General features: G+C 45.0%; 14 protein-coding genes across 18 annotated transcripts; 7 read left to right on the forward strand and 7 right to left on the reverse strand.

Moving 5' to 3' along the window:
• The first annotated feature begins 13,965 nt into the window (after positions 1 to 13,965).
• p4hb (prolyl 4-hydroxylase, beta polypeptide) lies at positions 13,966 to 32,916 on the forward strand. Its single transcript, XM_056279698.1, has 11 exons — positions 13,966 to 14,270; positions 15,994 to 16,200; positions 18,005 to 18,138; positions 19,036 to 19,173; positions 20,957 to 21,061; positions 21,340 to 21,465; positions 22,265 to 22,465; positions 24,031 to 24,151; positions 25,336 to 25,517; positions 26,759 to 26,866; positions 31,357 to 32,916. The coding sequence occupies exons 1-11, from the start codon at positions 14,132 to 14,134 to the stop codon at positions 31,423 to 31,425; spliced, it is 1,530 nt and encodes a 509-aa protein (XP_056135673.1). The 5' UTR covers positions 13,966 to 14,131; the 3' UTR covers positions 31,426 to 32,916.
• Positions 32,917 to 34,136: 1,220 nt separating this feature from the next.
• ppp1r27b (protein phosphatase 1, regulatory subunit 27b) lies at positions 34,137 to 37,572 on the forward strand. Of its 2 annotated transcripts, none has more exons than XM_056279670.1 (3): positions 34,137 to 35,143; positions 35,596 to 35,782; positions 36,769 to 37,572. In XM_056279670.1, the coding sequence occupies exons 1-3, from the start codon at positions 34,921 to 34,923 to the stop codon at positions 36,890 to 36,892; spliced, it is 534 nt and encodes a 177-aa protein (XP_056135645.1). In that variant the 5' UTR covers positions 34,137 to 34,920; the 3' UTR covers positions 36,893 to 37,572. The 2 variants fall into 2 exon arrangements, with proteins under 2 accessions (XP_056135645.1, XP_056135646.1); XM_056279671.1 differs by having other exon boundaries at positions 35,632 to 35,782.
• A 1,190-nt stretch (positions 37,573 to 38,762) lies between these two features.
• anapc11 (APC11 anaphase promoting complex subunit 11 homolog (yeast)) lies at positions 38,763 to 41,221 on the reverse strand. 3 transcript variants are annotated; one of them, XM_056279674.1, is made up of 3 exons: positions 41,157 to 41,221; positions 39,840 to 39,959; positions 38,763 to 39,112 (listed from the first exon to the last, which is right to left on the reverse strand). In XM_056279674.1, exons 2-3 carry the CDS (start codon positions 39,946 to 39,948, stop codon positions 38,967 to 38,969), a joined length of 255 nt encoding a protein of 84 aa, XP_056135649.1. In that variant the 5' UTR covers positions 39,949 to 39,959; positions 41,157 to 41,221; the 3' UTR covers positions 38,763 to 38,966. The 3 variants fall into 3 exon arrangements, with proteins under 3 accessions (XP_056135649.1, XP_056135647.1, XP_056135648.1); XM_056279672.1 differs by lacking the exon at positions 41,157 to 41,221 and adding an exon at positions 40,197 to 40,260; XM_056279673.1 differs by lacking the exon at positions 41,157 to 41,221 and adding an exon at positions 40,171 to 40,587 and having other exon boundaries at positions 38,764 to 39,112.
• LOC130112342 (THO complex subunit 4-like) lies at positions 40,695 to 43,293 on the forward strand. The gene is made up of 6 exons (XM_056279668.1): positions 40,695 to 41,022; positions 41,871 to 42,026; positions 42,130 to 42,277; positions 42,386 to 42,452; positions 42,545 to 42,704; positions 42,819 to 43,293. The coding sequence occupies exons 1-6, from the start codon at positions 40,819 to 40,821 to the stop codon at positions 42,831 to 42,833; spliced, it is 750 nt and encodes a 249-aa protein (XP_056135643.1). The 5' UTR covers positions 40,695 to 40,818; the 3' UTR covers positions 42,834 to 43,293.
• A 2,124-nt stretch (positions 43,294 to 45,417) lies between these two features.
• LOC130112470 (rho GDP-dissociation inhibitor 1-like) lies at positions 45,418 to 72,190 on the forward strand. The gene is made up of 6 exons (XM_056279824.1): positions 45,418 to 45,511; positions 54,768 to 54,956; positions 62,804 to 62,887; positions 67,179 to 67,255; positions 68,572 to 68,635; positions 70,089 to 72,190. The coding sequence occupies exons 2-6, from the start codon at positions 54,770 to 54,772 to the stop codon at positions 70,286 to 70,288; spliced, it is 612 nt and encodes a 203-aa protein (XP_056135799.1). The 5' UTR covers positions 45,418 to 45,511; positions 54,768 to 54,769; the 3' UTR covers positions 70,289 to 72,190.
• Positions 72,191 to 74,043: 1,853 nt separating this feature from the next.
• Positions 74,044 to 106,751, reverse strand: ppp1r12c (protein phosphatase 1, regulatory subunit 12C). Its single transcript, XM_056280153.1, has 20 exons — positions 106,324 to 106,751; positions 105,929 to 106,103; positions 105,698 to 105,828; positions 105,196 to 105,314; positions 92,163 to 92,322; positions 90,888 to 91,032; positions 90,376 to 90,450; positions 89,316 to 89,395; positions 88,854 to 88,966; positions 88,681 to 88,748; positions 85,493 to 85,614; positions 83,254 to 83,341; positions 82,056 to 82,173; positions 77,101 to 77,216; positions 76,823 to 76,887; positions 76,702 to 76,741; positions 75,955 to 76,059; positions 75,000 to 75,053; positions 74,324 to 74,374; positions 74,044 to 74,158 (listed from the first exon to the last, which is right to left on the reverse strand). The coding sequence occupies exons 1-20, from the start codon at positions 106,554 to 106,556 to the stop codon at positions 74,072 to 74,074; spliced, it is 2,145 nt and encodes a 714-aa protein (XP_056136128.1). The 5' UTR covers positions 106,557 to 106,751; the 3' UTR covers positions 74,044 to 74,071.
• Positions 106,752 to 107,255: 504 nt separating this feature from the next.
• Positions 107,256 to 111,165, forward strand: LOC130113213 (nicotinate-nucleotide pyrophosphorylase [carboxylating]-like). Its single transcript, XM_056280770.1, has 5 exons — positions 107,256 to 107,373; positions 108,302 to 108,592; positions 109,092 to 109,402; positions 110,496 to 110,627; positions 110,730 to 111,165. Exons 2-5 carry the CDS (start codon positions 108,340 to 108,342, stop codon positions 110,937 to 110,939), a joined length of 906 nt encoding a protein of 301 aa, XP_056136745.1. The 5' UTR covers positions 107,256 to 107,373; positions 108,302 to 108,339; the 3' UTR covers positions 110,940 to 111,165.
• A 9,523-nt stretch (positions 111,166 to 120,688) lies between these two features.
• zmp:0000001082 (integrin alpha-D) lies at positions 120,689 to 196,964 on the forward strand. Its single transcript, XM_056280241.1, has 31 exons — positions 120,689 to 120,813; positions 122,186 to 122,303; positions 123,087 to 123,175; positions 123,336 to 123,424; positions 123,559 to 123,673; positions 147,706 to 147,836; positions 147,937 to 148,079; positions 149,017 to 149,167; positions 150,912 to 151,047; positions 151,172 to 151,245; positions 158,860 to 158,983; positions 159,426 to 159,568; positions 161,038 to 161,184; positions 161,317 to 161,514; positions 163,503 to 163,633; positions 163,845 to 164,002; positions 164,119 to 164,285; positions 166,175 to 166,291; positions 169,417 to 169,487; positions 169,594 to 169,735; positions 186,438 to 186,545; positions 189,366 to 189,445; positions 189,583 to 189,660; positions 189,829 to 189,904; positions 190,148 to 190,255; positions 190,345 to 190,386; positions 190,499 to 190,624; positions 193,771 to 193,884; positions 193,979 to 194,014; positions 194,192 to 194,302; positions 194,853 to 196,964. The coding sequence occupies exons 1-31, from the start codon at positions 120,717 to 120,719 to the stop codon at positions 195,063 to 195,065; spliced, it is 3,633 nt and encodes a 1,210-aa protein (XP_056136216.1). The 5' UTR covers positions 120,689 to 120,716; the 3' UTR covers positions 195,066 to 196,964.
• Positions 196,965 to 205,773: 8,809 nt separating this feature from the next.
• LOC130112872 (uncharacterized) lies at positions 205,774 to 216,288 on the reverse strand. Its single transcript, XM_056280389.1, has 11 exons — positions 215,945 to 216,288; positions 215,535 to 215,622; positions 214,396 to 214,779; positions 214,108 to 214,221; positions 213,850 to 213,966; positions 211,497 to 211,604; positions 211,273 to 211,391; positions 210,103 to 211,094; positions 209,909 to 210,016; positions 209,604 to 209,770; positions 205,774 to 207,380 (listed from the first exon to the last, which is right to left on the reverse strand). Exons 1-11 carry the CDS (start codon positions 216,034 to 216,036, stop codon positions 207,078 to 207,080), a joined length of 2,592 nt encoding a protein of 863 aa, XP_056136364.1. The 5' UTR covers positions 216,037 to 216,288; the 3' UTR covers positions 205,774 to 207,077.
• Positions 216,289 to 220,970: 4,682 nt separating this feature from the next.
• On the forward strand, positions 220,971 to 223,993 carry LOC130113211 (group XIIB secretory phospholipase A2-like protein). Its single transcript, XM_056280768.1, has 4 exons — positions 220,971 to 221,259; positions 222,033 to 222,121; positions 222,851 to 223,016; positions 223,587 to 223,993. The coding sequence occupies exons 1-4, from the start codon at positions 221,010 to 221,012 to the stop codon at positions 223,703 to 223,705; spliced, it is 624 nt and encodes a 207-aa protein (XP_056136743.1). The 5' UTR covers positions 220,971 to 221,009; the 3' UTR covers positions 223,706 to 223,993.
• A 519-nt stretch (positions 223,994 to 224,512) lies between these two features.
• Positions 224,513 to 230,334, reverse strand: LOC130112868 (uncharacterized). Of its 2 annotated transcripts, XM_056280386.1 has the most exons (6): positions 230,080 to 230,334; positions 229,006 to 229,690; positions 228,660 to 228,794; positions 226,397 to 227,968; positions 226,147 to 226,227; positions 224,513 to 225,322 (listed from the first exon to the last, which is right to left on the reverse strand). In XM_056280386.1, the coding sequence occupies exons 2-5, from the start codon at positions 229,588 to 229,590 to the stop codon at positions 226,186 to 226,188; spliced, it is 2,334 nt and encodes a 777-aa protein (XP_056136361.1). In that variant the 5' UTR covers positions 229,591 to 229,690; positions 230,080 to 230,334; the 3' UTR covers positions 224,513 to 225,322; positions 226,147 to 226,185. The 2 variants fall into 2 exon arrangements, with proteins under 2 accessions (XP_056136361.1, XP_056136362.1); XM_056280387.1 differs by lacking the exon at positions 230,080 to 230,334 and having other exon boundaries at positions 229,006 to 229,969.
• A 10,144-nt stretch (positions 230,335 to 240,478) lies between these two features.
• On the reverse strand, positions 240,479 to 244,414 carry LOC130113051 (uncharacterized). The gene is made up of 4 exons (XM_056280565.1): positions 244,244 to 244,414; positions 243,217 to 243,925; positions 242,883 to 243,005; positions 240,479 to 242,044 (listed from the first exon to the last, which is right to left on the reverse strand). Exons 2-4 carry the CDS (start codon positions 243,805 to 243,807, stop codon positions 240,479 to 240,481), a joined length of 2,280 nt encoding a protein of 759 aa, XP_056136540.1. The 5' UTR covers positions 243,808 to 243,925; positions 244,244 to 244,414.
• A 10,575-nt stretch (positions 244,415 to 254,989) lies between these two features.
• Positions 254,990 to 270,045, reverse strand: LOC130112794 (uncharacterized). Its single transcript, XM_056280285.1, has 5 exons — positions 269,896 to 270,045; positions 262,420 to 263,240; positions 262,145 to 262,246; positions 259,496 to 260,770; positions 254,990 to 255,670 (listed from the first exon to the last, which is right to left on the reverse strand). The coding sequence occupies exons 2-4, from the start codon at positions 263,194 to 263,196 to the stop codon at positions 259,496 to 259,498; spliced, it is 2,154 nt and encodes a 717-aa protein (XP_056136260.1). The 5' UTR covers positions 263,197 to 263,240; positions 269,896 to 270,045; the 3' UTR covers positions 254,990 to 255,670.
• Positions 270,046 to 271,309: 1,264 nt separating this feature from the next.
• On the reverse strand, positions 271,310 to 281,153 carry scrn2 (secernin 2). The gene is made up of 9 exons (XM_056280719.1): positions 280,988 to 281,153; positions 280,017 to 280,179; positions 279,085 to 279,266; positions 276,333 to 276,532; positions 274,747 to 274,962; positions 274,237 to 274,402; positions 273,661 to 273,841; positions 272,182 to 272,342; positions 271,310 to 271,689 (listed from the first exon to the last, which is right to left on the reverse strand). Exons 2-8 carry the CDS (start codon positions 280,176 to 280,178, stop codon positions 272,190 to 272,192), a joined length of 1,260 nt encoding a protein of 419 aa, XP_056136694.1. The 5' UTR covers position 280,179; positions 280,988 to 281,153; the 3' UTR covers positions 271,310 to 271,689; positions 272,182 to 272,189.
• Between the last annotated feature and the right edge of the window lie 5,135 nt (positions 281,154 to 286,288).

Raw genomic sequence — 286,288 nt, forward strand, 5'->3', positions numbered from 1 at the left:
CTATATTCCCGGAAATAAACATGACAAATTCCCGTCAGGATAACCGGAAGCTGCGTCGGTGGCGGTTGCGTGGTAACCAGGCATGGCGACCGCCGCTTCAATTTGCTATAATAAGAGGCGGAAGCGCATCCCCCCCCCTCTCCTAATGCACCCTTATTGAATTCAAATGAAGGAGTAATGGGCTGACGTCACCAGATCGCTCGTATCTCAGCTGAGCAGCTGCGCGCGCCCGTCTGCACGAATTCATCTGACTTGTTCGCGCACATCCTGACATTGTTTGCAACGAGCTCGGATTCGGACGTGTGAAGTGATCGACACGGGGCGAGGGTCACCTAGGCTGCGTGACGTGGTCGTCGACGACCGCGGGTCGCTCCGTTTGACGTCGTTTTGGGGGTTCCTCAGCCATCAGCAGTTAACTGAAAGGAAGACTTGTGGCCGAGCTCTCGAGTCTCTCCTACCTCCGCGCTCTGGGGCTCGCGGGGTTCGGAGGTGGCGCGAGACTCGTCCCCACCTCCTGCCCCCTCCGTGCGCCCTGCAGCAGTGATTAGCTCTTAACTGGCCCGTCCTGTTACATAAATGTTGAATAAATAATAAAGGCGGATCTGGCCTGCTGCCGGCACCTATTTACATTCGCGCAGCTGACCTTGACAAGGCAAACACACAATCTCCCTTTTGCCAGCCGCCTCATTGTTTCACACCGTTTAGGAGCTGTGTGTGTGTTCGCGTCAAGGCTGCGCAGAAGGGTGTGGAGAGGGAACATCTGGTGTTAGAGCTCAGAGAGTAGAGTTCAAATGTCAAGCAATTTTAAAAACAAAACAAAAAAACAACAACATTCAACATCCTATAGAGAAAATGGAAATAAAAAAAATCAATTTAAAGCTGTACTCCTGAAGACTCGCCTGCAAAGAAATGCATAACTCTTTATTGTTGGCTTTTTAACCCACACATACCCAAATAATAATAATAATAATAACTTTATTTATATAGCACTTTTCTAAAACAATGTTACAAAGTGTTTTACAAAGAAATAAAACCAGACAAGGCACAAAAAAGAGGATAAGACCATGTAAGTGTGAGTAAAAATAAAAACAGTATAAATAAATGAAAACAAATATCCATCCGTCCAGCAGGTGGGGAGACACCCTGGACAGGCCGCCAGGCCATCACACACACACACACACACACACACACACACACACAAGGGGAGAACATGTGAACTCCACACAGAGGACGACCCGGGACGACCCTCAAGGTCGGACTACCCCGGGGCTCGAACCCAGGACCTTCTGGCTGTGAGGTTTAGCCAACAGTTTAGCATAACATGCTTGTGTAACCGGTTATTTTCTTGCCCGGTGCGGGATTCGATACGGGGTGTACTGCACCACAAGGCGACATCGCTAACCGCTCGGCTAAAGGGTCAGACCCGTTAGCTGGGGGCTAACGTGTCTTATTAGTAGTTTACACTTGTAAAGTTTTGAAACTGAAACTCAAATATCACGAAGCTGCGTTTTGGACTCTTTAGTGAAACTTTTGCATAACGACAACGCTTCATGATCCGCTATCCACGGCCGCTAACGGCGTGATTTTTTTCCGTACCCGTTTTCCGCGAGAACGCGCCTATGTCACGCCTGGATTCCGAGAAGACCCGCCCCCTTCTCTATCTCTGATTGGCTAACCCTATCCCTAACCCTAACCTTAACCAACCTAACCAACGGAGGCAACGAGTACTAGCCAATCAGAGGCAGAGTTCTCGGAAAACGGGTACGAAAAAAATCACGCCTACTCCTACTAACGCGCCTCTCTCGCTCCGCTACTTCCGGGCTTAACGTGATCCAAGGACGTCTCACATATACGACGCTAACCTAGAGCGCCCCCTTGTGAGCAGAATAAACATTAAAAATAGGTTATCAAGACGTAGGGTAAATGTAACATAACAAAATTAATAAGACAATAAAAGTAATTAAACAGAGGTAGGCATAAAATTCAAGTTTCTTCAAAAAGAAATTGTAGCATACTAACCGTATGACCACATTTCTTATTATTTATAAGTTGGATAGACTCAACATGTTTTCTGAATTCAGTCCTGAAAGGCTCAAACGATGGGCCAGACCCCGAGACCTTTGCTTTATGGGTATGGTGTTTCCCCCGTAGGATTAATAAGCTGACAGTCTGCTGAACTTTCTGGTTTTTGTTTTCATAATATAATACTACATCCTTGGCTTCCAGCTTAATTGAATGATTGGTTTGAGCAACAAAATAATCCTCAGTTTCCCCCCCCCCCAGAATCCTGCTGTGTACTGATATGCATAAAATAGATGTTTGATATCCAAAGGAGTTGAATCTACCAAGTCCACTTGCACTTGATTCAACTCCTTTGGATAACCATGACCGGGATGAATGAGAACATTCACAGACATAGATGTTTGATAGTTTCTTCTTCATTTTTATAGAATTCACAATTGATGTCGATATTCACAAATCTTGAGATTGTTTTGTTGATGGGATCAAAATGGTGTGCAATTTTGCAGTGCACTTCTTTCAGTTTGTTGGGGATAACAAATGTTACATGGGAGAAGCCGTACCATTTCCCAACGAATATTAGAAAAATGGGAGTTCCACACAAATTTCCCTCGTGGAGTAGTTTTCCTTTTGCTGTAGAAATGGTTCCTAATATGTTTATTAGTACATTTGTGGCTTTTGATATCTATTCCACCAACACCAACAAAGATCCAATTCCCATGGCTCTTGCCTCTCAGCATGGCATTTCATCAGCTGAAGGGCTCCACTAGGAATATCATTTATGACCGTTTGATTTTCTTTATAAGTGACAGGAAAGGATTTAGATCTGAGAAATTCCTCATATCCGAGAAGTTGAGTGTCGTCATTTTGTAAGCCTGCAAGAAAATTTATAATCCTATCAACTCAGTGTTGCAGATATGGCGATTTATTCTTTCTGATTATGTATTCATTGTTCCAGATAATAGTTTTGTGAGGAGAGAAGTTGTGGTTAAAACATAATTTTGCTGCCGGACAACTTTTGTGGTAACTTGGTTTCATTATAATTACATTGTAATATAAATTGCAGGCCTCCCATTTTTCCAAAAACATTCTGCGGTATGGAGTACCATAAGGATTCTGGAACTTTCAAATAATCCGTTTTAATTTGAAGTTATAGTTCACATCCATTAAGTCCAATATCTCCATGCCACCTTCACCTCTCAGGCCTGCTAAAATTTCATTTTTTAAGTGATGGCACTTATTTTTCCAAATAAAATTAATTAAAGTGTTATTTATTTTTTTACAGGGGGATTGTTGGATAACTAGAGAGAGGGTAGGGTAAACACATCTAGAAATACCACCGGCTTTACTCAATAGAACTCTGCCTAACAAGGACACATCTCTTTGAAGACATACTGAATAAGGTTTTTGTTTTTTTGTATTATTGGTTTAAAGTTATTGTCTTGTCGTTCATTAAGCTTTTTAGAAATATGGATTCAAAAGTATTTAATACTTTTTTTAGCTGGTATATCACACATTAAAGTTTCCTCGGTGCTATACAAACTTGAGATTTCACATTTTGATACGCTGAGTTTTAAGCATGATGCCAGAGAGAATGAATGTATCTCATTGATTGCTTTCCCAATTTGATGTTTGTTTGTTTGTTTGTTTGTTTGTTTGTTTGTTTTAAGGGCCGTGTCATCAGCTAGCTGAGTTACTCTGATCTCTCTCAAAAATCCTTAAACCTTGATAATTATGACAGTGTAGAATATGTATTGAGAGCAATTCCACCACTATAAGAAATAAAGAAGGACAACTGGGGCAACCTTGGCGGACAGATTTGTGAACCGAAAATCTTTTCGGAAATAGCATCACAATGTTGTAGCGAATTCGGAGAGACTATCGCCACAGCCGGGACGCGAACCCGTGTCTCTCGCTCCGTAAGCGACAACGTTAACCACTCGACTAAAGGGTCAGACCCATTGGTCAAGGGCTAACGTATCTACTTTTTCGTGTATGTTACAATATCTTTTATAGAGTATTCTAACAGTGGAGAATTTTTTTTTTTTTTTTTACCAAATCCAAAAGTTTGAAGTCCTCTAAATAGGAATTGATACGTCACTGTGCCTAATGCCTTGTATAGCCGGTTATTTTCTTGCCCGGTGCGGGATTCGATACGGGGTGTACTGCACCACAAGGCGATATCGCTAACCGCTCGGCTACAGGGTCCGACCCGTTAGCTAGGGGGCTAACGTGTGTTTTTACTAGTTTACACTTGTAAAAGTCCAGACATCGAAGTAAAGCTTCTGATTCTGCGCATCAGAGTAATCCGCTCCTTCTCGGTCATGTTTGCGCCGTTGCTTCCGGTGCAGAAGTCACTGACGATGTAAGTTGTGACGTTACCGTTGTAAGGTTCATGTAGCACAGTAACTCGAGTCTATCTGTAGTTTATGACTTGCGTTGTTTAGTCAATGTTAAGTGTATTCGTTGTGCCGCTGTAATGTCAGAAAAAAAACTCGTTTCAGCAATTAGCCTGGTCCGAAACTAGCCGCGCTAAGTGCTAAGCTAATCGGCTAGCTTAGTTAGCGCGCCCAGTTAACGTGATTTCGGTGTGTTATTGTGACAACGGTGGTTATTGCTAGTGTAACCTATTTTTCTGGCCTTAGCCTGTTAGTGATTTTAAGTTCCTGTTATAAGCTGTCGCCACAGTATATGCCTTGAGCTCTTATTTTGAAGGCTGAAGAGAGAGCGGAAGTGCTGTACGCGGTGTTGTTGCTGGGGCGTTCTGTTGGGGGAAGAATCCAAATAAAGTGGTCCTCGTGTGAAAGTGGAACCTCCGTATTTGTTATTTTATAGTGTCATACAGTATAGGCGACATCTGCAAACCCTCGGTTACATTGGTGGCAGCGGTGGGATGCTTGTGCCAACGTCCCGCAAAAGAAACGTTTAAATGACCGAAAGGAAAGGCTCGGAGAGTCAGTTAGCTTCTCGGTTAGCCTCAGCTAGCAACGCCGGAGCTTCGTCGTGTCGGAAACCCGGCGCGGTGTGTGCACGAAGACTTCACTCACTTTGCTGCTGTCTTCTGAGATAATTGAGGAGCAACATGTGGAAATACGAGGATCCGCTGGGCTATAATGACAGAGAGCGACGTGGAGAAAAGCCGTTCGCCAGCAACGTGAGGATTGATCTCCCGCCGCCATTTTCCGGGGAGGGAAAACAAAGTTTCCCCTGCTGGGCCAGACAATACGAAGTGGCGGTGAAGGCGCTGGTTGGAGGCACTGGCGATGACTTTGACTATGAACTGGTGAGGATTTTACCAACGCGTCTAACAAAGGCTGCTTTTCTGCTATGGGATAGCTTGCCAGCTGCCGTTCAGGCGGATTACGCTAAGGTAAAGGAGAAATTGCAGGAGGCTTTCGGACAAAGACATTTTCTTGACTGTTTCAGAGCAAACCTCTCTGCCCGCCTCCGTGCTCCCGGAGAGAGTCTGGAAGTCTATGCAGAGAACGGTCAACTGAGCATGCGCGAAATGCCTCTACCATGCCTCCGCACGCCCCGCGTAGCATCCAGGCGCTAGGATTCTAGGAAGACCCACCCCTACTCTGCGTCTGATTAGCTAACTTTAACCCTAACCCCGCCCTAACCCTAACCTTAACCTACCCAAACAACGGAGGCAACGAGAACTTGCGCATGCTCAGTTGACCGTTCTCTGCATCGATGGGAACTAGCCTCTACCCCATCCTGATGCTCAAGAGCACCACGTGAGGTGTCCCCGCACCCTCGGGTATCTTGAAGACTACATCCCCTTGCCTATAATCCTCAGCGACCTGCCCTTTACTCCCGCCCTACGGAGAGAGCGGCTAGAGGCGCAGAGAGGAGCAGCGGTCGCAGTAGACGGTAGCCAAGCGGATGCTGCCTCCCATCTGGACAGACGCGTAACCTTGCTCAGCCCCGGCTCAGGTGACCTGCTTTGTTTTGCACTCACACTTCATCCCGTCTGTCATTTCTCTGTCCTCGTCTTCCTCTCCCACTAAGTTCCATTCGTCAAAGTCCATGTCCTCGTCTGCCTGAGTCGCCATCCTGATCCATTCACATACCCGTTTATGCCAACTGCCAAGTCCAAAAATCCATCGTCAAAAGCCAAAAATATCAAACGTTGGGTTTTTTTCTTTTGTTTTGTTTTGGGGTTTTTTTTTTTCAAAAATTTGAACTTCCCACTTCTACCCAAAAAATAATTTACAGACCAGCACTGCCGCCGCTTTTTGATGACACGTGTCCAAACCTTTAATGTTCTTGAAGTATAGTGGGAAAAGATATAAGAGCTCAGAACTTATACAGGTTCTGAAAAGTTTCAGATGTGGAAAATTACCTTTTGCTGTCAATTAGGGCCTTTTGGTGTCCGTTTTGCTGGAGCAATGACTTATTTTTTAATTGCAAAAATCCACAACATCCATGGAAAAATTTTGTACCATGAAGCTCAGTAGCAGTAATCGTCCAATCCAAGACCTTTGCTGGAGAATTGAGAATCTTTTAGAGGGTAAATTAATGATCATTGTAACTTATTTTTATTATCATTTATCACAAAGTTTACAAAGTTTTTCAGCATTTAAAGAAAAGCAAACATAAATGAATACAATACTAAAGTAATGGTAAAAGTAACACAATAAGGCAGCACAACATAAAAAGGATAATGCTATAAACAAGCATTTGGGTGGTGTATTTAGCAGCCCAGCCCTGATTTTGATGGATAACAGAGGCCTGGCATGGCCTCCCGCCACTTGGCTTGGACTTCACAGGGTTCAGTACGGGCAGAGTTCCTGCATGGGGAGCTGTTTTGTTTGGTTGTTTTTTTTTTGTTATCAAAATGCCTTTATTTGAATTCCCATGTGTTACAAAGCCTTAAAATTACGAGTACGGATCCCTGAGAAAACATTCAAACAATTCAAATTCAAACATTCAGAGATGTGGACATCACTGCATCAAACCTATTTACATCTGTTAACTGTGCTTCGATATTGCATTTCTTTTTTCTTTTTTTTATAAAACAATACTGAAATAGATCTCCAACACATCGAACTCTATAGCATTGAAAGGATAGGAATGAAAAATTAAAACACAGAAGACAGAAACTAGTGAGAGAACCTGTAGGCTTTGGCATGGTTTTCAGCCCACAGGCTCCCCACCAAATCAAGGGAATCAAACAAAAAGTACACAAATATCATCCCCAATACATCTTAACCCACACTAGTCTCGCAATACCAGACAATCGGAGATCCCCGCCTAGGAATCGTCTGGGGATTTCTAGATGGCCTTGTTTTTTCCCCGACCCGCATTCCAGGAACTCTGCCTCTGATTGGCTAGTACTCGTTGCCTCCGTTGATTAGATTGGTTAAGGTTAGGGTGGGGTTATAGGGTTAGCCAATCAGAGATAGAGTAGGGGCGGGTTTTCCCGGAATCCAGGTGGGAAAAATAATAACGCTTCTAAATGCAAGATAGTTGCTAGAACGGCGGCGAGAACGGCCGCTAACAAGCCCACGCCTGCTGCCACGCCCCTTACATTTTGTCAAGGCCGCGCCTTACCGGAAGCTATGCTCTCTCCCCATCCTCCTCCGTAGTGAAACAAACTGGAGATATAGCGAATCACCTTGTAACGCGGAGAGAGCTTTTTAAAACATTGAAAATGGATGTGCCGAGTAACGTTAGATCATTTGATTCAGTTTTGTAAACTACTAATAAGACACGTTAGTCCCTAGCTTACGGGTCTGACCCTTTAGCCGAGCGGTAAGTGATGTCGCCTTGTGGTGCAGTACACTCCGTATCGAATCCCGCACCGGGCAAGAAAATAACCGGTTACAGTTTTATCGAACGTGTGCTCAGTCCACAAGATTGGAGCAATTAAGGATTTACAGCGGCTTTGTTTAAAACGTTTAACCCAGGACAAGAAAGTTGTGTTTGCTTGTTTACCAACTGGTTATGGGAAAAGCTTGGTCTAGCAAGCCTGGCCAACTGTCTAAGACTTGTTGTCCGCACAGGGACAGAAATCTATGGTGCTGGTCATACGCCCCCTGCTGTCGATAATGGAGGAGCAGGGGCAGTTTTTGAAAGCTAAAGACATTCCTGCCGCATACACGGGACAACGCGAGGACGTCGATGACCAGGTTGCCGCTGGTGATTTCGCCCTTGTGTTTGGCACCGTTACGTTTCACGAATGAAGACCAGAGGCCAGTGTAGCGAAACCCAAAAGGACAGACAGACAACAGAGCACCGGGATAACCCGAAGGGCGATTTAATGCAGGGAAGAAAAACAAACAAAACTGCCACAGGGGATAATGACAGGCGAGTCTCAGATGGGCGTTGTTGAGACGATGTGCGCCTGGCTACCAAAGTCCGAATCCGTGGAGCAAGGGGTTGTCCGAGGAAGTCCGGGTCCGAGATCCAGGAAGTCAAGTCCGAATAGGAGGGGTCCAGGTAGAGAGACACGGAGGGAGATCGCTGGAGAGGTCCGGGGGGGGGGCGTGAAAGTCGCTGGGGGCGAGGAGCGAGGGAGACGCGGGGAGCCGTGGAAGTCGCGGAGGGAGAGTCCTGGGAGGGAAAAAGAGAGACACAAATATAGACACAGGTGTAACCGGTTATTTTCTTGCCCGGTGCGGGATTCGATACGGAGTGTACTGCACCACAAGGCGACATCACTAACCGCTCGGCTAAAGGGTCAGACCCGTTAGCTAGGGACTAACGTGTCTTATTAGTAGTTTACAGTCGTCACCCTCCCCGGAAGCGCGCCCTCGCGCTTGTTCTTCCCGCGCTCCGAAGAGACTTCTGAGGATCTGCACACTTCCGGATCCCACCAGTGCCACCGGTTATTTTCTTGCCCGGTGCGGGATTCGATACGGGGTGTACTGCACCGCAAGGCGACATCACTAACCGCTCGGCTAAAGGGTCAGACCCGTTAGCTAGGGACTAACGTGTCTTATTAGTAGTTTACACTGGGAATAAACGGAATAGCAAGAGGGCAAGGAACGCTGCAGGGCTTGTCAGAGCTTTACCACAGGGTTCAGTACGTCGAAGCACAGAAAGGTTCTGTGAGGCTTCTTGTAGAGGGCTGCCTGATTGCCGCAGGTGCGCCTGATAGATGATGGCAAACACCTGGTGCAGCGCAGCGCTCGTCTCCTCAGAGCGCGAGCCGAGCGCTCGGATGTTTCCGGCACGTCCGAGCTGGGGGAGTGGCTTGAACGTGCCGGGGAGGCAGCTCGGGGCGGTGTAACCACAACAGGCACACCAGAAACTTTTGTTGGCCAAGCAAAGTGGAGACGGCTTCTAAAAACACCGTTATTTCCGGAGCGGCTGGTTGGAGTGGCTGTTGACAAAGTACACACTGTAGTGCAATGGTGAGTTTGAAACCATAATTAATGTTAGCTCGCTGACTGTGTATTGTTTGTCTAGTTTTCTTCGGTGACTGCGTCTGAGCCATCCTATAACGCAAGTGTTGCTGGTAGACAGTGTTTACAAGCACACGACTTCTGCGTGTCGCCGCCCCAATGTGACGGACCCGCCCTAAAGATTTTGGATTGGTTCTGCAATTAACTTCTTTTTTTTTTTTAACTCTAACTGTTTCCACCCAGTTTTAGCAACGAAAGCTGGGAGAATGTCCTGTCTCTAGAGGGGCGAAGCGTTTAGAGACTGACTTGTGAGTCTAAACCTACACTACTACACTACTGAACCAGTCTAAACCTACACTACTACACTACTGAACCAAACTCTAACATCACCCTCCCTTCTTCCCCAATCACAATAAGTGCTCCTCTCCACAAAACCCCCAATAAACTCTTCTTCCCTGACATAACTATACAACAAGTGACTCTCTGAATGCATGACCCATCACACCTTGAAGTGAAAGGGCTACAGCAGCAGTACAGGAAAATGAGCTACCGCATGCATGGGATCACCAAAACTGGACAATTGAAAATTGGAATAAATGTCTCCTGGAGTTGTTGCCTTACGTGAAGGAGTTCAAGTATCTTGGGGTCTTGTTCACGAGTGAGGGTAGGATGGAGCGGGAGATTGACAGGCGGATTGATGCAGCATCAGCGGTAATGCGGACATTGTACCGGACCATTGTCGTGAAGAGGGAGCTGAGCTGGAAGGCAAAGCTCTCAATTTACCAGTCAATCTTTGTTCCAACCCTCACCTATGGTCATGAGCTTTGGGTAGTGACTGAAAGGGTGAGATCACGGATACAAGCAGCTGAAATTAGTTTCCTCCGTAGGGTGTCTGGGCTCATCCTTAGAGATAGGGTGAGGAGCTCAGAGTAGAGCTGCTGCTCTTTTGAGTCAAAAGGAGCCAGTTGAGGTGTTTTGGGCATTTGATTAGGATGCCTCCTGGGCGCCTTCCTTTGGAGGTTTATCAGGCACGGCCAACTGGGAGGAGACCCCGGGGTAGACCTAGAACTCGCTGGAGGGACTACATGTCCAGTCTGGCCTGGGAACGCCTTGGGATCCCCCAGCAGGAGCTGGAGGCCGTTGCTGGGGAGAGGGACATCTGGAGTGCCCTACTTAGCTTGCTGTCACCACGACCCGACCCCGGAGAAGCGGCTGATGATGAATGAATGAATGAACGAATGTCTCCTGGTTTATATGGATCTTGATTTCTTCTGTGACATGCAGATGGCAGGGTTGGAATTCATCCTAAACAGCATGAATTCATGAATCCATCCTGCCTTGTGTCAACTCATACAGGCTGGTTGTGGCGGTAGTGTGGGGAAGGTTTTCTTGGCACACATTGCGCCCCATAACACCTTCTTCTTATTCGTTCAGCGTGTTCCCTGTTTTTCAGGGGTTGCCACAGCAGATTTTATTGTTTCCGTCAGTACTCTGTGTGGACACAGCACCAATGGCTGCCTCAACCGATCCAGTGTGGTCTTGTTAATCCACATATTAATTTGGAAAAGTTTTACATCAGATGCCATTCCTGACACAACCACTAACCCTATGGATGGGGGCACAGGTAAAACGCTGGATGCCATCCCAGTATTCATGGACTCACACCCATGTCTGTCACCATATTACGTCCCTTAATACCAACTGAGCATATATTTAGTGCCTCAGCGTACCTAAAGGTCGTTGCTAATATGTACATCTCTTTATGGCCACAGTCTCCTCTTTTTCCAGTAACCACTTCCAGTAGGATAACGTGCCGTGTCACATCATCTCCAGCTGGTTCCACCAACATCGCTTCAGTGGACTCTAATGAGCTGCACACTCCCTGTATCTAAATCCAATAGAGAACATTTGGGATCAGGTGAAACGGGAGGTTTGCATCATGAACTTCAAGTTAACAAATTTGCAGCCACTGCATGATGCTTTTGAGTCAGAATCAAAATTCCAAAGCATTGTTTTGATCACCCTGTTGAATCTACGCTGCAAAGAGTTCAGGCTGTTTTGGAGGTAAAAGTGGGCTCTCCCTGGTACTGGATAAGTGTACCTAATGAGGTGGCCAGTGAGTGTAGGAGACAGCTCACTGACTGTGGCAGAGAGAGAGTCTTGAACAGAATCATTTAGGGAGATAGACATCAACTTGTCAGATGATGAGGATACACAGACTGCATTTGAGACAGGATGAGAGCGCAGAAGAGGATGAGGCATTGGCTGAAGAACAGCAGACCATTCAAGAAGAAAGGACCTGTCGTCCACCATGTAGGCTTTTATTCAACTTTACAAAGCCCTACAAGGACTTCCAACTTATGAAATGTCACCTATTGTCCAAATATATTACTTTTTCAAAACATAATGTTTGACTTGTTTTTGAGGGTGGTAGAGGCATGGAGGGCTGATGATTAATTCAAAATCTGTTATGATACTTTAAGAGGACAAAGTCCTGATGTCCTCTTCAGAGGACACACAATACAAAATAGCTTAGATAATAATGTAAAATAAAAGAAATTTGAAACCTTTTCATTACTGGGTCTCACAACTTTAAGACACTTGCCTGCACCATACTTTGCATTAGCTTGAAAAGGGGTCTCTCTTAACTGTCACCCAAATTTGTGCAATAAATTTCCCCCTAACCTAGCCCCATAAAGCACCATAACCCCAGCCAAAATAAAATCTTTGTTACATTTTTAAGATGCAGTGATTTTGTTGTCTTACTTTCTGCATGGTTTGGGAGAAAACAAAGGTATGGCCTATTTTAACTACTGAGCCGGAAGCAACATCAGGCATCATTTGGACTTTACCCCATACTATACACATCATTATTATGGGACTTTATGACGTACAGTGGGAATGGCAGAAACTACGACACTGAGGGATTTTAGCATGCTCTTTTAGCATGGGTAGTGGTATACGTATAAACACACTTTCAATCCTCATCGATACTTTATCTGGAATAATAAGGATGTTCTATACAAAAATAAATCCCTGTTTTATCGCTCATGGTTTGACAACAGAATGTTACTAGTTGGTCAATAGAATAGAAATGGTGAGTTACTGTCACGTTCAGAATTTATTCAAAAAAATGTAGGCTACCAATCACACCCAAAGAATACGCTGTTATTTTTTTATGTAATTCCCATGGGTTCTCTTCAGCTTTTAAAGGGTTGTAACCTTACAGAGATGAACATTATTAGCTTTAGGCAAGTCTTTATTGGCGATATTAATATTCGCAATAAAACATGTAGGAACAGACACACCAGAAACGCTCTGGACTGTGTTACACCTCCTGCAACAAGATTCTTTTGGTCTTCTATCATGAGGGATTTACAGTTGTTGTATTCTAAACAATTATTGTATCAATAACAAAGTGAAAGAAGTATCTTTCAAGAGCCTACAAAGAACTTACCCTGCTAAAGAAGTCCTGGAAAGATCTGAGCTAAATATGGAATATACCTGTGTGGAGTTTTTTTTTTGTAATTCAGATAGAGAAACTATATTTCATTTGTTTTTTCACTGTGCCCATTCAAAGTTATTTTGGACTGATATGCAAGACTTTATAAATTGAAAAATGGGAACTAATGTACAGATTAATGCATTTGATGTGACGCTACATTTTGTGTTTTATGGGACGGACACCAATATTAACTATAAAGGTAACTCGGCTTTTGATAAGAGTCTTGGTAAATTCCACATCCACAAATCTAAATGGTCCGACTCCAAACCCTGTTTTCATCGATTTGTTGTTGAACTCCCGCAGTATGGCACCTTCATTGAAAAGGTGAAGAACAAAGAAACGATAAAGACCTTTGATATCTTAAAGAAAGTACATTTTATCTGAACTCTGAGAGGACTTAAAACGAGTGGACTTTGAACTCCCTTGGTCAGTACAAAGTTGTTTTCTCTCTCTCTGTCTCTCTCTGTCCCTCTCTGTCTCCCTCTCTGTCTCCCTCTCTGTCTCTCTCTGTCTCTCTGTCTCCCTCTCTGTCTCTCTCTGTCTCTCTCTCTCTGCTCTGTTGTAAAAAAGTTTTTTGGGGGGAAACATTGATTTTAATTCTTTTAGAGCGTTTTAGAGATTTTAGAGCAATGGCACGACTTCACCTTCATAATATCAGTCAGTTCTGTCAGCACAGATGTCACGTTTTTTGAACCGGTAGTACATTTTGCTTTTGAAATTGCATAATTGGGGACACTGACTGAAATTGGGGTTAGAGCTTGCGCACTTTCAGCCATATTGCTTCGGGCTGCCGGATAGACTTTAAACCTACTGAAGATTAGATGCTTCAAAGTAAGACGCTTTCAATACATATTGCACAATTAAGCTTTTCAAAACGGCCCCAAAGCACGACCCTGGGAACTTCCGTATTTCCCGGGCGCCACTCTTGCGCGAAAGTTTCTGAATGAACCCGGGCCGAGGTTGCGTGTGCGTAGTCGCCTGTGTATTCACTTCCGGGTGCGCCGAGCCGCGCGGTCCAGTCACATTTCAACACGAACTGCTTTCCCCACCTCTTAAATGCGCCTGCGCACAACGGCCAGCCCTTCTGGTTGCTGCGCGCAATGCCACGTTAGTAGCGGTAGACACAAAACACAAGACGCCTTCCTTTCGCTGCCGAAAATAAGGGGGACGCCGAGCAGAGAGGCCAGGTTTCCAGCGAGAGCAACGACCGCGCTTATCAATTCTTCGTTCGGGACTCCTTCTAACGGAGACCATGCTGAAGTTTTTCGTCGTCTGCACGCTGGCCGTGGCCAGCAGGGCTGAGATCGCGGAGGAGGAAGACGTCCTGGTGCTGAAGAAAAGTAACTTCGACGAGGCGCTGGCAGCCCACCCCAGTATCCTGGTCGAGTTCTGTGAGTGTCTGGCTTTATGTCGCCTATTCCGCCCCGGCGGCGAGCTTGGTCGGCTCGTCAGCTCGAACGGCTCTTGTTCACATTTTAAAGACCTCTTTAAAGTCGCTGCTGGGCGGGTTTGCGTCGGAGCGATCGCTCCCCCCTTCAGCAGCAGCGCCTCTACGGCGGAAGAGTTTGCTCGCCTCGGCGTCTTGTGTGTAACCTCCCGGGCGACACGCGTCCCCTAGTCGAGCTTGTTCGAGAAAACGTGCCCTGGCCACGAAGCAGGCTGCCTAGCGTGGGGTTCGCCACGGCCCTGTCTGCGGCTTAGACACGATCGACTCGCCTTTTGTGCATCACGGTGCATAATCGGTGCTGAATGGGCCACTACGCTATGCGGTCCTGCCTTCAGCTGCGTCCTGTTGATTTGGCGTTGGCCACGCTTCTTCTTCTGCTGCATTACTTGGCCCCCCACCACCCCCCCCCCGCAACTGCGGGCCAGTATGTCGAGGCCACGCTTGGTTTGCACACTGGAGGTGTTGTGTGCATTCGGGCTCCCACGATCACGCCAAGACGTCCTAATTTGCGTCTAGACTCCAGTCGCCGGTGCGGAAAGTACCTTCCCCCCCCAAATAAGGTGTGATGAAACGTGCCCTCGGCGCGTGTGCACGGCGCGTGCCTCGCTTGACCGGTGTGGTTTCCTTATCCGTCTTAGGGGGGGGGGGTTCGTTTTTTGCTTACTTTTATTTCCCTTCAAATTTACAGCTCACGCCGGGGGATGTGTAATCTACAGCGTTTATTACGCTCTAATCTAAATCTGGTCCAAATATTATCCTCCTCTCTTGGAGCTTTTTCTTTTGTGATTTCATTTGATGGGGGGGGGGGGGCAGTTTTTGTTGGTAGCCTACAGGCCTCCGGCCCCCCCCCCCCGACAACTCTTGTCAAACTGTTGACCCAGTCACAGGTTGAATGACAAGCCCGCGGACCAGTTAGACTCGTCTTTGAGTAGCCTTCTCCAGTGACCGCAATAGGGGCGGGTCAAAGTCTTTGTTTCTCAGCGGGCGGGGCGGGACGTGGCTGGGGGTTGGTTGGATGAGGCGCTAGGTCGACGTGTACTTGACCAAAAGTTTGTGATGTCGGAGGAACAGGGAAGCGTTGGCCCCAAGCAATTAACGTGTTGTGCCCAACTCCACCATAGATTTGATGGCAGTAAATCATTTGAATTATTTCTGCTTACTTGGCTCATATTTGTGTAGCTTTCCATCATTGCTTGCATCCGATAACTGCCCCCAACCTACCACCCTAATTATCAAAAACATGCCTATGCTCTTTAAACATGTTGGTGTGTCCATAGCCCTTGCAGGTTCTCTGTGCATCTTAATCCTTGCGAGGTCATTATGAAATGGCTTGTTCTGTGAAAGTTACACGAACCATGGAGCTCGCCATTTATTACTTGGCTTCATTTAAACACACCCATGTCTTCATTGAATATTCACCCTCGTGTGCTTTCGGGATTTACACCACTAACAAACCAGCTCTGGTCAAGTCAGACTTATTTGTATAGCCCTAAATCACAACCGGGTCCCCGAGGGCTTTACAATCTCATTATATTCTCATTCTTTGTTTGAATGGAATACATTTACAATGAGCGTCTGACTTTCTCGCTTACCCAGGCAACGTCAAACCCAACTTCTATTCTCTGATGTTAAAATTTTTGTGTGTTGTCTTCTCTCTTTCTCTTTAGATGCCCCGTGGTGTGGTCACTGTAAGGCACTGGCCCCTGAGTATGCCAAGGCTGCTGGCATGCTGAAGGCAGAGGGGTCTGAGATCCGCCTGGCTAAGGTTGATGCCACCGAGGAGACAGAACTAGCCCAGGAGTACGGCGTCCGGGGATACCCCACCATCAAGTTCTTTAAAGGGGGAGAAAAGGAATCCCCTAAAGAGTACTCTGGTGAGATGTGTCTTATCCCCCCCCCCCTTTTTAATCAGAATAGATGTTGGTCTGGATTGAAGGGTGGGGAGGAGGGGGCTGAATGTGAGAAATTAATTCAAACCCAAAACCAAAGGATGTTGGTGGCTATAAGTGGTGCCTATGTCTTGTCTCTACTGGTTTGTAGGGTGTTTGCCGCCACACTTGTTTTTGATTTACTTCTACTTACATCAGTAGGGTAAATAAATATTAAAAGTTTTAAGCTCTTCAAGATGAATATTCAAGAGTCTGTCAAATCAGTACATAAAGTATCAAATTTGACATTTTTTGAATCCAATTTTTAGCGCTGGAAAGACCCTTAGTGGTTTATTTATTTAATCAGGTAAAACCTTTTGTCATTTTTTTCCTGTTAGACTACCTTGCCCAAACCCTTTTGGCTTACTTTTTCCTGGTAAAGTGATTCGCATAGGCGCAGTAGTTGCTCCGCCAGTGAGATTGTCAATTCAGACCCATGTGACTATGATGAAATGTGGGCGGGGCCTCTACACATTCTTACTATGCCCTCTGCCCAGCCTGGCTGTTGGATGTGCTGTTACTCACGTTCCCTCTTCTCCCCGGAGACTGAACTTAAGTCTGAGCGGAGAGAGGGTGGAGAGAGAAAAAAAAAAAGAGGGAGCCTTTTTTGGAAGGTTTACGTGACGAGGATTGCCTGGTTTCCAGTGCTTTCTACTCTCCTACTCCTGCTTAGGGCTAAAAGTATTGCATTTAACAACAGGACCACAGGTGGACATCACTTGGCCGGCTGTCTGGTTTTAAGTGGTCCGCAGTGGAGTTGCTGCCGTCTTGCATCATTGGCTCTGTTTTCTAACATGCCGGTGGCGCTGAAATGACTTAAGTTAGTCGACAGACTTTTAATTAATTATGATTTCATTATGGATTGCTTTTTAATTATTCATCAAGTGAACAAAAAAAGCTCAAGGAAGAGCTACGTGCTTGAAACGTCACTACCGCAATGGCCCCCTTTTACCAGGGGGCTTGCTTGTATGCAGCTCTTCTGTTGTGCTTTACCTGGCATGTTTTTTGGCCCAGAACCTGTTTATCTTTCATGGATTTGCATATTTTTTTTTTTTGATTGACCTGCATAACCAGCCTTACCTGTTCTAACAGTTATCCTTGTGACTTGAAACTGACCACGCTAAGGGTAGTGTACATTTACCGAACTCACCTGTCTGTTCTCATAAGTCATCGTTTGAGCTGTGGTTAGCCCTAGCTGCATTGGCCAACTGTGAGTCAGCACTACGTGACATTTGCCCCGTTCAAACACTTAAATCTGTAACATCTAACCAAGAACTACTTTTAAATGCCATTTATATTTATTTATATATATATACACACACACACACACCCACGCGCACAACTGGCATTTGTTAATTCAGGAGTGAGGGACACGGAAAGCTCAAACACGGTTTTACACATGCACCCATAAAGACAGTACAGACAGGGTCACCTAAGTTATGGTGCCCCCCAAGCAGCTGTTAACAGGGTTCAGCGCCCTGCTAAATGGCACAGTCTACCGTCATAGTGGGCCCTTAGATGTACATGCTACCACTAAAGATGAGCCGTGTGTGTGTGTGTGTGTGTGTGTGTGTGTGTGTGCTACCTCAGGTTTTATTTTGCATTGGGGTTTGTCATTGCTATCTGCAGTGATTCCAAATCTAAACATCGGTTTTAACTACTGTGTTATGTTTGATCACTTAACAGCTAGTCTTGAGCCGGTGGTCTATAGCAGCAAAGTTACTCAACATGTGTCTCTGGTAACTTGCAGCTGGCAGGCAGGCAGATGACTTCATTAACTGGCTGAAAAAGCGCACAGGCCCAGCTGTTGCCACCCTAGCAGACGTCAGCCAGGCAGAAACGTTGATTGCTGACAATGAAGTTACGATTATTGGCTTCTTCAAGGTGAGATATTGTCCTTCCACAGGTGTACTACAACTCTTAAGTTGGGTAGGTAACAGGGATGCGCGGATCAGGTTTTTTTTTTTTAAAACCCACACCCGCCTGACCCGCAAACCTCCAAATTTAGCCTGGGCTCCAGCAAAGTGAGCAGTGTTGCACTGTTTTGTTTCTGGGCTCTTTGTCCAGCAGAATACGTTGATTGCAAGGCATTGTGTCATCGCCTAATTGTGTCCACCTAATTGATATTGTATCATAGCCTAATGGTGTCTGGGTCTAGGCTACTAAATAAACAGAAGAATTTTTCTACACGTTCTTTATTGTTGAATAGCAGCAAAACAAGTAAATTACAGACATGAACTGTCTCTCTTTCTTTCTCTCTCTTGCACACGTGCATGCACAAGCCTCTTCTTTCTGACCAGAGAGAGATTTGGCAGTGTAAACAAAAGCTACAGATACCCACTTAGGGGAAGAAAATCATAGGTGAAGCCTCAACACTCTAAAAACACTCATGCACACACACAGAGAGAGAGACTAGTAACGCTCAGCCTGTTGCACGCAATATTTCTAGAGCACTGCTTTGTCACTTTGACCCGCCCGCCTGAACCTGGGATATTTTCTAGTAAGCTTACCCGCCCAACCTGCAGGTCGACCTGTGCATCACGAGTAGCTGTTTTTTTTTTTTCATTTGTATTTATTAATTAATTTGTTTATTACCTGATTTAAAAGTTTCCTTCTACCCATTTTACAAAAAAATTAATGGCTGGAACTGTTAAGTTTGAAGATTTGATTAGATACGGTGATTACATAGTTGGTCTTAAAAGCCTCTCAAAGCTATTCTGCACTTTACGCTTAATAAACCCTTACTAATGGCATGCATTTTGTTAAAAATGTTTGTTCCAGGATGCCGGGTCTGATGGTGCCAAGGCTTTCCAGAAAGCTGCTGAAGCTATAGATGACATTCCCTTTGGCATGACTTCGGAGGATGCTGTATACTCAAAGTTTGAGATGGCCCAGGATGGCGTTGTACTTTTCAAGAAGGTAACTTTAACTTCTGCGGGTTCACTTGAGTTCCTCAGTTGAAATGGGGGTGGGAAGAACCAACAGCGGGGATTTAAACCGTGAAACAAGGGTCTCATCAGTGCATACAGTAAATGACAACTTCAAACCTACTTTAGAATGTTATGATTGACTGGTGACAGTGAAAGAATTGGCTTTCTGAACGAGCATGTGCACTCTTCTAGCCACTGTTGGCATATGTTGTCATTTTGAGTGAAAATGTATTCTGAATCATTCGGAGCCCTGCCGACTTTCAGTTACTTTGCAAGCAACCCATACAGCCTGACGTGAATGTGGGCACGTAGAGGAGGCCACTTGTGTAGAGTGAAGACAAACCAGTGCTTTATGACTTGTAGACCCTCGTGTCTCAGGTAATTCGATCTTGCTGACCTCATATCTAATGGCGTATCCGATCTCTGATGCTAATTTTGGCCCTTTGAACTTCTGTAAGCAACAAGGTCTTTTGATTTCTTCTAGACTTATTGCATTTTTGCCAATTACTAGACTTGACCAGAAGATTAACTCAAAATGTAAAGCAAATGCCTGCAAGGCGAACAGCTGTGTCAGGCAATGGTAGTTCCTCTAACCAGCCTTGTTAGCTATGGGCAGTAGATGGACAAGTGAATTTTAATGTTATCCTTTTGCAAGAAACTACGTCTTTTCACTCTTCAGCTCTTGTCATTCTTTTGATCTACTATTACTCTCAGCTGCTGCCGTTAGGGGTTGCCACAGTAGATCATCAGTTTCCATCTCTTCCTGTCTTCTGCGTCTTCCTCTGTCACACCAGCCACCTGCATGTCCTCTCTCACCACATCCATAAACCTCCTCTTTTCCTCTTCCCTGGCAGCTCAGTATTCAGCATCCTTCTCCCAATATACCCAGCATCTCTCCTCCACACATGTCGAAGCCATCTCAATCTTGCCTCTCTTACTTTGTCTCCAACCGTCCAAACTTAGCTGTCCCTCTAATATACTCGTTCCTAATCCTGCCCTTCTTCATCACTCCAAATGAATATCTTAGCATCTTCAACTCTGCCACCTCCACCTCCTGTCTTTTTTGTCAGTGCCACCGTCTCCAAACCATGTAACATAGCTGGTAGTCACAACTATCTTGTAAACCTTCCCTTTAACTCTTGCTGGTACCCTTCTGTCGCAAATCAGTCCTGACACTCTTCTCCACCCTGCCTGCACTCTCTTTTGCACTCCCCGTTACTTTAAACAGTTGACCCCAAGTATGTATGTAAACTCCTCCACCTTCGCCACCTCTACTCCTTGCATCCTTACCATTCCACTGTCCTCCCTCTTGTTCACACATATATTTTCTGTCTTGCTCCTACTGACTTTCATTCCTCCTCAACCTGCTCCCTACTCTCACTCCAGATCACAATGTCATCCGCGAACATCATAGTCCACGGAGACTCTTGCCTGATCTCGTCCGTCAACCTGTTTTGGTCAACGTTTAAGTCTGGCAGGCTGTACACAAAGCCCCCCACCTATTCCCTCTCTCCTTATGTGTGCCAAAAAGAGCTGCCTGGCAAGGCTGCCCTGCTATTCTTAACACCTAATAAACTCTGTTTAGTCTGCTGGTTCTTTCAATGGGGAGTTACCAGGGGCTTTTACCTGTTTTGTTTTCTAAATCTAAGTTAAGTTTGGAGTTCACAGGCAGAATAGACAGGCTGGATGCTTATTAGCGGATGAACTTGGCTCGCCCTCCAACCCCACCTAAACTAAGCTAATCCACTGGTTTCCATGTTTGTTCTCTGCAGTTTGATGAGGGCCGCAATACCTTTGATGGAGAGCTGACCAAAGCAAACCTCCTGGATTTCATCAAGGCCAACCAACTGCCGTTGGTCATTGAGTTTACCGAGCAGGTAATACTGATCAGGGCTGTGCAGGTCAATTGTACCATATATCTTTAGTGATGTGCTTTTCCTGTCACTCTCACCCACAACGTTTGCATCACCACAAAATAACAGTTCATGAATTCCAGCTGTGCCTCTCAACTTTCTTTTGGGATTCTAAAAGAATAAAAGTAGTGTTTTGTTTGCTAGTCACTGATTCCACTGGGCATGTGGAGAGGAAAATCTCAAGTATTACCAACTCTTCTTAACAACAAAAACATTCAAGTATTGTGTTTCTGTTTCTGCAGACCGCCCCTAAAATCTTCGGTGGAGAAATCAAGTCCCACATCCTTATGTTTGTACCCAAGACTGCTTCAGACTTCCAGGACAAAATGGACCAGTTCAAGAAGGCCGCAGAAGGCTTCAAGGGCCAGGTGGGTGGAGAGCTCAAAAACACTAGGCGGGTTTCCATTGCAGTTTTGCACAAAATAGGAAGGGGTTTTTTTTGTTTTGTTTTTTATGTTGATGTAACAGTTGTGAATGGTCTGTGTTTCCACTGAGTGATGTTATGCAAACAAAGCCGGGTTTTCACCTTTTGCAATATGGCGGTGGGTGGATCTCAAAGACCTGATAAGTGTTGGTACGGTGATTTTGACTGCATGCGCTGCAATAGCCGTGGTAGTGTTTAATCGAAGGCATGTAATGTACGCAATGGCAGAAAGGCAAACCAAGCCCCTCATACCTGGCAGCGGCCACGTATCGGGGATTTATGGGAGGTCATTGTCCGCAATGATTTTACAGAGGTCCTGTTGAGTCAAAACTTCAGAACGCAATAGGACCCCTTGTGGCGCCTGCCATAGCGGTTCCAACCGAGAAGCACATAGCCGTCGCTCTTTATAAACTGGCCACTGTGACTGAAAGTTAAAAAATGTTGCCATTTCAATTTTGCGAAATATTGCTTTGTTGAATCATCTGGAAAAACACCTCATGCGAGCGTGTAAACTTTATTGCAATATTTGAGTTTTTTCTGAAATTCACATCTTTCCATTTGTAATTTTTTAGTTCGCAATTTCAGATCAGTCATAACACATGACACCTTTGGGTGTGCATTACACACACAATTCCCAGTCATTTTAAACAAAGATTTATAGGGACTTTTAAGTTACAGTTCCTTAAAAATGAATATGGACAGCGATATTAACCGCTTTCTTCTTCGTCATCTACGCGGCCCAGATCCTCTTCATCTTCATTGATAGCGACGTTGACGACAATCAGCGTATCCTGGAATTTTTCGGCCTGAAAAAGGAGGAGTGTCCCGCCATCCGTCTCATCACTCTGGAGGATGAGATGACCAAGTACAAGCCCGAAAAGGACATGATCTCCGCTGAGAGCATCACTCAGTTCTGCACGCTCTTCGTTGAGGGCAAACTCAAGGTGAGAGTTGAACGTTTATTTGCTTTTCACGCGACAAGCTGCTGATGTCTAATGTTGATGTTCTGTTTCAGCAGTAGCAAGACACCAGCAGATGTAGCAGTGATTTTAGCTTTCCTCATAGGCTGTCCAGTCGAGCTTTGTACCAACCTACGACATTGGTTGCAACAGTGTTTCTTCTATTTACCCATTTATTTATTTTGTATTCTTGCTGTGGTGGAACAAGGCTTGGACTCATTTCTACATTTAGATTTAAGATCAAAATCCAAAACAATCAAGTTAGAAATGACTGTTATGAAATGTCACCCAGACTCGGATTACGTCTAAGATATGGATAATTTTATGCACAAAAACATTTGCCGCAGTTGTCAATTTTGCAGTTCTAGCCAAAAGGAACACCTCCTTCTTCGCCTCCTTTTCTTCTCCACCACTCTGCCCTACCACTGGACTACTATTACTGTCACGATTGATGATGATATTTTAGCTATATTACAGAAGGTGTGCTTATTTGTTGTTAAATTGGACACAATATTAAATATTTAGCCAGTAACGCAACAATCATGGGCGGAGTCTGACGTGACGCTATACTTACTTGGATATCTTCAAACTTGGAGTTCAACTTTTACCTGACTATTCATTTGCTGCCGTTTTCTGTCAGCACTGCAGTGACGATGCACTGCGCATGCTCATGATTTTCTGTTCATGTGAACTCTTAAGTAGAGGTGGATGTTGACTGGGGCAAAGCACTCACTACATGGAGCGGAGAAGGAATTCGACACCTTAATTCTGTGAACAGTTGTTCTAAAAGCCTTGATTGCAAAAGTCTTTTTTGAAGAGTATCAAAATGTTCTTATTGTGATGGCCCACCACAGTATTTTGAGGAGAAACGCTGATCAGCAACATGAAAAATGTCTCTATTTGTGACAAAGTGTTAAGAGATGAATAGAGGGGCGGCACGTTCGCACAGTGGTTAGCGCGGTCGCCTCACAGCAAGAAGGTCCTGGGTTTGAACCGCGGGGTCCAACCTTGGGGGTCGTCCCGGGTCGTCCTCTGCGTGGAGTTTACAAGTTCTCCCCGTGTCTGTGTGGGTTTCCTCTGGGGGCTCTGGTTTCCTCCCACAGTCCAAAGACATGTAGGTCAGGTGAATCGGCTGTACTAAATTGTCCCTAGGTGTGAATGTGTGTGTCAGCGCTGTGATTGTCTGGCGGCCTGTCCAGGGTGTCTCCTCACCTGCCACCCAATGACTGCTGGGATAGGCTCCAGCATCCCCGTGACCCTGAGAGCAGGATAAACGGTTTGGATAATGGATGGATGGGTATCATTTGGATGTTGTTGCATTTAGCCAGAGGGCCTCACAGCACTGTGAGTGCATGTGTTTTTAGTGTTCGAGGGAATTATAGGGAATAATAACTTTTTTATCTTTGGTATCAATGCAAAGTTGTGCCATGTTGTAGACCTAAATAAATGTGTACCATGAGTTCATCACATAGCTACATGGTCTTAACAGTGAAGATGTGACATCACTGTGTAAAATACTTCTGTATATTAACAAGCTCTTCTCCCAACAGCCCCACCTCATGAGCCAGGACATCCCTGATGACTGGGACAAAAACCCTGTCAAGGTTCTCGTTGGCAAGAACTTCGAGGAGGTCGTCTTCGATCCCGCCAAGAATGTCTTTGTAGAATTCTGTAAGAAGCCTTCTCCTGTCTCTTCAAAATGTCTTCATGTACATGTTTGTCTGAATGACCAGAGAGCCATTACAGATCTTCCCATTAGAAAATCGTGATTGTTTAAATCCTGGTGTTGCTAGGGTAAATTGTCTGACCTTTCAATGGGCCGATAATTTTCTGGCCCCTAGCTGGATCGCACCTCATCGGTAAAAGCTTTGGCAGTGGCCATCTCGAGGGTCTGAAACTTCAGTCTCGGCCTTTCTTTCTTTACCCCTCCACAGCCCTCTGCAGATACCCAAGAGGTGGTATACAAGGGGCAGGTTCATGCCGTTTTGGCCAATCCCCATTAATTAAATTAATCTGCCACTTTTAAACGTGCCAAAAACATCAGGTTAAGTCTAGTTGTTGGACTATTTTATTTAAAGCAATCCACATCTGATTTTACAACCATCAAGAATTTTTCCATTGCTGAGCTTAATGCTACCCAGGTTCTGTCGTGCAATGAGTGAGTCCTACACATTGGTGGGGCACCTGTACAGCTGCAGGTGGATCTGGGGCAAATGGTGTGAGCCTCAACATGCATCTTGTTCCCCTGGAGAAACTTGCAGGTGAAAAGCAGCAGTCAGTGACTCCATGTGTATCGGAGGATGCACGTGGAAGTCTATAAACTCCCCAACCAGCAATGGTGGAGAACGGGGGATTGCCAATGCCGAACATTGGCAATTTACCCCTCCCAAAAGAAAACAAAATATACAATGAGCCCCGCCTTCTAGCCATTTAAGAAGCTTTATCATTTCTACATATATGTAGAGATGATGTATTTTGTTTCTATATCAAACAATGTGATGGCTGATGTCTAAGCTTCTTAGATTTGGTGTATCTAACAGTCTACATTTCTTGAAGTTATCAGCCCAAGGCTATTACTTATTAAGAAAAAAAGTAATTATAAAATGGCTTCTAAACTTTAAATTGTTTTAAACTGAGCTGCAGAACACCAAATTGTTCCTATCCTATCTTGAAGAACCAATAGATTGCTATCAGAAAAGGCCGGATGATGAGAGATAATGAATCTTACACTGCATGTGTTTTTTTTATTATTATTTTTTTAATTTCATATCTAAAAATCCATATGCATGCATTTATTTTGTTAACTTTATTTCCACCCACTCTTAGCCTTTTTATATTTTCTTGCCCCATTGTAGATGCACCCTGGTGTGGACATTGCAAGCAGCTGGCCCCCATCTGGGACAAGCTGGGGGAGAAATACAAAGACAGCGCTGACGTTGTAGTGGCTAAGATGGACTCAACAGCCAATGAGATTGAGGCAGTAAAAGTCCACAGCTTCCCCACACTCAAGTTCTTCCCTGCAGGAGAGGAGCACAAGGTGAGTGTTCTGCCGTGGCGTTATCGACCCATGACTCTGAAAACAGCCTCTGTAGGACTTAACCACTCCTGCAGGAAAGAGTGGAATATTTTCCACATTGAGTCCACTACTCCCAACTTGGTAACTTCAAACTTGGGCAGACATCTGAGCAGGCCTTCCCTTTAGAAGAGAAGCCCTCACTAGAGTCGAGGTCAAAGTCTTGACACATGGTATGACCTCATATAGGATCTTTTGATTTTCCTTTCTTTTAATCTATGACTGCTCATCTTCCCTGTTGACCCACAGTCTTTCTTCTTCCTGTTCAATATTTGCTTCTCTGATTTCATTACATGCTGTTGAAGGTGCACATTAAGATGATAGTGGGTATTTTGATCTACGTAAGTAATTGCCATACGATCCCCCCTATCATTAGGACCTCTTGATTTAGCATTGCCAACCTCGTTTCAAAAACTGAGCCTGCCTGCTAAGTTACTCCACCATTGTGTTAATGTTTTGATCACCATCTAGATCTTTACTGATGCCTATTTGGAGTCCTGGAATGCCCCCCTTCTCACCCCCACAGCATTCCTCTTTGTTGCCCTGGTGTTCCTGTGCCAACTCTTGTTTTTTTGGGAGTCGTGGGAGGTCTCTGCATAGGACCCAAAATGCACACCTAATTGGGGGGCTATGTGTTGGGGCTACTTCCATCATAAGGCTGAGGTTCAGCTCATTACCCTTTTTAAACCAAGCATGCAGAACACTAGGGAGCCAAGGCGGCCGGCAGCTGCATGAGTGGTCACAAGATGTTGGTTGTCAGATCATTAGGCCGTGTCAAATTAAATAATTTTGGTTTGGAGGCGGAACGCTATGACTGTCCTCAGTACAGTCTCAAAGGCTACCCTGTTTTAACGTCTGGACATTTAACAATCATACCTTTTCAGACTTCTCACGTTCTCGCTGTTTTTAGATCACCAAATAACTGGTGCTAACGCTTTGGTTGTCAAGCCTTAAAGGTTATTGGCAATTTTTTTTAGGAGGGGGGGGGTAAATGCATAAATCACCTTTTTCGCCCCATTATGAATCTTGTTATTGATCAGTGAAAGGGGGCAGGTAATGCAGGGGGTGAATTTTGTAACAAGTGGATCTCTATTACTATATATCTATTTCTATATATAAATCTAAACTGTATATTTGTGTGGGGGTTTGGTTCTGCATAAAGCTGATTTATGTGCCATTAACTAGACATAACATCTTATCAACAGGTTATCGACTACAATGGTGAGAGAACACTGGAAGGCTTCACCAAGTTCCTGGAGAGTGGTGGCAAGGAGGGTGGTGCACCAGCAGGAGAGGAGACGGATGACCTTGATGTAGGTTAAATCTTGATTTAGTAAGCCCTCTGTCGAGGACACATTACAATTTTTTCGAAGAGAAAAAAGAAACGTTTACATTCCAACAGGCTGATGGTTCAGACAGCGCAATAAATCTCCGGCCTACAAATCCAGTCAGGCGGCACAGTGGCCCAGTGGTTAGTACTGTTGCCTTGCAGCAAGAAGGGCCTGGGTTCGAACCCCAGGCCGTCCCAGGTCCTTTCTGTGTGGAGTTTGCTCGGGTTTCCTCCGGGTGCTCCGGTTTCCTCCCACCGTCAAAACGACATGCATGTTAGGGTTCATACTCCTGCCTGTGCCCCTGAGCAAGGCAGTGGAAAGAAGAACTGGAGTTGGTCCCCGGGTGCTGCAGTTGCCCACTGCTCTTATACAATAGGACGGGTTAAATGCAGAGAACACATTCTTTGTAAGAATACAATTCGTTGTGTTGTGTTTTCACAAAGTTATTAAACTTTATAAATCCAGAACGGCCATAATGACTGTCTTGGTCGTTCTAGTGAAGGATTGGATCTGAGTGAACTTTTTCACCATTTAGTTCCTTCATTTTCACATCTGTAAAGAGGGTTGGTGCTTTTAAAGTGGATATTTGGTGTCGTGGTGAAAGCTTCTCAAAATAGATGCACGCGACCAACCGGTGATGATTTTAGGCTGTAACCTTAGAATTAACCCACTTGCTGGGTTCCTCAAAGGCTGCTGAATGGATTCGTGTTTTTAATGGTCACTGAAAAGAGTTGAGTGCCATTTTGAGTTTGACCCTTGTTCAGTTTTTGTTTTTTTTATTCTCCAAAACGTATTTCAATAACTGTGTTTCTGTCGGCATTTAATCCCGTTATTTGCTCTGTGGACGATTTACCAGTTTGTCCTTCTACATGAATTAAACAAAAGCCATTAGTAGGTTAAATTCCCAGGCAGGAAGTTCCTCCCCTTTTTTGAAGCCTAAATTTTTTGGTGAACAGATTATACACGTGGAAAATTAGTTTTGTGATTTTGAAAAACATCGGAACCCAGGATTCAAGAAATGTTTTCTCGTGTTGTTTTAGCATCTCTTCATTTGAGAGACTCTATTTATATATTTATATTAGATGTATTTATATTATGATAGTTATATATAGAATATTACATATAACATATATTTATATTATATTTATTTTTTTATTTATATTTGAGAGACTCCAGCCAATCTGTACACTCATTCAAGAGAAACCATCTCAAGGTTCATGTTTTGCAGGCTCATGCTGCCGTCAGCTAAGATCTTAATTTTCATTGTTTGTCGATATGTCCATTTAGCTTCAGCCAAATTACTACAGGTATGTGACCTGTGGTGGGCGTTTGTTCCTAAAGATGCAGGGTCATGTGGCCAATAGAAGCATTGTCACTAAACAGAAGAAAAAACCACCAATATTGAGGGCGGTGTGGTTTTTTTGGCATCTGGACACGAGTATCATAAGGGTGCCCTGAAGATGCCACAACTTGTTTATTTTGTAAATATGAAACTTTGCAGTGACTTTGGCTGCAAATGTTTTATGACAAAAAGTAAACTTCTAGATTCTGAGTCGGGCATATGGATTGGGGGATATTTGGGTGCAAATATAGAATGCAAAAAGAAATTACCCGTCCTCCTTTTAGGTATAGCTTAAGTACTCATTTGGTTTCAGAGGCAGTGTTGATGCTGGAGTTTGACAACCTCTGGCACTTTGTAAGGCACTAAGACCACAGCCTAAATCCAGTAACCATTGGAGATATTGCTTCAGCTAGTCTGGACAGTCTCTATTCCACACTGCCACGCCCCTTTCTCAGAAGTCTAAATAAAGCGAAGGCCGACTGTTGTCTGCTAATGCCAGCCACAGCTGCTGTTGCTGTTTACAGGGCCAATCCTTTAACACCCAGGTCTTTAATAGCTCCAACACGTGCAGTGTTGCTGTTTCTGAAGTAAACAGTAGCAGTCATCCTCACTTGGCCCTTTTTTTCAGCCCACAGGTGATCGAAAACGATTAGCCTAGTGCACGTGAAAGAGCTTTTAGGTTCCCCCACCCCTCGGGTTCAGGGATGGTCGTTCTCTCTTAGGGAATGACCGTCCCTGAACTGAGGGGTGGGGAGGGCTAAGAGTACAACTGTCGCCATTTTACAATGCTGTGACTGCAACAATTCACAAATCCTCTGTGAATAGTACACATGGCCATTGAAACTCGTAATGCTCACGGCAATTTGCATATGAAACCGATCGTTTGTTTCGGTCGTTATGCCACTATGTTGTTTATAAGGGTGGGGATACCTGCGGTCAGTTAAGACTGAAGAGGTCACTTAGATGACTGTCCGGATGAACTGGTTCAACTTTCTGTGATGGAAGGCCAAACCTTTTCCTGGTACTTGCCACCATGAAAATATCACAATTTTTATTATTTTTTTTACTTCTTTCAATCTTTCTAGGTATCTGCACAGAATTTTCCTTGACAATAATGTCCGTGTGAATGGGTCTCTTGAGGTTTCGTGTTAAACAAAATGAAAATACATGATATCTGCATTAGGGATATGTAAAGCCGGTGGTGCAGTGGCTAGTGTGGCTGCCTCACAGCAAGAAGGTCCTGGGTTTGAGCCCCGGGGTTGTCCAACCTTGGGCGTCGTCCTCTGTGTGGAGTTTGCATGTTCTCCCCGTGTCTGCGTGGGTTTCCTCCAGGTGCTCCGGTTTCCTCCCACAGTCCAAAGACATGTAGTTCAGGGAATTGGCCGTACTAAATTGTCCCTAGGAGTGAATGTGTGCATGATGGCCTGGCGGCCTGTCCAGGGTGTCTCCCCACCTGCCCGCCCAATGACTGCTGGGATAGGCTCCAGCATCCCGTGACCCTGAGAGCAGGATAAGCGGTTTGGATAATGGATAGATGGACGGATGGATATGCAAAGCCCACAGCTTCCCATTTTAGTGACTGAATAGTTTTCCTTAGCCCTTAGCCTTGGATCTGCTGTTTGGAGGTGATGGAATAACAAGAACAAAAGCCAACTACATGTTGTGCAAATACTGGCAACACATGAAAAATGGCAACACAATGGAATAATTTAATGCACTGGTTCTCAATCGGTTCCAAGTTTTGCTGGTTTTCTGTTCTACCAGCTAGTTCATTACCTTCACCTGTTTCTCCAGGTCTAAAATGTCCCTGATTGGAGACTGGAATAACTGGAACAACAGGTGAATGTAATTAACGTACAACAGGTACTGGTGGTACCTGAGGACCTGATGGAGAACCACTGATCTAATCCAACTTTTTTTTTTTCCATTGAAGGTCTGATGCAATTAAACTTCAGCGATTTGAGAAAGAACTTTTTGGGAAATGGCTGGGACTGGTGTGAAAAGGGGGGGGGGGCTTATCAAAGATCCCAGGATTTTAAAACCCAGGAAAATGCTTCATGGACAGGATCTCAAGGCGTAGCCAAGGTGAGGAGTGTGTCCGTTTTGGGAACCTCAGAACTGCGTCTCTGCTCTTCGCAGATGATGTGGTTTTGCTGGCTTCATCAGAACGCGACCTCTGGTGCGCACTGGGGCGGTTTGCAGCTGAGTGTGAAATGGCCGGGATGTGAGTCAGCACCTCCAAGTCTGACGCCATGGTTCTCTACCGGAAAATGGTGAATTGCTCCCTTCGGGTTGGGCATGAGTTGCTGCCCCAAGTGAAGGAGTTCAAGTATCTCAGGGTCTTGTTCATGAGTGAGGGTAGGATGGAGCGGGAGACTGGCAAACGGATTGGTGCAGTATCAGCAGTAATGCGGACATTGTACCAGACCATTGTGGTGAAGAGGGAGTTGAGCCAGAAGGCAAAGCTCTCAATTTACCAGTCAATCCTCATTCCAACCCTCACCTGTGGTCACGAGCTTTGGGTAGTGACCGAAAGGGTGAGATCACAGATACAAGCGGCTGAAATGAATTTCCTCCGTAGGGTGTCTGGGCTCAGCCTTAGAGATAGGGTGAGGAGCTCGGACATCTGGAGGGAGCTTGGGAGTAGAGCCGCTGCTCCTTTGCATCGAAAGGAGCCAGTTGAGGTGTTTCGGGCATTTGATTAGGATGCCTCCTGGACGCCTTCCTTTGGAGGTGTACTGGGTATGGCCAACTGGGAGGAGACCCCGGGATAGACCCAGAACTTGCTGGAGGGACTACATGTCCAGTCTGGCCTGGGAATACCTTGGGATCTCCCAGGAGGAGCTGGAGGGCATTGCTGGGGAGAGGGACATCTGGAGTGGCCTACTTAGCTTGCTGCCACCGTGACCCGACCCCAGAAAAGCGGCTGAAGATGAGATGAGGAAAATGCTAGGCTTTTGGTTGTGAATGAGGCTCAATTAACTGCAAGTACATTTGGGATTATTTCAGTAAAATTTATGAATTACACGGCATTTGCGTCTGTTCTCTGCAAAGCTCAGAAGGCTCTTAGGTTGTAGCAGTTACACATCACGTTCTCTTGTATTAATGTTACCCTCTTTCTCTCCCCTAGGATATTGACGAAGTGGAAGAGCCGGATAGTGAGGACTCTGATGGGGAGGAAGGACATGACGAGTTGTAATCGGTGTTAAGGAGGAAACGAGATGAGCCCTGCCCCCAACCCCTCCTACCAGTAACCATCACCAACTTCCCATGGACCTTCCCTGTCCTGTGAACACTAATTCTTCCCCTTAACTGCTTCTCAGTCAGCCAGCCAGCCTGTCAGTTCATCAATGGTGTGACGGGGACCTTTGGCCAGCCACCTCTTCAAGGCCCTAACTTCTGGCCAGGATGGACATGTCATGCCCCGCCTGGGGGAACTCAGTGGAATCGTGCACCACCTCTATGGGAAACCTCAATGCCTTCACCAAGTTCAGCAGTTTGCCTTGTATATTTTGAACCAAATGTATGGCATTGAGATAACCCAATTTGCAAAAATGTTTTCTTCTGCAATTTTCTGGCCAATCTGACCCCCCCAACCCCTCCAAAACTGCTATTGTTTGGTATGGGCTACCTTATCGGTATAAAACCTGTATCTGTGGGTAAGGGGGGGGGCTGCCAATGTTTTTATCCCTACCCTGTGGTGGTTGAGGACTAATCTCTCAGGTGACTTGGGGCCATTCTATATATAAATATTCTTATTTTGTAAAATCAAACCGAGTAAGTCCAGTTTAGCACAAAGTGCCCCCCCCCCGCGCTAACCTGCAAAACCTGTAGCTGAAACCAGTGTTTTTGGCTCTACTGTCAGTTCATTGCCTTCATTTCCGTTCCAACTTGTGTGTTTCTCACAGCTGCATTTCCTCTTATTTTCAGCACAGCTACTGACTTTTTTTTTTTTTAAGATAAGGTAAACTTTTTCAGAGGGCAAAAATCCTTATTTAATTTTCACAAGATTTTTTTTTTTTTTATCTGTAATTGTTTTTGGGGTCTTTTATTGTACCATGTGCCCGGCTGTAGCCCCGTTGGCACCGCTGGGCCAGGGATGGCCCTCGGGCACCGCTCTCAGACCGACCACGGGTGTTGCGGAGCCCGAGACGGTTCTCGAGTCGCGCCGCGTTCATGCCAGTCAAGAGATTCAACGTGGTTACTGAGGTAGGCAGAAGTCGTTACTTTAAAGGGAAGTGGTTTCTTTTTGTTAATGGGGGGGGGGGGGGGGGGCAGGATGGTCTGAGAGAGGTGCCCGGTATGTCCGAAGAGGGGAGGGAAATGTCTGAACAGCCCAGTCCCCTTACCCTACTGCCCCTATCTGCTTTGCTCTACACAACATGCCCATCCCCACAAGTGTGTGTGTGTGTGAAAGAGAGAGAGTGTGAGAGAGACTTGAATGAAAGTCCCCCATGTGTGATTCTATATTTTTTTTCCCCCCAGTGCCGGGTAATGAATGTACTGCTGTTTTTGTGTGTGTGTGTGTGTGTGTGTGTGGTAGGGATGGTCAGGGTTGAGCAGAGCAGAGTAATGTGGTTTAACAACTTTACAGGGGTGGGGGAGAATTTTATCAAAGCATTCCATCATGTTCAATTTGATGTAGGAAAAAAAAATGGCGGCCAAAAATAAACAAAATCTGTTTTGACAAGTGTTTTCAGCTTTATTGGTTTGTACTGAACTCTGGTGTGTGTGTGTGTGTGTGTGTGTGTGTGTGTGTGTGTGTGGCAATGTTAAAATGAATGAATGCCAAACGCCAGAATGCCACTTTCCAGTTGTTCAAGGGAGAACTGTGATGCGATTTCCACATTTGATCACTTTTAGGGTATTCAGCAGCCTAGTCAGATTAAGATGAATAACTCAAACAGCCTTAAACTGTGACGTCACAATGTATTACCCAGACAAATAATGAAAGAACAAATAAATGACTGATAATAACAAATGGATCAGTTTTGAACCAAGTAGCTTCCTGAAAATCCCTCCCTCTTATCGCACCAGTGTCACTTCGTGAAGCTCTTCGGAGGCGAGTTGTAAACGGGTGCCGAGTTCTGTGGGACAGGATCTCATTTTTGGATGAGAGACGATGACAAATTGACTCAAATATACAGACCCAACGGTGGCGCAGTGGTTAGCGTGGTCGCCTCACAGCAAGAAGGTCCTGGGTTCAAGCCCCGGGGTAGTCCAACCTTGGTGGGTCGTCCCGGGTCGTCCTCTGTGTGGAGTTTGCATGTTCTCCCCATGTCTGCTTGGGTTTCCTCCGGGGGCTCCGGTTTCCTCCCACAGTCCAAAGACATGTAGGTCAGGTGAATCGGCTGTACTAAACTGTCCCTAGGTGTGAATATGTGTGTCGGCCCTGTCATGTCATGGCCTGGCGGCCTGTCCTGGGTGTTTCCCCGCCTGCTGCCCAATGACTTCTGGAATAGGCTCCAGCATCCCTGAGAGCAGGATAAGCGGTTAAGGTAATGGATGGATGGATGGATACAGACCACCCTTGCACTTAGATCTGCTACCCTGTCAGAGATGATGGAAAGAAAACTATTGCAGGGTTCCCACGTTTCCTGGAAAATAGCCGACCAATTTTCCAGTCGAAAATAAAAGATAAGCTTAAAATGTCCTGGAAAATCATGTGTTGCCCTGGAAAAAACATTCTTCTAGTTTCCTTTAGCTCAGAATTAACTACTAGGCAATCTGTCGGAGATCCCCAAAATGAATATTTCCCATATTTCTCACCTGCATTTACTCTAGGATCAATTTGTCATGTCTAAGCATGTAAGAGATGATTTCATTGGTAAGTTATAGCCACAGACGGCACGTCTTTTCAATCAGACTTCCTCAGACGAGAACATATTAGGGATCCCCTGTCATCCCGGCCAGATCATCCCTGGAAAAGTCCCGGAAAATGATCTCCAGAAAAGAGCGGGAACCCTGTATTGTCATTTGGAAAGAGTCATTGCCTATCCTGTTAACCAAATATCTATACATAGCACATTACCCGGTAAACGGCTGCCTTCTGGTTTGTTCGATGTGGGCTGTTTTATTTTCAAAAGCTTCGTCATGGTGCTTTACCACCACCACCCTCACACTGTTGGCAGCAACGTCCCCGTACCACACAGCATTGCCATGCTTCCTTGTATTTAGCAGGAGGCTCCTGCCAGACCCTCTGGCTGGTCCCCTTCAAGACATACTGGGCCGCTAGCTGTAATGCATCTTGAATGTGTGATATTTGTGGATGGGAGGTGAAAACAGAAATTGAGGTTACTGCTGTCATGGCTGGAGATATGAGCCGATGACTGGAGATATGAGCTGTCTCTGGGACCGGTGACGGACGAGAAGGAGGGACACTCATCTTCATATTCTAGCCAATGGGAGACGTGTGAGGTGTCGGGGCCTTTAAATAGCCGAGTAGAGTGTTATGTTGGAGTACAGACGGAGACCCGGGCTTTCAGAGGGCTAGCCCCACTGATGCCGCACTGAAGACACCGTAGAGCTGCTGAGAGAAAGGCTGAGCGACAGACTTTGCTGAAGAGGAGAGACTTCTCGAATAGATACTAACAGGAAGAGAGCGAGGCAGAGCTTTGGGGAAACTGAACTTTACCTTTGGCCAACAGTTGCTGGAATTTGCCAGTTTTTCCTCACAGCTAAAGTCCGACCGTTGATGAGAATGAAGTACTCCCAGTGCCCGGTGTCCAAGACCATGGGACTGAAGACCTTGGTTAACACAGCGACCTACAAGGACCACTCTTCTCTCAAACCAGTCCGGAATGTCCATTTCCCCAACGACGTGGTTTTCCAGGACTACGTGAGACAGGGGGAGCTGGAAAGGATTGGGCTTTTCATCCGAGCCAAGAGAGTCACTCTGGACACCATCTACAACTCTGGTAAGACACCATGGAATCGGGGCTCTGAAAAGAACCTGGTCTTTGATGCAAACAGGGCTTTATAGATGCTATGTGTAATATCAGCGCTTACCAGAAGCATGTGGTGAGCAAATATTGATAGGGTACTTATTTAATGGTGCTACAGACAGGCCGGCTAAGCTGGTCTGTTTTCTGACAACTTGCCCCCCCCCCCCAACACAACTGTCACTCACAGACCTCAACAAACAACGCACCAAACACGATTGATATGAAAGTGTTTGAAAAGGCCAGATATCTGTGAACATGTAGTGTATCCATCTTGTTGGTCCAATTGCTTATTTATTTCAGAATACAACATAGTTACATGTTGTACCTTGACGTTTCAACTCATAGTTTCCAAAAACATGCAGCGTTGTTGCTGAGCATTCATGACTGTGAACAAATGGCACCATAAGACTATAATTGTTCAACAGTGCTTAATGGCATTACTCACTGCCCTGCGTGTGAAGGTATGGCTGCTATCCATGAAGCGGTCCTGTCTGGGAACCTGGAGTGTGTGAAGCTGCTGGTGCAGTATGGAGCAGACATCCACCAGAGAGATGAGGAGGGGTGGACCCCTCTCCACATGGCCTGCAGCGACGGCTTCCCTCACATTGCCCGGTAAGCATCTACCCTGTCCAATGTATTTCGATACCACATAAAAAAAACAAAACAAACAAACATACAAGGTCAGTGGGCCGGGAAAAGTTGGGCTTGGACTGCCACAACCAGCATTCTAGCTTATGATAGTACTTTTTGTGGTAGCGTTGACTACGCAGGTACAGTGTCCAGCAAGGGGAGAACAAGTCATAAGTCTGAGGCCTCAAGACTGGTGCCGCACGATTAATCTGATCCTAATCGTGACGTCACCCTGTGCAATTACATAACTGCAAAGGGCTGCGGTTTAATTAAATAATAAAATGTGGGCATGTGAACATCTGTCTGCGTGCAGTCCGCATATCTACGCCCATAATTAAGAAATGACCAATCAGTCTCAATTTAGGCGGTGAAGCGCGTGGCAGTCTACGGTCACACGACTATCCGGCGTGCCGCGTGCAGACGTTGTATCCCCGATGGACTGACTCGGACTTTCTGTGATTTTCTCACCCGGATTATTGACATGCATAAAGGGACTTTTTAAAAGCCTTTTATCTTCGGGCTTGGAGAAGGTATCGCGTGAAACGGCTCAAGTCCAAGTGAGGTCACTGGAAGTCAAACCCGAGTTGCAAGTCTTTCTTTCCCCCCGTTTTTGTCCAGTCTCAAGTCATCAAATTTGTGACTCGAGTCCACACCTGGTATCCCTGTAGACAATCTTGACTATGAAACTACAGACAGTAGGGGGGAGGCATGACGTTACGCCACATGTTCACACTTTGGCAAGTACTTATATGGCAAACGCATCAGCACACGCCCCCAGCTTGGCTACTCTATCCTCCTACGTCATAGAGGTAAGAGAAGCTGGAGGATCTACCTTCATCTCTCACCCTGCTGACCTTTCTGACACCCAAGTATGGCAGGAACTCACTTTAAAATATCCCACGGGGGCAAACTGCACCATTTGATACGCCCCTTGTGCTAAGCAATACGCAATTATATGTTTACTGCAGGTATCTCCTCTCTTTGGGCGCCGACCATGAGCTTGAGAACGAATGCGGGGAGAAGCCAGCTGACCTCATCGACCCAGAGGACAAGGAGCTAGTGGAGCTGTTTGGGTTGTCTGACAACGACTGAAACTGAGCTCTTCCCCCCCCCCCTCCCTTTACAACAAACCCGAAACCAACATGAAATCCATTTCCCCAGCCCTCCTGGCTGTCTGCAGCACTGGAAGGGAAGGAACAGATCGGGGGAATATCAATACTTTGCAAGCCGTCCCCACTGTGGAGGTCATGTTCTCGTCAGTTCTCATCTGACGGAAGGAAGGCCGGCAGAACTGGTTGTTTTCCCGGCTGAGATGAGAGATTTTTAGCTGGCAGCAGCTCCTCCACCACTGGCATAAAGTTCATATATCTGCTGGTGATTCTTAGAGCTTTTATATTTCTTATACAACAGTGAACAGAGCAAACCAGTACGGTGGTTGTCAGTTCTTTGCATTAGTACTTGGCACATCTGTGGGGTGAGAAGTGCATGTGAATGTTCTGAAACTAAATTGTTTTTTCCCCACTCGCCTCGTCTGCACAGCGGTAAAAGCAGTGTGGTGTGAAAGGATTAGCAGGAACAGAACTAAAGGTTGGCGACAAACGTTCTGATTACAGCACAGCACAGTTCTGCTTTCAGTTGGGAGGAATCGCTGACATTTTTGTAATGATTTGGTTCTGACGACTCTTGCTCCTGCTAAGTTTTCCAGTTAAAATTTGTTTACAGGGTTTTATATCAATCTTTTTTATACTTGTTTTTAAATAAAAGCTCTTAAAATACTGCTGAGCAAGTCGAGTTTCTTACCCTCCAATGTCACTCAACTGTTAAAGAGGTGTCTTTAATCATACTCCCTTTTTTGGGGGGTAAAAGTACAAAACAAAGAGTCCAATTGATGCTAGTTACTCAAGAGTAGTAATACATTTTAACTGTGTTGAGTAGCTGTCAGTCAACGATTAAATTAAAGACAACAGTGAATTTGAAGGAAGTACCAAAAAGTCTTGATGCACAATAATCCAGGTAAGGAAATACCAGAGTTGGCATCAGTTCATCTGGATACAGTGTTTATTGAGAAGACTGAAGACGTCACTTAGACGAGTGATGAAATGTTTCTCTCAATAAACATTGTATCCAGATAAACTGCTCCAACTCTGGTATTTCCTTCCCTGGATTATTGAGCACGCATAAAGACAATTGAAGGAAGTGTTAACATTGGTAGAGACTGATATCAACATGATGGCAGCAACAGGTTATATTAAGGAAAAACAAAAAACAAAAAAAAAAACAATCCAGTAAAGCCCCAAACCTTTTTTAAATTACAACATATCTGAATACGTGGATTTTCTTATTAAAAGTTATTGTATTAGTACAGCTTTCCTGAGGTGTGAGTAGTAAATATCGGTAGGGGTTGCTGAATGGTACCAATTGAAAAACAACTTGAGCCCTCTCCAGGGTTCAAGCAGAAATACACAAAGCACCCTGAATTGTCCCTTGAGTAAGATAGTAAAGTTCACGTAGGAAATTGCATTTTAAATGAAATTGTATGTAGCCTGAAAGATCAGATTCAGGTAACTTAATCTGGAAATACATATATAACACACACGTCCTTGGACTGTGGGAGGAAACAGTGGGAGGAAGACTTGTAGGTCAGGTGAATTGGCTGTACTAAATTGTCCCTAGGTGTGAATGTCGGCCCTATGATGGCCTGGCGGTCTTTCCAGGATGTCTCCCCGCCTGCCACCCAATGACTGCTGGGATAAGCTCCAGCATCCCTGCGACCCTGAGAGCAGGATAAGCAGTTTGGATAATGGATGGGTGGACATAGGAACCCAGCCAAGCCCATCATTTTGGCCACAAATTCAATTATTTTTGAACAGCATCAAGTCATTCAATCCATGAACCGCCTTTGAAATATCAAAAGACAATCAGTCAGATTGATGAGTCGCTAACAGTGAAGTGCAAAGCAAGAGTAATTTAGTACAAACAGGTATTTAGGATTTATTTGCATCTGTCCACATAATACAAATGTCTCCACACTGCTCCACAAATGTTACATCACATATAGTGGTACAAAAACATACGAAAATTGTTATTTACAACAGATTAAAAAAAAAAATCCAAGAATAGGCTTCATTATTTGTGGCCATTGTTTAGATATCAAGCAGGGCTGCCATCATTCCTTAAACTTCCATTCTTGTCGGCACATTGGGCACTGTTGTTGGACCTGCTGAGAGTTCAGCCATTTCAGGATACAATGCATATGAAAACAGTGGGAACACTGACCCCAGACCAGTGGACAATCATCCCCTGGAACCTTACCTGCAACGCAAGATTAATATGCTAAGATAGGTCGTTTAAAAGTGTATGAGAGTGACTGTGAACTGCAATTGACTCTGTGCATAACTGTAGTCCACCGACTTCTGGCTTCTACTGCAGCGGTCATACCAGTTTCCTGTTTGTTGGTGTGCGCTATCGACAATGGCATATTTTTCGTGATGCCTGCAAGACTTACCGTGGATAGTTTATGAGGATGAGTATCCTCTTCCTCATAATTGTGGACGTAGCTTGATAAGTAAATCTTGTAAATTTTCACCCATTTGCTAGTAGGTGCAGTTGAAAGTCTGCCGACAATTCTGTGCATGTCGTTGACATTTATCCATGATTAAATCTCGCAGGCATCGCGAAAAATACGTCGTTGTCAAATAGCACGCGCCAACAAACAGGAAACTGGTATGACCGCTGCAGCAGACACCGGAAGTCGGTGGACTACAGTTACGCACAGAGCCGGCTGCAGTGTGCCGTAGGGGAGAGTGTATGGGGTAAATCAAGAGGGGCATTATCTGCCGAGTCCAGCTGGCACTCTTGGCGGCACAGAAACATACACTGACATATTGCGCGTAGTGAGACAGATACTGATGAATTAAAAGATAAAGCAATACACAATTTGCATTGCAAAGCACCTTCCCATTTACGCTACATAACCAAGCTGAGGCATGCAGAAACGCGGGAGTTACATGGCTATGGCGGGTGGGATTGAACTACTCACAGTCAGGGCAACAGCCATTGAAAGGCATTCTGCAGATCCCGCAGTTCTCGTCGTTGGCCACCCACAACCAGGAGGCCACGCCGTTCCACTGCTTGATCTTTACCTTCATTTCCCGCGCGCCTTGAGACAAGGAGACAGTGTTGCGGATGAGACGAGGAAAGAGAGACACACCGGACAGACCCCCGAGCTGGCTACAACCCCCTAAAAGGGAGCTAATTTGTCGCGTTTGTGATCCTGTTCAGCAACCAGCGCCACTGTAACCGTGCGCACCGTCAACACACAAAAAGTAACACGAGCAGCATGTTGCCCCTCTTGAGTTTAGGTCACTTACAGATGTCTACCGCAAATTGAGCTCACTTATTTCTTTGCAGAGGTACATCTCATTTTCTGGTCGGTTTAAGACGGACAGCCGCTTTCTGGCCGCCTACGCCAGCTAATCATGTTAAAAATAAATATTTTTTTAAAGAAAAATCTCCGCCGAAGTGCATGCTGGGCCGCCTGGAGGACGCACAGAACCAGGAACTAGTCTTCGATTGTACCGCCATCTGCTGGTTGCTTTTGACGCTGTCATTGCCGTAACGATGGATTTTCTTAACGCTTCGTCTATCGGCCGTGGGTTTGAGCGTTCGCTGGCCCTCCCCCTGTCGAGGACAGCGCACTTAAGTTATGCGATAGCAGTTAAAAGTCACAGGAGGGCAAAATACAGGATTATGTGAATTATGTCAGGGAGAGGAGTCGACGCGCTTATCGTTAAGACGGGAGAATACATGACGGCGATCCGGAGGAGAACGCGGAAAAACAAGGAAACGCAGAAGAAGAAGAAGAAGAAGAAGAAGACGAAGAAGAAGAAACGATGACGTCACTTCCGAGTTGTCCCTTAACGAACCGCCGCTGAGTAGCGCCCATGAAAAGCCAAACAACCGGCTAGGAGAAAGCGCCGACGGTTCTCGATTGATAAGCTGCGAGCCAAGGCGGCGGCATGGCCGACAAGATGAACATGTCTCTGGACGACATTATAAAGCTGAACAAGAGAAGTGGCACCGACCGCGGGAGTCGCGGAGGCCGGGGACAGAGGGCGCCCGGGCGCGGTGGGAACGCTGCCTCGTCCGGAGGCTCCTGGCCTTCGCGCAGCAGACCGGGCTCGGGCCGGGAGAGAAACGGCAGACCGGCGCCTTACATCCGGGTACGGAGGAGAGCGAGTGTGGGGGAGAGTGTGGCGGTACTAAGCCGGTCAAATGTTCCGAAAGCAACGCTCGCAGAGCCGTGCGAAGTGAGAGTGGATTTGTAATGGCTGCATAGTCACTGGGCACAACAGACCTCGCTTTAAGTCTCTGTTCTGCTTCAGATGGCCAATGTCGTCTTAGGCTTCGTCTCGTCTGCACGCACCAACACGTCGACACGGAAACGTCTTCCGAGTTTCACCGCTGATCTTTGTCCACACGCTTTGTTATTGAAGACTTGAGTGTGAAACTTGCAATTTAACAAAATGGCGACTTTCAAAATGGGTGCAAGTGCAATTATTAGACCCGCTGAGTCTCTTTTTTTCTGAGGACTTGGATAATTTTGACTGCACAAACCAACGATTTTTTAAAAAAATTTTTAAATTTTTTATTTTGATGGAAGGCATTTTCCCTATTTGGATGAACTTGAATATGAAGAGGCTGACTGAAGCTGCCCCCGGTGTGGAGCCCCAGTCAGCTTTTCAGAGGAGGAGTTGCTCAATAATGGCACCCTAATCCTTCAACATATTTATGTGCATGGAGGTGGTCATGTTTTTATGTCCTGTGTCTTCTTGGAAATCCCATTTGATCTTCACCCCTTGCCCTTTCTTTTCAAGCTTATCATTTGGCTGATTTGTTAGAGCCAACGTTATATTCGATCACGTTTCTACCTGTCTAAAGTCTTAAGCTAAGCGTCTAAAGTTGTCAAATAAGATTATCCTGACTGCCAAAACGCCAGCCTGTCTTGTGCTGATATTTAAATGGCAGGTAAAATGTCACCATCTGCAATGATTGCTGTTCCTCTTTGCAGCCTAGGGCGTTACCAGACAAATGGCAGCATGACCTGTACGACGGCGGCTTCGGTGAACGTGTTGTTGGCCACTTGGGAGAAGTAAAAGGTGTAGAAAGCGGTGGTAAACTGCTTGTTTCGAACCTTGACTTTGGCGTCTCCGATGCAGATATCAAGGTACGCCATAAACACTGGCAAACTAATATATTGATTTCTGTTCCATGTTTCATATGTTGGGGCACTTTCCTGATATTTCCATGTTTTTATTTTGTTCCCCCAGGAGCTGTTTGCTGAGTTTGGGTCTTTGAAAAAAGCAGCTATCCACTATGACCGGTCTGGTCGCAGCCAGGGAACTGCTGATGTCCAATTTGAGAAGAAAGCGGATGCACTCAAAGCCTTGAAGCAATACAATGGTGTCCCACTTGATGGTGAGCATTTTCCACCCCTGAAAACCTATTGCCATCCCTTCTTCAGCACCTCCTGAGGCAAGCATTAATTTAAAAATCTTAAGACTTGATGGTTTCCCTTTTTCACAGGCCGTCCTATGAAGATCCAGCAAGTGAATGAAGAGGTCGACACACAGAGGAGACGAACGACACCGGGGTGAGTAACCTTTGTACAAACCCTTGTGTACACCCTTAATAAACTGTGTCCTGTTCCAAGCTGTGACCGTGTTTTTATTATTTGTCATTAAGGGGGTTTGACAGGAGCAGGATTGGGCGACCCAAGTTTAGCGAAAGAGGAATGAGAAGAGGTGGCAACGGTGCAGGTTCAAGGGGCAGGGGAAGAGGTGGGAGCAGACCCCAGTTGTCTGCTGAAGAGTTGGATGCCCAGTTGGATGCGTACAATGCTGAGGTAAGGACACGGCGACGCGTGTTATTTTCATGTAAAAAGTATTGCTTTGGCAATACATATACTAAAATTGGAACCTTATTTTCATGCAATTCTAACAATCGCTTTTGATTACAGATGGACACCAGTTAAAAGCTCCTGTGGATGATGTTGATCTGGTTTCAGTCTTCAGTTCTTTTTTTAACCGGGTTGGATATGAAACAATTTTGTAGATTTGTCAAACCAATTTCTCTATAGTTCACTTTAGGTTTGAAGCCATTTTATCGGAAGTGAAATGATCCTTCAATACTTTTTGTACCTTGTGCTTTTTGTAATACAGTTGTAAGTTTTAATTTTTTTTCTTTAAATTAAGATCTGTTCCTGTTCTCTTGACAATGTTACGTGTTTTAATACCATCACACTGTAATGACTTTGTCCGTTTTGTATCAGGGAATGGGTGACCATTTTCATTTTGTCACTTTTCAATTGTGAATTGTGCATAATTAAGCCAAACTCTTTATATTGACTCAAGGAGATGTTTCCATGCATCATTCCCAAAGGACTTTGTACAAAACTTGGAACAACTTTATTAAATTTTTATTGTGTAACCTCCTTTCTGGTGTTCAGCATTCATTTTGTAGTTATTTTTACTCCATGATAAATGCCGTAATGTACCGGGCTTTGCATTCGTGTTTTTTTTTAAGTGCACTGCAAAACCTGTGGGCATGCTTTCATTTTAGTCTCTGTATCCGGCAGTAGTCTCTACCTCCGGTCGCTGCTTTATACCAAGTTCTGCAGTCTCTACATCCAATTGTAGTCACTCCGGCAGTAGTCTCCACACCCGGTCATAGACCTAAGCCGAGTTCTGCATCTGAGAATTGCATACCCCTGTTTTTTCAGCCAGGAAGCCTATCACATGTCTGAAATTCAAACAGTTATGTCAGAACAGCCAAATAATGCATCTAGCCTTTGACTTTCTTTCAGAAATTTTTGGATCAAACACTTACCAGCTCACATTTTGGGCTGTTTTGCTCGACAGTGTGAAATTCATATATTTAATAATGACCTAAAATGAAATAATAGGGGATGCATTACTCGACAGCAACAATCATTTCTGCTGAATAATGCATGCACCCCTTAACACTCAGTAATGACACTTCAAATCAAAGTTTGATAGGGATCAAATGGTTTCATCAGCGCATACTTTGTTTGATCGACTTGGACAGAGTGAATTTGACACCCCACATTCATTTTTCCGCATTTAAAAACCATTTTAGTACAACTATCTGAAATCCTATGCTTGAAAACACATTTAAAAGAGTTTGCCCTAAGAAATATTTATATATAAACCTTGTAAATTTCAGACCAATCATATCAACCCTTACCAAAAAAGTAGGTTATTCAAGTGTACTATTAGTGTGCTTATTTTAAGGACAGGATGTTGTGTTGCTGTAAAGCCCACTGAGGCAAATTTGTAATTTGTCATATTGGGCTATACAAATAAAATTGACTTGACTTAAACCAAAAATCAGTGAGTATACTTTCAGTTGACCTTTTAAGTACTTATCAGAGATATACTAAACAAAATGATATACTTAAGTATACTTACAAGTATACTACTAGTACACGTACTTGGAAGTTTACTTAAATTTACTTAATAAGATAAACTTCATTGTATACTATTTTTTTGTAAGGGAAGGAAATACTACTACTGCTGAGTCTAATAAAACAATAACAAAATGTTCAAAGACTATAGACTTAATATCCATCCATCCATCCATTATCCGAACCGCCCATCCTGCCCTCAGGGTCGCCGGGATGCTGGAGCCTATTCCAGCAGTCACTGGGCGGCAGGCGGGGAGACACGCTGGGCAGGCTCATTTTTCATTATTAATGAACCTGACAGAGAAGTTTACATCGTTTTTAAAACAGTGCCTTAAAATCGTTACAATCTACTGCCGCTACAATGTCTCTGGGAGTCTTCCCTTTAGCCGTGCGCGCTCCCGCGAGGGGCATGCGCCCCTCGGCGCGCAAGGCAGAGCTCGGCATAACACCCTACACCAGTGGTTCTCAACCTTTTTGGGGTCCTGGACCCCCTGCGTATTTTTGATCTACCCTGAGGACCCCTCCACCTGATCTTGGGGGAGGGGGGTTGCAATTTGATAGAAACAGTAGAAACTGCATTTTAAATCGCATCATAGCATTTATTCACTCTTTGGGGCAAAAATAAGAGCTTTCAGTTGCAACTTAGATATAGTTAACAAAACAGAATTCTTGTGCAGTAACTTTCAGATATATGTAACAAAACAGAATATGTATTCAGTAACTTTCAGATATATGTAACAAAACAGAATATGTATTCAGTAACTTTCAGATATATGTAACAACAGAATTTTTATGCAGTAACTTTTAACAATGCAAACGGGAGCGAGCTCTCTTATTAAAATACAACAAATTACACTTGTGAAACAGATGTAATTAGAGAGAAAAAAGTCCTGTTACCCTTTATAGTTTAGGTAGATAAAGGTCTCGGTCACATTTGAGTAAAATAATCCTATTTCTATAAATGTCATAGGATCTTTTTTAAAAAAAAAAAAGATAATTTATTTTCACGGACCCCTTGCAATCACACCACGGACCGCTAGGGGTCCGCGGACCCCCGGTTGAGAAACACGGAGCCCCCGGGGGGGGGGGGAGCGGCAGCGACGCGCACGGTTTCCCGGAAGCTGGTTGCGCGGGCGGCGCCGCCTTGTGTTCGCCATACTTGGAACGGCGCAGAGCTCCGCAAGCGCTCACCGGCACCTGAGGACCAGCCCCCCGCATTCACCGAGGTAAGGCGCCCGCGTTTTGTCCGAGAAAAGAGCGCCGGTTTCTAGAAACGGGAGGGGGGCGGCTAATTTCGCCTCAGCGTATGACTCGTTGCCGGGCGACCTTTTAATCTGACTCCCAAACGTGAACGTTGCCGAGGCTAACGCTCTGTAGCGGTGTCGGGTTAGCTTGGCTGGCTTGTTAGCCCGTTAGCTGCGCTTTGTCCCAGTCCCACCCTATGAATAATATAAACGGAGCAAATAAGCGCCGGCCGGCTCTTTTGTTAAGGCAAAGCTGCCGTCAAACTCGTTTTCGTAAGGAAACTTTATTTATTCATCTTTTGTGTGTGTGTGTGTGTGCTGATAGTCTGCTACCGATAGCCGCATTTGTCCCGACTGGAGCAGCGTCTCCATAAAGCCCTTCTGCCTGGACGGGCTCTTTAATGCTAGCCGCCCCACGGTTTAGCCTCCTAGCCCGACTTTGGGCTCCCAAGACGTCCGACATGTCACAGGCTTCAGGTTTCAGGTTCTCTTCGTAACAAGCTTGGCTTGTTTGACTGGCTGACCAGCAGTCAAGGTTGAGGAAGAAGGAAAAAAAAAATCTAAATGGGCGATGGCGTCCTGGTAAGGTCCATAAATAACCCATTCTTAAGGGCCGAAAGTGCCCCCCGCGCCCCCCCCTATAGATTTAGTTGGTTAAGCCGCTGCCTGCCATTTCATTTGGGCAAAGCTTGACATCTGTCTTCCAGTGGATCAGATATAGGACACCGCTGCACAACAACACCGTGAGGGGCCGCCTTTGAAAACAGCGACGACTTTTGATTCCCCCCCCCCTGCACTTAACCTTAAATCTGAATTAGGGGTTTCTTGCTTCCTGCCTTTTTCAAGGGTGCAGCCTGCTTGTGTAAAAGCTACGCCCTCCCCCCCAAATTGGGTGGGGTGATCCTTTCACACTTTGTGGCCTTGGAACACGTGTATGTCTTGCATGGTATAACAGAACGCATAACTCTTGCGTGAACAAGGCAAACCAGCGCTTCACTGTGTGCGTCTTAGGCGGAATCCTTTGGGGAAAAAAAGCATTGTACGCGTATGCGATTAGGAACTGAGGGCAATCTGGTCCCCAAAACGAGAATCAGAAGGCAGATTTGTGATGCATCATGTCTAAATATGAAATATTGCTGCTGCAGTCCTTGCAAGTAAACGTGAATAAAGTTTCCGTAAACAAATAAGCGAAACTGCTCATGTTCAGTCACTGTGCATGTGTGTGTGTGTGTATGTGTGGGTGGGTGGGTTTCAATGCCAGTGGTTACATAATACATTCACTGTAACCCCCCCCCCCCAGACACACACACACAAACACTCACTCACTCACTCCATTGCCTCTTACACTCATAAATAAGCTTAATCTAGAATGTACTATTTCTTGCTCTTGTGACTTAACTGATTTAGTCCTGTGAAACAGAGAACATTTTGGATCAAAAGACTGTCAGTCTTGGCCTCAGTTTGAACTGTTTTGTAACATCCATTGTGATCCTATTAAATTAAGTCAAGTTAGGTAAAGTAATGACGCTCCCCTAAAGTACCAGGCCTCATTTGTTAAAAAAAAAACTTTAACCCTCCCCTAAGAATTTGTATCTGTAACAACATACCCTTTAGATTATGGCACAAATTAAGTTTATAAATCACTTGTATCATAAATTCCACGTTACTAACCCATTTTAATGGTGCACAGCATTTGTGAGGGAACATTTTACAAGCGTGGCCTCAGAACTCGAGACTCTTGTTAATTATTTCTTTGCCAAAATGTTCTAAGATGAAGTGTGTATGTGTGTGTGTGTGTGTGTGTGTGTGTGTGTGTGTGTGTGTGTGTGTGTGGTTGAGTAGTCCAAAAAAATAACGTGGCGCAGATATTTGGCCCTTGCTCAGGCACGTTTATGACTGCAGACCCACGTTCCATAGTCTGCAGGTCTGCAGTGCTCGTTGCCTACAGCTTGCAGGTATTCCTCTTGCAGCTGCTAGTTGGGGCAGGTCAAGAGAAAGAGACCCTTGTAAAAAAGTGTTTCTTAGAAGGGAGGAGGAACCCATCCTCTAGTAGGGCTGCACAAATATATGAAACATTATAATTCCTCTTCGTTTATATAGGTTTATACTCAGTTTTAAGAACCTTTCCTTAATTAGTTTAAGAACAATTTGATTTTACCTCTTTTTTTCCACCTCATCAAAGAATTGGTGTCAAAGCTACAGCAGAGTAAAAAAAAGAAGAAGCAGTATTGCCAACATCCTTATACACCATTAAACGCATGGCCTAACTCATAATACCCTAAAGCAAACTTGTTCACCTCCACAATTGACTGCTCACTCTGCATAAAGCAGTCAACCCCTTGTTATTTATGTGAACTCTGACAAAATGTGAAGTAAGGGCCTCGGGCCCAATCGTAGCCACAAGTCAGTTTAATGAGGTGTTGTACCGTCTTGGTCGTTCAGACATCTGTTAGTGTAACATAGGTTTTCTCTTAAGTCATACGGTGCCCTTTTTTCACATCAGCTGTATAGTTTTGCAATTAATTTGCTGTTGTGAAAGATCAGTTTTGTGACAAGTACAGTACATACATTAGTTCAAATCTCCCGTGCTACTCCATGCCCATTTTGATAGTGGTAGTTGCATTGGTGCTTGACCACCCCAAATCATAGCGACCCATTTGGAAACAGTCGCTGGTTCTGATATTTCAGCACCTTCCTCACCATCAAACAAAAAGTCATTCGTGAGCTTGGTCTGCCATGCCTTTTGCCATGCCTTTTGGCTGGTTGATGTATCAAATATTTAACTACATTCACAACGAATATGGTGATGATGTAAATGTGCGTTTTTTTTGTTTGTTTTAATATATGCAGCATTTGCTTTTCCTGATGACCGGCCCTATTGCAGTAGTCTCGTGACCCTCCTTGTCTCACAAGTATGAGAGAGCTGATAGAGTACAAGTCTTGCATGGCAAGACCTTTGTCTTGTCAAGCTTACTGAGGGTTTGCCAACAGGCTGCATAACAATAACAATAGGCTGAATAACAATGCAGTCCAGCCTATGAGTAAACCAGGAAGCAAGTTTTCACATTCATAGATTGTCTGCCAGGGATATTACTGGCACAAAAAGTTTCAGTAGAGTTTCAGAGGCATACAGAAGACTGCTCAGTAGAATTGGGCAATATATCAATATAATATCCGGTAACACTTTACATTAAGTGCATGTAATAAGTGTTAGTTGATAGGTAATAAGGTTATAAATAGTCTTATAAAATGCTTATTAACATTGTGTTAATAAGATTATAATAAGCATTCGTTAATTGGTAATAATTAATTTAATTTTGGGGGTCCTTAAATGCTATCTGCAAAGTTTTATGTAGATTGGATGTACAACCTAAGAGAAAGTAGGTTTTGCATATTTCGCAAGCACCACCTAGTGGCCAAAAATGTGTTTATGATGCAATTATTAACACGTGTATAATAATGTTAGTAAGCATTTTATAAGGACTTATATGGGCCTTATTACTTATTGACTACACTTATTACATGCACTTGATGTAAAGTGCTACCTAATATCCATATGATGATATGAGATTAGGTATCATCTGGGATTTTGGTTCTGGTAACATGATGATTTAAATGTTGTCATTCCCTGGTCTTAAAGGCTGCATTACAGTAAAGTGATAAAAGTTTTCAGACCTTATTCAACTGTTTTAGCTTCGTGAAATGACCAATGATTGTCTCTACCTGCTTGGTTATCAAAAACCCCATTACTAATGATCATTTCCCAACATTTTCTTGTGTGTAAATACCTTATGAAAGCAAGTCATCCACAAAATATCATCACATCATCTACATATATCGAGGTATTCAGTCAAAAATATAGTGATATTTGGTTCTGTCAATATCGCCCAGCCCTACTGCTCAGTATTATAGCTGCTAATGGAGTGTTGTATTACACTAACACACATACACACACATACACACACACACACACACACACACACACACACACACACACGAAAGTTGAATCAATTCATCTGGACACAAAGTGTAGTGGGAGAAATGTTTCTCACTCATCTAAGGGACTTCGTCAGTCTCAGCTGACTGAAGGTATCCCCAACCGTATAAACAGCACAGTTGCATAATGACTGAAACTGGCGTTCTAACACAGGTTTCATATGCAAATGCCGTGACCATTAATTAGAGCTACAAACAATGTGTACTATTCACAGAGGATTGGGGAATAGCTGTAATTACATCATTATAAGATTGTGACGAATCAGGGATGGTCCTTTCCTCTTCACATAGATGGCCTCTTTGACTCCCCGTTGAAATCAGTGTTCCTCCCTGTCAAGGATGTGCACATCCTCATCCTTGAAAGAGTGGCCACTGGCCTGTAGATGGGTGTAGACTGTGGAGTCCTGGCCTGACGCGTTAGCTCTTCTGTGTTGTGCCATCCTCTTGGCCAGGGTCCGGTTTCCCTGATGTACAAGTCACGGCAATCCTCTTGGCACTTAACAGCGCACACTATATTGCTGTTTGTGCTGGGGAACCCAATCCTTGGGGTGGACCAATTTCTGGTGCAGCGTGTTTTTGGGGTTTGAAAGCAACCGAGACGCGATGTCGTAAATTCTTTGCCCAGGAAGCACTCCAAAATGTGCAGTCAAATTTGAGAACAGTAATTATAAAAATTTTATTTGTAAACATTTTTAATGCAATTAAGCTAATATGTATTACAACAATGTGTTTACTTCCAAGTTTGCATATGTTTGCATTAAATGAAGGCTTTTTAGTCTAAATGATGCTTCAGATTGCAAGAAAAAGTCATTCTGATTGTCCATTTCAGAGGGAATGCATAAATATTGAGATATGTATTGTATCTCACCACACATTTTGAAAATATCAAGATATTGTGTTTTGGCCATATTGCCCAGCCCTAGCCTAGCCTGTTGCTTGGTAGTAACACAGTGTGCTTTTTCATCAAACTCATCACTACCAGCCTTGTTCTTCATTTGGCCGGTGTTGTGAAAATGTAAAATGCTGTGCGCCATATCGTTTTTCCTAGGAAATGTTCTAGCTGTTGGTAACCATTAAAATAAGCAACTACGGAAGTTTTCATAATTTAAATATTTGTTGATTTGCTATCATATTTTATACTTCAGTGATCGAAAGAATGACAGACATTTGTTTGAAATTTGACATTTGCCTAAATCTTCTGAGTAGTACCGTTTACTTGTGTAGGGCTTGGTTGACTAGTGTTAATACCACGTGGGAATACCACCTGGTATTCCCACGTGGTCCCCCATCCAAGTACTAAGTAACCAGACCTGACTCTGCTTAGCTTCTGAGATCGGATGAGATTGGGCATTATCAGGGTGGTATGGCTCCTGGTACTTGGACCGCTTCTGCTCATTTGCCTCTTAAAACCAGTCCTCCCAGGGAACAGTCAGCTCTATAAGGAGCACCTGCTTTGAAGAGGCTGATGATAGCACTACATCTGGCCTCAACAAAGTTGTCATAACGTGGTCCAAGAACCTGAGCTGCCCCCCCAAGTCGACTCGCAGCTCACAGTCTGGCGCAGAGGTGAGGAGATCAGCTGCTGATCTGGGCTTTGACTGAGGCTGCTCACCAGCCCTATCAAAGGCAATGTTCCTCTATCTGCGGGTATGCTTTTTGTTGGCCATGGCTTTGGAGATGGCCTCTGCAACTGTCTTGAGCGCCTGGTCGTGTTGCCAGCAGTATCGGCCCTCCCCCAGGGCTCTTGGGCAGTTGCTGAGGATGTGCTTAAGTGAACCTTTTCCAGGGCACAGAGGACATGATGGAGAATCAATCTTAGCCCAGAGATGGAGATTTGCTGGGCTAGGTAGAACATATACACGGCTTGTACCATGAACTTCATCCGCTGCGGTTCTGTCTGCCAGATATCTGTCCAGAATGTCTTCCTCTCCAGCACACCCTCCCACATTGTCCATGTTCCTTGCTGCCACATGCCCACCATTCTGCTGGTCCTTTCCTCCTCAACACCTTCCCGCACCTCCTCCAGGACTAGATGGCGTTTGTACTTGCCATAGGCCTTATTATAGCGAGGTTGTGGGATGGCTCCCAGCCCTGCCTGTCCACTTTACACCGTGCCCACCAAAGCCCTGTGCCTCAGCCGAGACTCGGCTATCTCCAGGTCTTCCTGGGCTCTCCACTTCCTGCCTGTCTGCACCATAAGGCCTGCTGATGCCACTCTAAAGTCATTGGTGTCCCAGTAGAGCAGTGCCTTTCTTGTCTGAGAAATGCTGAACTCCTCTTCAAGGCTGCTGATAGGGAGCTGGAGTTTGTTGTTCCTCCCATACAGTGCTGCCCTGCTAAGGCTGCGCAGCAGACCCAGCCATCTCTGGAGGTAGCTACTGATCTTCCTCTCCAAGGTCTCCACTGTCGACAGGGTTGCCTGGTACACCAGCAGAGGCCAGAGGACTCGAGGTAAGATGCCATGTTTGTAAATCCAATCCTTGAGCCTGCCAGGTAGGCCAGACTTTTCTACTGTAGTGAGCCAGTTCTCAGGCTCCTTGATGGTTGCTTGGATTGCTGCTGAGTCCCTGAGCCTTGCGTAGACTCTTGACTGGTTTCTTGGTGATGGATGGGATTGTAATGCCATTCAAAAAGAAATGAAGCTTTTCCACCACTTTTCCCTTCTTCAACACCATTGCTGTGGATTTGGCTGGTTTAAAACTCATCCTTGCCCAAGAGATGAGCCTCTTTAGGCCCTTGAGGATCCCCCTACCACCAGTCACCAATGACTGGTGGTAGGTGGATGACAGTGAGGTTGTCCATAAAGGCTCTGATGGGGGGGGGGGGCGTTGAACACCAGACCTGGATAGAGGGCCGCTGCACTCAATTTCAGCTGCCTTGACTGCTATATTCAGGCAAAGGTGAAGAGTGTAACTGAGATGGTACACCCAGTTATTATCCCCTTCTTGAGCTGGTGCCAGTCAGATGTTGTATTCCCCGAAGTGACTCTGAGCCTGAAGTTCCTGTAGTAATTCAGGATGAGGTCTTTGATGTTACTGGATACATGGTGTTGGTCCAGGGTAGTCTCAACCAGCTTGTGGGGTATTGTGCCATATGCGCTGACGAGGTCAAGCCAAAGCACAACTAGGTCATCCTTCCCTTCGTGCACCTCCCTGATCAGCTGGGTGACAATTCTCTATAAATTTATTTCTGATTTTTCCCTTTCTCTCCCAATTTAGTGGCCAATCGATCCCTATCTTAGTTCAAACACCCACCCTCGTACTGCATGCGTTCGCCAACTGCATCTCTCCGGCCGGCAGTCTCGAAGGAGATGCCTTGCCACTTTCGTGACAAGGCGAATCCAGGCCAAACCCCTGCTTTTTCCGACACACACAGAAACGCGTTCATTTGACGAACACAAGCCGACTGCCCCCCTCTCGAAGACAGCGTTGCCAATTATCGCTGCTTCATCGAGTCCGGCCATAGTCGGATCTAACGAGACCGAAGCACGAACCCCGGTCCCCAGTGGGCAACTGCATCGACACAAAGCCGATGCTTAGACCGCTACACCACCGCGGACTAGCTGGGTGACAATTCTGATGTGTTCTAGGCACCCTGGAACTCAAGGTGTGCCACTTTTCTATACTGAAGTGTCAATGTAGGCATTCTTACAGAGGAAGTCTATCATCCTTCTGGACAGGACACTGAAGATCTTCCCCTCCACACTGAGAAGCCAGATGGATCTGAACTGCTCCAGCTTGTTTGAGTTCCCTTCCTTTGGTATATGTGATTTGTAATGCAGCTGAAAAGCCATCAGTTGAACATTAATTTAGTCTCTTTACTCCCTCAGAATCAACTTTTTTGGCCAAATGTGCCTATGCACATGAGGAATTTGACTCCGATACACAGCAGCTTCTAGCACTTGCCAATTGTTCATACTTTTCCCAATCCCCTTTGCATCATTTCCTGGAGTGGTAAGGATAACTTCCATATTTTGCTTTTAACTTGATCCAAATGATCATGAGTAAACAATATATCATTAGGACTTGACATCATAATGTGCAATAGTCACATTGCAAAGGATGCACTGCATTGCAAAATTGGGCCCATCAGTCATGTTAGGTTAAAACAGAAAGTGAAATATTATATTGCAGGGTGTGCTTTTTTTGTGACTGATATTGTTTAGTCTTACTTATTGACTTCTTGGACAACTGCTTCATTTGCTCCTCTAAAATAACCATAATCATTACTAGGGTAATGAATTCTTTGCAAATGGAGCTTTGTATATATCTGGTGAAATTATGACTACTTTTTATTCTTTAATTGCAATACATATCAAAAATAATGTCAATGTTTTGTTTTTTTTCCCAATATTGTTCAACTCTTATATGATCTTAACTGGTAAACCAATTTTTTTTCCGATTGCTTGTTTCAAACGAGCCAGCATCCGATTCTTGAAATTAGGATGGGTAAAGTATAAAGCAGCGAGGTTATTGGAGAGAAATGACGTCAGAGACTACCGTTAAAATTGATATTTATTCCATTGAAAATATCCTATGTCTATTTGTCTCTGTGCTTTAGGATGGAGTTCCTAATTACCTGACCTCAATGTCTAGACCTGTACGGGGTCTGGGAGAAGAGCAGCAATGGGTCATATGTGACACAATGACCTCATTTATTGCTCATAGTCCTAGTGGTATTGATGCTGTTTCGGGGAAGTCAGCTGAGATGATATCACACAGAAGCCAGAGTTAGTCACTGTTGCTATCAGCAGCCTCACAAAAAGACCTGCATCCGCCTTTTTTAACTACACTACCGCACAGCCCGTACTGCACAGAGCACCACTCATATCGGGGTACCTGGATGTGACTCGGGACAGTCCGGACTCGTTACAATCAGCATTTCCTCTGGTGGCTTTTGTGTGGTGGTTATGTGCAGTTTGTCCAGTGATTTAAAGCCTTTTCTCTGAGAGGCAATTGCCTGGCAGGAATACAGGAAGAAAGGGCTTTGTATTGCTCTTTTGAGTATCCTAGCTTTGTCAATGCTCATTCTTTCAGTCTGTTTTCCCACTCTCCGTTCCTTTTTAAGACGCATTTTGTAGATGAAAGGGGGGAGAAGAGAAAAGATGAGCTTAACACGGTTTGGTTCCTCATGTATTCATCTCCTACCCCCTCATTTCTGTCATCCCTACTCCAACCCCCCCCCCCCCATTGCTTGGAATTCCACCTCCCTGTTTTTCTCCCCCTGCTCTCCTCTCCTTTAGACATGGCCGAGGACGACGTGACACCCGAGCAGCTAGCGGCTATCGCAGCCGAGAACGAGGAGCAGGAAGCTGTGAACTACAAACCACCGGCTCAGAAGACCCTGCAGGAGATCCACGAACTGGACAAGGAAGATGAGAGCCTACGCAAGTACAAGGAAGCCCTGCTTGGCTCTGGCACTGCTGAAGCTGGTAATTTGCGTGCGTGTGCGTGTGTGTGTGTGTGTGTGTGAGGGAATAAATTTAAAGGATGCCAAACAGTCGGTTTTCTCACTCCCACAAAAACCTTTGCTTAAAGAGTCAGTTCACCCATAGTCTCAGTGCAGTTTGGCTAGATTTGGAGTTGTCTATGGTAGGGGCAGTCTCCATTCACCCCAATACAGTTGAATTGAATTGAAATTTGTCCGTGGAGCTCGAAGTACCAAAAAAAAAAATTACATTTGGAAAAACTCAACAACAACGTCTCTTTCCAGAAGTAGTGACACAGTTAGTCAAGATAAACGTCAGACTTTGTTGTGAAAAGTTTCATTGAGAATTAATTTTTGCTGAAGAAAACCTGCCAAGTCTCTGCTCAGCTTCCGATGGCGTTTGTCTGCGTTTCTAGCAACAACACTATCAATCTCCGGTTTTTCTGGATGGGTGCAGGTTCGGCAGTTGTTCTGGATGGGTGCAGGTTCGGCAGCTCTGGGTCAGCTGCAGCAGCACCCACTACTTATATCTGGGCCTTCGCTGTCTCTGCATCCATATACTATAATTCTTTATCTGTGTACTTGGGTTAAAATAAGTAGGGTTTTGCAAATCAAGTTTTTAGTCCAAGTCCAACATTGCTTGTTTGTATAAATTTGTGTACAGCTAGCTAATATTTCTGAGGTCAGCAAGCAACACTAGCTCAGCCCAGCAGAACACTTTCTTTACATCTACTTCCTCTTTTTTTTTGGGAGTTTTACCCACTTTTTCTCCCCAATTGTATCCAGCCAATTACCCCACTCTTCCGAGCTATCCCGGTTGCTGTTCTACCCCTTCTGCTGATCCGGGGAGGGCTGCAGACTACCACACGCCTCCTCCGATACATGTGGAGTCGTCAGCCGCTTCTTTTCACATGACAGTGAGGAGTTTCACCTGGGGGATGTAGTGCATGGGAGGATCACGCTATTCCCCCCACTTTCCCCTCCCCCCCAAACAGGTGCCCCGACCGACCAGAGGAGGCTCCAGTGCAGCAACCAGGACACATACCCACATCCGGCTTCCCACCCGCAGACACGACCGGTTGTGCCTGTAGGGACGCCCAACCAAGCCGGAGGTAACACAGGGATTCGAATTGGCAATCCCTGTGTTGGTAGGCAACGGAATAGACCGCTACACCACCCGGACGAAAGTTTGCATCCACTTATAGTCCGTGGTGGCGTAGCGGTCTAAGCATCGGCTTGGTGTCGATGCAGTTGCCCACTGGGGACTGGGGTTTGCGCCCCGGTCTCGTCAGATCCGACTATGGCCGGACTCGATGAAGCAGCAATCATTGGCAACGCTGTCTTCGGGAGGAGGGCGGAGTCGGCTTGTGTTCGTCATGTGAATGCGTCTCTGTGTGTGTCGGAAAAACAGTGGTTCGGCTTGGATTCGCCTTGTCACGAAAGTGGGGAGGCGCTTTCCTTCGAGACTGCCGGCCGGAGAGATGCAGTTGGCGAACGCATGCAATACGAGGGTGGGTGTTTGAATTAAAATAGGGATCAATTGGCCACTAAATTGGGAGAAAAAAGGGAAAAATCAGAAATAAATTTAAAAAAAAAGAAGTTTGCATCCACTTCCTTGTAAAGAGTGTGCGTCTTGGCACAGCAAGCACTAGCACACCTCCTCTTTGACAGAATAGACAGTTGGCGTGTGTACTTCGGCAGAAAATAGTGCTCATAGTTCTAGAAAGAGACGTTGCTTTTGAGTTTTTCAAATGTAATTTTTTTGCACTTTGAGCTCCAGAGACCAATTTCTATTCAACTCCATTGTATTGGGGGAGACAGCTCTACTGTAAACAACTCCAAACCTTGTGAAACTGCACTGCAACTATCTGGATGGATGGCTACGTTGCACCAGGGGTAAGTGGAGAAATCATTAGTTTATATTTCATATCTTGGGTGAAATGACCCTTTAAATACAGATAGCAACAGCTGCTTTCAGCCTTGCAGGTTGTTCAAAATCCAGAGCATGCAGAGTATTTTGTTCCTGGGAAGTACTATGCATTAATGAGCAGGATCAAGTGATACTTTTTTTTGTTGTCGTTTCTGTGGTTTTTGTTTTTGTTTGTTTTTTTATTGCATGTGGTAGAAGTGCGGATAACATGAAAAGGTATTTGTTCCAATCAAATTATTTTAAAATACCACCATGAAAATCGAATCATTCAACCAGACTTACAGCCACAGTCCAAATGAGATCATGTGCTAAGAGGGATTTTTGCATCACAGCACCTGGATTTGGATCAGTGGTACAATGACTGGGAAGCTAAAAAAAGAGAGGAAAAAAAGCCATGGTTGAAGAAGAGGGAAAGTGACCTGGGTTTTGTGCCATAATACAACTGTCTCCAAAGACCCGAAGGAGCTTGGAAACGGGCCTCATCACAACTACAACTGTGATGATTCAGATTCAGACAACTTTTATTTATCCCAGATGGGCAATTCAGTTTTACAATCTACCCAGAGCATACACAAACTCACAGACAAGTGGTAGTCATCAGTATGTCAGAGACAACAGACAGAGCAATACATGGGCAAGAGATGCACACTGTCATCCTCATGTGGCCTTGCATGCAGACTCACACGAGGACCAGGCGAAGGGTAAAAATTCATATAAGTTAAAAGAATAAAATAATTAAATAAATAAGTAAAGCACTCTACATTGCACGTTACATTCCCCACCACAGTCAGTGAACATACATGCCCACAAGCCATGCAAGAGATAAACAACTGTTGTGGTTTAAAACAATATAAAGCATTTATTTAAAATGACTACTCTCATTGTTTAACAGCCTGATAGCAGAAGGAATGAATGAACTAGAATAGCGATTTGTTTTCCTAGGGGGCGCTTTATAGTTTTATGCACCAAAGCAATGCTTTATCTGTCATTTCATATATTTTCACACGGTGTGCTCAATTTCTCTGTAAGTTGTAATAGTATTCATTCAATTTGATGAAGTCAGTCTGGCATGATTCCCAATTGATATGTCATAGACTGTCAGAGGTGTGGCCTAGATTAGTGATTCCCAACTCGGTCCTCAAAGACCCCCTATCTTGCAGATTTTCATCGTAACCCTGCATAGGTAGCCCTGCTTGTACTTACTCAACCGATCATTTCACAGCACTTAATTATGCAAGGTTTGCAAAATCTGACATAATTCATTTGTGATTGGTTGAATAACTACAAACAGGTATCAGGGTTGCAAAGAAAATCTGCAGGATAGGGGGTCCTTGAGGACTGGGTTGGGAAACACTGGCCTAGATCATGACAGTAGAGGGGGCTATGTATGTTCAGCCTTTATTAATTCACCTTTTTCATACCACTTGCTTGTTGTTAAGTACCTGCTCGTTAGTATGCCAAGCCTTTGCTGAGGAACAAGGCTAGTTCCCCAAGAAAGATTGTCTAATTCATTAAGAGGCTGTCTCCACTACAGCAGAGCTGTTCTGATTTCAACTGTCCTGGTACTATAAAGACAGCAGCTTTTTAAACATTATAGTCTAAAGCCAGGATCACACTTAATTTGAAAGGGTTGTATTGCTGTGTGCAGAGTTCCACACAAGGGCCCTGTTCAGACTGCCAGCCCAAATCCGTTTTTTGGCATATCCAGATTGTATGTAGTGTAGGAATTGCAGGGAAGTAGAGACAGACAGTTTCTCTGACTGACTACACGAATGCGTGTGTCTTTTATTTTCTTTACACAAAACCAACAGCCCGAGCGACATGGCGCTCCACCAACCTATCTAGTCCTCGCTCCGCCCTCTCAACTCGAAAATCCTTTCATAAAGGGCCCGTGTCTACCAATTATGGTGAATTGTGCCCATATAGTCCGCTACATACATTCCCCCAGAATTCACAATTGTAAAAAAAAAAGAAAAAAATCAACGTGGAGGGGGGCAGATGGCCCGGCTGCGATGGTTTTGCTGAACAGGTGCAGAGGCTGGGTTGCCTACAGGAGGGGCCTTAAGGACCCTGCGGTGGCGTGGGGGTAGGGTGGGTGGTGGAGAAACCTTAGGGGCCTTGTTGGGGGGTAGGGGCAGGGTAGGAGGGCGCCCCTGCCGTGGGGGCTGGGAAGTCCAACAGGTTGGTCCAAGTCCAAGTGAGCCGGTTTGAGGCAGTCTACTGAAATGTGCTCTGGCTTGTTGCTGACTTGTTGTTGTTGACTTCCACGACAAAGTGCTTGTTTCCGGTCTCCAGTACGCGGAACGGCCTATCGTAGCGAGGTTGGAAGGGCTACCAATGTAGAAATTGCAGGAAAGTAGAGACGGACATTTCGCTGACTGACTACATGAACGCGCGTGTCTTTTATTTTCTTTATACAAAACCAACAGCTCGAGCAACATGGGGCTGCCCCAACCAATCTAGTCCTCGCTCCACCCTCTCAACCCAGAAACCCTTTCTTAAAAGGCCTTTGTCTCCCAATTATGGTGAATTGCCCATATAGTCCGCAACACTAGATTGATTTTAGAAAGTCTGGACAGCAAATAAACCGCATGAAATGTTATTTTTTTTGCAAATTGGATCCAAACCACATGTGGAGGTGGTTTGAAATGCAATTCCAATTGGATTTCTACAGATGCGTCTCACTTCGGACGCTCTTGTCACCCAGATCAGATTCAAACTGTCTTTTGCATCACTCACAACACAGCACAGAGCCTGCCAAACGTCCCCCAGAGCATTCTTTTTTTTATTTTTTTATCACTTTAGTTTTTATTGAAGTTTTTAGGTCAATACAAACATGGCATCCGTATTCAGAAGTAAACATTGAATTATCTACATTTACTTGCACACAAGCCCAACAGGGCAACTCAAAACAAACAAACAAAAAAACACACAAAAAAATGAACTACAAGAGCTTCCTGTGGGTCTAACTTTCCAGTCTTAAGTGTTGTCATGAATTATGTTGTCGCGTGTTTGCTCCTTAAACCATGTCCATTTCTTCCACTGGTCTTCCATCCGAGGTACTGTAAGTCTCAATCGATGAGTCAGTTTTTCCATTGTATGAATGTCCTCCACTATTTCCATCCATTGTCCTTGTGTGGGGGCGTCCACCTGGCACCATTTTCTTGTGATTGCCTTCTTAGGCCCAATCAGCAGTATCTTAACCAAACATCTATCACTTGGCCCTATATCGCCGTTTTTAAAATTACAGAAATAGAGGGTCATATAGCACTTAGGGAAGTCATATCCAAGTACCTTTTGTATTACATCATGAACCATCTCCCAAAACATCGCTAGCTTATTACATTTCCAAAATATATGCGAGTGGTCTACATCCTCTATTCCACATTTCCTCCAGCATGACAGTTTGGTGCTGGAGTATCTATTTTTGATTTTCCCCCGGAGCATTCTAAAATTGACAAGTCCATATCGTCATTAAAGGTCCCGAGGACTACATGTTCCCACCAGTCACTACTTTGCAGATCATGGCACCACACCTCTCGCTGCATGTTGAAGCCTGCCATGACTGCAGCATGGAACATCACAATGTACACTGATGAGCCAAAACATTTTGACCATTCACAGGTGAACCGGATAATGTTGATCATCTCCAAATAAGGGCACATGTCAAGGTCTGGGTAGATTAGATGGTAAGCGAGCAATGTGTTGGTTGCAGGAGTAAAGACCTGTGCAACTTTGACAAGGGCCACATTGTTATGGCCACACGACTGGGTCAGGGCATCTCTGAAATGGCAAGGCTTGTGGGGTGCTGCTGGTCAGCAGTGGTGAGTACCTACTGACAGTGGTCCGAGGAGGGACAAACCACAAACCGGCAACAGGGTGTTGGGCGCCCAAGGCTCATCGATGTGCGAGGGCAACGAAGGCTATCCCTTCTGGTCCAAACCGAGAGAAGGTCTACTGTAGCACAAGTCATGCAAAATATTAATGTTGGTTATGGGAGGAATGTGCTAAACACAGTGCATTGCACCGTGCTGCATATGGGGCTGCGTAGCCGCAGACCGGCCAGAATGCCCATGAGGACCACTGTCCACCATCAAAAGTGCCTACAATGGGCACGTGAGCATCAAAGCTGGACCTTGGAGCAGTGGAAGAAGGTCACCTGGTCCGACGGGTCCCGATTTCTTTTAGATTTATGTGGATGGCCGTGTATTTGTGTGCCATTTAACTCCGGAAGTGATGGCACCAAGATGCAGTGTGGGAAAATGACAAGCCAACGGAGGGAGTGTGATGCTCTGGGCATTGTTCTGCTGGGAAACTCAAGGTCCAGCCATTCATGTGGACGTCAGTTTGACACGTGCCACCTACCTAAACATCGTTGCAGACCAGGTACACTCCTTAATGGCAATGGTATTACCTGATGGCAGTGGCCTCTTTGAGCTGGATAATGCACCCTGCCACACCACACACATTGTTCGGGAATGGTTTGAGGAACATGATGAAGTGTTCAAGGTGTTGCCCTGGCCTCCAAATTCTCCAGATCTCAATCTGATTGAGCATCTGTGGGATGTGCTGGACCGACAAGTCCGATCCACATTGGCTCCACCTCACAATTTAGAGGACTTGAAGGATCTGCTGCTGATGTCTTTGGGCCAAATATCACTGGATACCTTCAGGGGTCTTGTAGAGTCCATGCCTCGGTGGGTTGGTGCTGTTTTGGCGGCACACAGAGGACCAACAACATAGTCGGGAGGTGGTCACAATGTTTTGGCTCATCGGTGTATACCAGCTTCCTCCGTCGCTGAGTTTGTCTGGTGTGACGGAAGAGTTCTGCACCACAACTTGACAGCAATTGTTTGGAGGGCGAGATGATCGATCTCCATTTCTCATGCTTCCAATTTGGTAAACTGCGTCACCAGCGTACGCAGTTACTCACGCCTACGTTGTTACCACAGCAACCCATGCAGATAGGTTGGTGATGTCTGGACACACAAATCCGATTGATCAGATCACTTGCAGATAACAGTGCAGACTGTCTGTCTATTAAGATATGGTTTGAGAAACAAATCCAATTTGCCTGCAGTCTAAACAAGACCAAGGACCTCTTAGGCTTAACTTGTTAAGATAAAACTGGGCATCAGGGTGGCGTGGCGGTCTATTCTGTTGCCTACCAACATGGAGAACGCCGGATCGAATCCCCATGTTACCTCTGGCTTGGTCGGGCATCCCAACAGACACAAATGGCCGTGTCCGCAGGTGGGAAGCCGTATGTGGGTATGTGTCCTGGTCGCTGCACTAGCGCCTCCTCTGGTCAGTTGGGGCGCCTGTTCGAGGTGGAGGGGGAACTGGGGGGAATAGCGTGATCCTCCCACGCACTACGTCCCCCTGGCAAAACTCCTTACTGTCAGTTGAAAAGAAGCGGCTGGCAACTCCATATGTATCAGAGCAGCAACCAAGACGGCTCGGAAGAGTGGGGTAATTGGCCAAAGACAATCGGGGAGAAAAAGAAGGAAAAAATTCCCCCCCCCAAAAAAAAAGTTTACACAAGCACAATTTTACTGATTTAAATTCAGTAGAACTTTCCTATGACTTAGAGATGGGACAGTTCCACTCCTGGAACTGGAATGGATACAAGTTTGTCATGTATATGAAAGAATTATGATGACTGACAGATGAGACATGCAGAATCAAAACATGAAGTTAACATTTGAAAGAGAAATCAGGATATTTACAAATAATGCAGTGAATTCCTTGCCACTTTATGAATCTACTTACACCAAGAAATATCAGTATTATTATTGGCCAATAGTAAGTGGTGAATTTTCAGTGTCTAAGAATGGACATACAAAAAAAGTATTGAGCCTTATCTAAAACTTTAAAGGGCCCACTGTATTGACCACCTTTCCCTCTGATCTTGTTCCCAGACCCCAGTGTTCCCAACGTCCAGGTGACCCGGCTGACTCTAGTCTGTGACAGCTCCCCCAATCCCCTCACCCTGGACCTACAAGGTGAGTCCCACTCTGAGCTGCCTTGAGGTGCTCAGTCTGGAAATATAGGGCGCTTACATGTATACAGACCAACAGTCTGCAGTCTTTCACCTTTCATACTCAAAAGCATACCAGTGCGTGCTACTACAACTTTTGGCTGCTCCTGTTAGGGGTCGCCACAGCGGATCATCCGTTTGCATGTCTTCCTGTCCTCCGCATCTCCCTCTTCCTCCCTCTTCTTGAAATACGTATATATTCACCACAGCCATTTCCATCCTTTTCACAAAATCCGCCACCATCTGCCCTTCCACATTCCTCTCCTTGACACCATACCTGCCGATCACCTCTTCATCACCTCTGTTCCCTTCACCAACATGCCCATTGAAATCCGTTCCAATCACCACTCTCTCCTCCCTGGGTATACTCTCCACCACTTCATCCAACTCACTCCAGAATTCTTCTTTCTCTTGCATCTCACACCCAACTTGCGGGGCATATGCGCTGATAATATTCATCATCACACCTTCGATTTCCAGCTTCATACTCATCACTCTGTCCGACACTCTCTTCACCTCCAACACACTCTTGACATACTCTTCCTTCAGAATTAACCCTACCCCATTTCTCCTCCCAGCCGCACCATGGTAGAAGAGTTTGAACCCACCTCACATGATTACCCCTACCCCATTACTCCTCCCACCCACACCATGGTAGAAGAGTTTGAGCCCACCTCAGATGTTCCCGGGCTTACTCCCCTTCCACCTGGTCTCCTGCACACACAGTATATCTACCTTCCTTCTCTCCATCATATCAGCCAGCTCTCTCCCTTAACTAGTCATAGTGCCAACATTCAAAGTTCCGATTCTTACCTCCACACTCCTACCCTTCCTCCTCTCCCGCTGCCTCTGGACATACCTTCCCCCTCTCCTTCTCCTTCACCCAACAGTAGCATAGTTTCCGCTGGCACCTTGCCTGGCCAACAGTACCGGTGACAGCTGTGTGTAACGCAGGCCTTGACCAATCCGGGACAATGGATGTAAATTAGTAGTATTGCTACAATCCGACATGTTTACATGTTAGTGTTCATTAATATGCACTGTCCCTATTCAAATAAACAAACAAATAAATAAGTATGGAAATCTGATTTATGATCTGCATATTTGATTTGGCAAAGGTTTTACTCCGTATGCCTTTCCTGACACATACCATTTCATACTACATCAATCAGTGCTTACTATACATCAAAAGACATGCATGTTAGGGTTAATACCTATACCCATGACCAAGGCAATGGAAAGAAGAACTGGAGTTGGTCCCCAGGCGCTGCAGCTGCCCTCTGCTCCTATAGAATAGGATAGGTTAAATGCAGAGAACAAATTTCATTGTAACCTGTACAATGACAAAAAGTGGCTTTCTTCTTCTTCTCTTCTTCTTTTCTTTCTGAAAACCTAAATTTGCTACAGTCCTTGCGAGCCATATTTTGTCTGACACCACGTTCCCTGTTAAGTGAAATTTATCCTGTGTGGATGTCTGTCAAGGTCCGCTTTTATGCCATCTTGTTCTGCACGGACCATAGCAGACATCCGTCTTCAGTATATTCTAGCTTATGCAATTGCCTATACACTGCTGAAACAGATGAAGTGCTGACCAAAATACATGCTTTTCATAGTCTGCTGAACTTTGATTAAAAAGGGCAGTGTGAAAAGAACTTATTTGGGCCACCACAGAGCCTTCCAGAACTACACTGTAAAAAAAGAATAGCATTACCACCCTTTGTTCCTCTTCGAGAGATACGAAACCATGGAGCTATTGTCTCTTCAGACTGGTTTTGTGCACTTTTTTTCTTTCTTGAAAAATCCAGATGTTACGAGGAACACAATGAATGGCATCTTGCACCATCTGCTTTTTTTTTTTGGTACAAATTTGACCCAGAAATATTGAATCTTCTCTTTCTCCTTATTCCAGACTTTTTAAAGGATGTGATTCGAAGATACATTCTAGGATGCACTGGGACATGTCATCAGTGATGTTTCCTGAGGTCCTCGGGTGTTTCAGGTCTTTCAACATCATACACCCTCGCTCAGGCGACCCATCCAGAGTTGATCAGGCCCTGGCTTGTGTCCCAGCAGCATTGAAACAAGGATCACTCCTTCTGATCCAAAGCCATCTGGAGGCCCTCTCTGCAGCCTCCATGGAAGTCTTGATGGCTTTCCTTTTTGCAGCCCCAGTGATGCCAAGTAGAGTGTAGACCTTGCACAGTGAGTGGCCAGCAAAGCCTCTACACCCCACTTCAGTGGGCTCACAACACGCCTTCCAGACTCTCCTCTGGCACTGATTTTGATTTTGAGATATTTTTTTGATCCCCGTAGGGAAATTACATTCTGCATTTAACCCATCCTAGCTTTGTAGCTAGGAGCAGTGGACGCCGCTGTACAGCACCCAGGGACCAACTCCAGTTCATTGTGCCATGCCTCGGTCAAGGGCACAGACAGGAGTACTAACCCTAACATGCATGTCTTTTTGATGGGAGAAAACCCACCTCAGACACGGGGAGAAAATGCAAACTCCACACAGAGAATGACCTGGGATGACCCCCAAGGTTGGACAACCCCTGGGTTCGAACCCAGGACCTTCTTGCTGTGAGGCGACAGCGCTAACCACTGCACCACCGTGCCGCAAATATAAGCTTACAGCACCCGGTGTTCCCATGCGGTCTCCCATCCAAGTACTAACCAGACCTGACCCTGCTTAGCTTCTGAGATTGGACATTATGGCTTATGGCCATACCACCCTGATCCACCAGCTCCTGGTACTTGGACCGCTTCTGCTCATTTGCCTCTTCCATCCGGTCCTCTCAGGGAACTGTCTTCTCTATAAGGAGCACCTGTTTTGAAAAGGCTGATGATAGCACTACATCTGGCCTCAACAAAGTTGTCATAACGTGGTCCAGGAACCTGGGCTGCTCCCCCAAGTCGACTCGCAGCTCACAGTCTGGCACAGAGGTGAGGAGACCGACTGGCTGTGACTGAGGCTGCTCACTAGCCCTATCAAAGGCAACGTTCCTCTGTCTGTGGGCTTGCTTGTTGTTGGCCAAGGTTTTGCAGATGGCCTGTGCGACTGTCTTGAGGACCTGGTCAAGTTGCCAGTGGTATTGGCCCTCCTCCAGGGCTGATGGGCAGTTGCTGAAGATGTACTCGAGTGAACCTTTTCCAGGGCACAGCGGATAGATATGTTGGAGAATCAAATCTTGCCCCGCAGATGGAAATTTGCTGGGCTAGGTAGAACATCCTTGTACCATGAACTTCATCCGCTGCAGTTGTGCCTGCCATTTATCTGCCCAGGATGTCTTCTCTCTAGCGCATCCTCCCACTTTTTCCATGCTCCCTGCTGCCACATACCCACCATTCTGTTGGTCCTTTCCTCCTCGACACCTGCCCGCACCTCCTCAAGGACTAGATGGTGTTTGTCCTTGCCATAGGTCTTATCAAAGCAAGGTTGTGGGATGGCTCCAAGCCCTGCCCATCCAGTTGCCATCATGCCCACCAAAACCGTGTCTCAACCGAGACTGCTATCTCCAGGCCTTCCTGGGCTTTCCACTTCCTGCCTGTCAAATAAAGTTAACAGCCCAAAAAAAAACTTAAGGGCAATTGACTGCCCCTCTTAGAGTGTAGTATGACTTCACAGCAATTGTCAGAATTTGCTTTGGTCACAGAGGGAACAACAGACCCATGTTTGGTTTCAACAACAGTTTGTAGAACTCCCTAGCCAGTGAGATAGGAAAAATACCTACAAATCAAATTTAACAAGCAAAGACATGTCATCCAAAATCAGGCCAGGCCAAAAAGCATAAGGCAGTTCATTCAGCACTTTTAATTATCTACTAAATCATCACCAAAACTAGAGCGTTGAATAACTTCCAGAAAGTTGTAAAAGTTAAAAGCAGGGATGACGCAGACACACACTGCTGACTCATTCAGACAGATCTGGGTAAAGAAATCAGCGCAGCTATAAGAAGCTCCCTTCATATTGAATTAAAACGGCCCTGTAGTCCCACTACTCGTCGGGTGTTTGAACCCGAGGAGCAGCTGACCACAATGAAACACGCTACGACCCAGTGCTCAAATCAAGATCCTGTTCTTTAAGGTGTCTCCATGTTATTGCCTTAATGGAAGAAGTGACATGAGACTGAAATAGAAATTGACGAGCAGATCCTTTTCTAATGTGTGTTATGTGCTTGTGTGCCCACCTCTCAACTGTGTTTGTTTGAATTTGTGTTTCGCTTGTTTATTTATTTCCCGCTGGTTTCTAACAGGAGACCTCGAGGCCTTTAAGAAGCAGTCGTTCATCCTCAAGGAGGGAGTGGAATACAGAATAAAGATCAGCTTTAAGGTGAGAGCCTTTTACAGCTGTATGCAGGGGAAGAAGCTGATCAAATACCAAGCCTACATGGTCTAACAAATCTGGGAGCTAGGTAGAGTCTTTCTTTCCCCTCTCGGGTTTAATAATGGAATAATTGTTGTTTCACTGTGTACAGTAGTCAGAATAGATCCAGCCTGTCATGGTTAAAATCTCAATCAAATGTTTGATAACAGTTATTTTTTTCATTCTCAATACTAATTTCACAGTAACTGGTGGGATTTACTACATAACGAGGTAGAGACGACCTCTAGATACTTGTTTGCATGATTATTGACCTCCCTGACACTAACTGAAATGTCCCTCTTACTCTCCACCTGTCAGGTGCTCGGTGCAGGTTAAAACAATCTCAAAACCAGTAGTCCACATCTGACAGAGTTACAGATTTCACCGTTTGTGAGGTTAGAAGTCATTAGGTGTTCGCCTCAGTAGGTTTGGTGTAGTGTTGGTGAGTCGTTTTGATCGGTCTTGAGAACAGGTGTAAAGCTGGGTGGTTCCGTGATGCCCCGTGTCACCACTGAGCGAGGAAACGTCAATCTAATTCAATCAGACATTTGATACACTTGATGAACCGCTGTGACGTTCTTGCTCCCGCCCACTTTTGTCTGTTCTCGAAAACTGCAGCTTGATTCTTAGATGTCCGTGCTTTATCTAGAAGTCTGCAAGAAATAGTCATATTAGATCTGTGTTAGCGGCGCAGTGGTTAGCGCAGTCGCCTCACAGCAAGAAGGTCCTGGGTTCGAGCCCCGGGGTAGTCCAACCTTGGGGGGTCGTCCCGGGTCGTCCTGTGTGGAGTTTGCATGTTCTCCCTGTGTCTGTGTGGGTTTCCTCCCACAGTCCAAAGACATGTAGGTCAGGTGAATTGGCCGTACTAAATTGTCCCTAGGTGTGTGTGTGTGTGAGAGATGGCCTGTCCAGGGTGTCTCCCCGCCTGCCGCCCAATGACTGCTAGCATGGGCTCCAGCATCCCCACGACCCTGAGAGCAGGATAAGCGGTTCAGATGATGGATGGAGGTCTGTGTTAGGAGCAAGGCTCGGCGCTTTCCGTTTTTACCGATTTTCACCGAAAAATACCCAGATTTTTTAAAAGGAGCAGATCGGTTTAAACTGATTTTCACCCGGATTTTATGTTTCCGCGGATCCAAAAGTTGTTCCTGTTCGTGTGAGGTTATGTAACAGTGTCCTTTTGTAGCGAAATTCGGCATGCTGGGTGGCTTTGAGAAATAAAAACCGAAAACGCTGAGCCTTGGTTATGAGCAGTGTCTATAACGGTGATTGTGTTTCCTCAGGTGAACAAGGAGATTGTTTCGGGCCTCAAGTATGTGCAGCAGACCTTCAGGAAAGGAGTGAGAAGTGAGTTAACCATTTTCTGTACCACCCAATGTCTTCTGAATTTTTGTTGAGCTCTGGTAATAGTGCATAGACACAAACAGCGCTAACTCATGTCACACTAAAGATTACACTTAACACAGCTGGCCAGCCAACCAGATGGCTAAGAATAGATTTCTTCTTTTTTTTTTTTTTGGCGTGCATTTTTCTCCCCAATCGTACTTGGCCAAATTACCCCACTCTTCCGAGCCGTCCCGATCTCTGCCCCACCCCCTCTGCCGATCCGGGGAGGGCTCCTCCGATACACGTGGAGTTGTCGGCCGCTCCTTTTCACCTGACAGTGAGGAGTTTCGCCAGGGGGACGTAGTGCGTGGGAGGTTCATGCTATTCCCTCCAGCCCCCCCTGAACAGGCACCCTGACCAACCAGAGGAGGCACTAGTGCAGCGATCAACATATATCCATATCTGGCTTCCCACCCGCAGACATGGCCAATTGTATCTGTAGGGACGCCCAACCAAGCCGGAGGTCTAAGAATAGATTTCAACCATTTTCTGCTATTGCCGTCAATCCAGAAGTCTGAGCCTTCTACCTTGTTTTATTTCCCCCCCCCCACACTTTTATTGTTCAGCAATTAAGTTTAGACATCCAATGAGTTTTAATTGGTGTTATGACCACGTAGAAAGAAGAAAAAAATACCATGATGCAACAATCTATATTAGGAAGAACAAAAGTGCCTAAAAATATCTAAAAAAAATAAATAAAAAAAATCAAGACAAGATATGGGATATATTATGAGCGCCCTTCTTGTCTCACTTGTTCAAATTGGTCGGTAGATTTTTCCTAAACCACTTCAATTCTATACCTTACTGCAAAAAGTAAACTAACTCTAAATTGAAAACTTTTCTATTCTTCCCCGAACTTTGATGCCTAGCTTCTCCTACACCATTTAAACAGGAGACTTGGCGTACGAGCAGGAGGATCTCTTACGGAAAATAATTTGTGGGATCCGTCTGAATGTCCTGTCATACACACAGCTTCTGCAGGACCTGTCGTGTCTCATGTAATGTTGCTATGCATGGAAGGTTTTAGTGTTAACTGTGAGCACACGAATGATAAGTTTTCCAACCAGCATCACTGTTTTCATCCCCCTGTGATCGAACATCCCTGATTTAGTTCAGGTTGATTTGAGCAGAATAAAACAGAGGGGTTGTTTTTTATAGTGATAAGTCCCTAAACACAGAAGAGGTCTAAATTCCTTATTTGTCCAGGGGATATAAAACATCCAAACCAATGAACAGAAAAATAAGTAGGATTTGATTAGAAAATTGGCATGGTAGCTAGAAAGAACAGAAAACAGCAGTACAAGTATTAGCTGTGCTGTAAGTGCATCTAAATTCCAGATAACTGAAAAAAACATGCTACGTTAATACCAATGCATTGATTTTTTTTTTTCTTATTTGATTCGTTTTGCTGCAGTTGACAAAACGGACTACATGGTCGGCAGCTACGGCCCACGACCCAACGAGTATGACTTCCTGACCTCGCTGGAGGAGGCGCCCAAAGGCATGCTGGCCCGCGGCACCTACAACATCAAGTCTAAGTTCACCGACGACGACAAGCACGACCACCTCTCCTGGGAGTGGAACCTTAACATCAAGAAAGACTGGAAAGACTAAAAGAGGCCTTCTGGGGGAAGAAACTAAACCCCGTGCTCTCTCTACCCCATCCACGCACCCCAAGCCCTGATTCATTCTTTGTTCAATTTGTGTGCATTCCATCCGCATGCCTTAGTTCCCGCCTTGCTGTCTTCTTTCCCCGCCCCTTCCAAACCTCTGTCTGCATCAGTAGCAGCAGCAGTAGTAGCAGCAGCCACCCCCCCCCCCCCGTCCGTCCATCACTCCTCTTCCTCCATTGTCATTGCTTCCACAAGAGAAACCCTGATCAGTCACAATTTGCCAATCCTACACAATCTCTAACTCCCCCTTGAGCTATGCCTGTTGTAGCACCTTCCTCCTCTGCACCCAAGCCTTCTTTTTTTTACTTTGATTTTGCTGCTTGAAGAGATTAACCCCACCTTCCACCCCCCCCAAAATGGTGTCTTCCTCTCTCAGTAAGAAGTACATGTGGAAAAAGCAACTGTACAATCAATTTTTGTTCGCCTTTTTTATATAATTGTATCAATGGTTGTGTAACGTGACTGTATTTCACATGACTGTTAATAGTAGCCGGCTTCTGTGGTCACCGCAGACCCCACCGCATCTGTTTGCTGCCCCTCCCCCCGCCATAGCACCCCTTAGCTTGCCTACTTGCTTGCTGTCTTTTGATATTTTTACCAATACCTGCCTTGTTGAACAATTCAGAGCTGCTCGATGGCACCTTCCTCCCCTCCCTAAATGTGCTCACCCACTTCTCTTAGATCGGGGACCGGGGCCAACTGAACTGAAGTGAAAAAGTAAGTTATACAGGCAGAGATATCCGTTCCCCAGCATAATTCACCAAGTTCTAGTTTATTCCAGTTCAGCTATAGGGGAATGAAGAACTTCGCAGTAGTTTGCATGCCTTGCGAGTCTGAAGCGGCGCTTACTAAACCGGTAGTCTGTATATCAAGGGCTTGTTCTCGCTACCAACCAGTAACCATTCTGAGCCCTCTTGGGAGTGGATGCCCCGCTTATACAGGTTACTCACATGCTGCTGCGTGCACACACTCACTGGCCCCCCAGCAAACACCTCTTGCGCAACGCAAGGGACAACAGAATGTCAGAAATTAGGACACGCCACTTCAACAAGCTTTACCGGAGGTTCCTCTCTGCTGAGCCCAGCCAGCCATCCAAATCACTACTGGTGAATCTGGGCACTCCTGTGTACCTTTTTCGCCATGAGGCCTTTGAAGCTGACCATGGTCAAGTGAGAAAGGGGGAGGGATTGGGGGGGGGGCTATGAATATTAACATTTTGTCTGTTTTTTGCCTTAATTTCCGTCATTCCCAAGGTCAAGATTCCCTGAAAAAAAATACTCCGTCACACTAACCACATTGCAACTCCGTAGCCTGCTGTCAGAAGACAAGTCAGCGGTGTTGAGTAGAAACACTGGTATCATAGAAACTTGGAGTAGATAAGCCAGGCACCGTCTGCTGCTGGAGACCTCGGCGATGTCTGGTCTTATTGGGAAACAGGAGCTGATGGCATGGAGGGCAACAAGAGAGCCGTGGTCAGCTCTGCCTTTACCCAATGACCCCCCCCCCCCCGCCCCCCTTCCAAAAAAAGACGTGATGTATTGTAAGTGAAAGAGCAGTTTGCCTTGAGCAAATGTTAGAACTGCGTGTTAATGAGGGGTTTTAAATTGATCTGCCAAGTGAAACTAAAATCGTGTACTGTACCAGAACATATGGATGTAAAACATCTTTTCTTTTTCTTTTTTTTTTCTTTTTTTTTTTTGTTCCTGATATTGAAAATTATGTGACACTGTTCCATACATTCCTTCACATTGTACAGTTTCTATGAAAACGCTGGCATGCTGGTGGGGTTGTATATTTGATCATTTGTGATTGCTCTTCTCGGTCAATAAAGGTTTTGCTCAACTTGGCCTGTAAAGTATCATTCGTTTTGTGATTCGTTAACACGAGCTCTTCCTCTTTCCCAGACCAGGGTGACCCCCCCCCCCCCGTGACCACACATTCGTCTCTAAGAATCAATTTATGGGAGGTGTCCAGGTGGTGTGGTGGTCTATTCTGGTTCAAATCCCCGAGTTACCTCCGGCTTGGTCGGCACAATCGGCCGTGTCTGCGGGCGGGAAGCCAGATGTGGGTACACGCCCTGGCCGCTGCACTATCGCCTCCTCTGGTCGCTCGGGGGGACTAGGGGGGAATAGCCGTGATCCTCCCATGCGCTACGCCCCTCGCCATCGGGTGAAAAGAAGCGGCTGGCGACTCCACATGTATCTGAGGAGGCATGTGGATCAGCAGAGGGGGTGGGGCAGCGACTGGGACGGCTCGGAAGAGTGGGGCAATTGGCCATTGGGGGGGGGGGGGGGAGGGGAGGGGTCCAAAAAAAGAATAAATCAGAACATATTAATGCTGAAGTGTTCTTGACTGTCCTGTATCTAAACTGATCCAAAGACATAAAGCACAGAACCGACATCCATACTATATTTTATATACGACAGTGGACTTTTTCCAGAGCAAAATAGAAATATTAATTACAAATGTATATAGAAAGGCACAATGTCAAAATACAATTTGGCATGCACTTAATCTTAAAAAAAAAAAACTGAAACATTCAGAAGACCCGACCCGGTCTGAACGATCAGGTCCGTCATACTGTGCACATTAGAGGAAGGGTCAAGTCGCTTTCAATTCAACCAGCTCAAAACCCGAATTCACTCGCTTCTGACGCGGTCGTGAATTCACCAGAAACTCCAGTTTTTTTTTTCCGACAAGACATCTTCCTCCAACTCCGTGATTCTGATGAAGACCCGGCTTCCGGCGGAATTTAAAGCGAGTTGCACCCGTTGCCCCCCCCCCCCGGTGAACACCGTCTTAAATTTAGAGACTACTATTACATCACTGTGTTAAGGGTGTAAAGGGGAAGGAACCCTGTACATAAATATACACATTAAATACACATTCACAGGAGTGGAGAGAAAAAAAACAAAAATCAACATTTCAAATACAGTTTGGTCTTACTTTACAGTAGTCAGCTCAAGTACAGAGTATCAACCCATATTCATCCTGAGAGAAACAGACCGACCACTCCAGCTTTCCCCTAAAGAACTCACGAAACCAAGCAAAATGAGGGTCCATTTTTTTGGCACGTTAAAACTTTACATTAAGTCAACCCCCCCTCCCCCCAGCCCCCCCTCCCCACGCTGCCCAAAGGCTCTGCTTCACATCTCAGGCACCTGCCTGGCCTGCCGTCTCCCCGGCCCCCTCCCACAGGCTTAGTGGTTCATTCTCTAAGACATCGCTCTGGGCTTGCGTTGATCATGGCTTTTGGTCTTAACTACGGATTTCCTAAAACAAGAACAATATTTATAAGATGGAGAAAAAGCGGGAAAGATTTTTTTCCCAGTAAAAAAACAAAAACGAAAAAAATAACAATAACGTTAGAAAAATCAGATGATAAACGACTGTCATTTTGAACAGGAACACCCCACAGTACCCTGGAAGTCTTTAGGAGGTACAGTTCTGCTTGTTATACAGTAGATAATGCCAAAACATAGAAGCCCAACCACAACCGGGTCACCGTGAAACACGGACCCGCTAGTCTTCTTACTCACGGAGCGACGGTATCTTATCTAATATATACCAACACCTGATATATCAAAAGGATTAGACTGTTGGATGTCAGGGTTTCTTGATCTTCGTGTGCCGTGTGGGTCGGACAGACCCCCCCCCCATTCCTTTAACCCCCCCCCCCCCATCCACCCACCCCCACTCCTCTTGTGTGGAGGCTTTACAAGGTTCATTTGGAGAGTTTGCTGATGACTCGGATGAGTGCGGCGTTCTCGTCCTTCAACCTCTGGTTGTCAGCTCTGAGGTCCACCAGAACCTAGCCGACACAAAATTGGAGGTGGTTATTGACTGAAGTGCCATCAGGAAGCCCCCCTCCCCCGTGAATTAAGGTTTATGCTAGTCTTGCACCGCGTTAACCCTCAAAAGACCTAAAATATTCCATTGCAGTAATCAGCTTATGTGTTTATGCCAGTAACCATACCTTCAGTTCATCCTCCAGTTCCACGGCTTTCCTCTGGAGTGTCAACTTCTCCTGCAAAGGGAAGAGTATCAATAACTAAGGGATCAGCAGGGGGCAGGCTAACATGCACATGTTTTTTTTTACATGTCCTCCCACAGTCCAAAGACAGGTAGGTCAGGTGAATCGGCCGTACTACATTGTCCCTAGGTGTGAATGTGTGTGTCGGCCCTGTGATGGCCTGGCGGCCTGTTCAGGGTGTCTCCCCGCCTGCCGCCCAATGGCTGCTGGGATAGGCTCCAGCATCCCCGCGACCCTGAGAGCAGGATAAGTGGTTTGGATAATGGATGGATAGCATTTGGGCCTTGTTTGGAGGAAGACAGAACTGAGGCCCTTTCCAGAGATTTATTCAAGAGCTTTCTTTTTATAAATATAAATATAATTTTTCTAATTCTAAGCTCTTTAATATGATTGATGATTTATTATATATTAGAATAGGTTGAACTTTGGGGTTCCCAAAGTTCAACCTACAAGCTGCTTAATTCCACAACGTATACGGTGTAGATTTAAGACAGCTGCTGTGATGCTGGACAAGTCCAAAGTCCTCAGATGCGTCTCTGATAAGGTCCACCACTTCCAGGTATGAAACATGTTGTAAAGAATGAAGGCCAAGGCAGACATGAGCACAAAACGGACTTACAAATCGTTCCAGCTCCAGTAGGGCCGGCCTATCTGTGCTGTTGTTCTCTTGACTCTGCCATAGACAGAAAGAGGAGGAGGAAGAGGAGGAAAAAGAAGAGGAAGGAAGAAGAAGAATTAACTAAAAATTCACACAGGGTATTTCAGAACTACAGACTTGGTTTCATGGTGAATTTACAAATTATGAACAACTGATGTCCAAAATGAAACTATCACGCTATTCCTCCCAGTTCCCCCTCCCCCCCGGAGAGCTGCCCCGACCGACCAGAGGAGGCGATAGTGCAGCGGCCAGGACACATACCCACATCCGGCTTCCCACCCGCAGACACAGCCAATTAGGTCTGTAGGGAGGCCTGACCAAGCTGGAGGTAACACAGGGATTCGAACTGGCGATCTCCGTTGTTGGTAGGCAACGGAATAGACTGCTATGCTACCTGGACACCCTAAATTATATACTTTTAATTTCAAAACTATAAGCACCTATGTTTCTAAATAAAGATACAAGGCTTTGCTAGAAAAAAAGGAAAACAAAAAATAAAATCCCAGCGTTTTTGCTCGGCACCAACAGGATATTCGAAACAGGTCTGGCGGTGGATTGAGAACACCTCCAACTCCTCCCCACCTCCTGCAATACCTCCCACTGCCAACCCCAAACCCTAACCTGAACCACTCACCTTAACCGAATGCCCAGAGCGTCATCAGTTACCTGAGAGCGAAACAACCAAAGTGGGAGGGGGTGTAGGTGTAGGTGTAGGTGGAAGGAGTTGGAGGTGTCCTCAGTCTGCCGCCAGACTCTGTTGGGGAAATTCCAACCCACGGTCTTAAGGTCTTAGTTCTGGCTGTCTAGCTCTCAGCCTGCCTCCCCAGAAACTACGTAGCACACTGGACTCGGAGTTATAATCTGGCACAAAGGCTGACAAGCGGCAGATCGCAGTTCGGGAGCAAACCTTCCATACCTGTCTGAGTCTCTCCAGCTCCACTTTGTTCTGGCTGAGCAGCAACTCGGTCTCCTGCAGCTTGTCTTTGAGTGCACTGTTCTCCTGTAGTACCTCTAGGTACAGCTAGAGGGAAACACAGAAACAGTCAATGCATCGCACTTCCTGAAAATGGAATGAAGAGATCTTTTTTTATTGGGAGGGTGTGTTTGCCCCCCTTTTCTCCCCGGCCGGTATCCGGCCAGTTACCCACTCTTCTGAGCCGTCCCGGTCGCTGCTCCACCCCCCTCTGCCGAGCCGAGGAGGGCTGCAAACTACCGCGTGCCTCCTCCTATACATGTGGAGTCGTCAGCCGCTTCTTTTCACCTGACAGTGAGGAGTTTCACCAGGGGGATGTAGTGTGTGGGAGGATCATGCTGTTCCCCCCAGTTCCCCTCCCCCCCCGAACAGGCGCTCCAACCGACCAGAGGAGGCGCTAGTGCAGCGACCAGGACACATACCCACATCCCACCCGCAGACACGGCCAATTGTGTCTGTGGGGACGCCCGACCACGCTGAAGGTAACACGGGGATTCAAACTGATGATCCCCATGTTGGTAGGCAACGGAATAGACCGCCACGCCACCCGGACGCCACGAATTCTTTTTCGATGCAATAAATAAGTAAATGTACACATGGCTTTGGAAGCTGTTATGGACTGGCATCACCAATTTTCTAACAGCGTTCAACCTTTGACCTTTAAGAATATCCGTGTTGGTTAACGCGTACCTTTTTGTAGACGTCTGACAAGTCTTCTGGTTGAGTCTCACTGCAGAAAACACAAACCCGTTTAAGGTAACAGAATGAGGAGAGTAAACCTGCGACTGCTTGGACTGAAGGTGCTACTCACTGGGAAGTGCTGTTGCTGAGTGTAACATCTGTACTGGATGGGTTCGTTGCATCCTCATCTTCCCACTGGAAAATATTTAACCTGTGTCATCAGCTATACAAACCTCTAGCAAGCAAGCCTCGTCTACAATAAATAAAATTCAGGTTAATGCCTGTTCTATCTGGTTGTGGCCCTCGCCAAATCCCCAACAGGCCGACATACTCACACAGTAAGAGCTCTGCGGTGCTGCAAAACGACCGTTTTACACGTGAACGTAAGATGGTCAAATCGTTTCTTACCTCTCCACTCGGCTGAACTATCCCCGTGGAGCGTCTCTCTTTCCTCCCCCGCCGCCTCTCCCTCACCCCTAGCCGGGTCTCCCCCTCGGGCTCTGCCTGCTTTACAGGGTCGGTGTCTAGGATGGAGTGAGAAGGTCCAACAGAACAAGGTTTGTGGGCATACGCTGGGAAGGACTTCTTGTTGAGGCATTTCTACTTCGTTGCAACTCGGTATTCAAGTCAGTAAACGGCTGCTTTGTTAACAATCCCGCAGATTACTTCAGCTACCTTCGCCAGGTTAGTCAACTACTTGTCTGACTGAAATTGGGCTAACCAGCAAAACCCAATGGCCACTGATGGCAAATAACTTGAAGGCCACCGGTAGCAAAGACGAGAGAACATGAGAGGAAAACAAGGAAAAAGACAGACAGAGGATGACGGCACGGGACAAAGTTCAACAGACGTATACGCCCTCGCCTATCGCGGCCAGTTCCTTACTAGCAAACAGCACAAGCTACTAGCTAGACCAGCATTTCCCAACCCAGTCCTCAAGGAACCCCTATCCTGCAGATTTTCACTGTAACCCTGCATAGGTAGCCCTGCTTGTACGTACTCAACCAATCATCTCACAGCACTTAATTGTGCAAGGTGTGCAACGTCTGACATATTCATGGCTGACTGGTTGAATAACTACAAACAGGTACCTATTCAGGGTTGCAAAGAAAATCTGCAGGATAGGGGTTCCTTGAGGACTGGGTTGGGGGAAACACTGAGCTAGACCACTACTTAAAGAAATACTCGACCCATTAGGAGCCTTGCACCCGGTGGGTGATATCAGTACCCATAATGACCCAAATGCTAGTAAATGTTGTCTGTTTAGGCCGCTCTGATGGCCCGAGCGGAATAAACCGCTGTTCTTGTAATCCGCTCGTCATGTGGCTGGGAGGTTCGTATCCCAGACTCGCCGTAACCGGTCACGGCCAGAGCGTCCACGGGGTAAGGCATTCATTAGGCCACCCTTACCCGAGGGATAGTGGGCGTAGATCGGTGTAGTGTTCGGGGACTCGTCGTTCTCCAGCGACCCCTCTGGCCCATCAGGGCGCCTGCAGCCAAGCAACTGAAAGCATTCTCCCTACGCCTCCTTCGCGGCCTGAAGGTGATGCAATCCATGCGAGGCTTCAGCGTGTAAAATAGCGAGAGCAGCCGACACGAGTTTGAAGGAAGCCGGTGTTACGACTATCTCCTTCCTGTGGAAACGTGAGCCGGGGGAGTTATTCGACAAGCGTTCCGGCCATATGCCATTGGGTTAATCGGGTGGGATAAGGGGAAAAACTAGAAATAAATTTAAAAAACTTTTTTTTGCCTGTTCGTTCATTTCCTAATGAATTAATTAAGCAAACAAAGTAATAAACAATAAAAAAAATTGCTGGTCATATAGTTTATATGGTAGCTAACGTTGGCGAGCCAGCATTGACCAAATCAAACCAAAAGTTTGTCAAAGCAAAGCAACTGTACAGTACAGTGGCAGCAGTTACTAGCGATGAGATCCTTGTATTAAAAGCACAAACATGGCGTCTTTATGCATGCTCAATAATCCAGGTCAGGAAATCACAGAAAGTTGAATCGGTTCATCTGGACACAACGTTTACTGAGAGAAACTTTTCATCACTCATCCGAGTGCAATCACAGCATCGTAAGATGGCGACAGATGAACGTGCACAAGGGGAATTATGCACAAGGGGATTCCCTTGTGCATTATTCTGTGTACTGCCCACACCCTCGAGAACTGCACAAAGTCAGCTGATCGCATGGTACCATACGGTGAGACATTTAATCGCCCTGTTGTCAAGTTGCTGAGCTTTTATTTACAGAGAGGGGGCGCAAAAAGAACAGAACTGAAGAAGATATGTGATGAGGATGGCATGGAGGCAAGAGGTTCTTGAAAATATGGAGGCTGTTACCTGCCATTCAAATTCAAGTGACTACAAGTGATGCCTAAAACATATCTGCACAGAGCGTTTTCAGTGTTTTCCTAGCCAACATGCTTGACACTGGAAACATTTTACAGTTCACCTCCCTCAGGTTCCAGCAAGATAAACTGACTATTGGTGAATGCAAAGATGAGCTCATGGTAGCTGCTTGACAGCTGACACTATTGCTTGACAGTGAAGGCAAGTACAGGAAAGAGGCCGTTTCAAATGCTGGTGCTGACAGGGGCAAGGCTGATGTATTCAGAGATCTAATTCATGAGTTTGAAAGCAGATATGAGTCCCATAAGTCATGTGATCAATTTTAAAATTTTGATCCTTCAACTTGGCCTCAAGAAATGCAAGACCGCCACAGTTTTGGTGATTGGATGCATTTAAAGCAAGCAGGAAAATGTTTGCCAGCCTCCTTTGTGTATGACTTGGTCAACACAGTGAAGATAAGTAATCCAGGTAGTTACTCCTACATTCATAAAGTCCTTCTGTTGTCCCTTACACTGCCCTTGAGCAGTGCTGCATGTAGGAGGGGATTTTCCCATCTCAATATAATAAAAAGCAAGTACAGATCCCGCCTGTCAAACCCTCACCTCTCATCCCTGATGCACATCCACTTGTCTAAGATGACAACAGAGACTTTTGACCCGAAGCCAGCTGTTGGCTTATGGATGCAAACAGCTAATCGCAGACTCAACCAGGGAGAAAGAAGTAGGCCTACATCTTCCTCTGCCATGTTTAAAAGAGAGGAAGACAGAGAGGAGAGCAGTCAGGAGGGTAGCGATGATGACAGCTTGTAGGATAACCGTGCCGCGTAAAGACTGAGTACCAAGAAACATGTCCAGGTGCTCCATTGAGAACCAGACCAAAAAAAGCTATGTGCACCCCTGTATGGAGGAAGTGGAAAAGAGGGCTCTGATGTCCTATCCAGGGACACCCCCTAGCCATTAGTTCAGATTTGTGGACAACACCTGGGTTAAAATTTAAGTTTCAGGACATACCACATTTCATCAACCACATTCCTCTGTGGACAACCACATCAAGTTCATCAGGGAGGATGTGAAAAATGACAAGTTAGCCTTCTTAGACTGTGAAATTGCAACTGGTGATGGGGGACATTTGATTGTTGATGTTTACCGTAAAGCAACACATACTGATCAATACTTAAGGTTTGACTCTCATCATCTACTGGAGTACAAACTAGGAGTCATCAGGACGCTGTACCACCGAGCTGACAACGTCCTCACCGACACAGTGGCCGGGCAAGGAGGGAGAAATCCCACTTTAAACAGGCCCTGGTTAAGTGTGGTTACCCTAACTGGAAATTTGTCAAAGCCAGGAAGACGCCCAAACAGTGCGCCAGCCGATCAAAGAGAGGAGGACAACAGCTGCCTAAACTTAAGCCAGCGATGATTCCATATGTGGCGGGAGTGTTGGAACAGTTGGGATGCGTATTTTCCCAACACCACATCTCAGTTTCTTTCAAACCCCAAAACAAGCTGTGCCAGAAATTGGTGCACCCCAAGGATCGGGTCCCCCGGCACAAACAGAGCAATATAGTGTACACTGTTAAGTGCCAAGAGGATTGCTGTGACTTGTACATTGGGGAAACCAAACAGACGCTGGCCAAGAGGATGACACAACACAGAAGAGCTAATATGTCAGACCAGGACTCCACAGTCTACACCCATCTACAAGCCAGTGGCCACTCTTTCAAGGACGAGGATGTGCACATCCTTGAAAGGGAGAAACTCTGGCTTGAACGGGGAGTCAAAGAGGACATCTATGTGAAGAAGGAACTACCATCCCTGAACTGAGGAAGGGGGGGGGGGTGGCTAAGAGTACATCTGTCACCATCTTAGAAAGCTGTGATGGCAACTATTCACCAATCCTCTGTGAATAGTACACATGGCCATTGTAACTCCAGTTAACGGTCACATTAATGTGCATATGAAACCAAATTGTTGGTTTCGGTTGTTATGCCACTGTGCTGTTTATAAGGGTGGGGGGTACCTGCAGTCAGTTGAGACTGGAAAGGTCACTTGGATGAGTGATGAAACGCTTCTCTCAATAAACGTTGTGTCCAGATGAACTGCTTCAACTTTCTGTGACACAAATGCAGTGTCCTCAAACACAAAATAGGTTAAGGGAGATATATACAGATGAGGTAAAAAGAGATAAGAAGTATACAAAAGAAAAACATTTAATGAAAAGAGACTTGGGAGACTTGATAAGTATATAAAAAGTAATCAAGAAAAAGTAACATGTGTGTCCGCGGTGGTGTAGCGGTCTAAGCATTGGCCTTGTGTCAATGAAGTTGCCCACTGCGGACTGGGGTTTGCGCCTCAGTCTCGTCAGATCCGACTATGACCGGACTCGATGAAGCAGCAATAACTGGCAACGCTGTCTTCGGGAGGGGGGCGGAGTCGGCTTGTGTTCGTCACATGAATGCGTCTGTGGGTGTGTCGGAAAAAGCAGTGGTTCGGCCTGGAGTCGCCTTGTCACGGAAGTGGCGAGGCATTTCCTTCGAGACTGCCAGCCGGAGAGATGCAGTTGGCAAATGCATAGAGTACAAGGGTGGGGGTTCGAACTAAAATAGGGATCGATTGGCCACTAAATTGGGAGAGAGGGAAAAATCAGGAATAAATTTAGAGAAAAAGTAACATATAAAAGTAACACATGTGGAAGTATGATCGAATCAACGCAGCTGTACTACAGTAGTAGATGGGACACTTGGCATCTTAAGATGGTATTCTGGTTGTGTTTTTCTTTTTTCGGCATGAATTTCCCTGGAGTCATTTCAAAACCGCAAACTAGTTTGTCCACCAGAACACAAAGCATTTGTTCAGCCTAGTCTGGGTGGTGGGGGTGGTGGAGGCACCATGGGTTTGACAGTCTTAGGGCTTTATTACCTATTACGATTACTGTGGCAGCCTAAAAACAAACAAAAACTTCTCTCCCCAGAGAACGACATTCTTTCCTCCATTTAACACTCACCTCTCTCAGCGGGCGTGAGAGTGATGATAGGGCTGACTGACTGGATGTTGCGAGCCAACTGATCTGGACCTTTACCAACACTCTTCTCTGCTTCTTTCAGGTCCGTCAGGGTCACTCCCTGTCAAGACGAAGGAACATTTACAAAAAAACTCCAGGGACATTCGTCTATTGATTATTTTCTTCCCGTTTTCTTCTATTCTAATGGTGAACCCCCCCCCCCCCACTTTCTTCCCAATTACCCCACTCTTCTGAGCCGTCCCGGTCGCTGCTCCACCCCCCTCTGCTGATCCGAGGAGAGCTGCAGACTACCACATGCTTCCTCCGATACATGTGGAGTCGCCAGCCGCTTCTTTTCACCTGACAGTGAGGAGTTTCACCGGGGGGCCGTAGCGCGTGGGACGACCACACTATTCCCCTCAGTTCCTCCTCCCCCCTGAACAGGCGCCCTGACCAACCAGAGGAGGTGCTAGTGCAGCGACCAGGACACATACCCACATCCGGCTTCCCACCCGCAGAAACGGCCAATTGCACCCGTAGGGACGCCCGACCAAGCCGGAGGCAACACGGGGATTCGAACCAGCGATCCCCATGTTGGTAGGCAACGGTATAGACCGCTACGCCACCCAGACGCCCCTCTAATGGAGAAATTGATGAAAGAGAGGCAGGTCCTGTAAAGTGGGGCTCCCAAAGGAGGACCAACAACTACATGATTTGACTCCAGACCAAAATGAAAAATTAATAATGTATGTAGGTGATTTCTCACACATACCTCACCCTAACCCTGTACAATATGCAGACTGTCCATTTCCAGATTTAACCTGGTGTGTTCAACGATTCACTGCCCACTTGATGAACAGTAGTGATTTAAAAGATAATTCAGTGTTGCGTGTGCACAACAAATAAATGTACATGTGTCATCACACATAGATTCCAGGGCAAGTGTGTCTCAAGAGGTAGCAACCTGTACAAAATGTTAGCCATACAGGCTCCTCAAAATAGCCCTTCCTGAGGTGGTATTGACTATATGTTCCTAGACCTACTTCAGAGCCATTTTGCTGGTAATAGGAACACTTTCTGCACCTGCGGGAGTGGTTTGTTGGTAAGGGACAGTGCAGCATGGGGCAACAGTGGAAAAAGTTTGTTTTTTTTTGGCCCCCAATTGCACTAAACAAATAATTTCTGAACACGGAACAGGTACCTGTGTGGAGCGTCGAGACTGGCGCATGAGGCGAGAGCGAGCTTTCCTCTGAGACTCAGACTCCTCATCTCTGACCGGAGCCTGGAACCTGAGGAGACAAATGTTCATTCAGCATCCAGCCTTGGTGGGTCAAGCGCTATACAGCCTGACACAGCCATATGCCCAAGGTGAGTAGTGTACAAATGAAAAACAGCAACACAGCCGATCTGAAACCTTGGAGGAGATCTTAAAGACCAAGTACTGAGCATCAAAAAGCATAAAAAAAACAAAAAGGCATATCGCTGTGCCTTCCTGCTTTAGGATACAGGGGTACATAATGTTTCCCTATGTGCAAAATGTTTTTGTTCACATGGGATTCGCTATCAATCAATATATCAATATATGTTTCCAGCCAAGAAGGTCCTGGGTTCGAGCCTCGGGGTGGTCCAACCTTGGAGGTCGTCCCGGGTCGTTCTCAATGTGGACTTTGGATGTTCTCCCTGTGTCTGCGTGGTTTTCCTTTGGGTGCTCCGGTTTCCTCCCACAGTCCAAAGACTTGTAGGTCAGGTGAATCGGCCGTACTAAAATTGTCCCTAGGTGTGAATGTTTGTGTGTGTGTCGGCCCTGTGATGGCCTGGCGGCCCGTCCAGGGTGTCTCCCTGCCTGCCGCCCAATGACTGCTGGGATAGGCTCCAGCATCCCCGCGACCCTGAGAGCAGGATAAGCGGTTTGGATAATGGATGGATGGATGGATGGATGGATTGGCTAACACATTATTCCAAGTTCAATTCATCTGTGCTTGCACTTATGGACTTGGGAATTGGGCAATCGGTGTCCATGACTAACGAGTGTTTGACTTTTAGGTAGGAAATTGAGCTTTCGAGTAATGTCTTCATGCATGCTCAATAATCCAGGTAAGAACAGCAAGTTCAAGTGCTATTGTTGTGCCCAAGGAGGAAACCATGGATTCAGAAGCCGCCTGGGTCAAGCTGCTTCGTTCAGTGCAGAGGTAAGATTTCTTTCATTTCATGTCCACATTCTGTTGGCGTCTTGTGCGGCTGCCGCTTCTCCCTCTCGTAGCCCCCCTTCCCATCCACCCCTGTATGTCTGTGTTATGTTCATCCGTCGTCTTGTTTCACTCCATTTATTGTAAAGCGACTTTGAGTACTAGAAATGCGCTATATAAGATTGATTTATTATTATCCTTATTTGGTTAAGATGCGAATGAGTAAAAGGATCATCTGGGAGCTACTGGGGCAGAAAAGGGTAAGTAATCAGCATTTCTCCTGTCAGATTTCCAAAAAATGCTCATCACAGTTACAAAAAAAGAATATTGGTTGACACTAGGTGCAACCGAATTTTCGGTTAATAGCCGAGTCTTTGTTTAACAAAACTAAAAATGATTGCTGTACACATTTTCGTTATGTTGTTCAACAGCTTTCCTTAACGCCACGTCCGTTGCATCTTAAGATAAATCCATTTCACTGTGACCTTAAAAACTCTTTTAAATTTCAATAAAAATGAATGAATGATGAATGAATGATTGGCGGCCCAGTGGTTAGCGCTGTCGCCACACAGCAAGAAGGTCCTGAGTTCAAACCCCGGGGTTGTCCAACCTTGGGGGTCATCCCTGGTCGTCCTCTGTGTGGAGTTTGCATGTTCTCCCCGTGTCTGCGGTGGGTTTTGTCCGGGTGCTCCGGTTTCCCCCACCATCAAAAAGACATGCATGTTAGGGTTAATACTCCTGTCTGTGCCCCTGACCGAGGCATGGCAAGACGAACTGGAGCTGCTCCCCGGGCGCTGCCCACTGCTCCTAGCTACACAGCTAGGATGGGTTAAACGCAGAGAGGAATTTCCCTATGGGGATTAATATATCCATCCATCCATTATCCGAACCGCTTATCCTGCTCTCGGGGTCGCGGGGATGCTGGAGCCTATTCCAGCAGTCATTGGGCAGCAGGTGGGGAGACACCCTGGAAAGGCCGCCAGGCCATCACACAGGGCCAACACAAACACACATTCATACCTGGGGACAATTTTAGTAATGCCAATTCACCCGTCTTTGGACTGTGGGAGGAAACCGGAGCACCCGGAGGAAACCATATATACCATATATATATATATTAGAAAGAAAAAAAAACATGAACCATCTTAGAATGTTCAAGGATGTGATCCTTTTTTCCCCTCCAGAAATTTCAGATTTGCTTGCACACCGCTCTTTAAAAAAAAAAAAAAACCGTGAAAATGTAAAGTTTCTTACTTGCGTCTGTCAGTGCTGGGGGTGTTGAGGCTCTCGGCCGGGACATCTCTCCTCTGAGGGGTGGGCTGGACCCGTGCCGTGCGGTTGGCCAGATCTTGCTCCTCATCTTTTTCCTCTGGAGTCTGGAACATGTAAGAGACAAGGAAAAAAAAAAAACCAACCATGAGCTTTCACACAGGAAAGCTTAGGACAATGAAATTTCCTGTATGAAAGCTTCTTCATACAGGAAATCAAACTTTGGACAATTAGAAACCCTCAATATTTCCAGATGTTCCATTTTCTACCTGTTTGGATTACTTGGATACATACTGGCAGGAAACTGATTGTATGGAGGCATGCTTTACATGAAGGGTACATCACACCGCTCAGCCTCCCTGGCAAAGTCTACTCCAGGGTATTGGAAAGGAAGCGCCGACTGATTGTTGAACCTCGGATCCAGGAGGAACAATGCGGATTCCATCCTGGCAGTGGAACAACGGACCAACCCTTTACTCTTGCAGAAGTGCTGATGGAGGCCAGCCAGTTTGACCAGCCAGTCCACATGTGTTTTGTGGACTTGGAAAAAGGCTTACGACCGTGTACCCCGGGGCAGTCTGTGGGGGGTACTGCGGGAGTATGGGGTACCGGGGCAGTTGCTACAAGCCATTCGGTCCTTGTAAAACCAAAGTGAGAGCTGTGTCCGTATTCTCGGCACAAAGTCAAACACATTTTCAGTGGGTGTCGGACTCCGCCAAGTTTGTCCCTTGTCTCCGATTCGGTTTGTGATATTCATGGACAGGTTCTCAAGGCGCAGCCAAGGTGAGAAGTGTGTCCGTTTTGGGAACCTCAGAACTGCATCTCTGCTCTTTGCAGATGATGTGGTTTTGTTGGCTACGTCAGAACATGACCTCCAGCCACACTGGGGCGGTTTGCAGCTGAGTGTGATAATGGCTGGGATGAGAGTCCGCACCTCCAAGTCTGAGGCCATGGCTCTCTCCCAGAAAATGGTCGATTGCTCCCTCCGGGTTGGGGATGAGTTGTTGCCTCAAGCGAAGGAATTCAAGTATCTCGGGATCTTGTTCACGAGTGAGGGTAGGATGGAGTGGGAGATTGACAGGCGGATTGGTGCAGCATCAGCAGTAATGCGGACGTTGTACCGGACCGTTGTGGTGAAGACGGAGCTGAGTCAGAAGGCAAAGCTCTCAATTTACCAGTCAATCTTCAACCCTTCTAACCCTCATCTATGGTCATGTGCTTTGGGTACTGACCAAAAGGGTGAGATTGCGGATACAAACGGCTGAAATGAGTTTCCTCCGTAGGATGTCTGGCTAGAGGGACTACATGTCCAATCTGGCCTGGGAACACCTTGGGATCCCCCAGGAGGAGCTGGAGGGCGTTGCTGGGGAGGGACGTCTGGAGTGCCCTACTTAGCTTGCTGCCACCACGACCCGACCCTGGAGAAGCGGCTGATGATGAGATGAGATGAAACAAATAACCTACAGAGGAAAAAAATAACCTATAGAGAAATAATTTCCCTTCCCCTTTTTATTTACAGGATGAGTGTCAAAGATGACGGAGGAATCCCAGGGACAGATACACGAAGCAGAGAAAGAATGGCGGAGTGTAGCGCCGCATTATGTAATAACGCCGCATTATGTAATAATGTAATAAATTTTCACATCATGTAATAACGCCACGTTTTTTTCAAATCAAGACATAAATTTTGGTGGTTTATTACATAATGCACCAAATTATTACATTTTCCTCATAAAAAAGTGCAACATCCGCATTTTGTAATAACCGGTGCAATATGTAACAACTTATTACAAAATGCGGATGTTACACTTTTTTATGAAGAAAATGTAATAATTTGGTGCATTATGTAATAAACCACCAAAATTTATGTCTTGATTTGAAAAAAAAAACGTGGCGTTATTATATAATGATGTGAAAATGTATTACATTATTACATAATGCGGCGTTATTACATAACGCGGCGCTACAGGGACGTCTGGAGTGCCCTACTTAGCTTGCTGCCACCACGACCCGACCCTGGAGAAGCGGCTGATGATGAGATGAGATGAAACAAATAACCTACAGAGGAAAAAAAATAACCTATAGAGAAATAATTTCCCTTCCCCTTTTTATTTACAGGATGAGTGTCAAAGATGACGGAGGAATCCCAGGGACAGATACACGAAGCAGAGAAAGAATGGCGGAGAAAGAAAATTAGACATATTCTTGTAGAGCACGGCAGTATATAGAAGTTGTTCTCCATAATGGGTTTCCTGGATCATCAAACACCCATTCTGGCTTCCTTATTTCCATCTTGGAAAAAAACAGTTTTGCAAGTTGTGACTAGTATGCCACGTGTGGTGTGCGAGACCCCTCATGTTGCACAATGGCAAGCACAGTGCTCAGCACTTTTGGGTGAAAGCACCTTAAAGATGATTCACTTGATTCACAACAGATTCACGTGGGAGGGAAGGAGGGTGATTGGGTGCAATTGCATGTTGTTGTTTTGTTTTTTTTTACTACTTTATTAATCCCCGTGGGGAAATTCTTTCTCTGCATTTAACCCATCCTAGCTGTGTAGCTAGGAGCTGCAGCACCCAGAGATCAACTCCAGTTCATCTCGCCACCTCAGTGAGGGGCACAGACAGGAGTATTAACCCTAACATGCATGTCTTTTTGATGGTGGGAGGAAACCGGAGTACCGGGAGAAAACCCACTGCAGACACGGGAAGAACATGCAAACTTCACACAGAAGATGACCTGGGATGACCCCCAAGGTTGGACAACCCCGGAGGTCGAACCCAGGACCTTCTTGCTGTGACGCGACAGCTCTAACCACTGGGCCACCATGCCGCCGGGGGGGGTCTCATATACAAACTTTAGAAATGCCTTCTTAAACTTTATGGGAGACTATACTTTCAATCTAATAACTGAACCATAGAATGTTTAAATTGGCTCAAAGTTAACTACTGCCAGCTTAGTTGATTTACTGTGTGGATGTGACTTTGCCGTTATACCAGCTGACCTCACCTTGAAAGCTTACTGGACATAGCAACAGTTACTATGGAAGGCAAAACTTGGGGAAATTTTGTCAAACGTCACTTGGTTACCTGACAAGAATCCAACTCATACAGAGGTCTGCTGTGCATGGCCTCCTATATTTACCTCACCTGTTCATAGTGCCTGAATCGTACCTTATCAGTAGGGCTGACTGTGGACGTAGTGACGCTCTCATTGTCTGGACTGGACATGGTGGAACTCTCTGAGAACAAGAACCCACATCCGCGTCATAATCAAAAGCGCCAAGAAATACACATATCACTGTATTACGAATGGTTGGGATTTCAATGTAATGAGTCATTTCTACCGGGGCTGCTCTCTCTCTCCTCGCTCAGCTCCAGTCCGCCTGACACACCCCTCTCTTTAGACTGGTCCTGCACGTTCATCTTGTCTTTACTGCTCATCCTGCACACCGAACTTCTGGAATGCAACAGCAGAGTTAAGCGGTTTAGCATGAAGGCCACTGGTGCAACGTTCCAAGTAAGGGGAAATGTTTCAACCCCTCTTACATCAATTTCACAGGAACTTTTCGACTATGAATTTTCTTGAGAAACATATCACATGTCCTGTCCACAAGTTGTTCATTGCAATAACAGTCAGACTTGGGTTACGAGACCCATAAGTGCCCATTTTTGCTACAGCGATCTTTTAAATTCCATCGGATTAGAAAAAGGAACCTCTGGGGATTATAATTGGGAGTAAGTGCTCTCACTCTTATGAGACTGGGTAAAACCTCTTGACTTTAGGAGACGTCAAACAAAAACCTTACCTCCGCCGTTTGTTTTGTGTATTTGCAGCGGTGGATCCTTGTTGGTTCTGTCTCTCAAAAATTGACTGTTCACTACGCCACTGCAAAGAGATACAGCTATCATTAAACCAAGAATACGGGACCCAAGTTCAACACAAGCACGGTGAGATCAGGAAAACACTTCTGACTTGCCACCCCCCCCCTTTTTTTCTCCCCAATTGTATTTGGCCAATTACCCTATTTTTCCGAGCCGGCCCGGTTGCTTCTCCACCCCCTCTGCAGATCCGGGGAGGGCTGCAGACTACCACACGCCTCCTCCGATACATGTGGAGTTGCCAGCCTCTTCTTTTCACCTGACAGTGAGGAGTTTCGCCAGGGGGACGTAGTGCATGGGAGGATCATGCTATTCCCCCCCAGTTCCCACTCCCCCCTAGACAGGCACCCCGACCGATCAGAGGAGGCGCTGGTGCAATGACCAAGACACATACTCACATCTGGCTTCCCACCTGCAGACATGGCCAATTGTGTCTGTAGGGACGCCTGACCAAGCTGGAGGTAACACGGGGATTCGAACGAGCGATCCCCATGTTGGTAGGCAACGGAGTAAACGGATACACTACCTGGACGCCCCCTGATTTGCCATCTTAAAACAAACACACACACAATATATAAACTTAGCACAAAAAGTAAGGAAATGTGTGTTTGGTAGATTACGTCTTTGTTGTAACAATGCTTCTTGGCAATACATCTTATACCGTTGGAAAGCCTGTTTATTTCCCTTTTAAATGGCGCCACATTTGTAAGGAACATGCATTTGTGAGATGAGCAGCAGAGCTGAGTTTGTGGGTTGCGCCCATGAAAAATTTGCCAAATTTTCTCTGCCAATGCCAAACAGCTTATTTTGCTGTTGCTATTGACTCTTGTTTTGAGCTTCTGCTACCCCAGGTGCTGACAATCAGCTGCCGGATATAAGATTTATTGCCAAGAAGCATTGTTGCAACAAAGAAATAATCTACCAAACACACATTTCCTTACTTTTTGTGCTAAGTTTATATATATATATATAAAAAGATAATCTTACACTGATTTGTTTCTGTGACAGGTCTTCCAGAAGCGCCCTCACACTTTCATCAGCAACATCAAATGGTGTCTGGCCCTGCAAAGTTCATTTAAATATCAAGACAAAGCAAACGATAAAACAGACAGAACGTTGAAAAAGACATGTCTTAGGATCATTGATAAAATGTGACCTTAGAAGAAATAACAAGTGTCCATGCATACGCTGCATTTCATTATAATGGCTGAGCTTTCAGCCTCAGGCCAGGCTATATAGTGAGTGTACTGAGACACAGTGTGTGCATGGCGTGCTTTCTCTCTACTGAGCGAATTTATTTGACTTCTTTTTGCTCCTGCCTTGGCAATTTTTGATGGTGTGCAGTTATTCTAGCCACTTAGATCTAAACTTTAAAATGCCCCTACTTGTTTTGTTTAAAAGTCATAATAACCGGTCATTCTGTCAGCCGAAGCACAGCACGTAAAGAACATCTATAAGAAGAAAAACAGAGAGGGAAGTGATTCCTCTGTGTCCCTCACCCCATTACTGCGGGCCTCCATGTCACACAGCTGTTCAGCCAGTATCTGGCAGGCCTCCCCTTGGCCCCAGTGTGCAGCAGCGTGGAGGGGCGTCCAGCCGTCATAGTCCACGGCTGACACGTCGAGGCCACACTGACACAGCAGCCTGCAACACACAACAGCAGGCGTGAAAACAGCAGTGTAGCGGGCGCGAAATGACATTAAGTGTAACATGATATAAAGGCTGCACAGCAGGCGGCGGTCCAAGACCAAGATGGGAAGCTCACTGATTTTGGAGTTAATAAAGAAACCAAAATAAATAATATTAATGTATAAAATAATAATAACAATAATAAATAAAATAATTAAAAATAAATAGTAACAAATTATTTAATTTGTATATTTGTTATTTTTTTTCAATTTAATTTATTTTTTCATTTATTTATTTAAATAACAAAAATTAAATTAAATTGAAAAAAATAAAATTGCTTTAAAGGTAGAAGTTTAACATTTAACAATTTAACACAAGGTATGTAGTGAAGACATCATTTCATATATCATGTGCTGTCACAAATGTAGACATCCATCCATCCATTATCCAAACCGCTTATCCCGCTCTCAGGATCACGCGGATGCTGAAGCCTATCCCAGCAGTCATTGGGCAGCAGGCGGGGAAACACCCTGGACAAGCCGCCAGACCATGACAGGGCCCACCCACCCACACACAGACACACAAACACACACACATTCACACCTAGGGACAATTTAGTATGGCCGATTCACCTGACCTACATGTCTTTGGACTGTGGGAGGAAACCGCAGCACCCGGGTGAAACCCACGCAGACACGCGGAGAACATTCAAACTCCACACAGAGGACGACCCGGGACGACCCCCAAGGTTGGACTGCCCTGGGGCTCGAACCCAGGACCTTCTTGCAGTGAGGCAACTGTGCTAACCACTGCACCACCGTGCCGCTTGATCAGCCATGTTTAATTTAACTTTGCAGGTTTTTCAAGAAGGAGAAGGTAAGTACAACTTTTGAATGATGATTTGATTTTGTTCCATTTTAATTTGATTGCCTTCCTTTCCCCGGATTCCAGGTTTTTGCTTTTGCTGTTCCAGTTTCCTGGCCTCCCGGTTTCTCACTGTCAAATTATGCTTTTGGAATATGTGCAGCTTTCCCCACTTGAAAGGGATTGGTGTATCTACCCGAAGGTTTTTAACTGGATTCCACTCAATGACCAAACAGCTTTTCCCTTTTCCGCAAATGTCAGTTAAGCCGAGCGACACCCACTTGATAGCCTCTAGGTAGCCTTTGGCTGCAGCGACGTGCAGCGGCGTGGCACCAGTTCTGGGGTGTCGAATGTCCACAGGCGGGCCTTCAGTCAGCCAGGTCCGGGCATCTCTCATGATCTGCTCCTCCTCCCATCTCTTGGCTGCCACCAAATCCACACCTGGAATCAAACAGGAAAAGGTTTATGACCTTGACATTTTCTCCAAAGCCCAGAATTCCAAGAAGTAGTTTCGGTGTTCTTTTCCAAGTTTTCACAAGGGGAATAAACTTGAGGAAAATGCTCGCGGAGAGAGCACATGTTTTAAACATCTGAGGATGCACCGTGTGTTTGCAGTGGTCTTGTAATCCCTTAAGACATGGAGTTCATTTTTGTGTCTTTCCTGTGTTCCTTTGTTTGTAGACTGCACTTAAGCCATTTCATATAGCATTACATTTGCTATGCAAGGACACATGAAAAGAAAAATATAAAGTGTGCTGGCCTTTCAAACAAAAGCAAAGGCTTTACACACCTCCCCTGGGCATGACTAATATAGAAAGGGGAAGTTCTATTAAAACCCCACTCCCCACATGGTCTTATTTCCACATTTTCAACTTCATCTGCACTCTTGAAAAAGAAAAACCTGTTATTTTCAGCATATCCATGTCTCTTATTTGGGACAGAACGCATTTACTGATTTGAGATGCTTATATTTCCTAAAACACTGATCTTACCTACCACCTTGACATTCCTAGCTACTGTGAGATCCTTACAACACTTCTACCAGTATTCTCTGAGACATGTAGTCTTCCTACTTTAAGTTTGTGGTGTTAAAGCCTCTGGAAATTCGGCTTGAAATAGTAAAAATGCATATATGATATCAAAGTTAACGGTCTCATTAAGCATCCACAAAAATCTGAGAGAAAATTAACGTTCATAACTACTAGAAAACCTAGATTAAAAAACAGCTTATTTCGCTGTTTCGACTATTTCGCCAGACTGTGTAGGTGGGGCAGATCATGTTTTGATTGACATCTCCCTCGTTGTGATGGACATCTGCATGGGGCACGGGGCCTGGGGTTGTCGTTTTTCACAGGAAAAACAGTGCGGTGTGCATGTAAACAACCTCTTTTCTAGTTTGGACCTCAATCCCGACTGGGTTCGCATGTGTCCCCCCTGCTCCGGCGGCACTATTAACAGCGTCCATCGTCGTGCACTCTGAGAGCTGAGGGAGTGGCGCTGTGGGGGGGGGGGGCTCCCCCCTCCAGTGCTTTCTGGGCTTGGCCCCAAACAAAACTCTTAGAACCATAAACTTAAGTACGGTGTGGGTCGCATCACACTGATGTGTGTCAGACACGGGGAGAACATGCAAACTCCACACAGAGAATGACCTAAGATGACCTGAGATAAATGCTTACTATCATTCACGTAAGACCCTATATTACATAGTTAGAAGGCTATTGTGAATTTGGGTTTCCAGTGGCTTTAAGTATTTTGTATCTTTATTTCTCTAATGGTGCCGCCATTAAGACGGCACTGGGGATGGCATCCTCGGTACAGCGTTCTCTAGTACTTTTTTGTTTTTTATTCATTCTCTGTGTGTCTGGTTGTTGAACTGCTTAACATTAGGCAGTTAACTCGAAATAATTTTTCACCAGTTTTCAAAAACCCGTAAAATTTTTTGGAGATCTTAATTGGAGGAACAGTGGCTCTCTGTGGGACATGGAGGTGACGCAGACGGGGGAAGTGGGCCGGTACGCTGGTGAGGCTCCGACAGCAGGGATTTTGATCTGTACTCCCAGCTATTTACCTGGCGAATCTACGCTCCATGCCCAACAAAATGGACGGGCTGCTTCTCCGCGAGGGGACGAACAAGGACTTTGCACATTCTGCTACCCTTTGTTTCACTGAAACCTGGTTAGAGAATCGACCCCCCGCAGCAGATTACATCTGCCAAGCTTCCGCCTACACAGAGTGGATCAGTTATGGTGCTATTGGGAAAAGAGAAGGGCGGAGGAATTTGCTTCTACATAAATGTCGGTTGATGTAAAGATGTCACAGTGTTAAGTAAATACTGCAGTCCAAACTTGGAGACATTGTTCATAGACTGCAAGCCATTTTATTCACCGCGGGAGTTTTCATCCTTTATCCTGGTTGATGTTTTACATCCCACCACAGGCCGGCATGAATGGCACATTGCAAACCCTGGCCGACCAGGTTACCGGCTTGGAACAAAATATGATGACGACTATGCACTGGAGAAGTGCAAAGGATTATGGGATTTACAATAATGTTCAGATCATTGTTTTGTTAATGTTGTGTCATGCCACAGGAGGTCATTCCTGCCTGTGGCCATCAAACTTTACAACTCCTCCCTCAAGAGTGTCAGACACTCAAGAGTTAATGGTCATTGGACTGGCCCTTCGACTTGGTTTACCCTGTCAGGTTTTGTTTGTGCCGTTTTGTGCTGCGGTAGTGCAGTATAGATAGGGTGTTATGTGCACGTATGTTTATATATTTTTGCTCTATTTATTTCTATTTATTTGATCTTTTATTTCTATTTGTTTCTGTTTTTCTTGTTTCTATTTGTTTCTATTTTCTTGTTATCTTGTATCTTGTCAGTTTTTTCTTTACTAGAGCGTGTGTGTCTGTAATAGGACCCAATTTTCCCTCGGGGATGAATAAAGTATTCTGATTCTAATGTTCTGACTTGTTTGTTTTGGGGGTTGACTCGGACTGGGTAGACGACTATGTTGCTGACTGACTGATGGTAGGACCATGATCAAAAATAATGTGTTCCAGAGTGACCCCGTTAGAGGAAGCCATTGTTTGGCAACCATTGGGGTGGGGCAGAATAAAGGAGCACTCCTGGGGTTGTGTGGTGTATGGGACACAGAAGCTGCCATTAACGGAATCCTTGACTCTCCTTTTCCATTAGTTCCGTTCGGTTCTGACAGAGTGTTAAAATTAAACAGCACTCTCAGGGTTGTGCAGTGTATGGGACACGAGAGTTGCGAATAAGAGATCTCTATCTCTCATTCTTCCACGCCGGCTCGCCACAATATGGACTCACTTTTCATAATCCTTGGGGACTTAAACAGAGCAAAATTAAACCACAAACTACCAAAATACAGACAGCATATTAGTTGTCCCACCAGGGAAAATAATACGCTGGACCACTGCTACAAAGTTCTTAAAGATACATATAGCTCTGTCCCCCAGGCAGCTTTGGGGCACCCTGATCACTGCTTGATTCATATTATTCCAACCTATAAGCAGAAATGAAAATCTGCAAAGCCTATGGTTAAAACAGTGAAGAAATGGATGAGCAACGCAAAACAGGAACAGCAAGACTGTTTTGAATGCACCGATTGGACTGTATATTTGAAGCTGCAACCGGCAATCTGGATGAACTAACTGACACTGTGACATCTTACATCAGCTTTTGTGAACGTGTGGGCCTACCAAGACCTTCTGCACATACAACAATGTCAAGCCATGGTTTACAGCCAAACCAAGACAACTTCGGCAGACCAAGCAGGATACCTACGGCAGTGAGGATAAATCCCTGTACAAGCAGGCCAGAAATTCACTGACAAAGGAGATCAGAGTGGCTAAAAGAAGCTAAACTGAAAAGCTGAAAAACAAGTTTTCAGCCAATGACTCTGTCAGTGTGGGAGGGCCTGCAAGTCATCACAAACTATAGAAGACTATCCCCCCATGCTGAGGCAAACAAAAACCTGGGTGATGACCTGAATGTCTTCTATCGCAGGTTTGAGAGAAACAAATTTTCACCCCCCCCCACCCACTCCAGCCCAATGACAACAGACCCCATCACACCTCTGGCAACCCCTCTACTCTCCTCCCCTGATACTTGAACTGCACTCAAGATACATGAAGAGGATGTGAGCCAGCTTTTCCAGAGACAGAAGACCAGGAAAGCATTGGGCCCAGATGGTGTCTTCCCATCCTGTCTTAAAGCCTGTGCTGACCAACTGGCTCCAATCTTCATGCAACTCTTCAACAAATCCCTGGAACTGTGTGAAGTCCCTTCCTGCTTCAAACGCTCCACCATCATCCCTGTCCCCAAGAAACTCTTGATTAAAGGACTGCATGACTACAGGCCTGTCGCTCTGACGTCTGTGGTCGTGAGGACTTTTGAATGACTGGTGTTGGCCCACCTGAAGAACATCACAGGACACCTGCTGGACCCCTACAGTTTGCCTACCAGGCAAACAGGTTAGTGGTTGATGAAGTCAACATGGGACTGCACTACATCCTGCAATACCTTGAATGCCCAGCGACATACGCAAGCATCCTGTTTGTGGACTTCAGCTCAGCATTCAACACCATCATTCCAGAAATCCTCTCCTCCAAACTCTCTCTCTGTATCCCCCGCTATCTGTCAGTGGATCACCAACTTTTTGACAGGCAGGAAACAGCAGGTGAGGCTGGGGGGGAAGTCACTTCTGTTATACGGACAGTCAGCACTGGTGCTCCCCAGGGATGTGTCCTCTCCCCACTGCTCTTCTCCCTCTACTGCTCCCTCTTTGGTTCAGAGCAGCAACAAAAAGGCCTGGAACAGACTGCAGCGAACAGTAAGGACAGCAGAAAAAAATCATTGGCACTCCCCTGCCCATCCTGCAGGGCTTGTACACATCCAGAGCACGGAAACGGGTGAGCAGAATCAGCACAGACCCCCCACACCCAGGACACAGTCTGTTTGAACTCCTACCTTCTGGCAAGTGCTACAGAGCATTGGGCGCCAAAACCACCAGACACAGGAACAATTTTTTGCCCGCAGGAAATCTCTCATGAACACTTAACAGTATGGTGCAGGAATAGATACTTATTGTGTAAATATGACACTTTGTAAATAGCCCCCTCTGGTCAAGATGTCTTAACTACATATCTATGATGTGCACTACCTTTTTAATCCAGATGTGCGATACAAATGTTTGTGCGATACAAATGTTTGTGCAATACAAATGTGCAATTGTAAATACACATACAACTGCTGTATACTGGTTACAAATTATTGCCATTATTGTTGAGGTTGTAACATGGGTACATAATATAATATGGACCAATGAGACAAAACTGGAGCTCCAGGCCTGTCTCAACTGCACTGACAAGAGTGTTTTTGAGGCTGCATCTACAGACCTGGACTAACTTACTGACACTGTGACATTTTACATCAGCTTTTCTGAGGACGTGTGTGCCCACCAAATCTTTCTGTACCTTCAAAAAATAAGCCCCGATTCACAGCAAAACTCAGGCAGTTTCATCAAGCCAAAGAGGAAGCCTACAGAAATGGAGATAGGATCCAGTACAACAAAGCCAGAAATACACTCACAAAGGATATCAGAGAGGTAAAAAGGTGCTACTATGAAAAGGTGAAAACCAGGTTTTCTGCCAACAACCCATCATCAGTCTGGAGAGGCTTGAAAGACATTACTACAGGAGCCCCCCACCCCCCACCCCACTGCAGGGAACCATCAACTAGCTGATAATCTAAATGGATTTTACTGTAGGTTTGAAAATTAAACTTTCACACCCCTCAGCCTCTCCGGCCACAACCAACTGAACTCCCCGCCAGCCACTCTCCCCTCCCCACCGAACCCCCACCTGCACTCAGGATCTGTGTTGTGGCACCCAGGGACAAACTCCAGCTCTTTTCCCATTGCCTTGATCAGGGGCACTGACCAGAGTATAAATCCTAACATGCATGTTTCTTTTTGATGATGGGGGAAACCGGAGCACCCAGAGAAAACCCACAGTAGACACGCAGAGAACATACAAACTCCACACAGAGGACAATTGGGGATGACCCCCCCAAGGTTTGGACAACCCCTGGGTTTCAACCCAGGACCTTCTTACTGTGAGGCGAATTTGAAGGTTTTTTATAATTCTAAATGATGTTGGACAATGTTTTAATGGTCAGGATTAAAAAGTCACCAATTATTGTGGATAGTCCCGCAATCATATGAAGAGTTCACAACATTTCACAATTTGTAAAAGCTGTGACCATCTTCAACAGATCACTGCAGCTGTGTGAAGTCCCCTCCTGCTTCAAGAGCTCTACTATCATCCCGGTCTCCAAGAAACCCCGTATCACAGGATTAAATGACTACAGGCCCATTGCCCTAATATCTGTGGTCATGAAATCCTTCGAGAGACTGGCGTTGGCCCACCTGAAGGAAATCACAGGCCCCCTGCTCGACCCTCTGCAGTTTGCCTACTGAACAAACAGGTCAGTGGAGGACGCAGTCAACATGGCATTGCACTACATCTTCCAACACCTCGACTCCCATGGAACATACGCAAGGGTCCCGTTTGTGGACTTCAGTTCAGCATTCAACACCATTGTCCCCGATATCCTCCACTCCAAACTCACCCGGCTCACTGTACCAGCCCCCGGTCTGCCAGTGGATTAAAAACTTCCTGACAGAAAGGATGCAGCTGGTGAGGCTGGAGAAAATCACATCCAACACCAAGACAATCAGCACTGACGCCCCCTAGGGATGTGTGCTCGCCCCTCTGCTCTTCTCCCTCTACACAAATGACTGCACCTTAGGTGACCCGTCTGGTGACTCCTGAAGTTTGCGGACAACACAACCATCATTGGCCTTAACCGGGATGGTGACGAGTCTGCATATAGATAGGAGGTTGGATCATCTGGCCCTCTGGTGTGGCCATAACAACCTGGAGCTGAACATGCTCAAAACAGTGGAGATGACAGTAGACTTCAGGAGGAGCCCCCCCAACACTGCCCCCCTCACCATACTCAACAGCACAGTGTCTGCGGTGAAAACCTACAAATTTCTGGATTCCACCATCTCCCAGGACCTAAGGTGGGCATCAAACATAGACACAATAATCAAAACAGGTCCAGCAGGGGATGCATTTTCTCTGCCACCTCAAGAAATTTACCTGCCTCAGGAACTGCTGATTCAGTCCTACACTGAAATAATTCAGTCTATCCTCTGCACACCTATCACTGTCTGGTTTAGATCGGCCACCAAACAGGACATGGACAGACTACGATGAACAGTTACGCTTGCAAAGAAAATCATTGGTGCCAATGTGCCCTCCATTAAAGGACTTGTACAGTGCCTTGCAAAAGTATTCAACCCCCCTGATAGTCACCACTAATTTCTGGATTATACTCACACATCTTTTCCTGAACAATGCTATTTGTGTGAACCCATACACTCTAACAGCATGTTCCCATAGCCAAAATAATTTTTTTTGCTGAATTTTTATTAACAAATTAAAAACTAACATATAGTGCTTGCATAAGTATTCAATCCCTTGTGCTCTGAAAGCTCCAAGTTTACATAAATGACAAATTATTCCTAAAACAAACTCAGGTTAACGCAATTGGACATAATTAGTGTGCACATGTAAGATATTAAAGTAACGGTCTCTTATGGGTATAAAAAGCGCTCTGAGTAAAGTTCATTAGCTGGATGTGAACGCCATCAGAAAATAAAGACAAAGGAGCATAATACTGAAGACAAAGTGATTAAAATGCAGAAAGTGGGAAAGGGATACAAAACAATATCCAAGTGTTTGGATGTCCCACAGAACACTGTTGGATCCATTGTCAGAAAGTGGAAGCTGCATCACACCACCCAGATGCTATGTAGGACAGGCCGTCTCTCAAAGCTAAGTGTCCAAGCAAGACGTGGACTGGATAGGAAAGCCACAGATGATCCTGCGATCACTTTGGAGAAGCTCCAGAGGTCAGTGGCTGAAACTGGAGTAAATGTGCATGAGTCAACCATATCACGGGCTCTCCATCAATCTGGCCTGTATGGGTGGGCGGCAAGAAAGAAGCCGTTGCTCAAAACTATGCATATAAAAGCACGCTTAGAGTTTGCTGCCAAGCATGAGAGAGACCCAGTTAAGATGTGGGTAAAGGTTTTGTGGTCGGAGGTGAAATGAGAACTTTTTGGCCAAAACTCAAAGTGTTATGGCAAGCGTTGTGGCAAAAACCTAACAATGCTCACGCCCTAAAAAACACCCTCCCTACAGTGAAGCACGGCGGCGGCAGCATAATGCTATGGGGTTGCTTTTCATCTGCAGGCACTTGGAACCTTATTCAAATTGAGGGAAGACTGGATGGAGCTAAATATAGGGAAATATTGGAAGAAAACCTGTTGCAGCCTGCCATAAAACTGAAGCTTGGGAGAAGGTTCACCTTCCAGCAGGTCAATGATCCTAAGCACAAGGCTAAAGTAACAACTGCATGGCTCAGCAACAAAAAGGTGAACGTTTTGGAGTGGCCAAGTCAAAGTCCGGACCTCAACCCCATTGAAAATCTGTGGCACAGACTGAAAGTAGCAGTCCAGAGGTGCCATCCCACCAACCTGCAAGACCTGTGCAAATTCTGCCAAGAAGAATGGGCAAAAATTACTCCAGAAGAAAGTGCAAAGCTTGTACATATTTACCCCAAGAGAATCATGGCTGTTATTGCAGTAAAAGGGTACTCTACAAAGTATTGATATGTGGAGGTTGAATACTTACGCAAGCACTATATTTTAGTTCTTAATTTATTTACAAAGTCAGCGAAACATAATTTTTTCAAATTTTATGGTGGTGCAAATTCACGTTTGCAGCGGCCTCACCCAGTGCCAGTGTGGGAAGATGGCGGCGCGAATTCACGTCTGCGGTGGGCTTGCCCAGTACTGTTCATGCAGTGTCTTTGTCCATGCCTGCATCTAAGTTTGTCTTCATTTAATGGCTGGGAGAGCTGGCGCTGGATTGGCTGGGAGAGCTTGGTCTGCTGCATCCTGTGGGTCCAGGGACCATGGCCCTACCTGGAGCTCTGCTCAAAGAGGTAACACCGAGGGTGGTCTGACAGGATGTGGAAGTGGGGCAGGCTAAGCCAACTGCTAGTCCATGCAGACTGGCAGTTTTGACAGCCATCTTGGCTGGACAGTGATTTTTTTTGTTGTTGAGTGGTTTAGTTTGTGTTATTTTGGATATATGTGTTCTTGTAGTTTTTGGATATGTGTTTTTGTCATTGTGTTGCACTGCTGTGGGCTGGGGGAAACGATGTTTCATTTCATTTCATGTGCGCAAGTGCATGAAATGAAATCACAAAGTGTTTCCGATTCTGATTTAATTTTGCAAGGCACTGTACATCTCCAGATTTTGCAAGGCACTGTACATCTCCAGACTCAGGAAACAAGCAAGCAACATCCCTGTAGACCCACCACATCCTGGTCACAACCTGTTCCAACGCCTCCTCTCTGGTAGGCGCTACAGAGCACCCCCAAACAATAAGATATAAAAACAGTTTCTTTCCACATGCTGTCATTCAAATTAATGCTTAACACTGTTAAATAAATCCAACCATTTTATATATAATGTACTGTACATTGTATGTATACTGGTACGCTCTGTCATGTCCATCTACCTCAGGCATGTATGCAAGTAACCTGCTAAAATCTATTTCAGCATCTTTGATATATTCTCTGCACCATTGCACATTATCACCTCTTATTTCGCCTGTATAAGTTAATCCTTGTGTATATATCTGAAGATTGTTGCGTTGTTGTGTTGTTATTCTGTTAAGTACACTGAGAGAGCCACAAAACTGGAGCCAAATTCCATGTGGTGCAAACCTACATGGCCGATAAACATGATCCTGATACTGATATAGTATGTAGTTGTGAGGTAAGTTAGAGTTTATTCTTATAGCAACTTTTAAAACAAAGTTACAAAGTGCTGCACAAGATACAGAAAAAACAAACAACATACATTTTCAGTTATATACAGAAAAGTAAAAATTACAGCCCCATTACAGGGGAGGCAAGTCGGTAGAGTTGGGTTTTGAGAAGTTTTTTAAAGCTGTTAACAGACTCAGTTGATCTTACGGGGCGGGTGGGTGGGGGGGTTGTGTTCCAGAGGGACGGGGGCACTTACGGCAAAAGCATAGTCACCACTGGATTTGCGGAGGGAACGGGGTACAGTTAAGAGACCCTGGTTGGATGAACTGTGCGGCCTAGAGGTGGAGTAAGGATGCAGAAGTTCGCAAATGTATAAAGGGGCAAGACAATGTAGGGCCTTATGTGTGATAAGCATGGTAGGTGAATATATAGTGTATACTTCTGGTACATAAGATAATATAGTGTAATATAGTGCGAGTATAAAGCACTGTATATGGGGATGAGGGGTTGTAGAGTTGTGGTATGGTATATGGTATATTGGATGGGCAATATAATATAAGCAATACGGTATAATATATGGGCATAGGTTGTTGATTACTCAACCATCACAAAACTCTGTATAGTAGCGACATACCTGTTGTGCATACATGCTTGCTGCCAATGTCCTGCAGTTGTTCCATTTATTTCTTCTGGGTTTTTTTTTATTCTTATTTGTCTGTTATTTTGTTTTGTTTTTCTTTTCTTTTCTTTTTCTGCGTGAGTGATGTCTGCAAGTGCTAGAAGCTGCTGTGTACTGGAGTCAAATTCCTCGTGTGCGTACTAGACACATTTGGCCAATAAAGTTGATTCTGATTCTGATTCTAACATGAGCATCCTACCACGTTAAATTCAACTCTCAGGTCTAATTCAAGTATGCAAACTTACTCGTCTAATAGGGTTGGGCAGCAAGAACCAGTTCCAAGTTAGAACCGGTTCTAAAATTACAATGGCATCATTAAGAAATTTAATTTTCATTCATTCATTCATTTATCTTCAGCCACTTTTCCAGGGTCGGGTCGTGGTGGCAGCAAGTTAAGTAGGGCACTCCAGACATCCCTCTCCCCAGCAACGCCCTCCAGCTCCTCCTGGGGGATCCCAAGGTGTCCCCAGGCCAGATGGGACATGTAGTCCCTCCAGCAAGTTCTGGGTCTATCCCGGGGTTTCCTCCCAGTTGGCCGTGCCCAGTACACCTCCAAAGGAAGGCGCCCAGGAGGCATCCTAATCAGATGCCCGAAACACCTCAACTGGCTCCTTTCAATGTGAAGGAGCAGCGGCTCTACTCCGAGCTCCCTCCGGATGTCCGAGCTCCTCACCCTATCTCTATGGCTGAGCCCAAACACCCTACGGAGGAAACTCATTTCAGCCGCTTGTACCCGCGAGCTCACCCTTTCGGTCACTACCCAAAGATCATGACCATAGGTGAGGGTTGGAACGAAGACTGACTGGTAAATTGAGAGCTTTGCCCTCCAGCTCAGCTCCCTCTTTACAACAGTCCAGTACAATGTCCGCATTACTGCTGATGCTGCACCAATCCGCCTGTCAATCTCCCACACCATCCTATCCTCACTCGTGAACAAGACCCGAGATACTTGAACTACTTCACTAGAGGCAACAACTCATCCCCAACCCGGAGGGAGCAATCCACCATTTTCTGGTAGAGAACCATGGCCTCAGACTTGGAAGTGCTGATTCTCTCATTCTGGCCATTTCACACTCAGCTGCAAACCGTCCCAGTGCGCGAAATTCAATTTTGATTCTGCTTATTAGTTCCTAAACAAATATCACTCATGGTAGTTTCAGTTTCAGTACCATGACCTGGCTAACCGTCTGCACGGCTGCGCCAATAATCATGCGAATTGAATGCATGCATGTCTTCCTGTTTCCAAAGATACACACTGGTGCTCTTTCTGGACTGGATGACGCTGCGCAAGGCAATACATTTTGTTTTTGTTTTGTGGGAAGATCAATATTTGTAAAATATAAATTAATTCCACATGAATGTAACTATTAAAGAGACTGTTCTATTCATATTAATATCCTCTTCTTTCCTGGTAACTTTAGTGGCCCTGTGATGGCCTGTCCAGGGTGTCTCCCTGCCTGCCCCCCAATGACTGCTGGGATAGGCTCCAGCATCCCTGTGACCCTGAGAGCAGGATAAGCAGTTTGGATAATGGATGGATTGAATGGGAAGATCAATAAGAGTGGTGAGCACTCAAGTCTGGGTAGAGCTCAAAAGCGTGGCTTCATTTTGTTCGAAAAAATGACGGCCTGGCAGTGTAACACCTGTGCCAAACTTATTTTGTGCAAGGGAGGATACACTACTAACAATGACAAAACACCTTCGCCAGCATGATATACAAATCAACGAGTGTACAGTGTTTGATGTGTTGCACTGGACTCCCTCTCCCTCACATGCCTCGTCCTCCTCAGTCAACCCTCAGTTAAATGTTTGTCTTACTCTTAACAGCGATACAGCAAACATGCTATACTTGACCGAATTGCTAAAAACTGTCAAATTTGTGCAAATACGGCAATGTATTTTTTCGTAGAGGAACATCCACAGACGTACCTAGCTACTTCTCTCTCAACCCCCACATGGGCTGCAGCTCTCTAAACTGCAAAAAAATTGGTTTTTAAGACCGTTTCCGTGTTGTCATTTCAGCAGGTTTTAGTGTTAGTTACAGTACAGTGAATAAAAAAAGACTGAACGGATTATTATGGAATCATATCATTTAATAACAGCAACCCAATTAAACTGTATGAAATTAATGTACAGGTTCCATAAACTGTATGAATTCAATTGTGAATATGACTATGACTGAATATGACATCCATCCATCCATTAGCTGAACCGCTTATCCTGCTCTCAGGGTCGCGGGGATGCTGGAGCCTATGCCAGCAGTCATTGGGCGGCAGGCGGGGAGACACCCTGGACAGGCCGCCACGCCATCGCAGGGCAGCGAATATATGAATATGAATACGACTTGTGTAAAGGTTTTTTTTTAAAAAAAGGGGTTTTTTCTGTGACATACGTATGTGACGTGTTTTGATACCACCCCTCAAAGAATCGGAATTGAGAATTGTTAAGAACCAGAAGCGACAAGCAGAATCGGACTCAGAATCGTTAAAATCCAAAGGACATCCAACCCAGTTGTCTAATAATGAAAAAGGGTTTGACGTATTTCCAACAGAACACACCAATAACAAACACATACGCTTTGCCTGTGCATGTCAAAATCAGTGCACACCATCCAGTACTAAAAGTCCCAGAAATGTTAAAAGCGACAAAGTCGTGGTCAATTCTGGGTATGTTCAGTCGATTAAGCGCAGTACTCACCCTGTCTCTGGGTGTACTCTTGAAGCAGCAACTCCGTGGCCTCGTCCTCCGCAATGTCGAGGGGAACATCGCCATCACAGTTCACAGCAGAGAGAGAGGCACCCTGCTCAAGGAGGAAACTACCAAAACCAGAAGATGGGGCAGACGAAACAAACATCCACATATCAACAACATCTAGTGGAGACAGCTTATTACAAATCACCCAGGGTACACAGAAAAACGAAAAAGATGGGCGGTGACTTCAAGTTGAGAACACAGAAATGGGCCAACAGATGTTTCCATTATGCAGAGATAACTAAGAAAGAGCAAAAAGGGTTTCTGAAGTATTTTTGGCTGTGCATGTGTGCACCAGTTTCGTCATACTTTTGTGGCCTTGCCAAACAGGACTACAATGTCAGTATTGTTGAGAGCAGGAATAGCCTGGCACCCACACAGCACAGTCAAACCACCACAGTTGCAGAGAGCACACTCATCACACTGTCGACTTCCACCGGCAACATACTCTGTGATATCCAGGTGGCCACAGGACGCGGCGACGTGCAGTGGGGTCCAGCCCTCGCTGTCCACTTGGTTCACGTTGGCACCGCGGGCCAGAAGGAAGGAGACTGTCGCCATGCTGCCGTCGATGCAAGCCTGCGCAGAGACGCAACGGTGTAAGCACAGAAAACGCAGCCGCTCGCTGCCAAAACGCTGGCAACGCCGTTAACCGCCGCCGATCCCCCCCCCCTCTCACCTGGTGGAGGGCAGTGATCCCGTCTGCGTTGGCACAGTTGATGATCTCCGCCAGCTCGCCGCCATCCTCCCTGTCCGTCTCTCTCGCCTCCTTCAGCATCTCCCGGGCCTCCTCCGTGTCTCCGCTGGCGCAGGCAGCCAGGAACTCTGCGGCTCTGTCAAATCTGACCTTTCGCCTGAGAGGGGGTGTGGGGGTGAGGGGGGGGGGTGCGTACGCAGCTTGCTGGCATTACTGGATGTTTGGCACCGCTAATTGAGCCGCACTGACGTCGGCGGGGGGGAAGCTCCGCGCTACAAGCCCACGCACGACGCTCGGCTAGCTTCCCGGACGCGGGAAGCTAGCCGAGCGTTAGCCAGCGACCGGACACGTTACACGGGGGGGGGGGGTTGACTAACCTTCGTTTGAGTAGGTGACTGGTCGATCCGGCGCTCCCCTCGGGGCTCGCCTTGTTCCCGTCTCCGTCGCAGCGCCGGTCCCCTCTGCGGCCGTCGTCCACGGCCTCCGGGTCGCCGCCGTCCTCGACATCACCCCGCCACCTCCGCCTGGGCACAGCCGGCTCTCTGTCGGTGCAGGAGCCAGACCAGCGCTTTAACTGCTCCCGCCGCTTAGCCTTGGCCGAGTCCCCCATTATTTGTCCAAGGAGGACTTTGGTTTTTTTTGTTTTTTTTGGGGGGGGGATTTTTAAATAACGACTATATCGGCAGGAAAAGACACACCCTCCATGTGTACACTTCCACTTCCTTGTTCTCGAGCTGGGTGTGAAGACTCAAGCCTCTGCGTTCGTGGTCGTGGGTAGCGCGCAAGTCAGCGCAGACGAATTACGTCACCGCCCATTTTTGTAAACAATCGCGCGCGCGCGCGCGCTCTCTCTCTCTCAAAGCCGCGTACTGCGCACGCTCCTTGGGACTGCGGTTCGTGTCGTTATGCAAATAAAGATGTGGGAAGCCGAGCCTAAAAATAATCTGCCGTACAAACGTTTAACGGCTCATTACGCTTTGGTGAAGACGTCTCGAATGCAGCAAATCTTAAGGTTTTGTTGTTCTGACGGTCGCAGGTCGGCCCTTTTACGTGAAACTCACATAAAAAGCATCCCGCTTCTACCAGCAACGTGGTCTGGGTCTGGGCAAGGCCAAGATGGTGGTGTGTTATTCAGAGGGCGCCCAGCGCTAAACCGCTTCTCTGTGCGAGTGTTTCTTTCACTTGTTGCAAAATGCATAGAGGAGGAGGAGGAGGAGGATGATATAGAGGTTCAGCCAGTGAAATAATCGATGCCGGGCCGACTAATTCGGTCCGCGGGTAAACATTCCAACATCAGCAGGAGGTCAAATTCCGCCTCTGCGAAAGCTGCTCAGGGTGCTGCACACGTTAGACCCCCACAGAGACCCGGCCAAGACCTCTGTCGACTCTATATATACCTGTATGTCGGATATTGCTGAATTTTACAAGTGAGTATGGCCAAGACATTCCCCTTTCGTTTCATACGCGCACTGGTGTGTGGTTGAACCACTAATACGACGTCTACCGCAACGGGAGCACAGTTTCGGAGTTGTATCGTAGAGTAGCCCGCCGGCGCCGCACGGCAAACGCTTGTCCCGGTGGTCTCGTGCAGCGCCGAGCCGCTACACAGTAACGAGTCCCACAGCGACCATGTTCGTCCAGCTGGACAGCAGCGCACCAGTCACGAGGAACGCGCAGCGCTGATGGGCTCAAACGGTGTCGAACAGGAGTCACACATATCTGAGCACAAATTGTAAATCCGCTGTCATCCAAAAAAGGATATTATTTGGACGTAAATTTCAATACGACACAATGGAAATTGGTTACTCTGACCTTTTCTTAAAAGAACATTCGTGTCATTTGTAGAAAATGCTCGGACTCTTCGTTTTGGTCCCCCCCCCCCCTCTTGTTGCAGTCTTATTTTCCTTATGCTCAGGAAGGTCCACGAAGGATCAAGGACGCTCACTGTCTTCTCACTGCTTTCATGACCCCACAGCTACTTAATATGCCTTTAATTCAAGCGTTATCAGCTTTGCTTTGTCATTCACTGCATAAGATGAGAGGTAGGGTCCCAGTGCAGAGGGCTCTACAAAGACGTGGTATTTTGGTTACAACACTTGAGAAACTTTCAGCCCTGTGTGGATGGTCTGGCGGCCTGTCCAGGGTGTCTCCCAGCCTGCCACCCGGTGACTGCTGGGATAGGCTCCAGCATCCCCGTGACCCTGAGAGCAGGATAAGCGGCTCGGATCATGGATGGATGGATTGAGAAACTTTGAATTTCTCCATGCAGTTAGTAAGCAAGCTGCGAAACTACGGTGGCACCTTGAAAGTTTCTGGTTATGTAAATTAGATATTTCTCATTTACATTCCCCACAGGAAACACTTACCTCCCCGTGTAGGTAACACATTTCGAGATGTCTCTCCTCAAACATGAAGCAGCCCACGCTATCCCGCCTCACACCCTGAGCCAGCTGGCAAGGGGGTGGCTGGCAGAGGACACGCCGAACTTTGACCCTGCTGGTGTTTGTGTGGGGTCGCAGGAGGTCGAGGCCGTGCTGCTGTGTAAAACACCATGCAGTGTACTGGCGGGAGGCCCCTTCTTCACAGCAGTACTCGCTGAGGTTGGCTGTGCGGTGGAATGGGTGTACCAGGAGGGAGCCGAGATGGGTAGGTATCAATTCAGTTCAATTCAATTCGCCTCGATGGCCCGCCGCAGAGCTTTCTGGTCTGCTGAGGTGCAGTCGCCGTACCACACTGAGATGCAGCTGGTCAGGATGCTCTCTATGGTGCAGCGGTAGAAGTTGGCGAGAATTTTGGGGGATAGACGGGCGCTCCTCCAAAAATAAATAAATAAATATAAAACATAGGCTTTGCTTTTGTTGGATACTTTCAGCCAAAGCACCTTACACAACCGGAAGTGCATACATTCGTATCTATTGCTAGTGGCCCAAATCATACCACATACATCACAAGACGGCGTCAACCAATTCGATTCAGGTTCATTCGTCTCAATTATAAGGCTTACTTTTATCAAGATTTCATTTAATGATTGTGAATTTTTTTTATTTTTTTTTTTACACAGACGAGCATACCCAAAATGTCTGAGAAATTCCACCCCAAGTTGTTTGGCGTCAGTCACATAATGTCCCTAAATCACCACCCTCAGGTCCGGAAGCTGTCACGCTGACTGCTGTTGTGAGAGGCCCAGCAAGGTGCCTCCTCCTTGGTGAGAGACCAGCTCTCAACTGCCTGGCTCGGGCCTCTGGGATAGCCACCCGCTGCTCTCAGCTTCGGACACTAGCAACAGCTGCAGGCTGGCGTGGAGAAGTGGCAGGCACGCGCAAGACCACCCCCGGCTTCCGACTGGTGGAGAAGTACGCCATGCTGGTTGGCGGTGTGTCTATGCACAGGCAGGACCTGAGCGGAATGGTGATGCTCAAGGACAACCACGTCTGGGCATCAGGAAGTATCACCCGGGTAGACGGCTCCATTACGGGCACTTTGAAAGTTGAACTTCTTGAGTTAAAATTGTTTAAAAAAAACAAAAAACAAAACTATACGTTCTCACTTTTAATGCTTATTTTTGTTGAACTCCACAGCAGCGTCATACTTTGTTTAATCAACGCTAATCAATATTGTCCGTGTTTACTCATTTAAGTCAGCCCAGTTAGTAAAATATCCAGGAGAGGTTGAAACCTGTTGACTGGGCACTGGTTTTCAGTTTGAAGAGGTCTCACCATTCATCTGGGTGGCTTCTTCAGAACTGAAGGATAGAAATGTCCAGTGAGCAGAATTAAACTTCGCCTGGATGCTAATTAATAATTTTCCCCGCTTGATGCCCAGTGACTGCTGGGATAGGCCCCAGCATCCCACGTCCCTGAGAGCAGGATAAGCGGTTTGGATAATGGATGGATGGATGGAAGTACTGCAGTTATTTCTCATTGAATTAGAGGTCATAGTTATCGAAAACACCAGCAACGGAAAGTTTCGAAAAGGATGCTTGTTTGCTTGTAAATCATGAGGGTTGTAGCTTTTAGTCTCCTTGGATGCTTCGAAAAGGGCCAGTTCATTGGTGGGAAGCCTTTGTTGAGTACTTGTAGGGTGGAAATTTGCTAAAAATGTATTTGACCTAGTGGGTCCGCGGTGGTGTAGCTCGATGCAGTTGCCCACTGGGGACCGGGGTTCGCGCCCCGGTCTCGTCAGATCCGACTACGGCCGGACTCGACGAAGCAGCCATCATTGGCAACGCTGTCTTCGGGAGGGGGGGCAGAGTCGGCTTGTGTTCATCACGTCAATGCGTCTCTGTGTGTGTCGGAAAAAAGCAGTGGTTCGGCCTGGAGTCGCCTTGTCACGAAAGTGGCGAGGCGACTCCTTCGAGACTGCCGGCCGGAGAGATGCAGTTAGCGAACGCATGCAGTACGAGGGTGGCATGCAGTACGAGGGTGGGTGTTTGAATTAAACTAGGGATCGATTGGCCACTAAATTGGGAGGAAAAAAGGGAAAAATCAGAAATAAATGTATCTAAAAAAAAATGTATTTGACCTTATTTGTTTCCGTGTGTGTGCACCAGGCTGTGAAGGCTGCTCGCGGGGTGTGTGGCTTCAGCAGTAAGATTGAGGTGGAGTGCAGCTCCGGGGAAGAGGCCAGCGAGGCGGCCCAAGCAGGAGCGGATATCGTCATGCTGGACAACTTAAAACCTCAGGTATAAAAGCAAGATGACATCCACGACCAAAGCGCAGCTCCCCTACCCGGTGTCATCTTAAGAATCTGATTCTACACCCCCTTCCCCATCTTGTTCTATTAGGAGCTCCACAGTGCAGCTCGCATCTTGAAGGAAGAGTTCCCCGCCCTATTAGTAGAGGCCAGCGGAGGAGTGACGCCAGAGAATCTGCCCCAGTACTTCTCATCTGATGTGGACATCATCTCTTTGGGCTGTATAACACAGGGTTGCCCAATCGTGGACTTCTCACTTAAGGTTCAGAAGCCGTACCCTCGCCCGAGGCTTCAAGAATGAGAACTACCTCTTGTAAAACACGTAGACAGCTACACACTGAGCGAAAGATGACGACATGTTGTGAGATTTAGTTATGACTGTCATAGGGTACAGACAGGGACGTTTCTAGGCATAGGCAACCTAGGTGGTCGCCTAGGGCACCACCCCCGCCCCTTAAAATATATAGATATTGGGAGCAATTTGATCTATATGTATTTTCAATTATTATAAAATAAAAAGAATAATGCATGCGTTAATATTTATTTGTTATGAAAGAGTTGATTTTTGATTTACCATTTGATGAGAGAGACAGTGGGAGAGGGGCCAGGTGTGGATGGTGGTTGAGTGCAACCACAGAGTTCACTGCAACTGTTGACATTTTCTGCCGTTCTGTCTGTACTACTGGAAAGCTCAAAGCCACCAGGGGCGCAGTTTAGAAAGAGGAGGAAGATGAGGAAGAAAGGAGTCAAAAGTACAGAGGTATGGGGGTTTTTTGGGGGGGGGGGCTACCACATGCCTCCTCCGATACATACGGCGTCGCCAGCCGCTTCTTTTCACCTGACAGTGAGGAATTTCACCAGCGGGGCGTAGCGCGTGGGAGAGTCACGCTACCCCCCCTCCCCAGTTCCCCCCTCCCCTCCGAACAGGCGCCCCGGCCGACCAGAGGGGGCGCTAGTGCAACGACCAGGACAGCGCCGCGTATAGACCCTTTTACAGTTGGTAAACAGTGATCACGTGATTTTGCTGCCAAAATGCGCGCGCAGGCTATGCGTGACGTAGCTCACGAAAGGGTCTATCGAACGGTCTTTTCCCTGATGGAATGCGGTAGAAATTAATACCTTTAGTTTTGCTAGACCTGTTCTGGCAACCCACAACACAACAGGAGGACATTTCAAAAATGTAAATGTCAATCGATCAAAAATCCACTTGCACTCTGCATTGACTGGAGATGAAGAAGTCGCCTCGTTTGCCGCCAAACTGCGCGCGCATACTACGCGTGACGTAGGTCATGAAAGGAGAGAGTCTGACCAACTGGCTACACGGGCGCCATATTGCCTACCAACTGGTAGGCAGCTGGCAGCCCCATGTGCGCGCTATTCAAAATCGCGCTCACTTCATGATCTCTCAAGCTGCACTTTCGAAGAAATAAGGGAAAACAGAGACGGGCTGCCGGGTGAGGCTCTCAGGCACGATATATTCATGTTCCTGTAAGTCGGGGGGTCAGAGATCAAGTGCAGTAATAGAAATCAGGAGGACGATTGAAGCACTCCATATAACAGGGTAAGCTATGAGCCTTGTTATGTCATGTGACCAGCTTGACGAGATAACTGACCGAAAGTCGCCTCACTTTTGACTACTGTTAAATAAGAATTTAACATGACTATTGTGTCTGTCACCTTATGAATTGGTCACATGGCAAAACGAGGCTCGGCTCACAGCTTACCCTGTTTTGTGGGTGTAATGTACCATGAATGGATCACTGTGTTCATTTTTATTACTAGACTTTGACCCCAATTTAGAGGAAACAAGAATTTATTAGATTAAAAATTTAGACGACAGGAAGGAATGGAAATGGGTGATCCACTGTGGCGACCCCTAACGGGAGCAGCCGAAAGTAGTAGGAGTAGTAGTAGAAATTTAGACAACATATTGAAGCTATTGAGAAAGTGGTTTGGCCTTTTAAGGCCACACCACTGCATAAATCATTTTGAGAGGCACTTTATGTATTTTACATCATTCAGTACCAGTACTTAGGGTTCCAGAAATTATGGATTTTCCATCATTTCAATCCCAGTTTCAGAGAACCAGAAAATTTTTTATCATTGCGTACCAGTAGTCAGAGTAGGTGGTTTAACACCAGATCAGGAGCAGAGGCTATGGTAATAACGTGTTTCACTTTTTCAGTCCACGATGAAGGTGATAAGATCAGGAAGAAACCCACCAGCGGTCATAACATAGTCGCAGGCACTGAGCAGGGGCCTCTGCTGCATACATGTAGATTTCAACCCAAAGAATTTACTCCAGAGACTTTAGTTTTTATCCACTACACTACTGGTGTGGTGGGTAAATTGGTGATCAGTACCAATATTACATATTTTGCAATGTTCAGTAGGCTACTAGTGAATGATAATGAGCAATAATATCAGGGACACTGGAGAAATATTAGGCCTACCTGTTTTGAGGTTTAACCAGTGCAGCATCAGTTCTGTATCGGGGCTCTTGTCTCAACACTACCCACACACTGCCTCTGCTCAGGCTCGGGCCTGTCACTCAATCCATCCCATGACAATCTGACACTTTACATTTGCCTGATTTCTGTCAACGCTTGGATGTGCTATACTCAGTATTTCTCATTTGATGTGGACATCATCTCTTTGGGCTCTATAACACAGGGTTGCCCAATTTTGGACCTCTCATTTAAGGTAGAGGTCAAAAACGGAAGCAACAACAGGCAACCCAAGATTAAGGCAATCAGACCCCTGTCAAGTTACCGAACAATAAGGACAGATACATCGAAACCGCATTGGTAACAAAGGATGTATCTTGTCAAACTGATATGACCTGTGAAGAGATTTATGTTATGACTTGGAAAAAAGGTATGAAAATGTGGTAGCAAAGCTTGATAAGTTACCCTTTACTGAAGAATCATTGAAGGAAGATGACAAAAAAAGTTGCAGTATACACAGGGCTTCCAAATTTTCTCACACTATCTTCAGTATTTAGCTTTGTTGAGCCATATATACCTTTAACACAGAGTTCTTGACAAATTTTCAGCACTTCATGGTCCTTTTACTGTGACTGAAGCTTAATCTGTCTGTTAAAGATATAGCATATACAGATTCGATTTATCCAAGTCTACCATATCAAGAATATTCCTACAGATGCTAGACATGGCCTTTGTTGGGTTTTAATTTTGGATTAGATGGCCAGTAGGAGAAGTAATATGGAAAACAACACCACTTACATTTCGACAGCATTTGGAGTTATAACGTTCATCTCTAAGGCATGGGGTGGAAGAGCCAGGGATAAATTCATCACTGAAAATTGTGGACTGCTGGATAATCTACAGCCAGGTGATGTCATTCTTGCAGATAGGGGATTGAAGAAAGTGTTGCCCTCTATTATGGAGAAGTTAAAATCCCAGCATTTACTAGAGGGAAGAAACCACTTGCTGCACATGAAGTGGAGAGTACAAGAAAAATGGCCTCTGTAAGGATTCACATTGAGAAAGTGATTGGACTTGTACATAGAAAATACAGAATTCTGCAGTCTTCCAACAGACTATTTAAAGACAAAAGATCTTAATGGCATAACAACAATTGATAAAATTGCTTTGGTTGCTTGTGCCTTATCAAATACTTGCAATAGCACAGTTCTTATAGAATAAATTGGGTTTCAAACTTTCCTTGTAAAGTGCTTAGCTACAAGTTCTGGTAGTAGGCACTTCTCAAAAAACGAAGATGCTTCAGCAACAGTAGTTTTCCATATCGCTTTATCAGGCAGGATTCTTTCAATAAATACATCTTTCTCTTTCCACAAGACAAAATTTCCAAAGATGGATTCTTTATACAGACTGATCTGGCTCTGTACCTGGTAATAATTTGCATGAGATCTTGATAATTGCATACCGACACTGCACTCAACAAGGCAAACGTTTTTCTTTTATTAGGCCAGCTTCAATGCTTGAGTCATGTATGGAAAAAGGGAACTTTATTTCTAATGAACCAATCCCACAACAAGAACAATACGTGATTCCATCTGGGGATACACCCATGAAGGGTAGATCCTTTGAAATCACAAAGCCACAGTCCTTTACTTGAAAATTTATGTTTTGTAGTCATTATATCTTTATATATGCATCAAGTGCCACTTTTTCATGGGTGCATCCCCATCTTGTTACCTCATTAGTGAAACTATATAAGTGAGGGTAACAAATTCTCTTGATGAGGCTTTGAGAAGGGCACTTGATATTTGTCCTACAACAAGATTTTCATGTTGTTGAGGAAATACGCCCTGCCTTGAATTGTAGCCATAGCTTAGATTTTGCCTGTTCCCGAGTTAGCTCTTCAGCATAGTTAATTTGCTCATCAGTTACACCCACGTCAATCTTTCCACAATGATCAATTAATTGTTCGTATGTCATAGCATATGTTTCTTCATCATTTAGTTGTGATAAAACCTGTGGCATCGACCTATTCAGTGACGCTGGGATGTAGCTATCTGAATATGGCTCAATCAGTGAAAGAATATCAGGTTTCTGTTTGTTTCCACTGAGACTTTTGTAAAACTTTGTAATGTCATCATGCGTTGGAGGCAGTACTGCAGTAGTGGAAGATGGCTGGGTATTTCTTTGCCTCACTTCCCTTTGATCAATTGTAAGGTCCAAGTTTCTCTTCTTAGTTTTAGGGGCAGTGAAGTGTATTTCAGACACCATACTGTAGGGTACCTTTTCCAAAGACGGAGGAAGCATCCAGTATGCCTTCTTCTCTGTGCATGTCTTCGAATCCCTGATTCTTACTGTTGCCTCTGTGGCAAAGAGGAGAGCTGCAACATGAGTGCATGACTCACCAAGGCCTGCCATACAACTGCAATGTCCCGCTAATATTGGCCCATCCTTTTTTTGAGCAGCCGAGTGCAATTTGCCCTTGTTTTGCATCAGACAGACAGACAAGGACATTGGTGTTCGTAGGGCTGAGGCCTGCCAGCCAGTCAAACCAAGACCATTCTCACACATAATACTGCAAAAATACAAAATAAAAAAAAGAGATTACTTGAGACAAGGTACAGGTTGCTGGTTTCTTTAGCTTGGTATCAACTTGACTTCTAAAACTTGATTTGAGATAAAGCTCTACTTGGGTTAATGCACACTATTTCCTACATCTCAGGACCACAGATTAGCATCATCTCACAGCTTTATTTTCCTACACAACTCTGCAGAAAAGTAAGAGGACAGCAAATGATTCACACCTTAAAGGAACTGTTGCAATATAAAGAACAGGCTTCTGAACTTTGCCACTTCTCCATATTCTAAAATAAGTTGCCTGAATTTCCTCAGCTATATACAAACGGTTTGGTTAGAAACACTTGCGTTATTCCCACTATTTTTGTATTACTGTCCAACTTTGAGCTCTCTCTCTCTCTCTCTGTCACACTCTCTCTCACTCAGTCACTCTCACTGTCATTCACTCACTCACTCTTTCTCACTCAGTCAGTCACTCACCCTCTATCTCACTCTGTCACCCACCCATTCTCTCTCTCTCTCACTCACTCACTCACTTGCTCTCTCACTGTCACTCACTCTCTCACGCTCCGTCGCCCACTCTCTCTCTCTCTCTCTCTCTCTCTCTCTCACTCTCACTCACTCTGTCAGTCTCTCACTCGCTCTCTCACTCACTCTCAGTCAGTTACTCACTCTCTCTGTCACCCACCCACTCTCTCGCTCACTCTTGTCACTCACTCGCTCTCACTCACTCAGTCACTCACTCTCTGTCGCCCACTCTCTCTCTCACTCTCTCGGTCACCCACCCACTCTCTCACTCACTCTGTCACTCACTCGCTCTCAGTCACTCACTCTCTCTCTCACTCAGTCACTCACTCTCTCTCTCATGCTCTGTCGCCCACTCTCTCTCACTCTGTCAGTCAGTCACTCACTCACTCTTTCTCACTCAGTCAGTCACTCACCCTCTATCTCACTCTGTCACCCACCCATTCTCTCACTCACTCACTCGCTCTCTCACGCTCCGTCGCCCACTCTCTCTCTCTCTCTCTCTCTCTCTCTCTCTCTCTCTCTCTCTCTCTCTCTCTCTCTCTCTCACTCACTCACTCACTCACTCGCTCTCTCAACCAGTCACTCACTTTCTCTCACTCACTCTGTCAGTCTCTCACTCGCTCTCTCACTCACTTGCTCTCAGTCACTCACTCTCTCTCACTCAGTCACTCACTCTCTCTCTCACGCTCTGTCACCCCCCATTCTCTCTCTCTCTCTCTCACTCACTCACTCGCTCTCTCATGCTCCGTCGCCCACTCTCTCTCTCTCTCTCTCTCTCTCTCTCTCTCTCTCTCTCTCTCTCTCTCTCTCTCTCTCTCTCTCACTCACTCACTCGCTCTCTCAACCAGTCACTCACTTTCTCTCACTCACTCTGTCAGTCTCTCACCCGCTCTCTCACTCACTCTCAGTCAGTCACTCACTCACTCTCTCTCTCACTCAGTCACTCACTCTCTCTCACTCAGTCACTCACTCTCTCTCTCACGCTCTGTCGCCCACTCTCTCTCACTCTGTCAGTCAGTCACTCACTCACTCTCTCACTCAGTCACTCACTCTCTTACTGTCTCACCCACTCACTCACTCTCACACACACACACACACACACACACACACACACACACACACAAACATATATGTGGGAGGTGATTATCTCATCCTTTTTCTCCCAGGGAGAAATAAAGGGGTAGAGGGATTAATTGAGGTGTCTATTTCTTGTAATTGAACTATGTAACAAAAAAAAATGCAAAAGGAGGAGCTGAAGAGACTCACTAAAAGTGAGTTGAAATAGCAAAAAAAACAACAAAAAAAAGCCTTGCATTTCACAAACGCCCTCCAACAAACAGCACACAGGACGTAGCGCACAGGCACGTTTCACAGAAACCCACTACTTCCTCCAGCACTGACAGAGATGAACAACCTCGGCTGCACCCTCCTGCTCATGTGCACGGTGACTACCAGTAAGTTTACTACACTTTACATCCCCACTGAGCGAAGCAGTAATCTAGAAACAGTACAGGTCATGGCTTTGTGTGAAGTCCGAAGTGGCTAAGGAGACGCGGGAGCGAGGGGGGTTTTGGACCACAGCACGCAGCTGTCTGAGGTTTGAACAGCCTGCACTGATTTTAGAAAGTTAATGGTTTCTAAAATCAAGTCTAGAAACGTGCAGCAGAACTAATGAGCCGTTCGCTACAGCAAAATAGCCGGTGAAATAAATAGACAAACGTAGGCATGACATCAGGAAACTATGCGTTTCTCATGTGTGACATATCAGACTATGTGTTTTTGACATATAATCATGGGAAATTCTGTTATTTTGTTCTGCAAAATCTGGAGATAGACTCCGACGCCAACTTTACGTGAAACACACACCTGAGAATATTCTCCTGCACTTGTGCCACGGTGGCGCAGTGGTTAGCGCAATCACCTCACAGCGAGAAGGTCCTGGGTTCGAGCCCCGGGGTAGTCCAACCTTGGGCGTCGTCCCGGGTCGTCCTGTGTGTGGAGTTTGCATGTTCTCCCCGTGTCTGTGTGGGTTTCCTCCGGGGGCTCCGGTTTCCTCCCACAGTCCAAAGACATGTAGGTCAGGTGGATCTGCCGCCCCTGTGTGATGGCCTGGCCGCCTGTCCAGGGTGTCTCCCCTCCTGCCGCCTAATGACGGTGCTGGGATAGGCTCCAGCATCCCCGCCACCCTGAGGGCAGGATAAGCGGTTTGGAAAATGGATGGATGGATTTGAGATAAAAGCTCTACTTGGGTTAATGCACACTATTTCCTACATCTCAGGAACACAGATTAGCAGCATCTCACAGCGTTGTTTTCTTACACAACTCTGCAGAAAAGTAAAGAGGCCAGCAAATGATTCACACCTTAAAGGAACTGTTGCAATATAAAGAACAGGCTTCTGAACTTTGCCACTTCTCCATATTCTAAAATAAGTCGCCGGAATTTCCTCAGATATATACAAACGGTCAAGTTAGAAACACTTGCGTTATTCCCACTATTTGTGTGTTACTGCCCAACTTCGAGCTCTCTCTCTCTCTCACTCAGTCACCCACTCTCTCAGTCAGTCAGTCTCTTAGTCAGTCACTCTCTCTCTTAGTCAGTCAGTCAGTCAGTCACTCTCTCTCTCTCTCACTCAGTCACCCACTCTCTCAGTCAGTCAGTCTCTTAGTCAGTCACTCTCTCTCTTAGTCAGTCAGTCAGTCAGTCACTCTCTCTCTCTCTTACTCAGTCACCCACTCTCTCAGTCAGTCAGTCTCTTAGTCAGTCACTCTCTCTCTTAGTCAGTCAGTCAGTCAGTCAGTCACTCACTCTGTCACCCACTCTCTCTCACTCACTCTCTCAGTCAGTCACTCTCTCTCTCTCTCACTCAGTCACCCACTCTCTCAGTCAGTCAGTCTCTTAGTCAGTCACTCTCTCTCTTAGTCAGTCAGTCAGTCAGTCACTCACTCTGTCACCCACTCTCTCTCACTCACTCTCTCAGTCAGTCACTCTCTCTCTCTCTCACTCAGTCACCCACTCTCTCAGTCAGTCAGTCAGTCACTCTCTCACTCACTCACTCTCAGTCAGTCAGTCACTCGCTCTCTCACTCAGTCAGTCACTCACTCTGTCACCCACTCTCTCTCACTCACTGTCAGTCAGTCACTCAGTCACTCACTCTGTCACCCACTCTCTCTCACTCACTGTCAGTCAGTCACTCAGTCACTCACTCTGTCACCCACTCTCTCTCACTCACTCTCAGTCAGTCAGTCAGTCAGTCAGTCAGTCAGTCAGTCAGTCAGTCAGTCAGTCACTCACTCTGTCACCCACTCTCTCTCACTCACTCTCAGTCAGTCAGTCACTCGCTCTCTCACTCACTCTCTCAGTCAGTCACTCTCTCTCTCTCTCACTCAGTCACCCACTCTCTCAGTCAGTCAGTCACTCACTCTCAGTCAGTCAGTCACTCGCTCTCTCACTCAGTCAGTCACTCACTCTGTCACCCACTCTCTCTCACTCACTGTCAGTCAGTCACTCAGTCACTCACTCTGTCACCCACTCTCTCTCACTCACTCTCAGTCAGTCAGTCACTCACTCTGTCACCCACTCTCTCTCACTCACTCTCAGTCAGTCAGTCACTCTCTCAGTCAGTCAGTCCACAGACAATCCCTTTGACTTCATGGCTTGGTTTCTGCTCTGACATGCACTGCCAACAGTGGGACCTTATATAGACACTTGTGTGCCTTTCCAAATCATGTCCAATCAATTGAATTTACTACAGGTGGACTCCAATCAAGATGTAGAAACATCTCAAGGATGATCAGTGGAAACAGGATGAACCTGAGCTCAATTTTGAGTACCATAGCAAAGGGTGTGAATACTTATGTACATGCAATATTTCAGTTATTTATTTTTAATAAATTTGCAAAAATTTCTACAAAACCTTTTTCGCTTTGCCATTATGGGGTATTGTGTGTAGATTGATGAGAAAAAAAAGGAATTTAATCCATTTTGGAATAAGGCTGTAACACAGCAAAATGTGGGGAAAGTGAAGGGGCGTGAATGCTTTCCAGATGCACCGTTATGTGCATCTAGAAATGATTACCTCATTGTGGCGATACACATTTGAGGGCAGATTCACCAGGGGGCTGCTGCTCCTTTAAGTCAGACAATTTAGAGTGCTGACGTAGGCGCTGCTCGGGGTTTCACGGGAGCAATGTTTTGCAGCAGCCTAGCCGTTAGCTGGCTGCTGCCACGAGGGATTGCGCCGTATCGGGGTGTTTTTACGTGTGGCGAGTAAACAGAATGGACTCGACTCAAATCTCTCTCCGCCTCCTCATTCCTGCACTCCCACGTAATCCTTTTTCCTCCCGGAGAAATAAAGGGGCGGAGGGATTAACTGAGGTGTCTATTTCTTGTAACTGAACTACTATGTATAAAAAAAAATGCAAAAAGGAGGAGCTGAAGAGACTCACTAGAAGTGATTTGAAGCAGCAAAAAAAAAAGTCTTGTGTTTAGCAAACGCCCTTCAAGAAGTATTACACAGGAAGTAGAACACATGCTCATATCTCTCAGAAACCCACTATTTCCTCCAGCATTGACAGCGATGAACAACCTCGGCTGCACCCTCCTGCTTATGTGCACGGTGACTATCAGTAAGTTTACTACATTTTACATCACCATTGAGCAAAGCAATAATCTAGAAACAGTACAGGTTGTGTAAAGTCTGAAGTGGCTAAGGAGACGTGGGAGCGAGGGGGGTTTTGGACCACGGCATTGCAGCTGTCTGAGGTTTGAACAGCCTGCGCTGATGGTTTCTAAAAATCCAGTTTAGAAACTTGCAGCAGAACTAACGAACCGTTCGCCACAGCAAAATAGCCGGTGAAACAGACAAATATCTATTGTATTTGTACCGATACAAGTATTTTTTTTTTTGGATTTCGAGCTGCATTGAATTGAAACAGCTGTTCCCTCCAAAAACCCTCTCTGACACCCACGGAGCTAAAGTGGGATGTTGTGAACCCCTTACCTTTTATCGATCCATATTTTTACTATGGGAATAAAGACCCTAAAATTAGATTTGAATACGTAATTCAAATTTTCAGGAAACTTTAGCTCTTGATTTATTGCCCAGCCAAAACAATTGATCAATAAAACCTCGTTTATATATATATATATATATATATATATATGATATATCAACAGTCTATATATAGCTTTTTTTTCCCGAAACCATCAATGGTGTTTTAAGTGCTCAACTAATGAGGAGCAGAATATCAACAGATACAGGAAAAAAAAAAGTATTAAAACTTCTTTTACTGTATTACTTTTTTTCCTGTATCTGTGTTGATATATATACACACACACAGAAAGTTATTTACATGAAGTAATCACTATTAATGTTTTAGCATTGCAATTTCTGTCCATCTGATAATTATCAAACATTTAATCCAGCAATTCGGAGGTAATTAGACAATTTGTGATTGTGTGGGGAAACTTTTTTTTCCTAATCTGTTATTTTTTTGATTTCTCTGTTGGTCAAGCTTTAGGAACCAGTTGTTTCCTACAGACAAGGACAGACGTGTGTGTGTAGCTCTGACTTATAACAAACAGCTGCTGTGTTGGCTAACAAGCAGACTTGGAGGGCTTGCGAGTGGACAGCGGACAGTGACAGTAGATCAGATGATCATTAGGGAAAATAATGAAAAGTAATTCTATGAAATTATTGCATGATATAATGTACTGTGTAGGGCTCAGACAAAAAGAAAATGATATTTCCGGAAAACGTTTGTAGCATTTAAAGGCAACTTGGGCAGGTCTGCAGATTTTTGGAAAGAAGCATGAACAGGGTGGTGTCATCTGTGAACAATGAGGTGAAACTGTTAAGTAAGTCAAACGATTGAAGAAGGTGCTCTCGTAGTCTTGTCATATTCTCCCGCCAGGCCGCAGAAGAGGCGTCTTATCGAGATCCCCGCTTATCAAGTCGGTGAACCATTTGCAGCACTGACTTTATTTTACAAATTCCAGCCACCTTCGTCTCTCTGGCTTTCAACATTGACACGAGCGGCCCCGAGATCTACGAGGGGGAGGGAAAAGACTTCTTCGGGTACAAAGTTCTCCAGTTTCAGTCGGACCAGGGCACAGGGTAAGCATTACTGAAATGTGACTTGCCTAATGGCTGCAGTTGTTGAGGTTTGTGTGAAAAATGAAGAAATCCCCCACAAACACTCACCATGGTAGAAATTCGGGTTTACATTAACAAGAAGAACATTTCCCCTTCGTCAGCAGTTTCTGTGAGAAGTGGAAAAGGTTTCCTGTTGTTTATCACACTTGCGATACCGTTCCAGTAACCTCGCATGCTTTGCAGCGACACATTTTGCATTTTAAAGAGTGTTTTTATATTTCGGCGTCATGCTAAACATTTGGCCCATCCCATCTGGGATAACGCGACACCACCGTTTACAAAACATACATCTTCCAGTATTGCGTACAAAGCATGCGGGGTAATGAAAAGAAATACAAAAAAAACAAAACAAAAAAATCCCAAATGAGCTGTTCACATGAAGAACTGTTACATATCTACAGATTATAGTTGTTGTTTTTGTGTCTTGTCCCAGGCTTCCTCCAGAGAACTGGGTAATTCGTGTTGTGAACAGCCAACTCGGTCTTTGTGCGTCATCCATGTTTACAAAAATCAACATCTATTCTCATTAAACAAAGCTTTGCACAAAAAAAGGACAGTACAGAACAAAGCGGAACAATCTTTGTGTGTGTGTGTGTGGGGGGGGGGGTGAGGTGGGGGTGGGGTCTCAAAGGTCATCACGGATGGACTGATGCTGTGCTGGGAAATGTTGTTTTCGTAATGACGGCCTATATAGTCCGCATGCCTAACGCCAGGATTACGATTTGACCTCTTCGTCTTCATCAGGGTTTTGGTCAGTGCGCCCCTGCAGCAAAACGGATCCGGGGAAGTCTGTAGATATGTTCAAGGCAAAAAAGACGGCTGCAGCTCTCAAGGTAGATAAAGGTGTTTGGTGTGAGATCTGTGTTGTAAATGGCAAGAAAAGCGGCCTCTTAATTACAAAACAACATATAAGCATCACGTATAAGCTATTATACAAAAATGAAGTGCATATGCTTTGATATCTATAGCACTGATGTTGTGCTATTGCCTTAGATATCGGGTCAACGGAAATCGAGCATTTTGTCTCAATCAAGCATTTCGGATTGTCTTTGACCAAAAAGTCAGCACGCTCCGAATTCACAGTAAGAACACCCCAAAACCTGCCGGTTAATAATCACAAATATGAGTTTCAAATAAATGGAGAACGCAGTTTCTCGGACATCATTCGCTATCATGAACCCATCAACTCTCACTTTCCTTTCCCATTTTGACATAGGCTTGCAGCCCCAGTCTGGTCCACGAGTGCTACGAGAACCATTATCTGAACAGTATGTGCTTCGACTTTGACGATCGGCTGCGCTTAATTTCCAACACCACGCCCGCCTTCCAAGGTAAACGAATGTATAGTCAGAATGAAATACAATAATGTGAATGATGACTAAATTGTAACACCCAAAAGAGAACTCTTAATGGCAGTAGTTGATACTCTGTATTTAAATGGTATTTTCACTCGGTTAAATAATTCTGCAACACAGTATCGACCAGTGGCTGTCATGTACTGCACAGACAGGAGAGAGCAGTCAGGTTGTTAGGTTATCGTTTGTCTTTTTGTACCTCAGATCGATCAAGGAAACGCTGAGAGATAAATAGTGCCACATATTACAGGCCGTCTCTTCCATATGTGGCTAGACAAAGGCTGACAAGGCAGAAAACAAACGACGAATCTAAAGTTGGCTCCCGAGTCTCACCTTCTCATTTTCAGATAGTGAGGTGTAGTTCTGAATGAGCAGAAATATTCTAACGTTTTTAGATGCGAAGCGCCACAAGGACCCGGACTCGTGTGCAGTGGCGCCCCCAGAAATCTTTCATCGGGGGGGCCAAATGGGGCCACTGAAAATCTTGGGGGGGCACTCCAAAACCAAAAGCCGTGACTGAATTTCGGGAATTCCATGATGCTGTTGTAGTGTACTGTATAGGCTAGTGGAAAACTGTCAATATGAGAGTTAAGAAAAATATACATTACTGATTTAAATGAACAGCACCTAATGTGAGATATCAGATAGAAGCATATTATGCATAATCAGAAGCATATTCTGCATATGCGACTCGTGGCTGTGGGGGGGGCTAGCGGGGGGGGAGGGGCAGGGATAGTATCAGGGTGGCCGTGGCCACCCCTGGCCACCCCTTGGGGGCACCACTGCTCATGTGACTCGAACACCTTCACACTCACAATTTAGCAGGCTGCACAATCGCCACAAGGGGGAGCTAAGCAAACGTACAGCCGTGTATAGAGAAGAGTCGGGCCAACTGGCTACACGGGCGCATTGTTGCCTACCAACTGGTAGACAGCCCCACGCTCACGTCATGATCTCTCAAGCTGCGCTTTCAAAGAAATGAGGGAGAACAGAGATTGGGTGCCGGGTGAGGGCCTCAGGCACGGTGGGCGTGGCTATGGGGCGGTAGGCGTGACAGACGCAGCGGCGGCATGACGGAAAGGACGCGTCAAGCGGGGGACATTTCGGGCGTTGCGAGTGAAGCTGAAGTCAGAGTGAGTGAACAGGGGGCCAACCCAGGCCGTGAACCCCCTCCCCCCGCCCCCAATGACATAATAATGAGAACACATTGGCCCAGAGGCTTCTGATTGGTTCTGACCAGGATGTGGGTCGGTTACGTCATCAGCAGGCGAGCGACTATGCTGGCAATAGTTACATTCGCCCACGTGTATTTGTTTGCCCTTTGCTTTCGCCCGACTACCTGTTGATGCTGCATAGAGATCGATACTCCGAAAGTCTAGGTTTGGGCTTGTTTTGTGGTCTTCCTAAGGTCATGTATTTCTTTATCACAATAAATGGTCTCTAAAATGTAAGGCAAAATTCATGATTTTTGAACTTTCTTTTGGGTAAGGGCGTGAGTCGTCCACAATTAGCAGTTAGCCAGCAGTAAGTGTGCATTTGAGTGAATAACAGGTGTGACGCACAGGCATAAAAGAGGAAACAATAGGTGTGATGCACAGATATAGAAAGTTTGACACCTGCAGGGTGTTATTTCTAAAAAAAATAAAAGGTGTATTACGTTCAATGTTACAAGTTGGCCTCATGGACATGTGATTTCTGGACTCCCGTCAAAAAAATGCAAGGTCGTCCAAAACAGCCCAGAGTCCCCCTCAAAATTGAAAATTTAGGGCAGGGAGAATTCCAACCCCCCGCACACTTTTAGGCCTCTGGCGGAAACTCTGAAGTAATGTAATGTTACACGTTGCTTGATATAAAATTTTTTTCAAAAACCAAGCTCTTGCAGTAACACACCCAGACATACACACACACACACTCACAGAGAAAGGGAGAGACACTGACAGAGAGGCGCAAAACCACATAACTGAGCAACTGGCTTCTATTTTTGGTAACACATACAGTGGGGAAAATAATTATTTGATCCCTTGCTGATTTTGTAAGTTTGCCCACTTACAACGAGTGCAACAGTCTGTAATTTTAAGCGTAGGTTCATTTTAACAGTGAGAGACAGAATATGACCAAAAAAAGTGGAATAAGACGTTGTATGAATTGTATGAATTTATTTGCATATTTTTGGTCCAAAATAAATATTTGAACCCCTGGACAAACACTATGTTAATATTTAGTAGAAAAGCCATTGTTGGCCAGCACAGATGTCAAACGGTTTTTATAGTTTCTGACAAGGTTTGTGCACATTTCGGCAGGGATGTTGGCCCACTCCTCCCTGCAGACAAGCTCCAAATCGTTCGGGTTTCGAGGCTGTCGCATGGCAACCCGAATTTTAAGCTCCCTCCAAAGATTTTCGATTGGATTCAGGTCTGGAGACTGGCTAGGCCATTCCAGAAGCTTGATGTGCTTCTTCTTCAGCCACTCTTTGGTTGCTTTGGCGGTGTGCTTTGGGTCGTTGTCGTGTTGGAACACCCATCCGCGACCCATCTTCAGCGCTCTCACTGAGGGAAGGAGGTGTTGGTCCAGAATTCCACGGTACATGGCCCCGTCCATCCTCCCCTCAATGTGATGGAGTTGTCCTGTCCCCTTGGCTGAAAATCCCCCCCAAAGCATGATGTTGCTACCCCCATGCTTGACGGTGGGGATGGTGTTCTTTGGGTTGTACTCCGTGTTCTTCACCCTCCAACCACGGCGAGTTGAGTTGAGCCCCAAAAGTTCTATTTTGGTCTCATCCGACCACATCACCTTCTTCCAGGCCTCTTCTGAGTCGTCCAGGTGTTCATTGGCGAACTTAAGACGGGCCTGTACATGTGCCTTCTTCAGCAGTGGGACCTTGCATGCACTGCAGGATTTTAATCCATGACGGCGTAGTGTGTTACTAACCGTTTGCTTTGTAACTGGGGTCCCAGCTGCCTTCAGGTCATTAACCAGTTCCCCCTTGTGGTTCTGGGATGATTCCTCACCGTTCGCATGATCAGGGACACCCCAAGAGGCGAGATCTTGCGTGGAGCCCCAGATCGAGGGAGGTTGGCGGTGGTGTGGTGTTCCTTCCATTTCCTGATAACTGCACCGACAGTTGTTACTTTCTCTCGAAGATGCTTTCCAATTCTCTTGTAGCCCATCCCAGCCTTGTGCAGGTCTACAATCTTGTCCCTGGTGTCCTCAGACAGCTCTTTGGTCTTGCCCATGATGGAGATGTTGAAATCTGATTGATTGGGTGTGGACAGGTATCTTTTGTACAGGTAACGAGGTGATGCAGGTGTATTTTATGTGGGTAATTAGTTGGGATTGGGGGTGCATCTTAAAGAAAAACTAACTGGTTTGTGGGGGCCAGAATACTTGCTGTTTGGTAGGGGATCAAATACTTATTTTTCTAAATCAGGTGGTTATTAATTTTTATAAATTCATATGATGTGGTTTTCTGGAATTTTCTTTGGGATTCCGTCTCTCACTGTTAAAATGTATATATGATTAAAATTATAGACTGTTGCATTCTTTGTAAGTGGGCAAACCTACAAAATCAGCAAGGGGTCAAATAATTATTTTCCCCACTGTATGCCCTGAACGGTTTCCTGTGTGGAGGTGAAGTAGGTCCAAGCTTTTGGATGTAGGGCATACATATGCGCCCATGGAGATGAGGTTACTTTACTCTCTCCCCTAGAAAATTATCTAAAGCCCTGAATTAGGCCAACTTTTTCTAAAGCGTACAGAGAGTAGGCCTATTTTTTTCAGAACCCCCCCCCCCAGAGAGTTCTTTAAAATTTTTGATTTTTGAAGTCTGGCAGGAAAATGGAAACAGTATTTGTTTTCTGTTATTTTAAAAGCATAACGTAGGGTGTCCCAACTCCTCTAACTCTGAAACTACGGTTTACACAAGTGCGCTTCAAAAAATGTTGATGATTACGGACGACCCCTTAGGTAGGCCTATTAGGCATAATGTAACTTAACATAACCAGTGGCGCCCCCAGAAATGTTTCATAGGGGTGGCCAAATGGGGTCACTGAAAATCTTGGGGTGGCACACCAAAACCAAAAGCCATGACTGAATTTCGGGAATTCTATGATGCTGTTGTAGTGTACTGTATAGCCTAGTGGAAAACTGTCAATATGAGAGTTAAGAAAAATATACATTATTGATTTAAATGAACAGCACCTAATGTAAAATATCAGATGGAAGCATATTCTGCATATGCGACTCGTGGCTGGGGGGGCCAGCGGGGGGGCCAGGGATAGTATCAGGGTGGCCGTGGCCACCCCAGGCCCCCCCCCCTGGGGGCGCCACTGAACATAACGTATTGTGTTTTTATTACTCTGGTGATAAAAACAAAAATGACTGGTAACGGTAACTCATAAGCAATATTACATTACATTACAGTCATTTAGCCGACGCTTTTACCCAAAGCGACTTACAATAAGTGCATTTAACGTAGGAAAGCAGGAGAACTACTAGTCAATATCCTCGCAATGGTACACAAATGGTCACCCACACTGCCTCGGCTCAGGCTCTGGCCTGTCACTCAACCCCTGGCCTGTCACTCAACCCATCCCATATGACAATCTGACACTGTTTACATTTGCCTGATTTCTGTCAACGGTTCTACATGGCAGACTCTGGGATTGCTCTGGGGACGTTAGTTTATCGAAAAACCGTAAACACTGACATGAACTCACCGAACACGAATAGGAATAAGCTGAGAGGGACCAGCCCAGCCTGCGACCCTTCACGGTCCAAACAGCCCTCCTTTGTGCATCCTGTGGAAATCGATGCATCATACGGCCTTGCCCCGGCCGAACGGAACCGCCCCAAGCCGCGCCAAAGCGCCATTTCTCCTTCAACTGCCACAAATCGGCGAGAAAATGGCCGAAAACGCAGGGAAAAAAAATCATTGAAACGTCACGATGATAGAGCCCGGCGCTGGCAGGCAATATGGCGCCCGTCAAGCACGTGACAGGCTCTCAGCCAATCACAGCGCGTGTTGCAAAGATCAAAGGACGGCCGGACCCTTTTACAGTTTGTAAACAGCGATGACGTAGGTGTGGATGCGCGCGCATTTAGGCAACGGCGGTATAGCGGAGTTGGCTAGTTTGTCAAACTATGCAAGGGGTTTAACGACAAAAGATCGCGAAAGTTACCTGAATAAATTAACTTTGGTGAACGGCAACCGACTTCCAGATCTGTGTGGTATTACCGAGTGGGTGGAAGACGTTACTAAGTGGCCTAATATCCAGTGGCCATATATATATACACGGTGGAGTTAGAAAACAACGAGACAGGAGACGTGAGAGTAGACGTAGTCGAGGTAGTTTACTAGCTCCAACTTTGCATGTCATACGTTCGACAACGACACTGAACTGTGTACCGGAAGCGGAAGTGCATTATCTGACCCCTCACCTCTTCCCTTAAAGGTACACTGTCCTCTTAGGTGAATGTCTCTCGTTATATAGATGTGGGTCACCACACAGGCCCCCCCAGAATTCACCTACACAAAACAATGCAAAACAGCAAAAGCGCAAGTCATGAACATAAAAATAGACTCTACAACAGAACAGTCAATGACATAGTGCAAAGTCACGGGGAAAACAAGTGACGAGTCGGGGGGCGGACCCTGCGGCCATAACGGCTGCGCTTCACAGGAGGGGAAACAGATGGGGCCGAAACCCGGGCCATAGGCGGGGCCGAAGCAGGAACAGAGGCAGGTGCCGGGGCCGACCTAGGAGGGCGTCCCCGCCGCGGGGGTAGGGCCAATTGCATTGGCTCCCCAATGTCCAAGTGAGCGGGCTTGAGATGGTCTATAGCGACCCGCTCCGGCCTGCCCCCCATGTCCACCACAAAGTTCTCATCCCCCGCCTCCAGGACGCGGAAGGGCCCGTCGTATGGGGGCTGCAGCGGGGACCGATGGCTGTCGTGCCTAATGAAGACGTACCTCGCCGATGGCAGATCCTTGGGGACGTAGGACCGGGGGAGGCAGTGTTGAGACATCGGAACGGGAGCGAAGGCACCGGCAGCGCTCCGGGACGCACTGAGGTGAGAGGCGGCCGACCAGGGAGCCGTAGCATCCGGAAGAAACTCCCCCGGAACCCGCAGGGGCTGGCCATACACCAGCTCAGCGGAGGAGGTCTGGAGGTCTTCCTTCGGGGCCGAACGCAGGCCGAGCATGACCCATGGGAGCCGGTCCATCCAGTCGCAGCCAGTGAGGCTTGCCCGCAGAGCGGCTTTCATGTCCCGATGGAACCGCTCACAAAGTCCGTTGCTCTGCGGGTTGTACGCCGTAGTGCGGTGGATCTTCATCCCCAGGTGCTCAGCGACCGCCGTCCAGAGCTCCGAGGTAAACTGGGAGCCCCGGTCGCTCGTGATGTCACCCGGCGTGCCGAAACGGGCCACCCAGCAGCCGATGAAGGCCCGTGCTACCTCTGCTGCCGTCGTGGAGGACAAGGGAATAGCCTCTGGCCACCTGGTGGCCCTGTCCACAATAGTGAGGAGGAACGTATAACCACGGGAGGGGGGCAGGGGACCCACCAGGTCAACATTGACGTGGTCAAACCGCCTCTCTGGAACCAAAAAACGGCGCCAAAGGGGCCTTGGTATGGCGGTGCACCTTGGCGCGTTGGCACGCCACACACGAGTCGGCCCAGGCTCTAACATCCTTACGGAGCCCAGGCCAAACAAACTTGACGCTCACCAGCTTGGTCGAGGCCTTCACTCCCGGGTGGGAAAGGCCGTGGACGGTGTCGAAAACTCGGCGCCGCCAGGAAGTAGGCACCAGGGGGCGCGGTTGACCGGTGGAGATGTCACAGAGGAGGGTGGTGTTGGCCGCGTCGAAAGTCACGTCCTCCAGCCATAGCGCCGTAGGGGTCGACCGGTAGTCTTGAACAGTCGCGTCCTTGGCTTGGTCCGCTGCCATAGCGGCGTAGTCGAGTCCCAAGTGAACGGCGTTAACAACCGCCCGTGAAAGGCAGTCGGCGACGAAGTTATCCTTGCCCGACATGTGTTGTATGTCCGTGGTAAACTCGGAAACCGCCGCGAGATGGCGCTGCTGACGCCCAGACCACGGTTCTGAGGTTTTGGCCATACAGAACGTCAGCGGTTTGTGGTCCACGAAAGCGGTGAACTGTCGGCCCTCCAATAGGAACCTAAAGTGTCTGGTTGCGAGGAAGAGACCCAGTAGCTCCCTATCAAAGGTGCTGTATTTGCGCTCGCTCTCACGGAGTTGTTTACTGAAGAACGCCAACGGCCCCCCCCACCCACTGCTCACACACGGCCCCCACGGCGTAGTCGGAGGCATCCGTTGTAAGGGCTATGGGGGCGGCAGGCGACGGGTGAGCTAGCAGCGCAGCGTTGGCCAGCGCGGTCTTGGCGGCCACAAAAGCCTCGTCCATCCCCGAAGACCAGTCCAGCTCGTCCTTAGACTTCTTACCCCGCAGGGCCTCATACAGGGGACGCATGATGTGGGCGGCACGGGACAGGAAACGGTTATAAAAGTTCACCATGCCCAGGAATTCCTGCAGCGACTGTACAGTGCGAGGGCGGGGGAACACGGTGACAGCCTCAACCCTGGCAGGGAGGGGAACGGCCCCCTGTGGAGTGATGTGGTGCCCGAGGGAGGTGATGGACGACTCCCCGAACTGACACTTAGCTGGGTTGATGATGAGGCCGTGTTCGCTGAGCCTGTCGAACAGCTGTGTGAGGTGCGTCATGTGTTCCTCCGCCGACGCGCTGGCCACGAGGATGTCGTCTAAGTACACAAACAAAAATGGCATGTCGCGGAGCACAGAATCCATAAGGCGCTGAAACGTCTGCGCCGCCCCTTTAAGGCCGAAAGGCATACGTAAAAACTCAAAGAGCCCAAAGGGTGTGATGACAGCCGTTTTTGGGACATCCAGTGGGTGGACTGGCACTTGGTGATACCCCCGCACTAAGTCGATTTTGGAATAGATGGCAGCGCCCGCCAGGTGGGTAGAGAAATCTTGTATGTGCGGTGTGGGGTACCCGTCGGGGGTCGTGGCATTGTTTAGGCGACGGTAGTCCCCGCACGGGCGCCAACCCCCGTCGGCCTTAGTAACCATGTGAAGAGGGGAAGCCCACGGGCTGTCAGAACGGCGGACAATGCCGAGGCGCTCCATAGTCGAAAACTCCTCCCTGGCTATTGCGAATTTGGCCGAGTCGAGGCGTCGGGCCCGGGCGTAAACTGGGGGGCCCACTGTGGTGATATGATGTTCCACGCCGTGCTTGGCCACCGCCGAGGAGAAGGTGGGTGTGGTGAGCTCGGGGAAATTGGCGAGCAGGCGTTGGTATGGATCCCCGGTGGAGAGTGTGTTAGCGAGGCACAGCGCTCCAGCGCCCCCAAGCGTGCAGGGGTATGACGCAAAAGAGACGGCATCAATCACGCGACAGTTTTTAACATCCACCAGCAGGTTGAAAGCACAGAGGAAATCCGCACCTAGGAGCGGGGTGGATACAGCAGCCATCACAAAGTCCCAGCCGAAACGTCGGCCGCCAAAACACACGTCCACATGTCTGATACCGTACGTCCGAATGGACGTGCCGTTGGCGGCGTCCATCTGGGGGCCGTGACTGTCGGTCATCGTGTCCACAGCTTGTGCTGGTCGTATGCTGCGTTGAGCGCCAGTCAACCAGCAGCCGCCGGCCCGACAAGGAGTCTCTGATGAACAACAGCTTGCAGTCACGGCCGGCGCCCATAGCCGTTAACGAGCGCCGGCCTTGGCGTTTCCCTGAACCCTGTAACTGCAGGGTTTGCGACACCGTTTTGCTTTTTGCCCCAAACTTGGCATGGTAATAACAGAGCCCGTCCTCAGGTTGGCGGCGGGCTGTCGCCGCAGCCGCGGTGTCCATATAGTCGTACACAGGTGGTGGTGGGGCGGTCTGGTGGGGTAGCAGGGCATGCACAAACTGTTGCCGGTTGGCCAGGAAAACCCTGTCTGCTTCAGCAGCCAGAGAACGGTAGTCCTTGGAGGCGGCGAGAGGAGAACTGGCCAGTGCTGTGCGTACAGGTGCGGGGAGCTGCCTCAGAAAAACGTGTGTGAAAAGAAAGGCCGGATCAGCCGATCCCAGCACAGACAGCATTTTTTTCCATTAACTCAGACGGTTTGCCGTCGCCGAGGCCATTCGGGGACAGTAAACGGTCTGCCTTCTCCAGCTCCGACAGTTCAAATAGTTTCAGGAGGAATGTCTTTATAGCATTGTACTTGCCAGCAGCTGGCGGAGCTTCCAACAGCGTCATTGCTCGCGCCGTTGTCGATGCGTCTAACGCCGCCACTACGTGGAAGTACTGCGTTGCATCCTGCGTCATCCCTCTCAGCTGGAACTGGGCTTCCACATGTTGAAACCACGGCCGTGGATTATGCCGCCAAAAGTCGGGTAGCTTCACGGTAGCGGCGTAAATGCTAGCGTTAGCAATAGCCGTGTTGTTAGCACCGGCGTCGTCGTTGTCAGACATACTCGTATTAGTAGTTCGATCACGTCGGGGTCACCAATGTGGAGTTAGAAAACAACGAGACACGAGACGAGACGTGAGAGTAGACGTAGTCGAGGTAGTTTACTAGCTCCAACTTTGCATGTCATACGTTCGACAACGACACTGAACTGTGCACCGGAAGCGGAAGTGCATTATCTGACCCCTCACCTCTTCCCTTAAAGGTACACTGTCCTCTTAGGTGAATGTCTCTAGTTATATAGATGTGGGTCACCACAACACACATATTTGGTTGAGAAACCGAGCGCATACACAAGAGAGAAGTTGAGGGCATACAAGTCACTGGATGCTTACAACTATGTTGTCTGTGGTCACGTGCAACATGTAAGATACCACTCTTGAGTTTTGTGTCTTGAAATCCGAAATTTTGCCAAGTCTTGTTTTGTGCACAACACAAAGATTCAGTTTACTGTCACAGAGGAGGGAATAAACCAGAGAAATATCCACATTTAAGAGGCTAAAAGCAGAGAATTTGCACAATTTTTCTTATAAATGACTCAGATCAAGGTGTTAACAAAATGTATATTTAATAACAGCTCTCAATTAATAGTTGCAGGAAAACAAAAACAATGTTACATGTTCTGACAATTCAGTGCAGTGCTGTTTGTGAAATGGCAACATGTGAATGATAGAATTCACTCGTTTTTTAAATTTTTTGGGAACAACACTTTTGCAGAGGTTTGTGAGAGAACCATACACTATCACAACATTATCGAGAATGTTAACATGCGACACTGGAATTACTGTTCGCAAAATCTTAAAGTTCTTCTATCGTCCAATTACTCGTTCCACATGTATCCTTACACGAGACAGTTGTCTCGATGAGTCCACCTCCTGTGCAGAGTTGTTTTTTTCCTTTTGTGAAATGAGGTATACGAAGGGCGGCACCATAAACTGCAAGTTCATCTTGGATTAGAAATCCCCTATCTGCCAGAATCTCATCGTTATGCCCCAAAAGTTCCAAAAACCCCGATTCCTTTGTTATCTGCTTGTCAGAAACCTGCCCACCCCAACCAGGGAACAGAAATGAAATTGCTCTAGCTCGAGTGATGCCAATCAAATATTTAATGGTGTCGTTTGTTTTTTTATAATTTGACCATGTCTGGGCCCTGGCAGTCAGATTACTGGGTCTAGCAATTAAAACCTCTGTGCAATCTATTATGCACCAGCAGCTTTTAAAGTTTCCCTTGAAGATTTTAGGCATGTTCTTTAGTATAACTCTCTAACTTGACCATTTAATGAGTGGCTTGAGGACTATGGCCATAGCAGGTATCCAGCCCCGACAAACATTTGATGAGGTGGTTTTTGATACCTTAAATCTATAGGCTAAATCAGTATTAGTTAGGCCAATAGATGATCCTGTAGAGAGAGGTTTTGGCTAATTCTTTCTACACTGTCTGTTATTTTTGCACACAGCCAGTCAAAGATAATGGAGGTAAGTCCTGTGAAAAAAAATCAGTTGTCCCATGTTGAACTTAATAGAGGCATAGGAAAATGTAGAGTTTTGCAGCTCCTCTTTAAGCTTCTCATTTTCAGCCCGTAGTTTTTCACACTCCTGCTGCAGGTTGACATAGTCATTCTGAAGCTGAGTGTACCTCAGGTTCAGATCATCATATTCTGTCCTTGGGACTGGGATGTCCTCTTCAGCTTTAACAGAAAAGCGAACAGTTAGGATATGCCGGCACAAGCTCACAGCAAATTGGTTGATTGCACAACAAAAATATGAGAGAAGGCAATGGAGAAGAGGTGTGTCTTGAGACGGGATTGGCATTTACTGGAATGCTATGGACATTGAAGCTTTCTGGCTCATAGCTGAGCGGACTATTTCATAACTCCCATTGCCAAGTCGTATCTACGGTTCGTTCTATTTACTGGAGTGGTGAGTATCGTTTCCACCGCAGTAGAACTTAATTGGGATGGCAATGATTGTTCCAGGTATTAGTCAAACCCGTCCCCAGGGAAACGGGGTTATGGCTTGTGAAAACCTTTAGATTTTAATCGCAAAACACATGAAAAAAATAAAGTGTCTTAAATTTCATTACTTTAGCACGTGCCTGTGGTATGAGTGGGATAGTGTCCGTCGAGGTGTCCAGAATTAGGAATTGATGGCCTCCTCCTCGTCCATTAATTCCTGATAATGGACACCTTGTCAGGCATTATCCTATACTTAATCTACTTATCAATAATGTTTAATGTGAATTAATCTGACTTTCAACAGAGGATAGTCAGTGATGTTTTCCTTTCACAAGCCATAACTCTGTTCCCTGTTTCACAACCCTGTTCCCTCTCCAAGTTCTCTCTCCGAGTTCAACATCAGTTTTATGAGACAGTACAAGCCTGTTTCATGCCATAAGCAACAGCTGAGGATTGCTTATGGCATGAAACAGGCTTGTACTGTCTCATCAAGAATTTACTTCACTCACTGGATTATTTTGTTGAGCATTTTCCCTACCATTGAGTGTTTCTTTTAACAAAGCTGTATATATATATATATATATATATATATATATATATATATATATACACTACCGTTCAAAAGTTTGGGATCACATTGAAATGTCCATATTTTTGAAGGAAAAGCACTGTACTGTTCAATGAAGATAACTTTAAACTAGTCTTAACTTTAAAGAAATACACTCTATACATTGCTAATGTGGTAAATGACTATTCTAGCTGCAAATGTCTGGTTTTTGGTGCAAGGTCTACATAGGTGTTAGAGGCCCATTTCAAGCAACTATCACTCCAGTGTTCTAATGGTACAATGTGTTTGCTCATTGGCTCAGAAGGCTAATTCATGATTAGAAAACCCTTGTGCAATCATGTTCACACATCTGAAAACAGTTTAGCTCGTTACAGAAGCTACAAAACTGACCTTCCTTTGAGCAGATTGAGTTTCTGGAGCATCACATTTGTGGGGTCAATTAAACGCTCAAAATGGCCAGAAAAAGAGAACTTTCATCTGAAACTCGACAGTCTATTCTTGTTCTTAGAAATGAAGGCTATTCCATGCGAGAAATTGCTAAGAAATTGAAGATTTCCTACACCGGTGTGTACTACTCCCTTCAGAGGACAGCACAAACAGGCTCTAACCAGAGTAGAAAAAGAAGTGGGAGGCCGCGTTGCACAACTGAGCAAGAAGATAAGTACATTAGAGTCTCTAGTTTGAGAAACAGACGCCTCACAGGTCCCCAACTGGCATCTTCATTAAATAGTACCCGCAAAACACCAGTGTCAACATCTACAGTGAAGAGGCGGCTGCGGGATTCTGGGCTTCAGGGCAGAGTGGCAAAGAAAAAGCCATATCTGAGACTGACCAATAAAAGAAAAAGATTAAGATGGGCAAAAGAACACAGACATTGGACAGAGGAAGACTGGAAAAAAGTGTTGTGGACGGATGAATCCAAGTTTGAGGTGTTTGGATCACAAAGAAGAACGTTTGTGAGACGCAGAACAAATGAAAAGATGCTGGAAGAATGCCTGACGCCATCTGTTAAGCATGGTGGAGGTAATGTGATGGTCTGGGGTTGCTTTGGTGCTGGTAAGGTGGGAGATTTGTACAGGGTAAAAGGGATTCTGAATAAGGAAGGCTATCACTCCATTTTGCAACGCCATGCCATACCCAGTGAACAGCGCTTGATTGGAGCCAATTTCATCCTACAACAGGACAATGACCCTAAACACACCTCCAAATTGTGCAAGAACTATTTAGAGCAGAAGCAGGCAGCTGGTATTCTATCGGTAATGGAGTGGCCAGCGCAGTCACCAGATCTGAACCCCATTGAGCTGTTGTGGGAGCAGCTTGACCGTATGGTACGCAAGAAGTGCCCATCCAACCAATCCAACTTGTGGGAGCTGCTTCTGGAAGCGTGGGGTGCAATTTCTCCAGATTACCTCAACAAATTAACAGCTAGAATGCCAAAGGTCTGCAATGCTGTAATTGCTGCAAATGGAGGATTCTTTGACGAAAGCAAAGTTTGATGTAAAAAAAATCTTATTTCAAATACAAATCATTATTTCTAACCTTGTCAATGTCTTGACTCTATTTTCTATTCATTTCACAACATATGGTGGTGAATAAGTGTGACTTTTCATGGAAAACACAAAATTGTTTGGGTGATCCCAAACTTTTGAACGGTAGTGTATATATATATAGTTTTCCCCCCCCCTGAAACCGTAAATGGTGTTGATAGAAGTGCTCAACTAATGAGGAGCGGAATATCAATACAGATGCGGGAAAAAAAAACTTTTAATACATAACAGTACAAGCCTATTTTGTGTGACGCACACTCATCAGCTGCTAATGCGCACTCATCAGCTATACAGTATATATGTATATATATATATGGCCACAATTCTTACAACCCAAACAAAGCCCTTTTTCACAAATCACAAATAGAATTAAAGGCCTTCAAACTAGAGATGCACCGAAATGAAAATTCTTGGCCGAAACCGAAAACCAAAAATGAGGAAACCAAGGCCGAAATCCAAAAACCGAAACACCGAAAGAAAGGATTATGTCAATTATTAGAACCACTGCATTTATGGCTATGACTGTGTACTAACCTCACTAAAATCAAGGCATTGCAATTCAAAGAATAAATCAAGTACAAAAGTATGAAAATATTTATTTAGCACTAACATTACAACAATGCACAATATAAATTAAAATTCAAAACAAAAGTTTAACTTGACCCCACTCATGTATACATTAAATAATAATGTACAGGCCTATAACTGACTGGCCTGCTGAAAGATTGTAAAATTAAATATGTTCTCTCATAAAATCACAAAGTGCATTTAAGTCAAGTGCCTTTTAAATTTTTCTCTGTAGGACTACTACAACAAAGTGCGTTCAGAACAAGTGCAGCTGCTGAAAGATATAACAATAGTTTCTCTGCAGGCCTACAACATAACAGTGTATCAAAACAAAGATTGCCATAGCCTGTAGGCATTTAACAACAACAAATGCACCAAGAATTGTGGATGTGCAAAGTGGAAAACAAGTATTTTAACAATAGACACACGCCCATTCTACTTCTTGAGGTAAAGTGGCAGGTTTTTCTTGATGAAGAGTAGCTTCTCTGCTTTATCACAGTGAAGTCTGTTCCTCTTCTCATCGAGAACATGAGCTGCAGCACTGAACAGCCTCTCGCTGTCAGTGCTTGTGCACGGAGCAGACACGTACTTGCGTGCCATCTTTGCCAGGTCAGGAAAGCAGCCATGATTATTTCTCCAGTAGGCAAGAGGGTTATCACTTCTGGAGATGGGGACTTCAGACAGATAACCATCCAACTGTTGAGCGGTTGAGCTTGTTGTCTGCCTGATATTTGAGAAAGCTAAAGGGCCAGTGCATAAACATTTTTATCAAATAAAATAAAAACTGTCTAGCAGAAAAATAAAATCATCTGATAGTCACATATAGTAAGTCAGAACAGAATAGCCTACCTATTATTTGCACTCTCTTGTGCGGTCGTGAAACTGATAGCTGTAATATCTGATGCTATAAGCTCACGGACATGAGTTGCAACAACATTAAACAGCTCAGGTAAACACACGTCTGAGAAATGCCGTCTGCTTGGCACGGCGTAACGGGGCTCAATGTGATCAATCAGCCTACGAAATCCCACATCTTCTACGACAGAGAACGGCTGATCATCTAAGGAAATAAACTCCATAATTTTTTGTGTTATGCCCTTTGCCTTAGCACCATCACTGGAAAACTTTCTTGCCTTTTCAGATAAGTCCGCTACAGACGGAGTGGGCATGCTCGGATTGACTTTTCTTTTCTGCGCCGCATTCTGCTACAGTCCTTGGTAACCATGCGACTGTCCCCTTCCTTGAAAGTGATTGTCGCCCCTCCATTTGTTGCTCTTGCCACCGAAAAGATGTCATGTGGGTATGAAGGCATGTACAGTGTATCCTGTAGCTGTGCTCTGTGCTGTCGTCCGGTGCTGTCTAGCAGACATAATCATCGTCGTTCCTCTTCGTTGTGCTATTCCACTGCATTTGGTCCCATCGGCTAACTCCACTGAATGGGTATCAGGCTGGAATGAGTTGTCGAAGCTTTTAAACTTTCCGATGTCGTTCACGATGTGGGCTGTTGCTCCTGCATCCACCACGATGCCTTTCATCTTCACGTTGTCTGGTGGTCTCTCGTTCTTTGTGTGCTTGGCCTTGAAGAGATGGTCTTGGTCGCTATTTTTGTTCCTCTGCGACTTTTCTGACACCATCTTGTTCCCTCGTTTTCTTGCACAGGGATTCTTGGTGTGTATTATTTTTGCAGTAACTGCACCACACTTTTCGAAAACATTTTCTTGCCTTGTGCCCTTTTAATCCACACTTGTAACACGTCACGTTGGCACCTTCATCTTTTCCGTTGCTAGCGTGCGTCTTGGGGCCTCGGCCTTGCCTTGCACGTCTTCATCACATTATCCGTAGATCTTGCCGTGTCCATTTTCTCAGCCTCTTCATAGAGCCGTAGTCTTCCTTTACAGTCTGCGAACGTAACGTTATCTTCGTTTTGTGTTATGTGGACGGCTAGCGGCTTAGAAGAGTCTGGTAGCCCGCCTAGTATCATGGCTATGATCAGTCCATCACTCATGGTCTTGCCTGCATCTCTCAGAGCCGTAATGAGGTTCTCCGCCCTTATTATGTAGTCGGTAACACTCTCGTTGTCCGCCATGCATAGCTTGGTCAACGACGTGTATAAATGTATTATCCGCGGCTTGCTTTTACAGGAATAATGTTCTTTCAGTATTCTCAGAGCCTTCCCGCCATCATCAGCGGCTTCACGTCTTATCAGCGATAGGCTTTTATCATCCATAGCTCAGCATAGCAATCAGCATTCCTCCTCCTCTCGTCAGCTAACTGTTCTTCGCTAGCGCCTGTGGGCTCATGTAAAATAGTCTCCTTTAGCTTCAGGGTATGTCAGCAGCCTAGGAATCCTGTTTCCCAAAAGTTCATACTTATCTCCGGATCCGTCCAACAAAAGCTGTGGCGCCAAGACTCCTGTCGCTCCGCTCGCCATTTTGCTAACGCGCTAATTTTACCGTGGCCTACTAGCTTGCTATACTTTTTCTTTGCTAAGCTAGCTTGTTGGCTAACGCATAATACGTCGCGTAAAACTTCTTTCGAGAATATAAACACAGATTAAGAAACTCTGTGATATAAACGCTCACTTATCGCCAAGCAAAGTTTGACTCGGTTTTCTCTTTAGCCTTTAATGTTGCGCCATATTTGTTTAGGCAAATACGGCAGGCCTCAGCTCTCCACTACCCACTCTTACGACACACAACTGTCGCACACTTAGAGCGTGGCGACGTCACATCTGAATGTACCGTAATACATTGAGTAAGGGCGCCATCAAATAACAACACTTAACAAAACGCTTAAAGTGATACTGACATCAAAATCTGAAAATTCCTACTGACAGGATGTTCCGAGTTGGAATGTGACCACGGGGAAATTCGGTGGCCAAAACAGCGCGTCTGCGACCACTAAAGACAGATCTGTGATTGACTGTAGATGGGGTCCAATGACAAATTGTGCCGGTGGATACGTAGACGCCAGTTAATTTGCATATGGGGCGTATCCGTAGCGAGATGCTAGAAAACCACCGAGAAGCCTTTCTTTTGCTTTATTATCGATCTTGCTACGACGTATTGCTATCTATCTATCTATCCATATATCAACCTGTCTGTTCATCATCATCTCTCTCTCTCTCTTTTTTCTTGTCTGTTCATCTATCTATCTATCTATCTATCTATCTATCTATCTATCTATCTATCTATCTATCTATCTATCTATCTATCTATCTATCTGTCTGTCTGTCTGTCTGTCTGTCTGTCTGTCTGTCTGTCTATCTGTCTGTCTGCTTATCTATCTATCTATCTATCTATCTATCTATCTATCTATCTATCTATCTATCTATCTATCTATCAACCTGTCTGTTCATCATCATCATCTCTCTCTCTCTTTTTTCCTGTCTGTTCATCTATCTATCTATCTATCTATCTATCTATCTATCTATCTATCTATCTATCTATCTATCTATCTATCTATCTATCTATCTATCTATCTATCTATCTATCTATCTATCTATCTATCTATCTGTCTGTCTGTCTGTCTGTCTGTCTGTCTATCTATCTATCTATCTATCTACCTGTCTGTTCATCATCATCTCTCTCTCTCTCTCTCTCTCTCTCTCTCTCTCTCTCTCTCTCTCTCTCTCTCTCTCTCTCTCTCTCTCTCTCTCTCTCTATTTTCCTGTCTGTTCATCTATCTATCTATCTATCTATCTATCTATCTATCTATCTATCTATCTATCTATCTATCTATCTATCTATCTATCTATCTACCTGTCTGTTCATCATCATCTCTCTCTCTCTCTCTATCTATTTTCCTGTCTGTTCATCTATCTATCTATCTATCTATCTATCTATCTATCTATCTATCTATCTATCTATCTATCTATCTATCTATCTATCTATCTATCTATCTATCTATCTATCTATCTATCTATCTATCTATCTATCTATCTATCTCTATCTACCAAACAGTTATTTGTATCACCGAATCCCCCTCTTCTAAACCAATCCTCGCAGAGGATCTCCCTCTCCGACATTTTTTGTAAATAACACGTGACGAACGGTACCAAGCCCCGCCCACCCAGGAAGACAGTAGCCAATAGCTTTGAATTCCTAAAACCACACCCATTTTCGGTAACGATTCAAACTCCCAATGTTAAAAAAAATTGTGTTCAGAAAGGGCACGTCAGTCTCTCTTTAAGAGAGCACGGCATCGATTTGAAAGAGTTTACAGTGCTCGGCGTCCTGCTAGTGTGTCAGACTCAGCGCAAGCGTGTCGCGAGCGCCTCCAGCAGAGCCAGGGAAGACAGCAAGCCGCGAGACACCGCTGTCTTCGGCAATAAATGGAAGTAGGACCAAGGAGGAAACTGAGGGGTGCCACGGAGCGGTACTGGCTTTTGTGGTGAAAAGGCTACACCCGTTCTCCGTTTTCGAATCCCCTTCATTTAGGTAGGAAAGGTTTAAAAAAAAAAAGTCGAAAAAAAGTTTGATGATGGAAGGTTACTTGTGCAGTAACAGTGTAAACTACGAATAAGACACGTTAGCCCCTAGCTAACGGGTCCGACCCTTTAGCCGAGCGGTTAGTGATGTCGCCTTGTGGCGCAGTACACCTCGTATCGAATCCCGCACCGGGCAAGAAAATAACCGCTTACATTAGTGGCAGCGGTGGGATCCGGAAGTGCGCAGATCCTCAGAAGTCTCTTCGGAGCGCGGGAATAACAAAGCGCGAGGGCGCGCTTCCGGGGAGGGTGACAACTGTAAACTACTAATAAGACACGTTAGCCCCTAGCTAACAGGTCCGACCCTTTAGCCGAGCGGTTAATGATGTCACCTTGTGGTGCAGTACACCCCGTATCGAATCCCACACCGGGCAAGAAAATAACCTGTTATAACAGTTACTGTCATGTTGAATTTTATTTGCAGGGAGATGACCAGGGCCCTAAATTCCCAACACACTCCTCAGAGATAGTCTGAGCAATCAACTGATTTCTGCACGGTACAGGGTGGAAAGGTCTAAATATCTGAGCTCAGTGACGTTAGCAAAGTTGTCTTAACCAGTGACAGCTGGACAAGCATTTCCCAAGATCACTATCTTACAGTGACAGCACGCTATTTGACTGAGGGAAAGATGAGACAAAAAGTACTCAGAACAATCAGAATCAGAATACTTCATTCATCCCCGAGAGGAAATTGGGTAAGGCAAGTGGAAAAAGCCAGGCTATACATCACAAACAGGACCAGTGGTGGATGAAGAAATTAGCGACATCTTGCAAGAATTTGGCATATTGCATGAAATAGTGGCTGTCACTGTTGACAATACCACAAACATGGATGTGGCAATAACAAGGGAGCAATTCATAAAGCTCGGCTGTTTTGCCCACACACTAAATCTTGCTGGACAAAGCGTCTACTCTCTGGCATCAGTGGAAAAATGGACCGCCAAGATCAGGGATGTTGTTGTCTGGATGAAGCGGACATCCATGGCAAAGCCTGTGCTCCGGGAGAAGCAACAAGTCCTAAGTAAGTATCCCTCAGTTCACTTCATTTGACCGTTTTACATGACAGCTCATTTAAACTGAACTATTATGTACATTTTACAGGGGGAAAAAAAATTGTTAACACAATGCAAGTAACACAACATACATCTCATGTCTTACTATGTAACTAACCACACCAAATAAAAACTGGATCTCATATTGATAACTTTATGGTCTGTCACAAAGCAACAGCAATTCATTTAATTAATTTTAATTAATTTAAAACACATTTAAACACACACAGAAAAACTGGATCTTATATTGATAAGATAATTATTCTCTTGTCACAAAGCACCAAAATTTATTTTAATTTATTTAAAACACATTTACTGTGATGGCCTGCCGGCCTGTCCAGGGTGTCTCCCCGCCTGCCGCCCAATGACTGCTGGGATAGGCTCCAGCATCCCCGCGACCCTGACTGGGATAAGCGGCTTGGATAACAGATGGATGGACATATATGTTGATGTTACTCTTGCAGAAAACAGATACACTCTGCCTCTCTCTTCCTTCCTCCCTGCCTAGAAATGACACCTGTGAAAGACCAAGTGAGAGGAAAGGAAAGACCATGAGCACTGCCCCCAGGAAGAACAGGAACGAGAAAGCCGGAGAGCAGGATAAGCGGTTTGGATAATGGATGGATGGATGGATGAAATACATTTAAATACACACACACACACACACACACAGAATAGGAAAATAACTGTTAAAATTAAAATAAAAAGAGCTAATTTCCTATGCATTATCAATTTTAAGTCCACGTGTGATTTTCTTTGTTGCATAGCTCTGCCTCAACCCTCCCGAATCCTGGATGTTCGAACTCATTGGAATTCCCTCTACATGATGCTGGAACGATTCCTTGAGCAGTATCCTGCAATCCCAGCAGCCAGCTTAGACCAGCGTCTGAGAAAGCCCATGGAGAGGGACCGACTTGCTCGACTCATGGATGAAGATTTCCGAAAGGCAGAGGAGTTCATCCAGCTGATGAGAGTGTTATTCACATCCACACTCTGTGTGTCATCCGAAAAGAGCCCCACATGCAGCCAGGTCCTTCCAATTCTTCAGAGGCTGGAGAGGCACTTCAAGAGAGAGACACAGTGTTTATGTCCAGCTTGAAGCAGGCTGTCTGGCAAAACCTCTCCAAGCGGTACCAGGGTGATGACATCAGACACTTCCTTGAAGAGGCCACTGCACTAGACCCATGTTTCAAGCACAAAGTGGAGGACAGCACTGTCTGGGACCAGGAAAGCTGACTGAGTCCGAGCAGCCAACAGCATGCCCACGGAGAAGATGGTGTGACAGTGCAGTCAGAAGAGAAAAGACAACAAAGAGAAATTGAGGAGAGTGAGGAAGCGGAGGAGCAGCCACCTCCCTGCAAGAGGGCTATAATGTCTCTGCTGGAGGAGTTTTCTGCTGCTGAAGAGGACCTGAAGATGAAAATATCATTATCAAACAGCACCACGTCCATCCAGCACCAGACTGACAGAGAGCTGCAGATGTACCAAGAGATGCCTCCAACAGTGAAATCTGATCACGCTGCTGCCTGGTGGTGGAACAACAAGTGTGGCCTTCTCGTGCAGGCCTCTTCAACACCAAGTGAGAGGGTTTTCTCCACTGCTGGAGACACTAGTTGTCTAGAAAGATCCCGCATACTACCTGAAAAGGCTGATATGCTGATCTTTCTGAAGAAAAACTGTTGAGTTATTTGTTGCATAGTCATATGCATACAGCTTACAAGCAACAAGAAGCTCCAAATGTTATTATCCACAAATGGTTCAACCATTACCGATTTCCACTGTGTTGTCAGGTGGAATATATGAGAGATTAGAGCATTATCAACTACTAATTATCTACAAATATGACTGTGTTTTTTGGACACCAGTATTTTCGTTGGATGAGGTGTTTATTTATATGTATTTACATTGTTTATGTTCAGTTAATGCTTAAAAAAATAAAGATTTTTTTGTTATCCAAACATTTGACCTCTTTTTTTGTTACCATATTGGAATCAAAACTTGGAAATCGATATAAGAACAGGAATCGTTGAGCAGAATTGGAATCGGAATCGATAAATCCTAACGATACCCAACCCTACTCATGACACGGTTGACCGCCACCCTGCAGGGCTTCCTTACGGACTGTCACATACCATCATATCGTTCCTTTGTACAGAACCCTTACTGTCAGATGCCTGGCGCTTCTTTAACCTAAATGAGAAAGACTACATGGTATAATGAGAATCACACTTTGAAGTCAAGAATTGATTTGCTTCTAACTTCATCAATATTGCAGTATGTCAAAAATATTTCTCCTCACTATGCACCTTTGTCAGATCACAAGCTAATTGCTCCCATGTAACTAATGGAACTAGGGGGTACTGGAAATTTAATGACATGCTCTTGAATGATAATGACTTCAATGTTCGCATTAAAAATTTAGGCAAAGAGATGCTTGATGACCATTGCAATTTTAATAGGAGTACTTGGGAATATTTTAAATTTAAGGTAAGATGCTTAGCAACAGAGAGGCTAGAATCTACTTTATAGGTAGCAGAGATGAACATGCTGCATGGGTCCTTGGGTGTGACTAGAAAAGACTGGAAGAGAAATGAAGAAGTGAGAGATCACAGGAATGGATGAGAAGTCAGGAGAGACAAGACTGAGATGGTTTGGACATATCCACAGAGGAGGCATAGACTATATAGGAAAGAAAGTATTGGACATAGGAAAAAAGGTATTGGGCACCTGGCAAAAGAAAAAGAGGAAAACCAAGGAAAAGATGGAGAGACCAGACAGAGCAGGACATGAGGAGGGTTGGACAGCAGGGGAGGGATACGTCAGGCAGGGCAAAAATCTGCTGTGGTGACCCGAGAAACAGAGAACAAGCTGAAAGAAGAAGAAGCTTAGCTCTTAAACGCAGTAGGAGTTGAAGAGCACTAGAAACCAGGATGAAGTGGAAATAGTGGCTAGACGAAATACCAATAGGAAAAAAAAATGCATGATCAGTGGATGAAGAATTGGAAATAGAAAAATATGAATCAGAGTTGGATCAAATGTTGATGGATCTTGCTAAGGGGGCCTTTGTCTGATCTAGGGCTAAATGGATTGAAGAGGATGAAAGAAGAAATATTAGGATTTTTTTTTTGCACTCAAGCAAAGGAACACTAAAAGAAACTCACTATCCTCTCTCACTGTTAATGACATCACAAGCACCAACCCAAAAGAAATATCAGATTTTGTATCCTCATTTTATGAAAACCCATATAAATCAAAATTCAACAGAGGAGTGCGAAAAATGTATGGAACGTATCCAGAGTTTTGTACCTACTATCAGTCATGAATTCAAATCTATATGTGATGCCGTTGCCTACCAACACGGGGATCGCCAGTTGGAATCTCCATGTTACCTCCAGCTTGGTCGGGCGTCCCTACAGACACAATTGACCTTTCGCAAAGTACCGCCCCAGAACGGTGCTTGTCCAATCCTACCTTAGCAACGGTCCGTCAAGCTTTCAAACACAACAAAATGCTGAAACGGTGTGCCTATGGGATCTGCAAATCGGATACTAGATATCTGAAAAGTTTGGAGGGGGTGTAATTTTCTTTCCCTTCCCGAAACCCAGAACGCAAGAAGCGCAATGTCGGCAATAGATGTGGCAGTATAGCAGACCCCATGGCCAGCTTAATCCATCCGAAATCAACAAAAATACCTGTCTGCTCCAAGCTAAGCTTGCTACTAGCTATTATTGATAGCTAATACAGCTAACGTATTATTACTGTTACTTTTACCCACACGATGCGCTGCTTTCTTCCTTCATGTTTTGGTGTTTTCCGGCTACTTCCTGGATAGTTCTGAAATGCTTGACGGGCATAGCAACAGTAACTAAGGGGGGCGGGACTTTGCGAAAGGTCAATTGGCCATGTCTGTGGGTATGTGGGTACGTGTCCTGGTCACTTCACTAGCGCCTTTTCTGGTCGGTCGGGGCGCCTGTTCGGGGGGGGGGGGACTGGGGGGAATAGCGTGATCCTCCCACGTGCTATGTCCCCCTGGTGAAACTCCTCACTGTCAGGTGAAAAGAAACGGCAGGCGACTCCACATGTATCAGAGGAGGCATGTGGTAGTCTGCAGCCCTCCCGGATCGGCAGAGGGGGTGGAGCAGCGACCGGGACGGCTCGGAAGAGTGGGGTAATTGGACAGGTACAATTGGGGAGGAAAAAGGGGAGAAATCCGGGAAAAATATTATTGTTGCAAAAAAAAAGATTCATTTGCTGCATTTTTTTGACACACAATGCTGTTGATGTGAAACACTGTTTTTTTTTTTTTTAACTCTGATCTCATTTTCTCTTTGTTTAGAATGTACAAAGAAAACAGTGGACCTTGTCTTTCTATTTGATGGATCAGCAAGTATGACCTCCGAGGAGTTTAACAAGAACAAAGTTTTCATAGTTGAGATGATGAAGAGCTTTCAAAACTCATCAATCAAGGTCATTATGCTATTGCAAAACGCATCAAGCTTTAGAAGACACTATGCACATTTTTTTCAATAGGTTCCAGTTCAGCCAAATCTCCTTTTTTTTTATCCAGTTTGCTGCCGTTCAGTTCTCCTCAGACACTCGAAAGGTTTTTGACTTCAATGACTACCAAGATGGAAGGGCTGAAAGCAACCTTGACAAAGAACCGCACATGGCGAAACTCACCAACACAAACTGGGCCCTGAAATATGTGTTGTGAGTAAAGGCAAACTAATGAACTGATATTTGTTTCTTATGGAACTACTACTACTTCTGCTTTTGGCTGCTCCTGTTAGGGGTTACCACAGCGGATCATCCGTTTCCATTTCTTCCTGTCTTCTGCATCTTCCTCTGTGACACCAGCCACCTGCATGTCCTTTCTCACCACATCCATAAACCTCCTCTTTGGCCTTCCTCTTTTCCTCTTCCCTGGCAGCGCCATATGCAGCATCCTTCTCCCTAATATACCCAGCATCTCTCCTCCACACATGTCCAAACCGCCTCAATCTTGCCTCTCTTGCTTTGTCTCCAAACTGTCCAACCTGAACTCGTTCCTAATCCTGTCCTTCTTCCGTCACTCCCATGAAAATCTTAGCATCTTCAACTCTGCCACCTCCAGCTCTGCCTCCCGTCAATGCCACCGTCTCCAAACCATATAATATAGCTGGTCTCACTAGTCCTGAGATATACGTTATTTGGAGTTGGACGGTTTGGAGACAAAGAAAGAGAGGCAAGACTGAGATGGCTTGGACATGTGTGGAGGAGAGATGCTGGGTTTATGAAGAGGTTTATGGATGTGGTGAGGGAGGACATGCAGGTGGCTGGTGTGACAGAGGAAGATACAGAGGTCAGGAAGAGATGGAGATGGACGATCTGCTGTGGCGACCCCTAACGGGAGCAGCCGAAAGTAGTAGTAGTAGTAGTAGTAGTAGTAGTAGTACATCAAGAACTGACCATTTCCTGGATTTATTTTTTAAAGAGCACAGCTATCACTGTTCTGAAATCTGCTGTTTAAAACCCTGAAGTTTTATGTCAGATATAAAGCTGACTTTCATCACTGTCTTCTTTGTCGGAGTAAAGTATGAATGATTGTATAAACATATTTTAATGATTCTGAGCATGATGTTACACTTGCTACTTGTACTTTTTTTAGAGAGAGTATTTTGGAAAACCCAGCTGCTGGCGCCTCTCCAGATGCAACTAAGGTTGTGGTTGTGATCACCGATGGGAACCCCAGTGACCCCGACGACAAAGAACTTATCCGGAAGTATGATAACAAAAACATCGTTCGACTGGTCATTGGGGTAAGTCCTGCTGAAAGGAGGTGTCTACACTTATTGCCTATTTTTAAAGATGATGACATAGTTGGTAAGTAAACCTGTAATGATGAAGTTAAATTCGCAAACAGATAACTTAAAACATGTATTTTCTTTCACTGGTCTAAACTCTAATTCATGAGATTTTGTGACAACAATAAGAACAGATTGAAAGTGTTCCTCTATTCTGAGAATAAAAACTGTTGCGTTCGGATAGCGAAGCGGTCTATTCCGTTGCCTGCCAACACGGGGATCGCCGGTTTGAATCCCCGTGTTACCTCCGGCTTGGTCGGGCGCCCCTACAGACACAATTGGCCGTGTCTGCGGGTGGGAAGCCGGATATAGGTATGTGTCCTGGTCGCTGCACTGGTGCCTCCTCTGGTCGGTCGGGGCGCCTGTTTGGGGGGGAGGGGAAACTGGGGGGAATAGTGTGATCCTCCCACGCGCTACATCCCCCTGGTGAAACTCCTCACTGTCAGGTGAAAAGAAGCGGCTGGCGACCCCACATGTTTCGGAGGAGGCGTGTGGTAGTCTGCAGCCATCCCCGGACCAGCGACCGGGATGGCTCAGAAAGTCGGGTAATTGGTTAAGTACAATTGGGGAGAAAAAGGGGAGAACCCCCCGCCCCAAAAAAAGTATAAAACTTGTTATCTAATATGCTAGCTTTTATTTTTAATAATGGAAAAGCAATCTATGAAGTACTTAAAAACAATTTAGACTAATAACTGAGGTAAAACAGGCTTCCATAGGCTCCTGCATCCCCGCGACCCTAAGAGCAGGATAACCGGTTCAGATAATGGATGGATCGAGTTATCTAGCTCTGATTTGATGTCTTCTGCGTTGACGTCTTCAACTCACCAGCAGATCGCTGTCTGCTGGTGAGTTGACGGCACACAAGCAACAGTGGCTGCTACGCCTTGTTTTGTGGTCCGAGTAAATTGGTGTCAACAGGTCTGTCTCTTTGACTCCTTCATCCCTCTATGTTATCCTACTGTAACACTGACTGATTGTCCAACAGAATCGCAACACCGTCATCACATTTCAAATGGATATGATCATGCAAAACCTTAGAGACTGCAGTTTTGACCAAGAAGATATTTAACACCTTGAATTAAATATACGACAATGGCAGCATATACACGATTTCCTGTAATAATTAAATTATTGCATCCTGTTTTACAGTCTAATTTCATCAAGTCATTGCATAATATACTGTAGCGAATTCGGGGGACAACCACAGGACCCGCCGCAGCCGGGACACGAACCCGTATTTCCTGCATCGCGGGCGACATCGCTAACCGCTCGGCTAAAGGGTCCGACCCGTTAGGGCTAACGTGTCTACTTATCCATGCATGTTACACAAAACACATTTTCAAGTTAAAAAATTGTGTTTTGATTACCTCTTGTCGCCAGAAGATGTCGATAACATGTAAATTTACAGATTGCAGGTTTAAAGCAGTAACTAGTAATAAGTACTGTTGCATTTGTTTATTTATCCAAAGGAGTTGAATCAGTTCAACTCCTTTGGATAACCATGACCTGGATGAATGAGAACATTCACAGGCATTTGTTTATCTATTTATTTTGTAGATGTAGTAGAAGCAGGAGTAGCAATAACTTGTTTGAAAGTGATTCAATGCTGTTCAAAAATATTTTTTTGTCTGTGGCTCTTGTTTTGGTTGATGTTAAATTCTGAGCGACCCTCCCATCTCAGGCAGCTTTCTTTTTGCAGGTCAAAAACACTGAAATGGAAAAACTTCGTTACATCGCTTCAGCGCCCAAAACTAATAACACCTTCCAAATCGAAGACTATCAAGGACTCCCGAAAATCCTGGAAAATTTTCAAAGAAAGATTTTTAACATTGAAGGTGGTAATATATATATATATTTGTACTCACTTCCCCTACACACTTATGTTGTCAAAACCTCTTCATATTACAGTATTTTCTTAGTGTGGCCCTGGAACACTAACAAGTGTAACTTTGCATTTAGGCTCCACAGCGGCACTGTCTGACAACTTGGGTGATGAACTGTCTCAGACTGGATTCAGTGCTATCTACCACAAGGTGAGCAAATACAGGTCAGACAGAAACACATGTTTAAAGATATGCAACTCACAAATATCTGGGGGGGGGAAATATCTTTTGAGCCCTTAACACAAACAAGGGGCTTCTGGCTAAGTGTAGCTGCAATATCTGCAAAAAATGCAGACCTCTGAAATCTCAGTTAGCTTTACGGTGGGCCTAGCACAGCGTACACATCTACATTATGGCTCAGCCCATATTGTAACCACCTTTACCTTTCCTGTACTATAATTGTTGCTCTACATTAGGGCTATCCCACATACCCTTTTTTTCCAAGCTTCAGATATTTGGTGCATTTTCAAAACAAATATCCAAATATTTTCTCTAAATTAATCAGACAGTAAAAAACAAATCAAGACTGAAGACTGGTGATGGACCATGAATACGGTCGTAGCTTTCAATTCTTCCTTTTGCACTTCTGTTTAAATTGTGCTTACGGGTCAGCTGATCGTTAGCAGGAAAGGCACTTAACTTACTTACCCTTCTTCATCTCTGATGAGACGTAAGGCTGCGATCAGCTTTCTCCATCACACCCGGTCACTGGCAGCATGTTGTGCCTCTCCCCATGTCAGTTTCTTCTCGGCCAGCTCTTCTGTCACTGCTCGGCACCAAGTGGTTTTAAGCCTTCCGGGTTTTCTTTTCCCAGGTGGGGTCCACCGCAAACTCCAGGGGTTCAGTCCTATTTCATCCTTAGCACATGGCCCGGCCATCTCAGATGTCAGTGTGTGATTTCCTTTGTGATGCTTCAGCTGTTTTATTGTGGTTGTGGTTGGATATTTTGCAGATGTTGCATATATACATCGGATGCATCCATTGTGAAGACTTCCACCTTCCTCATGTCCATTTTCACCACCTGCCAACTTCTTCTTCTTAGACTTCTTCATCTTAGTCTTCTTCTTCTTCTTATCATCATCATCATTATTATTATTATTCCTTATTATTGATCTTATTTGTCTTATTCTTATTCTATTCGTCTTCTTCTTTCTTCTTATTCTTATTGTCTTCTTCTTCTGTCTTCTTATTCGTGTACTTCTTCTTATCATCATCATCATCATCATCATCATCATCACTACTGCTGGCAGCCATACCAACATGTACCCTGGCTCTGCCAAATGACACAAGCTAAGCAGGTGTGGGCTTGGCTAGTACTTGGATGGGAGACACCCAAAGAAAATGCTGCCGGAAGTGGTGTTGTTGGGCCAGTAGGGGGCAGTCTTCCCTCTGGTCCTAATAAAATCAACAAATAAAATCTCAATGCCCCAGTGCAGTGACGGGGACACTGCTGTAGGAGTTGCCATCCTTCGGAGGAGACGTTAAACCGAGGTCTTGACTCACTGTGGTCGTTAAAGATCCCATGACAGTCATCACAAAGACTAGGGGGTTCCCCGGTATCCTGGTAAAATGTCCAGCCTGGCTCTCTCCATCTGGCCACCTAATCATCCCCCCATGTGATTGGCTCAATGACTACTCCCTCTCCACAATGGTGGTCTTGACTTTTTGGACTTCTCTACCTTGAACAACGTGTTTAACATTAACTGGTGAGAGCATTTTTTGAAAAATGACTCCTCCATGTGGAACTTCATTCCAAATTCGTTTTTAACCAAATTAGTGGGCTCCCCTTCCTATTGGTATGCAATTATAAAATAAATAAAATAGCAGTTAAACTGCCAAATTTTCCCAAACAGGCTTCATTGGCGTGGAAATTCATTTACAAGCACAATTTCTCACCACAACATTATTATAGCTGGAATAATGGGGGTATTTTGTAAAAAACAAAACAAAACAAAACAAACGAAAAACCTCTCCACCTCGAGCTGACGTGTGGTGAGCGTTCTGGTGCAAAATGGCTGCCGTGCATCACCCAGGTGGGTGCTACACATTGGTGGTGGTTGAGGTGAGTTACCCCCTTCAATATGAAGCGCTTTGGGTGTCTAGAAAAGCGCTATATAAATGTAATGATGACAATGATGATGATTATGATTATTATTGCTATTGTTATCATTATTATTATTCATTCTTTCTTCTTCTTCTGCTTATTATTCTTCTTTTTTATTTTTTATTTCTTCTTCTTCTTTCTTCTTATTATTCATCTTATTCTTTTTTCTTATCATCATTATTATTTCTTATTCCTTCTTCTTAAAATTATTATTATACATATTCTTTATTATTCTCTTATTATTTCTCCTTTCTTATTCTTCTTGTTTCTTCTTCTTCTTAGTCATTCTTCTTCTTTCGTTGTCTTCTTTTTCTTATATTCTTCTTCCTTCTTCATCTTCTTCTTCTCCATCTTCTTATTATCCACGCCATTATCCATCATCCGCTTATCCTGCTCTCAGGGTCTTATTATTAATATTCTTTCTTCTTCTTCTTCTTCTTCGTCTTCTTCCTCTTCTTATTATCATTATTCCGTGTTTTATGGCGGTTGGCAAACCAGTTTAAAGGTGCATTAGCATCAGCAACTGGACTGGCATCTTATACACGCTTTCTTTCTCTCGCACACACCCTCTTCTTTGTAGTAGATTAGTTAGATACGCCTAGTGAAATTAAATATTGTGTGTTTTTATTATTGATAATTTCGTGATTATAGAATTTTGTAAATAAACGTGTTGAGCTGGGGTGCGCAATCTTCTTCTTTGCGTATGGAGAATAAGCAAAGCTTGAGTGTTTTCTCTTTAGCCTTTAACGTTAGGCATATTTATTTAGGCAAATACGGCAGGTCTCCAACTCTCTACTACCGACTCTTACAACACACACGGTCGCACACTGAGAACGTGGCGACGTCACATCCGAATGTGCCGTAATACAACGAGTAAGGGCGCCATCAAATAACAACACTTTTAGCTCATTGGGTTACCTGGAAAACAAAAAATAAAATAAAATTTAAAAAAAATAAGGCTTCTTCTTTACCTTGACAATGAGAACACACTCTTTACATTTCTAAGTGCCAAACATGTCTTGAGCAAACCTCTTTAGCTTTAGCTTGGTGGCTGGCTTTGTCATTACATCAGCCATCATTTGCTCAGTAGGACAGTATTCCAAAATTAGCTTTCCATTATGTTTTTCTCTTGCATACACACAGTGATCAGCAGGATTCTGTACAAAACCATTTTCACTCAAACATGTATGTGGCATAGCGTTCCAGTTTCTGCCTGACTGCTTTAGACCATAGAGAGACTTCTGCAACTTGCATACTAGCTTTCGCACGTCTCGGACTTTTTCTCATAACCTTCCGTTTGCTCTGTATAGATTTCGCAGTCAATTGGTGCATTCAAATAGGCTGTCTTAACGTCCATCTGGTGTAAGACTAGGTTCTCCTGCGCTGCCTTCTGCATGACCATTCTTACACTTGTCATATCAGCTGTGGGTGAGAATGTCTCCTCGTAGTCAGTTCCTGGTTTCTGACTGTAGCCTTTTGCTACCAATCTCGCCTTGTACTTATCAGATCCATCAATGTCACACTTGAGTGTGTAGACCCATCTACCCCCCCCACACTGCCTGTTTACCTGGTGGCAACTGGGTGAGGCTGAAGGTCTCGTTCTCCTCCTGTGATCACATCTCCTCGGTCATGGCATTTTTCCACTGCCTTGATTTGGTTGATGCTATGGCGTCCTGGTAGGTTTGAGGGATGTCGCATACTGCTCTATAACAAGAGTCCACGCATGTTTGCAGTTTGTCCTCTGTATCCTCAGTCTCGAATTCCTGTAGGTAAGCTGGTCTCCTCTTGGTTCGCGGTGGGTTCCTTCTGATTACAGTCTCGGTGACTTTGCCCAGCTGTGTGCGTTCAGTCTGTTCAGGTACAGTCCCAGAAACTCCACTCTGAACACCCTGACCTGGTCCATTTTCCACATTTTCATCAACAACATTTCTTCACTGTCATCGACCCTGGGATGTACATTCCTATCACCATATTCTATGTATGACTCAGGTGTTGGTGTTTCCTTTTCTTTGACTGTCTTGGTTGTGAACTTCACCAACCTGTGCTTTTGAACCCTCTCTGTGTCTGGATAGTACACTAGATAAGCTGGGCTGTTTTTATCATAGCCAGTGAAAACACCTTGCTCGCACCTAGAGTCTAGCTTCCCTTTCTTTTGCTTGTAAGCAAAACACATTGATCCAAATTTCTGCAGTTTGAATACGTTTGGTTTCTTGCCTGTGAACGGCTCGTATGACGTTTTCTTTGTGCGCCTGCTGTGGTACCTGTTCCTCACATAAGCTGCTGTCTGCATAGCGTAGTTCCATAGCTTATCTGGTAACTCGCTTTCTATCAGTATGCATCTGCTCATATCATAGAGAGTTCGCCAACCTCTCTCTGCTGTGTTATTTGGGGGGGGGGGAATAGGGTGCAGACGTCTCGTGTCTAATCCTATTCTTGGTTAACAGTGCCTGGAAGTCTCGGCTTGTAAACTCAGTGCCGTTATCTGAACGGATAAACTTGACTTCTCCGTAAGGTGCTATGTCTGCTAAGAACCTTTCTGTTTCTTTCACTGTATCACTCTTGAACCTTAGAAAATACACCAACATGGTACCTGAGTAGTTGTCTGTAAAAGACTGTGCATATCTGTACCCTTCTATGCTCTGTGTTGGCATGGGACCGGCTAAGTCAGTGTGGACTAGTTCTAAGGGTTTCTTAGCCTTTCTGTCTGGCTCCCTATTTCTCATCTGGGTGAATTTGCCTTGTGTACACACTTCACATAACTGATCTGGTCTGACTGCACTTCCTTTTATCTCCATGCCTTTCACTACACCTTGTAACTTTTGTATATCTTCATAGTTACAGTGACCCAAAATTTCATGCCATGTTTGCATGTCGTGACACCCTTTACATTGGTTAACACTCTCCTCAACAGTTGGCAAGTAATTCAAATTTCCACTATCGTGGATGTCAAACCTGCCACTGTCCTTGGTAACCATGCGACTGCCCCCTTTCTTGAAAGTGATGGTCTCCCCTCCATTTGTTGCTCTTGCCACCGAAAAGATGTCATGTGGGTATGAAGGCATATATAGTGTATCCCGTAGCTGTGTTCTGTGCTGTCGTCCGGTGCTGTCTAGTAGACCTATCATCACCGTTCCTCTTCGTTGTGCTATTCCACTGCATTTGGTCCCATCGGCTAACTCCACTGAATGGGTGTCAGGCTGGAATGAGTTGCCGAAGCTTTTAAATTTTCCGATGTCATTCACGATGTGGGATGTTGGTCCTGCATCCACCACGATGCCTTTCATCTTCACGTTGTCTGGTGGTTTCTCGTTCATTGTGTGCCTGGCCTTGAAGAGATGGTCTTGGTCACTATTTTGTTCCTCCGCGACTTTTCTGACACCATCTTGTTCCCCCTTTTTCTTGCACAGCGATTCTTGGTGTGTATTATTTTTGCAGTAACTGCACCACACTTCGAAAACATTTTCTTGCCTTGTGCCCTTTTATTCCACACTTGTAACACATCTTCATCTTCTGCCATCTTCATCTTTTCCGTTGCTAGCGTGTGTCTTGGTGGAGCCTCGGCCTTGCCTTGCAAATGTCTTCATCACAATATCCGTAGATCTTGCCGTGTCCATTTTCTCAGCCTCTTCATAGAGCCGTAGTCTTCTTTTACAGTCTGCGAACGTAACGTTATCTTCGTTTTGTGTTATGTGGACGGCTAGCGGCTTAGAAGAGTCTGGTAGCCCGCTTGGTATCATGGCTATGATCAGTCCATCACTCATGGTCTTGCCTGCATCTCTCAGAGCCGTAATGAGGTTCTCCGCCCTTATTATGTAGTTGGTAACACTCTCGTTATTTGCCATGCATAGCTTGATCAACGACGTGTATAAATGTATTATCCGCGGCTTGCTTTTTCCGGAATGATGTTCTTTCAGTATTCTCAGAGCCTTCCCGCCATCATCAGCGGCTTCATGTCTTATCAGCGATAGGCTTTTATCATCTATCAGTCTTATTAGCTCAGCATAGCAATCAGCATTCCTTCTCCTCTCGTCAGCTAACTGTTCTTCGCTAGCGCCGGTGGGCTCGCGTAAAATAGTCTCTTTTAGCTTCAGGGTATGTCAGCAGCCCAGGAATCTTGTTTCCCAAAGGCCGTACTTATCTTCGGATTCGTCGAACAAAAGCTGCGGTGCCATGACTCCTGTTGCTCTGCTTGCCATTTTGCTAACGCGCTAATTTTACCGTGGCCTACTAGCTTGCTATACTTTTTCTTTGCTAAGCTAGCTTGTTAGCTTCACTGGCTAACGCATAATACGTCGCGTAAAACTTCTTCTGAGAAACTCTGTGATATAAACGCTCACTTATCTCCACGTTGGTCCACATAGCCTGTAGAAGTTCCGTGTAATACTTTGCGTTAAACTTCTTCCGGAATGCTAGCTTGTGTCCAACTATGCCTGGGCCCATAACCTGTTGAGCTGGGGTGCGCAATCTTCTTCTTTGCGTATGGAGGATAAGCAAAGCTCGACTGTTTTCTCTTTAGCCTTTAACGTTAGGCATATTTGTTAAGGCAAATACAGCATACTACCGACTCTTACAAACACACACTGTCGCACACAGAGAACGTGGTGACGTCACATCCGGATGTGCCGCAATACAATGAGTAAGGGCGCCATCAAATAACAACACTTAACAAAACGCTTTAATTATATGTGCTGGTCTATTTAATGTTGCACAAGAGTGAATACTGCCAACCTCTACTATTGAGAACTCAAAAGACCTTCAAACTTTGCCAGCTATTGATATGGTAATGTAAGTCGTGATTAATAATTTAATTATTAATCAGAGTTCCAAATTGATAGTTTAGTATATTTTATGAGACTGATTTGATTAGTCAATAAATTTTAGTAGTTTAGCTGTAAAATATTAAACATTAAAATGAATAGTTGATAAATTTATGAGACTGATTTGATGAGAATGATTTGACAAACCTGCTGCAGCCACATCAGAAAACCAACTAGAACAGGCGATGTGCTGAAATGTCAGTCCCCACCATTATTACACTCCCCATTAAGAATCGCCACTGCTATATAGGCCACAAAATAGTCTTGTTTTCTTTGTTTCAGTACTCTGCTTTTTTTTCTTAATAACTGAAGTAAAATCTGTTTTCGGAAGGCTTTGGCTCATTTGAATATTGTCTTGGCTGTGCAACGGGATAGCTGGTCAAGAGTCTGTACATAAAACTCCTAACATGGCTGTGCAGAAAAGAAATTAAACATCTGAACACTGAAATTGTTTTTGAATACAACCTGCCGAACAAGAATCCGAATATTTGAATATTTGAGGCCAGGCCTACTCCACAGAAAACACTTCAGATTTGTTTACGTGGTTGCCTATACACCTAGAGTTTTTGCTATCTTCCAGTTTGCAGACATCTGAGTATAAATCACACGAGCAGTTAGCGTACATGTAAATCTGGCATAGAGAATGCAAAGGAGGTTGGAAGAGAGTGCGTATATATGTCCCATTGTTTATCAAGCTGATAGCCCACTGTCGCAGGTATTTTGTTAGCTGCAGGACCTATCCATAGAGCTTTCTACTGTGAATTCAAGTGTCCAAGAACACCCAAACCACTAACAGTGCACCTACAATATCACTAAATTCAGTGCTATACACATTTTCAATAGGATACCTTGGTGCTGGGTGCTGTGGGAACGAATGGATGGCAGGGTTCTCTCTATGAGCTGCATGGCCCAGACTCGGTTGTGAAACCAATTCAGGATCCCGACATAAAGAACAACTCCTACATGGGTAATGAAGATCACACAATCAATCTGTTTTCTCCCCTTGTAATTGAAAATTTCCATTGAATTTGTGCATGCTATTAGTTTGATCGTCAACTAAAGCGCTGCCTGTGAAAAGATGGCAACAGGAACGCTTAGACGTCACGAATCCTTTTACAACCTCCTCTCTGGGTGGGAAAAGGATGTGCAGCATCTAGGTCTGTCTGCACATCTCGGCATACTAACCTTTTCTTAGGCTGACTTGATCCCTTACTAACGTACCAAATCACATCAGTGTTTCAAGATAGATATATATTTTCTGAGGACAAAAGCACAAAATATTTAAGTGTAGTTTGGAGGTGTAATCAGGTCTACACCCCATACTATCAAGGTGTCACCGTCTGATACAGGTGCTTTTTTCTTTTTTAGTGGACTGTCGTTGTGATTGCTAACTGAGGTTTTTAATACAGGATATGCTCTTGCTGCTGGGGAGAAGAACAAGACTACTCTATATTTCACTGGTGCACCGAGATTTGAGCACAAGGGACAAGTCGTACTGTTCAGACGAGATGGCGACAACTGGATCGTGGCACAAAGACTGAATGGGGAGCAGGTTGGTAACTTTCAAGAATATTTTCATACAACACACAAACAAACAAACAAACAAACAAACAAGTAATAAGTAATGAATAAATAGCTAATGTACGGCGCCCGGGTGGGGTGGTGGTCCATTCCATTGCCTACCAACATGGGGATCACTGGTTCGAATCCCCGCGTTACCTCCGGCTTGGTCGGGCGTCCCTACAGACACAATTGGCCGTGTTTGCGGGTGGGGAGCCGGATGTGGGTATGTGTCTTGGTCGCTGCACTAGCGCCTCATCTGGCCGGTCAGGGCGCCTGTTTCGGGGGGGAGGGGGAACTGGGGGGAATAGCATGGTCCTCCCACGCGCTACATCCCCCTGGTGAAACGCCTCACTGTCAGGTGAAAGGAAGTGGCTGGCAACTCCACATGTACTGGAGGAGGCATGTGGTAGTCTGCAGCCCTCCGCGAATCAGCAACCAGCGCAGCTCAGAAGAGTGGGGTAATTGGCCGGATACAATTGGGAAGAAAAAGGGGGACCCCCGCCCCCACAAAAAAGCAATAACCTACCAAACATAGTGAAATAGACCAGTTATTCTTTCATAATATAGATCATCATGACAGCGAGTCTCTTAGTAGTGTCCTGCAATAGTAGGGTAGTAGCTTAGACATCCATCCATCCATTATCCGAACCACTTATCTCTCAGGGTTGCGGGGAGGCTGGAGCCTATCCCAGCAGTCATTGGGCAGCAGGCGGGGAGACACCCTGGACGGGCCGCCAGGCCATCACACAGGGCTGACACACACACAGGGCTGACACACACACACCTCGGGACAACTTAGTATGGCCGATTCACCTGACCTACATGTCTTTGGACTGTGGGAGGAAACCGGAGCTCCCGGAGGAAACCCACGCAGACACGGGGCGAACATGCAAACTCCACACAGAGGACGGCCTGAGACGACCCCCAAGGTTGGACTACCTCGGGGCTCGAACCCAGGATCTTCTTGCTGTGAGGCGACCGCGCTAACCACCGCGCCACCGTGCCGCTAGCTTAGACATTAACTAATGAATTCAAAGTATTATAATAATACAATTGGTCGTCACAGCATTCTACAGTAGCTGCTGTTAAGTTCCCACCCTCTCTATTTATTAACGAGACAGAAGGCGATAGTCGTTAATCAATAGTATTTCAATCATCCCTTCACTCTACGATAATTATTGTTACGTTCCCACATTTAACTAATTCTTAACTACATTGTAACAGGTAGTTACATATTACTTAAGGGACCAGATTGTCAAGTGTCACTAATTCATTGGACAAAATTGCCGTCGTTGAAGTTCAACGGAGCTCTAGGTTAAGTTCAAGTCCTCAGCGCGGCGTCTTTTTTGGGAGTTGCTTCATAAACAGTTACGAGATCACAGAGCATAGTATGCATGCTCTACTATTCTGCCTCAACTTGCTTTTCTAAATTTTCATGTTCGTTCCACAAACCTCCAGATCGGTTCTTACTTCGGGTCAGAGGTGAGCGCACATGATGTTGACTCAGACACGAACACAGACTTCCTGCTGGTAGGCGCACCACTGTTTTACCAACCTCGGGAGAAGAGAGAAGGACAGATCTACATCTACATGTTGACTGATCAGGTGGGATTTGATTAGGAGTACAGCTAAAAGACTCAGTATGTATTCCGTATTTATAAGTTTACCAGGGAGTAATTATGCATGTCGTTATTGATCATTTTCATTAATCGGATCAATGTGTCTGTTTTCCCACAGCTGGAACTGAAAAGTGTGATGACCATCTCTGAAGCATCCCAGGGCAGATTTGGTACCACCATCTCTACACTTGCTGATCTGAATGGAGATGATCTCAGAGATGTGGCTGTTGGTGCTCCGCTCGAGGATGACAACAGGGGCGCTGTGTACATCTACCTTGGTGACAAACGCACGGGAATACGCGACAATTTTAGCCAGGTGACACTGTTTAAGGTTAACTCGGGCCCATTTGAAGCTGAATTGGGCGGTGGCGCGGTGGTTAGCGCGGTCGCCTCACAGCAAGAAGGTCCTGGGTTTGAGCCCTGGGGTAGTCCAACCTCAGGGGTCGTCCCGGGTCGTCCTCTGTGTGGAGTTTGCATGTTCTCCCCGTGTCTGCGTGGGTTTCCTCCGGGTGCTCTGGTTTCCCACAATCCAAAGACATGTCGGTCAGGTGAATCGGCAGTACAAAATTGTCTCTAGGTGTGAATGTGTGTGTGGGCCCTGTGATGGTCTGGCGGCCTGTCCAGGGTGTCTCCCCGCCTGCCGCCCAATGACTGCTGGGATAGGCTCTAGCATCCCCGCAACCCTGAGAGCAGGATAAGTGGTTTGGATAATGGATGGATGGATGGTAAAACATGGGCGTTCACATTAGGGTACGCAGATATTTCTAACATAGGGCAACCACAACTGCAAAACGGGGAGCCTGGTGGTAGGAGACACCATGTTGTTGAAAAAGTGTACCACATACCCTCATAACCAGACAACACCCATAGTTGTTTTAATCTCCCTGTTAGGTGCAAAGGGTGGCAAGATGGCAAAGTGATTAACACTCAGGTCTCACTGCAAGAGGGTCCTGAGTTTAATTCCAGACCCTTGTACTGCATACGTATATGTCGCCCCCATATTTCGCATAGGTTTTCTACCCTAGTCCAAAAACAGGCATGTTCGACGAGTCTTCATCTCATCTAACATGCATGTTAGACGAGGTGGGGACTCTTATGCTGCCCTAAGGGGTGAGTGATTGTGTATACTATGATGGGCTGAAGACATATTCAGGGTGTCTCCTTGCATTCTGACCGATGCCTGTTTGGAGAAGCACCAGCTCCCTGTGACGCTGAATTGGATAAGCGGGTATAGAGGGTGAAGAATTAATGAATGAATGTTGGGGTTGGGATAGAGGAGTGAATTAGAGCAGGAGGGAAGGGGCTGCCATTCACCTGGTCGAAGACACGACATATGCACAACATCCACTCCATGACTTGCTCCCACACACAAGAGCAGACATACAGACTGCTATGGAGCAGCAACAATTTTACACACGTCCAGTGCAGAACAAACAGGCCGGAAGCAGCAACCCTGCCTACAGCAGTCAGACTGAACTACAGAACTGAACAAAAGATGGATAGTTGAAGCCTTTGGCATCTATTTGTTTGTGTTTATGTTATATATTGTTGTTATGGCATTTTAAAATGTATGCATGGATGTATGCCGCTTCCAGTGTGGGAAGATGGTGGCGCAAATTCATGTTTGCGGCAGCCTCACCCAGTACCGTCCATGCAATGTCTTTGTCCACGTCTGCGTCTAAGTTTGTCTTCGTTTGACTGCTGGGAGAGCTGGCACTGGATCGGATGGGAGAGCTTGGTCTGCTGCATCCTGTGGGCCCAGAGACCACGGCCCTGCCGGAAGCTGTGCCCAAAGAGGTAACACCGAGGGCGGTCTGACGGGATGTGGAAGCGGGGCAGGCTAAGCTAACTGCTAGCCCATGCAGACCAGCAGTTCTGACAGTCATCCTGGCCGGCGTTGGTTCTCCTGGACAGTGATTTCTTTTGTTTAGTTTAGATTTATGCATTAGTTTGGATATATATGTTCTTGTAGTTTTTGGATTTGTGTTTTTGTCTTTGTGTTGCACTGCTGTGGGCTGGGGGAAACGATGTTTTGTTTCATTTCATGCACTTGCGCACGTGAAATGAAACGACAAAGTGTTTCTGATTCTGAACTGTATGGTTGTATTTGCAAATGCGTATGTGTGAGTATGAATGTATGGGTGCATGTGTGTATATAGATATAGTATGTATAGTTTTAAACTTTTATGATGTACAATCTTGTATAGACATATTTCTATTTGTATTAATGTAAATTATGCTTCTATAACTGTGAGCGTGAATACTAATAAACTCAAAATCAAACTCAAAACTGCCCTTTCCCAGAGAATCGCGGCGGAGACGATAAACCCACAGGTGCAGCTCTTCGGACAGGCAATAGATGGGAACATTGATCTAGGTGACGACGGACTGACTGACATCGTGGTTGGTTCACGCGGACACGCAGTTGTCTTAAGGTATAAATATGTTGACCACATGAGCAAGACTTTTTCCTCACATAATATCTATATACTCTCTATATTCTATGATGTAACTGAGCAGAATAGAAAATATAAGTTTTATGATTTTTCTTTTTAAAACAATTCTGACTGCCTCAACACATCAGTACAACCATAGAGCAAATATCCGTCTGGAAAAAAAAAACTAACAGCCAATTGTGTATTTTAGGTCCAGGCCTGTCTTAAGTGTCTCTCCTAAGCTGAGCTTTGGACCCCAGGAGATAAGCACTGAAAACATTGACTGCCTGAGTTCCACAAATACTGCTCCACTTATGGGTATCTTGTCAGTGTGCTTTTATATGACAGAATTAACCCTGAGCAAGGCAGGTAAGAATTTTGCTCAAAGACGTAAAATCAGAGTTCCTAAGCAGCAGTTCAGAAACCCCACCTGATTAGTGAGTGTTTGATAATCAGTTTTGACTGTCCTGTGCCTCCTCTTGCAGGGGCACAGAGTCCTGGACTGAATATTTCGTATACACTAGACGTGGATCCAATGAGACACACAAACAGAGGCTTCTTCAGTGAAACGGACAAGGGAGTGAGGCAGCTTCAGTCCACCGTGGCGCTGAGGGATAAACACATCTGCTTCAAACATCCTGTCCACATGGAAGTGCGGTGGTCTCCTTAATTCCATACAACGCCTTTAATCCAACTGCATGTACTACAAATTTAAGTGGAGTTTAGAAAGAAAAAAGAAGGGGTCCGCGGTGGTGTAGCGGTCTAAGCATCGGCTCTGTGTCGATGCAGTTGCCCACTGGGGACTGGGGTTCGCGCCCCGGTCTCGTCAGATCCGACTATGGCCGGACTCGACGAAGCAGCGATCATTGGCAACGCTGTCTTCGGGAGGGGGGCGGAGTCGGCTTGTGTTCGTCACGTGAATGCGTCTCTGTGTGTGTCGGAAAAACAGTGGTTCGGCTTGGAGTCGCCTTGTCACGAAAGTGGCGAGGCGGTCTCCTTCGAGACTGCCGGCCGGAGAGATGCAGTTGGCGAACGCATACAGTGCGAGGGTGGGTGTTTGAATTAAAATAGGGATCGATTGGCCACTAAATTGGGAGAAAAAAGGGAAAAATCAGAAATAAATTTATAAAAAAAAAAAGAAAGAAAAAAGAAACACAACTCAGTGATGTTTCTCACTTGTGAATGACGGAAAGGAGACTTCTTGTAGCGTCAGTCAGTTTTTGATGAAAGTACGAGGTAGGCAACAACATACAGCACTACCAGAACAATACAGTACTAGCGAGAGCGCTTTCAATTACCGTAAACACTACAGTATATGCTCACATATATTACTCACATATATCCCTCCTTTTTGAGTGTTATTTTATTAAATTGCTGGGAAAACTCAGAAAATGGCCATTCTCAATGGCACATAACCTAACCAAAAAATTATTTAAATTGAGACAGTTCGACATACTATTACTGGTCCCTATTCTGACTCAACAAAGGCACTGTAATACAACTGTAAACAGTTTCACAACAATTATCAATTAACTTCCCACAACATGAACAACGCAAACATAAATGTCAACACACATTTCTTCAGTTTCTTCATATCACCCCCCCCCCCTTTTTGTTTTTCAGGTAAAATTTTCACTTTTTCAATTTTGCTGTTCAAGTTCGACCATGTCTCTCTGAAGTTTAAATTGTTTAAAAATAGTATTATTGTTAGTAAAATGTCAATTTTGGGTGTCAGTCGTTTCCTGACAGACATACTAACAAATACAATGCATTAATATCTCAATTGCGTATTCATCTTGACAAAATATAGAGTTTAAAAACCGACGGTCATGTCCGCGGTGGCGTTGCGGTCTAAGCATCGGCTTTGTGTCGATGCAGTTGCCCACTGGGGACCGGGGTTCGCGCCCCGGTCTCGTCAGATCCGACTATGGCCGGACTCGGTGAAGCAGCAGTAATTGGCAACGCTGTCTTCGGGAGCGGGGCGGAGTCGGCTTGTGTTCGTCACATGAACGCGTCTCTGTGTGTGTCGGAAAAAGCAGTGGTTCGGCCTGGAGTCGCCTTGTCACGAAAGTGGTGAGGTGTCTCCTTCGAGACTGCCGGCCGGAGAGATGAAGTGTGCAATCCTCGGAAAGTGCTGATTCTAAAGATACCTTTCTTTTTGTTCTACAATGAGTATTTCTGGAGTTTTAAGCGAACATACAAACATACACTCTTGCTTTATATATATAGATATTCATCAGTTAACACAGTGCTTTATCGGTGTCTTGATTCTGTTTGCAATCAAGCCTCTGCGGTGACCGTTTTAAATGATCATTTGTATATGATTGTTGCATTGCTCAACCATTAGTAGAAAGGGCAAATCTCAACAAGTCATACCGTTCTAAAATAGTTTACCATGAAGACAGAAATATCCAAAATCAGAAACTAGTTTGAGACAAAAATGATTAACAGCAACCAAGTTAGCTTTACTGGCTGAGCACAAGTTGCTCTAATTTTAAATGTTTGCAAAAAATATGTAACCAAATTTTCTTTTTCTTGCAGAAATGTGTGAAAGACATATTATCTCCTGTCGTCATCAGATTAAGATTTTCCCAACATGAAACAAAGAACACGACTGCTATCCTAAATGTGGACAGTGCTACACAGTCCCTTCTTGAGGTATGACCAGTAGCTGAGTAAAACCAGTCAGATATATATCCATCAGTATTTGTCTTTCATTTCAGCTGTCAGTCTGAGGATGTAATAGACATTAATTCTAAGATGTGGAAAAAAAATCATATTTACATTATCACTCTTAACAAAAGGTGCAGAATTTTGCAATAGAGTGATACAAGTCATGTTCGAATCTGTGTTGCCTTTCATCCATTTATTAGCCATATATCGGAATGGCCTTTGGCACAGCAACTTAAAAATATCATCAGCTGATAAATCATAAAGTAGCTTTCTACTATACTGGATCATGTGCAACTGGAATCTTCCTGAAACAGTATCAATTTTGTGCAGTCATTAAGTACAAAACAGTTGAAGTTACTCTGTAACGTATAACTCTTACTCTCTGTAAGAGCGTTGTTAGAACTTCAGTTCACAGAATTGCAGCATTGCAACATCTTTAGAATGATCACAGCTTTAAAACACTAGATGCAACATGACATCATAGATCATGGGATAACTGCCTGCCATCTTATCTGAGTATTGGTAACCGGTTGTTTACTAAGGGCAGGGATTATCATGGTGGCCCAGAAGTGAAAAACACCAACATTGAGAAAAGACAGATTTATTGTTACCATATGGATCATTTAGAGTGACAAAAAGTGAGTGGAGGTGCTGTGGGGCCAGCTATGGAGTAGGATGTGTATCGTTTAATGCTGCAGAACAAACAATCAAATATCGAACTCAAAGGCACTCCCCCCCCTTTTTCTCCCCAATTGTATCCGGCCAATTACCCCACTCTTCCAAGACGTCCCGGTCGCTGCTCCACCTCCTCTGCAGATCCGGGGAGGGCTGCAGACTACCACATGCCTCCTCCGATACATGTGGAGTCGCCAGCCGCTTCGTTTCACCTGACAGTGAGGAGTTTTGCTAGGGGAACGTAGCGCGCGGGAGGATCACGCTATTCCCCTCAGTTCCTCATCCCCCCTGAACAGGCGCCCCGACCAACCAGAGGGGGCGCTAGTGCAGCAGCCAGCACACATACCCACATCCAGCTTCCCATCCAAAGACACGGCCAATTGTGTCTGTAGGGATGCCCAACCAAGCCGGCCGTAACATGGGGATTCGAACCGCCGATCCCCGTGTTGGTAGACAACGCAATAGACCGCTATGCTACCCAAAAGCCCAGGTGGTCAATTCATAAATGGTACTGCAATATGATCTTGTGCTTAAAGTAAAAATAATATTGTAAAGATTGTAAAGTAAAGATTGTAAAGGGATTGAGGAAATGATCCTGGAATTCAACCATTTCTGCGATCATTTCTGCGATCCCTGTGTTGGTAGGCAACGGAATAGACTGCCATGCCACCCGGATGTCCCAAACATTATAGTTTTTAGTGTTTGCTAAGGAATACAGAGGTCAGCCAGATGTTAGGAACTTTACAACACATATTGCACAACCTTACCAACCAACCACCCAGTCTACCCGAGATGTCACGCACACATTCCCCACTTATAGCTAAAACAAAATTAGCCACTTTGATTAATTGTATTTACATTGGGTGTAGTCATCTTACACCCTGCCTTTGCATGACTTCCCTTTCTGTATAGCAAATCAAAGGTAATCCATGTCCTAATCAGGTAAAGTGGTTCATATTTAGTTAGCCTGACCCGGAGACGGGACTAGAACTTCTGTAATTCAGGTCCCTTCAAAGTTCTCTTCAAATCTAGTGTGGGCACATGATGGCATGACAAGCAAATGAAGACTTCACTATTTAAATCACATTTTCATTTTTTTTTTTTGACATATTTCTGTTAGTGTACATTATTGTGTTTATTTGTTGCTGATTCTGACATAGGCCGCTAATGCCATAATCCATTTAGGACATCTACATAAGGGTATCCGGGTGGCGTGGCGGTGTAGTCTGTTGCCTACCAACACGGGAATCAGCGGTTCAAATCCCCGTGTTACCTCCGGCTTGGTCGGTCGTCCCTACAGACACAATTGGCCGTGCCTGTGGGTGGGAAGCCGGATGTGGGTAAGTGTCCGGGTCGCTGCACTAGCGCCTCCTCTGGTCGGTCGGGGCCTGTACGAGGGGGATGGGGAACTGAGGGGAATAGCGTGATCCTCCCACATGCTATGTCCCCCTGGAAAAACTCCTCACTGTCAGGTGAAAAGAAGTGGCTGGCGACTCCACATGTATGGGAGGAGGCATGTGGTAGTCTGCAGCCTTCCCCGGATCGACAGAGGGGGTGGAGCAGCGACCGGGACAACTCGGAAGAGTGGGGTAATTGGCTGGACGCAATTTGGGAGAAAAAGGGGGAACCCCCCCCCCAAAAAAAAGGATAGCTACGTAAAAAACATTGTTGTTTGCAGTATTTGACACTTAGAATATCAAAGACGCATTTTACATATTAAGTTCAGACACATTTGGAGGGTTATCAGTGTAGACAGACACAGTTGTCTTACACGCTTGACTTTGAATTAAAAAAAAACACTACTGCTATATTGGTAAAAAAAAAATACAAGGATTAAAAAGGCAATAATATCCTTTTCCATTCATAGTTTCCATTTACAGCAAGTTTTGAACTGGACGGGTAAGATGGCCGCCACTGAGGTACCAGTCCAGATTGGGGATTCTCTATGATACTATGTCGCCTCTATGGTTTTATCTCAGTGACAATGATGTCATCAATTTCTGGCTGTGGTGATGTTTTCAAGGGTAAAAGAATAGCTACAAAAAAATCCAACAGCTAAGCGTTCTTGTGTAACATTAGACAATAGCCATTCAATAGACTGCCACTCACAGCAGTACTTCATTCAGCATGACTGACAGTTATTTTACAATGCTTTTTGCATATCCGCCACAGACAGATATGATGGTTGAGGCTCAGCTCAGCCCCCCATTTATTAAAACAAAGACATCAAGAACACCAGATTAAGATAGTAGAACAAGATTAAAGAAATACTTTTTTATTATGTAGTTGGGCATCTTTGTTTCGGGTATAGAGTTTGTTTTATCTGGCCTGAGTTGATTAGACTTTGTCGAGGGAAGCTGGTCCCAACCACAACCAACTGTTTTTATTAGCTATTCATGACATGGACCGGGTTTGACTCTTCTTTGTTCTTACAGGTACCCTTTGAAAGGAACTGCGCAAGAAACGACACCTGCATAGCGGAACTTGAAGTAGACTTCAATTCCACGTATGTATACGACACATAAGAAGACATATTGTGACGCCATCTTCACAACTATTCATGTCTAGCTCTGTGAGAAGATAAGGTTGATCTGCTTCATCTCTTTTTTAAGTTCTCCAACTTTACTGGTGGTGGACCAGGACTACTTTAATGTGACTGTTTCGCTGTCCAATATTGGAGATGACTCCTACAACACCAGCCTCATACTGCACTATCCTCCGGGCTTGTCCTTCTCCATGATGAACGTCGTGAAGGTGATAAACTCTATACTGTTTACGTCCAACTCGGTTTCAGTGCTCTTAACAGCTTCTGGGATGCTCAAGACAAAACCAAATCTGTCTGATTTTCTTGCCGTTCTCAGGGGTGGGCCGTGAAATGATTTTTCATATACACGAATATTTTTAACCACAGCTACACTATCCCTAGGTGCTATAATGCTATTTGAACTGATAAATAGAAAACATGCCACATTCTATGTGCCGAAAAATGCTGCACACTTAACACCCAGGACATGACTTACTGAAAAATTATCTCATTTACTGAGCCATGCGTTTCACTTTCACAGCTCCATCAGGCTCATACAGGGCACAGGAAGTGAAGTAATGGGAAAGTTCACTCAGAAATTTGCATACAAGATTGGAAGATGCATGATTGATAGACAAATGTAACACAATATTCACGAGTTTACATAACAATGCGTTACAACACAATGCTGTATCAAAAGTAGCAAACAGTAAATGGCAATAGGCACAGTAAAACAATGAGACTACCATCAGCTCAAGCATGACAACAATGCATATAGGAACAGCAATAGTAGATAGTGAGGCTTACGCGAGATATATTTAGAGAAAGGAGCTGAGATCTAGTGATTCGTAAAGATCCGGTAAACTTCTCTTTGTGGAAGCCTCTTAACCATATCGCCCCCTGTTGGTGAGGGAGACATTTTCTCAACTATGAATGTGAGTGTGGCCGCTGCTCAGCTGTGGCCTCTTTCTTTGTAGGGCCTGGCTATGCCATAGTCCACGTTGTTGTTTCAGGTAGCTGCTTTTGTTGTGCCCATAAAAAGGGGAAATAGTGAGGGGGAAGGAATGACAAAACCAGCACACATCTCTCGCCTTCACCCGTACTGCAGCCTTGAGGCATTACCAATCGATCAACGCACAACTAACCCGGACAAGACCCCGCGTTAGCCGTTTGTACTAATTCCACTAACCTTATACCAATAATCTTAGCAACATCTCCAAAATAATGGAATCACATGTTACGGAAATGTTATGGAATACGAGGAGTGCAATGGCGTAACTCGGAAAGGAATGAAATTATGTTTTCTCCATCCATTATCCAAACCGCTTATCCTGCTCTCAGGGTCACAGGGACGCTAGAGCCTATCTCAGCAGTCATTGGGGCGGCAGGAGGGGAGACACCCTGGACAGGCCATCACAGGGCCCACACACACACACACACACATTCACACCTAGGGACAATTTAGTTTGGCCGATTCACCTGACCTACATGTCTTTGGACAGTGGGAGGAATATAGTATAATGATGATAATAATAATAATTACATTTACATAGTGCCTTTCCAGACACCCAATGCGCCCCACACTGAAGGGAGCAACCCACCCCAACTACCATCAATGTGTAGCACCCAACCGGCTGATGCATGGCAGCCACCCTGCGCCAGAACGCCCACCACACACCAGCCCGAGAAATTATGTTTTCTTTTAAATTATGAGTTTTGAAATTATGTTTTCTGACAAATTTAACTATTTTTAAATTCTTATCTGCTACACTTTGCGTTCAGTCAAAATGTAATTTTAGATTACACTTTGTTTGCCCCACATAAACTTTATCACATATGACATGGATGGACATGCAGTTAATAAACCTTTCGAGCTCATATTCTTTCCCTCTTTGGAGATGTTTGAAGGTTTTAGTGTCGTGTGATTTGGAGCAATGCATGCATTTTCCACAGTGGTAGTTGCCTTTTAGCTATAGTCACTTGGTTTTATGGCTGGAGTAGATAAAACATGGAGGTGACTAGTTTGTCTTTCAAGTTCCTGCCCCTCTTGAAACTGAACCTGAGTGGTGTGGACCCAAGCGACTTCTGATTGGGATCACACAGTAATATTTTCCCGTGTTTCATGATGATCGTCGTGCAAGTTATTGTTTAATTCTGATACAAATGTGGCTGGCTCTGTGGTCCAAGGTTTTTGTAACTCTAGTGGGGTTGAGGAGGTTGTTTTTTTTTTCCTATCCCTTAGTTTGTTGTAGGCTTTCGTGATAGTGTTCCTTGTATCCTCTTTGAGGTTTTAGTTCAAAGTCAGCTCCATCACTACAGTTCCTTTTTAGGCTGAAAAGTTGTCCATAAGGAACGTTATCTATCATGCTTTTTGGTTGATGGCTCTGGGCATGCAAGATAGTGTTCCTGTCAGTGGCTTTACGAAAAACTGTAGTTTCTACTTTTCCTGTGTCTTTGGCTGTGATAAGCAGGTCAACGAACTGGATTTCAGTCTTACTGTGTTCCATTGTGAACTTCGAGGAGGGTTGAGTGCTGTTGATGTGTTCTTTGAAGGTACATAGTTCTTCATTTCCTGTGAAGCATAAAAGGATGTCATTAATACATCTCTTCCAGAATAGCGCAAGTTTAGACAGTGGGTTGGCTTCTTCGTCATCAATATGAAATGTTCCCAATGTCCCATGAACACGTTAGTGTAGTTTGGGGCAAAAGTAGTTTCCATAGTTGTTCCTTGATTTTCTTTATAGCATCTTTTATCAAACATGAAATAGTTAGATTTTAGAACAAATTCCCAAAAAGTCCAATGGCAGTTTTGAGTTGATGTCACATGGGATTTTTTTCCCAGAAAGTTGGACATAGCATGGCCGGCATGGTGGCCCAGTGGTTAGCGATGTTGCCTCACAGCAAGAAGGTCCTGGGTTCAAACTCTGGGGTTGTCCAACCTTGGGGGTCATCCCAGGTCATCCTCTATGTGGAGTTTGCATGTTTTCCCCATGTCTACATGGGTTTCCTCCGGGTACTCTGGTTTCCTCCCACCGTCCAAAGACAAATAGGTCAGGTGAATTGGACTTACTAAATTGTCCCTAGGTGTGAATGTATCGGCCCTGGAATGGACTGGCGGCCTGTTCAGGGTGTTTCCCTGCCTTCCGCCCTATGACTGCTGGGATAGGCTCCAGCATCCTGTGACCATACTTAAGATAAGCAGTTGGATGGATGGATGGACGGACATAGCATTTAAACCTCCTTCAAGTTGTATGTTGGTATTTAGGCTTTCTACATCAAAGGAAACTAGGTAACCCTCTCTGGGAACAGTGACTTCTGTCAACATACAGATAACATCTCTAGTATCAGCCAGGTATGATGGCCATGTTTTCACAATGTCCCTGATGAAGTGGCCAACAAATTGGCTTACAGGTTCTGATACAGACTTGTTAGTAGAAATGACAGGTCTGCCTGGGGAATGAGAAAGCTGTTTGAAGACTTTAGGTAGCAGATAGAACACTTGTGTGGAGGGGGCTTCAACTTCAATGCTTTATCCAAAATGATGTCTCTATTGTCCATAAATTGTTCCAGCTAGTATAGGTTGATAGAATATGTCATTGTGCAACTACCTTGTTGCTTCATCCACATAATCAACAGTGTGTTGGACTACAGTGGTAACACCCTTATCACCTCTCTTTAATAATAATTTTGGGATTGTATTGAAGTTGATTTTTTAACTTACTGAGGGGATCTGGGGCAGGATTGTTGGCAGTATTGGGTAGCTGCTGGAAGATATTCTTGAGATGCAGCTTTCTGAAAAATTTAAAACAGTCAACCTTTAGTTTGAATGCATTTACTCTGTTGGCACATACTTGAGGCCCTTTGATAAGATCGAGCCCTGAGCATTAGAGAGCATGGTCAGAGAGATGAATTACCACTTTTGGCTGGGGCAATTGGCTTGTCCCTGGCTCCGTGTGTGCACTGGGCACTTTTGCCCCCGCCTCGTCTTCCTCCCGATTTGTCTCAGTTTGTTTCTCGGTCTAAAAAAAACCCCTCATCTCTTGAATAAGAAGACTCACTCCTATTGACTGAACACAAAGCAGCTATCTGAAACAACAACACGGACTATGCCATAACTAGGCACTACGAAGAAAGAGGCAACGGCTCAGCAGCCACATTCAAATTTATAGGCCTTGAGAAAATGTCTCCCTCACCAAACGGGAGAGATAAAATTAAGAGGCTTCTACAAAGAGAAACCTACTGGATCTTTACCCTAAACAGCATGGAACCACATGGTCTCAATGGTCTCTTTTCTCTAAATATATCTCTTGTAAGCCTCATTGTCCTTTTTTTTTTTTTGGATTTCCCCCCCTTTTTCTCCCCAACTTTATCCAGCCAATTACCCCACTCTTCCGAGCTATCTCAGTCGCTGCTCCACCCACTCTGCCAATCCAGGGAGGGCTGTAGACTACCACGTCTCCTCCGATACATGTGGAGTCGCCAGCCACTTCTTTTCACCTGACAGTGAGAAGTTTCGCCAGGGGGACGTAGCACGTGGGAGGATCACGCTATTCCCCCTAGTCCCCCCCCGAACAGGTGCCCCGACCGACCAGAGGAGGCACTAGTGCAGCAACAAGGACACAGACCCACATCTAGCTTCCCACCCGCTGCATACACAGCCAATGTGTCTGTAGGGACGCCTGACCAAGCCAGAGGTAACACGGGGATTTGAACTGGCGATCCCCGTGTTGGTAGGCAACAGAATAGACCACTATGCCACCCAGACACCCCAAGCCTCACTCACTATTGCTGTTCCTATATGCATTGTTGTCATGGTTGAGCTACTGGTATCACAGAAAGTGAATCAGTTCATCTGGACACGTTTATTGACAGATAAATTTCATCACTCATCTAAGTGACCTCTTCAGTCTCAACTGACTACAGGTATTTCCACCCTTATAAACAATACAGTGGCATAACGACCCAAAACAACAATCTCTGGTACTGGTAATACTGGCAGTCTCATTGTTTTACCCTGGGGATCCCTTTTTGAATCATGTTTATTATGATATGCCTGTCTATTGCCATTTACCGTATGCAATTTGTGATACCGTATTGTGTTGTTACGTATTGTTATGTACATTTGTAAATATTGTGTTATACTTGTATATCAATCGTGCATCTTCCGATCTTGTATGTACATTTTTGAGTTAAGTTTCCTATTTATTACCTCACTTCCTGTGCCCTGTATGAGCTCGATGGAGCTGTGGAAGCGAAATATTTAGCTCATTAAACGAAATTATTTTAAGTCACCTTGTTCTGAGTCTTAAGTGTACAGCATTTTTGTCACTTAAAATGTGGCATTTTTTCCTATTTATTAGTATGCTTTTGCCGCTTGCCAGCACTTTTAGATTGCACATTGTGCATGGGCTTTTTCCATTTTTGTCGCTATTTAAACTCATTTAGACCAGTGGTATTCAACCATGTCCCGTGGAGAGCCATGTCTATGGTCCTGTCTGAAATGGTGCACTTGCAGACTCGCAGTCTTCAATTTGCACGTGTCCATCTAGGCTCATCTTTCTCATTTTGTGCTTTAGAAGGGTGCTCATGAGTGCCCTTAATGAGCCCTTTGGTGAAGCCGTCATCATTGTGGACTTCAAACCTGAAACGGTTTAGGATGACCAATCACAGCGCAGGGAATAACTGCTTGGCGTATAGGAAGGGAAAGTGACAGTCACTCTCTGGTGGTAGCATTTCTATACCTTTTTTTCCCCTCCAACTATTTTTTTTACCTCAGTATGAAATGGCTTGAATTCTCCATTGGGAGCGTTATAAAACATGGTATCTCAGGCTACATTGCAATATCAAGACAATGATGCCAGTTAATATAATTTGAGTCAACCTTTATTGATTTTTTTTTCAATTACAGACAAAAGAAACTTCTTACGATGACTTGATTTATTTTTGATGACCTAATTTCACCTTATAATTTATTTATTTTATTTATTTATTTTCATTTTTTTGGACCCCCCCCCCCTTTTCTCCTCAATTGTATTCGGCCAATTCCGCCATTCCGAGCCGTCCCGGTCGCTGCTCCACCCCCTCTGCCGATCCGGGGAGGGCTGCAGACTACCACATGCCTCCTCCGATACATGTGGAGTCGCCAGCCGCTTCGTTTCACCTGACAGTGAGGAGTTTCGCCAGGGGGACATAGCGCGTGGGAGGATCACGCTATTCCCCCCAGCTCCCCCCTCCGAACAGGCGCCCCAACCGACCAGAAGAGGTGCTAGTGCAGCGACCAGGACACGTACCCACGTCCGGCTTCCCACCCAACAACAGCCCAGACACGGCCAATTGTGTCTGTAGGGATGCCCGACCAAGCCGGCTGTAACATGGGGATTCGAACCGCCGATCCCCGTGTTGGTAGACAACGGAATAGACCACTATGCTACCCAAACACCCAGGTGGTCAATTCATAAATGGTACTGCAATATGATCTTGTGCTTAAAGTAAAAATAATATTGTAAAGATTGTAAAGGGATTGAGGAAATGATCCTGGAATTCAACCATTTCTGTCAAAAGTGAACAGGTAAGAGCGTGTCCCAATTCTTGCTTTTACACCCATGCACTCTTTAGAACTAACTCACCACAAGTCCACTCCATCTCGACGTCACAAAAATGTGGCCTTGTTGCAGGACTGCAGAGCTGAGTGTACCATTTGAGAAAGGACCTATGCAGGTTTTCATTCCAACCCAACAGTACACCGCCTGATTTAATTTGCTGATTTCACCTCCAAAATGTACACCAGCCATGGGCGGTTTGTTCATAAGGGCAATTGGGTGATGCACCACCAAAGGGGATTTAACGACCCGTCGAGGGATTAACGGTGAAAGACGGAATATAGTTACAAAGATGTATGGAACCAGGAGTTGTAATGGGACATATAAGCACACTTGAGAGGACAATAAAAGACACACAGAACGGATTATGGTGAACTGGGTGTTTACAGTGAAAAAAGTGAAGATTTACAAGACATAAAACACCACACCAAGTTACACAACCGAGACCTGTCAAAATAAAAGGAGTGGGGTCGAAAATAAACAAAACACCCCAACTACAGCTTGTAATATCTACCTACCTCTTCACAAAGAAAACAAAACCTCTCTAGCTAATCTCACTACAATTAGCATTCATAAATACAGGGAGCGACACCACCGTTAAGCTAATGTGCCTAGACAGAGAACTCAGCCTACGTGTAAGCCGTGTATAGGGGCCCCTGTATCTTATCTGGCACTGGTCTCAGAGGTGAGACAGGGAGCTCAAAGATTTAGAAAAAACAACCTCTCTCACAACCTCCACACAGCACACAAGCGTAAATGAGGGAAACAACTGCCAGCTGGCATGGATTGGAGCTATTTCAAATGGAGAGCTGAGAGTTGATTGGAGAAGGCATAATTGCAGGAGGAAGCCGATTGGCGGGGGTGAGATGATGAGCAGATGGAATAATGATGATTGACAGCAGGTAGGACGATGACGATGGCTGCACACCGACTCTTGCAGGAATGGACAGCAACAGAGAGAGAGGGTGAGAGGAAGAGAAAAGAGAGAGGGGAGGAAAAATGCACGCACACATCTCACACACACACACACACGATCGTAACACTCCCCCACACATGAACAAACTAATTAAAGTTTGTTCAATACACAATAATAGGATAGAACACAATACAATCCAGTATTGTACACACACTAAACTCAAGATAGTGCATCTGCTACCATGTTGTCCTTCCCCTTCTTATGTTTAATCACAATGTTGTAATTCTGTACAATCAAAGACCAACGCATGAGGCGCTGGTTCTGGTTGTACATACTAGACAAAAACAGCAAAGGACTGTGGTCAGTGTAGACAACAATGGGCACAGGTCTAGAATCAAGATAGACCTCGAAAAACTGCAATGCTAAAAGCAGCGCAAGCGCCTCCTTTTCAATGGTGGAATAATGCAACTGGTGCCTATTAAACTTCCGGGAGAAGAAACAGACGGGGTGATCCTCTTGCAGAAAGCACTGCACCAGCTCCCAGGGCACTTGCATCTACCTCCAACTCAAATGGTAGTGCAAAGTCTGGGGCAATGAGCACAGGGATGGTACATAACAATGCCTTAATACTCTCAAAGGCATGCTGACAATCTGGGGTCCAATCAAAACGTTTGGTCACACTAAGGGCACTAGTCAAGGAGGCAACAACCACAGAGAAGTTTCTACAAAACTTCTATAATATCCAGCCATCCCGAGAAAACGGCATAGTAAACTCAGCGATAGCAGCTACCTTTGCATCAACTGGACGGACTTGACCTTGGCCCACCTGTTTCCCCAAGTAGGTTACGGTCACTTTACCAAATTCGCATTTGGCCAGGTTCAGGGTGCGTGTTGCTTTGGCCAACGTTTCAAACACCAATCGTAATACTCTAACATGATTGGACTAGCTGTCTGACTTTACAAATAAATCATCTAAATAAGCATAGCAATCAGGTACACCAGCCAGAACGGTATTCACCAACTGCTCAAAGGTGGCAGGGGCCTTTCGAAGTCCAAAGGCCAAAACATTATACTGCAAAAAGTTATTAGGAGTGACGAAGGCAGAAATCTCAGAGGCGCGGGATGTCAAAGGAACCTGACAATACCCCTTAAGTAGGTTGAGTTTAGTCACAAATTTTGCAGAACTGATGTTGTCAATGCAGTCCTCTATCCGCAGCATAGGGTAGGAGTCTGGCACTGTGACTGCATTGACCTTGAGGAAATCTGTACAGAAACGTGATGTACTGTCGGGCTTTGGAACGAGAAGACAGGGTGAACTCCAGCGACTAGAGCTGGGCCTAGCCAAGTTGTTATCTAAGAGATATTGCACTTCCTGTTTCATAGTATCCCGTTTTGCAGCATTGACACGGTATGGGTGTTGTCTAATGGGAACAGAGCCATTCACATCAATATCATGCTGCAAGTTTAACAAGGTCCCAGAATTTGTTAGTCTAGTGCACTGTTGAGGTGTGTTCCGAAGCACAAGACCATCTTCATCCTCTGCACAGAGACGGGAGGTTTTAGGGACAGGACTAGCAATAGAAACAGGCAATACCTTCTTCCCCTCCTCTGACGGGGGTGTTTCTCTAACATGGTATGCCTTAAGCATGTTAATGTGGCAAATGTGTGACTGGCGCTTGCGTTCGGGTGTTCCAATTACATAGCCAGTTTCACTAAGTTTCTCTTCCACAGCGTAAGCACCAGAAAAGCGAGCCGACAGAGCAGATCCAGGAATGAGCAGCAACACTAGCACCTGGTCTCCTGGCCTAAAAGAGCGCACTACAGCCTTCTCATCATAATGACGCTTCATGGTCCTCTGTGAGGAGTAAAGTGCCTCTTTGGCAAGTGAGCCGGCACTGTGTAAACGCTCTTTAATCTGACTGACATAATCCAGTACTTTAGACTGGGAGGACAAGTCAGACATAAACTGTTCTTTTAAAACCTTCAAAGGACCTCGTATAGCATGTCCAAACAGCAGTTCAGCTGGGCTGAACCCTAACGATTCTTGGACTGCTTCTCTCAAGGCAAAAAACACAAAGGACACACACAGCCTCATCCCAACATGTTCTTGTCTCCAGACAGTATTTGCGTAGAGCAGACTTGAGTGTTTGGTGCCAACGTTCCAGTGTCCCCTGCGACTCGGGATGATATGCACTAGAAACCCCATGTGTGATAGACAGAGTGTGTAAGAACTGTTTAAAGCATTTGGAAAGAAAGTCTGTGCCTTGATCCATCTGAATAACCTTTGGGAACCCAAATGTTGTGAAAATTTTAGTCAGTGCTTTGATTACATTTTTAGCAGTGATAGTATGCAGAGGAACAGCCTCAGGAAATCTGGTCGTCATACATATAATCGTAAGCAGAAACTGTTGACCAGATTTTGCCTTGGGGAGGGGTTCCACACAATCCAGAATTACGTGCTGGTAGGGCTCACCCATTGCAGGAATTGGACAGAGAGGGTTAAGAGGAACAAGCTGATTAGGTTTTCCAGTGACCTGACAAACATCACATGACCTACAGCGTTTCACTACAGAATTTTTAAGTCCAGGCCAGAAAAAGTGCTTTAACAAACAGTTATACGTCTTTGTAACCCCCAAATGACCAGACCGTGGGTTTTCATGTGCCAGTGATAACACCTGCGGTTGGTAAGCAATGGGCACAACAATCTGATAAGTCACGCTCCATTCCATACCAGCAGCAACAGGAGAAGACCACTTCTGCTTTAACATACCATTCTCCACAAAATAAGCTACAGATAACTTTTTGGCTGCTTCTAGTGTAACAGCTGTGTCAAAACACTGACGCAACGACTGATCACTCTGCTGAGTTAAAACAAGACTTGCGCGAGTGACAGGCAGTGCCAGGGAGGGCACTTCTGACTGTGGATTAGTCGATTGGCTTTCCTTCGCCTACTCCAGCTTACTTGTTATGGCCTCAGCTTTGAGCGTCTCCTTATGCAGCACTCTAGCAGTTTCAGTTACTGACTCATTAACATCACAAGGGGGTGCTAACACAGACTCAGATAAATTGATCTCATCTCCCTGTTTCCGTGTTTGGGCATGAGTGAGCACACAGGCCGGAAACACCTCAGACATGGATTGAGACATAGGACATGGTTTGGGCTGTTCTACAACCTGTGGCAGAGGTCGCACATTACCTCCAGCAATATCGTTTCCCATAATAAAGGTCACGCCCATGACAGGTAGAGCAGAACACACAGCAACATAAAAACATCCTGAGGCCAACTCAGTGTTACCCTGCACTCTGTAACGGAACAGTTTTATACCCCATCTCAATAACCTGAACAATCACATTGGCGCCACTGGAAGTTGCTTCTGACACAGGCAACACATCAGCCAACATGAACGACTGTGACGCATCAGTATCTCTGAGAACCCGCACTGCTTTCTGATCAGCCAGTGCACCAGGAAGAGATACCAGACCCTCGAAAATGAACGGCTCATAGCCAGAGTCAGTTTTCTTATCAGGGTCAACCAGGGGAGATGTCTGGGAGACTGTTCTCAAAGCCCGTGGGCTTGAGTGCTTTGGACATCTTATTTTTGTTCTGCAATGCCATGCAATCGGCAATAAGGTGACCCGACTTTTTACAGTAGAAACACTAGGCTGTTTTATGACTTGCAAGCTAGGGCGAGCAGAGCCTATTGGCTTCTCACTCCAGGTGTAAGGACCATTGCCACGGGGCCGAAAACCATCAAAACCATGCTTATGGGTCAATGCATAATTGTAAGCCATTGCAGCAGCATCCATTGGCTTCAGTACACCACGCTCACTTAAGTGAGTAACGATCGGCTGTGACATAGTATGTCTGAATTGCCCCAAAATCAACAAATCACAAAGTTCCTCATACGAAGTGGCTTTGGAGGCTTTCCTCCAGCGATCAAAATTAATTACCAAATCTCACACAAACTCCACATGAGTCTGTTTTTCACTTTGTCTAAGTTCTCTCAACTTTTGCCTGTAGGCTTCCGGGACCAACTCATAAGCTTTCAAAATTGCATCCTTCACTTCCTCATAGGACGCCAAAGTTTTTGTATCAAGGGCAGAAAATACCTCCTGAGCCTTTCCCACCACAACACACTGGAGCAAAAGAACCTTATCAGCCTCCAACCATTATCGGTTTGCTGCTAGCCTCTCAAAAAGTGTAAAAAAAAAAGTATCCAAATCACGCTCATTAAACTTTGGAACCAACTTCAAATTATGTACAGCACTACTATGGACAGGTGAATGGGAACCCTCACTTTCAGACAATAAAGAGGCATCAAGTTTTCCTTCCATAACCAAACTCAAGCGCTGATTTCGATAGTCCACCGCATCTTTTTGTTTCTCCTCAGCTAAAGCCAATTCTCGTTCCTGTTTCACCTCAACTAAGGCCAATTCCCGCTCTTTGAGCTTTGCATTAATCCTAGAAAGTTCAAGTTGTTTATTAAACTCCATTTCAGCAAGTCTTAATTTAAGTTCAGCTTCCGTCATTTCTGTGGTCATTGTTTCAACTTTCAAAACCCCTTGCTCAACCATGAGTTCACTCAGGTGCTGCCAAAATTCAAAAACACTAAATCGCCCAGTACACAGTTCTCTAGGCTCACCCCAATGACGAATGAGTAACACCAATTCCTCCCTCACAAGGCAATGCAAAGCAGAAAAAGACGGTCGAAGTAGAAACTCATTAATGCATGGATTGTTATGCAACTGAGTCACGCCTTTGCTACGAGTCGAATACATTCACTATGTATGTCACTACTAGGTACAGGCCAATACAAAAAAATAAATAAATAAAATAAAATAGAGAGAGAGAGAGTAATGAACATAGGATCTACAAATAGTAAATACTGTTTCCAAATACCAATATCAACACCGTTTCTGTCAGCACATATTCACAAATATTACCCTCACAAAGGGGCTTATATCCCGGACGAGCCCCCAATTGTAACAACCCGTCTAGGGGTTAAGGGTGAAAGATGGAATATAGTTACAAAGATGTATGGAACCAGGAGGTGTAATGGGACATATAAGCACACTTGGGAGGACAATAAAAGACACACAAGATGGACTATTGTGAATTGGGTGTTTACGGTGAAAAAAGTGAACATTATTTACAAGATATAAAACACCACACCAAGTTACACAACCGAGACCAGTCAAAACAAAAGGAGTGGTGTTGAAAATAACAAACAAAACACCCCAACTACAGCTTGTAATATCTACCTACCTCTTTACAAAGAAAACAAAACCTCTCTAGCTAATCTCACTACCATTAGCGTTCATAAATACAGGGAGCGACACCACCGTTAAACTAATGTGCCTAGACAGAGAACTCAGCCTACGTGTAAGCCGTGTATAGGGGCCCGTGTCTTACTTGGCACTGGTCTCAGAAGTGAAACAGGGAGATCAAAGATTTTGACAAAAACATCTCTCTCACAACCTGCACACAGAACTAACGCAAACAGCACACAAGCATAAATGAGGGAAGCAACAACTGCCAGCTGGCATGGATTGGAGCCATTTCAAATGGAGAGCTGAGAGTTGATTGGAGAAGGCATAATTGCAGGAGGAAGCTGATTCTCCTTTCTCGATTAAAAAGCAGAGCTGCGTCACGGCTTTATGGCCGATGCGGCCTGCCTTGGGCCGGGTGTAATATATGTGCATTGCTATGCACACCAACTGAATTTGATGATGCAGCAAGCCACTTCTCACATCCCAGCAGTGAGAGTTTTCTTCTCCAGTCTGGGCGGTATTGCCAATTTTTTTACCCGGTCACCCAAAAGCACCAGCATTCTTGACCAGATCGTCGCACGAAGGCTGCCAAGAGCTTCATCCACAAGACGGAACTTCAACAGCGGAACCGTCAACACCGTGTACGAGGAACCTAGATGACCTCGTCAGTGTTTCGAATCCATCAGGGCATCGGGTTCATTTGACAACACCACGTTGAGGGAGGCATCTGGCTTTCTGGGGATGCTGCAGGATGATGACTTGCAGTTTTTTCTGCAGTTATTTCGTCAAATCATGCCTCACGTTGACATGCTGTACCAGCAGCTGCAGAAGAAGGACACTGATGCAGTCTTCATCAAACGTGCCCTCCAGAGCTTCACAAGCAGTGTGCAGGCCATAAGGTAAGATTAAATAATATCGTTCAATCCTTCTCAATACAGAACCTTGCCATAACGAAATGTATACATGAAGCAAAGCTATATTAGTGTTGGAAATGAGCATTTTCTTCTCATTTCTAAATTCTATCAGGCCCTCATATTTTCATGTACTAACAAACACTGTTGGCCTGCTTGCCCTCAGGGACTCATCTCAACAGCAGCAGCAAGTAGTGACAGGAACCACAAGACCAAGGAGTGCCTTAGAAGAAGAGGAGAAGCAGAGGCTGTCTAAAGAGGTCTGCGATACCATCCTGGCTCACGCCAAAGAAAGGTTCTCCTTCACTGACCACCTTGTATGTGCCACACTACTACAAGCAGAGATGTTTGAACAGCACTGTCATACATTTCCTGTTGAGGCTCTGAATGCCACTGTGAAGGCATATCCCATGTTCAACAAGACAAAGCTTAAGACAGAACTATCTCTTATCTATGAGAATCCAGAATTCAAGGGCTGCTGTGGTGCACTGGCGCTGTACCAGGCTCCACTGAGATACAAACTCCAGGGGATATTTTCTGAGACTGTGGCTCTGTTGAACATCCTCATCCTGAGAGGTGTTTCTCAACATTAAAGAGAATTAAGACATTGGGCCAGGAATGTCTCAATGCATTGGCCATGCTTTCCATGGAGAGGGAACTAGTCAGGAACATGCCTGATTTCAATGAGAGGGTTATTGATCACGTTGCTGCTTTGAAAGAGAGATGAGCAAAATTTCAATATACTAGGTAATGTAGTTTAAATAGAGACACATTCTCAATCTCGGTCTCTCTCTCTCTCTCGCTCACTCTCTCTCACACACACACACACACAAAATCGGTTAAGTGTTGATGTTGATTTTTAATAGTTATTTTTTTCAATCAATTGCTGTTTTTCAGGCAATATGTTCTTCTCTGTTCATGTTCATTTTTACAAATCTATACAAGTGGCCAGAAGATGGGTGTTCATTTTTATAAATCTTTACAAGTGGCCAGAGGATGGGTGTTCATTTTTATAAATCTTTACAAGTGGCCAGAGGATGGGTGTTCATTTTTACAAATCTATACAAATTGCTGTGTTTCCCTTTTTACAAATTATATGCGTCACTTTCTTCATCAAAAGCTGTTGGTGTGAATTAGGCTGTGGTGCATGTCTTTTCCATTTCAACCATAAGGCCTTTTGAAAAAAGCCGTGAATGTGTAACTTATCAGAATTGCTTATACCTGGTTTGACCTAGTAGCACCTCATCATTCTGGTTTGGTCTTTGTGAAATGTGTAAAGCCAAGATACACTGACAAAACTAGGTCAAGCCTCACTTTTTCTCTCTTTTGGGATTTCTTTATTCTGCTTTTGTTACACTAAATAGCCCTCTGGTGGTATCCTTGATAAATAACAGAAATTGTAAGATGTGAAGATCCACTTCACTTTTCTATTTTGTATTCTATCCTATTGCTAATGCCAATCTATTACTATTTATAGTTCATTGTTGAATGTGTGCACTTTCATTTGCACTTAAAGATAATTAAGCTTCACAAAATCTTTAAAATGTTCAGGCAATCTGTTAAAATAGCCAGACTTTGTATTTATTGTTTGTTTCTGTAAATACAGATTATTGTTTGTGCAATGTTGAGGAATTTGAATATACTACCCCTTTATTACTTGCATTCTTATAAACTATTGTGTACTTGCAGTTTATGTTGTTTGTTATCATGTTTACAATCACACCATACCATTGTCACTTTTCATAAGTGACAGTTATATGAATGTTCACTCAATGCGATTCACTAGCACTAGATACTAAATATTTTCTATCTGATAACTTATTGTGCCAGTGCTTTTGTAAGCCATTTGTAATGAGAAAAAAAACCACAATACTTTCAAGAACTGTAACTAAATACTAATGTTTTTGACTTATATTTAGTCCTCTTCTTTATTAACGGTAAAGCAGATATCTCTCTCCATGTTCAAAGGTATTTGAAGGTAAACTGACTGATGATAATTTATCATCTGTTGATGACCATTGTGGATTGATCATATTCATTGTGGAGCCAAGATTTTTTTTAAATTCATGATAACTCCTGGATGTTACTTTCCACAAACAGGCCTAGCATATATAGAATGTAGCTTATCTATCTAAAGGGAAAATCTTTGTGTTGTGTGTTGCCATCTAGTGGTAACAAGTGGTATTGCAATGTCAGTTTATCGGAAAAAAGCAAATTGTGACAATCGACCTTTTTCAAAGTCCCGCCCCCCTTAGTTACTGTTGCTATGCCCGTCAAGCATTTCAGAACTATCCAGGAAGTAGCCGGAAAACACCAAAACATGAAGGAAGAAAGCAGTGCATTGTGTGGGTAAAAGTAACAGTAATAATACGTTAGCTGTATTAGCCATCAATAATAGCTAGTAGCAAGCTTAGCTTGGAGCAGACAGGTATTGTTGTTGATTTCGGATGGATTAAGCTGGTCATGGGGTCTGCTATACTGCCAAATCTATTGCCGACATTGCGCTTCTTGCGTTCTGGGTTTCGGGAAGGGAAAGAAAATTACACCTCCTCCAAACTTTTCAGATATCTAGTATCCGATTTGCAGATCCCATAGGCACACCGTTTCAGCATTTTGCTGTGTGTTTGAAAGCTTGACGGACCGTTGCTAAGGTAGGATTGGACAAGCACCGTTCTAGGGCGGTACTTTGCGAAAGGTCAATTGTCTAGCTACCTATTAATTCTCCCATTGAACGGGTCACCTTAGTCATCATCGCAATAAATGTCCCCCCTCCTCCGAGAAATTTGTCAGGAGCCGCCACTGACACCAGCTGATTTCCCCCACACTGGGTGTGACACTGTTATGCAGAAAAGACAGGTGTTTAGGGGACGCTAGACCCGGCATGCCTAGCGCCAACTATTATGCCGTGTTCAAAGTACATAACGTTACTCGTTTTGCTCATTGCAATGCTCAGTTGAACACTAACTAATGCAAGAAACACTGGTCTGCTCAATTTATACCACACAGCACGTGACGTATGGCATGTTGGAATGTAATATTTGTGTGAAGGTGAGGAGTGTACCTAATAATTTGACAACTCAGTGAAAATGCCCATCAGGGCTGAGCGACCACTTCATAAAATGCGGCCAAGTTCAAACATAACTGCACATTTAAACTGATTTGACCCAGGGTGGATTTCGTAAATACAGATTTCTAACTTGTCTCTTTATGTTTTTCTTTCAACTGGATTCAACAGGCAACCAAGCTATATATGCAAGGCTTATATAGCTGTGATGGCCTACAGGATGTAGTGGACGAGGCTACATGTCGAATCACCTTTCCTGTCTATCGCAGCGGAGCCTCTGTGAGTCATGAAGCACACATAAAATTGATGAGAAGGATTAGTCCTGCTGACTGGAGATCAGTTTTCAACATAATGACATTAACGTGGATCTTGAGTCCTGCCCCGACCACGTCATTTTATGGCCACAAAAAAATTCCAGGAAAGACATAATGCTGTGTTATGCATTACAGAATGCACATGCAATGCGATGGTGTTGAGGTCCAACAATCAACAACATTGTCTGTTTTGTTTGGAAGCATGTACCTGTCCATATAAAAATGCATTAAAACGTCGCAAATTCCTTGCTGTAGCGCAATGTGGGATCAAAAGTGCAAGCGTGAAGGGCCTCCATGGTAGAGCTGTTTGCTGCTTCACGACAATATGGGCAATGTTTTTGACCGTAAACTTGGCTTTTTCTCCCCAATTGTATCCGGCCAATCACCCCACTCTTTTGAGCCGTCCCAGTCGCTGCTCCACCCCCTCTTCCGATCCGGGGAGGGCTGCACACTACCACATGTCTCCTCCGATACATGTGGAGTCACCAGCCGCTTCTTTTCACCTGACAGTGAGAGGTTTCCCCAGGGGGACGTAGCGCGCGGAAGGATCACGCTATTCCCCCCAGTTCCCCTGAACAGGCGCCCCAACCGACCAGAGGAGGCACTAGTGCAGCGACCAGGACACATACCCACATCCGGTTTCCCACCCGCAGACACGGCCAATTGTGTCTGTAGGGACGCCCAACCAAGCCGGGGGTAACACGGGGGTTCGAACTGGTGATCCCCATGTTGGTAGGCAACAGAAGAGACTGGTATGCTACCCAGACACCCCTTTGGTTGTAAACTTGAACACCATTGCATTCATACAGTGGCTTGCAAAAGCATTCATACCCCTTGAACTTTTCCACATTTTGTCACGTTTCGACCACAAACATAAATATATTTTATTGGAATTTTATGTGAAAGACCAACACAAAGTGGCACACAATTGTGAAGTACAAAGAAAATTATACATGATTTTAAAAAAAATTTTACAAATAAAAAACTGAAAAGTGCGGTGTGCAAAAGTATTCAGCCCCCCTGAGTCAATACTTTGTGGAACCACCTTTTGCTGCAATTACAGCTGCAAGTCTTTTGGGGTATGTCTCTACCAGCTTTGCACATCTAGAGACTTAAAGTTTTGCCCATTCTTCTTTGTAAAACAGCTCAAGCTCAGTCAGATTAGATGGAGAGCGTTTGTGAACGGCAGTTTTCAGATCTTGCCACAGATTCTCAATTGGATTTAGGTTTGGACTTTGACTGGGCCATTCTAACACATGAATATGTTTTGTTTTAAACCAGTCCATTGTAGCCCTGGCTTTATGTTTAGGGTCGTTGTCCTGCTGGAAGGTGAACCTCCGCCCCAGTCTCAAGTCTTTTGCAGACTCCAACAGGTTTTCTTCCAAGATTGCCCTGTATTTGGCTCCATCCATCTTCCCATCAGCTCTGACCATCTTCCCTGTCCCTACTGAAGAGAAGCACCCCCAGAGCATGATGCTGCCACCACCATGTTTGACGGAGGGATGGTGTGTTCAGAGTGATGTGGAGTGTTAGTTTTCTGCCACACATAACGTTTTGCATTTAGGCCACAAAGTTCAATTTTGGTCTCATCTGACCAGAGCACCTTCTTCCACATGTTTGCTGTGTCCCCCACATGGCTTCTGGCAAACTGCAAACGGGACGTCTTATGGTTTTCTTTTAACAATGGCTTTCTTCTTGCCACTCTTCCATAAAGGCCAGATTTGTGCAGTGCATGACCAATAGTTGTCCAGTGGACAGATTTCCCCACCTGAGCTGTGGATCTCTGCAGTTCCTCCAGAGTCACCATGGGCCTCTTGGCTGCATCTCTGATCAGCGCTCTCCTTGTTCGGCCTGTAAGTTTAGGTGGACGGCCGTGTCTTGGTAGGTTTGCAGTTGTGCCATACTCTTTCCATTTCCGGATGATGGATTGAAAAGTGCTCCGTGAGATGTCAAAAGCTTGGGAAATCTTTTTATAGCCTAACCCTGCTTTAAACTTCTCCACAACTTTATCCCTGACCTGTCTGGTGTGTTCCTTGGACTTCATGATGCTGTTTGCTCCCCAATATTCTCTTAACAAACCTCTGAGGCCGTCACAGAACAGCTGTATTTGTACTGAGATTAGATTACACACAGGTTGACTCTATTTAGTCATTAGGTCAACATTCGATCATTCAGCAATCATCAGGCGACTTCTGAAGGCAATTGGTTGCACTCAGAGAAAAGGGGGCTGAATACTTTTGCACACTGCACTTTTCAGTTTTTTATTTGTAAAATTTTTTTTTTAAATCATGTATAATTTTCTTTGTACTTTACAATTGTGTGTCACTTTGTGTTGGTCTTTCACATAAAATTCCAATAAAATATATTTATGTTTGTGGTCGTAACGTGACAAAATGTGGAAAAGTTCAAGGGGTATGAATACTTTTGCAAGCCACTGTATGTAGATTTTATAATGCATAACTCTGCATAGCAGCTATCCCACAATATTTGTTGCCACACAATGATATGGTTGTGGCAGGACCCAAGACCCAAATAAATGCCATTATGCTGAAAATTGATCTTGAGTCAGTAGGACTAGGGAACATTGTGAAATATCATATGTGAAGTCAGGAGTTGGGACCAAGAGACGTTAACCTTTGACGTTTGACCTTTTACTTTTACAACCTTTACATTTACATATTTCTTGATAGCTGCTCTATTTCAGGTTCTTTTTCCTCTTTTTTTTACCCTTCAGTCAAATGCAGATCTAATACCACTGTCTTTGGTCTTTTTTTTTTCATTTAAGGCAACATTCCTGGCTTTATTCCGCATCATCGGGACCTATGAGTGGAACAACACCATGACAATGACCATCAGTGGACAAAGGTGCTTTTAATGTCTTCTTCTTTTTGACTCATGAGACAATGCAAATAATTTCCCAACTGTTACTTACCCCTCCCTCCAAAAAAATCCAAACCTTCATCTCACTAATATGAAACACATTTCTGCTCTCTTTGACACAGTGATAATGAAAACTCAACTAGAGGGTCCATGAACAAAACCATCCCTGTGCAATTTCAAATTGATTTGGCAGCAAGTGTGTAAGTAACATTCATAAAATCACTAAACAGAAATACAGTAATAGTTTACAAGGCTCTTCCTCCTCCTTCCATCCTTTATTCAATAGTTTTAATCTCTTGAAAAAAACCTTGTTTTTTTTTTGTCTTCCATTAATTGTAAATAGTGATTATGAGATGGTGTGTTTGTAGGAATGAAGACACAATCACCTATCTCAGCTTTACTCCAGAGGACAGCGCACCGAAAACAGTAGTGATCATCTACGAGGTAAAGTTGCACCATATAGGTGAAAACTAATATGGATGAAATGTACAGAACATGACATGAAAACAGCTTAATTTTAAGTCCATGTTATACTTTTGAGGTTTTCTATATCTAGAAACAACGGGAGCGACAAAGGAGAAAAGGACCCCTGAATCAGTCCCATGATATGTTTTGGTCTAGCTAGATGCTGTTGCAGTGGTGAAGAACTGACAAATTAAAATGGACAAATTATGTCCTTATTTGCAGGTGAAAAATCTGGGTTTGAAGGCTTTACCCGTCAGCATGTCACTGATAATCCCAACTAAACTGCAGCATAACTTTGAAATGAACAACTATCACGTCTCAGTTGAACAGGTAATATGTTTGTAGTCAGAAGTCTACTTACATCAACTTTTTTTGCCACCGTTATACGTAACATTATAAATCTGTGCTCTTTTTTAAAGAGCAAATCCCAGTGCAGTGAGATGGCCAACATAACAACTGATGTAAGTAAAACATATGCATCATCAAAGTTTTTCTAGTTTTAACTGTGGTTCAGTACAAATAATGATCATTTCGAAACCAAATTAACAAATACTGTCTTTGATTGTCTTACAGTCCTGTTCACCTGAACAAAACTGCAAATCCATAATTTGCAGCAGTTATATTCTTGATATAGGTTCAACAACTCGTTTTAATCTGAGGGGAGAAGTAGCATTTCGGGACATCGAGGAGCATGTGGCGGTTTGTATCAGAAATCCATCATTACCATTAGAGCTAAAGCTACAATCCTGAAGACCATTGTTTAACTTTCTATCACCAGTGGGGATTGTGGTCATTTCAATACTGTCTGCCCACTTCACATCCATGAGGATCAGTCAGAAATGAAGTAGTTGCTTAGCTGTTGGGTCTGCATCTTCCCCCACCACTGAACAAAAAGAAATTTGTTTGTGCGTAAAAATTAAAGCTAAAATCCTACAGATTTACTTGGAAACAAATGTCTCTTGCTGGCATATTTTGGAAAACACAGGAAAATTCAAATAACTAAATACTAAACGTTTTTGTGGTTGCTCATTTTCAATTGTAACTATGGGGTAAGGATTTTTCTGGGAAAAAGGTTTCGGTGAATATTGATTTGTGTCTTAACTAAAGCAGCGTATGGTGGAAGAATACAATGGGTAAGAGTAACTTTCAATAAGAATCAAAGTTGTTGAGACAGACAAGCAAAATAGTAAACAGATATAGCAGCCCAAGCTTGCCAACAGATAGTACCGCAGTGTTTCCCAACCCAGTCCTCAAGGAACCCCTATCCTGCAGATATTCATTGTAACCCTGCATAGGTAGCCCTGCTTGTACTTACTCAACCAATCATCTCACAGCACTTAATTATGCAAGGTGTGCAATATCTGACATAATTCATTGCTGATTGGTTGAATAACTACAAACAGGTACCTATTCAGGGTTGCAAAGAAAATCTGCAGGATAGGGGTTCCTTGAGGACTGGGCTGGGAAACACTGCCGTAACCTACTAAAGACTCACTGGCCGATCAGCCAGGGATCAGCCCCCTTTAGTTGAGTGGTTAACGGTGTCGCCTCGTGGTGCAGTACAACCCCGGATCAAATCCCGCAGTGTGCGGAAATATGCTCCGTTACATTGGTGGCAGTGGTGGGATCCGGGAAGATCCTCATAAATCTCTTCGGAGCGCAGGAATAACAAAGCACGGGGGGCACACTTCCAGGAGAGGGTGACCACTGTAACCTACTAAAGACTTGCTGGCTGATTGGCTAGGAGGTCAGCACCCTTTAGTCGAGCGGTTAGCAATGTCGCCTCGTGGTGCAGTACAACCCCAGATTGCATCCCGCAGCGGGCAGAAATAAGCCCGGTTACAGTACATCGTCAGTGGCTAAGTCAGGTTCGGCCTGGCTGTTTTGTTTGGTGGGGCGAGAGCACTCACTGAAAAAAAACACTGGCGAGCATTAGGACTATGCAAAAAATAAAAAAAAACGATACAGCTCAGTATTGCAATATTTTATTATTAATATTTTTCACAATACTTTATCAATTTTCCAGCCCCTTGTATCGATACGTTAAAAAATGTATCCATGTATTAAACAGATTTAAAATGTTTAAATATCCTTCAAATCCCTAAGATCAAATAGCCTATGACCTCTGCTCCTGTAGATGTCGCTGTGGGCTAGTAGTAGGCTAGCTGCCTCCTGGCAGTATTTCAAAGGCAAGCATGGTGGAAAATATTAGAGCAGCGCCTTCGTCTTTCAAAGCCGACTTTGGGTGTACTTTGGTTTTAAAGACAAAACAGGGAGTAAGGATTTGGATAAAACTAATGCCGTTCAGCGTTTACCTCAAGACAGGCCTCAGGGCCCAGACACACCAAACCGACTAGCGGCGACGAAGGCCGACTGTTACGTCACCTCCCGTCTGGGCCAAAAAGTAGCACTTGAGCACACCGCAAAAACTACAGCCGACGGCCCTGATTCCCTAGTTTAGCACCGATTCGCTAAGCTGAACAGCCAATCAGAGCGATCTCTCTCACCGACGGGCTCCGCTGGTTCAACATGCTGAATCGGCCGGTGTGAGTACTTGATCTACTCGCCCTACCGGATGTGCTCGGGGTCCTGCAACTACAGATGACATCACTACTTCACGCATTATGATTGGGTAGGGGCTAGTTCAGTTTAGGAACAGTGGGAAAAAGTAGACTGAGTTAGACGCGGCTCGGGCCTTTGGCCCTCGCATGTGTTCGCTCGTTCGGGGGGGGGGGGGGTCCTGAGCCTGCAGCCTCGCACCTTTACTAACCAACTCTATGTCAACGTGGATTGTAAAAAAACACACAGCTAAATAACTATAAAGCTAGCGTTAAACAACACTAGCTAGCAACATAATCCGTGACGTCATATGTAGTTGAAGGACCCCGAGTCGATATTGTACCCGAGCAGAAATGGAACCCACACCAGAAAGCTGCCAACAGGGGTCCGATTAGTGCCAATGGTGCGGGACACACTGCAAAAACTAGGGTCCCAGACGCTCATCGAGGGCCCAACATTGGCCGACTGTCTGGCCTAGCTAAAGATAGGCCAGAGGGTCAAAACACTTCATACTTAAAATGTAACCATTTAAGAGTTAATATCAAAGTATAGCGGACACTCGCAAATAACTTTCGAGTTGGACTACAGTATCTTAATGTTTACAGTTTATTCACAGCACACTGACTAATTCAGTTTTATGAGATTTGTTTATAATACTTAATATGCACTTTGTTTTATGTTATGGCATCAACATTGCAGTTGAGTTCAGTGTTTTCTGTGACACAACAAGAATAGTTGATATGCCCACTTTATTTTCATATGATGTTATGGCATCTACATTTCAGTTCAGTGTGTTCAGTGACAGTATGCACTGTGCAATGCAGAGATACTGTTCTAATAAATCAGAACAGACATTTTGAATTAATAGTTTGACTCAATTTGTCTGCTGAGTTATCAAAATATAATGTGATATAAATATTAGACTACCCAAGTGGTATTTTCAGCTATATTTTTAAAGTTTCAGTAAATTATGTAGAGTATTGCAATGTATTGCAATCGTATCGCAGTGTGTTGTGATACAATCATATCGTGACCCATGTATCATGATACGTATCGTATCGCGAGGTCATTGCCAATACCCAGCCTTAGCGAGTACGGCATTTAAGATGGACCTCTGTTTGGATTGTTCAAATACAAATTCAGTTGCCGGTATTATAAGAGACGTCAACAACTTAAACACAGACAACAATCTTCAGAACTGTAGCTTTAATTAATAATAATTTGAAATACTAATAATAGTGTGGTAGTAATGAGTTGAAGAGTCAACTAAGTGCTTTCCTTCACAGAATATGTCATTTCTAAATACATTTACTGGACAAGTTGAAGAGGTTGTATTCAAAAGCTTCATGGAAGTTCACTATGACACACAACTCTATGTTTTGCCACCACATGAACAAGAGGTAGGTTATACTGAAATTATCCCAACTTTCAGTCGTTCTATTTAAATATATTGACACTAAGTATATTGATACCGTTTATCCTATGGTTTGACAGACGAGAGAGGTCCCAACAAGATTTCCTACAGCACAGGTAATTTATCTAATGTCAACTGATTTCTCAGTTGATTTGGGTGATACAGAATTAATTCAATGAGTCTACTTTGACCAACAGATTAAATGTAAAAACCATTTGATTCAGAAAGGATTTAAAGATGAAAGATTGTTATTCAGAAATCCAACGTCCTGCTTTTATCCCCCCACCAAATAGACCAACATTCGGGTGGAGTTCATAGTTGCCCCTGATAAAATGCGGATCATTGGAGCTGGGGTTGGAGGGGGGTTCTTGCTTCTGATTATCACGGCTGTGGTAATGTATAAGGTAAGTGCCCATTCACCTGAAACAGCCCCTGTCCCTGTACTGTGTGAAACTCATCAAGTGTGGAAGGTGGAGAGCCAAGGATTAGGATGCAGCAATATGTCTGTCATGTACCCATTCCCATGAGATCATCTGCCATGTTTAGTCTTCCAGCCCAACCCTTGACACAAGCAACGCAAAACACTGAAACTCAGACCTGTTATTGTTTCATGTTTGGGGAGCTTAGGATAGCTCATAAGAGTTTAGAGATGTGGGTTTGTTCCTGGTGAGGGAGCCAAATCCTGGACCAGATGTCATAATCTGGGTGTGGAAAGTAAATAATATCTACTTTTCCTGAAGAAAAAACAAACAAAACTGACTAGTGAGTCAATTTTGTGTAAAGCACTAACACTCAATACCCAAAGAGTAACTGCTCAGTGGCTAACGGTTGAGGACTGTGGTTGCACAGGGAAGATCTGGGGAATGACTCATCTAAGAGCATCTGTTCAAATCCCCAATTCAATGGTAAAAGCAAATATGGATTGAAACTCCTCTCGTTTGTGTCTGTCTTAAGATGGGATGCTTTAAGAGGAAAACGCGCAAGTATTACGAAGAGGACATGGAGCGTACGGCCTCTCAGAAAAGTGATCAGCCTGACATAGCGTCTGCTGCCCCAGGCAATGAGCCAGAGACTGAGAACCAGTCTGAGGCAAGTGCAGAGGAAAAACTACTCGACAGTAAAGACCACGGCAATAACGGTGTTCCTGCTAGCCCTACTGGGGAGTGATCCAATATAACATAAGAAAATACAACTATCACAACTCGGGCAACAGATTTTAATGCTGGGATTATCTGAAGTATGCAGACTCAATTTAAAAAAAATAAATAAGTGAAAATGATAAAAGTTGCAACAGCCAAGAACTAAAGCCCTTTTCAGGAATTACATTGAATAATAAATTATTACACTCATTATGGTGTACTGTTACTTTTGAGAGTGCATCAATTTGAGCCTCTTTCATTTGTCTATTTGGCTTGAACTTAATAGTTAATGTGAGAGTTGTGTATTTGTTGAGCGAGGCCCCTTAAAGGAGTAGTTCAGAATTGAAGTGTTGAAGTTTATCCCAATTTTATACTCACTGCTTATGTAGTACATAGGATGGCTTCATTTTCAACCATCCATCATTTTCTTCATACTGGACATGCAGTTAATGGAGAACAAATCCACAATCCTCGTTCAGTGCCAAAGGAAAAAAAAGCAACCTACACTTCAGGCAAAGCTCACATGATGCTACAGCAGTCTATCGTAGCGACTTCCACCCATTTTCCACACCGCTGATCCTGCTCTCAGGGTCGCGGGGATGCTGGAGCCTATCACAGCAGTCATTGGGCGGCAGGCGGGGAGACACCCTGGACAGGCCGCCAGACTATCACACAGGTCCGACATATACACACCCACATTCATACCTAGGGACAATTTAGTGTGGCCAATTCACCTGACCTACATGTCATTGGACTGTGGGAGGAAACCGGAGCCCCTGGAGGAAACCCACGCAAACACGGGGAGACATGCAAACTCCACACACGACGACCCAGGACGACCCCCAAGGTTGGACTACCCCGGGGCTCGAACCCAGGACCTTCTTGCTGTGAGGCGACCGCGCTAACCACTGCGCCACCGTGCCGCCCCATAGCGAATTCAAGTGGTCATTTTAAAAATTGACAGTGCAAATTCCCTCTTAGTGTTTGCTTTGCTGCGGTAGAGTAGCTCTTTCTGGTTTCCTACCTTGTCAAATTGTACTACGTTAGCACAAATGTATGGTATCCACAACCCAAATCCAATCCTAACCTTAACCGGCGCCTGCACATTAACACTCGGTAGGACAACACAGCAAACATGTCCGGAGAAGTTCAATTCTAAAAACAATTCTTTCAGCATCAACATAAAAGAAAGCAAAATAAAGGAAGGCTGCTTACAGCTTGAGGCTACTCCAATGTGAAAAAATATTGAAAATTAGAAAATACTGATTTTCTAATTTTCTGTTTTGTCCTGTGGCACGTTTTATGCCCCCCCCCACACACTTTGAGAGCAGCAGCCATATTTTATTGCATTATCAACAAAAATATGAATTTTGTCAGTTACGATGGGCAATCTAGTGCATGAACGGGATTTGGAGGGAAGGAGGAAGCAAAGCATGGGGACTTTTTTTTTCCAGGGGTGTTTGTCAAGAACGCTCCTCCCTCTAAATGTACCTAGCAGCAGCTTTAAGGGTGGACTGTGTTGTCATACTCCACCCATATGGGATACAGGTGCTAGCGTAGGCCGATCCGAGGCCCAAGGCCTAAACGATAAAACAAGAACAAAAGTTAATTCGTTTAATCGCCCGATACGCCTACAAGCCTACTTTTTTTTCCGAAGATCTACATTTTTAATATAAGCGTCGAAAAAAAATGTTTCATATTCATAGAACTTCATATTCTATGGGTGGATTTGTACACCATGACCAAGGAGATTATTAATCGTTGGATTCTGAGAGATTTTACTGGCCAAGAAAATGGTAATTAATCACTAACAGAAACCCTGCCATGGAGTGGTTCTTTAGATGAGCGAGGATTGTGGATTTGTATGCCATTAAATGTACGGAACTGAAGCTGTGTGTCCCGTACAAAGAAACGGATGGATGACTGAAAATGAAACCTACCTATGTACTACATTAGCAGTGAGCGTAAAATGGGGATAGGCTTCATAAAATTACAAACTATAACTAAGTGCTACTTGTATGTATATTGGTATGGGTATGCTAACATTATTGATTTTCTTTTCTTTTTTTGCTCCTATGTTGGTCTTGAGCAATTTATCGTATTTCTGCCTTCCTGAAGTATGACTTGTGAATTATAGGCTATGGGTGATGTGGAAAACATTATCACATAACTATAGGGAATTTAACACATCTACACCGATCATCCAAAACTTTCAAATCACTGACAGGTAAGTGAATAACATTGATATTACAATAGCATCTGTCAATGGGTGGGATATATTAGGCAGCAAGTGAACAGTCAGTCCTTGAAGTTGCTGTGTGGGAAGCAGGAAAAATGGGCAAACATAAGGCTCTGAGTGAGCCATCAAATATTCTGCTTATAAAAGTTGCTAAGTGTTGAACTTTTGGTTTTCCTATGAAACATATCTATTGGTTTAATCTATGTATATGATTTTGTCAAATATTCTGCTTATAAAAGGTGTTAAGTGTTTAACTTTTGGTTTTCTTATGAAACATATCTATTGGTTTAATGTATATATATATGATTTTGTCAAATATTCTGCTTATAAAAGGTGTTAAGTGTTTAACTTTTGGTTTTCTTATGAAATTTATCTATTTGTTTAATCTATATATATGGTTTTCCCTGGGTGCTGCAGCTGCCCACTGCTCCTATACAATAGGATGGGTTAAATGCAGAGAACACATTCATTGTAAGAATACAATGTCAAATAAAGTGGAGGGAAAAAAGTTGTATATTGGTATATTTGTTGAATTTATTGGGTTTTTGGTATGTTTGTTATGTGAACCTTAGTCCTGTTTAAGTTGCTCTGATACATTGTGTTTAAGGTGATATTACTGTGGATGCATGGGACATTTCCTTTTTTCAAGTGTTTGGAATTTGTATTTAAATGTTTTTATGTTGTTGAGTGGTTCAACCAACTTTCCAAATTTTTGCTAACAATTATTACATGGCTAACCTGTCATTTTTGTTTTCTGTGTGGGAAGATGGCGGCGCAAATTCACGTTTGCGGCAGCCTCACCCAACGACATCCATGCAGTGTCTCTGTCCACGTCTGCTTCTAAGCTTGTCTTCGTTTTATGCCTGGGAGAGCTGCTGCTGGATTGGCTGGGAGAGCTTGGTCTGTTGCGTCCTGTGGGCCCAGGTACCACGGTCCTGCCTGGAGCTGTGCTCGAAAAGGTGATGCCGAGGGCGGTCTGACAGGACGCGGAAGTGGAGCAGGCTAAGCTAGCTACTAGCCCACGCAGACTTGGCAGTTCCGATAACACCGAGGGCAGTCTGGCGGCAGCCTCGCTTAGCCTTGACTGTGTTTTTAGTGTTGTTGCTTGGAGTGCAGAGGGAAGGTGTCTGGCTGGGAGAGCTGGCGTTGGATCGGCTCAGGGAGCTTGGTCTGCTGCATCCCGTGGGCCCCAAGGACCACGGCCCTGACCAGAGCTGCACCCTAAGAGGAAACACCCCGAAGGCGGTCTGACAGGATGCAGAAGCGGGGCAGGCTAAGCTAACCGCTAGCCCATGCAAACCGGCAGTTCCGTCAGTCATCCTGGCTGGCGTTCATTCTCTTGGGCAGTGATTTTTTTTTAATTTTTCTTTATAGTTTGGATATATGTGTTAGTTTGGATATATGTGTTTTTGTAGGTCTTGTAGTTTTTGGATATGTGTTTTTGTCCTTGTGTTGCACTGCTGTGAGCTGGGTAAAACGACGTTTTGTTTCATTTCATGTGCGCAAGTGCATGAAATGAAATGACAATGTTTCTGATTTCTAATTCTGATTCTTTAAAAAAATGTTATGTATTTCCCTTTTGTTCTTATGTCTCATTATTAATAAATGAAATGCTTGAAATGAAATTTCTCAAATGTGTTTTTTTTTTCATTAAAGAGGTCCTAAACACTAAACGTGTTTTTGAGCTGTGTATTGAATGCTACGACTGTACGGTGATGAAACACACCAATGCTGGCATTATGGACTTGTCGGGTCTAGGGGGGTTAAGGGTTAAGCACGCAATACCAGTCCTAACCTGGAGTGTGTAGAAAAGATGGAACAGAAAGGAGGACTGAGTTCCAGGACTAGAGAAATAGCCGGGAGATGGGCTAGCTTACCGAGGTGGCAGGCTAGCAGTTAGCTGGTCCCTCCGACAAGGCCTCCGACATATGGGTCTCAGCTCTCGTAAGCGGCGGACTCCGTCTTGGTAGGCCAGTTCAGTTTAGGTTGATGGTCTTGAGCTGGAAAGGTGTGAACTTGTGGTGTCCTGAACAGCGTGCTCCAAAATGGCGTAACCTGAGCGTGTGTACGCAAACTGCTGCCATTAACTAACTCCAGGGGAAACACTTGCGCCTCACAGTGACGTCCTCTTACCAACCCCGCTTAACCACGCCTCCAATAATTTCACAACGAAAACCAGTCCAAGTATGTAAGAAAAGGAAGAAGGGGAAAAGGCAAATATAACCCCCATCACTTCTAACATTCCTCCCCCCTTGCAATAAAAATAAAAATAAATCTGGTTTCCTGAAGTTAGCAGGTATTTCCGGCATCTCTGACTAACAGGAAGTGATGCGCTGACTAACAGGAAGTGATGCGCTGACTAACGGGAAGGGGCCTGTTTGAACTAACTTTATCCAACATTTTAAACAATGCAATTCAATACAAAGGCATAGTAAGTCATTACAAAAAACATTACAAAAAAACAACTCATGTCTTGTAGACATCACAGCAATAGTGGGCTACACTTAACGTAAAACATTACGTACCTCGCTCCGCTTATCAAGGGGCTAGAAAATCTTAGAACGCCATCTTGAGACGCGCCTTGGAACGGCTGGAAACTTGCCAGAAACTCTGCAACTTGCTCTTCACCTCTAACGGTCTTCTGGTCTCAAACGTTTTAAACTGCTTATCGGTAGTTTCGAATCAATTGTTCAGTAATCATAAACATTTAGGCTAATTCTCGAGGTATGCAGTGAACACTACGATCCACTTCATATTGGGGTCTCACATGCGCTTGCCTTCACCTGCTTTATCGCTGAGCCAACGTGAACTTCCGCTAGTCGGACGGCAAGGAAAACATTCTTCAAAACAAAAGTCCCCATACATAGGTAACGCGATCTCAAATTAAAAGTAGGTAAAAAACGACATTAGGGTTGCGGTCACTTACACAGTATATTGACAATATTGTAACCGGTTATTTTCTTGCCCGGTGTGGGATTCGATACGGGGTGTACTGCACCACAAGGCGACATCGCTAACCGCTCGGCTAAAGGGTCAGACCCGTTAGCTAGGGGCTAACGTGTCTTATTAGTTTACAATATTATAAATGTTCCAGTAATGTTTGCCACCTATACCGAATAACGTTAAAAGCATGCTGGTAATGTTGCCATTTCTGTCGCCAAGCTAACTAACACCAACAGTGCTAGCCTGCCGAGCCAGATCAGTAGCACGTGTTGTTTGCTCCCTTCAAAATAAGCATTTTGTTGATGGCGCCCCAAGCGAACAATATCCTGATCCTGTGGATGCAGGAGGAAGAGCTGCCAGACCTAGTCGAAAAAGGTAAAGTAGGAAATGTTGTTTGCTAATGTCAGCTAAGCAACTTGGTGTCTGATGTAACTTAGTGTGAACTACTAATAAGACACGTTAGCTAATTAACGGTTCTGACCCTTTAGCCGAGCGGTTAGTGATGTCGCCTTGTGGTGCAGTACACCCTGTATCGAATCCCGCACCGGGCAAGAAAATAACCGGTTACATTAGGCTAACACAGCCAGCAGTGAGCTAACGTAAATTAATTTGTGTGTTTTGGTGAAAGAATTATACTTTAACTTTTCATTATTATATTTCTGACATACAGTGTCTCAAATAATTATTTGGGGTCCCCGCTCAATCCTCCTAGGGCTTAGACATATTTCATGCTTCTTGTGGACGGCCAACACAGTGCATCTGCAAGAAGCATGAAACCCATCTTAGAAGGATGGCAATGAAGTTTTTGTTTAAATTATTACAAAGAACAGGCCCAATATTACTTTTAGAATTTCCAATATAATTCTAATGTGATGATAACAAACAGTACACCGATAAAACAGTAAACAGTTATTATATGACAAAAATTGCAATTGATGCTCTGTGTGAATTTTAGTTTCATCTGAATGATGTCAGGGCAGTTTTATGAATGTCTGCCATTTAAAAATAAGAAACTCTTTCTCCTCTTTTAAATTATTTAGACGGTTAGATCAACAAAGACAGAACAGCACAGACTTAATGTTAACTATGTTGTTGTGTTTACGTCTTAATACTTGAAATTAGACCATTACAGTATTCACTGAATTGAATCAAAATGAACAACAAATGCATAATCGCATTTCAACCCTTTACTGAGTGAATTCTCCTGTTACAACATTTCTGGGTATGACATCACTCCTTGTCTCTCACGTTGTGCTGTCTCACCCAGCAATCGTGACAGTGGGTCGGCGATATTTTGCTTTATTTTGGCCTCTGTTGCCCCCCCCCCCCCCCGAGGTTGAATGGTATGCACCTAAGAGGTTGGGCGACAGGCTTCACGTCTGGGTTGATGTGTAAGCTAACCTGCTTGGAGTTCAGTTTTCCAACACCTTGGAATAGCTTTGGATACTGCTGTTCAAGTGACTGATTTTAGTGTCTCCCATGTGTTTTCACCCATCACATTACTGGTCGCCCCTGACTCAACTAACATCTGCAGTTTTACTCCCCCCACAGAAAAGGTAAGTCTCTCAGTTGTGTTATTCTCTTTAACAACGAATGCATAGTCTCCTTGTTCCTCAACATTACTAACACGTTGTTTTGCACCTTTAGCCTTGGTGCGACATACTGCTGAAAAGTGGTCCTTTCCGTTGCACTTATGACATATCTGGCCGTGTGCCGGGCATTTCGGGTCCCTGCTCAGGTGATCTGTATGTCCACATCTTTAACACTTCCTTTCATTTTGAACACTTTTGGCGTTTCACGTTTCTCCCTCCTGAAGCCAGAATAATCACAATATATAGGACTCTGGTATACTCCCCTCTACGTCTACACCCCTTTATGGACACCTCCATCACCGTCCTCTACACCTACATCCCTTTATATCCTTTATACATGGGCACCACCATCACTGTCCTCTACATCTACACCACCAGATCCTCCTCTCTACCCTCGAGGGGCTGGGTGTCACAGCCTCTGCACTCTCAATGTTTGCAACCTGCCTGACGGGTCACTCCTACCAGGTGACATGAAGGGGATCTGTGTCGGAGCCTCGCAGACTGACTACAGGCATTCCACAGGGTTCGGTTCTGGGTCCTCTCCTTTTCTCCCTGTACACGACATCCCTGGATTCTGTTATTCGCTCGCATGACTTCTCTTACCATTGTTATGCCGATGACACCCAGCTGATCTTGTCCTTTCCTCCCTCTGACACACAAGTAGAGACACGCATTGCTGCGTGCTTGACTGACATCTCGGAGTGGATGGCAACACACCACCTGAAGCTCAATCTGGACAGAGCTGATGTTCCTCCCGGGGAAAGGTTGCCTGCACCGAGACCTGGCCATCACCATTGACAACACCGTGGTGACGCCAACTCGGACTGTGAGGAATCTGGGTGTGATCCTGGATGACCAACTGTCATTTGCTGCAAACGTTGCATCGGTTGCTCGCTCCTGCAGATTTCTCCTCTAATAACATCAGGAAGATTCGCCCATTCCTCACCGACGAGACGGCACAGGTGCTCATCCAGGCTCTGGTCATCTCCCGGCTGGATTACGGCAACTCCCTCCTTGCTGGCGCCCCAGCGTCAGCCATCAGACCTCTGGTGCTTTTTCAGAAAGCTGCAGCTCGTCTGGTGTTCAACCGCCCTAAGTTCTTCCACACAACTCCCCTTCTCATGTCCCTACACTGGCTCCCAGTAGCTGCTCACATCCAGTTTAAGACTCTGGTGCTAGCCTACAGGGCAGTGAAAGGAACAGCTCCTTCCTATCTCCAGGCCATGGTCAAGCCCTACACCCGCGCCCGACCACTTCGCTCTGCTGCCTCAGGATGCCTGGTTGCCCTGTCGCTCAGAGGCCCCTGCTGCCGATTGACCCGGTCACGGCTCTTTTCTGTCCTGGCCCCACAGTGGTGGAATGAACTCCCCACTGATGTCAGGACAGCGGAGTCACTGCCCATCTTTTGGCGCAGGTTGAAAACTCACCTCTTGAAGAACTATTGCCCTGTTACTTGTTCTTAGCACTTACTGTATTCACTCATTAAAAAAAAAAACTTTCTTGCACTTTTACTTTAGCACTGGTTTTGCTCTTAGGTGCTTGTTTAGATGCACTTAAGATCTGGGATGACTAGTAGATCTCCTGATTTCCTACGTTAAATGCACTTATTGTAAGTCGCTTTGGATAAAAGCGTCGGCTAAATGACTGTAATGTAATCTTCACCCTTATCTTTTTTTTATATATATATATATATATAAGTGTGAGTAGGTGGAGACGGGCTACTTGTCTGAGACATGGTTACCGTGCTTACTCATTGATATTTAAAAGAGGGAAAAAAATTTGCCTTTTTCTTAAAATTTTGTCTTAGTAACCAAGTGCCATTTAACAAAGAGCAGGTGATGAATCTGCTGGTCCTGGCTCTGTTGATATTTGTTGTATTTGTCTGTGCTGATAATATGTAAATGATCACCGTTTTGTTATGAGGATGTGATATAAGTGCTGAAATGGGACAATTTTTTCCTTTGGGGTTTAATTTGAGGGTTGTATTTCTGTTGAGCAAAACATCCTAAGTGTTACTGTATGTTTGTGCCGGCATGCTAACATTATCAGTTGAGTGTTAGAGAATTTGCATCCATTTTGGGCAAACGCTTAACATTTATACAGTTTAACCTTCATTGTCAAACATGTATACCACATCCTTATATAGTTATATTCAACATTTCTCTTGGATCTGTGTTGTGAGTCAGACCTCAGTCCTATCTATATTAGCATGAGGTATTATGTGCAGGGTGGCATGACTAGATGCATTTGACATTTCTTCTCTTTTCAAGGGTAATTCCCCCCGGCTATATGTATTGAAGTCCTTTGGATTTCAGTGTGATGTTGGTTGAATGGTTCAGCTTGTTTTTCCCTAAATATGGCTTGAAGTTGTATCCTATCAGCAATCTACTACTACTACTGTCAGCTGCTCCCGTTAGGGGTCGCCACAGCAGATCATCCGTTTCCATCTCTTCCTGTCCTCTGCATCTTCCTCTGTCACACCAGCCACCTGCATGTCCTCCCTCACCACATCCATAAACCTCCTCTTTGGCCTTCCTCTTTTCTTCTTCCCTGGCAGCTCCATATTCAGCATCCTTCTCCCAACATACCCAGCATCTCTCCTCCACACATGTCCAAACCATCTCAATCTTGCCTCTCTTGCTTGGTCTTCAAACCGTCCAACCTGAGCCGTCCCTCTAATATACTCGTTCCTAATCCTGTCCTTCTTCGTCACTCCCAATGAAAATCTTAGCATCTCCAACTCTGCCACCTCCAGCAACTCCTCCTGTCTTTTTGTCAGTGCCACTGTCTCCAAACCATATAACATAGCTGGTCTCACAACCATCTTGTAAACCTTTCTTTAACTCTTGCTGGTACCCTTCTGTCGCAAATCACTCCTGACACACTTCTCCACCCACTCCAGCCTGCCTGCACTCTCTTCTTCACCTCTCTTCTGCATTCCCCATTACTTTGGACAGTTGACTCCAAATATTTAAACTCAACCACCTTCATCACCTCTACTCCTTGCATCCTCTCCATTCCACTGTCCTCCCGCATATGTATTCCATCTTGCTTGTATTGACTTTCCTTCCTCTTCTCTCCAGTGCATACCTCCACCTCTCCAGGCTCTCCTCAACCCGCTCCCTACTCTCGCTACAGATCACAATGTCATCCGCAAACATCATAGTCCACGGAGACTCCTACCTGATCTCGTCCGTCAACCTGTCCATCACCATTGCAAACAAAAAAGGGCTCAGAGCCGATCCTTGATGTAGTTCCACCTACACCTTGAACTCACCTGTCATTCCAACTGCACACCTCACCACTGTCACACCTTCTTCATCACTCTGCAACTCCCGACTTCCTCATACAATACCACACCTCCTCTCTCAGCACCGTCATATGCTTTCTCTAAATCCATAAAGACACAATCTAACTCCTTCTGACCTTCTCTATACTTCTCAATCAACATTCTCAAAGCAAACATTAGCAATAAATACCCTATCGGCAATAAAAATCTAAATATCAGTGGTGAAAGATCATTCAAACTGTTACACGAATTAACCCTTTCTTTTTCATATTGAGAACATTGCCAGTATTCATTTATACATTTTACACTAATTGTGTAACGCCACCCTTAATTTGGCAATCTCCAAGATTCTCACTTACATAAATGTTTAATTTACTATCTTTTGCTGAACACGGTGACACAATGATGATTCAGCCCATCGGCCACTGATGAAGGCCTTTGCATTGGAAGTAATACAGAGAAATAAAATTGCGTCCCTGTGGCAACATACATCCCAAGCGTCACACAGGAAGTGATGTGTTTATGTCACCCAGCAGCAGTTGGTCCACCAGAGAGGATAGGCAACACAAACACTGTTGTGGCTAGCAAAATAGTGGTTCCCAAATGACTCCTAGAAAGTACACAAAAAAAAAACAAAAGAAACAAACAAACACCATGCTACTGGAATCTTTGAGATTACCATTTTAAAAATCAGTTGTTTTTATTCATTTCCTCAAGCTGGAATTTGGTTTGGGTTCATAAAGTCCATTTAAATCACAGTGGCAAATGCCATTAAATGCTTATTTCACCGTAAACATTATGAAATAAAACGTTACATGAATGAACCAACCTGTGCGATGTCTAAATTAGCCCTTTTGTTTTTCTCTTCCAAAAGGACCGTCTCGCCACTTTCCAAACAACGTATTCTGGCACCGAATGCCTTAAAAATTCCATGTTTGGATTTTTTTCCCCTTTAAATCCAACTTCACCAAATCAACTGAATACATCACCACTAGCAAATATTTTTTAAAAATAAACAACTTACTAAATTAACTTGGGGAAAACAAAAAATCAAAACCCAGGATCAGACATTTTTCAACGATTCAGCACCCTTTAAAAACTTCTTCAGCACAACATCGGAAATAATTTGTATAGCCAATAAAAAACTGCATTACAAAACCATTAGAAAAAATACTTTTACAAGTTCAAATAATTCGTTAATACAGTTAAGCCAGCGGGACTGAAATGTACATAGTCAGTGACTGCAAGATATAATTCAATCCAATCTTTTGTGGAAACCATCGAGGAAAATAAAGAAACCTATCAAAGAAACTAATTATAACCTAGCGTTATTTATCATAAAACAAGCTGACGGAGCAAATTGGAAAAAAAAATTACAAGAGCAGCAAAAGGTTTCCACAACACTTGAATCAAAAAGGAGTCACATATTTCACAGCTCAAGCAATGGCGTTAAGCAAAATTGTTTTCTCTCTCTCATATATAGTCAATCCAGGGTGTCTGGGTAGCGTGGCGGTCTATTCTGTTGATGGCCAACATGGGGATCCCGGTTTGAATCCCCGTGTTACCTCCGGCTTGGTTGGGCGTCCCTACAGACACAATTGGCCGTGTCTGCGGGTGGGAAGCCGAAAGTGGGTATGTGTCCTGATCGCTGCACTAGCGCCTCCTCTGGTCGGTCTGGGCGCCTGTTGTGAGGGGGGGGGGACTGGGGGGAATAGCGTGATCCTCCAATGCGCTACGTCCCCCTGGTGAAACTCCTCACTGTCAGGTGAAAAGAAGCGGCTGACGACGCCACATGTATCGGAGGAGGCATGTGGTAGTCTGCAGCCCTCCCCCGGATCAAAAGAGGGGGTGGAGCAGCGACCGGGAAGGCTCAGAAGAGTGGGGTAATTAATTGGCTGGATATAATGGGGAGAAAAAGGAGGGGAAAAAATCCACAAAAAAAAAAATAAATCCAGATGATTATCTGTGGTTCCAACGTTATTTTCCGAAGGGGGATGCAGTGGGGTCTAAAGTCATAAAAAGCTTCTTCAGACCTGTTCCACCCGTGTTGCCAGTTCTCTGCTCCTTTTTTCTACATTTTTGCTCCGGCGCCGTTCTAGCCTGAGGTTGTGCCTTAGATGCCACTGGTCTGACTGGCAGCCTGTGCATGCCAGGGCATCTGACAGGTATGTGTTTCACACACATACTCATGGACGTAGACCCACCTTCTGCCTCCAGGGAGTTATGGGTCAGGCGATTCAGTGCTTCAGCAGTCTTCACTGCAGACAGTATGTGGGAACTCTAAGCAGCAAAAGAACGAGGGTGGGGGATTTTAGAAAGAGAGAAGAGGGAAAAGTTTAGTCGGGAGGCATCCACTGTCCTAGGAAAAACTAGGCTTAAAACATGGCGACACATGAGGCAATGCTTTAGACACTTTAGAAGGCCTACAATCAGGGAGTAAACAAAACTGGGTCTCACATCCTTGCTGGCCGGTGTTCACACCGCATCCTCTCTACCTAGATGCCTACTCACCTCTACGTTATGTGCATTAGTACCGTCCCAGCCCTGACACAACCTTCGCTGGAAACTTTATATTTATTTCATGCATCGATGAGGCTATCAAGTCATGACATGTCTCACACTGATCGCCTTCAATGTGGCACTGCATTGAAAATGGAGAGCTGAATAAACACTTCACCTGTAAGTCTTCACAAGAACAATATTGCCGTTACCAGGATTTGCCGAATTCTTTTTATAAGGCACAGCGATTGTATTCAGGCAGTCCACATAAGAGTGGGCGAGAATCCCGTCAGCAGCTGTTACAGGTATAGCTCCATAAAAGGAAAATTTTGTACACGTGTACTACTTTATTAATCCCCGTGGGGGAATTCCCTCTTGATTTAACCCATCCTAACTGTGTAGCTAGGAGCAGTGGGCACAGCTGCAGCACCCTGGGGAACAACTCCAGTTCGTCTTGCCATGCCTTGGCCAGGGGCACAGACAGGAGCATTAACCCCAACACGCATGTCTTTTTGATGGTGGGAGGAAACCGGAGCGCCCGGAGGAAACCCACCGCAGACACAGGGAGAACACGCAAACTCCGCACAGAGGATGACCTGGGGTGACCCCCAAGGCCGGACAACCCCCGGGTTCGAACCCAGGACCTTCTTGCTGTGAGGCAACTTGAATTTTTCTTTTTGCTGCCATGATTTTTCAGCCAAGTTGTGACATACTACAATTACATATGCTTGACAATTGCACACATTACAGTTAGTTATGTGAACAAAACCTTAAACTAGCTACTGTATTAAGCCAGTAGATCATTTGGTCTTAAACTTAGCATTTGCTAGCAGTCAACAGAAACAAACATCTGTGATGTTGGCTGGGTAATTAATCCAACAAAACTGTAAAAATGGTCAAATTCAACACAATTCATGAATGGGAAAAAAATTACGGCAATTTGGTGAAATAAACGAAAAATCACAGTTCAACGATCAATCATCTAAGTATCGGATTTAGCCGTGTGTAAAGTAAGTGAGCAGATGGCTGCTGCACTGCCGCTATGAGCGTCCTTAGCCAATTACAGCTGGGATTTTTGATAGAGACATGTCCAGTAATTAATTGAAGAGAGCAAGCGCGAGAGAGAAAATCAGCGTCGGGATATTTCAACATGCTAAAATGTTGGTGTGGACAAATCACGACCATCCATCCAGCCATTATCCAAACCGCTTATCCTGCTCTCAGGGTCGTGGGGATGTTGGAGCCTATCCCAGCAGTCATTGGGCGGCAGGCGGAGCGACACCCTGGACAGGCCGCTAGTCCATCACACACACACACACACACACACACCTAGGGACAATTTAGTATGGCCAATTCACCTGACCTACATGTCTTTGGACTGTGGGAGGAAACCGGAGCACCCGGAGGAAACCCACGCAGACACGGGGAGAACATGCAAACCACACAGAGGACGACCTGGGATGAACCCCAAAGTTGGACTACCCCGGGGCTCGAACCCAGGACCTTCTTGCTGTGAGGCGACTACTCTAACCACCGCGCCACCGTGCCACCCAAATCACCACCAACCCGATCCAAATCTACACCTATGGGTGGAACACAATATAAGCTGAGTAAGTTGCATTTCAAGTAGGGATGCATTCAGCTCTAACACGAATTCAGCAGTTCCTTCTTTAAAAGCAAATCCCCACTCATTGTTTTGCAGTATAGAGATGTAGCGATGTGAAACATCTGTATTAAAGCTTTTGCTTGTCATTTTGGTGTTTTCACTCATCTCCTGAAAAGTAATGCCTTGTCAGCATCACATTCCACGTTGCGCCACTGTAATGACTGCATCTGAATGCGGCTCAAATTCCTATCAATACACATGTCGCCACTCCCAAACATGATGACCCTATGAGATCCAATTTCTTGAGTGATGTTACCAATCACAGTTGTCCAAAAAGTTGCCCCCCCCCCCCCCCCCCACCATACCTGACGTGACCAACCAACAGTGAAAATACGTACTTGGAGTTGGTGGCGATGATTCAACAGATTTTCAACTGGCTCGTCCCCCAGACCCGTCTCCTTTAACTCCACTGCCTTCATTTCCCCGTTTCGTCCTTTTTCTTCTCCTCTCTTCAGTTGTTTAGTGGAGACTGACCCGGTGCTCTTCTGTTCCCCATTTTTACTTCCTAAATTACAACCAAAAGTGTTTGGATGAGTTCTAATAGTAAAAGGCAACAAAAAAACAAAACAAAACAACAGAAAGCATTAAGCACCTGGTGCAAGGTTCTTCTCATATGGCTAACACTTATGAATGAACACTATACCTAATGAGGATTTGCTCTGGGTTTTGTCCCCTCTCTCTCCATCCTGGCAGTATGGGCTCAACTGCAGAAACAAGGTCTTGAAATCGGCAGCTGTTGATTTAGATGAGGCTACAAAATCGAAACAGCAATGAAAATTTCAGCAAGTGATTTCCAAACCGTAACCAAAGACCACATGGTGCATTCAATGTTCTTACCATTTTGGGATGAACCATCTGGTAGCTGCTGTTGAGCTTGGGCTCTGGAGGTTTCTAAATTGGCATTGATGTAAACTGAATCGGTTGACATCTCACTGAAAGAATTTGAGACATTTCTACAAGTAGGTTTGGCCACCTTCTTTGGGCATTTATTTATATGTACAGCTACATTTGATTTTTCGCTCTTTTTCCTTTCACATCTAGGAAGGGAGTCTGGGGACTTTGGTGGAGTAAGAGTTTGGAGGAGATCATTACTAATGAGACCTGCAAACAAGTCCTGGAAAGGTCTTTTTGACGTAGAAGCCATTTGCGTTCCGTGTTGTGAATATGATGTACAAACAGCTGGCTGAATGGATGGCATCTCTGAGGGGACTGGCTCGGCTTTCACTGGAGGTAATGGAGTAGTCTTAATAACAGGACCGACCGAAAGACAGAGGGAAGGTCTTTCAGTGGTCTCCCTACGCTCAGTTGTAGCTGTTTTGCCAAAAGTAGTTGTACTAAAGCGGTCTGTAGGAGTAGACTCGTTGAGATGAGGGGTAGTTTTAGCCAATTCTGATGTAGTCCTCAAAGGAAACTGCTGTTTAGGGTTGTCAGTAACTGGGTTTGCAAAAAGACTGTGGAAAGGTCGTTTCATTAGTGGAATACGTCCACCTGAGGGGTGAGGAGCTTCATTTTGGTATCCAGAGCTTGGAGCGCAATCACCGAAAGTCTGTGGGGAAGAACAAGCACCAGAATCCTGGCCTCGAGGCACTGCAAAAAGACTGGGGAAATTTTGGGATTTTTGAGATCCAAGCACAGCTTCAACTGAATAAGAAACTAGCTCCTTACAGCTGGGAGAATGTGAGAGAAGGTTGGGGGGATGAGTTGCAGCTGTGATACACGGTGGTGAGATAGCATCCTCAGCAACATTAGCCAGGCCGGTAGTCTGCCCCATCAAGGCCTCCGTCTCAGCCAGTGGCTCTGTTGGGCATGAACTGTTGTAAAAATTAGGCCTGTAAGGTAAAAATGACAAAAGCTTTAAGTTACTGCGGGTCAACCTGCACAAACAAAGACTGGGTAAATCTATTCTATCAAAATTTGTCTTGAGGATTGATGACAAATATCCTGTTGTAAACATAATTTTAACTGTCGCACTAAGATTCTATATATCAAAAGTAATTACAGTCGTACCTGATGGGATGCAGACATATGTCAGGCTTTGTGTCATCAGGAGTCATGTTCTCTTCTGTGTTCTCTGGCTCCCCTGAACCACGATTTTGCACACTAAGTTCATAATCCTTTTTTAATACCTACAGAAGTGGGATATAAAAAGGCATATTTTCAACACACAGTGATGCAAATAATACACTGATGAGAAATAAAAAAAAAAAGCCATGTCAGGATAACATACGTACCTCATCCAGCAGCTGCTTGGTAAGGTCGGTGAGTGGTGTATGGGAAAACCTACACGCTGGACCCTGAGAACACGTCCCCCATTTGTGGAAAAACTTGCAGGGGAAGGAATGTGTCAATGATTTAGTTAAGGAAAGTATATTCCCCCAACCCCCCTTACCATTTATCCCACTGTATATCCACTTTGCCCCTCTGACCCAGCTCAATTAATATCCACCATAGCAGTGACCAGAAAAATGGAAATCCTGCCCTTGCAGAAGTGGGCCTCCTTTTGCCATTTGCATGTCACGACAAAAACCAGTGTATGCAACAGCAACTCCATTTCCACACTTGCTTTGCATGTGAGCAGATTACAGAGAATGCGCTGAAAGCGTGATCTAATAGACTTTGAAAAATCCACGATCATGGATATCAGGAGGGCGAGTTTGAACACTGCCAAGGCTTGGTATATATCCGTGAAGACGTTTCGCCTCTCATCCAAGAGGCTTCTTGAGTTCATGCCTTTCAGACTAGACGAAGCTAGTCTGACTGGCTGGTGATGAGACTAGCCAGTGGTCAGACTAGCTTTGTCTAGTCAGAAAGGCACGAACTGAGGAAGCCTCTCGGATGAGAGGCGAAACGTCTTCACGGATATATACCAAGTCCAGTTGCACTTGATTCAACTCCTTTGGATAACCATGATCTGGGTGAACGAGAACATTCCCAGACAACACTGCCAAGACCGTGGAGGTGGCAATCTCAAAAGGCGTACGATAGATTGACCAGACCACTAGACACCTTATCGAAGTGTTTGCTTCATCGGAGGAGGCCATTGGTAGATGAACACAGGAGACAAGTGGGTGGCTTGGTCCACAACAATTAATTGCCAGTCAACAGTACAACACTTAACGTCAGAGTACAGTTGTGGGTTACAACAACCAATTCTGGAACACAAAATGTGCCTGTAATGCTGTATAGCAGCAGATAACAGATCAGGGTACTCCTCCTGTCCATGGTAAACTAACCAAGGCATTTCCAGTGGGCTAAGAAACATCAATACTGGACTGTCAATGACTGGAAAAAGGTTGTGTGGTCTGATGAATCCTGTTTCAAACTGTACCACAAACACTCCACGGTGGTGTAGCGGTCTAAGCATTGGCTTTGTGTCGATGCAGTTCCCCACTGGGGACCGGAGTTCGTGCCTCGGTCTCGTCAGATCCGACTATGGCCGAACTCCATGAAGCAGCAATAATTGGCAACACTGTCTTCGGGAAGGGGGCGGGGTCGGCTTGTGTTCGTCACATAAATGCATCTTTGTGTGTGTCGGAAAAAGCAGTGGTTCGGCCTGGATTCGCCTTGTCACGAAAGTAGCAAGGCGTCTCCTTCGAGACTGCCGGCCGGAGAGATGCAGTTGGCGAATGCGTGCAGTACAAGGGTGGGTGTTTGAACTAAAATAGGGATCGACTGGTCACTAAATTGGGAGAAAAAGGGAAAAATCAGAAATAAATTTAGAAGGAAAAAAACTGCACCACCATGATGGTAGATTCAGGAAGTGGTATAAACAACATGAGGCAATAGACCCACCACGCAAGGTTACAACTCTACATAACTGCATGAGGGGCATTCAGTTGGCATTCACTGGGTCCATTAATACCTGCAGATCCATGCACTGATGCCAGAGCTCACCCTAACATTGTATCAAACATGGGCATCTGGGTGGCATGGCGGTCTATTATGTTGCCTATCAACACGGAGATCGGCGGTTCGAATCCCCGTGTTACCTACGGCTTGGTCAGGTGTCCCTACAGACACAATTGACTGTGGGAAGCCGGATGTGGGTATGTGTCCTTGTCGCTGCACTAGCGCCTCCTCTGGTCTGTTCGGGGGGGAAGGGGAACTGGGGGGAATAGCGTGAGCCTCCCATGCACTACATCCCCCTGGTGAAACTCCTCACTGTCAGGTGAAAAGAAGCGGCTGGCGACTCCACATGTATTGGAGGAGGCATGTGGTAGTCTGCAGCCCTCCCCGGATCGGCAGAGGGGGGAGGAGCAGCGACCGGGACAGATGGCTCGGGAAGAGTGGGGTAATTGGACGGATACAATTGGGGAGAAAAAGGGGGGAACCCCACCCCCAAAAAAACAAAACAAAACAAGGTTCATCCATCAAGGGCCACCGAGGGGACGGGCACTTTCAACAAGATAATGCTCCCCGTTATAGTCCAAGATCTTCCAGGAGTGGTTTGAGGACCACTCAAGTGAAACCCAATTTCAGAATTTATTAATTCACCTACCAGTAGCCAAACATTAAAAGTACAAATCATCATTATCATTTGACCACAACACCATATAAAAATCATGACTTTTAAACCCAAAGGATATCGTGCATGTATGGGCAGCTCTCTCCTTTAGTGCAGAATCCTTGCACATAAAATTTGCAAACTTCTTTAAAGAGGTTGTTGTAACCCTGAGCATGCTCCAGTTGGCATTCATCACCCTGTATGCAACAAAAGCAAAGGCAAGCTTCAGAACTCGCCTTAAATAACCCTTACAAAATACTGAATGACATCCTCTTTGGTTGCAAAAGACTGTTTTGTCAGTTACGAAGATCTACAAACACTTAATAACCATAACCTGCCTTGATGCATTTACCCCAAAGGAAATGTCGACAGATTAACCGCCCATCCACTTCCAATGCATTCTGGTCTTTGAACTCTTGTGTCATGACCCTCCTCTGTTCCACTGGGGCATTCTGTTAGAAATGAGAGAACAAAATGTTAGAATGATCGGTAAAAATCTCAAAGGACAGAAGATAGCTGTTCACAAGAGAAATCTTCAAGGTACAGTAAGGAGACTAGATTCAATGCAGTCTTCTTCCCACTCAGCACCATGCAAATATCCCCTCATCTGAATTACTGCCACGGACCTTGAACTGATCAGCTTTTCCTCGTAAATCTCCACCCCGAATAGCACAGCCTAGGCTACGGCGTCCTCTGCCTTTGTTTGAAGTTCCACTTCCTCTGCCCTTGATTGAAGTTCCACTTCTACGGTTCGCTCGATGGCACCCCGTTCTATTGGTAGGCCCCCATCTGTTGCTCTGCCTATGCTTCTTCTGGTTATTTTTAGTTGGGTGATGCTGGCCTTTGTGATCCATATCATTCTGATCAACTTTACCATCGTAGCGGCAAAGGTCCAGCTCTTTGGTGAAGTCAACACTCGTTTGCCCACACTCATGTTTCACCACACGATAGTCTCTGGGCTTAGAAGGATGTATGTGGGATGCGTTCCCTTTTTTTGTTTTTGTATTCTGCTGTGGGACAGTAACAAAGAAAACAGTTTTAGTTGATTGTACAAATCAAGCAAATTCAAAGTTCTTCCATTGGAACTGAAGAGCTATGCTCTTTAGGGAAGAAGCCAGGAATTGGTGGCCCAAAGTGATCAAAGGGTCCAGTCCTAAACATGACAACCAAAAACCTATTCTTAGTTCATGAGCAAGGCAGGAGCTGGACTTCCTGGTTTCAATTATACTTTTTAAACGGGCTGCATCAAAACCAAAACCCAACTGATCAAGAGTCAATGGCCACATCAGCAGAGAACATTTGTAGTTTTCCTTGAATTCTAACGTCAGGGAGGAACACACCCAAGAAAGCAATCAACACTTGTCTGAAAAGCTCTACATGGCACAGATAAGTAAAATTGACACATCTGCTTCATTTTGCAGAAGGGGGTTATGATTAAGTGTACCAAAATAACATTGCCAATTAATGTGATGTAAATGCTACACATTACGGCACCATTATTGATTTGTTATTAGTGAGTCTACCTGCTGTGTGTTTGTGTGTGTGTGTGTGACAGAAATGCACCAATGTGGGAATTGCACGTTACTGGAGAGAAAAGCAGACCTGATAACACAAAACATGGCAACCATATTGTCATCGGCGACCAAAAGCTGATACCTGGTTGCCACGCCTGGCGACCACTTTTACTGGTCAGCGTAGCGCCCTGCAAACGGTTGCGTCATTTTAGCCCACGTGCCATTTCTTCGCACCTTTATGTCATATTTACCTGCTTGCGTTTGGCGTTCAGCTCCTCGCTAAGTTGCCTCTTTCTGGCACACGTGCGTTTGGCGTTCTGCTCACGCGCAGACAAGTCGCTGTGAGAAGGATGGGTGACATTTGACAAGGTGTCCACAGATGACCCCAACATATCCCAAATCTCTGAAAGCGGTTAAAGCTGCTGCGGGCGACGTTTTTAACCCCACGTTGTCATAGTTGGTGAAATCCCCCATCGTATACCGACACCAAGCTGATGCCCTGAGACACAAACCCGGTCTCTCCCGCTGCTCCGGGGCCCGTATCGGGGTGGGTGGTTTAGGGGAGGGGGCGTCGTGGACTTCTTGGCAGGCGTTCTCTCAAAATTGCCCCACTTCTCTTAAAAGACCACCCGCAGCAGCTATAAGACGCAACATGGTCTACCTGTCTGGAGGCGCCGGTCCGCAGGGGCGGGCGACATCTTCGGCAGGCAGTCCCGCGAAGAGATCGGAATATCCTATTTTTTGCTTCTTCATTTGTTCCGCAGTTCGGCGTGAACTTTAGATTTAAACCCCTCGCCACACGGAGGACGCCATAATGCTTGGGGCGGTGACCCGCGTTGTTGTGAGCATCAAAGCTAGCTTACAGCGCCTAAATTGTTTACGGGAAACGACCCACAAACGTCTTTCCGCACACAAACTGCTCCCAGAGGCGTGAATTTCTTTCGCACCCGTTTTTTCCGGGAACTCTGCCTCTGATTGGCTAGTAGTCGTCACCTGATTCCCGGAAGACCCGCCCCTACTCGATCTCTGATTGGCTAAGCCTATCCCTAACCCTGACCTCAACCGACCTAACCAACGGAGGCAGCGAGTACTAGCCAATCACAGGCAGCGTTGCCGGAAAACGGGTACGAAAAAAACCAGGCGTCCCAGAAACATGTGGTCTTCTTCTTCTGCGTCGCTTCCTTCTTCTTCGTCTCTAGGTTTACCGGCGGAACACAAACGGCATTACGGCGTATACCGCCACCTACTGCACAAGAGTGTGTATAATACGTTATTTTACCCTATTTCTTCAATTCTACCCATCCTCCTTGTGCCGTTTAAGAAAGTAAAGAGTGCCTTCCTGATGGTTTTAATCCCATCTTCCTCTCCTTCTGTTCGCAGTATCCCCATCAGATTCCACTCCCGTCCCGCCTTTCGGACTTTACCCTGTAACCTTTCTCTTCCCACTTCATACATGTTACAATGCAATAATACATGTCGAGCGTTTTCTTTAACTCCACGATTCTCACACTTATCACTGTCCCTCTTCCCCATCATACACAAAGTGCCATTTAATCCTGTGTGATCCAATCTTAGCCTTGTTACTATGATTTCCTCCCTTCTGTTCCTTTCTGTTTCCGTAGTTCTTTGTTATGACAGATTTTTGTATTTTGTAATACCCCCTTCCTTTCTGGTCTTCCTCCCACCTTTTCTGCACTATCTCCATTCCTTTCCTCTTAATCCCTGCTTTTCCTTCTCCCTTTCCAAGTGGAACTGATAAAAGAGAAACACATGGTCCGTCAGAGCGTTGTTCCTATTTAGCTCACCCACTTCCGTGTATGTCTTATTGTGTCGCCAATGAAACCACCCGAATAAGACCCCCCACTCTCTGTCACTTCGATTGTTCTTTACTTTGGGAGCGCCTGCTGCCACCACTAGGAAGTGCAAGCGGAAATGAATGGGCGAGGTAGGGCTGAGACGCGGCTAAATGGTTGTGGCTAGATGGGGTACAGCCACGGACGGAAGTGACGCAAAATCTCGCTTAATAGGGATAAATGCACAGAATTATATGATGTTATCTCTATGGATAAATAGCTACAGTGTCGCAGACACTAGCTAACGTTAGCTGCCGTTTTATATGGACTTAGCTGGCTTGCTAGCATTGGGAAGCAGTATCTAGGCACAAGTAACAATGATATTTCATTTGAAATACACAATTACTAGTTTTTATTATGTGAAATTGTAGTTATTTTGAGGAAAACTAATTCATCCGACTCATCATTCATCTGGCTTTAAAAACCGAAGTCCAAACTCGCGGTAGCTCAGGAGGTTAGCTAGGCTAGCTATCGCCATAGCAACGAAATACGCCTGGGGGAGATTTTGCGTCAGTTCCGTCCGTGGCTGTATCCCATCTAGCCTCAACCCGGTTGAATGGCTAAAAACTTATTTTTATGATTCGATAACCGTGAGTCTTCTTTTGTTAAAGGGTCCCAAAGGTGTTATGTCTCACTGTCCTCAAAGCTACTCAATAATAATAATTATTATTATAATTATAATTATAATCAAGAACAAAAAAAAGCTGCCTATTCATCGACATGTCCATCCCGACTGAAAGGAGCACCTCAGTAAAAGTAACTGAAAAACTGTCGAAATATAAAGACCTTGAAATCGAGATTGAACGAATGTGGGGAATGAAAACCACAACAATACCAGTAGTGACAGGAGCCCTGGGACTTGTAAAAAAAAGGGATGGAGAAATACACCCAACGGATCCCGGGTAACATCAGAATACAAGAACTACAGAAGATCGCACTACTTGGAACATCTCATATCCTAAGAAAGGCACTATCCATCACATAGACTTCTACCTCATTCTAACCCTAGGCCCAAGGAATGGGCCCGGTTATTATGTTGTATTATGGCATGAAGTTAAAGGAAATTTGTATAATTAATAATAATAATAATAATAATAATAATAATAATAATAATAATAATAATAATAATAATAATGTAACATGCATGGATAAGTAGACGGACCCTTTAGTCGACTGCTTAACGTTGTCGCCCGCGGTGCGGGAGATACGGGTTCGCGTCCCGGCTGTGGCAGTTCCCGGGTGCCCTCCTTGAGTTCGCTGCAATTGGTGTCAGAAGTGGGATGGTGAGACCGTGAGGTCATCGGAAGCGCGTGCGCCAAGAGGCGTGAGGGAGTTGATATGCTGAAGCGCGGGGACCCGCTTCCCGAATGAGGGGGGTAGTGTAATGTGCACGAATAACGTTAGCCCTTGGCTAACGGGTCGGACCCTTTAGTCGACTGATTAACGTTGTCACCCGCGGTGCGGGAGATACGGGTTCGCGTCCCGGCTGTGGCGGTTCCCGATTACCCCCCCATTTAGTTCGCGGCAATAATAATAATGGATTAATTACATTGATTGTGGGGCTACTGAGGTGGGGTCGGGCTGGCAGCAAGTTAAGTAGGGCACTCAGATGTCCCTCTCCCCAGCAACGCCCTCCAGCTCCTCCTGGGGGATCCCAAGACGTTCCCAAGCCAGATTGGACATCTACCCCGGGTTCTCCTCCCAGTTGGACGTACCTGGAAAATCTCCAAAGGAAGGCGCCAAGGAGGCATCCTAATCAAACGCCCGAACCACCTCAACTGGCTCCTTTCGACACGAAGGAGCAGCGGCTCTACTCCAAGCTCCCTCCGGCTGTCTGAGCTCCTCACCCCATCTCCAAGGCTGAGCCCAGACACCCTACGGAGGAAACTCATTTCAGCCACTTGTATCTGCGATCTTACCCTTCCGATCACTACCCAAAGCTCATGACCATAGGTGAGGGTTGGAATGAAGATTGACTGGTAAACTGAGAGCTTTGCCTTCCGGCTCAGCTCCCTCTTCACCACAACGGTCCAGCACAACATCCGCATTACTGCTGATGCTGCACCAATCCGCCTGTCAATCTCCCGCTCCATCCTACCCTCACCCGTGAACAAGACCCCGAGATACTTGAACTCCTTCACTTGAGGCAACAACTCACCCCCAACCCGGGGGGAGCAATCCACCATTTTCCAGCAGAGAACCATGGCCTCAGACTTGGAGGTGCTGACTCTCATCCAGGCCATTTCACACTCCGCTGCAACCCGCCCCAGTGCGCGCTGGAGGTCGCGTTCTGATGAAGCCAACAAAACCACATCATCTGCAAAGAGCAGAGATGCAATCCTGAGGTTCCCAAAACGAAGGGCTTTAGTCTAAAAAAAACGCCGATTGACCTCGCTGGGTAGATTACGTGAATGACGCGATGACGTCACTCGTAGAGTAAGAATGACGCTCAAATTTACGAAAATATCAACCATATATAAATTGCATTTTATAAAATGTATATCTAGTATATATGTCTTTAAATAAACGTGAAAAGATAGTAAGATAGTTCCCTGAAATTGCAATGGTTTGTGATTTTGTGAAATTCATCCATTGACCACCATTCATTTTACACTTACCCCCCCCCTTCGCGTGCCGCTATTGGCCATCTTCAGAGAGACGTATCTTTCATTCAGGCTAAAGAACCTTTGGTAGAACCTACAAACTGGCAAGAGACGTCAACGCTCCCCTCCGTCCAATCTCTTCCCAAGCAAGTCTCTTGTTATGGCTGTTTCCTTCCCAGGTAGCATCAGGATGTGGGCCACTTCAGGCACTGATGGCCTTCTTCTGGCCCTGGCGAAATGGATGTGAGCCTGAAGTGGCCCACATGTATAACAGCAAATATGGCTCAAACATGCCAAATCAAATGTGGACCTTTTTTGGCAAAGATGAGGTGCTCTCGGCAACATGTAATCCGGATGTGACCCTGATGTTGCCCATGTGGTAAATGGTGAATATGGCCCAAATATCACAAAACAAATATGGGCCACCTTTGGCAAATATGTGGCACATGCGGCATTGCTATGGCTTGGTTCTGGCCCAGATCTGGCAAACAGGAGTGGCCCGCCCAAGTGCCATCATTCCATGCGGAATGTGGGCCGGATGAAAGAAAGATGAAAGCCGGGTGTGGGACGGGTCCGGGCCACAACAATTTTGCTATCTGGGTTCTGACAAAATAAAATAATATTTGTTGTATTACTATGTATTGTGGTATATAAAAGTAATCTTATACAATACAATCCATCACCCCTCCGAATTCTTTGTAAGACAAGACTATCACCTGGTGTGTCTGTTTGAGAAAGGAGAGCTATTTTACATGATTCAGTATGTTGAATCCCATTCAGCTTACAGTTTAATTTATCCATCCATCCATTATTCAAACCACTTATCCTTACCCAGAGTTTGTTTTCTGTAAAAATTATTACTACTTAATGGATTTTCAATGAAAAGCTGAATATCCAAAAGATCTTCAGTTGACACTGCTCCTGGTATCTATGGTTAACACGGCAATAATTTTCAGATTCAAAAGCTATATAAGAATGAGTGGCTCTGGCACTGAGATGAAACTGAATCCACTCATCTAAATGAAAGGCACATCACCCAGCATCTCACCAAGCCTTCAGGGTAAATACTGATAAGTAAAATCTTGCTCCAAGCTGAACTTCGAGCCTCCACATTGGAGGCCGGCCCTGTGACTGGCTCAAAGTCCACTTCTTTGCAGCAACACTGCAGTTTTCGGCGTTATCTCTTGTGTTTGTGATCCCTCTCAAATCTCTTCACTTTCTGAACCGCCAAACCAAGTGTGGTGTCCTTAGCGCTTTCTGAAACCACAGGATGGCATATCGATCCCTGCTTGTCCTTCTGTTCCTCCTTGCCCTGTCCATCTGTAGTACCCTCAGCCAAGACGCAGAGGTACCACCGACAGCATCAGGACAGCCCTCTGACAGCCCACAGGAGGAAGAGGAGGGTGACTGGGGCCTCAGCTCCATCAGGGGCAGTTTTGAGACAGTCGGCAGCTACTTTGACTCCATGCTGGAGCTCCTGGGCGGGCGTGACGGAATGTGCCAGTACCGGTGTCGACACGGTAAATTGCTCGATCAACTAGGTTAAATGATAGGCTGCATTACTGCAATCCGTTTTCTACACTCCGGAAATAGATTGTAACTTAAAATTAAAATGCAGAATATTCAGTAGCCTATAATGATGCAAATTAGTCCAACTTTGTGTGGTTTGTGTGTACAGGTGTGACATTTCTGTTGGTTTTGTGGTTAATAACCTGTGTGCTCTGACTGACCACCGATTTATTCCATACTTGGGTTGCAATTCTTCCGGAAGCCCAATATGCGTGTAAAACTGATCGTAGGACGAGTCGAGGTCAGGATCCCCTGTATTTATTTATACGCGGAAATGCAATGATTCAATATCATCCAATGTGCTCCTAGAAGTAAGTCACTTGAGTTTTAGTAGGGTTGATTTACTCTCTTCTACCCCTTCATCATGAGAACAGAAACTGGGAGTGGACTGTGGCCTGGGCTGATAGGGTTCAAAGGGTGATTGGGGCGGTGCTCAAATGTCGTCTTGGGTTTAAAGTTGCATTTATGATGTGACATTTTTTTTTTACATTCGCGATATGATAATCATCACACAGATATTCAAGATAGGTTACATAGTGAGATGTCAACTGTGTTGGTTTTGACATGGAGCATGGTTGTGTGCCGGCCTATAAAGGCATCAGGGCGGTCACCGCAGGGGCAGTCATCACCTTCTGACACTTGGGTCACTTATCAAACAGCTTATATTTTCTGTCACAGTGCTTTCAAAAAGCATACACTTGATTGGATTATCTGTCATTTTCAGGTAAAGCTCCTCTTCCGCGTCCAGACTTCCAGATGCCTGAGCCTGATGGATGCAGCACCTATTTTCTAGGCCTTCCTGTTCCAAATGGAGTATGTATCTCGTGCAAGACGGTCATTTTGGCCGATTTGGATTTTCCAAGTTTAATAACAGAATTCTCCCTGAATTCTCCAAAAACAGCACATATTTGCATTTAAAACGAGTTTTAGGTCAATTGCACTAAAAAAAAATTTTTTTTTAAATTATAAGATCTACCTAAAACGACCATGGGCGGTCAAAATGGCCGCTCTTAATTTGCACGTGATGTCACTATTTATGACGTGTGTTGGTCGCGTCATTTCCTTCGTGAAGTTCGTCGCTCTGCCCTAGAAACACACCAGCGTTCTCCAGTGCAGAGCAATAAGCCTAAACTTGACTCCTGGTTATTTCCAACATGTCTGGTTACAGACGCACCACGACTACCACCGAGGCGTTGCAGCATTGACAGGCGTTGGACAACCGCCATTTTAAATTGTTTGAAAAATAGTATCAAAGTTGTTAAAATGTTATCAGTTAGTATAACAGACACACTAACATATGCATTAATATCTCAATTGGGTATTTATCTTGACAGAATATAGAGTTTAAAAACCGGCGGTCATATTGACCGCCCATGGTCGTTTTAGGGTAGGAGCGAAATCCCGGTCGTCCTGGTGTTAAATCACAAAGACAAGCCCTGTAAATGTATTACACTCGATAAATACGACTAAGAAGTTTCATGTATTTACTCTTCTGATGCAAAAAATGTAGCACATACACACTGACCCTTGCCATGTTTGCAGATGGACATGGGCATCCCTGCAATGACCAAATGCTGCAATCAGCTGGACATCTGTTACGACACCTGCGGCTCCAACAAGTACCGGTGTGACTCCAAATTCCGCTGGTGTCTTCACAGTATTTGCTCTGACCTCAAGAGGAGCCTGGGATTCGTTTCAAAAGTTGAAGGTCAGTATTTTGAGGCACTGCATCACAACCCCCCCCCCCCAGTGGCGCCCCCAGAAATTTTTCATCGGGGGGGGGGCCAAATGGGGCCACTGAAAATCTTGGGGGGGGTGGCACACCAAAACCAAAAGCCATGACTGAATTTTGGGAATTCCATGATGCTGCTGTAGTATACTGTATAGCCTAGTGGAAAACTGTCAATATGAGAGTTAAGAAAAATATACATTATTGATTTAAATGAACAGCACCTAATGCAAAATATCAGATAGAAACATATTATGCATAATCAGAAGCATATTCTGCATATGCCACTCGTGGCTGGGGGGGGGCAGCGGGGGGGGCAGGGATAGTATCAGGGTGGCCGTGGCCACTCCTGGCCACCCCTTGGGGGCACCACTGAACCCCCCCCCAAAAAAAACCCCAACAACAACCGCATACCATCCCTCAGACTTCACGGGTATGGTCTTCAGCAGCCACACCGCCCGTCTCTTCAAAATACTCAACGCTTTGGACGGCACTGAACGGCGACCACGTGTAAATGTGACTGCATGTGTGTCTCCCCTCTCCTCTTAGCATGTGAGACAGTAGCGGACACCCTGTTCAACACCGTGTGGACCCTGGGCTGCAGGCCTTACATGAACAGCCAGAGGGCAGCCTGCTATTGCGAAGGAGAAGAAAAGGACGAGCTTTAGATCGGCACCAGAACCCCATCTTATATTTATGAAAAAAAAAGAAAAGAAGATGGACTGGAGCATCACGTGAAATACGGGTCTTTGGATTGCAGTGTTACAAGAGACTGCCGTGTGACGACTTCTGTCATTTATTTGGAAGATATCGGTCTAGTTTGTTTGTCAAAGGCATCGATTTATTCTTTTACAAACACTGAACTTTTGTGTATGGGGGGGGGCATAGTGTGTTATCGCAATTCAAATCTGTATTCTCTAATTTCAGCATGTGATTTGAAAAGCTTATTAAAGATGTGGAACTGACAAACCACAGACCTGTTGTCTATGAATAAAACACAACTTCTCAAAATGCAAACCACAAGAAAGTGCACGAATACAAAGTGCAAGAGTTCAGCTAACATCTTGTGACCAGATTTCTTTATTAACAAGAACATTTACAAAAGGGACATTTTCCCCATTTGCAAACCCGCTTGTGAAAGAACAAGTAGCAAGATATGGGACAGGCTGTGTTTGAAGTCCATTCTCAACTTTTACTCAAACTTAAACGGTAACACAGGAACGGGGGTTTCCCACACCCTTTTTAACTCAGAACTTTCATATTTGACGGGGGGATAAAACTCCAGTCCCCCTCACTGTTAACCGAAATATCTGACAACCTGATGTGACCATACGACTTTTGAATCACAAAACCACTTCCATCATTTATCACTGGCCCAGGACAGGAGAGGTCAGACAGAACTGAGTGAAATTACAAGTTCGCAAAACGGTGACAATTTCAAATGTTTGATGATAACAGGGTTAATACCAGGCTTTAAAGAAAATAGCATCAAGTGTTGCACCACAACACCCCTAAGAAACGACAAATACTTGTTTGAATTTGAGGAGAAATTATGTCGGTACAAATCTGATAATATTCAACCTTAGGGGTACTGGAAATACGGGTTTTTTTTTACTCTGCCAAGGGGAAAAACTTGCTTCATAGACACCATCCATACATTTCTAACACTCATGACTGAGTTGATGCCAAATGTAATCAATACTAATCAGACAGTTGAGGGCATTCCGAGGAAAATGGTTTACAATGATGAGATTTATGTCTTGAAATAGGGCTGTGACGTTGTATATCGTGACAATAGAAAAATGCCATCGTTTCATATTATGCGCTGTCGTTTATTTCATTTGCTGTGTTGCAGTCACTTTTGTCGAGTCCTTTAAATCCAAACTTAAAAGATCTTTTTGCCTTAGCCTACAATTAGTTGTGTTTTAAGTTGAGTGCTTCACAACTTGTGCTGCACGGCGGGTCGGTTTCTGTCTCAGTGAATTTACCAAGCGCTGTTCTGCCAACGAGATTACAGTGTATATAGATCGACTAAACTGTTCTCTTCTCACCGTTCTCTCTCTCCGAATGACGCCTTCCCCTTTCTCTTTTTCTGTGTGTGAATGGTGATGAGTCTCCCTTGTGTGCACGTGCAGTCTGTCCTCCTCCCAGGTCTCCATGGTGATGGTGGCCGCCACCTGGACACTGCTTGGCATCCCCCTCAACACTGGCGGCCTGTCCAGGGTGTCTGTCTACCCGCCTGCCGCCCAATGACTGCTGGGATAGGCTCCAGCCTCCCTGCGATCCTGAGAGCAGGATAAGCGGTTTGGATAATGGACGGGCAGACGGATATCCGATAAATCCACATAATTTTGTTATTCTGTTTCAATTTCATATCCTTCTCTCACTCAAGGGTGACTAAATTTTTTTTTTTTGACATGGTGATGGTGGATCACGTGGCTCAGGTCCACGTGATCCAGCGGCGTCTGGACACCGCTTGGCATCCTCCTCATCATATTCTTCATATTTCTTATAATTCCATTATAATTCTGTTATCCTTTTTAAATGTTGTATTGTGTAAATTGTGCAAACACAACATCCGCTGCACATTGTCCATCTTGGGGGAGAGATCCCTCCTCTGTTGCTCTCCCTGAGATTTCTTCCTATTTGTTCTCCCTGTTAAAGGGTTTTTTGTTTTTTTTAGGGAGTTGTTCCTTATCCGATGTGAGGGTCTAAGGACAGGATGTGGAGTTGCTGTAAAGCCCCTTGAGGTAAATTTGAAATTTGTGATACTGGGCTAATTGACTTGACTGGAAGGGAGGGGTGAGGTGTGGCTTAGATGTGTGTGTGTGTGTTTTGGAATCGCAGTAGCTCTGTCTGCCCTCTAGCGGACAGAAACAGCTTTAACACCGCTTTAAGCTAAGGAGCACATAAAATTGGCACTGTCAATTATTTTGTTTTAATTTTCTCAAATACTCAATCTCCTTTAAGTGGAATTTTTTTTAATCATGCCTTTAGGTTTGAATACACCAAATTTTATTATTGGAATTAAAAAAAATATGTAAATAATGATCAAATTTCCATTCCATAAGCATCTTATACATAAACGTGTTAAAGGGGTTTTACTTACTTTAACCAATGCTTTAGGTTAGGAACAAGATGCTGCCAGTTACGTAACTTTGTGCTTCATCTTCTGATTAAACTCTTCAAGCTGAAAATTTTGGTAAAAAAAATATTTGAATGAATTTGGATTTATACAAATACAAAGACAAAACAAAATGAATAAGAAAAAATAAAATGGAGAAAACTTAGATAGATAGGGAACATTTTTAAAACCGGGCAGTTATTGTAAAAATTAAGGGCATATAAATCGAGCTCACCTTTTTCTTCAAATTTGCCTTTATATCCTCTTCAGTTAACAGTTCTGATTCCCGTGGTTTTGGTTTGACCACCGTGTGACCTTCTGATTCCTGTGTTTTTGGTTTGGCCCCCGTGGATGCCATTGGCACCCCCAGACTGCCCAGAGAGCTGCAGCCCATAGCTGGATTGGTAGACATGTTGGCTTTTTTGAGGGCCTGCTTCTCTTTTCTCTGTTGCCTCCTTAACCTTCGATTTTGCATGTATTTATGCTTTGCCTTGCCCCTTGAAGATCTCTTCGATTTCGTAAGATGGATTAGATGATTGTGTTTGGTTAGTGACTGCTGAGTTTCGATGACCTTTAGACAACGTGACATTGACTGATTTCCATTTTGGCCCGTATTCTGTGCCAGGTCGGGTTTCACAGTCAAGAGAGAATGTGTGAGTGACAAGTTGTTCTTGGGCTCAGGGCAAGGATAAATAAGGTCAGGTGAAGCCGTAGAGCTGGTGAATTGATGTAAGGGATACTGCGAGTAAGGATATGTAGGATGGGAAGGGTAGGGGGTGGTGGTATGGGTGGTGTGCTGCCAGGCTGAGGGGTTGGCACCATTGAACGCCCCGCTTTGGTAGGCAGCATAACTGTAGTACTGGGCTGAGCTGTATTCTGGAAATGTAAACTGTGCAGCATGGTGAGGATAAAGACCTGTTGTGTTTTCAAGGTAAGGATTCTCAGCCAGTGAGCTTTCTTTTGAGTTGATTCCATCCACATCTCTGTCCCCATTTCCACCCCTCTCCCTGGAGTGACTGATTTCAGAAGTAAGCTTTTCCTTTCTGCTATCCTCAGAGACATTAGTAAGGGAACGCTGAACAGGAGCCAGGTTTGGAGTAACGCTGCCAGATACTGCGGTGGAGGAAGAGGAATGCCTGTGAATTCTTTGAGGGTTCGTCTGACATTTATCTCTCTCCTGTGAGTCATCACCCCTTTGTCCGTCGTCTTCCTTCTTACCGTATAGCCTTTCCTGGGTCCGCTCTGTTAATCTGTTTAGCTCATCTGCATCTATGCTCAACCCCAAAGTCTCAAGAATGTTCTGCAGCTGTCCCTGTTGCTCCTTTAGCCTCACTTGTCCCTGCTGCTCCTCAAGCCTCACTTCCTTCTCTTCCACTGCCGGGGGAGACCTCGATCTGCTCCTAGAGCCAAAATGACCACCCCCTTCACCTCCTATCTGGACATACTGCTCATCAGGAAGGTTGTGTTTGTCTTTGTGTGATCCCCATTGGTTGAGATGTTCAGCGCTCCTCTCTCTGCTTTTGGATAAACTACAACCCAGTTGGGGGGCTGCACTGTATGACCCCTGACTCTCACTCCTGTAAAGTGCCTGTAATGTGCTCTTTAAAAAAGGAGGCTGAGTATGCAGGGGCTCTCCACTCATAGGGAGGGCTATACTGTCATCATTGACAATTTTGGTGAGCAGATTGACATCCACTCCTTTATTGAGAACACCGAGGAAGCGTTGAAATCCTTTGGCAACTGTACTCTCTTCCTCCACTGCTGAGGTAGGGCAGTGGCTTGAAAGGTGTGGTTCAGAATCAGGGACCTTGCAAACACAGAGATTAAGCAAGATATTAGGCGAACACTGACCATTTGCTGTAGAGAGCAACCCATCCACCACACATTAACTCATATGAACACATGGGAGTTATGGCAGCAACCAGGCAGGATTTGTTCATTGTCTACTTACTTTATCATGTGTGAAGTCCAAAGAATAGATTATCACAAAGAAAAGAGCATCAACTTCAGTTTGAAGTCTTTTTTTTATTTACTTTTTTTGTATGTCGCTAACCTATGTTAGCATTACATAGACAAATTAGAAGATTCAAGAAGAAGTGGTGTCAAAAACTCTTACTAAGCAATACCTTCTTATAGTAACCCATTAAATCATGGACATCTTGCTTTTTTTACATTTCCAGATGAGCTTGAAGAAGTATAGGGACTATTATTTAGTAATTTCAAATCAAAACTAGTTCAGTCATCTACAAAAATGTCATGTTTTTACTTTTCATCCAATATGATTTAAGTGCCCTTAACGTAGACCCAATGGACACCACTTCACCCTCTAACATGGCAAGTCATAGCTATATTTGTAGAATTCATATTACGGCAGCCTATTCATATACCTGTTTTGGAGTTCAATGAGTCTGTTGAGACACTATGCAAGCAATAGTGAGATGGACAATGGATGGTTTGATGAAGTAGTGCTAGCGTTTAACATATCAAAACATACGTACCTCCTCACTTATTTGCGGTGCCCATGAATTACTACATCGTTTCTTCATTAACTTCACTCTGAGTTTAAGGGGATGGTCCTCCTGCTTACTCATCTCTGTGAAACTGTTGGCTCCAGTGGATGACTGCACTAGAGACTTTAGGACCATCACAGTTAAGGAGACATTTATAAAGCTGTTGAATATATCCTGTGGAACACAGCCGGGCTAAGAACACTAATAAATATATACACTGTGTTACATTTAAACCATGGTAGATGGGGTAGTTTAGAGGGGGTGAACATAAAAATATTGTGTGGACAAGAATTGTGCTCCAAAAATGTATCTGGTCAATCTGTGCAACACTCACCTTTGAGGAATGACCTTGAGGCCACCTTCGCCGTAAGATCAAATTCACCCTGTCTCTCAGAGTTGTGCCTTTCTCACCAGGCGTGGAATCAAATGAAGCTGGCTTCTTCATAAAGGAGCGAATGGCCCCATTTTCTTTTGTTAACTGTGTGAAGAGCTCATTACCGTTTCCAGACAAGTCAGCTTTACTATGTGAGAAATCATGTTGTAATTCCCCTGTAATAAGTGGCATCTTTAAGAGTGGCTCGACTTTTTTCAAACCAATAGCAGCTTTCTTGAGAACAATCTTCTCCTCCAGCTCTTGAAGCTCTTTCCTTTTCCTTGCCAGCTCCTGGTCTGGAGCACTCAACGTCAGCTGGTCGCCATTTAGGTCTTGCTCCTCGCCCACAGTGAGGCCCGCACACTCCTCCCTGTGTCGCTCATGACGGGAAGCGTTGCGTTGCTCCCGTTCTACTTGCCATCCCATGCTGGCGGGTGGGTCTTGATGGGCGTGGCTTCTTCCCCTTTCCCCAGAAGCAGTCCAGCGTTTTGGGTTGACGTCTCTCTGCGGTCTTCGCGGACTGCTTCCCACACCAACTGGATACATCGTTTATTTGTGTTTCAGCTCCCCGTCTATTATAGCGGAGAGCTAAGTTTCCCCACACGTGTTTGTCCCAGGCGGTGCAACGCATTAGTATACCGTTGTTCTGCATCAAAGGGAAAACACAAACAAAAAAGTTGAACCACCCACATTAGCAAGCTGAATAGGTTGGCTCACGACATCTTTAGATTACGCAGTGAAAGGGAGGGCAAGACCGTGCCGAGCGCGAGCTAGAACCCCCCCCCCTAACGAGTTATGACAATAACCGCTAAGCAGAACACCACAGAAACCAAGTCAGTGGATTATCCAGTTAACGCTGTGGCCCGCAGCTAGCTAGCTAGCTAGTTAGCGCGACAGCTCCGTATTATAAACCCCAATATCGACGAGGCCACCTGTAGTTGGGTGTCTCGAAACTTTCTTCCGAGCTAATATATTGAAAAACTTGAACCGGCTCGACGTCTTGCGTCAAGATAGCCCGCTGATACGTTTACCCACTGAGGCCGGTGAGGCGACGACCGCTCCGCTCCTCTCCTCTCCTCCAGTCTCACCGCCGAGAGAAAACCGCCATGACTTCAAAGGGGCAGACGGTCGTTTGACAATAACCCGCAAGGACGAGCTTCAGCGTCCATCCGCAGACTGTTTAAACGTGACATTTCTCATGTTATCCGACGAGACGGACGCTCGTATTTCGGTGGTGAGAGAAAAACCAAACAAACGAAAACAAAAGGGGGACATCGAGGCTACAGCGCCACCGCCAGTCCGGAGGACCAATGCGCACCCTACGCAGCCACGAGTATTGTTTGTTTTTTATTTATGTTTTGTTTCATTTTCCCCCTCGAGGTTTATTGCCCCCGTTTGTTTTCTGAATGAAACCACAATTACAAAAAGTTTGGCTACACACCAGGTCCAGCATTTGGTCACGGCTTGACCATAATGTTCATTTTCTCTGCAGATAGATAGATAGATAGATAGATAGATAGATAGATAGATAGATAGATAGATAGATAGATAGATAGATAGATAGTCAAGTCAATTTTATTTGTATAGCCCATTGTAAACTACTAATAAGACACGTTAGCCCCTAGCTAATGGGTCTGACCCTTTAGCCGAGCGGTTAGTGATGTCGCCTTGTGGTGCAGTACACCTCAGTATCGAATCCCGCACCGGGCAAGAAAATAACCGGTTACATTGGTGGCAACGGTGGGATCCGGAAGTGTGCAGATCCTCCGAAGTCTCTTCGGAGCGCGGGATGACAAAACGCGAGGGCGCGCTTCCGGGGAGGGTGACGACCGTAAACTACTAATAAGACACGTTAGCCCCTAGCTAACAGGTCTGACCCTTTAGCCGAGCGGTTAGTGATGCCGCCTTGTGGTGCAATACACTCCGTATCGAATCCCGCACAGGGCAAGAAGATAACCGGTTACACCATTATCACAAATTAAACATTTGCCTCAAGGGGATTTATAGCAACACAACATCCTGTCCTAATACCCTCGCATCGGATAAGGAACAAATCCCTAAAAAAAAGGCCTTTTAACAGGGAGAAAAAAAAGAAGCCTGAGGGAGAGCAACAGAGGAGGGATCTCTCCCAAGACCGACAACGTTCAGTGGCTGTTGTGTTTACACAATTTAATACAACAATTGAAGGAGGATAACAGAATTATCAAATATATGAAGAACATGATGAGGAGATCAGAAATGAAGTTGAACATACTATGCTGGCTGGACTGAAACAGTAGGTAGCCACCAAGACCGTTCAGGTGGCAAACACCAAGGTCATAAACAATACACATGAAAAATGTGGTCACAATATAAGGGAAAATAAGGGCGTGATGACGTTAATGACCTAAAATCTGCCATTAAAGTTTTGTTGATGGTGCACTTTTTTTGCCAATTGGGTTACCGTAGGTCACTTAAATTACGAGGCGAGGTGGTTTTTTTACTAGGTCTGGATTTCTGCTTTTCACTTACTTTTTTCAAGCAATAGCGCCCCCCCCCCCAAATATCTAAATATCCTTGCATTTCAGTTGTTCATTATTAATTGAATGCGTTTATTAAAACATTTTAAGTTGCACATATAAACTCCACAACAGAACGCTGGGATTTATTTTCTAGGACAGCTAAGGACTTGGCGAAGGGTGCGACCAACACGCGTCGAAAGGTCACGTGACGCGCACGATCACGCGCAAATCCCGAGACGTGGCTGATCCGCTTCATACCTCTGCACTTGCTACAGCTCTGCACATCACCCTTGTTCTTCAGACTCGCTACCAGACTACTTCTTCTCCTCTCCTCAGGCGTCCTCTCACTTTCCAAGATTGTGTTGAACAATCTCTTAATTGTATTCTCTAATTTCAGTATGTGATTTGAATTTTTTTATTAAAGATGTGGAACTGACAAACTACAGAGACCTGTTGACTGATAAAATACAACTTCTCTCAATGCAAACCACAAGAAAGTGCATGAATACAAAGTGCACGAGTTCAGCTAACATCTTGTGACCAGATTTCTTTATTAACAAGAACATTTACAAAAAGGGACATTTTCCCCATTTGGAAACCTGCTTGTGAAAGAACAAGTAGCAAGATATGGGACAGGCTGTGTTTGAATTCCATTCTCAACTCTTACTCAAACTTAAACGGTAACACAGGAACGGGGGTTTCCCACACCCTTTTTTAACTCAGAACTTTCATATTTGACGGGGGATAAAACTTCAGTGCCCCTCGCTATCAACAGAAACGTTTGACAACCTGATTTGACCATATGACTTCTGAATCACAAAACCACTTCCATCCTTTATCACTGACCCAAGACAGAAGAGGTCAGACAGAACTGAGTGAAATGACAAGTTAGCAAAATGGTGACAATTTCAAATGTTTGATAACAGGGTTAATACCAGGCTTTAAAGAAAATAGCATCAAGTGTTGCACCACAACACCCTTAAGAAAAGACAAATACGTGTTTGAGTTTGAGGAGAAATTATGTCGGTACAAATCCAACCTTAGTGGTACTGGAAATAAAGGCTTTTTTTCTTAGTCTGACAAGGGGGGAAAACTTCTCTTCGCCGTCTTGTGGTTCCCAGGATCAGCCATCATAGCATGGTGCCTCTACAGCAGGCAGTTGTTAGGCATCTTCTTTCACAGGTACTTTGGCAGATCTCCCTGTAGGTCCAGCAAAAAGGTAGATTATTAAGTCAACGAATATCTAACCAAATGACAGTCTTGATGATGATGCACATCACACACAAGCTTGCTTTCTAATTTCCAGTGATCAATATACAGCTAATTAGAAAGTAAAAAGAGTTTTGTTCCTAGACACTATGCATACATTTCTAACACTCATGACAGTTAATTCCAAATGGGATCAACACCAAACAGACAGCCGAGGGCATTCCAAGGAAAATGGGACAATGATGCAGCCAAATGCAGATGAAAGTTGCAGGTAGAGTTTGATGCAGAAGGGAAGCGGTTGTGGCTAGTAAGCAGATATAGCAGAAAAATGTGAGAAAATACCTTTACCAACACAACATCCATGGCTAAAACCCAGATTTATCCTTGTTGTTTGTTTAACAGCATTAACTACTCGGTTTCGCTTTTAAGGGATTTCTGGAATTCGGTGTGCTCATACACTTCTGCCTTCATTACATATCCCCACAGGTGTCAATCAGTTAAAACAGATTTGGATTTGTAACTTCATGTTTCTTCCTGTCCTTTAAAGGTGCATTAGGTAATATTTCTGAGATCAACAGTGACTCAAAATGACTCCCTGTAATGTGCAAGCATTGCTAGTGCTACGAAGCCCACAGAGAATCAATAACCCAGTCCTGCAGTTTTCGTCAACTTCAGCTCGTTGCTTGGTTTTGCCAGTCCAACAAAGGGGCATCTACTTCAGTGGTTGGGTCCCTCTGTTGCTCACCAGACCCCCCCCCCAAATAAAATAGCGGATAAGCTGCTCGCAATTCACAAGCTGAGAACGCAGTCTAGGGTGTAGTTACCCATGAACACTTGCAGTGAGTTCAAAAATGGATTGCAAGGACTAGTGATAAGCAGGTCGACCCACAACTCTCAGATCGGACGGGTTCAGGTAAGCTTATTAGAAAATATCATGGGTTAGGGGCGTCCGGGTGGCATGGCGGTCTGTTCTGTTACCTACCAGCAGGGGGATCGCTGGTTCGAATTCCCATGTTACCTCCGGCTTGGTCGGGCATCCTTACAGACACAATTGGCCGTGTCTGCGGGTGGGAAGCCACACGTAGGTATGTGTCCTGGTCGCTGCACTAGCGCCTTCTCTGGTCGGTTGGGGCGCCTGTTCATGGCAGAGGGGGAACTGGGGGGAATAGCGTGATCCTCCCACGCACTATGTCCCCCTGGCGAAACTCCTCACTGTCAGGTGAAAAGAAGCGGCTGGCGACTCCACATGTATGGGAGGAGGCATGTGGTAGTCTGCAGCCCTCCCTGGATTGGCAGATGGGGGTTGGAGCAGCGACCGGGACGGCTCGGAAGAGTGGGGTAATTGGCCGGATACAATTGGGGAGAAAAGGGGGGCAAACCCCCCCCCCCAAAAAAGAAAATGTCACGGGTTCGTGTAGGCGGGTGACAAAGCAGCGCTGCTAGTAAGTTATAAATGGCTTACAAAAACATTGCGTGCAATAGGCTAGGCTGTGCATTACTAGTCAACCTCCTCTTCACCTTTCTCTCTGTCGCTCTCTCGCAAACACACATACACGCAAGCAGTTTTATCATCAATTTACAATCAACAAAGAGACAGAAGACCAGGAAGGCATGGGGACCAGATGGAGTGTCACCCTCCTGTCTTAAAGTCTGTGCTGACCAGCTTCACACTGATCTTCCAACAGATCACTGGAGCTGTGTGAAGTTCCCTCCTGCTTCAAGAGCTCCAATATCATCCCCGTCCCCAAGAAACCCTGTATCACAGGATGAAATGACTACAGACCCACTGCCCTAACATCTGGGGTCATGAAATCCTTTGAGAGACTGGTGTTGGCCCACCTGAAGGAAATCACAGACCCCCTGTTCAGCCTCCTAAGGTTGAACATACATAAACCCAATCATCAAAAAGGCACAGCAGAGGATGTACTTCTTCAGTCAGCTCAAGAAATTCAACCTGCCTCAGGAAATGTTGATTCAGTTCTACACTGCAATAATCCAGTCTGTCCTCTGCACATCCATCACTGTCTGGTTTGGTTCGGCCACCCAACAGGACAGGGACAGATTACAACATACAGTTAGGTCTGCAGAGAAAATCATTGGTGCCAACCTGCCCTCCATTCAGGACTTATACATCTCCAGACTCAGGAAATGGGCAGGCAACACCACTGCAGACCCATCACACCCTGGTCACAACCTGTTCCAACTCCTCCCGTCTGGTAGGCACTACAGAGCACTGTACCCCAAAACAACCAGATATAAAAACTGTTTCTTTCCACGGGCTATCATTCAGATGAATGCTTAATACTGTCAAATAAATCCAACCATTTTGTCTATACTGTACTGTACACTGTACATATACCATTATGCTCTGTCATGTCCATCTACCTCAGGCATGTAAGTAACCTGCTAACATCTATTTCAGCATCTCTGATATATTCTCTGCACCGTATCCACCTCTTATTTCACCTGTACAAGTCAATCCTTGTGTATACATCTGAAGATTGTTGTGTTGTAGTGTTGTTATTCTATGTTAAGTACATGGAGAGAACCACGAGACCGGAGTCAAAATTCCATGTATGTGCAGACCTACATGGCCAATAAACACGATTCTGATTCTGAATTTGCAATTGTGGTTTTGGTCAACGCATGCGGTTTAGAGTGTTGACACTTCACCTATGAGTTTTGTCCCTTAGTGGTATCCATAGTTTTTGTTTACACCGCCAAAACTCTTTTTTTAATTTAGAAAAGAGGCTTGTGTGTGTGTGTGTGTGTGAGAGAGAGAGAGAGAGAGAGAGAGAGAGAGAGAGAAAGTTCATGTCTTCAATGAAGGGTTACTTGTTTTGCTGCTATTCAGCAATAAAGAACACTGTTTGGAACAATTCGTCTGTTTATTTAGGAGCCTAGACCCAGACGCTACTAGGCTACTATACAACAGGCTATGCCTTGCAATCACTGCATTATGCTGGGAAAACAGTCCAAAAACGAAATAGCGCAACACTGCTCACTTTGCTGTAGTCTGGCTAAATTTGGAGGTTTACAAGTCGAGTTTGGGTGGTTAATTAATGTGTATTTTAGCAGGTCGGGTGGTAGTGAAGAGTTGCTGGATGGCTGGGCAACCACTGCAGAAACAGTGCAGGAGACAGCTATGGAAGGTACTTGGTGTGTCATCTGGACAGAGGAAAGTAGACAAGGAGGCTTGGTGGTGGAAAGAGGAAGTATGGGAAAGTATACAGAGGAAAAGGTTGGTGAAGAAGAAGTGGGACGGTCAGAGAGATGAAGAAATTAGACAGGAGTACAAGGAAATGCGGCATAAAGTGAAGAGAGCGGTGGCGAAGGCAAAGGAAAAGACGTTTGGTGAGTTGTATGAGAGGTTGGACATTAAGAAAGGAGAAAAGGACTTGTACCGATTGGCTAGACAGACGAACCGAGCTGGGAAGGACATGCAGCAGGTTAGGGTGATGAATGATAGAGATGGAAATGCGCTGACAAGTGAGGAGAGTGTGTTGACAAGGTGGAAGGAGTACTTGGAGGGGCTGATAAACGAAGAAAATGAGAGCGGGAGAAGGCTGGATGATGTGGGGATAGTGACTCAGGAAGTGTGGTGGATGCGCAAGAAAGATGTGAGGGCAGCTATGAAGATGATGAAGAGTGGAAAGGCGGCTGGTCCAGATGACATACATGTGGAGGCATGGCTATGTTTAGGAGAGATGGTAGTGGAGTTTAAATTAGATTGTTTAACACAATCACGTAAAGTGAGAAGATGCCTAAGGAGTGGAGAAGTATACCGGTACCGATTTTGAAGTATAAGGGTGATGTGCAGAGCTGTAGTAACTAGAGGTATAAAGTTGATCAGCCACAGCATGAAGATATGGGAAAGAGTATTGGAAGCTAGATTAATAATAATGATAATAATAATTATACATTTTATTTGTGGCCGCCTTTCAGAGCACTCAAGGACACCTTACAGAACACAGTAAAAAAAAAAACAAGCAGCACTGTATCTGACAGCATAAAATCAAAACAAAGCAGGGTAGACAATAAAAAGTTAATACAACAGATATAAGTATAAAACCACCATCTGCACAAAACTCAATGAAGCTTGGATCAGACTGAATATGTCAGTTTGAAAAGGTACGTTTTGAGATGGGATTTGAAGGTTGAAAGAGAATCAGTGTTGTGAATGTCTTGTGGGGGAGAGTTCCCATAGGCGGGGGGCAGAATGACTGAAGGCTCTAGACCTCATGGTAGTCAAGCGGGCCAACGGTGTAGTGAGTTGGAGAGCAGAGGAGGATCTGAGAGTGTGGGAGGGCGTGTGGATATGAACTAGTTCAGAAAGATATGAAGGAGCTAGGTTATTAAGAGCCTTAAAAGTGAGGAGCAGGATCTTGAAGTCAATACGGTATTTAACAGGGAGCCAGTGGTGTTGCTGAAGAACAGGAGTGATATGATCTATGGAAGGAGTTCTGGTAATGATACGGGCAGCTGAATTCTGGACCAATTGAAGTTCATGAAGACACTTGAGGGGAAGAACAAAGAGGATAGAATTACAGTAGTCAATACGGGATGTAACCAGGGTGTGAGTGAGTATGGCTGTGTTGTTAGCTGTAAGTGACAGGTGGAGATGATGAATATTGCGTAGATAGGTATGCAGACCGAGTGACATTGTTACAGGTTAAGAGGAGAGATGATGATTATCGAGCAGTAGTATGATTTCACATCACAAAAGAGCACTACAGATGTGATGTTTGCTTTGAGAATGTTGATGGACAAGTATAGAGAGGGTCAGAAGGAGTTACATTGTGTCTTTGTGGATTTAGAGAAGGCATATAACAGGGTACTGAGAGAAAAGGTGCAGTATTGTATGAGGAAGTCGGGAGTGGTAGAGAACAATGTAACAGTGGTGCAAGATATGTATGAGGGCAGTGCGACAGTGGTGAGGTGTGCAGTAGGAATGACAGATGGATTCAAGGTGGAGGTGGGATTACATCAAGGATCGGTCCTGAGCCCTTTCTTATTTGCAAGGGTAATAAGATAGGTTGACGGATGAGATCAGGTAGGGGTCTCTGGTGGACTATGATGTTCGCGGATGACATTGTGATCCGTAGTAAGAGTAGGTAGTAGGTTGAGGAGAGCATGGAGAGGTGGAGAGAACTGGAGCACTGGAGAGAAGAGGAATGAAAGTCAGTAGGAGCAAGACGGAATACATACAGTGCATCCGGAAAGTATTCACACCCCTTCACTTTCCCCACATTTTGTTATGTTACAGCCTTATTCCAAAATGGATTAAATTCCTTTTTTTCCCTCATCAATCTACATACAATACCCCATAATGACAAAGCGAAAAAGGTTTTGTAGAAATTTTTGCAATTTTATTAATAATAAAAAACTGAAATATTGCATGTACATAAGTATTCACACCCTTTACTCAGTACTTGGTTGAGGCACCCTTGGCAGCGATCACAGCCTCAAGTCTTCTTGGGTATGAAGCTACAAGCTTGGCACACCTATATTTGGGGTATTTCTCACATTCTTCTCTGCAGATCCTCTTGAGCTCGGTAAGGTTAGATGGGGAGCATCACTGCACAGCTATTTTCAGGTCTTTCCAGAGATGTTCAAGTCTGGGCTCTGGCTGGGCCACTCAAGGACATTCACAGACTTGCCCTGAAGCCACTCCTTCGTTGTCTTGGCTGTGTGCTTAGGGTCGTTGTCGTGTTGAAAGGTAAACCTTCGCCCCAGTCTGAGGTCCTGAGCGCTCTGGAGCAGGTTTACATCAAGGATCTCTCTGTACTTTGCTCCATTCATCTTTCCTTCGATCCTGACTAGTCTCCCAGTTCCTGCCGCTGAAAAACATCCCCACAGCATGATGCTGCCACCACCATGCTTCACTGTAGGGATGGTATTAGCAAGGTGATGAGAGGTGCCTGGTTTCCTCCAGACATGACGTTTGGCATTCAGGCTAAAGAGTTCAATCTTGGTTTCATCAGACCAGAGAATCTTGTTTCTCATGGTCTGAGAGTCCTTTAGGTGCTTTCTGGCAAACTCCAAGCGCGCTGTCATGTGCCTTTTACTGAGCAGAGGCTTCAGACTGGCCACTCTACCATAAAGGCCTGATTGGTGGAGTGCTGCAGAGATGGTTGTCCTTCTGGAAGGTTCTCCCATCTCCACAGAGGAACACTGGAGCTCTGTCAGAGTGACCATCGGGTTCTTGGTCACCTCCCTGACCAAGGCCTTTCTCCCCCGATTGCTCAGTTTGGCTGGGCGGCCAGCTCTAGGAAGAGTCCTGGTGGATCCAAACTTCTTCCATTTACGAATGATGGAGACCACTGTGCTCTTCGGGACCTTCAAAGCTGTAGACATTTTTTTGTACCCTTCCCCAGATCTGTGCCTCGATACAATCCTGTCTCGGAGGTCCACAGACAATTCCTTTGACTTCATGGCTTGGTTTCTGCTCTGACATGCACTGTCAACAGTGGAACCTTATATAGACAGGTGTGTGCCTTTCCAAATCATGTCCGATCAATTGGATTTACTACAGATGGACTCCAATCAAGATGTAGAAACATCTCAAGGATGATCAGTGGAAACAGGATGACCTGAGCTCAATTTTGAGTGTCACAGCAAAGGGTGTGAATACTTATGTACATGCAATATTTCAGTTTTTTAATTTTAATAAATTTGCAAAAATTTCTACAAAACCTTTTTCACTTTGTCATTATGGGGTATTGTGTGTAGATTGATGAGAAAAAAAAGGAATTTAATCCATTTTGGAATAAGGCTGTAACATAGCAAAATGTGGGGAAAGTGAAGGGGTGTGAATACTTTCCGGATGCACTGTATGTGTGAAAAAGAGGGAGGACAGTGGAATGGTGAGGATGCAAGGAGTAGAGGTGATGAAGGTGTATGAGTTTAAATACATGGGGCCAACTGTTCAAAGTAATGGAGTGCGGAGGAGAGGTGGAAAAAGAGAGTGCAGGCAGGGAGGAGTGGGTGGAGAAGAGTGTCAGGAGTGACTTGCGACAGAAGGGTACCAGCAACAGATAAAGGGAAGGTTCACAAGATGGTAGTGAGACCAGCTACGTTGTATGGTTTGGAGATGGTGGCACAGACAAAAAGACAGGAGGCGGAGCTGAAGAGTTGAAGATACTAAGATTTTCGTTGGGAATGACGAAGAAGGACAGGATTCGGGAAGAGTATATTAGAGGAAGGCTCAGGTTGGATGGCTTGGAGACATAGCAAGAGAGTAAAGATTGAGATGCCTTGAACATGTGCGGAGGAGAGATTCTGGGTATATTGGGAGAAGGATGCTGAGGTTGGAGCTGCCAGGCAAGAAGAAAGGAGGAAGGCCAAAGAGGAGGTTTATGGATGTGGTGAGGGAGGACATGCAGGTGGCGGGCGTGACAGAGGAAGCTGTAGAGCACAGGAACAGATGGAAACAGATGATCCACTGTGGCGACCCCTAACGGAAGCAGCCGAAAGTAGTAGTAGTAGTAGCAGTGTTACAGGGGTTTCACTTACTTTAACCAATGCTTTAGGTTAGGAAGAAGATTCAGCCAGTTAAGTAACTATGTCCTTCATCTTCTCATTAAACTCCTCAAGCTGAAAATTTTGGTGGAAAAAAAAACTGTCATAAATTTTGATTCATACAAATACAAAGACAATAAATGGAGAAAGCTTAGATAGGAAACATTTTAAAACTGGGCAGTTATTGTAAAAATGAAGTGCATTTAAATCGAGCTCACCTTTTTCTTCAAATTTGCCTTTACATCCTCTTCAGTAGTTAGCAGCTTGTCACATTCTGATTCCTGTGTTTCTGGTTTGGCTACCGAGGATGCCATTGGCACCCCCAGACTGCCCAGAGAGCTGCAGCCCATAGGTGGATTGATAGACTTGCTGGCTTTTTTGAGGGCCCGCTTCTCTTTTCTCTTTTGTGTCCTTCGATTTTTCATGTATTGTTGCCTTTTCTTGGCCTTCGAAGATTTCTTTAATTTTGTTTCTGATTTTGTAAGATGGATTAGATGATTGTGTTTGGTTCGTGATTGCTGAGTTTTGATGACCGTAAGGCGACGTAACTTTGACTGATTTCCATGTTTGCCCTTATTCTTTGCCAGGTTGGGTTTCACAGTCAAGAGAGAATGTGTGAATGACAAGTTTTTCTTGGGCTGAAGGCAAGGATAAATAAGGTCAGGTGAAGCCGTAGAGCTGGTGAATTGATGTAAGGGATACTGCGAGTAAGGATATGTAGGATGGGAAGGGTAGGGGGTGGTGGTATGGGTGGTGTGCTGCCAGGCTGAGAGGTTGGCACCATTGAACGCCCCGCTTTGGTAGGCAGCATAACTGTAGTACTGGGCTGAGCTGTATTCTGGAAATGTAAACTGTGCAGCATGGTGAGGATAAAGACCTGTTGTGTTTTCAAGGTAAGGATTCTCAGCCAGTGAGCTTTCTTTTGAGTTGATTCCATCCACATCTCTGTCCCCATTTCCACCCCTCTCTCTGGAGTGACTGATTTCAGAAGTAAGCTTTTCCTTTCTGCTATCCTCAGAGACATTGCTAAGGGAGCGCTGAACAGGAGCCAGGTTTGGAATAACGCTGCCAGATACTGCGGTGGAGGAAGAGGAATGCCTGTGAATTCTTTGAGGGCTTGTCTGACATCTATCTCTCTCCTGTGAGTCATCACCCCTTTGTCCGTCGTCTTCCTTCTTACCGTATAGCCTCTCCTGGGTCCGCTCTGTTAATCTGTTCAGCTCATCTGCATCTATGCTCAACCCCAAAGTCTCAAGAATGTTCTGCAGCTGTCCCTGTTGCTCCTTTAGCCTCACTTGTCCCTGCTGCTCCTCAAGCCTCACTTCCTTCTCTTCCACTGCCGGGGGAGACCTCGATCTGCTCCTAGAGCCAAAATGACCACCCCCTTCACCTTCTATCTGGACATACTGCTCATCAGGAAGGTTGTGTTTGTCTTTGTGTGATCCCCAATGGTTGAGATGTTCAGCGCTCCTCTCTCTGCTTTTGGATAGACTACAGTCCAGTTGGGGGGCTCCACTGTATGATCCCTGACTCTCACTCTTGGAGGGTGCCTGTAATGTGCTCTTTAAAAAAGGAGGCTGAGTATGCAAGGGCTCCCCACTCAAAGGGAGGGCTATACTGTCATCATTGACAATTCTGGTGAGCAGACTGACGTCCACCCCTTTGTTGAGAACGCCGAGGAAGCGTTGAAATCCTTTGGCAACTGTGTTCTCTTCCTCCACTGTTGAGGTAGGGCACTGGCTCGAAAGGTGTGGTTCAGAATCAGGGACCTTGCAAACATAGAGATTAAGTGAGCTATTAGGCAAACACTGATGATTTGCTGTAGAGAGCAACCCATCTACCACACATTAATGCATGAACCCATGAAGTTATGGCAGCATCCAGGCAGGATTTGTTCATACTTTGTCTGCTTACTCTATCACTTGTGAAGTCCAAAGAATAGATTATCACAAAGAAAAGAGCATCATCTTCAGTTTGAAATCTTTTTTAAACTTTTTTTGTATGTAGCTAACCCACATTAGCATTATATGGACAAATTAGAAGATTCGGCCCTGTGATGGCCTGGCGGCCTGTCCAGGGTGTCTCCCCGCCTGCCGCCCAATGACTGCTGGAATAGGCTCTAGCATCCCCGCAACCCTAAGAGCAGGATAAGCGGTTAAGACAAAGGATGAATGGATGGAATTAAAAGATTCAAGAGGAAGTGCTGTCAAAAAGTCTTACTAAGCAATACGTTCTTTTATATTAACCCATTAAATCATGGGCATCTTTCTTTTTTACATTTCTAGATGAGCTTGATATGGACTATTATTTAGTAATTTCAAATCAAAACTAGTTCAGTCATCTACAAAATTTTCTAATATATTTTTACTTTTCATCCAATATGTGCCCTGAAATTAGACCCTTAGTAGACACCACCTTACCCACTAACATGGCAAGTCATAGCCATATTATTACAATTCATTTTATGGCAGCCTATTCATATACCTGTTTTGAAGTTCAATTAATTTGTTGATACACTATGCAAGCAATAGTGAGATGGACAATGGCTGGTTTGATGAAGTAGTGCTAGCGTTTAACATATCAAAACATACGTACCTCCCCACTTACTTGCGGTGCCCATGAATTACTACATCGTTTCTTCATTAACTTCACTCTGAGTTTAAGGGGATGGTCCTCCTGCTTACTCATCTCTGTGAAACTGTTGGCTCCAGTGGATGACTGCACTAGAGACTTTAGGACCATCACAGTTAAGGAGACATTTATAAAGCTGTTGAATATGTGCTGTGGAACACAGCTGTGCTAAGAACACTAATAAATATATACATTGTGTTACATTTAAACCATGGTAGATGGGGTAGTTTAGAGGGGGTGAACATCAAAATATTGTGTGGACAAGAATTGTGTTCCAAAAATGTATCTGGTCAATCTGTGCAACACTCACCTTTGAGGAATGACCTTGAGGCCACCTTCGCTGTAAGATCAAATTCACCCTGTCTCTCAGAGTTGTGCCTTTCTGAGCAGGTGTAGAAACAAATGAAGCTGACTTCTTAATAAAGGAGAGAATGTCCCCATTTTCTTTTGTTAACTGTGTGAAGAGCTCATTACTGTTTCCAGACAAGTCAGCTCTACTATGTGAGAAATCCTTTTCTTCTTCCCCTGTCAATATCAGATGTGACATCTTTAAGAATGGTTCGACTTTTTTCAAACCAATAGCAGCTTTCTTGAGAACAATCTTCTCCTCAATCTCTTGAAGCTCTTTCCTTTTCCTTGCCAGCTCCTGGTCTGGAGCACTCAACGTCAACTGATCTCCATTTAGGTCTTGCTCCTTGCCCACAGTGAGGCCAGCACACTCCTCACTGTATCGCTCATGAGAGGAAGTGTTGTGTAGCTCCCTTTCTAATTGCCATCCCATGCTGGCAGGTGGTTCTTGATGGGCGTGGCTTCCCCTTTCCCCAGAATCAGCCCATTGTTTTGTTTTGAAATCTCTCTGCGGTCGTCGTGGACTGCTTCCCACACCAATTGGATACATCATTTATCCGAGCTTCCGTTTCAGTTTGTGTCTTTGAGAAATCACTGTATATTATATTGGTGAGCAAAAGTTTTCCACAGGTTTGGTCCAAGGCGGTGCAACGCTATAGCATACCAATTTTCTGTATTAAAAACAAACAAACAAACAAACAAGTTGAATTATCCACATTAGTTAGCTGAACAGGTTGACTCGCGACATCTTTAGTTTACGCACTGAAACGAAGGACAAGACTGTCTCGAGCTCGAGCTAAAACCTTAACGAGTTATGACAATAACCACTAAGCAGAATACCGCAGAAACCAAAGTCAATTAATTATCCAGTTAACGCTGTTGTCCGCAGTTTGTTAGCTTCGTATCATAAACCCAAATGTCAACGGGCCACCTGTAGTTGGATATCCGCTGAATTTGTGTTAAGCTAGCCCACTGATATGTCTACCTACCGAGGCTTGTAAAATGATGGCCGCTCCTCCAGTCTCACCACCGAGAGAGAAAGCTGGCATGACTTCAAAAACGCAGATGTTATTTTAAGAATAACACACGAGAACGACACGTTTCAAGAGCCATTTGAAGACTCGTTAAATGTGACATTTATCATGTTGTGCCCGACCGGACGAAAGCTTCTACTTCGGTGGTAAGAAAGAAAAAAGGCAGAAGAAGAAAACCAAAAGGCGACATCGAAGCTACACCGCCACCGCCAGTCCGGAGGACCAATGCGCACCCTACGCAGCCGCGAGTCTTAACTTTGGTTTCATTTCTCTCAAGGTTTTATTACCCCCCCCCCCCGTTTGTTTTCTAAACGAAACCACAATTATAAAAAGTCCGACTACACACTAGGTCCAGCATTTGGCCATAGCTTGGACATAATACCGCTAAGTCTTTATGTTCTCTGCAAATAGACAGATGGATGCAATTCCACATGGCTTCCAGAATAGGATCTCTCAGCTCGTAGAGGGAAGGGAAGGAGTGCTCTGCCACGCCGATGATGTCCTTGTGACAGCAAGAGACCGTGCGGAACTTTTCTTTTCTTTTGTAATTTTCTCCCTTTTTCTCCCCAACTGTACTTGGCCAATTACCCCACTCTTCCGAGCCGTCCCGGTCAGTGCTCCACCCCCTCTGCCCATCCAGCGAGGGCTGCGGACTACCACATGTCTCCTCCGATACACGTGGAGTCACCAGCTGCTTTTTTTCACCTGGCAGTGAGGAGTTTCACCAGGGAGACGTAGCGTGTGGGAGGATCTCTCTCTCTCTCTCTCTCTCTCTCTCTCTCTCTCTCTCTCTCTCTCTCTCTCTCTCTCTCTCTCTCTCTCTCTCTCTCTCTCTCACCAGGCGCTAGTGCAGCGGCCAGGACACATACCCACATCCAGCTTCCCAGCCGCAGACACGGCCAACTGTGTCTGTAGGGACGCCCGACCAAGCCAGATGTAACACGGGGATTCGAACCGGCGATCCCCGTGTTGGTAAACAACGGCACAGACCCGACCGTGCAGAACATGACGCCAAGCTGCACAGCGTGCTGACACATTCAAAGAGGCGGGGCTTACTCTGAAAGACAAGTGCCAGTTTGCCATGAAGAAGTCAAGTTCCTCGGGGCATGTCGTCAATGCACAAGGAGTCAGGGCAGAGCCTGATAAAATCAACGCCATCCTGGGCATGGCGTAACCAAAGGATGTGGCCAATGTCCGCCGTTTTATGGGCATGGTAAACTTTATGAGCAATTTCCCCCCCACACTTGCCCGAACTGACAAAGCCACTCAGAGATCTGCTGAGGAACGACAACAGCTGGACGTGGGACACACCACAAAGACAATCATTCCTGGACACAAAGAAGGAACTCAGTTCAGGAACTGTGTTGGCTCAGTATCGCCCAACACGCGAGACAACTGTGTAAGCCGATGCTTCTTCATATGGTCTTGGTGGAGTCTTGACACAAAAACAGCCAAATGGACTGTGGCGATCTGTTGTCTTCATTTCTAGGAGTCTCACTACGACGGAACCAAAATATGTACCAAAATATGCAGAAAAGGAAATCCTTGCTGTGACCTGGGCACGTGAGCGCCTGAGTGGTACTTTAATGGCCTGGACGTCATATTGTAACGATCACGAATAAGTGGACTCGCTAGCCCGTTGGCTAACGGGTCGGACCCATTAGTCGAGCGGTTAGCGATGCCTCCCGCGGCGGACGATACTGGTTCGCGTCCCGGCCGCGGCAGTTCCTGTGGTTGTGTTGTCCCCCGAATTCGCTACAACATTTTAACAGACTATCCTGTGTAGACATACATAAACCACACATCAAATCATTACATTCTCCTCTTTAACCAATGTAAGCCATTTTCTTAATAACAGGTAAGTCAAAGATGTAACGCGAAAATAATTCTGCTACGCGCGCAGCTAACGTCTAACGACATTCTAGCTTACGGTAAGTTAGCAAATCAGTTAGCTCATGCTATCCGAACATGTACATGCCGTATAAAAGGATGAAACTCGATTCATTTATCTACATAAAGCTAGAATATATAATAAAATTTCATTATCTAGTGGTGAATTTACAGATTATCCCGTGTCAAGGGCAGTAGACGAATGAAAAGACAGACGCACGTAACACTACCCGTCCACTCTGTACGCTGGAACTAAAATGGCTGCCAAAACACAACTTATTTGGTATGTACGCTTATCTACCACTAGGTGGGAGTATTGACCACAGAACTGGGAATAACCTCAGCTTCCTGACATCGGTAGAGCATTAAAGCACTCGTTTGCGAAATCTATTTGAACTCTATCAGTAAACGGACTAATGAATATGAAAATATAATATTGTAAACTACTAATAAGACACGTTAGCCCCTAGCTAACGGGTCGAGCGGTTAGTGATGTCGCCTTGTGGTGCAGTACTCCTCGTATCGAATCCCGCACCGGGCAAGAAAATAACCGGTTACGATATGAAGGATAGAATACCCTGAATTCGCTACATTGGTGTCAGAAGTGGGATGGTGGGATCGTGGTCACCAGGGAAGAGGAGGAACTGAAGAAGGAATGTAAGGCATACAATAACTGCAATGGCTCACCTCAAAACTGGAACAAATCAAGGATGCACAAAACAGTGACAGCACATGGAGACGCCTTAGATGTCTCATAGAAAAGGGGGTGGCCTAGTCACACAAGTGACCAACTGGAGATTTTATGACATCTCATTCTAAATCCAGGGGCATTAATGTGGAGTTGGTCCCCCCTTTACAGCTTCTTGGAGTGTGTCCGTGGGAATTTTTGCCCATTCATCCAGAAGAGCATTTGTGAGGTCAGGCACTGATGTTGGGCGAGAAGACCTGGCTCGCAATCTCCGTTCTAGTTCATCCCAAAGGTGTTCGATGCGGTTGAGGTCAGGGCTCTGTGCGGGCCAGTCAAGTTCTTCCACACCAAACTCACTCAACCATGTCTTAATGGACCTTGCTTTGTGCACTGGGGCACAGTCATGCTGGAACAGAAAAGGGCCCTCCCCAAACTGTCCCAACAAAGTTGGAAGCATAGAATTTTCCAAAATGTCTTGGTATGCTGAAGCATTAAGATTTCCCTTCACTGGATCTAAGGGGCCCGGCCCAACCCCTGAAAAACAACCCCATACCATTATCCCTCCTCCACTAAACTTTACCATTGGCCCAATGCAGTCAGGCAGGTAACGTTCTCCTGGCATCTGCCAAACCCAGACCTGTCCATCAGACTGCCAGACAGAGAAGCATGATTCATCACTCCACAGAACACGTTTCCACTGCTCCAGAGTCCAGCGGCAGTGTGCTTTACACCACTCCATCTGACGCTTGGCATTGTGCTTGGTGATGTAAGGCTTGCATGCAGCTGCTCGGCCATGGAAACCCATTCCATGAAGCTCCCGGCGCACAGTTTTTGTATTGATGTTAATGCCAGAGGAAGTTTGGACCTCTGCAGTTATTGAGTCAACAGAGCGTTGGCGACTTTTACGCACTATGCACCTCAGCACTTGTTGACCCCGCTGTGTGATTTTACATGTTCTGCCACTTCATGTCTGAGTTGCTGTTGTTCCTAAACACTTCCACTTTTCAACAATACCACTTGCAGTTGACTGTGGAATATCTAGCAGGGAAGAAATTTCACTAACTGACTTATTGCAAAGGTGGCATCCAATGACAGTATCACGCTTGAATTCACTGAGCTCTTCAGAACCATCCATTCTTTCACAAATGTTTGTAAATGCATGAGTAGCTGCTGGATTTTATACACCTGTGGCAATGGGTCTGAATGAAACACCTGAATTCAATGATTAAGAGGTGTGTCCCAATACTTTTGTTCATAGTGTATATAGAGGTGTGCAACTTGACTTGCAACACCTCAGCAAGAAAGTTTATTGAGAGGTGCGAAGCTGTTTTCGCCAGGTTTGGATGCCCATAGGTTTTTTATCGTGGATAATAGTAGACCACAAGTCTCCTGTCATGAGATTGCTCAGTTTACAAAATACTTCAGCTTTACACATGTAACAAGCAGCCCCAGATATCCCTGTAGAAACAAAGCAGGAAGGGCTGTCAAGACTATCAAGTCTCTCCTTCTAAGACGGAGACTTTCACAAAGCTCTGCTGGCATACAGGGCTACACTCTTGGCTCGAGGGAGCTCCCCAGCACAGCTCTTCTTAGGTGTCTGGTCTTTGCTTGGGGTTACCTGCAGTCAACTGAGACTGAAGAGGTCACGTAGATGAGTAACAGAACGTTTCTGTCAATAAACGTGTTCAGATGAACTGATTCAACTTTCTGTGATTTCTTTACCTGGATTATTGAGCAAGACAACCTACAACTATCCTACAGTAACGATATGTTTCAAGATCCATTTAAAGCCTCATTAAATGTAAAATTTTTCCTGTTACCATCTTCTTCTTGTTAATTTTATGTCAGTTGACAAACAACATTATGGTGCATTACCATCACCAACTGGAATAGAGTGTGGAATGGGAATCTACATCCATCCATCCATCCATTCATTATCTGAACCGCTTATCTTTCTCTCAGGGTTGCGGGGACGCTGGAGCCTATTCCAGCAGTCATTGGGTGGCAGGCGGGGAGACACCCCGGACAGGCCGCCAGGCCATCACAGGGCCGACGCACAGACCCATTCATACCTAGGGACAATTTAGCATGGCCGATTCACCTGACCTACATGTCTTTGGACTGTGGGAGGAAAGCGGAGCCCCCGGAGGAAACCCAAGCAGACACGGGGAGAACATACAAACTCCACACAGAGGACGACCCGGGACGACCCACCAAGGTTGGACTACCCCGGGGCTCGAACCCAGGACCTTCTTGCAGTGAGGCGACCGTGCTAACCACTGCATAAATATATTCACTAATTAAAAAAATGAAACAAAAGAAACAATATGAAATTAAAAAAAAAAAGTTATATTCTCTCTGCCAAGCTCGTTCGCCTAAGATACTGAAAAAATAGATACAACTTATTCTTAGAACTTCTTAGTATATGATCTCAAATCTTATCTTTCCTTCTTTAATCAGAAATCAGAATCAGAAACAATTTATTGTCCTCTCAGTCACGTACTTTCCTACACAAAAGAGACGAAATTTCGTCTCTCCAAGCCCACGGCAGTGCAACCCAAAAGACAAAAAAACACACATCCACAAGAAAATGACACCACCAAAAACATACAAAAATTGAGAGAACAAAGACTGGACACCCATACTCCTTCTATCCAATTCATTGTTTTAGCATTACCCATATCTTAGCAGGTTGTTTCTCTCCCTGCCAAATAACAAAATTTCCTCCAAAAGACTTTCTTTGCATTTTTAATTGTTTACCTTACATTAGTTTGCAACCCTTCATATTATATAAGATTCTGAAAATTATGAGTTATTCTTTTAACATTTTAAAAGCTTTATTTCGAGTTTTAATGCGCAATGGTGATGGACAGGTTGACGGATGAGATCAGGCCGGAGTCTCCGTGGATTGTCATGGTTGCAGATGACATTGTGATCTGTAGCGAGAGTAGGGTGCAGGTGGAGGAGAGCCTGGAGAGGTGGAGGTATGCACTGGGGAGAAGAGGAATGAAAGTCAGTAGGAGCAAGACGGAATACCTATGTGTGAATGAGAGGAGGGACAGTGGAATGGTGAGGATGCAAAGAATAGAGGTGATGAAGGAGTATGAGTTCAAATACTTGGAGCCAACTGTTCAAAGTAACGGGGAGTGCAGTAGAGAGGTGAAGAAGAGAGTGCAGGCAGGGTGGAGTGGGTGGAGAAGAGTGTCAGGAGTGACTTGTGACAGGAGGGTACCAGCAAGAGTTAAAGGGAAGGTTTACAAGATGGTTGTGAGACCAGCTATGTTATATGGTTTGGAGATGGTGGCACTGATGGAAAGACAGGAGGTGGAGCTGGAGGTGGCAGAGGTGAAGATGCTGAGATTTTCATTGGGAGTGATGAAGAAGGACAGGATTGGGAACGAGTATATTAGAGGGGCCGCTCAAGTTGGACGGTTTGGAGACAAAGCAAGAGAGGCAAGATTGAGATGGTTTGGACATGTGTGGAGGAGAGATGCTGGGTATATTGGGAGAAGGATGCTGAATATGGAGCTGCCAGGGAAGAGGAGAAGAGGAAGGCCAAAGAGGAGGTTTATGGATGTGGTGAGAGAGGACATGAAGGTGGCTGGCATGAGCATGACAGAGGAAGATGCAGAGGACAGGAAGAGATGGAAATGGATGATCCGCTGTAGCGACCCCTAACGGCAGCAGCCTAAAGTAACAGTAGTAGTAGTAGTAGTAGTAGTAGTAGATTGCATTTTCACATTCCTTCGTCCACCATAGTACAATTTTCTTTTTATGTGTACCTCCTTTTTTTATTTGTTTCCAGCCCCCAGAATGGCTTCACAAACAGAAAGATTTAATTTATCAACATCTTGATTAACATCCACTTTTTGCATTTATCACTAATCTGCTTAAACTTTTTCACAATTAGCACTCTTGAAAACTCAACACAATCCTCCTGTTTCATACTCTTCTCAATTCAACCGTACTTCAGTTAGTATAGTGGTCACTTCCTCCTGTTGTTTCTTTTAAAATTTCCCAAATTCAAATCCTTGCCACTGTTTCAGATACTAAAGTAAGACCTATGGCTGATTCTGTACCATTTCTATGTATTATCAATTCTTGTAACATTTCTGTTACTGAGGCATACTAGAGTTTTGATTTCCATTAGTTCTTCAATTACCTCTCTATTTCCATCATATCCCATAATATAATATGAGCATTAAAAACTCCACAACAAATAACTTTTCCTTTTGGGTCTACAGCGAGTTCATCCAGTAATTCTAATGGAGGTTTGCAGGGATTGTAAATGTTAACTATTTTGATAATGCAATCTTTTGTTCAAACTTCAATTACTACAAATTCCCAATCTTTCCCTTCCCCCAATACTCTATATTTTATTCCTTGCTTCACAAACATTACACAGCTACCTCCACTGCCCTCTACTCCATCTCTGCGCATACTATCACAGCATTTATTTACAAAATCCAATGTTGGCTTAAGTCAAGTTTCTTGAATACCTATAATTTCTGAGATCTTTAAGAATTCCCTTAAATTCTTGACCATTTGCTATCAAACTCAGTGTGTTCCACTGAAGAATAATCCTTTCTCCAAGAACCCCAGTTTCCCATCTGCCTCAAGCCTTTTGCTGATCTGTTCCCATTCCTTCCTGTCCTTGCACTCGCTTCACTGCTTCAGTATGATTTATGTGGGTTACCTGTTATCACTTGTTGAATTTCCACTGCTCTTTTCTTTACTTCCCAACACACATATGTCACATTGTGTTGGCCACCACAACGACATTTAGCCTGCACATTGATCACCTCCGAATTTCCCATATCTGGCATTTGTAACATCGAAGCTGAGGAGTAAGAGCTGACTGGGAAACTCATGCAGCCAAAGTCCTGAAACTCAAGAAAAACTGAAAACTTCCATCTCTTTCACCATTCATTGTTTTTAGCAATCTCTTTATTCTGCTTACCTCGCATCCACAAATCTTCGTTTTGAGTCTTTCCAGATCCTCATCAATGGGAATGCCAGTTATCACTTCCAGAGCAACTTCATTCTCAACCAGAACTCTTCTTTTACACACTGCTTCTTTTTGCAAATAGTTTCAATACAAAAACCCTTGTCTCTGTTCTTCATTACTACGTTAAACCATCAAGTTTACATCATGGAGAATCTTGCCCATTTCCACTTCCCCTATCTTCTTTTTCAGCTCCCCAGACAACGCTATTGGACCTCACCTTTTCAGCTTCCTTTTTGAATTTAAGTATTATTTTAAAATCCCCCCTCTCTAACCTTCTGCAAGAAAACCGGTTACCATCACCTGAACTTGTCTCCTCTGAGCATCTTTTACTGCTCTGACTAGCAGACGCTCTTGTAAGATTCGACTTAGAGACGAGAGAGACATTGGTTGTAAACGAACTCTTTACTTAGAACTTAGCAAAGTCAGGATACTCAGCCATCAGGCTACATCTGCGTTTCTTCCAGTTCGGCTCATACTTAACATTACTTCCTAGTCTCGCCTCGCGAGAGCCCCCCCCCCATCAAAGACTAACCAGAGCGCATGCGCATTAACATAAGTCCCAATACATTACAGCTCTGACATTAGCTCGCCTCATATTTGCCTCACTTTATAAAGTTTATTTATTATTACTTCGCCCTTTTCCTCCGTCCGGTCATCAAATTCCATATCGTCATCTTCTACCTGCGTTTTCGTCCCAATCCAGTATATGTCGACCGCCAAATCGAAACCCAACAATCGTGTAACCGGTTATTTTCTTGCCCGGTGCGGGATTCGATACTGGGTGTACTGCACCACAAGGCGACGTCACTAACCGCTCGGCTAAAGGGTCAGACCCGTTAGCTAGGGGCTAACGTGTCTTATTAGTAGTTTACAGTCGTCGCCCTCGCCGGAAGCGATATTATGAACCCTACATAGCCCTCGCCAAAATCCCGTACCCTGTCCCAAATCTCGCGAACGGACGCCGGATTTCCGCTGCGTTGCTAAGGAAACAATCAACTATCAACTCGGTGCGAAGCAAAGCTAACGTTAGCTACCTTCAATTTTGTAATTTTGTATTTTTCGCAATTTTGGACAGCTGGCTGCTTTTGTAATTTTGGACTGCTGGCTGTCAACAACAGAACGGAGGTAAGTAACGTTAGTTGTCTGAAAATGAACATATATCTAATAAATAGACTTTCTCACATTTAAGAAAGCTTACATTGAGTATTACATCACGACAGAGTCAAATATGTCATCTTCCTGAGGGTGGCGCTAATGTGCAAGAGCTGAAGGTGGCGCTAATGTGTAAGACTTGTAAAAGTCATATTACTACAATATAGGAGCTCGTTTTGTTTGTAGTCATGATAAGGGGTGAAGTATCCTATGCTCAAACGTGGAGCAAGCAAAGATTGAGTTAAAAACGTTAATGTTGATTGTGGATAACTTAGACAGGTTAAATTGTGGGTGTACGAGCAAGCAAAGATTGAGTTAAAAACGTTAATGTTGATTGTGGATAACTTAGACAGGTTAAATTGTGGGTGTACAGCGTTTCCTTGATGAGCGCTAACCCCATAACAACATATTTTCGCGTTGCTACGGTGGCGCACACGTGACAAAGCCAGAAACGGGATTTTGGCGAGGCCTATGTAGGGTTCATAATATCGCTCCCCGGAAGCGCGCCCTCACGCTTTGTTCTTCCCGCGCTCCGAAGAGACTTCTGAGGATCTGCACACTTCCGGATCCCACCGTTGCCACCAATGTAACCGGTTACTTTCTTGCCCGGTGCGGGATTCGATACGAGGTGTACTGCACCACAAGGCGACGTCACTAACCGCTCGGCTAAAGGGTAAGACCCGTTAGCTAGGGACTAACGTGTCTAATTAGTAGTTTACAATCGTAATCAAGAAGCCAAATGAAATAAAATAAAGCAATCGTCACGTTGTTTCCGTTCCAGTTCCTCACACTTCCGTTCGCAATTTTTTTCACGTTAACCAAATAGACGAACTTCCATCCATCCATCCATCATCCGAGCCGCTTATCCTGCTCTCAGGGTCGCGGGGATGCTGGAGCCCATCCCAGCAGTCACTGACGAACACTGTTTCGCATCTACTACTACTACTACTTCCGGCTGCTCCCGTTAGGGGTCGCCATCGCGAATAATCCGTTTCCATCGTGTCCTGTCCTCTGCATCTTGCGCTGTCACACCAGCCAGCTGCATGTCCTCCCTCAACCGCATCCATAAATGTTGATGGCAGATCCGATGGGGTGTAGGCACGGAAGTAGCCGTGATCCATAAACCTCCTCTTTGGCCTGTGAGAGAGGGGGGGGGCTATATCGCCACCGCCAGTCCGGAGGACCAAACTTACCCAGCAGCGTAGTGGCGGGTCTTATATTGGTTAAATTTTACGTCAACGTTTATTATTCCTGCTTGTTTTCTTAAAGAAACTACAACTATAAAATGTTCTAATACAAACCAAGTGTTTATGTTCTCTGCAGACAGATAGACAGGTAGAAAATTATCCAATCCTAAAAAACAGCCCCCCCCACCCCCCCAGGAATTGTCTGGAGGTAAGCGTGTGCAAGCATTAATACTGACAGATAATGGCACATTTTTTATTGCGGTTTTCCTGAAGAAGGAAAAAAAATCAACAGCAAAATTCTTTTTAAGGGGAGGGTATGCGTGTGGTAGAGGGGTGGGGGCCAGTCCTACCCATCAGATAAACAATGTAAACTAGTAATAAGACACGTTAGCCCCTAGGTAACGGCTCTGACCCTTCAGCCGAGCGGTTAGTGATGTCGCCTTGTGGCGCAGTACATCCCGTATCGAATCCCGCACCGGGCAAGAAAATAACCGGTTACAACAATATTATCTTGTTACAATGAATAAGAATAAAAAAGTGTTCTATTTGTAGCAAGTGTGTTTTTACTACTATTATTCATCTGCTATAGTTCCAAAAAAGAAAGTGATTCAATTCGACAATGGAAGACGGGACAGTTCAAACCTTTTGTGTCAATCAAAATCCCTCAGAAAGGTTATTCCAGAACTGGCTCATTGTATTATGGATTATTTTTTCCAAAATGCCGTTTCTAATCCTAGTGTGAAATTATTAATAAGAAGAAGAAATTACAAGGTAAATGAAGCACACAGAAAAGCCTTTATAGTGTTACCATACCATGTTATTGTGCTATAGATACAAACTGAGGCAGGGATAACAAAACATACAAAATGACAGAAAATCTGAAAACTAAAAGTTGCACTTGCAGAGTAAGATCTCCTCTCAAAAATTGCTTCACACGTGCCATTTATACTCAAAACTACATAAATTTGGACCGTGAGGGAACCGCTTTTTTTCCAAGATTCAGTTTTATTTTGGTTAGCCTTCCACTTTATCATTGCATATTTTTACAGTTGTCTAAACTGCAAAATGGAATTCACAACCTTGCAGCTCCAACTCACACAAAATGGTGGCACTCAAAAAGTGCATTCCGACAGAAAAGGCCTGTGTCGATTCATAATGGAGGCAAGGATTCAAAGTCTCTAATCAGCTAGCTAAGGTAACACTCCAGGGTTATTTTTGTGAACAAGGGCGCATTTTATACTGGTGTTGACAGTGCTTCTTGTCTAGCGATTGAGTGCCGCACTAGGTGACCTCCACTATATCGTGAGCCGATGTTTCTTTAAGTTCAGAATTTTATCTCAGGGGCTTCTCTGATACTCTGCTGGTCTTCTTTCAACTTCGGTTCAAGCAGCCTTAGTTGGATTAATCCGTTTCTTCCACCCCTTATCTGCCCTTGCTCCCTGGCCATCAACGGCTGCCTGGAAGAATGAGTTCAAGCTTTTAACATAATCTTAACCAATGGTATTCAACCATGTGCCATGGAGGGCCATGTGTATGTAGGTTTTCATTCCAAACTGACATGTTGAGTTCACTGGTTAGTTCTCTCCAGTCTGCTTAAGGCGGCAGTAGACAACTTTTTTGCTTTAACTTATGAAGTAAATGTTGATTGCACAGTGTAATGGCTATAGAATTATGAGACCATCTCCATTAAGATTGGTTCCCTATAAGCCTCGCTTCCATTGTGAAATTCTGCCCGCCACCGGGCACGATCTCACAGGAAAATGAAGGCTTGATTTACAGCACAAAGGAAGTGCGTCATCCATTGCACAACCAAAATAGGGAGAGGGTAGCGCTTTTGTTTTCCCAAGGTAGCTATCCCCGGTAGCAGAAATGGTGGATGGTGGAACAACCGAAGTGACACTAGAAATTCCTGGGCTAGAGAAAGAGAACCATGTTGATGGAGGAGGTAAAGAAGGCGAAGATGGAGAGTGGTAGAAACGGAGGTAAAACAAGACTGAACCTTGGATGGGCATTCACTTGATGGCGAGAGCTCCAAACAGACATTCAGTTAGCTTTCTTTCTAATGGATCAGCAAGTAACAACCTGCCTACTTATTAATATTAACAGATGTTTTACTTTGCCTTATTGACCCCTCAGGTCATCGACAGATTATCTCAGTGAATTGTCTGTGGTATTATCCTCTCTTGTAAATTTGATAGGGCCATTATAGTTGGTGATTTTAACATTCACATTGATAATCCTTTTAATTCAGTTGTCATAATTTTTTTAAAAACATTTCTAAATCTTTTAACCTTGTGCAGCATGTCACTGGCCCCACACATAACCGTGGGTACACCCTTGATTTAGTTTTCACCCTGACCATCCTTAATTTTCTGAGTAAGATTGATTTTGTCTCTGACCATAAATGTATTACCTTTGATGCTTCTTCACCACCTGCTACAATATCTTGGAAACGTATAATTCACTCTCGCATCTTTAATAAGCAGTCTGCAGCCATGTTTTTTAGTTGCTTTTCCAGTCTGGCCAACTGCCCTCCTCACTTCGCCAACATTAATGATTTGTGCACATCTGCCCTTGATTTGTTTTGGGGCTCCATATACTTCCAGGGCTGTCCCAGTTATTAACACAACCCCTTGGATCAATGAAAAAAGAAAAAGAAAAAAGGGAATATAGGAAGGCCAGATGGAGATAATCTAATCTTGAAGTTCATCAACTCCATATTAAGGAATTATCAAATTTGAAGCAAACTATTAAAGGTCTGAGAGTTACTTACTTCTCTGACTTGATTGATAGTAATAAACATAACCCTAGGTTTCTGTTTAGTACTATCAATGAGCTTGTGAATCCCTCTCTTCCTACCATTTTTGCCTGTTCTGCTAATGACTGTGAAAATTTTCATCTTTGTTGACAAGATGAACGGTCTAAGGTCCAATTTTATCCTAACTGTCTCCCCTTGCCCCTATCAGCAATCTGATTTTAAGGTCAGAATGTTCTCCCATTTCTCTAGTTCCTTGTAAATACCGTGGCCCTTATGTGCTCCTCCTCCAGTTCCTATGACATAGTTCTGACAAAATTTTCAAAATCCATCCTCCCTGGCTTAGGTCCCAGCCTGCTCTCTATCATCAACTGCTCACTCATACCCAGGTCTGTACCTTACTATTAAAATTGCCGGTGTTCAGCCCATCCTCAAAAAAAAAACAAAAAAAAAACCCTCTCTCGATCTGGCAAGGGTAGAGAATTATAGACCGATTTCCAAACTTTCTTTTTTTATCCAAAATCTTTGGAAAAAAAATGGTTGACCAAGTCCTGCAGCTGACTGAGGGTCATAACATTTTTGATAAATTTCAATCCAGCTTTCGTCAGAAGCATAGCACTGAGACTGCATTACTATTGACATTCTTATGCATACTGATAAAGGTGAATATGTTTATTCTTCTAGATTTAATTGCTGCCTTTGATACCATCGATCATGCCATCTTCATTGATAGGTTGGAGAACTGGGTTGGCATTTCTGGTACAGCATTGAATTGGTTTCATTCTTATCTAATAGATATTTTACTGTTTGAATTACAATCTTGTCAGCTACCCTGTGTGGAGTCCCTCAGGAGTCTGTCTTTGGGCCAATCCTCTTCTCTTTATACATGCTTAGTCACTTTCAAGACATGTCATACCACTGGTATGCCGATGATACTCAGATCTATTTATCTGTCAAACCCAATAACCTGAATCAACTGTCTTCCCTCCATGATTGCTTAGCTGCCACCAAAAACTGGATGTCCCTTAATTTCCTCCATCTAAACCCCGACAAAACTGAAGTTCTCTTAATTGGTCCTGAGAACTTTGCCACTGCAGTTGATCAGTTTATTGGTCCACTTCATTCAAACGTCAAACATCCCGCTAAAAAGCTTGGTATCATCTTTGACCAAAATGTCTTTTGATCATCATGTTACTAAACTTTTCCAATCCTGTTTTCTTCAACTAAGAAATATTGCAAAAATCAGAAATATTTTGCCTTTCAAGGATATTGAAAAATTGACTTTCATTTTCTCCCGTCTAGATTACTGTAACTGCCTCTACTCTTGTCTCAACCAAGCTACTTTAAATCGTCTACAATTGGTTCAGAATGCAGCTGCTAGACTACTAATTAGAACTAGCCGTAGGTCCCATATTACCCCTATTTTTGCATCCCTCCACTGGTTTCCTGTAAAATTCAGAATAATCTGTAAGATCTAATTGATTACATTTAAAATACTGCATGAGCTTGCCCGCAGTTACATTTCTGATCTCATTCCACTTCCTGACCACTCTGATCCTCAAAGCTTGGTCTTTTATCCATCCCCCACTCCAACTGCAAAACAAAAGGTGACTGCGCCTTTGCAGTTTTAGCCCCAAGCTCCTGGAATAATCTTCCCCAATCCATTAGATTTGCTTAAGCTTTGGACTGTTTTAAGCGGCTTCTAAAAACCCATCTTTTCAGGCAAGCCTTTTTATAGATCCCCATCCCTGCCTTCTGTTTTGGTTCGTTTTTAATGTAGTCTCTTACTCCCTGTGCCATGTTTTATATTCATTCAATTTATTTTATATATTTACTCATATTTTCTGTTTTGAGTGTAAAGCACTTTGTAACTGTGTTTTTAAAAGTGCTATATCAATAAATTTTTTCTTAATTATAGTGCAGAGATCGAGGTTTCTAGTTCAAATTGGGATTCTTATGGTCGTTTCTTGCTTTGAACAGTAGCATGGTTGCTAATAAACAGACAGCAATCCAGATGACTTTGTGACAGCAGCACAAACATTAATACCACTTGGAAACCTTGGGGGGGGGGGTATGAAAAGTTGTCGACTGCAGGTTTAAAGGTGTGTTAATCAATGAGATCAGCTGGTGTAGTGTTGGGTTGGGGCGAAAACCTGAATACACATGGCACGCTGTGGCACATTAATGAATACCACCAATCTAAAATAAACGTCTCTTGGGCGTTTATTGACAGACTGAAGATGTCACTTAGTTGAGTGATGAAACATATCTGTCAATAAATGTTGTATCCAGAAGAACTGATTTCAACCTTCTTTGATTTTCTTACCTCGATTATTGAGCATGCATCAAGACTTCTCTCGGGTGTCATTTAAAAGCATTTTCTGTTCCTTTTTGCCTCTGGTAAACATTTTTACCATCTTATTGATCAAAAAGGAGCTTAGGGAATATCTAAGTGATTAACATGAAAACTTGTAGAACCTCTTGAGACAAAATATTGCATCAACTCTACAACATTTTATTACATTACCTATTTAGTTTTCACCTCTGTTACAGCCTCCTCCTGTTTAGGTTTTTGTGTGTCAATGACATGCAAACAACGGGGCCTTGACAATGTTTTTGAGTTCGTGGTGGTGTTCCCGGGCAGAACTGGAAAAGGACTTTGTGATGTCAAGCTCAGATTGAGCTGACGAATGCTATTGCATTGTGGTAATATGGGGCTAGGGCCAAAGGCTGGCCTATGAATATTTGAAAGAGGAACAGTGGGGTAAGGGATGTGCCTGGGCACATGAGGTGGGATTGGAAGGGATCCGCCACCGATCCCCCAGGAAGGAGAAAATGCAGGCGGCGAGCAGCTGTATGGTGAGTACTGCTTTAGAGGGTAAGTTTGAATCTGGGGTGCAGGGGGTGGTGCGGACATGTATGTAGTAGGATTAATAGAAAATGAGGTGTGCAATGCTTCAATTGACTTCTGGGACTTGTTTTCATTGACATTACTGTTAACACCAACATAGGACTGTATGGTTTGTGGTACCTCTACTGTGTCCCTTGGAGTGTCTAAAGAGTCTCTTCTCATAGAAAGATGCTGAGTAAGCGGGGCAAAACTAGATCTGCTCGATGACAAAGATCTGCTGTGACGTCCTGGGGAGAGTGTGTTCCTTGTCTCCTCCCTCTCTCCCTTAATTTCCCTGCTCTCATTACACTCTTTCTTCCCATATAACCTCTCCTGAATTCGACTTGACATTTGGCCCAGCTCATCTAGTCCTAAATCCATGCCAATAGCATGCAGCACATCCCGCATCTGCCTGCACTTCTGCTCATCCTCAGGTCTTATTTGTTTCTTCTCCAATACTAGTGGGGGGGACCTTGATCTGCTGCTTGAGCTAAAATGACCACGTCCTATGTCGTCGCTCCTTTGCAGAGATATTTCATTAGACAGAGAGCATCTTTGAAAATCCCCAGGGGATCTATTTTGGCTATGATGCTCAATCCTTTGCCCTTCACTGGCTGGATGGCTGGGGTCGTTTCGCAGAGAGGCATCACTCTGGGATCCCAGGTTTTCACTCCGATGAAACCCCACACAGTGGCCCTTGGGATGCCTGGCACTGCTGCGAGACCAGGAAGTATCTAAATCATCAGCTACCACAGGATCCCGACTAACTATCTTGGTGAGCATGTCAACATCCACTCCTTTGTTGAGGATGCTGAGGAAACGTTGAAATCCCTTGGCCGCTGTGTTCCGTGGACCAGCTCTCCCAGTAAGAGCTGGATCCTGACTGGTGACATCACTTTCAGCCTCAACAACCTAATGGGGCGGAAAAAAACGTACAGGCAGAAATTAGCCACCACGCTTAGACTTTGCATTGGATCAGTTGTCATCTGTCTACTATTCCACGAATTCTAATAAAACAAAACTGAATTGGGTCCGCGGTGGTGTAGCGGTCTAAGCATCGGCTTTGTGTCGATGCAGTTGCCCACTGGGGACCGGGGTTCGTGCCCCGGTCTCGTCAGATCCGACTATGGCTGGACTCGATGAAGCAGCAATAATTGGCAACGCTGTTTTCGGGAGGGGGGCGGAGTCGGCTTGTGTTCGTCACATTAACGTGTCTATGTGTGTGTCGAATAAAGCAGTGGTTCGGCCTGGATTCGCCTTGTCATGAAAGTGGCGAAGCGTCTCCTTTGAGACTGCCGGCCGGAGAGATGCAGTTGGCGAACGTATGCAGTACGAGGGTGGGTGTTTGAACTAAAATAGGGATCGATTGGCCACTAAATTGGGAGAAAAATCAGAAATAAAATTATTAAAAAAAACAAACAAAACTGAATTTTTTTTACAAATTTATATCTGATTTTTTCCCTTTTTCTCCCAATTTAGTGGCCAATCGATCCCTATTTTAATTCAAACACCCACACTCGTACTACGTGCATTCGCCAACTTCATCTCTCTGGCTAGCAGTCTCGAAGGAGACGCCTCGCCACTTTCGTGACAAGGCGACTCCAGGCCGAACCACTGTTTTTTCCGACACACCCAGAGACGCATTCATGTGACGAACACAAGCCGACTCCGCCCCCCTCCCGAAGACAGCGTTGCCAATACCGCTGCTTTGTCGAGTCCGGCCATAGTCGGATCTGACGAGACCGGGGCGCGAACCCCAGTCCCCAGTGGGCAACCGCATTGACAAAGCCGATGCTTAGACCGCTACACCACCGCGGACTACAAAACAAAACTGAATTAATAAAAGCATACGCTGGACACTGACAATTTTTTCAATATCCAGTATTTGTCAATGAAACAATGGATTTTTTTAAAGTCCAGAAATTCCTGTACTCCATTCAACTTCAAACTTTCCCTATGCGCATATTCAGACTTCCCCTTAAAATGATTATTTTCATTATAGCATGTATAAAAATAAATAAAATAAAGTAGCACAAATGTCTTTAAAATACAACCAGTGGCAGAATCCACCTTAGGTAACTGTTAATAATCTTGCACATTCCCTAGTGAATATCATAAAAAGAGATCCTGAAAATATTATTCGGCTTGTTTTTGAAAGAAAAAAAAAATAGAAGGAAAATTATTGTAATGTATGACATTGATGAAATCGGTATAAAAAGCATCACTTTGAAAATAAAAATAAATAAAAAGTAGCCTTTTAGAATGATTCCTGTGAACTAAACCTACCTGTCTACGAGATTTGACTGGAGACCTTGTCCTTGTTTGACAATGAATTTCATAAGGTGGGGAGGAAGGTCTGTCATGTCTGTCTCTGGGTTTGGTGTGAACCTGATCAAAATGGGAGAACGTTTTGTAAATAAACATGGAAATAGTGGCCCCAATGACAGTGTCTAGTACTGATCAAATCAAATAAAGGTAAAGGTTTTTAGAATAGACTGATAATGATCTATTGCAATCTTGACATCCAAGCTTGACCACAGTGCTAAAAGTGAACATAGTACCCTTGAAGAAAATTCTTTCTCTTGTGTCCTCTCCTCTGAAGGGTGACTGTTCCCGTCTTGAAAATGTCGATCCAAGTGATATTTGGATGATCTTCTGTATGCAAACTCTTCAGACGGTTGCCTGTAAGGTGAATCTTCTGAGTTTTTCCTGTATTTGAAATCCTCGTGTGCCGATTCCCTGTGTTTGGAGTCTTTCAGTGAATGTCTATAATCGTGATCGTTTGGTGACTGTCCAGACATAAACCCCTGTGGGTGTTGCTTGTATGTTAACTCATCTCCTTCATCCTTCAAAAAACTCCACTGCTTTTTTTCAGACGTCCATGGTTCGGAAAAAGTCTTTGACTCTTCTGAAAACTGCTTGACATTGGGGCCAGTGTTCTCTTGGACAACATGATCCTCAGTCACCTGATGGCCTCTTTTTCTCCAAGAAAGCATGGGTTTATCCTCCCTTAGCTTGACATATTTTCGATCCCAGTCAAAATCCTTCTCAGTATTAAGACTAGAAAGACTTTGTCTCCTCACTGGACTCCTCTGGTTCTCCTCCATATGCAGTGATTTTTTACTGTATTTCCTCTCAGGTGAGTCACTATACTCCCTTGTTCCTCGAGTTCTCTCCGTTCTACCGTGTCCTTCACCATAATCATGGTATGAGTACCTCGGCATATCATTGGGATGTCCCCCCCTTTCTATCCAGCGGTTGTCATTATCACTCCATTGCCTTGTGTTTCTGTCTCCGTATTGCCGCCTGTGGCTGAGCTCAGGTCTTCTTGAATTCATTATTTTGTGATGACTCTGGTGACTGGGTGGTTTTCAAAGGTTTACTGCAACATAAAAGGAAAATTGTAAACTTTAAGGCAAGCAGTCCAGTACAGACTACAACAGTGGCACAGAAACGGAGCATACAATTTACAATTTCATTTAGCAGACGCTTGCATTCAAAGCGAGGTACATCTGAAAGCTGATACAATACAAGCAAGGATCTAGGCAGGAGAGAACAACACAGGTAAGTGCCATGAAGCTAATTTTGAGTCCGATAGGACATAGGTGCCAACAGGTGGTCCACAGAGGCAATGCACAGAATGTATAGAAACAGATATTGAATGTTTTTTTAGCTGCTCATTATAACAAGTACGGTCAGATTTTCCATAAAAAAAGATTTGAAGCATTGCTTTTTGTGTCTTCAGTGTAATAACCAAATGCAGAAGAAGAGAGGCAGCAGCAAATTTGAGGAAGAAGTTGTTACAGCTTGAGAGCAGATATGATTTAGTGATTTTATAAAAGACCTTTAACAACAGTTAACTGCATCAATAGCTAAAACTAACTTCCACCCATATTTGTTGTTTGACAGTGAGGAAGGCGCTCAAGAGTTAACACTGCTAAATCAGTTTTATTTCAAATGGATCCCTGAGATTTGAAGTGCTAAAAATATGACTGCAAATATCAAGTAACACTTTTGGTGCAAGTACAAGTTCAACCAAAAACAAACTTCAGGATTGTAACTTTGTAAGGAGATGGATGCAGCTCTCCATTGTTTCTCATAAGTGGAGCTAAACAAATTTGGACAAATCCAAGTTTTATATACTGTACACAATTTATACTGTGAAATTGATTGGTGAACTAGCAAAAATAAACAGGTGAAACCGATTTCTCAGCAAAAAAAACCCCAAACAAAACAAACAAAAAACAACTACTGTTCCAAAGAGAACAATCTTTTTTTAATGATGCTCTCAGTGGTATCACAAGAAGTCAATCAACTAAACTAAAACAAACGTCTCTTTATCTTCTTGTCACAAGTACTTTTACTGTCCAAACTAATTATTTTTTGGAGTAGCAACGGCATATTTTGCCAGTGACCCTCTCCATTAGGGCTGTGTATTGACAAGAATTTGGCAATACAATTCTTATCACAACAAAAGTATCATGATTCATTATCTACTACTGCTACTACTTTCGGGTGCTCCCATTAGGGGTGGCCAAAGCGGATCATCCGTTTCCATTTCTTCTTGTTCCTTCCAATAATGATTCATTAGATTGTGATATATTATGATACTGCAAACAGTGCGATATATTGCAATATTTTGTCAAAATATCAATGTCATTGACTTCCGGTGACACCATGCATTGACACCCAGAGTGTTACCTCCCTTGAAATTCAGCTGTGCGCTATCTATAAATGTTATAGAATATTTTAAGTGCAACAAGAACAAGCAAAGTGCTAAAGGGAAATATAAGCACATATAGAGCTACAAAGAACACGGGAAGACAACAAGAAACTTAAAAAGAAGTCAAAGAGAAAAAGGGGCGGCCATCTTCTCTGGTCGAGGCTAGTGGAAACGAGGGCACAATAAACACTGCTGAGATTTTCCCACAGCAGAGAGAATTAAGGAAAGAAAATCAAGAGTTGTTCACTGACACTAAGGCCTCGTTACTGACACTAGAAGTGTCGGTAATGGACCTGAAACAACAAATGGGAAAACTAGAGCAGAGAACTGGAGAAGCAGAGTCAAGAATTAGTGCAACTGAAGATATCAGCCAGCGACATGAGAGGGTGCTGCAATACCTAGTGAGATGGGAGGCGACCCTCACTAACCTGTGTGTTGACCAACAGAACCATACGCGCCACAATAATTTCAGGATTTACCAAGTTCCAGAAGAAAGTGAGAAGAATGACATGGCTGGGTTTGTGAAACAAGTAATTAAAACCACGCTACGGCTCCCGTAGGAGAATATACATATTAAGAGAGCCCACAGATCCTTGGGGCTAAAACCAGCCAACTCGGCACCACCGCGGTCAATCACTGTACAGTTTCTAGACTACACCGGGAAGGAAGCGGTGCTACGACAAGCCTGGGCACAGAAATAAGTCACATTCTAAGGTCATATACTTCGACCGAGATTATTCTCTGGCGGTACAGAAGAGAGCGTGGGTTCGTGGGGTGATAAACAGCTGAAGGAGAAGGGGATCCAAGTCAGATGTTGCTTTCCCAGCACAGCAGAGAGTCAACCTGGAGACTGGAGTAAAAATATTCCCAACTCTAATCTCTCTGCCGACTCTTGGGGACCTGAGCATCTCGGTGCAGATGAGCAAGTGGGAGAGGATGGAACAGGAGCTCTCCAAGAGAGGGCAAAGGCAGAGTGGGAGAATGAGAGGAGACATATATCTGCAGGATTGAGAGGGCAGTTAATGTACTTGTCAGGTAACAGCATATTGGAATTCAGTGCTACTTTTGTCAACGTTAATGTGGAACATTTCTGAGATGCACTTGAAACAACTAAGTGCACTGAATAACAGCTGTATGTGAGCAATAATAAGGGTTTTGAGGGAGTGAATTTCCCCCTACGATGAGACCCAAGATAGGGCTACAATTTCGCCATAGGATTGTTTTTTCTCTTTGGTTTGTGGTTCATGGTTCAACAATAAGGATTGCCTGAATGCCCGGAGCAAGTAAAATGCCACATAATTGGGCTAAAATGTTTCAATCTTTTTTTTCGATCATCGTCTTACCATAAATTATGTTCTCGTTCTCTGGCACACAGTATAGCCCCCTCCCTTTGCATGCATCGAAGAATATTGGCACGTGCCATTGGCCAATCAAGAACTGAGTAGACTAGTCATGTGATGCGTGGCTGTCAGACTTGCCATTCACAAGAAAATGGCAGCAGATCAAGACAAAATTTATGAACTGAAGCGCCAGAGAGTATTTCAATTATCCTGGGAACAGGAGTTTAATGGGGTTGCATTATAGGATATGGGCGAAACCCCAACTGGGTATCGTACAGTATGCCGGAAGTATGAGAGCAAGGTGGCTAAAATGGGGTCGTTTTTCAGACATGTCAAGTTTCCAAAATAATTTTTAAAAAAATCGCTGGGGTGCCATAACAAGAGCCGACAGCATCTGGCTTGCATGGCAGCGAAGAGGGCTGCCGACAACCCCTCCTCAGGGGCCTTGCCAGTGCTTGTATGAAACAACGCTGAGGCAAGTCAGGTAATTGCTAAACTGATCACCATAGTGCATCATGTTTTAAAAAACGTGCAACCGTTCACTGCGTACTCCAGTGCGATTGCTCTTCAACAGAAGAATGGGATTGACCTGGGTATGCAGTACCACATCGACATGTCTTATCTAAGGAAAGTATCTACTTTTTGACTATTTGTCATTCTGTCAGTCAAACATTGCACTCGCAGTTCATTTACTATGGGTTTAGCATTTTGTGTGTAATGATCAAACTGATTATTTTACAACTGGTGTTAGCTTATCATTTGACCACATCACAACCACGAAAAGGTAATGGGCAATTAACAACACCATATAGTCTATACATGGTCCATAGAAAATGAATTGTGAGTGTAAGGTTTACGAAGTGTGTGTGTGTGTGTGGGGGGGGGGGTGGCTTGGGTCTGGTCAACTTCTGTACTATTCTATAAATGTTGTACGACTATGATTTAAAAACAAAGGCTCCCAAAACGGACTCACTCCTCACCTTGGCTGTGCCTTGAGATCCTTTTCCATGAATATCACAAAGAGAATCGGAGACAAGAGACAACCTTGGCGGAGTCCGAGGCCCACCAAGAACATGTTTAACTTTATGCCAAGAATGTGGACACAGCTCTCACTTTGGTTATCACTAGGATGACCGGGATTTCACTCCTACCTAAAACAACCATGGGCCGTCAAAATGATGGCCGGCTTTTAAACTCTACATTCTGTCATGATAAATACCCCATTGAGATATTAATGCATTGCAAAGGTTAGTATGTCTGTTAGGAAATGACTGACACCAAAATTAACATTTTAACAACCATAATACTATTTTCAAACAATTTAAAGCCTAGATCTGATTACTATAGCATAGAATATGAAGAAATTTCTTTTTGGTTGCTCTTTTCTAATTGGCAATGTGCAGAAAATGCAGTTACCTCTCATGGCCACACGGTGCCATCTTTAATGATAACGCACATTTGATATTTTCATATGTTTACATAATGCATTGGCTGTTATTGTTTATGCAAATAAATAGTGCATAATGCTGCTAATTTTATTAGTGGTTTTCAATATAAAATGATTTCAGTGTGTGTATCAGTACTTCTGAACATTCTCAGCACATTTTAACAATACCACAATGACACTGATAACCATGCTAATTTTGATCACTATAATCGTGATTAGGGTTGGGTACCATTCACATTTGAACCCATACCGGTACTCCGCAGTACATTTTTTCAGTACTTTACTCTCTCTGTAGTAACAAAAATGTAATTTAAGTTGTAAAAAAATAAATAACCAAGCACGAAACCATCCAGACCCACAGCACACCTACTAAGTGTTAAGTCAATCGGATGAATGGTTGTCGAGAAAATCAAAAGGACAGACAGACAGAAACTCCTTCCATTTTAGTTAGATTACTATTATTCCAAGTAAATTAGAAATGTATATAGCTAATATATCAAAGACAGGGTGGAGTGGGTGGAGAAGAGTGTCAGGAGTGATTTGTGAAAAAGGGGTGCCAGCAAGAGTTAAAGGGAAGGTTTACAAGATGGTTGTGAGACCAGCTATGTTACATGGTTTGGAGACAGCGGCACTGACGAAAAGACAGGAGATGGGGCTGGAGGTGGCAGAGTTGAAGATGCAAAGATTTTCATTGGGAGAAGGACAGGATTACGAATGAGTATATTAGAGGGCCAGCTCAGGTTGAATGGTTTGGAGACAAAGCAAGAGAGGCAAGACGGAGATGGCTTGGACATGTGTGGAGGAGAAATGCTGGGTACATTGGGAGAAGGATGCTGAATATGGAGCTGCCAGGGAAGAGAAGAGGAAGGCCAAAGAAAATGTTTATGGATTTACCAAATCAAATATGCGGATCATAAATTAGATTTCCATACCAGATCAGTCAAGGCCCGCATTACCAATGACCACCATCATCGGTACTGTTGGCCAGCAGGGTGCCGGTGGAAACTATACTACAACTATACTACTGTTGGGCAAAGAAGAGAGGGAAGGCATGTGTCCAAAGGCAATGGGAGAGGAGGAAGGGTAGGAGTGCAGAGGTGAGATTCGGAACTTTGAATGTTGGCACTATGACGGGTAAAGGGAGAGCGCTGGCTGATAAGATGGAGAGAAGAAAGGTAGGTATACTGTGTGTGCAAGAGACTAGGTGGAGGGGGAGTAAGGCCAGGAGCATCAGAGGTGGGTTCAAACACATCTACTACGGTGCGAATGGAAGGAGGAATGGAGTAGGTGTAACTCTGAAGAGTGTGTTGGAGGTGAGGAGTGTCGGACCGAGTGATGAGTACGAAGCTGGAAATCGAAGGTGTGTTGATGAATGTTACCCGTGCACATGCCCCGCAAGTTGGGTGTGAGATGGAGAAGAATAATTCTGCAGTGAGTTGGACGAAGTGGCGCAGAGTTATACCCAAGGAAGAGGGAGTGGTGATTGGAGCGGACTGCAGTGGGAGAGGAAATGAAAACATTTCTCTTTAAGTGTACATTTTCCCATCGCAAAACCAACAACCACTCGTGTGACCCACAACCACTCAAACGGACTACAAGCCAGCAAACGGATGTCCGTGTGCGTCACATCCGGCACTGCCGACATTCGGCACAACAAGATCCTAATCGCGCCTCGGCAGGCCATGGCCACTTGCCTGGATTCGCGCATGTGTAACCGCAGCCTAAACAGCTTGGATCCGAAATATTCGCTGGCGAGTACTTGGCATTTTCGTACCGTTCGCTCGTCACGTCACCGGTGCGTAAAGGCCCGAAGACGCGAGCCTCGCCGAGGCGCCACTACCTCCCAGCGCCACTAGGGGGATCATGGCCTAAGTGGAAAAACACAGCACAAGTCGACCCAAGTCCATTTCAATTAATCTGCTAACGGGCCGCGTAGAAACGCGATGATGCTCGTTGAAACGGGGCAGTTTGAGCCAGATATGTGCGTTCTACAAACGCACCGGAAGCGACGTAACGGGACACTTATCTGAATGTGTCAGGAAACCCCAGGGCCAACGGGCAGTTGCCCGTATAATAGTGTAGCGTTAGCCATAGCGTCTTTCTGAGTGGAGAAGAAATTCTTCCAAGAGAGGCTCGTCGAAATAAATAAAACAGCCACTGCTGCCGTCACTAACGACCTTCTACATTCGGGCTCGTCCCGTGGGAAGGTTGGCTGCCATTGACGACAGCGTCCTGCCCGTTAACCAGACGGAAGCGAATTTCGCGTTCATTTTGAAGGAACGCAGCGGTAACGCCATTTCCCGGCAGACAACCCATGTACTTGCTGCAACGTTCCTCCCGTCCATTAAATACAATAATGGCACGTCCACGTTTGTTCGTCAATCGACGTCCTCGCCAAGTTAAAAGTATACCGTACAATTTCGCCACATCCCAACTCTGCAACGTTAGCTTAACGCTACATCACCGAACTAGCTGGCTAGCTAACAGAGGAAATACATTAGTTAACCGATATCCTCAAGACAGTTACCTTTTTTCGCTGCCCCCTTTTCCCTTCAGATGTCTTTTTCGCTGCCCCCTTCTCCCTCGGATGTGTAGTGGACGTCCTCGGCTTCCCTGAAACTAACGGCTAGCTTAACAACAGGCTGCTAATTTAGCTGGCGCTGTGCGCACGTTAGCATCCCAGATTTAGCTCGGACGGTTGGGTTTGAATCGTCCGGTGTGAGACGAGCAATCGGGCGGTGCTTTTATTACCGCCACCTGCTGGATGGAGGGGGCAACTACTTACCCGCAGAACAAGAGCGGTTGATGTTTTGATTCAGTTTCGCCTATAGGGGCCAATTTGCATACGGAGGAAGTGGGGGGGGGGGGGGGGCTCTGATGTCCTATCCAGGGACACCGCCATCGCCATTGGTTCAGATTTTTTTGCATGACACCTGTGTTCAAATTAAATCTCAGGGCGTACCACATTTCACCGACCACATCAACTCTGTGGACAACCGCATCAAGTTCACCAGGGAGGATGTGAAAATGACAGATTAGCCTTCTTAGACTGTGAAATTGCAATTGGTGATGGGGGACATTTTGATTGTTGATGTTTACCGTAAGTCAACACATACTGATCAGCACTTAAGGTTTGACTCTCATCGCCCACTGGAGCACAAACTCTATGACCATCTGTGTGAAGAGGGGACGGCCATCCCTGAACCGAGGAGGGGGGGCTAAGAGTACATCTGTCGCCATCTTACAGTGCTGTGATTGAAAACATTCCCAAATCCTGTGTGAATAGTACACATGGCCATTGTAATGGTGTCTTCGTGCTTGCTCAATAATCCAGGTAAAAAAATCAAAGAAGGTTGAATCAGTTCACCTGGATACAACGTTTACTTGACAGATGGCCCTGTGATGGACTGGCGGCCTGTCCAGGGTGTCTCCCCGGCTGCCGCCCAGTGACTGCTGAGATAGGCTCCAGCATCCCCGCGGCCCTGAGCAGGATAAGCGGTTTGGATAATGGATGGATGGATGGACGTTTCATCACTCATCTAAGTGACCTCTTCAGTCGGAAGAGGTCGGACGAACTGATTCAACGTTCTGTGATTCACGTTTTCGTTTCAAAACCATTGCTGACCTTCTTATATCATGGCAAGTATTAAAAAAACTGTCTGGCTGTCATTATATAAAATGCTTATTCAGAATTTATCATATTACTATGTTCAGTCAAGCCAAGTTATATAGTTAGCTCCCCAGTTTGCTCATACAAGGAATTTGTCCTGGTGTGATGCTCACATGGGGCATGACATGACCACCTGAAGCAGAATCGAATCCACGAGTATCTAGGTGTGATACAGATTTAGAGAAAATCAAGACAACCGCAAATATTAATGATACCAGACCTCGATATTGCTAAAAATTCACGACGCCTCAGATGGACAGTGTATGTGAATCTCTCTTTATTGACTCTTTCCCTACAAGTATAGCCATCAAATGGCAATCTCTTTAACTTGCAACAATGAAGTGCATGTTAAAAAAAATTTCAATACTTCACAGTATTTATTCAATATCATACAGCACTACATAGACACCTCTGTAGTCTACATTATTACACTCACTAATTAGTTGCAGTCATTGCTCCCTGGGATGATGCAGCCGAGTGATGCTCCAGTAAAATGGAAAGTTTAGACGTTTAGTCTGCGTTAGTGATGGAATGATGTCAGGGCCATGGCTTTGCATGAATGAGAGAAGCCAACCAAGGGAACACAAAATGCGAATGTCCCAGGGCCATCTCCTGCAGACGTGCATTACTACAAATCTCCAATAGAGGACACTGTAACAGAGGGCAAAAACACGTCACGTATTCTTACCTGGTTCTAGCTTAAAATATGAAACAAATCAAACTCACAAACACACATCCAGTCGTTAAATACCTATGCATTCAAAGAACAAGCCAGGAACCTACACGTATACACACTCTCTTGCACACGTGCACTTGCACACACACACACAGACACGCATGCACACATTTATATATATATATAACTTCTTTAAATGAGACACTCAACGGTAGGGAAAGTGCTCAACAAACAAGGAGCAAAGTAATCCAGTGATTCAATGAATTCTTTGATTGACAGTACAAGCCTGTTGCCTGTTTCATGCCATAAGCAATCATCAGCTGTCAATCATCAGTTGATAGCTGATGATTGCTTATGGCATGAAACAGGCAACAGGCTTGTACTGTCAATCAAAGAATTACTTGAACAGCTGGATTATATATATATATATATGCACACAGAATATATTAATAGCAGCAGTGTCTTACCTTCCTTCTCACTGATAGAACTTAATCTCTGTGTCCACACAGTCAAAGAACAAGTCCCCTAATTCCTCCCCTGGCAGCTCGCCACTGAGCATGGCGGAAATGTCATTCAGACACTGAGACTCCAGGTCTCTAAGAATTTCATAGACAGCTAAGCCCTGATCCTGAGATTGAGGAAGACAGAGAATGGAGTCAAAACAGCAATCAAACACACATGTCTATTGTGCCTAAAAATAGTTATTCATGTTTGTTATAACCTCCGTCGGTGGATTTCGCCACAGACACAGAGAAAACGACCGATTAAGAAATTTGGGTGATCACGGACGGAGAGTATCTGAAAGTTCAATTAGTGTGTTTTTTTTTCTCCTGTGACTGACAACCGACCTGCGACTGAACTGTCATTATAAGAACCAAATCTCCATGTTAAACAGTTTAAAACATGCAACCAGAAGTGGTAGGCAAGCCGTGAGATGCGAGTCCACCATGGCTTTATTGAATGCAGGTCATCTGGTTAAGAGACTGCAAGTTTTGATATAGCAAGTAAGATAAATGCCAATGCAAATATGAGTATAAATGTGAATGTAGATGCCACTTTGATTTGTATTATCGAGACCGCAACGTTCTCGGTTCGGTCGCACATCATGTAACCTACCAATGAGTATGTTGTATTAAACTGGATAGATATTCACCTCCGTCACGGCTGCTGCCATCTATGCGAGAGCTGCCGCCCTGGAACAATACCTTTAGTGTCTTTAGCGTGTTAACGTTAATTCTGCTGTCATAGAGCATTTTAATCGGCACTACGCATGAGCTCCTGCTACATCCTGTCCCATGCCAAGATCGTCAGTCTCGTAATTGTGATTTACTGTGTTAGCGCCGAGTCGACTGGTCAAATGCCTTATCCCGACTGTAAACGAATTATTAATTCGAATGAATTTAAGTTATTTTCACCCTGATGTAAATTTAGCTGATATGTACGCCACCAGAACTGGATTAGTGCAATCATTAAGCTAAGTCACTCAACGGTGCCCACCGGGGCATCCAGGTGGTGTGGCGGGCTATCGGGCTATTCTGTTGCCTACCAACACGGGGATCGGCGGTTTGAATCCCTGTGTTACCTACGGCTTAGTCGGGCGTCCCTACAGACAAAATTGGCCGTGTCTGCAGGTGGGAAGCCCGATGTGGGTATGTGTCCTGGTCGCTGCACTAGCGCCTCCTCTGGTTGGTCGGGCAGCCTGTTCCGGGGAGGGGGGAATAGTGTGATCCTCCCACGCGCTACGTCCCCCTGGCAAAACTCCTCACTTTCAAGTGCAAAGAAGCGGCTGGCGACTCCGCATGTATCGGCGGACGCATGTGGTAGTCGGCAGCCCTCCCCGGATCAGCAGAGGGGGGTGAAGCAGCGACCGGGACGGCTCAGAAGAGTGTGGTAATTGGCCGGATACAATTGGGGAGAAAAAAGGGGGGGGGGGAAACAGTGCCCACCAGTTTAGTCTCCATGTTGTTGAGTGCATTCTGGTGGGCCTTGTAGAGGTCATGCTGGCGGTCCACCTGGTTCTGGAAGCGTGGCTGCTTCCTGGCTGGGTCCTCTGCACCATACTGTGGGGACACCACCCTCAACACTGGGATCATGCACTCCGAGAAGACAAAAGGCTTGAATATAGACCTACACAGTGTATGTGTGTGTGTGTGTGCGTGTGTGGAGGGAGTGGGGGAAGAGAAAATGGGAAAAAGACAGTAAGGGGGGGGGGTGAAAAGTTAACCCTCAACCCAAAGTGGTGCCCTAAAGACGGAGAATGTAAGCAAGAGAGAAATAGCGTATCTGGGCCTCAGTGAAAGGCACTTACAAGTTGCCTGAATCAGACTGGTTCTGAAACCATGCCTTGGAGGGTACCAACACACAGCAACCAACCATGTGGGCCAATGCATTGCTGATTTGTCACACCATCTATATTGTCAAGTCACTGTAAATCATTAGGCGCACAAACTAAGAGAGCGCTCAAGACTGATGTTAATGCAGCATATCTATTACAGAGTTGAGGGAATGTCCAAGAGGCAAACCTGGAGGGGTCAGGGGTGGCAGTGAGGAAGTGGATGCAGGGCAGGCTAGGGTCTCTGGGTAAAATGGACACCATGCTGCCAGTGGTGCAGAATCCCCCAGAATCCATGCAGATTCCACTAGGCTTGTCCCTTAGGATCGACATCATCACCTCTGCTGTCACCGAACCTATGGGTGGAGAAGAAGAAATCGGAGGTGGCATTGGGGTGGGCGACTACTAGGCGTAAGCCACTTGTTGACATTACAACTAGGAAACAAACTTTGTCCTGAACTCCAGTTGAAGCCGGAGGCCGCTGTGGAGTCTTGGCCATCTCATCTTTGTGGTATTTTACACAGTTTGTCCTCATACAGACTATCCACATTCAATACAAAAATGCCATCTCCTAAATTCAATACTGCTCTGTTTTTTTCTGCTGGATTACCTCCCTCACCTAGGTCGTCCGTCGGGATGCCCCAAGATTAAACGGGATCCAAAGCATCGCACCGCCAGCCAGCCTCTCAAACACACTCACCGTCATGTTGCTGGAGTAGTTCAGTGCCTCCCTTGTAACGCAGCTTGGCCAGTTCCATCCTGGCTGGGGGGTTCTCAGGGCTGAACACCTGGGAAAAGTTGAAGTCTCCCTCCCCGTCCCACCAGCCCTGAGCCTGGGCCACACTCCGCAGCTCCGGGTGCTCCGCGGAGATCTCAGTGCCGATGGTCAGCTGGTTAGAGATGTTCTTGACCCCCGCTGGTTAGAAACAAATGGTTGTACAGTGACTGTGTGAAGACAATGTCAGGAGGTGAATTGCGCGAGATTTAAGTACGGCTAGGGGGTGCAGGGGTTAGCGCCCTGTGGGTCTTTTTACCATGTTCTGTTGCTCAGATATTGATTGAACAGCTGTGCCCATTCACAGCCACACGCCCACAAGCAAGAACCTGAAACGTTTTCTGCTGACTTATCGCTCAGATGAGCGGGTAAAAGCATCTAAATGATAGCATCAGCTACATGCGGGAAGAGGCTGCATGTCCATCCAGCTATTCTCATGTCAATTTTGAAGCTGCAGAAAAGCTTAATTAAAATGCTCGTATGTAAAAGAAAAAAATTAATGTCACAAAAGAAAGTTTTGGGGAAAACTGAAGTGTGCATAAAGATATTGCGCAATGAAGAGCACAGAAACTGTGTTTGGTGCATTTTAATTGTTTACTTTTAAAAAGTTACCATATTTTTTACTGTAAGCTGAGAATTTACATGCAAACAACATTCCTTTTGATACTTTTTTACCACTGGTGTAATAAAGACAATAGGCAATCCAAGAATATTTAAATCGTGAACAGTTATGTAATTGCTCATTGCTATAGTTACCATCGGTCAGGACTAGCGTTTCACATCTTCATCACAGCAGCCAAATGCAAAAGAATGAGGCAGGTAGTTGTGGGTTTGAAGAAGGGAAGTTGTTGTGACTAACAAGCACAAATGACAGACCATGCTCCTGAAGACCAACAGATATAGATTCAGTAGCCAAAACTCAGGGCCAACCATGTGTTTTATTCAGCGGTGGATAACGTGCTGGCACAGGAGCACTGGTCTCTCGGTTTCGTCTTGAATGAATTTTCCAGGATTTAAAGTCCTGAGGTAGAAGCACAGCTTACAGTGTGACGGGTGTCAATAAGTAACACAAAAGCAACAATCTTCAGGGTCAAAGCTTTAACACTTGGATGAAAACATGGCTGCTGTGCAGTAGATATAAACAGTTTAACTCGCAGAAATCCAAATGGATATAGGTCCCTGAACACGAATCCAAACTTCATTAACCCAAGCAGGTAATTCCTACAGAGCATTTCTTTTCTGTACCTTGCCCCCCAGTCGGAGGAGGTTATTCACCCTGCTCACTCATGCAGGGCTGAAAATGTGATATCAACTTTGGAGGGGACAATTACATAAAATTTTCTCAAGCGCAATTCCTGAGGGGGACACCAAAAGTAGTGCTGTACATCAGGGGTGAAATATTGGGGGGGGATATATCATATTTTTTCCAGGATGGAGAGGTCGTGCCCCCCCCCATCCTCCCCGGGATTTCTGCCTATGCACTCATGCTGTTACCCCACCAACCTCCTCACCTGTGACTTTCTGAGCCACCCACAGCCGGCCGGCCGTCTCCAGGACCCAGGCCTCATTACGGTCGACCAGTAGGAAGGTGTTGTGGTAGCTGAACGGCTCGGGGTCCTCCTTACAGGGGCCACCCTGGCCATGTTGCTCCAGGAGGCCCGTGATCACCGTCAGCGCCCCCCACGCACTGTCCCCACGCTCAAGGCCCAAGCTGCCCACCAAAAAAGATAAATTAATGAATAAATAGATAAGAAATCAAAACCTCTGTTCCACATGTAGATATTGTATCTATTTCACCACAGTAAACCTGTCATAATACCTCTACTAACCATACCACTGTGTTGACATTATCTAATACTTACACTAATTTTATATGCATACAAATGGGAAGTCTCTATGTATGTATTATTCTTTTAAAATGTGTTCCAAGTGTACCAGTGAGCAACCCACCAAAGTCAGGTTCCTGATAAGTGAAAACCTGCTCCAATAGTAAAACCAATTCTGGTGTTGAAAAGCCATTTTATATTAGTTTAAACAGGAAGTATTACTTTTAAGAAAAGAAAATGACATATTGCAATGTTTTGCATCATCTCAGTTTGCAACTTGACCCAGGCACATTTTTATTCCTCATTTAAACTTTCCTTAAAACTTAAACAGCGGCTGAGTTTGTGTTTGTGAGGAAATCCACAGCCTGTTGTTTCAAGTAAAATGTGATTTTGCCTCTGGTGATTTATCTCATCTCATCATCAGCTGCTTCTCCGGGGTCGGGTCGCGGTGGCAGCAAGCTAAGCAGGGCACTCCAGATGTTCCTCTCCCCAGCAACGCCCTCCAGCTCCTCCTGGGGGATCCCAAGGTGTTCCCAGGCCAGACTGGACATGTAGCCCCTCCAGCGAGTTCTGGGTCTACCCCGGGGTCTCCTCCCAGTTGGCCGTGCCCAGAAAACCTCCAAAGGAAGGCGCCAAGGAGGCGTCCTAATCAGATGCCCGAACCACCTAAACTGGGTCCTTTTGACGTGAAGGAGCGGCGGCTCTACTCCGAGCTCCCTCCGGATATCCGAGCTCCTCACCCTATCTCTAAAGCTGAGCCCAGACACCCTACGTAGGAAACTCATTTCAGCCGCTTGTATCCGCGATCTCACCCTTTCAGTCACTACCTAAAGCTCATGACCATAGGTGAGGGTTGGAACGAAGATTGACTAGCTCAGCTCCCTCTTCACCACAATGGTCCAGTACAACGTCCGCATTACTGCTGATGCTGCACCAATCCGCCTGTCAATCTCCTGCTCCATCCAATCCGATGGTGATGTAGTGATAGTTTACCTTGGCTCCATTTCGTGGCACTTTGGTAATTTGGCAATTCGTTCTCTGTATTTAACCCATCCTTTACTGGGAGCAGTGCGCAGCTGCAGCACCCGGGGACCAACTCCAATTCTTTCTTTTTTCCCATTGACTTGGTTAGGGCCACAGGCAGGAGTATTGACCCTAGGATCATGTCTTTGATGAAAAGATACGGACTTAACTTGAACAATATTTATCACATCTGTCATGTCACGCTTATAATTCACAGAGAAGCCTGTGTTCAAAGGCTGAAGATAAACTCCAATCTACTTCTATTACTTTCGGCTGCTCTCGTTAGGGGTCGCCACAGCAAATGATCCGTTTCCATCTCTTCCTGTCCTCTGCATCTTCCTGTCCTCCTGCCACCTGCATGTCCTCCCTCACCACATCCATAAACCTCCTCTTTGGCCTTCCTCTTTTCCTCTTCCCCGGCAGCTCCATATTCAGCATCCTTCTCCCAGTATACCCAGCATCTCTTCTCCTAAACCATCTCAATCTTGCCTCTCTTGTTTTGTCTTCAAACCGTCCAACCTGAGTTGTCCCTCTAATATACTCATTCCTAATCCTGTCCTTCTTCATCACTCCCAATGAAAATCTTAACTTCTTCAACTCTGCCACCTCCAGCTCCACCTCCTATCTTTTTGTCAGTGCCACTGTCTCCAAACCATACAACATAGCTGGTGTCACAACCATCTTGTAAACCTTCCCTTTAACTCTTGCTGGTACCCTTCTGTTGTAAATCACTCATGACACTCTTCTCCACCCACTCCACCCTGCCTGCACTCTCTTCTTCACCTCTCTTCTGCACTCCCCGTTACTTTGGACAGTTGACCCCAAGTATTTAAACTCATATGCCTTCATCACCTCCACTCCTTGCATCCTCACCATTCCACTGTCCTCCCTCTCATTCACACATAGGTATTCCGTCGTGCTCCTACTGACTTTCATACCTCTTCTCTCCAGTGCATACCTCCACCTCTCCTCAACCTGCACCCTACTCTCACTACAGATCACAGTCATCCGCAAACACCGTAGTCCACGGAGACTCCTGCCTGAATCTCGTTCGTCAACCTGTCCATCACCATCGCAAACAGGAAAGGGCTCAGAGCCGATCTTTGGTGTAATCCCCCCTCCACATTGAACCCATCAGTCATCCAACCGCACACCTCACCACTGTCACACTTCCCTCATACCTTGCACCACTCCTACATACTTCTCTGCAACTCCAGACTTCCTCATACAATAAAAGTGAACACTCCAGTCTAACATCCAAGACCTAGATTGTTGTTCAGTTAAATCACAGAAAATGTTTCCTTCTACCAGTTCCTTCAATGCATTCTTAGAAATATTGCACAATGTTGCATTATAATGCACCTTACACCAGGATTGTTCAGGGCCTGTGAAAGGACGTGTGTGTGCTGCTCACCGAACTAGATCCATGCCCAGCAGAGCTTCTCCAGGGTGAACGGGCTCGCGGGTCCAGACCGCCTCATTCCCAATGCACACGCCATGCTCATTGGCTCCCATCTCAGCCCCCCACAGCCAGGCAGGCCTGCTGAGGACCACAGCATGGGTGTGCTCTACCTGGGGGATCTGAATGTATGTGCACTGCAGAGAGAGAGAGAGAGAGAGAGAGAGAAGGGGGGGTAACTTCATAATCCAGTGCACAAGAGCACAAGCATGTTTTTTTCCAACGCATGGACACCAAGGAGGTACCCAGTGCAACCCAAGTCCTAACCAGGGACCTTTGGGGTTGACATATGGTATATGATATATCACATGTATCAAGGGAGTAATAATTTTTAAATCTTAATGTCTATCAATTTTTATTGATATTCAACTATCGAGTTATTATTTTCATCATTGTCTTTACTATCCATTGTTATCATTTAACACAATGGGGAATTTAGATAATAAAACATTGGTAATTGTTGATAACTTAACCTAAGTGATTAAGGGCCTCACTTGTTTGATGGGAGGGGGGGGGGCTTATTTAAGCAACACATTCTAGGGTGTTTCCAGTTTCGCCGGTAAATGTCCTTACCCACACTGAGCAGATCAGCTACAGCAGTTGGGAGATAAGTGCCTTGCTCATGGCAGTCAAAACAGTAGTTGCTGAGGGAGAGCATCAATCTGATTATTGCCCCCCCCCCAACATTTTCCATAGAATGAGGTATTGGCCAGGGGTTATTATGAATAATTTTGAGTGACGGCAACACAACACAAATAACACATTACTACCAAATAAATGGGCATGGGTTATTTGACTGGCCGGGGTTTTCGTGCATATTGTGAAGTGGTGGGTGAATAAGTCCCAACAGTGGCGTGTGGCGTGGGAGGCTTTTATCCCCAGATTACCTCCACCGTGGACCCTGGTGGGTGAGAGGCCGCGGGGCAGTGGACCACCTCCTGCACCTCGTCCCGTGGACGGTCAGAGTTCTTCCCAAAGATCACATGGTCATCTTGAGAGCCAGGGGGCAACGATACAAAACAGTCACATGACAAGGGAGGCTCTCCCATCCTAGACAAGAGAAATAGGTAAACAAACAAACAAACAAAGGGGGGGGGGGGTTTGGCAGGGCACCGGTGAAAAGGCCGTAACACACAGCCTGGCTCGAGACGCTTTATAAACATTTTATAAATGAGCGTCCGATGAGTCATTAACGAGATCGCGTGAACTCTGTAAACAATTCATTTCATTATGTCGCCGTCTCGCAAGCAAAACAGCAAATCGTCCCTGACGCACGCGCAACTGTTGACGGTGCGCGAGCTTTCCACAAACAGCGCAGGTGCGCCAGCAGGAGAACGCGCAGCCAATGAATGAATGAGTGAGCGGACGGACGGATGGATGGAAGTGAGAAGAGGTGTTCTTCACCGGTCCCGCAGCCATCTTCCTGGGGTGGGGGTGGGGGATTAGGAGGCAGTGCTGTGCAGCAGCACCTCACCGGGTCTAATCTGCACAAATCCCGGCGGCACCTTTGCTGCCCCGCTACGTCACTTTGTCAGCGCCGCCGCTTTAAATCCGGGGTAAATATAACTGACGACTACTGCGACCGCTAGTCAAGACGCACCCAGAGAGCGCAGTTTTCATCACTATGTTGTTGTTGTTGTTGTTGTTGTTGTTTTCTTAATAAATGCCATGACAAGGCCTCGACATACCCACCCGGGCTGTCATTTTGTCTCGCGGGTGAACGGCAGCTACCGACACGGATGTGTCGCGTTGGTGGGTGTGGGTGGGGGTGTGTGGGTGGGTGTGTGCGCTGACGGGCTGAGCGTAGGGCTGCCGTGTCTACCGCTATAGGTGGCGAAGCGGGCGGACAAAACGTTACCTTTCCAGCGGGCCGCGGCGGACAGCGTTCAGCTCCAAACGGCAGGCAGGCGGCGGCGGCGGCGAGCCCGAGTCACGTGACTGGGGATCCAAAGGTCTCTACTTAAAGGTCTCTCGCGCTCTCTCTCGCGCTCTCTCTCTCTCTCTCGCGCTCTCTCTCCCCGTCTGCACAAAGCCAACGCAGGGGTCCGCACACACGAGCACGCAGAACCTGCACGGTTTACCCGGATGACATGTGGCCAGTATGAGCCGATACGCGCGTTCACGGGCAACCGGGTCCGGGAACCGGGTCTGGGTTCCTGGGTTGCTGCTGGTGAACCGCGAGCAATAACGCTCGCACGCACGTTGACGTTACTTTGACGAAAGCCGGTCGATCTTGTCTGGGGTCAGTTATCCCATGATGCCGTGCCGGGTTTTCTAATAGACCAACATCCAGTAAACTTTGACCGGACGCATCCTGTAAAAAAAAGGGGGGTAGGGCCGGGGAAGTTCTTTACTTCATCCTGCGCCCTTTCCCAACATGGACACTTATTATGACTTGTGTTGTTACAGAGTCACTGTTATTTCCATTCGTTTCTGTATCCCTGCCTATATATTTTATTTTGTTATTTTAACGTGTTCGAAATAAAACCATTCATTCATTCATTCATTCATTCAATCCTGTTTCTGTTTTATCACAGGCACAGATTTCTGTCCCACGCCCCGTATTTTCCTCTAGGTTTCAAGAAGAGGCGTGAAGTCCCCCCCCTTTTTCCCCTCCCCAATTACCCCACTCTTCCCAGCCGTCCCGCTCGCTGCTCCACCCCCTCTGCCGACCCGGGGAGGGCTGCAGACTACTACCTGCCTCCTCCGATACATGTCGCCAGCCGCTTCTTTTCACCTGACAATGAGGCGTTTCACCTGGGGGACGCAGCGCGTGGGAGGATGACAGAGGAGGTGCTAGCGCAGCGACCAGGACACATACCCACATCCGGCTTCCCACCGGCAGACACGGCCAATTGTGTCCGTAGGGACGCCCGACCAAGCCGGAGATAACGCGGGGATTCGAACCGGCGATCCCCGTGTTGGTAGGCAACGGAATAGACCGCTACGCCACCCGGATGCCCGTGTGAAGTTTAAACTGCTTGTTCTGACTGGGACTGACATCTTCCAAACATCGTGAGAACCAGCTTATATAGTCACCATCACCCACGCCTGTTTCTTCTTTATGATGTTTTTATTTTCTTTTATTTATTTATTTTTTTGACAGTACAAAGAATTGTATGTCAGAATATCTGCTATTAAACTAGTTTGAGGAATTACCCTTAACATAGAAACCTGACATGGCTGGTGGAGGAGAGGGTAACTATTTCCTCTCACAGCCTCTATCTATCTATCTATCTATCTATCTATCTATCTATCTATCTATCTATCTATCTATCTATCTATCTATCTATCTATCTATCTATCTATCTATCTATCTATCTATCTATCTATCTATCTATCTATCTATCTATCTATCTATCTATCTATCTATCTATCTATCTATCTATCTATCTATCTATCTATCTATCTATCCATTATCTGAACCGCTTATCCTGCTCTCAGGGTCGCGGGGATGCTGGAGCCTATTTCCAGCAGTCACTGGGCAGCAGGGGGGGAGACACCCTGAACAGTGTCGACCCTGTGATGGACTGGTGGCCTGTCCAGGGTGTCTCCCCCTCGCCGCCCAATGACTGTTGGGATAGGCTCGAGCATCCCCGCGACCCTGAGTAAGGATAAGCGGTTTGGCTAATGAATGAATGAATTCGAAATATAACAGGGAGCCAGTGACCACCAAGATTAGTAACATAAGGGCTGATGGAATTTTCGAGACCAAACAGAATGACTTCAGACGTATCATCATTAAATTTGAGAAAACTTTCTGACCATCCAGGATTTAATGTTAGAGAGCCAAGTTGAGAGATTTGATAGGGCGCTAGGATCGGTGGGTTTTAGTGGCATGTATAACTGAGTGTCGTCAGCATAAGAATGGTAGAGCACATCATGATTTTTTAATGACCTGGCCAAGGGGCAGCATGTAGTATATAGAAAAGAGAAGGGGGTCAAGATCTGAGCCTTGCGGGACACCATAGCTCAACTGAGCCATTGAGGGAGTAGAGTTACCCAGAACAACAGAAAAAGTTCTGTTGGTGAGGTAAGAGCATAATAAGCTAAGAGCCAAGCCCTTGATGCCAACCCAAGTCTCTAAGCGATGTAAGAGGATGTTGTGATCAGTCTAAACGAACTAAAATCAAGCAGTCACCTCTATCTGCAGTCAGCAGTAGGTCATTAGTGACCTTAACTAGAGCTGTCTCGGTACTATGAAGTGCTCTAAAAGCAAACTGGAAACTATTAAAAACAGTATTAGTGTTCATGAAAGAAATCAATTGAGAAGAAATTACTCTCTCCAGAACCCTAGATAGAAAAGACAATTTGGAGATTTGTCTGTACTTACTTAGGGACAGGGGATCAAAATTAGGTTTCTTCAGCAATGAGTGAAAAACGGCATGCTTAAAACTGTCTGGAAACGAACCAGAGGCAAGAGAATTATGAAGAATTTGCATGGGGCTGATAGTTGAAAATACCTCCTTGAGCAGCTTAGTGGAAATGATGTCTAAGATGCAGGAAGAGGAGTTCATATTGGAGACTGTCCTCTCCAACACTGAAAGTATAATCGGTCGAAACTGGGTAAAAGAGGCAGAATTAACTTAGACTTAGATTGCTTTTATTGTCATTGCCTCATATGCATGTCTCATACATACAAGGGAGCGAAATTACATTTCACAAGGACCACAATGTCACATAAAAACAAATAACACACAATAGATATTAAAAACAAAAAGTGCAATAAAAACAAAGATTACTTCACAGGCCTAAACATCACAAGCACACCTGACACGGGCAGTGAGTAAGAAGGTCAAAAAGTCATTTTGTGGAAGGTCTAAGTGTCCAGGCTGTTGAGGAACCTCACAGCCTGAGGAATGAAACTGTTACATAGTCTGGTGGAGGCAGCACGGATGCTCCGGTACCTCCTGCCAGAGGGTAGGAGGGTGAAGTGGATGTGGAGAAGGGTGGGGAATGGGAGAAATGCAAAAGCCTGGTTGGGTTTTGAGACCTGATATTCTTCACCTTATTTACAAAATGAGTGAGAAGTGTTTCGAACAACTCAACATCAGGTTCAAAAAGGGAAGCGCAGGGACCATTAATAAAAGAATCAATTACCCCGAAGAGAACTTAAGGATTGTGATTATTTCTTGATATTAGTTCAGAGAAGTATACTGATCCTTCCTCCTTAACTGCCTACTGGTAAATTAACATTTGGATTTTAAGGGTGTTATGTGCTAATTCAGACATGTTGACCTTCCATTGTCATTTTGATTTTCTACAGTCTTCTAAGGGCATGAGCGTGATCTATCTATCTATCTATCTATCTATCTATCTATCTATCTATCTATCTATCTATCTATCTATCTATCTATCTATCTATCTATCTATCTATCTATCTATCTATCTATCTATCTATCTATCTATCTATCTATCTATCTATCTATCTATCTATCTATCTATCTATCTATCTATCTATCTATCTATCTATCTATCTATCTATCTATAGGACACATGAGCGGTACAAATGGTTTTTAACCATTATTATTATTACTACGTAAACTCACTTACTGTTCTTTAACGTTGCAATAGCTGACAAACCTTTTCTCATTTCTACTTTAAACCTCAAAATAATTCCACAACTTAGTGTCCAATGTCCTGTTGCCATATTACACAGACAGAGGTTCGTCGAACATCTGGCGCCTTCGGCCGTGCTGAACCAGTGTCATTGTTGTGGATATAGTAGTTGCAGACACACAAATAACAGTGATGTGAACCTGCCCGACAGCATTGCAGAGTAACTGCACAAGCCCCCTCCGTCCTTGGCATGTCAGACAGTGTCAAAACTACAGCACAATGACAGTATGAATTAGCTGTCCTGCCCTTGAGCAAGACTCGAAATTACCATCAGCTCCGAGGCTTGCTGTCCAGTAGCTGGCCTGAGCCTGAACATGTTGCAGACAGTGGCAACAAGAAGTCATTCTCCTACACTGTTGATGTAAATAGCAGTTTCCAGTGGTGCAGCACAGAGAGGGTAAGAGCGCCAGTGTGGTTCAAGACACTTTGGCTTTGTCTGGGCCAAAAAAACCTGTTGAGCACCTGGACCCGTGAGTGCTCAGCTATGCCCAGATTTGTAAGGGGTGTTGAGTTGTTTCGGTGAGAGGACGTCAAAGTGCTGTAGTGATTGTTATTCCCTTGTTGTACATTGCAGCACACTTGCAGTGCTCAAGGCAAGAGGCTCTGGATTCTTCCACAAAAAAAAAAGAAAAGAAGTCTTGAATAGACAGCGCGTTACCAGAACGGCACTTGGCTACTTCTACACCCCCTCTGGCCTTTCATCTCCTGCAACGTGCTGACAACCATTGCACATCCTGTCTGCCCTGAGACACAAACAGTCAGAGTGCCATAAGAAGTAAACACCCACCTGAGCCAGGCACCGACACACCCAGTAAGACCTTGCACGCACACACACACACACACACACACACACACACACACACACACACACACACACACACACACACAAGGACACACAGATTGGAAGTAAACAGACAGGTCAAAAGTGAGCAAACAATGTCGAGACAGTCGTACATTAAATCACTCATCAATCAGACACTCAGCAGGGAGCGGGGGCACATTAAACTCACCGAAAGGACACTACTGGTTAAACAGCAAAAATACAACATTTCTTTGCAGCTTTAACTGCCACTGAAACACTGTTCCACGTAGCCGGCATCCTGCAGCTAACCCTCCACAGCACCGTCAACTCACGCTAATAAAGCAAAACATTTTAAAAATGTTTTTAAAAAAATTTTTTAAACATTTTTTTACATTTTAAAAACATTTTAAACTGTTAAAAAATTTGAAAAACAAGTTTAAAAAAATTACAAAAAACAACCCTCCACAGCAAAGTCAGCTCACGCTAATAAAGCAAAACATTTTAAAAAATGTTTTAAATTTAAAAAAAACATTGTTAAACTGTTAAAAATTTTGAAAAACAAGTTTAAAAAATTACAAAAAAGCAACCCTCCACAGCAATGGCAGCTCACGCTAATAAAGCAAAACATTTTAAAAAATGTTTTAAATAAAAAAAAAACATTGTTAAATCTTAAAAATATTTTAAAATGTAATTTTTTTTATACAATTTAAAAATATATGCAAAAAACAACCCTCCACA

The sequence above is a fragment of the Lampris incognitus genome, chromosome 5, assembly GCF_029633865.1.
Source record: "Lampris incognitus isolate fLamInc1 chromosome 5, fLamInc1.hap2, whole genome shotgun sequence".
NCBI lineage: Eukaryota > Metazoa > Chordata > Actinopteri > Lampriformes > Lampridae > Lampris > Lampris incognitus.

Bases quoted from the DNA above. Each gene is read 5' to 3' on its own strand.
- p4hb (XM_056279698.1), top strand. From the start codon at position 14,132: ATGCTGAAGTTTTTCGTCGTCTGCACGCTGGCCGTGGCCAGCAGGGCT. The intron at 21,062-21,339 runs GTAATACTGATC...CTGTTTCTGCAG, and splicing joins TCATTGAGTTTACCGAGCAG to ACCGCCCCTAAAATCTTCGG. The intron at 25,518-26,758 runs GTGAGTGTTCTG...TCTTATCAACAG, and splicing joins CTGCAGGAGAGGAGCACAAG to GTTATCGACTACAATGGTGA.
- ppp1r27b (XM_056279670.1), top strand. From the start codon at position 34,921: ATGAGAATGAAGTACTCCCAGTGCCCGGTGTCCAAGACCATGGGACTG. The intron at 35,144-35,595 runs GTAAGACACCAT...ATTGTTCAACAG, and splicing joins GGACACCATCTACAACTCTG to TGCTTAATGGCATTACTCAC. The intron at 35,783-36,768 runs GTAAGCATCTAC...TGTTTACTGCAG, and splicing joins GGCTTCCCTCACATTGCCCG to GTATCTCCTCTCTTTGGGCG.
- anapc11 (XM_056279672.1), bottom strand. From the start codon at position 40,218: ATGTACCTCTGCAAAGAAATAA. The intron at 39,960-40,196 runs GTGAGCTCAATT...CCTTGTCTCAAG, and splicing joins GTACCTCTGCAAAGAAATAA to GCGCGCGGGAAATGAAGGTA. The intron at 39,113-39,839 runs GTGAGTAGTTCA...CTTGCGTTGCAG, and splicing joins CAATGGCTGTTGCCCTGACT to GTAAGGTTCCAGGGGATGAT.
- LOC130112342 (XM_056279668.1), top strand. From the start codon at position 40,819: ATGGCCGACAAGATGAACATGTCTCTGGACGACATTATAAAGCTGAAC. The intron at 42,027-42,129 runs GTACGCCATAAA...TTGTTCCCCCAG, and splicing joins TCTCCGATGCAGATATCAAG to GAGCTGTTTGCTGAGTTTGG. The intron at 42,278-42,385 runs GTGAGCATTTTC...CCTTTTTCACAG, and splicing joins CAATGGTGTCCCACTTGATG to GCCGTCCTATGAAGATCCAG.
- LOC130112470 (XM_056279824.1), top strand. From the start codon at position 54,770: ATGGCCGAGGACGACGTGACACCCGAGCAGCTAGCGGCTATCGCAGCC. The intron at 54,957-62,803 runs GTAATTTGCGTG...TCTTGTTCCCAG, and splicing joins CTCTGGCACTGCTGAAGCTG to ACCCCAGTGTTCCCAACGTC. The intron at 62,888-67,178 runs GTGAGTCCCACT...GGTTTCTAACAG, and splicing joins CCTCACCCTGGACCTACAAG to GAGACCTCGAGGCCTTTAAG.
- ppp1r12c (XM_056280153.1), bottom strand. From the start codon at position 106,556: ATGGGGGACTCGGCCAAGGCTAAGCGGCGGGAGCAGTTAAAGCGCTGG. The intron at 91,033-92,162 runs GTGGGTGTCGCT...TGTGTGTTGCAG, and splicing joins GGCTACCTAGAGGCTATCAA to GCTGCTGTGTCAGTGTGGCC. The intron at 74,159-74,323 runs GTATGGTTACTG...TGTGTCGGCTAG, and splicing joins AACTGGAGGATGAACTGAAG to GTTCTGGTGGACCTCAGAGC.
- LOC130113213 (XM_056280770.1), top strand. From the start codon at position 108,340: ATGTCTCTCCTCAAACATGAAGCAGCCCACGCTATCCCGCCTCACACC. The intron at 108,593-109,091 runs GTAGGTATCAAT...CACCACCCTCAG, and splicing joins CCAGGAGGGAGCCGAGATGG to GTCCGGAAGCTGTCACGCTG. The intron at 109,403-110,495 runs GTAGACGGCTCC...TGTGTGCACCAG, and splicing joins CATCAGGAAGTATCACCCGG to GCTGTGAAGGCTGCTCGCGG.
- zmp:0000001082 (XM_056280241.1), top strand. From the start codon at position 120,717: ATGCTCATATCTCTCAGAAACCCACTATTTCCTCCAGCATTGACAGCG. The intron at 151,246-158,859 runs GTGAGCAAATAC...CATTTTCAATAG, and splicing joins TCAGTGCTATCTACCACAAG to GATACCTTGGTGCTGGGTGC. The intron at 161,515-163,502 runs GTGACACTGTTT...GCCCTTTCCCAG, and splicing joins TACGCGACAATTTTAGCCAG to AGAATCGCGGCGGAGACGAT.
- LOC130112872 (XM_056280389.1), bottom strand. From the start codon at position 216,036: ATGAAGAAGCAAAAAATAGGATATTCCGATCTCTTCGCGGGACTGCCT. The intron at 211,392-211,496 runs GTACGTATGTTA...CCACTTCTGTAG, and splicing joins CCAAGCAGCTGCTGGATGAG to GTATTAAAAAAGGATTATGA. The intron at 209,771-209,908 runs GTATAGTGTTCA...GTTGTAATTTAG, and splicing joins CCAGAGCAAATCCTCATTAG to GAAGTAAAAATGGGGAACAG.
- LOC130113211 (XM_056280768.1), top strand. From the start codon at position 221,010: ATGGCATATCGATCCCTGCTTGTCCTTCTGTTCCTCCTTGCCCTGTCC. The intron at 222,122-222,850 runs GTATGTATCTCG...CCATGTTTGCAG, and splicing joins GCCTTCCTGTTCCAAATGGA to ATGGACATGGGCATCCCTGC. The intron at 223,017-223,586 runs GTCAGTATTTTG...CTCTCCTCTTAG, and splicing joins ATTCGTTTCAAAAGTTGAAG to CATGTGAGACAGTAGCGGAC.
- LOC130112868 (XM_056280386.1), bottom strand. From the start codon at position 229,590: ATGTATCCAGTTGGTGTGGGAAGCAGTCCGCGAAGACCGCAGAGAGAC. The intron at 227,969-228,659 runs GTACGTATGTTT...TGTGTTTGCAAG, and splicing joins CACCGCAAATAAGTGAGGAG to GTCCCTGATTCTGAACCACA. The intron at 226,228-226,396 runs GTGAGCTCGATT...CAAAATTTTCAG, and splicing joins AGGCAAATTTGAAGAAAAAG to CTTGAAGAGTTTAATCAGAA.
- LOC130113051 (XM_056280565.1), bottom strand. From the start codon at position 243,807: ATGATGTATCCAATTGGTGTGGGAAGCAGTCCACGACGACCGCAGAGA. The intron at 243,006-243,216 runs GTGAGTGTTGCA...ATGGTCCTAAAG, and splicing joins CTCAAGGTCATTCCTCAAAG to TCTCTAGTGCAGTCATCCAC. The intron at 242,045-242,882 runs GTAAGTGGGGAG...TATGTTTGCAAG, and splicing joins GTAATTCATGGGCACCGCAA to GTCCCTGATTCTGAACCACA.
- LOC130112794 (XM_056280285.1), bottom strand. From the start codon at position 263,196: ATGAATTCAAGAAGACCTGAGCTCAGCCACAGGCGGCAATACGGAGAC. The intron at 262,247-262,419 runs GTACTATGTTCA...CATTTTGATCAG, and splicing joins AGAAAGAATTTTCTTCAAGG to GTTCACACCAAACCCAGAGA. The intron at 260,771-262,144 runs GTAGGTTTAGTT...CCGCCCCATTAG, and splicing joins CAGTCAAATCTCGTAGACAG to GTTGTTGAGGCTGAAAGTGA.
- scrn2 (XM_056280719.1), bottom strand. From the start codon at position 280,178: ATGGGAGAGCCTCCCTTGTCATGTGACTGTTTTGTATCGTTGCCCCCT. The intron at 279,267-280,016 runs GTAATCTGGGGA...CTCTCTCTGCAG, and splicing joins CACCAGGGTCCACGGTGGAG to TGCACATACATTCAGATCCC. The intron at 274,963-276,332 runs GTGAGGAGGTTG...GTTTCTAACCAG, and splicing joins GGTGGCTCAGAAAGTCACAG to CGGGGGTCAAGAACATCTCT.